At 45.0% G+C, this 250,450-nt stretch overlaps 1 protein-coding gene across 4 annotated transcripts; it reads right to left on the bottom strand.

Moving 5' to 3' along the window:
- Positions 1–7,095: 7,095 nt before the first annotated feature.
- Positions 7,096–243,838, bottom strand: PFKL (phosphofructokinase, liver type). Of its 4 annotated transcripts, XM_029606471.1 has the most exons (24): positions 243,651–243,778; positions 229,816–229,985; positions 223,885–223,958; positions 205,713–205,790; positions 180,806–180,995; positions 150,306–150,471; positions 131,031–131,075; positions 114,548–114,656; positions 108,434–108,529; positions 107,223–107,315; positions 106,825–106,950; positions 92,087–92,151; positions 91,631–91,694; positions 89,073–89,162; positions 87,903–88,049; positions 87,526–87,596; positions 76,933–77,020; positions 64,709–64,861; positions 56,755–56,919; positions 44,071–44,132; positions 40,461–40,572; positions 25,295–25,394; positions 23,441–23,546; positions 7,096–7,814 (listed from the first exon to the last, which is right to left on the bottom strand). In XM_029606471.1, the coding sequence occupies exons 3-24, from the start codon at positions 223,954–223,956 to the stop codon at positions 7,667–7,669; spliced, it is 2,346 nt and encodes a 781-aa protein (XP_029462331.1). In that variant the 5' UTR covers positions 223,957–223,958; positions 229,816–229,985; positions 243,651–243,778; the 3' UTR covers positions 7,096–7,666. The 4 variants fall into 4 exon arrangements, with proteins under 4 accessions (XP_029462331.1, XP_029462330.1, XP_029462333.1 ...); XM_029606470.1 differs by lacking the exon at positions 229,816–229,985 and having other exon boundaries at positions 243,651–243,838; XM_029606472.1 differs by lacking the exons at positions 89,073–89,162; positions 229,816–229,985 and having other exon boundaries at positions 7,667–7,814; positions 243,651–243,838.
- Between the last annotated feature and the right edge of the window lie 6,612 nt (positions 243,839–250,450).

The raw sequence follows: 250,450 nt of genomic DNA, 5'->3' as shown, positions 1-250,450 counted from the left end.
GGGTATCCTGCCCTTCTCTACTTTACGTGCTCAATATAATTTATCAAATCAGGAAGTTTTCCCGTACCTACAATTGAGACATTTTCTTTCAGACAATCGGGTAGTGTCTGACTTATTGCAGGGGTTTCTTTTTTTGAGAATTTATGTAGGTGAGCAAATAAAACTCTGAAAGTACTTTCTAAATTATATATATTTTTAAATAAGGACCTCCAGTTTAAACCCCCTGACATCAGAGCATGGGAGCAAAATCTGGGAGAGGAGTTCTCTGAGGAAACATGGAGGGAAATATTCCGAGTTCTTGGACAGAGGTTAATTTTGACCAGTCTTATTGAAAATGGTTTTAAGGTTTTATTTTGTTGGCATTTTACTTCTGAAAAATTACACAGGATCCTTTATTCTGTATCAGACAAGTGTTGGGAAGGGATGCGATGGCTTAGGATCTTTTTTCATCTGTGGTGACCTTGCCCATTTATACAAGCTTACTGGAAAGGGGTTGTGGGATGGATTAATGCCATTTTACATTCTACAATTGTACTTTCACCTGTTCAAGCTCTATTAAATGTCCCTATAGCATCAGGAGATAAATACCAGCAAAAGCTGGCAAAGCAAATATTGGCCACTCGTTGTGAATTAGCCCATATGTGGAGGGTTCCAAACATTCCTTCAATTCAAGCCTTACATGCTAACGTGGATACACTTTACTGTTTGGGGAAGATTACGCTGTCTAAAAATAAGACTGGTGTCCAGTTTGCCAAGATTTGGTCACCTTATGTTGTGTGAAAGTCACACCTGAATCTCATTCTCACTTTCTTTTATTTTTATTATGCATTACTATTATTATACCAGTATTGATGGCTTTATTTTCTCTTTCTAATAATCCCATAATTTTATGTTGATAATTATTTTTATCTACTGTTGTCTAAAGGTAATACATTGTCTACTGCCTTGAAATGCTTTCTTTAGGTTCCAATGGGTTTGGAAAGGACTAGGGTTGGGGAAGGCATTGGGTTGGGGAGATTTGTCAAAACTTTGGAGTCTACCTGGAGTAGAGGTGTATCCTGAAAGTTATGGTTTGCTTGATTTTGTTTATTTTATACTCACTTTGTATCAGACAGTTGTTATAGATTAGGGCCATCATATTTTGATACAATGTATGGATCCTTTTATTTGCAGTTTAATAGTGTAAGTACTTTTGGTGACCATGCTTATATTTGCATTTATATAGTTTCCAATAAAATATTTCATTTAAAAATAAAATAAATAGATAGGAACAAGACAGGAACAGGAGTCTAGGAGATTGTACCTACAACTATTGAGGGGGGTACTCATTCTTGGAAGTCCCTTTTAAACATTATGATTACAATAGCTGCATGGGTACTCAGATCAATATGGCTGAAAAGAGAAAGAGAGAGGAAGAGAAGAATGCACAGGAGGAGGAGGTACCCCTTACACAGAGTTTACAGGATTCGGACACAGTTTCTGGATCTGTCAGAGGAGGAAGTAATGTGCAGGTTCAGATTCAACAAGGAAACCATATAATACCTATGCCAGCTATTAGAGCCAGAACTACAACCTAACACCCAAAGGGGCCATGCCTTGTCCCTCCACCCTGGCCTTTTTTGCTACTGACACTTTGCAAACACCTCTAGGTATCACATCTGTGCTTATGTTCTTAAGGGGAAGAGACCCTTCTGCTCACACCAGACGGTAAACTTCCTCTACTTCGCAGCATAAGACGTCCTGGTGGAAGGCTTTCTCAAAGCCACTAAGACTCAGGACACCTCCTTTGAGAGATCAAGAGACTGCAAGATCAACCGCTCAACATCCAGGCTGTGAGTGACAGGGCCCAGAGGTTGGGGTGGCGCAGCCTGCCCTGATCATGCATAAGGAGGTCTGGGGCAGTTCCCAGACAGATCGAGTCCTGCTGAGAGGTCCTCCAGGACTGGGAACCAAACCTGCTTGGCCAATGTGGGGCTATATAAGGATCATAGTCCCTCTGTCCTGGCGAAGCTTCAAGAGTCCTTGACACCAATGGAAGCGGAGGATACACGTACAGGAGGCCTGTCACCCAGTGAAAGGCAAAGCTGTCGATAGCTGGTTGGCCATCCGACTTGGTCAGGGAGCAGTACCAGAGAACTTTCCTGTTGCAGGGGGAGGCAAATAGATCCACGTCCAGGATCCCCCAGAGACAGAAGATGTGATCCGCCACCTCCTGCTTCAGGGACCACTTTTGGGGAATGAAAGTTTGGCTCAGCCTGTCCACCAGGATGCTCTCCATACCAGCCAAGTACACGGCTCGGAGCAGCATTCCTTGAGCTAATGCCCATGCCCAGATCTGCACCACTTCCTGACAGAGAAGGAAGGACCTGGTCTTTCCCCCCCCCCCCCTCCTTGTTGATATAACCATATAGCTACTTGATTGTTGGTCTGGTTGAGGACCACCCTGCCGACTAGCTGATCCCAGAAGGCCGACAGAGCATACCGGATCACCCGCAGCTCCAAGAAGTTGATCTGACACAGAGCTTCTTGTGTGGTCCAGAGATCTTGGGTGTGGAAGCTGTCGACATGGGCCCCCAACCCAGGTGGGATGCATCCATGGTAAGCACAATCTGGGTGGGGGGAGCCTGGAAGGGAACACCTTGCTCCAGATTGGAAAGAGTTTTCCACCAAGACAGGGAGGCCATGAGAGAGGGGGGAGACTTGAATGCGAACTAAGACCCTGACTGGCTGGAAGCTACTGGGACTGCAGGGACCACTGGGCCTGGAACATATGGAAACAGGCAAAAGGGACTTAGGGTATGTGCATAGAACCCCAGGGTCTCCAGAAACCCAAATGGTGTGGTGAAACAACTGCAAAGATCCTGCCTGGGTGTTGCTCTTGATCAACCAGTTGTCTAGGTATGGAAAGACCTGGATCCTCTGCTGGTGCAAATAGGCCCCGACCATGGCCAGACACTTTGTGAAGACCCACGGTGCAGAGGCCAGGCCGAATGAGAGCACACAGTACTGAAAATGTTAATGGCCTACCAAAAAATGGAGACAATTCCTGTCACCTGGGAAGATTTATTTTATTTATTTAAGAACTTTTCTATACCGGTATTCGTGGGTACATCATATCGGTTTACAGATAACAACGTATTACAGAGAACAAGGGTAGGGGAAACAAGGGAACCATAGAGGAACCAAAGAACAAGGGGGGTGAGGAGGGGTAAAATGGAATAATAGGAGAAACTAATATGAACGAGGAAGCTAGAGGAAGATAACACGGGAAAAAGGGTACTAAAATACACAGGGGAAGAGGATTCAGACAAAAAGTGGCGTAACTAATAAATAACGGCTAGATGGTACAAGAGTAATAAGGCATAGGGAATACTGGAAAACGGGGCAAAAATATACTGAGATACAAGGCGTAAGAAATACTGAAATTCAAGGCATAAAATATACTAAAATTCAAGGCATAAAATATATTGAAATACAGGGGGAATAAAGTACAGGACTAAAAATGGATAAGATAAAAAAAGGTGAATCTAGTAAAAAAGGCAAAAGATAAACTGAAATACATGAAAGAGAATTTACAGGACTAAAACTGGATGATATAATATAAGATGAATACAGTAAACCATATAAAATATGACAAATACAGTGAAATAATGGGGATGAGGATTGGAAGTAAGGGGGGCCCAGGGGGAAGGGGGGAGAGGAAGCAAGAAGAATAGAGGGAAGGAAGGGGGGGGGGGGGGGGAAACGGACTCTATTCAGGGTATGCCTGTTTGAAAAGCCATGTCTTAAACATTTTCTTAAATTTCTGAGAACATGGCTCTAAGCGGATATCGGGGGCATGGAATTCCAGAGGGATGGGCCTGCCAAGGATAGGGCTTGTTCTTTAGTAGAAGAGAGGTATGTAGTTTTCGGGGAGGGAGTGAATAGGCAACCTGTATAGGCGGATCTAGTGGGAAGGTTAGTAGAGAGGAAGCAGAGGGAGTCGTCGTCGTGTGCTTAGGCATCCTGTAGGTCGAGAGAGCAAAACCAGTCCCCTCTTTGCAGGAGGGGAATCAGGGTGCCCAGGGATACCATCTTAAACTTTTCTCTTTTGAGAAATCTGTTCAAGGCTCACAGGTCGAGGATGGGTCGGAGGCCTCCTGTTCTCTTTGGAATCAAGAAATAATGGGAGTAAAACCCCTGACCCTGCTGGTCCCGAGGGACAGGCTCCACAGCCCTGGCCGTTAGATGGCTGAGAGCTCCGCATGTGAGATGGGAACCCACAAAGGACATGGGGCGAATCCGGCGGATCAGCAATGAGGTTCAGCCTGTACCCATGACGGATGATAGCCGGAACCCACTGGTCCGAAGTCATGGATGGCTATCGGTCCTCAAAGAGCTGGAGACGGCCCCCGACCAGTGGGCCCCTCTGGTGGTTGAAACCCCTGGCTTGTGCTCCCTCGCTGCCGGTCAAAACCCTGTAGTGGGGCTAGTCTGAGGCAGTGGCTGAGGCTTGGGGCCCTGCTGCTGCCGAGAACTGCCCCTAGAACTGACCTGCTGCATGCAGGAGCGAGGGGCAGGAGGATAATAGTTTCTCAGCCTGTAGAAGGGTCTTCTCAGACCCAGTTTTGAGGACTTCTTGGAAGAGGACAGGGAAGTAGACACACTGACTGACAGATGCTGAAGTGTCTCATGGTGATCCTTCAGTTGTGCGACCGTATCCTTTATCTTTTCTCCGAAAATGTTATCCCTGGTGCAAGGTAAGTCAGCCAGCCTTTCCTGAACTTAAGGAGGAGGCTTTCAAAATGGAGCACTGGTCAACATTCTGCAGATTCTAACAATTTCCCACAGAAAGAAATGGGGATATTTTTTGAGGCTTGGTTCTCTAAATTCCTTGATCTGATGTTTCTAATTTTGGAACTTACCTGATATATTTACATTTTCTTCCTGCATGTCATATTAGGTGAATTTTGATTTGTTTTGGAGAGTTGTTATGTCAATACAGACATTGTCCCATTTTTATATATTCCATATGCTGGAAAGCTTAAACGTTTTGGAAACAGAATCTGTTTAAAATAAAATCACAGCCTTCTACAGTAAGTGATGTGTTTGTTTACAATACTCCACAGTAGATCCCCCTTTAAGTCTGTAGGAGGCTTCAGCAGCTGTAAATGTCCTCTCAACCTTTTAAACTAAAACATAGCAAATCATTCATATGTTCTGTGTTTGTGCTTTTCCTCCTAAAACAAACAACTGGCCATGGGAGACAGTGTTGCAGGGGATATTCAGACCAGAAGAATGTATGATATAGCCATGTGTACAGCAATTAAATTTCATTTTATTAGTTCACAATCAGTCTTTAGAATTGGTACAGCTATTATAACATAAATTTTAACACTTCATTTATTTCTCGTGATTCCTAATAATGTCAAGTGTACTAAAGGTGTTTCTCACACTTGTTTCTTATGGGATAGTATTCAGTACAAGATTTAGCACTTCATTATTATAGAACTATTTTATAAGAATTTGTAAGGTCATACCCCCTCCCTCTACTTATGGAGTGTTACAAAATATTTCATCATCTTTCAGTCAAAATCATTTAGACAAACTATATGATGGAACTGAGGTGGAATGAAACTTAAACCCATTTTTAGTCAATATGAAAGTGCTGCTATCTGAAGTCCATGTAAAGTCTTACAAATTGCATATACAGAAAGCTACTGGGACTATACTCATCCCTTTTTCACTCCAGCAACCACTGTTCAAGGGAAGTGGCCTCAGTGAAAGACTGTCATGCCAGTTCTCTGGAATGTATTGTCATATAGAAATACATATGACAGTCTGGGTAGCACTCTGCACAGCATTTGAGATTGTTCTGGAATGGACATTAACACCATGTATAATGAGGCAGAATCACCACAATACTTCAGGTAGAAGACTCAAACACAAAATCATATCAAAATTGCTCAATTCTAAAAAAAAAAAAAAAAAAAGTCCCACAAACTTGTTGCTTCTCAAAACAAAAAACAAACTCTTCAAGAGGAGGAAAGGACCTCAGAATTGAGTTCAAACCGCAACAGTATAAACTGAACTCAACAATGCGATCATGGGTCTGAAATTTATTTTTTTTAAATTTTTTATAGAAATATTTCTTAAATATAGAAAACTTATCTCATAGTCCATGAAATCCCATTTGCAGCACAAATAAATTTCTTCTCATTTATCAAAAATATGGGATAACAAAGACATTGCGGATGTGGTCCACATTTCAATTCCATGCTGCATCAGGGCATTTCTATAAATGAGAATATGGCAGATTGTAAACCATTAGCAACCAAACTTATCTTTTTTTTTTTTTTTTTAAGTTTTCCTTTCTTACTATTCCTCCATTTTTGTTGCACATGAGATTTCATGAACTTTGAGATGTTTTCTATTTTTAAGAAAAATTTCTAGAAATATTTTGAAAATTAAAAAAGGTTAATTAAATTTAATAAAAAATTGGAAGTTTCTCAGTCCAGTGAATGCATTGTTGAGTTCTGTTCATGCTGTTGTGGTTTGGTTTCATTTCTGAGGTATTTTTGTCTTCCTTTTGAGAAGCAACAGGGTTGTGGGACTCTTTTTTTGCATTGTGCAATTTTCTTACCAAAGTAGTTCATGGATGGAATGTTATGCTTATGTGGAATATATACTAGCTGCCACTGGTCATGTGTCTGATTTCTACATATATCTAGGACTGGAGATTGTTTTGTTCACTAAAGGCCGTATTTTAAGAATTGCGCGCACAAATCTACGCCCGATTTTATAACATGCGCGCACAGCCGCGTGCATGTTAAAAAATCCAAGGTCGGCGCATGCAAGGGGGTGCACAATTGTGCAACTTGCACATGCCGAGCCACGCAGCCTTCTTCCGTTCCCTTCGAGGCTGCTCTGAAATCGGAGCTGCCTCGGAGGGAACTTTCCTTCTGCCCCCCCAGCCCTACCTAACTCCCCCCCCCTTACCTTTAACTTCTAAGTTGCGCCTACCTCCGGGCAGGTGTAGGTTACGTGCGCCGGCCAACGGCTGGCCCGCGATCCCGGGCACAGCAGCAAATGGCCGCTGTGCCTGGAGGCTCCGGCCCCACCCCCTTTTTCGCGTCCCGGGGTTTGCGTGCATCGCCGGGCCTATGCAAAATAGGTTCGGCGCGCGCAGGAGCGGATTCTCGGGGTTACACGCATAACCCTTTGAAAATCTGCCCCTATAAGTGGGGTGGAATATAGGTTACTGTTGATGCCACTACTATACCTTTCCTGGCTGTAAAATATAATACCTGCTCTTTTTCCATTCTAACCGTTTGCACTTTATCTGAAGACAATACTTATGGAAGAGGAAGGGCTTATTCAAATGTAAGCTAAACAGCAACACGATATTACCTTCAACAATAGAGAAAAGGGCCACGCTTTCATCAAAAGCTCTAGGCTTGGCAGCAGCTTGGGGAGGGGGAGAAAAGAGAAGAATCCAGGGGTGTAACCAATTTTACCCACTGGCACCTATGATCATAATTCTTACCCACCCCCACTACAAAAGAACAAAAAAAAAAAAGGTAGTCATCCACTCTTGGCAGTAGTACACATGGAGTGGGGAGAATCCTAGGACCTGGAGAATGAGCACAGTAGACAGAATTGCTTGGGCAGGCATACAGTTCTCCCATCAGAAGCCCTTATCAATGCTCAGGGTGCGGCGGGTCACATGTTCAATCTTCCCTGGTACATACTCCATGAGACTAATCTGATAGTGGGCCAACATCTTCAGCATGAGCCTGAGCTTCAGCCACCATTGCTCCTGTGGTACTCTGTGCCTGGAAAAGCCAAAGAGGAGAAGATTGAGGCCCATACCACAAATCAATAATACAAAGTGGCGTATTTTAAAACACTGTACTACTTGACACATGGGGTAGATTTTCAAAGGGCGCGCGTACCCCCCGAAAACCTACCCCAAACCCCCTCTGTGCACGCCGAACCTATTTTGCATAGGCTCAGCGTCGCGCACAAGCCCCGGGACGCGGGTAAGTCCCAGGGCTTGCATGGAGGGGTGTGTCGGGGGCGTGTCCAGAGTGGCGCAGCTTTTCGGGGGCGTGGTTCCGGCCCGGGGCGTGACAGCGGCCCCTGGACCAGCCCCCGGACCGGAACATGGAGCGCGGCAGCTGGCCCGGTGCGCGCAAAGTTACGCCTGCTTCCAGCAGGCGTAACTTCGGGATAGAGGTAGGGGGGGGGTTTAGATAGGGCCGGGAGTGGGTGGGTTAGGTAGGGGAAGGGAGGGGAAGGTGGGGGGAGGGCGAAGGAAAGTTCCCTCCGAGGCCGTTCCGATTTCGGAGCGGCCTCGGAGGGAAAGGAGGCAGGCTGCGCGGCTCGGCGTGCGCAGGCTGCCGATTTTGGGCAGCCTTGCGCGCGCCGACCCCGGATTTTAATGGATACGCGCGGCTACGCACGTATTTATTGAAATCCCGCGTACTCTTGTTCGCGCTTGGTGCGCGAACAAAAGTACGCGTGTGCCTCATATTGTACTACATGAAACAAACTTGTCTTATAATCTGTATACAGCTGTGTGTTCCCATGAGATTAGCAACTGGTCATTCTAATGTGCTACAGCAGAGCAAATGCACTCTTCCCACCCACAATTTCTGTATTGGGCATTGAGGGGGAGGGGGCTATAGGTTAGAAAATTTCTAAAAATGATCCTAGATCAGATTCTTTATACAGTGCACTCTAGGACTATCAGAAAAATTGAAATAGATGGAGGCAAAACAATTACCTTTCATTTTGAATATTTAAAATGTGAATTCTGAAATCCAACTCAGTTCCAGGGTATTGTATATCTCATTTTGCTTAGGTCTACCCACATTCAGTAAGTGGTATATAAAAGTTATAAAATAAATACAAATAAATAAATATTTGTATTATTAATTTATGTTTTATCTTGCATTTTATTGTACAGACTATGATAGAATGAGAAAATTAAAAACAAACTAAAAAGGAGGAGTGGGATGCTCAATTTTAAACAATCTTGGAAGCCCAGATAAATATATTCCATACATTAAAACAAAGTTGAAAATGACCAATAAGTGCTAGCATAATTTAGTGGTGCGGTGAAAGAGGCAGTTAAAGCCAAAAGAGCATTTAAAACAAAAAAAAAAAGGAAAGTAGACCCAAATGAAAAGAAGATAGTTACATGTAAAATAGTAACTAAGACAGAACAGAAAGAGAATTTGAGAAGGAAACTTGCCATAGGAGCAGGGGTGAGCCCAACTCCAAATTCTCGAGAGCCATATAAACAGGTTAGATTTTCAAGTATATCCAACAATGTAATAGGCATGAGATCGATCTACAGACAATGGAAGGTAGTGCATGCCAAATCTATCTCATGCATATTGCATTGTGGATATCCTAGAAAAACTGGCCGGCGGTCAGCCATCCATTCGCACTAACAATGTGACAGGGACTGACCAATGGCCACCATGGAGCCGCCTGTGTACATAGTAGGTTCAAAGGCTAGCGGCGCCATTTTGATGCGAGCCAGGCCCGAAAGCCCGACGGCACGGAGGGAGAAATCGCTCGCGGGACCCCGCTGGACCACCAGGGATGTTAGTAAGTCTTGGGGAGGGATCGGGCTGGTGGGGGGGGGGGGGTTGTATTTAATGTATTATAGTAAATTTTAATGATCGGGGTGGTTTTTTTTTAGCTTCGCTTTGCCGTGTCGTTTTTTGGGCCCATTTCATTTTTCCCCGTTTTAGTTTTTCCAAAAAACTAACTGAGAAAATACGAACTTTACACCCCGAAGTGTCCGACTCAAAAAAATGACCCGATAGAAAAAACTGAAGCTCATCTCTACTATTGACACACTCATGCGGCAACCGAGGGCGGGAAGCTAAGTCCATATGTCTACACTAAGGAAAATTAAATTATCAGGTAAGTAATTTCTCCGTTTCCTAGCATGTAGACAGATGGACTCAGGACCAGTGGGAAGGTACCAAGCTTATTCCCCAACAGGGTGGGAGGCTGCCTGTAGTCCAGTCAATATCACACATGCAAAGGCTACATCCTCCCAGGCCTGTACATCTAGACAATAAAATCTGGAAAAAGTGTGTAAGGAGGACCATGTTGCAGCTTGGCAAATATCGATGGGAGACAATTAGACTAACCTCTGCCCATGACACTGCCTGAGCACTGGTGGAATGGGCCCTAACCTGAGTAGGCAACAGCTTTCCAGCATCCACATATGTGGCCATGATCACCTTAATCCAACGAGCTATGGTAGCCCATGAAGCTGGAGCACCCTGCTTACTCCCACCTTAGAGAACAAAACAGGCAATGGGGCAGATTTTCAAAGGGTTACACGCGTAACTTACACGCATAACCTCGAGAAAGTGCCCCTGCGCACGCCAAGCCTATTTTGCATAGGCTCGGTGACGCACGCAAGCCCCGGGGCTTTGAAAAAGGAGCAGGAAGGGGGCGTGGGTGGGGGCGCTGGTCCAGGGGTAGGACTGAGGCCTCTGGCACGGCGGCCGTGCTAGGGGATCACATGCCGGCAGCTGGCCAGCATGCGCAAGTTACGCCTGCCAGAGGCAGGCGTAAAAGGACAACAAAGGTAGGAGGGATTTTGGTAGGGCTGGGGGCGGGTTAGATAGGGGAAGGGAGGAGAAGGTGGGGGGGGGGGAACGGGAGGGAACAGGGAAAGCCATCGGGGCTCCCCTAGGGCTCGGTGTGCACAAGTGTGCACCTTGTGCACCAACCCCGGATTTTATAACATGCGCGCAGCTTAAAATACAAAAAGCGCAAAAGTCGAAACTCTTCCACATTCCTGACCGTATCCAGGTGCAGCAAGGAGATGGACTGATTCAAATGAAAGTCTGAGACTACCTTGGGCAAGAAGGACGGAACACTACGTAGCTGTAATGCCCCCAGAGTCACCCGAAGGAACGGCTCCCAGCAAGATAAGGCATGCAGTTCAAAAATCCAATGCGCAGAACTTATAGCAACCAGGAACCCAGTCTTCAAGGTCAACCGTAAGGAAAGGCTTTGCAGTGGCCAGATTGTAGGGCCTGCCAAAAAGTCCAGCACCAAATTAAGACTCCACAATAGAACTGGTAACCTCAAGGGAGGCCTAAGATGCTTCACTCCCTTCAAAAAATGAGCCAAATATGGATGCGACGGCAAAGAAACACCATTCACCAGGCCTCTGAAACAGGCATGAGGTGCAACCTGCACCTTCAAGGAATTAAGGGCCAAGCCTTTAATTAATCCATCCTGCAAAAAATCCAGAATGAAAGGGATCTTAACTGAACGAGAAGAACACAATACTCCTCACACCAGGCCTCAAAAACTCTCCAAACCTGCACATAAGCCAAGGAAGTAGAGAACTTGCAACCACGGAGTAAAGTGACAATCACTGCAGAGGAATAACCACGCTTTAACAGGTGAGCCCTCTCAAAGGCTAAACCATAAGACAGAATCAAGTTGGATCCTCATAAATAACCGGTTCCTGAAGCAGATCCATGTGGGAAGAAAAACAAAGGGGGGGCCTCCACCAGGAGACATCGCAAATCTGCATTCTACGGGCCAGTCTGACACCACCAGGAGTACTAGTCCCCTGTGGCCTTTGATTTTATAAATTATCCTGCCCAGTAAGGGCCACGGAGGATAGGCATAAAACAATCTGTCTTCTGGCCAGACCTGTACGAGAGTGTCTATTCCCAGGGACCATGGATCTCTACTGCAACTATAGAATTAAGGAACCTTCGTATTTCGAGAAGTCACCAGCAGGTCTAGGAATGGAGGGCCCCAGCGATCCACAATCTGCTGAAACACCTCAGCTGACAATACCCACTCTCCTGGGTCCAGACTCTCCCTGCTCAGAAAGTCAGCTCTTACATTGTCTTTTCCTGAAATGTGAGAGGCTGAGATCATCTGCAGAAGATCTTCCACCTATTCCATCAGCTGGTCTATTTCCTGTGACACTTGCTGGCTCTTGGTTTCTCCCTGGCGACTGATATAAGCCACTGTCCTCACGTTGTTGGACATCACGCGAACCGCTTGATTCCGCAGCCTGTGACTAAAGTGCAAGTATGTAATCTTTACCACCCGAGCCTCCAGGCAATTGATGTTTCAGACGCACTCTTCGGCATTTCAGTGCCTCTGGGCCATTAATTCCAGACAGTGAGCTCCCTAACCATGGAGACTCACATCTGTCATGAGTACGAACCAGGCAGGAGAGCACACGGGTACTCCCTTTCTCAGATGATCCTCCTGAAAACACCACTGGAGATGGGAGCAGATTTCCATTGGCAATCTGCTAAACTGCATAATCCTGAAACTGCGGGTTCCAATGGGATAGCAGAGAATGCTGAAGAGAATGCAAAGTGCCCTTGTCCATGGCACCACTTCCAGGGTAGCTGCCATCAAGCCGTGTACCTGTAGGTAGGACCACACCATCGGGCATATGGTGTTCATCAAGTGAAGCACTTAAGACATCAGTCTCTGGATCTGAACTTCTAGTAGGAAAACTCATTCCTGTCCCATGTTGAATCGGACCCCCAGATTCTCCAACAAGTGGGATGGTTGAAGATTGCTCTTGGTCAGGTTCATCAACCAACTGAGCTCCTACAATAAGGAGATCACCTTGTGTGTCACCAGGTCACTCTCTTCCTCAGACTTGGCTCGAATCAGCCACCACCATAATCTTGGAAAATGTTCTGGGAGTGGTGGCTAGACCAAAAGGCATTGCCCGAAACTTACAATCGCACCCCAACATCACTGCAAAATGTAGAAAGCATTGGTGTTCCAGTCGGATGAGAATATGAAGGTAAGTCTCTGACAGATCCAAGGAAGTCAGAAATTCCCTCGACTCCACCGCCATTGTCACAGAGCATAAGTTTTCCATTCAAAAATGAGTCACCTTCAAGTGACTGTTGACCCTCTTGAGATTCAGGATGGGACGAAAGGAGTCCTCCTTCTTGGGCACAACAAAATAAATGGAATATTACCCCATACATTCTTGAGACATGGGCACTGGAAACACAGTCCTCAGTCTGAGAGGAGCCTTTGAAATGTGGACTCCACTGCCTGCTGCTTCTGCGGGGAGTGGCAAGGGGACACCATGAGCACATCCCAAGGAATACTGCGAAATTCCAGTACATACACTTCGTGTTTCACCTCCAGGACCCACTGGTCTGACGTGATCTCGACCCACCTCTGATAAAAAAAAAAAAGAAAAAAGAGAGAGAGAAGTCCCCCTATTTCCTGTTCCGGAAGGTGGGTCGGAAAACCTTCATTGGGGAGCTCAAGAAGGTCCAGCACCCGAGCTCACTCCTCTCTTGGGGACAAAAGGACTGAGACCTATCAAAAGGCTGAGTCCACTGAAAGGTCGTCCCTCTGTAGGGACAAAAATGCCTGGAACCCTGGAAACGATCCCTCATACTAAAGGGGTGCTGTAACTGTTTCTTATCCTCCGGAGACTCGCCCCACTTAAGGGCATCTTGGTAAGATTGGCTTTGGAAGCTGCATCAGCTGACCAATTTCACAACCAGACTTGGTGCCTGGCCGCTATCACTGAAGCCACTCCTCTGGCCGAGGTCCAGATCAAAACACAGCCTGCAACCGCTAAAAAGGTGGCAGCAGGCTCCATAACCGCTCTGGAATTCCCTCCAGACTCTTCAACCTCCTGAGAGAGAAGCAGACAAGATCTCACCACTAGGGTGCAACAGGAGGCAATCTGTAAATTCATCGCCACTTCCTCAAAGGCTTGCTTAAAACTAGCCTCAATCCTTCTATCATGTACATCTTTCAAGGCTGCTCCTCCCTCTACAGGGATAGTTGTCTGCTTAGAAATGGCACATACCAGAAAATCCACTTTGGGAAAATGCAAACGCTCTCTCACAGTCGTATTCAGAGGGTATAGGCCTTCCAATGTCCAACCCCCTTTAAAATTTGCCTCTAGGGCATCCCATTCCAGATCAATCAATTCCTGAATGGCATCCATCACAGGGAAAAATCAAAAGGCTTTACATAAGGAAACTAAAATGGGATTCATCCTTGGCTCTGACACAGCATCCAAACCAGGTTCACCCAGCTGTTTCAAGGTCAAGGAAATCAAGGTTGGCACTTAGGGGTAGATTTTCAAACCGCGCGATTTGGCCTACTTTTGCTGGCGCATCAGGCGCAAGCAAAAGTACGCTGGATTTTAATAGATACGCGCGGAGCCGCGCGTATCCGCTAAAATCCGGGATCGGCGCGCGCAAGGCTATGGATTCTGTATAGCCGGCGCGCACCGAGCCGCGCAGCCTACCTCCGTTCCCTCCGAGGCCGCTCCGAAATCGGAGCGGCCTCGGAGGGAACTTTCTTTTGCCCTCCCCTCACCTTCCCCTCCCTAACCCACCCGCCCGGCCCTGTCTAAAGCCCATCCTTACCTTTGTCGGGGGATTTACGCCATCCCCGCGCGCCAGCAGGCCGCTAGCGCGCCGGGACGCGACCTGGGGGTGGGTACGGAGGGTGCGGCCACGCCTCCGGACCGCCCCGGGCCGTAACCACGCCCCCGGACCCGCCCCAAAATGCTGCAGACACGCCCCCCTAAACGCCGCGATGACCGGGCCCGCCCCCCGACACGCCCCCCTCGGAGGACCCCGGGACTTACGCGAGTCCCGGGGTCTGCGCGCGCCGGTGAGCCTATGTAAAATAGGTTCACCGGCGCGCAGGGCCCTGCTCGCCTAAATCCACCCAGATTTGGGCGGATTTAGGCGAGCAGGGCTCTTAAAATCCGCCCCTTAATCTCTATGAAAGAACCACACCATGGTTCAATTATGGTTCCAGCCCTGGAGGAATTTCCCCATCTTCCAGGGAATCGGGATCAACCTCATCATCAGTGCCATCCAGATTCCTGTTGGGAACACCAACAGGGAGCCGAGGCATGCCCCGGCATTTAAGCATAGGACTGGAAGAGGGAGGAGCCACCGGCTGAGGGTCCGATTGAATAGAAACGGGGGAAGCGGAGGACTGCGCCTGAAGAAGGGTGGAATTTTTTCAAGGCTTACATGCCTAAGACAAAGCAGCCAGGTCCGGACCAAGCCCAGAAGGAACTGGAGCTGGTTCCACAGAACTGCCCTCGTCAGCGGAGGAACCAGTCAAGGGAGAATCAAGTTCCGGCCCAGTCAAGGCCATGACCAACCCATCATCAGAATGGGAAGAGCCAGGTTAAGCAAAATCTGAGGAAGACAACTCTCCCTGAGCGTCTGACACAGGTTAGAAGCCAGGTCAGGCTGAGAAGCCCTAATATGACAGGCAACACAAATAGGAAGGCGCTTAGGCTTCTTGCTTACTGTTGCCATTGCTGTGGAAAATGTGCGTCGGAATGGCTCGTGCTCAAAAATGAAATGTGTCCAAAAAATAAGTGCCTAGAAGAAAGTGTGGCAAGGCGCATGCACAACCTGTGCGTAAAAAAATTTGTGTGCGTAAACAGCGCGCCAAAAAACCGAGCGCACAACACATGCGCAGAACTGATGCACTGCACACACCGGCAGTCGATAGAGGGCAGCAGAGCATGCACAAGAGCGTGCAGAAACGGCTGCAGCGGCCTACCATGCGGCGTGCAGGGCTTAGCCCACCGTGGACTGCTCAACCTGCCAGGCTGCCCAGTTCCCCAACCCCAACGAGAGCAAGAACGAACATCGGCACAGCATGCCGAGAACAGAGACAGGAGGAAGTCCTGAAACTCCTCTGACTGTCCCTGATTGAGGTAAAACTTTCTCCTTTTTTTTTTAACCTTACCTGAGCTCAGCGCTTACCAGCTGAGAATAGAACGGTCTCTGGCTGCAGGGGGAGAGGGCATCTGCTGTCACCGCTGTACTTGGCCGCCTGCACCCGCTGCCTTTCAGCTGAACTAGTAGCTAAGTCCATGCTGGGAAACCCAGCTACTGGATCAAGGCAGACCTCTGAGGGACCACGAAAATCGCCTCAGGAATTCTCAACTGGGGGGGAGGGACCTTTAGGTATCACCGCAGGAGAGCGGGGCTTTCTTTTCCTGAATTTAGAATTTCAAATTTCTCCTTCCAAGAAGCTTTAAGCAGACCCCATAGGGAGATGCACATCCACCATTTGCTGGAGACGGAGAATACTGGCAGGCTGGGGTCACTGCAGGGCTATATATATATATATATATATATATATAAATAAATGTGCGTCGGAATGGCTCGTGCTCAAAAATGAAATGTGCCCAAAAAATAAGTGCCTAGAAGAAAGTGCGGCAAGGCGCATGCACAATCTGTGCGTAAAAAAATTTGTGTGCGTAAACAGCGAGCCAAAAAACCGAGCGCACAACACATGCGCTGTGATGTCAGCTTGTGATGTCAGCTTGCTCCATCTCCATCTGCTGGTAGGGGAGCATAAACTCACTGGTCCTGAGTCCATCTGTCTACATGCTAGGAAATAAAATCTTTTTACATATATTGGAAACAAAAAGCCTGAGAGTCACTTGAATGATGGGTAAAATGGATCCTTGGGGAGAACAAGGAAATAGCAGAAAATGAAAATCTTGGCTCTGTTTTACTGAGAAGGATATTGGGAACATACTCATATCAGAAATATTCTTTGATGATAACTCTGAACAACAAAACTAAATCTCTGTGATAATGGAAGATATAGTACATCAAATTGACAAACTAAGAATAACAAAACAGCAGAACCAGCTGATATTTACCAGAGTCTTGAAAGAATTCAAACATGTTACCAATAATCATTAACATACTAGATTCCTACAGCCATTGTTGCTGTAGATAGGAGGGTAGCCAATGCAACACTGATTTTCAAAAAGTGCTCCAGGGGTGATCTAGGGAACTATAGACCAGTGAGCCTGATATCAGGGTTGGGTAAATTGGCAGAAGCTATTTTTAAAGACAACATTTTTGGCCATATAGATAAACATGGCTTAATTGGGAAGAGTCAAAAGTAAAATTGGTTCTTATCTGACAATTTTCGTTCCTATAGTACCACAGATCAGTCCAGACTCCTGGGTTTTGCCTCTCTTCCAGCAAATGGAGACAGAAAGTTTTGAAGGCACTGCCTCTTAACTCTGTGTACTACCTGCACCTCTTCAGTATTAATCTGTACCCAAGCAAGACAAAATCCACTTAACATTTAATCTTAAACTTCCCCATAATGAGCAGAGGAATTATTAAAATATGAGGAACAATAACCAGTAGAAAAAGCCTGTGCCATTCTTCAGAGTTACACAAAGAAGTAACAAAACAGACAGATTGAGCGGTCTTTCTCCATGCTTTTCCACTCCCCCAGGCGGGCATCTGGATTGATTCGTGGTACTACAGGAATGAAAATTAGCAGATAAAAACCAATTTTCCTTTCCCTGTACATACCCGGATTAGTCCAGAGTCCTGGGATGTACCAAAGCTTCCCTACCCGGGGTGGGACTGTGAGAGTCCCGCTCGAAGGACACTTACCCCAAAATTGTTGACGTCCAGGGCCTAGATGTCCAATTGGTAATGTCTGGCAAAGATATGCAAAGACTTCCAGATAGCTACCCTGCAAATCTCTTGAGGCAACATCAGCTGAGATTCCACCCAGGAGGTCGCCTGGGAATGGGTCGAATGAGCCTTTAACCCCTGCGAGACCGAATGACCACAGGATATGTAAGCAGCCGTGGTCGCTTCTTTCAATCACCTAGCAATAGTGGTCTTAGAGGCTTTCTGCCCTCTTTTGTTCCCACTCCAGAGGACGAAAAGGTGGTCCAACAATCTGAAACTGTTAGTGACCTCCAGGTATTGCAGTAGTACGCGTCAAACATCCAGATGTCTCAACTCTGGCGTGAGGCGAACTGGTCTCCAGATTCGTGAAAGCCGGGAGCTCCACTGATTAGTTCAAATGGAATGTGGAAACCACCTTCGGCAAGAAGGAAGGGACCATCTGCAAGGAGACCCCCGAATCATAATCCGAAGAAAAGGGTCTTTGCAGGACAGAGCTTGTAGTTCTGAGATCTGCCGGATGAAACAAATAGCCACCAAGAAGACCATCATCAGAGTGAGATCTTTTACAGAAGCTCTCTTAAGAGGTTCAAAAGGAGTGACAATATTTAAGCTCCAGGGGGGACAAACTTGGCAGACCGGAGGCTTCGAGTGTTTCGCCCCTCGTAGGAAGCGCACATCCGGATGAGCTGCTAAACTGGTCCCATGAAGCTTGCCTTGTAAACAGCCCAGAGCAGAGATTTGGACCCGCAGGGAATTTTAAGACAGGCCCTTTGTCAGAACCCTCTGCAGGAAAGCCAGGATCTGCACCACTGACACTACATGCGGGTCCACTCTTGCTCTGCACACCAAGACTCAAAGACTCTCCAGACTCTGACATAAGCTAAGGAAGTAGAGGGCTTTCGAGCTCACAACAGCGTGGAAATCACATCTTCTGGGTATCTCTTCTTCCTCAGTTTCCGCCTCTCAAAAGCCAGGCTGCTAAACAAAAGCGATCCGCTTGAATGAAAAATATAGGACCGTGTTGGAACAGGTTCTGTAGATGGCTCAGTCGCAGGGGGCCGTCCATGGCAAGGTTGATTAGATCCGCGAACCAAGGACATTCTGGAGCAACAAGAATCATGCTTCCCGGGTGAAGTTCTATTCTTCTTAGAATCTTGCCCACAAGAGGCCACAGAGGAAGCACATACACCAGAACCTTGGTTGGCCAAGGTAGAACCAGGGCATCGGCGCCTTCGTGTTGTGTTCCCTTCTGCGACTGAAGAATCGTGGGGCCTTGGTGTTCTTCCTTGTCACCATCAGGTCGATGTGAGGATTTCCCCACCTGCACGAAATGAGTGTCATCACCTCCTCGGAGAGCTCCCATTCTTCCAGATCCAGTTGTTGACGGCTGAGAAAGTCCGCCTGGATGTCGTCGGATCATGCAATGTGAGATGCCACAAACATTGCTAAATTCTGCTCTGCCCAAGTAACGAGTAGGTCCACTTCTAGAGCCACTGATCTGCTCTTGGTAACCCCCCCCCCCCCCCCCCCGGCGATTGATGTAGGCCACCATGGTCGCATTGTCCGACAGGACTCAGACCACTCGATTCTGTAAAAGAGGGAGGAACTCCAGAAGCACCAACCGTACAGCCCTGATTTCCAGGTGATTGATGGGCCAAGAGGTTTCCTCCTTCATCCACCGTCCCTACACTGATTGGGATTGGCACACTGCCCCCCAACTGGAGAGGCTGGCGTCGGTTGTCACCACTAAGCAGTGTTCATGCCACATTCTAAATGGGCCCGGCACAGCCACCACAAGAGACTGGCTCTGGCAGATTCCGTAAGCAGTAGAGGAAGATGGAACTATTCCGACATGGGGTCCCACCTGGAGAGGACAGCCCTCTGAAGAGGTTGCACATGAGAAAATGCACATGGAACCAATTCTAAGGTGGAGGCCATGGAGTCAAGAACCTGTAAGGAATGCCACACCGTGGGGTCCTCATGTTCAGAAACCTCTGGACCTGTGATAGCAGCTTGGTCGTGCACTCCTCTGAGAGAAAAACCTTTCCAGCACGGGTATCGAACTTCGCCCCCAAGAACTCCAGGACCTACAAGGGCAAAAGATGGCTCTTGGCGAGGTTGACCACCCAGTCCAAGGATTGTAAGAGGCTCACTACGGCTTCTACAACTTGGTGACAAACATTTTGGGATTTCGCTTAGATGAGCCAGTCGTCCAAGTAAGGGTGCACCAGAATCCCCTGCTTCCAAAGCGCTGCCAGCACCACAACTTTGGTGAAAGTCCTCAGAGCTGTAGTGAGTCTGAAAGGAAGAGCGCAAAACTGGAAATGTTCTCAGAGTATCTTGAACCAGAGATACCTCTGGTGATCCCGGCATATCCCGATGTGCAGATATGCCTCCGTGAGGTTTAGAGAGGCCAGGAATTCTTTGCTGCAAACCGCTGCTATGACAGACCTCAACATTTCCATCCAGAAATGGGGTATTTTGAGTGCCCTGTTCACCTTCTGTAGGTCCAGGATGGGCCAAAAAGTCCCCTCTTTCTTTGGGATGATGATGTCGTGTCAAAGGCTTGCTTAAGGATGGACTCCCAACTGCCTATCATGTGCATCCTTCAAGGCCGCTCCTCCCTTTAATGGGATAGTTGTTCGCTTCGAGATAGCACAGACCAGGGTGTCCACTTTTTGAAAACGCAGGCATTCTTTGGCTGCTGGGTCCAGAGGGTACAAGACCTCCAAGGCCCGAACTCCTTTAAAACTGGCTTCCGGGGCATCCCGCTCCAGGTCAGTCAACTCCTGGATGGCTTCCAGCATCGGGAAATAGCAAGAGGCTTTCCGTAGAAACACCAGGATGGGATTCCTCTTTGGGTCTGACATAGGGTCTGTGCCGGGAACTCCCAGAGTCTTCAGGGAGTTCCCAGGGAGTCTTCAGGGAGATAACAGGGCCGGCAATTCATCTCTGTGGAAGAATCGTAGCATGGTCCGGTATGGCTCCAAGCCTGGAGGGATTTCCCTGTCCTCCAATGAGTCTGCATCCCCATTGTTGTCCGTGGTGTCTGGGTCCCTGTCAGGGATACCCTTGGTGAGGCGAGGCATGTCCCGAGGCATGCTGCTAGGGCTGGGAAGATAAGGCCTTCCCAGCTGGGGCTCAGACCGGGCAGGGGCAGCAGCTGACTACGCCTGAACAAAGGTTTGAAGGCTCTGAAAGAATTCCAACCAAGAAAAGTTCACCGGCTCCATACCTAACCCAGGAGTAACTGGGGTACTGGCCACTGAACTGCCTTCTCCCGGGGAGGATGTAGCCCCGGGATTGCTTGGATCCGGGATGTTACCAGATAAGATCATGGCTGACCCTTCCTCTGACTGGGAGGGCCCAGGCTTGGAGAAGTCCTGAGAGTCCAGCTCTCCCTGGGCTTCCTGACAGTGCTGACACAGGAAGGATTCTAGGTCAGACTGTGCAGTCCTAATATGGCAGGCAGCACAAAGGGTGTGTCGCTTGTGCTTCTTTATTGCTGGAGCCATAGTTAACTGTAGCTTGTGTGTTCAGCCGGTTAGCGCCTGAGCTCAAGCGCTAACAAATCCGCCCCAACGTGCGTAAGTATAAGTGTCCGGTTGTGCACAAATATATGTGAGTACTTATGCGCGCGTTAGGCGCACAATAGGGCTGGCCTGCACCGCACGTTCCAACGGGCAATGGGGAAAATGGCGCCACACCAAACCACGTGCAAGATGGTGCCACCGTGGCGTGCCACATGGAGTGCCCACCGAGTCTGAAACAGGGCCTAGCCCATCAGGGGGCCACTCAACCCGCTTGGAAAATCCCTTCCCTTGTCCTAATGGGATTGGGAACATCGTCGGTACGGCGCACCGAGCAAGGAGACCAGAGGAAAGACTTACCAAAGCCCTTCCACGTTTCTGAATCGGAGGAGTTCTTCTTTACTTACCTGAGCTCAGCGCTTACCGGCTGAATACAGAGATGGTCTCCGGCTTCCTGCACCCGCTGCCTTTCACCTTCTTCAGCAGCAAAGTCCAAGCCAGGAACCGGACCAAGGCACACCTCTGAGGGATCTCGGAAATCGCCTCAGGAATTCTCAACTGGGGGAGGCACCATTAGATATCACCGCAGGAGAGCGGGGCTTGATCTTTCTCCAGTTTAAAGGTAAAATTTTAAAGGTAAAATTTCCTCTTCTAAAGAGTACAGTGTACCTGATAGGGAAGGCACAATCCACATCTGCTAGGAGATGGAGGCATACTGAATGGCTGAGGTCACTGCAGGGGTATATCTAGGGTGACATCAGCTTTGAAACCTGACTCCGTCTCCATCTGCTAGGAGGGGAGCACATAACCCATTGGTCCTGAGTTCATCTGGCTACACGCTAGGAAAAGATGTGACATGCTTCCTATATGGTGGTGGTTATGCTGCTTGCTGCAAAGTAGAAAGGCTCAGCAGCAGAGAAGATGGTGATATAGGCCGTAAAGGGTGTACAGGACCAGAATTAATTTTTTAGACCTCTCTGAAGAGCAAGTCTTCACATGGTACAGATTAAATAAATATGCAAACTATTTTGGATCTATGTGACTTTGTCAAAGGGGATCTAGAAAATATCACCTAAAAAAGTCAAGCTCTCACCATGCTTATAAAAGTCACCACTGCTTGGCCGTCCACATTGGCAGTTTCCAAATAACTGTAGGTGACACTACTGATATAACACAATATGCCACTTCCTATTATATGCACCAGCTTATTAGTACTCTTTGCTGAAGAATGAAGGACTACATTTCATTTCCTTGCCCAAGACAGCAGAGATAGCAAGCTATTATGGACTCCTGAAGAGATGCCATTGCTTCTGCCCTTATCTTTCCTGCCTCAGCCACAGTCCCTCAGACAGCAAACCATTCTTCTGCCCTCCCCCCTTATTTATATATTTTTTTACTGCTTTAATAAGCAGGAACCAAGCACAGCCACAGGGCTCAAGAGAAGGGAATACAAAATTAAAGAGAGGAGCCTGGTTTATTTTTATTATTTTAAAGGGAGGAGAAACTGCAGATGAGAAGAGAAAAAGCATGGGGAGAGAACAGAAAAGAGGAAATTCCAGCAATTCTTGCCAGGAAAAACTCTGTTTCAACAACTGGACACCCCCTGGCTGTGCTCAACCAAAGGAGGACATACAAGACTTTCACTTCAGGAGCTGGCATCCAAATTTCTATCTTCTTAACCAGACCTCAGCTCTGGATGCTTGCCTGCCATCTGCAGGAGACAGAGAATACTGGCAGGCTGAAGTCAGCATGGGAGCCTATAAGTGGTGATGGTAGCAAACCTGTTAGTCTCTGTTTCCATCTGCTGGTTGGAAGGCACAATCTATGCGTCTGAACTGGTCTGGCTGGATGAAGAGGAAGCATAGTTTTGCATTTTCAAAATCAGGCATCCTGATTTTACCTGAAAAACTTTCTGCAGGAAAAGCAGGTGCAAATTTCTGCAGGTACTTTTTCCTTTGGGCATTTCTGAAGGGGAATGCATGCACATACTTTCCCCTTGAGAACTGGAGCAAAATTGACAAAAGTACCTGCAGACTTTACATCTGCCTGAACAGTTTAGAAAATTGCCCCCTACAGATCTATTATATCCCTTTGTGTGCTCCTAGATGAATCGACATCTAAAATTCACCGGCACTTCATAGTAACAGGGGCCTCTATGCTCCAACATATGTAAATGGCAGGGTATATGGAGATATTTAGTAAACAGCATTTTTCTAATTCTATTCAACTCAGATAATATTTGGCTCTATCTCTAAAAGATTAACTCGTGTGCAATTCTTTTTATACAGCTCTGAATTTTACAGAAGACCTACGAGAACAGCATAAGAGATCATCTCCTACTGGCCGAGGCCAAGGGGGTAATACTTGTCTTCACAGCCTTTTCACCTAATCAGCGCTAAAACAAAAATGTGCTCATTAGTTTGCACTTACTCAAAGTCTGTGACCATCTTCAGTTCAGTCACAGGACTGAAGGCCACTGTTTTTTTCTTCAGTCCAATCACACAGGCTGAATCTGCTGAATTAGCAAACACATGGCCTGCAAAACCAGATAGAAGAATCACTACAAGTTAGACCTATGCACAGCAGCAAACTCATCCCAGCTGCAGTTCTGTAGTCAAGTCCCTTTCTGAATAAAACTTTCAAAAATAAAAAAATAAAGTAGGAGGAAAATGTATCTGCTCGTAATAAGTTGTTTTTTTTTAAAGTTCAAAAAAGTATATAATTTAACTCCCTGGTTGAAAGGCCTACAAATGGAACAGACTCAATACACAAATTTGTTTTTGGTACCAATGTTTCATTTATATTTTCATACTATACAATTGTTTTGACCTTCGGTCGCAGACGGCTACGACCACGTCTACTCATGTCCTGTACTGTCCTGTTTCCCTCTCCGAGCCTGCTCGCAGCGGGAGCCAGCCTCTACCGCTGTGTATCTCATGGTCCCTCGTGGTGGCCAGGATGCCACCGCCATCTACGCCGACTCTGGGCCTTCCTAGGCATGCGTGCGTGCCACCGCGCCCTCTTGAAGTTGCTACAGCGGAAACCTCAGGGGTGTCCCTGATTGATGACATCATTGGATCTGGGTTCTTAAGCACCACCTTCACCCCCTCCTAGCCGACTTGGCAATGAGTTCCATCACTAATCTACTAGCTCCTGTCTCCTCGGACCTGTTGTGGCTGTCTCGGACCCTTCTTGGACTCTGGACCCTGGCTCAGGTACCCGCTTCTCGGGGGCCTGTGTGCGCTCTCTCCGGAGACTTGGTCTCCTGGCTTCCCCCATTCCTCGGGCTAGCCCTGCACCTTCCAGGAACTCTACCACTGGCTCCCCGCTCCTTGGGGTTGTTGCTGAGACGCCCTCACCACTTGGGAGACCTATCTGTGCTTCCCCGCTCCTCGGGGCAGTGCCTACATTCTATTCCAGAGACTGTCCATGCTTCCCCGGAATATCTACATCATCACTTGGAGACCTGAATCAGGCTTCCCCACTCCACGGGATAGCCTACGTCATCGCATCAGTACCTCCCTCGCTATGCAGCTCCGCCTCCCGGGGTTGCCTCAGCAGTATATCTCCGGCGCTCCCTGCCTCACGCTTTATTCAGCCTTCCCACACTCCCTCAGGGCTTTCATGCCTCCAAGAACCGATGGTAACTGCACTGGTCAGATTTTACATGGAAAAGCAGGTAACCAACCGGCAGTACAATGAGTGCTGTCCTGAGCAAGGACTGGCTCCCACTCCTAAGAAAGCAGAGGTTCTTAAAAACACTTTCCTTACCCTCACACTATCCACATGCACACATCAACATGCACATCCACATTCCATCCCTAAGCCACACAAATCTTTCCCTTCTATACCAATATATTCTTTTCCTTGATACATACACTGCCTCACCATAAAGCCACATCTAAATATTCATATTGCATATGTATTGTATATATCCTAATCCTTTGTCCCACATTATCCTGTCACACATGCACACACAGCCCATATAAACCTCTTTACACTAGTCCCTTCCCAGTTCATACATAACTGCTATCACTAAACACACACTAACCCTTCATATCCATGTGCACATACAGTCAACACAAACTTTACATTTCTGACATATAAACCTTTTCCTGAACACACATTGCCTCCCGCTATATGCACCCCACCTCACCCATTCTCACTGGATGGGCGTACACTCATTCATAGCCCACAAACTTCCTCACACCTTCCCTCCCATCTGTTTACTTTCACCCTATGCACACCTCCCTCCTGTCTATGCATTCCACTATGTTCACTTACTCTTGCGGTAGGACTCGTGCAGTTTGTCTGTTATCCACTGAACGGCCTTCAAACCCAACTTGGTGCCATAGTTGCGGTCAAATGGGGTTGGAGCTCCACCCTGGAGCAGAAAAACAAGCACAGCCAGCACAGATTAAGAAATATAGAGACAGATATTAAGAAATAAAACTATTACATCCAAATTTTGCAGTAATGACAGAGACCAGTGATAGAGGCAAGGTAGATGGAGGCTGGAGTCCTGTCAGCAATGAAAGCCACAAGTCAAATAGTATTTTTACTATTACAGCACAAGCGATAAAAGATGAAATACACACAACCAAAAACCAAATATTAGTAGGTGATATGACTTATGAGCAAGGATTTTTAAAAAAATGGATATATTTAGATTAGAGAAGAAAATTAGAGATGTGATTTGACAGCAGTATTCATGTCCAAAAAATTAGTGTAAACCCGTCTTTGTTGTGAGACTGAATAAAGGGCTTCTATTCTCCCAGGGCTGTAACACAAAAGTTTCAAACTTTTCTGTTCTCTTCCCATTTCCAATATGAACCAATAAGCCACTGAGCAGATGGGGTTCCATCAGCAAGGGAGGATGTTTACCTCCAGGGCCCTCAATGCAGCAGGGGAATAGTCCAACAGCAATCTCCCTCTCAACAGCCCTTTCAAATAATTCACTGAGTATTCACTGCAGTAGGAGGGTAGACCATAACGAGAAGGCTGGAAAAAGTACTGCCAGAGTCTTTTGATGATGTTGAACATAAAACTGGTGTATTACAACTTGAAAAATAAAATCCAGGCCAACATTGCAAAAATAGTAGGAAAAAAAACAAAACAGGAACACAACTAAAAAGGCAGCAGTACTTTTATCCATCACAACTTTTCTTTTTGCCCTCCTTCTGTGAGCTGAATCAGTGTCCTTGGGACCATCCCTGTGAAGGGTGGGAAACTCTAGCTCTTCCTCAATCAAGAGCCATCAAAATTGGATTTGAAAATACAAGACTCTTGCCCAAAATATCTGTCTCTACTGTTAATGAGACATACAGGTTCAGATATCCTAGAATTCAGTCTGTCCTGGAAGGGTTGCTGAAGCCTTCAGTTTGAGACCACTCAGACTCCAAAACTTTCTTAAATCTTCAATGTAACTTCAATAAGATGGACCATGAGATCCTACCAAAACATACTAAAAACTCAAGGTTTGATTCTAGCTCCAACAGTTCTCCCAATCCTTTTCATAGGAAGACTAAATCCAGCCCCATAAAGGGTGGTACCAAACTAGTGGGAGGTTAAAAAAAAACTGCAAACTCTCTTCTTAGCTGGAAAAACTGAAGGCCAGTTTGTTACAGAGGTGAAGCTACTTTTACATGAGTTGATAAAAAGAGGAAAGGGCTCAGTTCTCCCTCTGAACTAGGAAAACAACTAGTAATATGCTTAAACTGCAGCAGGGGACAAATAGCAAAAGATAATCAAACTGTCCTTTTTCAGCTAAACTACCTGAGGGAATCTTCCAAAATAACCAAAGCAAAACTGTTCAGGTAATTTTGCTTTGGTTACTACCCCAAGAAATGTAGCCACACAAATTTGTGCCTGCTTTTTGTGCAAATACTTTTTTAAAGCAAACTTATGTTTCGAGCGCGGCCAGCTGTTACTAACTGAGAGTTTTAAGGCCTTCGAGTGCGGAGGCGTGGTCGTTTCTAAAGCAGGTGATGTGAGCCCTTGGACTACGGCATGACTCAGGGAGGAGCCCCAAGACACACCGCGGGAGGTGAGCTGGTGTGAGCATGGGTAACGAGGAGCAGGACAAGGCTGAAGCGAAGACAGGATACAAGGTCTGACCCTCTACCGGACCTGCACACCCCAGGATGACCAACAACGCAATGTTGATCGATGAACAGTCCTCTGACCATTCCAAGCCCTTTTGGACCTGCCGCTGGATACGGCGAAAGGCGGCAGGCCGGATAGAGGACGAGGGCAGACTGAGTCCTTAGAACACAGAAGATTTTGGATGAAGACTGAAGCAAGGTCACTGTAGACATAGGCTCAAGGCATAGGACCAAAGTGCTGGGTCAAGACTGCAACGCAGCACGCCCTACACAGTCCACCCTTGGGACTGGTCACGGACCATGCTGGGCTCAAAGCAGACTCTAGGAGAGATAGTGGAAGCTGATACCGGAACATGAAGAAGATATTGAAGAGGTCTGCACCGGGGCGCGCCCTACATAGTCCACCCGCGGGACTGGTCGTGGATCACTCTGGTGTGGAGCAGATTCGAACAGAGTCTTGACATGTCTTTTTCAGTCTTGGAGTCTTTTTCAGTCTTGGAGACATTTGTGCTCCTTACTTCAAGTGAAGAGCTCCATTTCGCAATCTTGCCCATAGTAGGCAATAAGCAATTTATACTGGGGATACAAAACTGGACTTTTGCATTATGGACAGCCTGGTGTTTACAGGTGATTTCTCAGCTCCTAGACGAGGAGGGAAATATAAAATCCTTTCATGAGGTATCTACAAAATTTGAATTGGACCAGAAATATTACTTTGCCTACTTACAGATTAGACATTATATTCAATCTATTAAAATATGTGTCTGGGCCCATGAAAACAAGGAATTTTTTGTCCAACATGTTTGACAAAGAGGACCTGAACCATCACACAATATCTTCCTTATATTGTAGTTTAATGAGGAGAAAACCATGTATTTGACTATAGAAGGACTTAGGAGTTGGAGCTCTAAGCTTGAGCTTGATTTGACAGACTTAGGGTAGATTTTCAAAGGGTTATGTACGTAACTTACACGCATAACCCTGAAAACCTGCCCCTGCGTGCGCCGAGCCTATTTTGCATAGGCTCGGCGGCGCGCGCAAATGTCCCGGGGCTTTGAAAAAGGGCGGGAAGAGGGCGTGGCACCGATTCAAGGGCGGTCCGGGGGTGGTCCCGAGTCCTCCGGCATGGCGGCCGTGCAAGAGGCAGGCATAAAAAATAAAATAAGGTGGGGGGGGGGGAGCGAAAGAAAAGTTCCCTCCAAGGCCACTCTCTTAGAGGGAATGGGGAAAGCCATCGGGGCTCCCCTAGGGCTCGACGCGCGCAAGGTGCACAAGTGTGCACCCCTTGTGCGCGCCGACTCCAGATTATATAACATGCGCGCAGAAGTGCGCATGTTATAAAATCGGGAGTACGTTTGTGCGCGCCTTGTAGCGCGCACAAATGTACCCCGCGCGCGTAGGATTAAAAATCTGCCCCTTAATGTTTTAAGAGAATAAAAGGTTTCTGTAAATATGGAACTCATATCTACAATCTTTGTCACATAAAGTGAGAAACTTTGTTCTGAATGCTTACAGATGCGAAGATGCTATGTTTTCTGATAAATAACTGTTGGAAGAGGTATTGTTGAGGGAAGCTCCTGTACTGGGTGGTGAGGAAGGAGTGATTCAGGGGAAAAAAAATTATATTTTACTTTAAATACGGGACACGAGGCAGCGTCTGTTGGGTTGATTTGTATTCAGTGTGGAAAAATTTAATAAAAGAAATTTAAACAAATTCTTATCACTTCCATACGGATCTCTTGTATTTATCCCATGCTTTCTTGAATAGATACATTTTGTCTCCAGCACTTCCACTGGGAGGCTGTTCCACATATCTCCCACCTTCTCTGTAAAGAAATATTTCCTAAGATTACTCTTGAGTCTATCCCCTTTCAACTTCATCGCATGACCCCCTTGTTCTAGAGTCCCCTTTCTGTTGAAAAAGGCTTATCTCCAATTCATGAAAACCTTTGAGATATTTGAATGCCTTTATCACATTTTCCCCAATCTTGCCTTTCCCCTAGGGCAGCGGTTCTCAACCGGTGTGTCGCGACACCCCAGTGTGTCGCCAAGCACCGGCAGGGGTGTCGCGTGTTCCCGGACTCTCCCGCTGCTCTTTCTTCCCTGCTGCCGTTGCCGCCGGGCTATCAGCACGTTCAAGCCCAGCGGAACGGCAGCGGTGCAAAAAAAAAAAAAAGCTGTGGCATCCGTGGCTGCCCTTTTCTTCTCCCCGCGCCTGCCCCCGCCCCCCCCTCCGTGACCCGGAACAGGAAGTGATACGCGGTGCGCGGGAAGAAGAAAGAGCCATGCTGCGTGATAAAGTAGTAGCGGCCGCTGCAGCATCGGCCCCCGAGCAATTGAAACAGCCGGTAATCGGGAAAGGAGACAGCAGCAGGAGCCTCCCGCGGCCGATGGGATTCTTCTTTCTTGGCCTGCGGGGGCTGGAGGAGGCTGCGGCAGCTACCATTTGTGCTCGGGGAGGGGTGGGGAAGAGGAAGTGAGTGAGAGAGAGAAGCAGCCAGCCTGCGTGTGATTGAGAGCATGTGTGTGAGTGAGAGAAACTGGTCAGAGAGCTGATGTATGTGTATATGTGAGAGACAATGAAAGTGACTGCTCAAGGAGATGACTGATGTGTATGTGAAAGTGTGAGACATTAGTCAGGGAGGTGACTGATGTGTGTGTGTGTGAGAGAGAGAAAAAGCATTGAAGTGAGAAATCTGGGTATGTGAGAAAGCCTGGGAAGGGGGTGTGTGAAAGAAAGCATGGGAGTGAGAAGCCTGTGTGTGTGTGTGCATGCATGAGAGAGAGACTGGTGTGTGTGAATATGAGGGAAAGAATGTGATTCAGGGAATGAGAAGCCTGTGCAGTGGAGAGCGAGCATGGAAATGAGAGAGAGAGACTGGTGTGTGTGTGTGTGTGTATGTATGTATGTATGTGTGTGTAACAGAGAGAAAGTGATTATGGGAATGAGAAGCCTGTGCATGTGAAGAGAGTGAGCATGGGAGTGAGAAACCTGGGTGTGTGTGAGACAGCATGTGAGGGAGAAGCCTGTATATGTAAGACAGAACATGGAAGTGGGAAGCCTGTGTGTGTATGCATGAGAGAGATCAGGTGACTGGTGTGTGTGTGTGAGAAAGAAAGCGATTATGGGAATGAGAAGCCTGTGCATGTGAAGAGTGAGCATGGGCGTGAGAAACCTGGGTGTGTGTGAGACACAGCATGGGAGTGAGAAGCCTGTATATCTGAAAGAGAACATGGAGTGGGAAGCCTGTGTGTGTGTGTGTGTGTATGCATGAGAGAGATCAGGTGACTGGTGTGTGTGTGTGTGTGTGTGAGAGAGAGAGAGAGAAAGTGATTATGGGAATGAGAAACCTGTGCATGTGAAGAGTGAGCATGGGAGTGAGAAACCTGGGTGTGTGTGAGACACAGCATGGGAGTGAGAAGCCTGTATATCTGAAAGAACATGGGAGTGGGAAGCCTGTGTGTGTGTGTGTATGCATGAGAGAGAGATCAGGTGACTGGTGTGTGTTTGTGTGTGTGTGTGTGAGAGAAAGAAAGTGATTATGGGAATGAGAAGCCTGTGCATGTGGAGAGAACAAGCATGGGAGTGAGAGACTGGTGAGTGTGTGTGAGACAGAGAAAGTGATTATGAGAGTGAGAAGCCCGTATATGTAAGTAGAACATGGGAGTGGGAAGCCTGTGTGTGTGTATGGCATGAGAGAAACTGTTCAGGAAGGTGACTGGTGTGTGTGTCAAAGAGTGTTTGGGAGATGATTGGTGTGTGAGACAGAAACTGGTCATGGGGGCATGACTGGTATGGTGTGTGTGTGAGAGACATGGGCACTAAGGAAGAGGTCCATGAGTATAGAGCTTAGCCTCTACTGCTGCTTCTGCTGTGTGCTACGGCCTGCATGGAAGAGGAGTAGGAGAGCTTCTAGAGGGGGTAAGTAAAGGTGGCTTTTTAAGTTTATTTTTCTTGATTGACTGCCATTTTAATTATTTAATATTATGTGATGTGTCTGCTTTTTTTGAAATATTTTATTAGTGTTTGGAGAATTTTTAATAGTTTTTATGAGTTTCTAATTGTTGGATGTTATTCTGTTCATAGTTGTTTAGAAACATTTATTCTGCTTATTAGTATAGTTTACAATTATTTCTGTTTGGGGATCTATAGCTGCTTGTTAGTTCTGTTTTCCTAATAAGAGGTGTATTGGTGTTTAGGGTCTGATGTAATATTTGTAGTGTTGCCTTTTCATAGATAGGGTTGCTCCTGTTTGAGTGTATTCCATAATACAGGTGTAACTGTGTGCGGATTAGTTTATTTGCATTACTACAGATCCTGGGAGTATGTTCTGTGTCTGTTACCGAGATGAGATATTTTACTAGCATGTAAGAGTTTTATCAGTCTTATTTGTTGTGTTTTCTCAAGAGGACATGCATTGGTGGTAAACTGCTGTCTTTTCATAAGTAGGGCTATTGAGCCTGGAAGTAGAAAGAGTTTGAGTTGCTGTTACTGAGATGACACCAGAACCAGAATATCTTTTTTGTAGGGTGAGTTGTATGGGGAATGTCATAATTCTGCATTACATCCATTATTGTGGATCAGGGGGGTTTCCGTGGATGCAAACTGTACTTTTACATCTAGCCCCGTGACGATCATGGGTCAGTGTGTCACGCATGTGAGAACCATCTGTCAGGTGTGTCCCGACAGAAAAAAGGTTGAGAACCACTGCCCTAGGGTATACATGTTTAGATGTTTGTCTATCCCCATATGCTTTAGAACGAAGACAATGTCTATTTTAGCCACCCTCTGGACCAACTCCATCCTGTTTATATCCTTTTGAAGGAGCGGTCTCCAGAATTGTACACAGTATTATAAGTCAGGTCTCACCAGAGACCAGGGGCAATATCACCTCCCTTTTTCTGCTGAGCGTTCTTCTCCCTATGCAGCCAAGTATCTTTCTGACTTTTACTGTTTGGTCATCAGATACAATTACTCCCAGCTCCCACTCTTCCTTTGTGCTTAGAAGAATTTTACTTACAATAAGATACCTTTCCCTTGAGTTTTTGCATCCTAAATGTATTACTCTGAATTTTTTACTTTAAATATTAGCTGTCAGAGCTTAGACCATTCCTTGAGCTTCGCTAGATCCCTCTTCATATTTTCTACCCTGTTACAGATTTTGGTATTATCGTTTATTAGTGTAGCTGCATTTAAAAAAGGTTTGGACAAGTTCCTGGAGGAAACCAGTATTAAGGTAGAGTTGCAGAAATCCACCTCTTATTCTTTGGATAAACAGCTTGGAATCTATCTATCCCTTGGGATCATGCCAGGTACTTGTGACCTGGATTGGCCACTGTTGGAAACAGGATACTGGGCTTCATGGACCTTTGGTCTGGCCTAGTATGGCAAGTCTTATGTTCTTAATCCTTCCATTATGTCACTCACAAAAATGTTGAAAAAACCGGTCCAAGACATACTGCTAGTAACAACCCCCTCGGAAAAAACTCCATTTACCACTACCCTTATCACCTCCCACTCAGCCAGTTTCTAACTCAGTCAGTCATTCTAGGATCCATACCAAGAGCACACAATTTATTTATACATTTTCTGTGTGGAACCATGTCAAAGGCTTTGCTGAAATTCAAGTACACTACATCTAGCGCTCTCCCTTGATTCAACTCTCTGGTCACCCAATCAAAGAAATTGATCAGATTTGTCTGACAAGATTTATTTCTGGTAAAACCAGAGGCAAATGTTATTAACATAAACTCTGGTCCATGGTGCAATATAAAGCAATCACTCCATCTTAATAAATGAAGATCCAAAACCAAACCATTACATAACAGAAAATAGATATCTCCATTCATCCCTATCAAACACCTTTTCTCATCCAGGGAGAGGGCTACCATGGAGATTTTCCAGTCAGATAGGATGTTACAAAACTGTCTGGATTTATCTGATACCATACAGCACAGTACAAATCCATTCTGGTCAGTATATAAAGGGAGGAGGAATAGCCTAGTGGTTAAGAGCAGTGGGCTACGAACCAGGAGACCAGCATTCAAGTCCTGCTGTTGCTCCTTGTGACCTTGGGCAAGTCACTTTACCCTCCATTGCTTCAGGTACAAAACTTAGATTGTAAGCCCTCTGGGGATAGGGAAATACCTACAGTACCTGAATGTAAACCAATGTGATATCTCAGATCAAATGTCGGTATATAAAAAATAATAAATAAAATAAATATATAATAGTATCCACCAATATTTTAAAAATTATAAATCTTACAGTCTACATTGATATGGGATATGGGTCTATAATTGTGCACCAACAATGAATCTTCACCTGGCTTCTTGAGAACCATAACCTTAGCTTCCAGAAAAGAATCTCTAGCTTTTCCAGCTTCCAATAAACTATAAAACAGAAGTTGAAGCTTAGGAGTTAGAAGAGGTACAAACCTCTTCTAACTCTGCACATGGAGCCTTTTTCAAATGGCAGCGACTTGATAACCAGTGCAATCTTATGAACCGTAATATCCTTACCCTGAAATTTCTTGTCTGTGTCTGAAAGAAAGGGATGCCTCAAATTATGGAAAAATTCTGACACAGCCTCCTTAGAAAAATTGATTTCGGAGGAATACAGAGCAGAGTAGTATTCCTTAAATTGCTGCAAAATCTAAATATACATTTTCTTGAGGACAAGAGATAGTTATAATCCTCTCTATTTCCTGTTGCTTAAATATTGTGCCAAAACATGCCCAGGCTTATTATTGCCAGCATAATACTTAGCCTTCTGTGAGGCCAATATTAGCCCTGCTTGCTGACTTAAAATATAATTGTATTTGAATTTCAATTTTTGCAAGGATACAAACAGAGAATTATCCCTACTCTGAATATGCTACAGCTCCAGTTGCTGAATATGCTCCAGTTGCTGAATATCCCTACTCTGAATATGCTCCAGTTGCTGAATATCCCTACTCTGAATATGCTACAGTTGCTGAATATCCCTACTCTGAATATGCTACAGTTGCTGAATATCCCTACTCTGAATATGCTACAGTTGCTGAACATGCTACAGTTGCTGAATATCCCTACTCTGAATATGCTACAGCTCCAGTTGCTTAATTAGATCCAGGGAATCTAATTCTAGGTGCCTCTGTTTATTCTTTCCAGCTAAATAGTTGATGATAACCCCTCTCATAATTGCATTAGGGGCATCCCCTACAATATTAAGCCAAAATAATCCTCACATTTGACAGCAAGGCAACAAAATCTGAGTCCTCAAGCAAACCAGTAATGAACCTCCATTGAGAGTGAATTTTAGAAGCATTACCAAATAGATCAATTGAGGCATGGTCAGACAACCCAATACCATTAAGTTTGGAATCATATACACCAGGCAATAACACATTGGAAATAAGTAAGTAATTTGTTCTTGAGTGAGATTGATGGGCAAAGAAAAAATGTGCATTCTTTGTTCATGGGATGCTGAAATTTCCATGGATTTGAAAGACCAAGTGTGACAATCAAAAGCACTTAATTTAAAGGAGGATCCCATGCATGCTTTAGATTGCCTATCTATAAACAGTTCAAGAGGTAGGTTAAAATCACCTCCTAGGACAAGAGGCATCATTAATTGGAGCAAAAACATTTAGCACTCTTAATCTTCACCCATCTCTCTTCTGAATCAGATGCCTGAGATAGAGTCTTCTTGTACAATATAGCTACCTCATTTTTTTTGCCTAAGGCCTCTAAAAATGCTAAGAGCACAAACCCATGGCATGACAACTTATTTAATTCTTTTAAATTTAAATGGGTTTCTTGAAGGAAAATTATGTCCTGATGAAAACGTTTAAAGTGCAACAGCACTTTTTTGCTTAACTTTTAACATTTAAAGAAAGAAAAACTTTAATGACATTTCCATTGCACCCAAATACGTGTATCAGATAAACAAACATTGAAAACAGAAAATGCTGAAGACTTAAAGGGTAACTTTAAAAGGAGTTCACGTGTAAATGTAACATACAATCGTAGCAATTTTCAAAAGCCCATTTATGTTCTTAAAGTGCATTAATGCGTGTAAAACCTGACAATTCAATGGCATATATTGTAGCAATTTTCAAAAGCCCATTTATATGTGTAAAATATCCCACTATTATTAGACTTCCCCATAACAGAATATTTTGGAAGACAGGGCAGGTAAGAAAAGATATTTTATTTGGCCCAGCAGGGCTGTGTAGGTGTGTGTGAGCAATGCCCTCATTTTCACAATCACGATATTAGCCTCTATTATAGCCGTGATCTGAGATAATGGTGGCTATTCTGTGATAAAACCTTTTTCCCCCTCTACTGCACAAAAAAAAAGGTGTTTATTTCCGACATTAAATCCCGTGTTAGTGTGCATTAAATTTTCTTGATATGCAGTAGGAGTCTCTCATTTACATAAAAAGCTAGCTTTTGCATACTCAGTATTCAATTTGCATACAAACGCGCTATGGGATAAAGATCGTGCGTTAGACCCCTTTTATCAAGCAATGAGGCCCTAACATGATTTGAGAATGACCCTGTTTATTTATCACACACACCATCCACAATCAGCTAGCAGCACTACAATACACACAGTAAATTATCAACCTTCTCAGACAAACCATGCAAAAGCCAACAAGTGTCCTGAACTATCCACGAAACATCAGTTATCCCTACTCATCTAAAAGCAAAGAACATACAAGTGCTCCCATATACTTGATGCCACAAACGCCATACATAGCTGACTACCAGAGTTATCAAAATCATATATACAGGACTACAAGTCCACTGTCTCTGTGCCACATGATTTAGATCCAAGGAACTTAGGGACTGTAGTCACAATGATCCATGGGCATAGCAAACTGGCTGTAGTTTGGGTGCAAGAAAGGATAAAGAAGGACCGCATAACCAATATATCAACCAGTAGCATATTCTAGAGTGACCAGGTCCCTTTCGCAGCCTAGGAAACCAAAGAAAGTTAGGGATTACATCCAGACAGGCCACAAAATCTTCATTTCAGCTCCATTTCTTGATCTGAGATCTCATTTAAAAATGAGTGAAGCAAAGCAGGGTCAAAGTTTTTGGTCATATTATTCACTGTCACCTGCATCCATGCAGGATATAGGAACCCATATCTGCATGTAAGCTCTTCAGCTGCCTTTGCAGTGCTAGAAATTGTTTCTGTCAAGAAACTAGTTTCTTAAAGTCTGGCAAGTAAAGCAGCCAGTATCCCACTACTATTAGACTTCCCTCTAACATAGAATATTTTGGAAGACATGGCAGGTAAGAAAAGGTTCTCCAGCCCTGTCTTCTACAAAATGTCCAAGACTTAAGGATTCTAGAGGAGCTTCAAGAAGATTGAACGAGGGAATCTGGCTGTCAGCAGTTGGGAAGACAGAGATCGATGCGCCCGCTCAGTCTCAAAAGGTTGGGAAAAATTTAGATCCAATTGCCTAAAAAAAAAAAAGTCTATAAGTTGGTTCATTTGGGAATCCCCAGGATCCAGAGGTTAATCCTCCGAGACTGATCAGAGTCCCTTTTCAGTGTCGCAATCTTCTTAACTTGGTGCTGGAGGTGCTTGATGCTGGAGTCAGACTTCAGTGCCAACATATCCAACTTAATATCAGTCATAGTAGTGGCACACATGCCCAACTTTAACAGCCACAATTTTGGCTAAATAATTTAAGCTAATTTTCAGCTGATCCTAGCTGGCTAGACTTTCAACTGAAAATCATTCTAAATCTAGCCAGCTTCAATTTAATTGCCTAGATTTAGTCTGCTCAGATTTAGGAACCTAAACTTAGCTAGCCAGCACTGAAAATCAGAGCTAGCCAGCTAATTCCTCTTATACACCCCACCCCTGCCAACATTGCAATTCCTTCTCGCACTCACCCAATGTGCAAACTGACACACTGTCATGAATATCATCTCTTGGGCTGTGGCGTGATAGACACAGCTTAGCAAGCTAACTCACTAGGCCCATGCCAACAGCAGGTGGACTCGCTCTTACAAGGACTGGGTCTAGGGCTTCACATATACAGCCCTGTTCCCCATAGACTGAACCCTTGGGTTCTAGGGGCAAGTAGGGTTTAAGCAAGGGTCCTGTAAGAAGCAGTCGGAAGAAGTCAAGTAGCAGGCTGTGGTCAGGGCAGGCAGTGAGTAAGCACTGTCAAGGTCCAGGCAGAAATCGGGGTAGGCAGAGATCAGGCAGCATCAAGGTCCCAATGTTGGGGCAGGTGGAAATCAGGCAGTGTTGAGGACCAGGCTGGGGTCAAGTCAGACTGCTATCCAGAAGTATGGTCAGGGTCTGACACCGGGATCAAAACCAGAAATCAGGAAGAGACAGACAGACACAACAGACAGGGCATAAAGGACCAAAACACGGCAGGCAGATACAACACAAGAACAGTGAGGCAGGACAACAACAAGGCAGGACGAGGCAAGAACATAAGAACATAAGGCTTGCCATACTGGGTCAGACCACGGGTCTATCAAGCTAGGTATCCTGTTCCCAATAGTGGCCAAGCCAGGTCACAAGTACCTGGCAGGATCCCAAGGGATAGATAGATTCTAAGCTGCTTATCCCAAGAAAAATCAGTAGATTTCTGCAATTCTATCTTAATAATGGTTAATGGATTTTTCCTCCAGGAACTTGTCCAAACCTTTTTTAAACGCAGCTATAGTAATAGCTTTCACCACATCCTCTGGCAACGAATTCCAGAGCTTAATTATGCATTGAGTTAAAACATATTTTTCTTATTAGTTTTAAATATATTACCCAGTAATTTCATTGTGTCCCCTGGTCTTTGTACTTTTCAAAAGAGTAAACTGATTAAACTGTAAGAATAAACTGTTTACTTGTTCCATTCCACTTATTTTATAGACCTCTATCATATCTGCCCCCTCAGTCCTAACTTCTTTAACCCTTCTTTATAGGGGAATTGCTCCATCCCCTTTATCATCTTGGTCGCCCTTCTCTGTACCTTTTCTAATTCTGATATATCTTTCTTGAGATGTGGTGACCAGAACTGAACATAATACTAAAGATGAGGTCGCAACATGGAACGATACAGAGGCATTATGATAACCTCTGTTTTATTTTCCATGCCTTTCCTAATAATCTCTGGAATTCTATTTGCTTTCTTGGCTGCTGCTGCTGCACACTGAGCAGAAGATTTCAATGTATTTTCAACGGTGACACCTAAGATCCTTTTCCTGAGTGGCAACTCCTAATGTGGAACCTTGCATTTTGTAGCTATAATTTGGGTTACTCTTCCCAAAGTGCATCACTTTGCACTTGTCTACATTAAATTTCATTTGCATTTGCATGCCCAGTCTCCCAGTTTTGCAATGTCCTCCTGCAATTTCTCACAATCCTCTTGTGATTTGACAACTTTGAATAATTTTGTGTATTCGGCAAATTTGATCACCTCACTTGTTTGTTCCCATTTCCAGGATGTTTATAAATATATTAAAAAGCAGTGGTTCCAGAACAGATCCCTGGGGAATTCCACTATTCGCCTTTTTCCATTGGGAAAATGTACCATTTATCCCTGTTTTCTGTCTTTTAACACTTGGCAATCCACAATAGGACACTGCCACCTGTCCCATGACTTTCTAATTTCTTAAGTCTCTCAAAAGGGATTTTGTCAAATGCTTTCTGGAAATCCAGATACATTATCAACTGACTCACCTTTATGCATGTTTATATACACCCTCAAAAAAATGTAGTAAATTTGTGAGGCAAGACTGCCTTTGTCCCATTAAACTACGCTTACCTATATGTTCAGTAAGGGGCGGATTTTAAATGCCCTGCGCGTGTAAATCCGGCCAGATTTACGCACACAGGGCCCTCGCGCGCCTATTTTGCATAGGCCGCCGGCGCACGCAAGCCCCGGGACTTCGTAAAAGGGGCGGGAGGGGGCGTGTCCGGGGCGTGTCCAAAGACCGGGGGCATGTCCTGGGGGCATGCCTGGGGTCAGGGGGCGGTCCGAGGCAGGTCCGGGGGCGTGGCAAGGCTTCGGGGGCAGGCCGGGAGGGCGGTCCCGAGTCCCCCGGCACTGTGGCCTGTGCCGGGGGATGACGAGGCGGCGCGCACAAGTTACGCCTGCTTGAAGCAGCCCTACCTAAATCCCCCCTACCTTTGAAGGTAGGGATGGGTTAGATAGGGGAAGGGAGGGGAAGGTGGGGGGATGCGGAAGGAAAGTTTCCTCCGAGGCCGCTCCGATTTCGGAGCGGCCTCGGAGGGAACGGAGGCAGGCTGCGCGCTTCGGCGCACGCAGGCTGCCGATTTTGCGCAGCCTTGCGTGCGCCGACCCCGGATTTTAAAAGATACGTGCAGCAACGCGCATATCTTTTAAAATCTGGTGTACTTTTGTTCGCGACGTTTGCGTGAACAAAAGTACGTGCGCGCGTATTTTTTTAAGATCTATCCCTTTGATACCAAAGAGGCAAGTCGAGGCAAAGCATGGAGACAGCAAGCAACACGCACTGCTAGAGCAGGGTTGGTGACATTATCAGCGAGCGCCAGCTGAAGGATTTCCTGCCGCAGGCCTTTAAGAGGCATTGCACCGTGAGCACATGAACCTAGGAGACCTAAGATGTGGCAAGATGGTGTTTCGGCTGTATCAGCTGCGTGAGGAGCTGTTGGTGAGTGTGGCTGGTCACCGGCCATCCTGCGGCTAGCCAAAACGTTACATACACCCTCAATCCTTTCCCTCCACTCCTTGAAAAGCTCCCAATTCTGAGGTTGATACATTCTCACCTCCTGCCAGCCGAACAACCAGTATTGTTCTGGCAATACCTAGCACTAAAGCAACCCTGGACTCTACATTGGTAGAAAGAACAACTGAGTCCTCATGCTGGCTTCGCACTGGGAACTTTTCAGGAGATTCTGGGAAGTGAGAGGGGAAGTTGTGAGAGCTATCAGTTTGTTTAATAGGCAGATGGGAGGAAGGATTGCAGGATTGCTAGGTTTTCACTGGGTAGGGTGGAGGGGGAAATCACTGGCTCCAAATGCAGGTATAGCTGCACCTGCATGTGGTTTCCTAAGTTAATTGGCTTGTACATAAAATCAGCACTAACTTGTTCATTTCCCTCTCCGACCAAATCCTACCCATAGGGCCACCCACTTTTTTGAGTGCCTAAATTTAACTGAGTAAAACTGGACAACTAAATTTAGTTGCCCATCCCCAGTTCATTTTCAAAGTTAGGTGGCTAGACCCCATAGCATTTCAGGAAACAAATAAGACTTATTACTGAAATAAAAAAAACCTGATACTAAACCAAATCATATTCTATGCTAATGCTTGCCATATCAAATTTTGTCTGCTTGTCTGTACCTGCTGCAAGTGCCCCAGGACATTGGTTCGACAGTCAAAAATGCCCCTGCCTTCAGAGGAATACAAGTTGTACAAAAACTCGGTGGTATAATGATCATGACACTTTTCATTCCTGGAAAGAGAGGAAAGACAGATACGATTGAGCATTTTTACTTTCTAAGCGCTCCCAAGCAAGAAGCATTCCTCATGAATTCTTTAAACTACTGTTGTTCTTAAAGTTATGTGAAAATGCAGATGTTTGTGGTTAGAACAAAATGGCCTGGGTAGACAGTATTTACTGTCCAGTGGCTTAGACACAAAATACAACTTTTAACCTAAGGCACTGGGGGCAGGATATTCTGCTTCCTATGGGTTATTATAATGTGCTGTATACAGGGCTTCCAGCAAATGCCTTATGTCCTCTTCAACTCGTTCAGAATGCTGTTGCTCACATTCTCACAGGTACCTCAATGTGTTATCATATATCATCAGTATTATATTCATTGCATTGATTCCCTATTAAATATATAATCCAATATAAGTTAGGTACATTGATACATCGAATCATTGAGGGGGATCCTACTTGCTGGGTTAGTTAAGGGTCTATAAGCCCCCCCCCCCCCCCCCCCCAATTATTAAGATCTGAGAACAAAGGCTCACTGGAAGTTCCTTCTGTAAAACTTGCACATTTGGATTTCATCAGAGAGCTTTTTCAATTGCAGGTGCAATCCTGTGGAACTTGTTACCATGCAGGATTCGGACTACTGAATGTCAGAACACCTTTAAAAAGGCTTTAAAAACCTTTTGTTTAACTAGCTTACCATCAGGAATCTATTGGTCTAACTTCAACTCATTGACTGCTTCTCTTATTCTTTAATTGAAGATCTCTTTAGAAAAAGCTACCAGCGTCAGAGCAGACTATTATTTGTCTTTATTGGCTGGCAATATATGATCAGCAGAATTTATTATTTTTTTGTTATGGCTGTTCTATGTCTTATGCTTGTTGTTTTTATTATGTACATTTTATCATGTAATCCACCTCAAATCTTTTAAGTGCAAAGAGTGCAGATAATAAATTCCAACAAATAAACAATACTGTAGAACATGGAATAGGATCTCCCGCATTTTATTTCTACTCTCAGAACTATTGTTTAAGTTCTGGCTCACTTAGGCCCGGATTTAAAAAGCCTTATGTGCGTAGGTGGGCTTACACGCACCAGGCCTATTTAAAAAAGGCCCGGGGCTTCGGAAAAGGGGCGGGGCGGGGTCAGAGGCTTCCGGCACAGCGGCCATTTGCTGCTGTGCCGGGGGATTGCGTGCTGGCAGGCTGCTGAAGCACGCAACCTGCACCTGCCCCGAGGCAGGCGCAACAGGTATAACAAATATTTTGGGGGGGGGGGGGTAGGTTAGGGGAAGGGAAAGGGAAAGGGAGGTCAGTTTAGGGAGTTGGGAAGTTCCCTCCCAGGCCGCTTCGAAATCGGAGTGGCCTGGGAGGGAACGGGGGAAGGCCACGGGCATCGGCGCGCACAAGTTGCACTAATGTGCACCCCCTTGCATGCGCCGACCCCCGATTTTATAACATGCGCGCGCTGGCACGCGCTTGTTATAAAATCTGGCATCCATGTGTGCATGCCAGGTAGCGCGCGCATATGGATGCCCGCGTGTACTTTTTAAAAATTGACCCCTTATAGTATGCTACACCGTAAGACTTATGGACCAGAGTTCTCGTGGAAACTAAGATCATGGTCAGTGCTCTTGTCAAAAGGCAAGGAATTGAAATGTTTATAGAAATGGAAGTCAAAAGTATGAATTGTGTTAGGTTGCTGGACGTACTAGTCACTGTGTTGCACAAACATCATGCTGAAGACATGTGCTATCTCCAAGAAAGAAGAAATTTATTTTTACCTGATAATTTCCTGTCCTTGAGTCTAGCCAGACCAGTCCAGAAGCATTATGCCCACTGACCAGCAGATGGAGACATAGATAAACAAGCTTGCTGAAGTCACCTTACATAGGTTCCCTTGCTGATCTCAGCCTGCCAGCATCCTGTTAACAAGCTAAGAATTATATAATAAAGAGCCTCCTTTATTAGAAGATGATAAACAAACAACATGGAGATTAAAGAGTGACCATCATATAATGTTCTCTACACATAAGTCATATGTGACCAATCTCATGTACATTGAAAGTTATAATCAGTCACCTTAGAGTCCAACTTTCCAGTGTCACACTTTCTGTGCACAATTTTTTTAAAGGATTTTTTGTATGCATTTAAAAATGAAGATTTCTTTCAGACAGGAAATGCTGACACTAGTTCAATGTTTCGAATCTGATCTTTATTGGTGAAGTATTTCAACAAGCTAGGAATATCATACTAAAACAAATTTTCCCTTCCCCCTAAACCAAGGGACTTCCAAGGGAGAACAACCACCCAGCATAACTAATATAACAAGCATTAGAATAAGTCATATAGATTAATATCATCTTACCTTAATTTACAGAAAATCTGGTGAAAATCTTTCTCTATTGAAAATAAATGATTAAAGAATTCTGTACATTTGGCACCCTTGAGTGGGTGAAAAATTGCCAAACCCGCTCTCAAGACCTCCAAAGCAAAGGATGCTTCCTCTCTGGCTCAAACATTGCGACATAAGAATATAAGAATTGTAGTACTGGGGCAGGCTGAGGATCCATCAAGCCCAGAATCCTGTTTCCAACAGTTGCTAATTCAGGTCACAAGTACTTGGCAAGATCTCAAAAAGTAGCTAGTTACCATGCTGTTAACCCACAGGAATAAGTAGTAGCTCTCCCCAAGCCTATCTGGTTAATAGTTTATAGACATCTCCAGGAATTTGCCCAAACCGTTTTTAAATCCAGCTCTGCTAGCTGCCTTTACTATATCCTCTGAAAAGAATCCCAGAACTTAATTTGCATTGCATGAAAAAGAATGTTCTGATATGTTTTAAATGTGCTAATTACTAACATCATGGATGTCCCCTAGTTTTTGTATTATTTAAATGAGTAAATAACCGATTCACATTTACCTGTTCTATTCCACTCATAATTTTATAGAACTCAGCCATATCCCTCCTCAGTCATCTCTATTCAAGCTGAACAGCCCTAACCTCTTTTGCCTTTTTTTAACAGGGAAGCCATTCCTTCCATTTATCAGTTTGGTTGCCCTTCTCTGTACCTTTTCCTGTTCAGCAATATGTTTTTTGAGATGTGATGACAAGAACTGCACACAGTACTTTAGGTGCGGTCTCACAATGGAGCGATACAGAGGTATTATGACATTCTCTGGTTTTAGTCTCCATTCCTTCCTAATAATTCCTAACATTGTTTTTTTTTTTGTTTTTTTTTTTTGGGGGGGGGGGTTACTGTTGCCACACGATAACGCTTTGGAAAGGAATACAATGATGTCCAGGTTGTCACTTTTCATGAGAAAAGGAAATGTGTACTAAACATTTAACATACATTTTTTATTCACTTTTAATTACATCAGTCCATCAGAGAGCCCTCTGACCCTTCCTATGCACCTCTGCCAAGATGAGAAGGAAAGACGAGATGCCCTGCCACACATGTAGGATGACTAACGAAAGGATCTGAAAAGAGCTCTGGTGACACTTACCTCAGCACAAGACCACGCTGAATTTCAGTCTTCATCTTGTCTGTCAGGTGCTCCACATTTGCCTGATAGAGACCCAAAGGACATATGGTTAAGAGGTTATTTTGTTGATAATTATGAATACTCTGAGAGCAGCAGGACTAGCAAAAATATTGTTTTACTTTAGATAATACAGCTGGTATTCAAAACAAATACATTCATTCATTTTCTCTCACTGCTGATTTTTATTTCATTTCCCAGAAGAAATTAATGACATTTTTTTTATAAACTACACTTCCTTTATTCACTTACGCTAGTGTCTCAGTAAAGAATACGGATGTTTGTTTACAATGAAAAGGTGCACACAATTTTATTTCCAAAACCAAAAGATAAAATATATACAAATATATTGATTAACATCCTCCCCTGGCACCTTTTTTCTTGTTGTGAATTCCTAATATTATTACCTTCATTGGTACTTTTATACCCCCTACTTTTATACTTTTATACCCCCTACGTTTCCAGTAAATAGCTCCTCCCTTTCTTCCCTTTAATTTATTTTACTGCTCCCATCATTCCCTTTAATTTATTTTACTGTTCCACATATTTTGAACCCTTTATAAGTTAAATGTTGATGTTTTCCTGTTTTAAATTATCTGTTCTGTTTCTGTTTCTTTTATATTTATATTTGGTTCCAATTTCTATGTAAAGCTCGGTTAGCTATAAGTTGTTTAATGTAAACCGATGAGATGTTCCCAACGTTCATCGGTATATAAATCTTCTAAATAAATAATAAAAAATAAATAAAAATATATAAAATCCAGGGATATCCTGGATTGTTTGCATGGAGAATTGTTCTGTCAAATGATAATGGAACCCACCCGGGAGGGGCCGCTATTTTATTTATTTATTTTCTCCTTTTTCTATATTGCCTAGCATCAATCTAGGCGGTTTACAAATTTTACATACATTAAATTTTAAAACAAATAAAATACAATACCATACAAAATAATATAAAACAGACAACATGACTAAGCGACTCTTGACTTTCCCCTCTAAATCCCCTTGCTGCTTAATTCTTCAGCCCTGTCTCTTTACCTTTATATATCATTATAAGCCTCCTTAAAAAGACAGGTTTTTAGCATTTCCCTAAATAGCTTATACTCTCTCATTAACCGTATCTCCTCCGGCATTGAATTCCAGAGTACTGGTCCTGCCACTGATATTATAGTTGATGATCACCTGGGATCCAGTGATTACTGGATGGTGTGATTCAGTATTAGAGCACAAGAAATGAAGGTTCATTCAAAGACAAGGATGCTAGACTTCAAGAAAACTAACTTTGTTAAAATGAGGGAATCCCTGAAGGAGTTGTTAGTTGAGTGGGAAAATCTAGGGGAAATAGAAGAGCGGTGGGCAAAATTAAAAGGAGATATTATAAAATCAACTATGTTAACTTTTTTGTTAGTAAAGTAAATAAAGGAAAGAGGAAAAAGAGGCCACTATGGTTTTCTAAAGAAGCAACTGCAAAGTTAAGGGAGAAAAGGTTAGCGTTCATAAACTACAAGAGATCACAGAAAGTGGAAGATGGGCAACAATATCTGGAAATGCTAAGAGAAAGCTGGGAAAGTAATCAGGAATGCAAAAATTCAAATGGAAGAAAAAATAGCAAATCCGGTAAAATGGGTGGACAAGACTTTAAGATACATTAGTGATAGAAGGAAGTGCAAAAGTAGAATTGTGAAACTCAAAGGTGAAGAGACGCAATATGTAGAAGCTGATGAGGAAAAAGCAAAATTGCTTAACAAATATTTGTTTGCTTTTGTGAGGATCCAGTCTGCAATGTGGCCGTCCTACATCCAAGTGCTGTCAGCAGGTCACAGTCATACCTTGAAAACTTCATGACGGAGTACTGCCATGCCTTTTTAAGCCTTTTTAAGGTTGCCTCAATTTGGAGTCTCCTCTACTCCATGTTGTGGCCATCCTAGTGCTTTGCCTTAGTTCTAGCTCTTGGTTGCTGTGTATGTGCTTTCTGCTCTTTGTGTGATCACAGAGTGGCAACGGAGACCTGACTTGGCACTGGGTGAGTGAGCTGGCTTGCACAGGTAGCCCGCGAGCCAAAAAATCTAACACATATCTTTTCATCCGGCAGGATAAGCCCAGGAGAAAGGGAAGCATATTATCCAACCCCTTTGGCTTGCGCCCCTTCAGCGCATGATCCGTCTCCGGGACAGATAGCACTGTTGAAGTCCTAGGAGCAAGAGGTGATGTTGGATTCTCTAACAGGACATAGCTCCATCCTCCAAAACATTACAGAAAGCAGTCAGGCAGGAGCAGGAATCAGGCAAGAGAAACATCAGGATTCTTGGTGATGATAGCGCAGATGGTAAGTGATGGCAGTCTACGGAGTCAAAAGTGATGTCAGAGGGTCTGATAGGGGATAGCCCCACCCCCCAAAATGCTGCAGAAGGCAGGAGAATTGGAATCCAGGGGGAGGAGTCACTCCTAGAGTGTCTGGAATCTGCCCTTTTTTGGGGGGGGGGTTACAGTGAGGACCCTGGCTGCAGTGCGGCCCCTCCCCCCCTCGCAGGGTCCTCAGCAGACCATAGGCTGAGCTACACAGGTTCATGCCTTGAAGATGTGATGATGCAACACTGCCACACCTTTTTAAGACTGCATCAGGGGTTATCTTGAAGTCTTCTCTACTCCTTGTTGTGGACATCCCAGTGTTTTTCCTTAGTCTTTGCTCTTGTTTGACTTTCTATATATGTGCTTTTTGCTCTGTGTGGCCCCAGTATAGTGGCATTCTTGTTTGTTGATACTTCTCTGTTCTCGAACCAGGCTGCTGGCACTAACCTTTAAAAAGGAGATAGAGCAGCTTTTAAATTAGAAGATGGGGGGAAAGCAGACAGTCACTTAGAAGCTCATGGTTTGGAATTATTTATCTTTGAAGGATACTAACAAAATAGGAATGTTAGGGCATTCCAATAGAGAGGTTATAATAAATGCTAAAATAACCCATGGTGCCTTTAAGTAAAGAGCAGACAGAGCAGAAACATTTCAAATTATCCCCATCAATTGATAAGCAGGTTGATAATACAAGAAAAATGCATACTTTCAAATGTATAAATGTTAGAAGTCTAAAAAATAAGATGAGAAAGTTAGAATGCACAGCACTGAATGAAGAGGCAGAGATAATTTTATAAGGAGGTTAACCAATGGAACTCTGATACCAGGGTACAAATTATATCGCAATCACAGGATGGATTAAATTGGTGGAGGGTGGCGGTCTATGTTAAAGCATAGAGTCAAAAAAAGATGAAAGTTCTACAAGAAATAAAATGCATTGTAGAATATTTATGGATAGAATTTCCAGGTGAAAAGGGGAATAGAACAAAAGTGGGGGTTACTACCATCCACCTGCACAAAATTAACAGACAGACGATGAAATGCTAACAGAAATTAGGAGGGCTAACAAAATTAGCAGCACGGTAATAGAGATTTCATTTACCTCGGTACTGACTAGATAAATGTCACATCGGGACATGCTTAAGGAGGTAAAGTTTCTAGATGAAATAAATGACTGCTTCATAGAGCAGCTGGTACAAAAACTGACAAAGGGGGGAGCTATATTAGACTTAATCCTTAGTGGAAGACATGATTTAGTGAAAGAGGTAATAGTATTAGGGCCACTTGGCAATAGTGATCATAACATCTTATTTGTCTTGATAACAGGCAGTAGGAAACCAAAGAAAACTACTGCGTTAGTATTTAACTTTCAAAAGGGAGATTATAATAAAATGAGAAAAATAGTTAGAAAAAAAACTGAAGGAGCAGCTGCAACAGTCAACAGTTTACATCTGGCATGGACATTGTTTAAAAATACCATCTTGAAAGCCCAGACTAGATATATTCCATGCATTAAAAATAGATGGAAAGAAGGCCAAACGACTGCTGGTATGATTAAAAGAGAGGTGAGAGAGCTTGTTCTAGCCCAAAGAACATCTTTCCAAAGTTGGAAAAGGGATCCAAATGAAAAAAACAGGAAACAGCATAAGCACTGGCAAGTTATTTGCAAAGCATTGATAAGGAAGGCAAAGACAAAATTTGAAAAGAAGCTTACTATGGAAGCAAAAACTCAGAATAAAAACTTTTTCAGGTACATTCGAAGCAAAATGACTGTGAGGGAGTCAGTTAGACCATTAGATAATTGAGGGATAAAAGGGGTACTAAGGGAGGATGAGGCCATAGAGGAGAGATTAAATGAATTCTTGGCTTCAGTCTTTATTATTTATTTTTATTTATTTAAGAGTTTTTATATACCGTCATTAAGTTATTTACCATCATAACGGTTTACAATAGTGCACCAATATCAAAGAGAATATGGATCATAATTTACATAGGTGGTGCCAGTACTATTCGGTAACAAACAATATAGACTAATATAATTTACTATAAGGATTATGCATATGAAGAAAATCAATTGGGGGATTGTATGTTTTATAGCGATTTATCCTGTTGGTTTGACTACAGTTAAAATTGGTGGTGAGCTAAGTTCCAGTAGTAACTGGAATTTGTCTGCTTGGTGCTATATGTCCGCTTATTCTTGTTTACATGCTTGCATCACTCTCTTTATTGAAGGCTAGTTTGAAAAGCCAGGTTTTGAGTTGCGTTTTGAAAAGTTTATGGTTACTCTGAAGTCTAAGTTCAAGGGGCATGGAGTTCCATAAAATGGGGCCGGGCAGAGACAGTGCACGTTCCCTGACTTGGGTAAGTCTTGCTGTTTTCACAGATGGAATGGTTAAAAGTGCTCTGTTTGCTGATCTTAAATTTCTGTGTGGAACGTGGACTCGAAGTGCTGTGTTCAGCCATTCTGCTTTTTCGTCATGGATAAGTTTGTGTATTGTGCAGAGTGCTTTGAACTGTATTCTTTGTTCAATGGGTAGCCAATGTAGAGTGGCGAGAGTATCTGTGATGTGATCCCTTTTACTTTTCCCAGTGAGAATTCTAGCTGCTGCGTTTTGTAAAATTTGCAGGGGTCTTACAGTAGGATAGGGTAGGCCGAGTAGTAAAGCATTACAGTAGTCAGTGCTTGCAAATATCAGCGATTGAAGCACTGTACGAAAGTTTGGCAGCGAGAGTAATGGTTTTAGCTTTCTGAGTACCATGAGTTTTGCATATTGAGAAAGATGTATGGTAGATACCCATTTCAAAAAACACTACTCACTCCCGTGACAATACAGAGGTTAGGTGAATTAAGTAAATCAAAAAACAAACAATAGGCCTCCTTAGCCTCTTGAAATTTGTGTATATCATTTCATCTAGATGCTGACTGAATGACCTTCATACTAGGCATCAATCGGTGTATGTTTGCACATTTATTACTCAGCCTTATAAATAATAATCTGTCATTATGTCATCATTTCCTGTCAAGATGCCACTATTGTAAAACTTGCTGAGAACGCTATTATGCTTTCTCTTGAAGAAATTGCACCCTGAACAAGAACTTCTCAGTTCGAAATGCAGACCTGTATCGGGCATTTGGATTTTATAGCAGGCTATTAGACCTGTTGGTGTTTTTTAAGTTATACCAGATAAGTCTATCATGAATTGATATTTTTAAATTACATTCAAAAAACATAAATATTTTACCAAGGATATTGAATAATGACTGATTTAGAAGACTGAATAATAAATATACAAACATATACCAATGACACCTAATATGAAGGTCATTCAGTCAGCATCTAGATGAAGTGATATACAAAAATTTCAAGAGGCTAAGGAAGCCTACTGTTTGTTTTTGGTAGATACCCATGCCAGAAATGATATTTAAAGGTGATGATTCAGAGGAAATGAAACAAATCTCAGAAAAGAGTTAAAGAGCAGAAAATCACCTGGACCTGATGGCATACATCCCAGAGTGCTGAAAGAACTGAAAAATGAAATTGCAGAGCTACTGTTAGTAATCTGTAAACTATCATTAAAATCAGCTATGGTACATGAAGATTGGAGGGTGACAAATGTAACAAAGGTTTCTAAAAAGGGGTGATCTGGGAAACTACTGACTGGTGAGTAATATCAGTAGTGGGGAAAATGGTTGAAACTATTCTACAGAAAATTACTTAACATATAGACATAGTTTAAATGGGACAAAGTCAACATGGATTTAGCAAAGGGAAGTCTTGCTTCATCAATTTGTTACATTTTTTTGAAGGCATGAATAAACATGTAGATAATGGTGAGCCAGTTGCTTTAAGGCCGAATTTTAAAAGCCCTGCGTATGTAAACATGGCTGGACTTGCGCGCATCGCACAAATTTTCAAAGGGCCCCAGCCACGTGCGTAAACACCAGTATGCGCACGAGTGCCGGGCCTCTTCAAAGGGGAGGGCCAGAGGCGGGGTCTGGACGGAGAGGGGCAGGCCGGGACAGTGCCATTGTATGCTGTCCCAATGACTCGCACACCGGCAGCCGGCCGGCACGTGCATCTTACTTCAGTTCCGGCCCTGAAGTAAGTTGAAAAACAAAAAAAAAAAGGATAGGTAGGGTTTAGGAGGTGGGGAGGAGAGGAGAAGAGGGAGGGAATTTAGCTAGGAGAGTGGGGAAGTTCCCTCCCAGTCCGCTCTTTAATTGGAGCAGACTGGGAAGGAACTGGGGAAGGCCAGATTGCGTTGCTGCATGTAATTTGCAAAAGTTCACCCCTCCCTTACGTGTGCCACCCACACATGCACAAGCAGATTGTAAAATCCAGTGCATATGTGTGCACAGCCACCTGATTTTATAACATGCGCACACAGACATCGAATAAAGGAAATAACCAGCAAACAAGGAAAGCACAAAGAAAAGGGCTACTTCTCTGCTTCTGGATGCAGAGGGAGCAGACTCTGGAGGTGAGGACTGATAAGGGTTGAGCTAGCTCAAGGGTCACCAACACCCCCCCCCCCCCCCCCCGCTCCACCCAAGGGATGGCCCATGAAGGAACCTAACACCTCAGGGAGCCTTCCAGGAATCTTCTGTCTTCCTTTGTTTGTTTGTTTTTTTCAAACTCCAGACTGCAGGTTTGCACCTCTACCATCTGCTGGAGACAGAGAAATACTGAAGGACTGCAGGTGGCATTCCCGCTAATGTAGCAGTGCCTCAAAGTTTTTATTCTCTACCTCCTTCTGCTGGTAGGGATGCATAAACCCAATTGTCTGGACTGATCCAAGGTACAAACAGGAACCCTAACTTCTTTAGCTGTTCCTCATAGGGGAAGCGCTCCATGCCATTTATCATTTTGGTTACCCTTCTCTGTACTTTCTCCAGTGCAACTATATTTTTGAGATGCGGTGACCAGGACTGCACACAGTGTTCAAGGTGCAGTCTCATCATGGAGCAATACAAAAGCATTTTGACAATCTGTTTTATTTGCCATTCCCTTCCTAATAATTCCTAACATTCTGTTTGTTTTTTTGAGTGCCACAGCACACTGAGCTGACGATTGTAATATCAAGTATAATGCCCATATCATTTTCCTGGGTGGTAACTCCTAATATGGAACCTAACATTGTGTAGTCTGACCTCTGTGGTGAGCAAATTAATGGAATTGCTGCTAAAACAGAGGATATGTAGTTTCTGGAATCCAGTAGATTGCTAGATCTGAGGCAGCATAGTTTTTTCTAGAGGTAAATCTTGTCAAATAAATTCTCTGGAAGCTGGGGCTGTGGAAGTCAATCCCTGGATTGCTTACGGTGACCTCTGGACTCCTCTCCCGGGGGATGCTGGGAGCAGTATGCAGATGAGCCTTCCTGTCCTCCTCTACTGCCCTTGCCCAGGGAACTACTTCTAATGCGGCAGCTATCAACCCCAGGACCTGTAGGCAAGACCACACTGTTGGGCAACTAGTGTTTGTAAGGGTTCGAACTTGAGCCATCAACCTTTGGATTCGAGTCTCCAGCAGAAATATTCAGCCCTGCTTTGTACTGAAGGGAACTCCGAGATACTCCAGAAGCTGAGCCAGCTGCAAATTGCTCTTGGCCAGATTTACCACCCAGCCTAGCTCTTGTACTAATGAAACTACCTTGCTAGAAGCCCGAAGACTCTCTTCCACGCTCTTGATTCGAATCAACCAGTCGTCCAGATACAGGTGAACCAGAATGTTGACTTTGCGTAAAGCCACCACTACCACTACATGACCTTGGAAAAAGGTCCTGAGCGCAGTAGCCAGCCTGAAAGGCAAGGCCTGAAACTGGTAATGACAATTCAGAATGGCAAACCGTAGGAACCACTGATGTTCCTGGCGAATGCGAATATGCAGATATTGCTCCAGGAGATCCAAAAATGTGAGGTATTCCCCTGATTATACTACCATTATGACAGACACACCAGTTCCATCCTGAAATGAGTGACTTGCAAATGACAGTTGATTCCCCTGAGCTCTAGAATAGGTCAAAAGGACGTGTCTTTCTTGGGCATGACAAAATTAATGGAATATCAGCCCGTATTTTGCTGCAATTTGGGCATGGGAATCATGGCTTTCAGGTCCAATAGCCTTTGCAATGTAGCTTGCACTGCTACCCTCTTCTGAGGTGATTTGAATGGAGATATCATAAAGGCATCTGGAGGAATGCAAAGAAATTCTAGAGCATAGCCGCCCCAAACAACTTTGAGGACCCATTAATCCGAAGTAATCTGGACCTACCTGTGATAAAGATGAGATAGGTGGATGCCTATCTGCTGCACCAACAGATGAGCCCACAAATCTTCACTGAGAAGCTTGAGGGGCTCCACTTCTGGAGCCCTCATTCTTTCAAAGCTTTCAAGGGCAAAAGGACTGAAAACTGCAGACAGGACAGGATCTCTGGGAAGAACTTCCCCTATAAGGCTGAAAATGCCTGTAGTCTTGAGAGTGGTCACTTGTCCGAAAAGTCCGGGAAACCAGCTTCATGTGCTCTGGCAAGTGAGGGATCTGGGTTTCTCCCATTTACTATTTTCTCCGACTCACTGCCAAACAAAAGCGAACCTTTGAAGGGCAGCTTAGTGAGACTGGACTTTGAAATAGTATCTGCTGACCAGTTGTGCAGCCACAGCTGCTGTCTATCTGCTATAACAGAAGCAACTAGGGATGTGAATCAGGCTTCGGACGATTGAAAATATCGCACGATATTTTCAAAATCGTCAGAAATCGGGGGATCCCTATAAGAGAAGCCCACGATTTTGTTCCTGGGGTTCTCTTATCGTTTTGGGGGAGGGCGGGAAAAACGGCACACCAAAACAATCCCTAAACCCACCCCGACCCTTTAAAACTGTTCCCTTAGCTTCCCCCACCCTCCTGAATCCCCCCCCCCAAAAAAAACTTTTTACAAGTACCTGGTGGTCCACTGGGGGTCCCGGGAGCCATCTCCTGCTCTTGGGCCGTCGGCTGCCACTAATCAAAATGGCGCCGATGGTCCTTTGCCCTTACCATATGACAGGGTATCCATGCCATTGGCCGACCCCTGTCACATGGTAGGAGCACTGGATAGCCCACGCCATTTTTAAAGATGGCGCCAGCCGTCCATTACTCCTACCATGTGACAGGGCCTGGCCAATGGCACGGATACCCTGTCACATGGTAAGGGCAAAGGGCCATCGGCGCCATTTTTATTAGTGGCAGCCGATGGCCCCGAGAGTGGGAGATCGCTCCCGGGACTTCCACTTGACCACCAGGTACTTGTAAAAAGTTTTGGGGGGGTTCGGGAGGGTGGGGAAAGCTAAGGGAACAGTTTTAAAGGGTCAGGTGGGTTTTTTTGTTTATCGGCTCGGGCACAGCCGATAAACAAAAGCACGATCGGGCCGCACAAAAAAAAATTAACGATATGAATCAGAACCGGAATCAGAACCGATTCCGGTTCCGATTCACATCTCTAGAAGCAACTCCTCTGACAGCTGTGCAAACCAGGTCACAGCCCGCATCAGCTAATAAGACAAGCCCCAGTTCTACCATAGGTTTGCTATCTGAAATGGTGCTGCCAGATTCTTGAGAAAGATGCAAGGTAGTTTGAGCTATCAGGGCACAACAAGAAGCAATTTGCAAGTTCATCGCCACTGCCTCAATGGCTTGCTTTAGGATAGCTTCAATTCTCCTTGTCAGGCCACATTGACAAAGCCTTGACTGTGGTGGCAAACCCAGGAGAACTGTGAGCGCATGGACCTAAACTAGTAGATATTGTCGACTCAGATGACCGCCCCTGTAGAAAGGTCTGTAATCCCTGGAAAACTTCCACCTTGGGTACTTGCCAGGTTCTTATGGCCTGGATTGGCCACTGTTGGAAACAGGATGCTGGGCTTGATGGACCCTTGGTCTGACCCAGTATGGCATGTTCTTATGTTCTAAAAGGAGCACAGCTCCATTCCAGGCCCCATAGGCCTGAACCTGACATCCTGAGAGCAAGTCTCCCCTGAAGACTCAGCTAGTAGATCAACTGAAGGAGAAGACACTCACGTTGTGTCGCCATCGGTCCAACTCCCCTCAGACCAAGGAGATGGACCATAGTTGGTAAAATCAGAAGGAGGCAAATCCCCAAGAGCATCCAGTCAGCGTTAACACAGGCTTGTAGAAATCTCTGGCTATATCACCCTGATGTGGTATGCAGCACAAATAGGTAAGCACTTAGACTTCTTTGCCACCGGCACCATGGTTGTAATGCGATCAGACAGACATATAGGCACGTGCCCAGCTAGACACACAAAATGTGCGTCTAGGTACATGCATAAAAATGCACCCATATTAGGCTCACAAAATGTGCATCCAGAAAGAAGGACGCCCAACCTGGAGGCACAGAATGTGCATCCAAAGAATCGCTCAAACACACAAGCGCCTAAAAGGAGACACGGAGGTAGACTCCCAATGAGGCTCATGCCGATGACACACACTAAAAAACGCGCGAACTAACCGCTGCGGCCTAACGCGCACCAAAAAGGAGAAGCCTGAGAGCAGGGCATAGCCAAAAGAGTGCTCAACCTACCGTATCTGAACTACCTCCACACCTCACAGAACTCTCCAGAGATGTGAGTGGGAGAAGTCGAACGCTGAGGAAACAGACCGGGTAGGAAAACTCTTCACTACAGAGTTCCTTCTCTTCTCTTTTTTTTTTTTATATAAAATAAAAACTTTTAACCTGAGCTCAGCCTTCCATGGCTGAGAGCAGGAATGGGTCCTGGCCATGAGGGGAGAGGGCGAAAGCCTTCACCACTGAGCCTCTATCGGCCTGCAACCACTAATTTTTTTTTAAAGTCCACACCACCACAGACTACCAGACTGAAGGTTTCTACTGAAGGAGGGACAGAACGGTATCACCTCAGAAGGCAAGCAGTGCTATATAAACGTCTCATCTTCTAGTTGTCTTCTTTTTCTTCCTTTTTTTTTCCCCACAGGCAATCCCCAGTAGGGAAATGCATGTCCACCATCTGCTGGAGATGGAGAATACTGGCGAGCTGATGTCATATATCCGTGATGTTAGCTTTTGCTCCGTCTCCATCTGCTGGCAGAGGTGCTGGAGGGGATTGGCCTGCCTGAATGCGGCGGAAATCAGAGGTTCTAAATATTCCCCAGATTCTTACTACAGATTATTGTGTTTATGTGAATGACTATGACAGTAAATTTGAGAAACAATGACTATAAAGGCCTCTTGAAACAGGTTAAATTGTTATCATATACTGTAATGGAAAGCACTATAACGTAATTGACGAGGTGCGATGAGATATTTCTATTTCTACATTCCTGGATAATTTGATTACCTCTGACAAATATACATGTAAATGTTTCATGATCTGAACTGCATTTATCACATTTATTATGGGGCAATTTTCAAAACTCCATTTTAAAGTATAGTCCATGGGTACTTTTTACCATGGGCTTTGTACCTGTTCTCAAAAAGAAATTACATGCATATTTTTGCTTTGAAAATTACATGCAGAGATTTGCACTTGCTTTTTCTGTGAATACTGTTCCCCTGAAAAAACCAACATAGCTAGTTTTGAAAACACAAAACAAAGCATGTTGGTGCATTCTCTTCCCTAACCCCCACCCCGGAAACTCACCCATTCAATACTGGTAAAAACATTTACACTGTGGCATAACGCACACGTTTTTACCTGCATAAAGGGTTGGCAATTTTCAAAAATATGTTTTTCCATGGCAAATAGCTTTTCAAAATTGAGCTCTGTATGACAATAGGTAGAATTTTTTCTTATTCAGCAAACCATTTTCATCAATTTCTTAGTTCCCAAAGGTATCCAGTACATAAATGATGTTCTACTATCTTTTCAATAGAAAATAACTTCTCAGAGTGCAGAAAAAAATCTCTTTAATTATGTGGGAGGAGCAGTTCCTGAAATAACTCCCTCCAGATTCTAAATCAGGGAAATGCGCACAAAACATGAATCTTTTGCTGTGGAATTCTATACTGAGGTATCTGTTTCTACCTTCAACAATGCTGTATACACTATGTAATAACTTCAAATATGTGATTAATCAGCTTGATAAGTATTGCTAAGTATTGCATCACTATGCCAAACAAGATGCTTTCAGAGTTCAACATGCGTTCTATTATTTCGATACAAAAAGTGACACCTTTAGTGATGGGTGCAACATCATGTGTATGATAGGCAAATTCCATCAGAGGCAAATCTGAGACTGCTGCTTGAAATTCTTGCTGTACTAATTAGTCTCTCAGACACACCCTCACCTTCAGGTCATGGATGGTGAATGGATCTTCAAAGACATAAGCAGCGTCGGCTCCAACTGCGATGCCTGCTACTGTGGCCAAGTAGCCACAGTAACCCCCCATGGTTTCCACTATAAAGACTCGACGCTTGGTCCCAGAAGCAGACTGCTTAATGCGGTCACAGCTCTGCAACAGATATGAGAAGCACACCTCTTTAGAGACGGGCATTGATACTGTTGTCAATTGTGAGGTCAATTTTTAAATGGATTTTACCATCGTAAACTGTTTGAAAATGTGTCCTTCCTGCATGCGGAGTAAAGAGTGTATGTAGATCCATATGCTTTTACTAGAATGGAAGTGACTACGTTCCTGGGGCGAAGTTAGGTTTGGGGAGAAAATTGAGAGATCCATATTTGAAGGCATTTAGCCAGACAACTCACTAGTTATCCGACTAAATGAATATTTGGGCAGTTATCTCATTATCCACCTAAATTTAGCCAAATAACTTAGAGGCATTCTATGGAGGACTTATGTTAGCCAATATTCAGAGTTAGCTGGATAACTTGCCTGGCTAAGACTGATCTTGTCAAAGAGCTGTCCTAAAAAAATTGAGAAATTACTACTTACCTGCTATTTTCATTTTCTTTAGTATAGACAGGTGGATCCAGAACAAGTGGGTTATGCACCTCTACCAGCAGATGGAGACAGAGCAAAGGTGACATCACAGTAGATATATTACCCCTGCAGAGACATCAGCCTGCCAGTATTCTCGGCAAAAGCCAACTGGACAAACTGGATTATTATTAGATAACCATTCCAGCACTCAGCCAACAGGAAAACACTGAGCTTAGACAAAGAATGCATTGACACTAGTCTAGGGACTGGATTAACTCTTACCAGTAACCCGTGGAACACGCAGTCACACAAGAGGACAATGGCACAATCCGCTGGCAGCCAAGGGTGAGAAGGTGGATCCACCTGTCTATACTAAAGAAAAGGAAATTATCAGGTAAGTAGTAATTTCTCATTTATTAGTGTTTAGACAGGTGGATCCAGAACAAGTGGGATGTACCAAAGCTAATCCTGAACAGGGTGGGAGGCTGCCTGCAGTCCAGTCAAAACCGCACATGCAAAGGCTGCGTCCTCCCGGACCTGCACATGCAGACAATAATACCTAGAAAAGGTGTGTAAGGAGGACCATGTTGCCGTTTGGCAAATGTCAACAGGAGACAGCAATCTAACCTCCGCCCATGACACTGACTGAGCTCTGGTGGAATAAGCCCTAACCTGACTAGGCAACAGCTACTCAGCATACACGGCCGTGACTACTTCCTTAATCCAGCGAGCTATTGTAGCCCATAAAGCCAGCTTGCCTTGTTTACTTCCACCATGGAGAACAAACAGGTGATCCATCTTCCTGAGAGTTTAGAAACCTCCAGATACCTCATATGTCTTTTAACATCCAAGGGCTGTAACAGGCGATATTCCTCCACATCTTTCCCTGTTGAGAGACGGCAGGGAAACGGACTGATTCAAGTGAAAATCCAAAACCACTTTTGGCAAAAAAAGAAGGAACAGTACGGAGCTGTATTGCCCCTGGAGTCTCTCGAAGGCATGGCTCCCGGCAAGACAAGGTCTGCAGTTTAGAAACATTGCGAACCGAACAAAATCGCCACAAGATACACCATTTAAAGTCAAATTGCACAACAGTTGAAAAGTAGGGCCTGCTATGAAATCCAAAACCAGATTAAGACTTCACAAGGGCACCAGTAACTACAAGGGAGGACAAAGATGTTTCACTCCTTTCAAGAAAACAGGCCACATTTGGATGAGCCAACAAGGGTCCACCATTTACCTGACCCTGAAACAGGCAAGAGCTGCTATCTGTACCATTAAGGAACTAAGAGTCAACCCTTTATTCAATCCATCTTGCACAATCCCAAAATGAATGGGATCTTAACCAACGAGGAACAACCCCTTGATCTTCACATCAAGCTTCAAACACTTACCAAACTCACACGTAAGCCAAGGAAGTGGAAAAAACTTTCTTGCTCGCAGCAAGGTGTCAATCAATTTTGTCTTATGGTGTAGCTTTTGGGAGCTTTTATGGTGTGGCTTTTGGGAGCCCTCCCAAAAGCCACATCGTAAGACAAAAATTGAGGCAGATCTTTGTGAAGAACAGGCCCCTGCTGCAGCAGATTCCTGTGTGCCGGAAAATGGAAGGGAGATTCCACTAGGAGCCTTTGCATATCTTCATACCATGGTCTCCTGGACCAATCTGGTGTCACCAGAAGCACCATCCCCAAGACTTTCAATCTTCTGAATCACCCTGCCCAACATGGGCCATGGGGTAGAGGCTAACAGAGGCTCACCTCCGGCCACTCCTGCACGAAGTCATTGAAACCCAAGGACTTCAGATCTCTCCTGCGACTGAAGAAACGAGGAACCTTTGCAGTGTGAGAAGTCACTAGTAGGTCCAGAAATGGGAGGCCCCAGCTGTCCACTATCAGCTGAAATGTCTCATTTGACAATTCCTATTCTCCTGGATCTATACTATCTGCTAAGAAAGTCCGCTCTTACATCGTCTTTTCTTGCAATGTGTGTGTTACGGCCCTGCCCGCGGTGAGCCGCAAGTAGCCCCTTCACCCACCTGTTCTCTTCAAACACAGCAGTTCGCCACTGATTCCATCCTCCTCAGCCCAGAGGCCGCAGCTGTCTCCTGCCCTGCAGGGCTGACGCCGCCGGGAGCTGTTCTTTGCCTGGAGCCGCTGCTGGGGTCCTCGCACAGCAGGGAAGCTGTCCCTGCTTGTATCCATCTCTTCTCCATCTTCTTCGCGGTCTAGTGCCACCGCCGGGACACCTCTTGCGGCTGAGAAGCCACCGAAGCTCCTGCCACTGCCTGTCTGTTCATCTTTGTGGCGGATGCCGCTGCCGAGCCTCACTCCCATGCGGCAGGGACGCCGCCGACATGCCTGTCTTCTCTTCGGCCTGTCTCTAGGCACTAGAGCGTGCCTCTCCACTACATTTAAAGGCCCGTGGCCGGATATGCCCCGGGCCCCACCTGATGACAACTTCCTGCTTCAGCCCTATAAAAAGGGTTCCTCTTCAGTCACTCCTGGTCTTCGGATCAGGTTCCACAGTTGTCTGTGTCTTCTCCCCGGTCCAGGTCCTCCTTGGTCTTCTCCTGCTTCGACGGCTTCGTCTTCATGTTCCTGATGTTCTTCGTCCAGGTCTCCAGCTGTCTTCATGTTCCTGATGTCCGTCATCTGTGCCTCCAGATGTCTTCAGGTTCCTGATGTCCTTTGTCCGTGTCTTCAGATGTCTTCATGTTCCTGATGTTCTTCTTTTGTACCTCCTGATGTCTGATGTCCTTCCTGAGCCTTTGCCTTCACCTCTGCCTCCATGCCTTGGTTCCTTGATGTCCACTTTCCTGACGAGCCATTGTCGTGGTCCACGACCAGTCCCACAGGTGGGCTGTGTAAGGCGCCTCACGGTACTAAGGCCATCCTCATCTCTGCAGTGCAACCCTCCGGAAGACTTCTGCTTCAGTCCTAAGTTTTTAATCCTTGAGAATCGTGAATCCTGTGCTTGAATCTTGTCCCGGTCTTCGGAGCGTCTTGCATTTCACGTCCGTCCATGTCAAGACTCTGTTTGAACCTGCTCCGCACCAGCTTGGTCCGCGACCAGTCCCATGGGTGGATGGTGTAGGGCACGCCTCGGTGCAGGCCTCTTCAGTATCTTCGTCATGTTCCAGTATCAGCTTCCACTATCTCTCCTAGAGTCTGCTTCGAGCCCAGCATGGTCCGCGACCAGTCCCGCGGGTGGACTTTGTATGGCGCGCTGCATCGCAGTGTCAACCCAGCGCTTTGATCCTTGCCTTTGTCTACAGTGTCCTCGCCTGAGTCTTCGTCTACAGTGTCTTCGCCTGAGTCTTCGTCCAAAGTCTTCTGTATTCTAAGGACTCCTTCTGCCCTTGTCCTTGGTCCGGCCTGCCGCCTTTTGCCGTACCCAGCGGCAGGTCCGAAAGGGCTTGGAACGGTCGGAGGACTTTTCATTGATCAACATTGCGTTGTTGGTCATCCTGGGGCATGCAGGTCCGGTAGAGGGTCAGACCTCCATCTTCTTGTCTTCGCTTTAGCCTTGCCCTGCTCCTCGTATCATGTTCGTACCAGCTCACCTCCAACGGTGTGTCTTGGGGCTCCTCCCTGAGTCATGCCGTAGCCCAAGGGCTCACATCACCTGCTTTAGAAACGACCGCGCCTCCACGCTCGTAACAATAGCCAAAGGCCTTCAAACCCTCGGTTCGTAACAGCTGCCGACGCAGTGCTCATAACAGTGTGAGGCTGAGATCTCCTGAAGATGCACTTCCACCCATTCCATAAGTTGGACTATTTCCTGAGATGCTTGTTGGCTCTTGGTTCCTCCCTGCTGATTGATGTAAGCCACTGTCTGACATTAATCAGACTGCTCGACCCTGCAATTGATCACCGAACTGCAAGCATCAAACCCGAACCACACGGGCTTCCAGCTGATTGATACTCCAGCGCCCTTGCGCTGTCAGCTCTGGACAGTGAGTTCCCCAACCTTGGAGGCTTGCATCTGTCATGAGTACCAGCCAGTCCGGTGAGGTTAGGGAAACCCCCTTTCACAGATGATCCATTTTTAACCACCACTGCAGGAATGTGCAGACCTCTATCAGCAGATGAAGCTGAATCGAATAGTCCTGAGATTCTGGGCTCCAACGAGATAGCAGAGTGTGCTGAAGAGGATGCATATGCGCCCTCACCCCCTGGCACCACTTCCAGGACGCCACCAGCAATCCAAGCATCTATAGATAGAACTATAGTGTCAGGTGTAATGTGTTCATCAATAAACTCACCTGCGTCTTGTTGAACTGAACACCGAGATACTCTAGAACTGTGAAGGCTGAAGACTGCTCTTGGCCAGGTTCACCACACAACTGAGCTCCTATAACAAGGAGATCACCTTGCTCAACACTAGGAGGCTCTCTTTCAGAGTCTTGGCCCTAATCAGTCAATTGTCCAAGTATGGGTGGACCAGAATCCCATTCTTTCTCAACTCTACCACCACCATGACCATAATCTTGGAAAAAAAATTCAGGGCATGGTGGCTAAACAAAAGGTAGCGCTTGAAATGGATAACAACACTCTTAAACCATGCAGCGCAGAAATCATTGATGCTCTAGCTGGATGGGGATATATAGATATGCCTCGGACAAATCAAGGATGTCAGAAACTCCCGTCTGCCATTATCACTGAGCGCAAGGTTTCCATGCTAAAATGAGTCACTTGCAAATGAAGGTTGACCTTTTTGAGATCCAAGATGAGACAAGAGGAGCTATCTGGCAATGACTAAATATGTACCACTACATGTATAGCTTTGGATTTTCAAAACTATGTGCTTAGGTTTCGTCATAAAAAGTATCCACAAAAAAAGCAGGTTTGGCTACTTTTTCCTTAAGCAAAATCAATACATGTGCATACTTTTCCCATCAAAATTTGTGCAGAATGTATGCAACGAGGAAGCGAGAACTCCCGATGGGCAACCTTCAGATGGCATGTAAAAACAAAGGGCGGCTGTCACTCAGAGGCTAATCCATTCCATAGGATGGGATGTGAAAAACAACCCCTTCTCTCAGCAGAAAACAAGGCACCAAGAGGGAATCTTCTGAAGGCACCTCTCGATAGCCAAAAGTCAGGCCTCTCATCCCTGAGATGGGGTGGGGGTAAATGCACTGTTTCACTGGATCCGTTCGATTCTGGAAATCCTTTCACTCTCTGGACGAGAGTGGGGCACAACCCCTGACCTATGAGGCCCTGTCAATGACTGGAACAGCTGCTGGTGGTCATCTAGTCAGAAACTAGGGCCAACATGACAACCAGGTGCAGGAAAAACCAGCAAAAATGATCCAGCTGGCCATGTTGCTGCACTGATTCATATGAAACAAGGGCTGTATCATCGCCCCACTTGGAGCCATGTATTGGAAAGGGAATGCCACCTGGAGGTTCCCCTAAGGGGATCCAGAGAATAAGCCAATGAAGGAGGAAGCCCGTAAGAGCTCCGTCCCCTCCTGAAAGGGAAGGAACCCTGGTAGCTTTTTGTCAGTATAGCAAATATATGATTGTTTCATTTTTTTTGCTCCTGAGCAATTAAGGGCATTTCTTGATTCTACGAGGCCTCTAACCTCTTCTTCAGTGTTAACTTAGAGTATTAGTAGGCATATATATATTTACAGTCAGTAACATGCAATGCTAGTTTCTTTAGAATTCTTTGTAGAATCTCCTTTTATTTTCTGATTCCTCCTTTTATGCTGTAATTTTAATTAATGAATGAAGGTATATATAATTGTTTCTGATTATTGTTATAATTTATTTATTATTACTATTATTCATATCATTATCCATGTATTTTCATGCAAAGTTAATTCTTTGTATATTGAGCAAAATTATGATAAATAAAAAGTTTAGAAAAATAAATAAAAGAAAAATGGAAAACTGATGTGATTCTTCAAGTAGGTGGCCAAAAAAATAAAGGCAAAAAAATCAGCATTCAAAAAGGACAAAGGCTCTCAGATGGAGTAACACAGGTAAGGATATCTGGTGAAGCTGAAATGTAAAATATCAAGCAGAAGAAAGGATCACCAAAGAAATAAAGTGAAGAGACAATAAGAAATTACTGCTTACCTGATAATTTCCTTTTCTTTAGGACAGTCAGGTGAATCTAGCTAGAGGTACATAACCCACTGGTTCTGAATTCATCTGTCTGGACGCTAAGAAATAGCTCCTTTTAATTTGGCCAACTGTTGTTCCATTTCACCTGTCTTCTCCTTGTTTTCTAATTCTTTCTCAATGTATATCCCCATTTTACCAAAGTCTATATGTTTGAAATCTAAAACTTGGATCTTCTAAAGTCATCTCTCCATCTTGTCTGCTGCTTTGAACTACAGTCTGATGATCACTGGTGCTCTGGTGGGCATCTACCTGAATGTAATCCACTTTGAAGTGATGAAAAAAGTGTGAAAAGTGGAATATAAATCTAAATAAAAAAAAAATAAAATAGAGATACTCTCTCCATTTGTGAGTACAAGGTTCAGTTTTGCTTCTCCCCTCCTTGGTTCCATCATGATTTATTTGAGCCAAGCCCCTTGAAGGGCATCCACTCTCTCTCTACCTCTTGCAGATTCTGCAGCAGGTAAACTCCAATCCACATCTGGCACATTAAAATCTCCAACGAGCAATACTTCTCTCTTCTTTCTCACCTTTTGGATGTCTTTGACCAGATCTCTGTCCTGTTTGAGTCAGAGACCTGTAGACCACTCCAGTGTAAATAGAATCACCTAACAAAAGAAGATGGTGATTCTATTTACACTATTTACAGCCCAGAGCTTCTTCCCTACCCCACGCCTCTTGCATTTCAGTTGATTGGATATTGTTTTTGACATAAAGAGTTATTCTTCCTCCTTTTTTGTCCCCTCTGTATTTCCATAACAGATTACAGCTTGAGAGGGCATTATCCCAATCGTGAAACTTGGTGAATCATGTCTGTATAGCAACAACGTCCAAGTCTGTCTTCACCATTAGGGCCCGCAGATCTGGGATTTTACTATCCAGACTACAAGCATTTGTGGCCATAGCTTTCCACCTTTTCTCCCTTGACTTGCTGCTTGCCCTAGTCATCTTTTCTGCTCTATTGCTTAAGTGAGGAATATTGAGCTGATTGATTTTATTTTCTGTATTGCTTGGGGGCAACATGTCATTTTCATTGGCAACCTTCTGCTATCCCTGTCCTGTAGTTTAAATGCCTGATAATGTAAGACTTGAATGTTTTGCTTAGGATATTCTTTCTTGCCATGGACAAATGTACTCTTCAGATTTTATACCAGAGTGACACAGTGTTCTGTTCAGACAGGAAAGGTGCATGCAGTTTTCTCCCTCCCTAAGCAGCCCCCACTTACCTCCATAGCAGCATTGACAGCGGTATCGGAGCCCAGGCTAAAGTCAGTACCAGGCACATTGTTGCTGATGGTGGCTGGGATGACACACATAATGATACAGAGTTCCTCATACTGTCCCCGAGCCTCTACAAGCTGCAGTACTCCCTCGTAGGCCTATGCCATTACAAAGAAAAAGACGTTTTTACACAATAGTTTAGGGTGGAGACTTCCAAACACCACTAGGTACAATTTAAATGTAGAAACAAACATTTTCAAAAACATTTTAATTGCCATATTATGTATTTTTGTTGTATTATTGCCTACATTGTTTCTCTATATTCTACTTTATATTTCTGTTCATATGGCTCTTGCATGGAGTTTCTTTAAATTATCTGATAATACTGGATTAATCATGCCATCTATAACAGCCCACAGGTCTAGTGATCAGAGCTTGAACTGCTAAGCAGGAAGACTGGGTTCCATTCCCAATTCAAGTTACTACTCCAGGGACTGGGGATGCTGAAAAACAACCACAGTCTCTTGTGAAGACTGAATCATATACTGCTCCTCTAAAGACATCTGGTGGCCAGTCACAGAGCAATGTACAGCCTGAGTCAGCAAGGATTGTCTGTGTAAAAAAGAATAGAATAAAACAAAAACTAAAAACTTAAGAGGCAAAATATAAAAGTGGTAAGAAAACAAGACAATTTAAAAAGGGAAATATAGAATTATAGAGATAAACAAACACAAGAACAAAGTCACTGCAGTAAACTGGAAATAAGTGAACATAAATATAGTTGAATGCAAACAAAATTGAGGTGCTCTCAGTTAGGAAGAACAATATTCAGTCATTACCATCAACCTTTTATTTAGATAATATTCCACTGACATTAAAAGAAATGGTTTTGTCAGAGAAAAAAGATGGTTGACGGGGTCCACCTGATCAGTGGCTATGTCCTACTGGCGAGGCCTTACAATGGTTTAAACTGAGGCAGCATCAGAACAGTGTTAGCCTGGATCATAGCCACAACTCAAGGATCCAGATTGGTCCTCAGAAGGCTCAAAAGGGCTTGCTGGGATGGCTGAAAGCTGCAGGGTGCAGCTGGAATCTGAACTGAAATGCTAGTAAAGAAACCGAGCTAAGACTTCCCAAAGCCAGGCTGACAAGCAAGAGCAGCAGCACATGGCAGAAAAGAGGCAGCCTGAGTTGGGCTGTGCAGCCAGAAGTGGCAGTCCATCTGCGAGATAGGAAGGAGAAGGAAAATCTGAAGGAGTGGTACATGAAAGAGTACACAAAGGCGTAGGTAGTCTGCCTAAGTAACTGTCCAAGAAAGGAGGAAGTTTGCAACAGCTGGAAGTTGCAATCTGCCTTGAGCCATGGGGCAGGAAGAAAATGACAATCTACTCAGGGCCCAGTGGAGTGAAGAAGTAGGCAGTCTGCCTTGGGTCACAGTAACTTAGTAAATGACAGCAGAAAAAAGATCCATGTTTTTCATTCAAGGAGAAGAATGGATGTTCAGACCCTGGCAGCAAAAAGGAGGAGGCAATCTGCTTTAGGTCATGAAAGAGAAAGCAGTTTGCCTCAGGCTCTGGTGGCCCAGAGAAGAAAGCAGTTGTAGAAGGCATCTCAACAGGTGGGAGGGTCAGAGGGAAACAAAACTCAGTGAACCTGGAAGACATAGTAGGACAAATTGATAAACTAAAAAGTGTAGGAAATCACCTGGTCCCAATAGTATAAATCCCAGAGTATTGAAAGAATTGAAAAATGAAATTGCAGATTTACTGTTAATAATTTGCCCAATGTAACACTGGTTTTTAAATAGGGTTTCAGGGATGATCCAGGAAACTACAGACCAATGAGCCTGACGACACTGCTAGGAAAAACAGTTGAAACTATTACAAAGAACAAAATTAATAAACATATAGACAGACTTTGTTTTATAGGACAAAGGCAACATGGATTTAGCCAAAGGAAGTCTTGTCTTAGCAATTTGCTACATTGTTTTTGTTATTATTTGTGATAATTGTGGGTGGATCCTTGGGCCGGTGGCAGATGACCACGCCCCAGGGGGAAGATCCCGAGAGGGGCCTCCGGTCAGGCTCAGAGTTGGGAGACAGACACACACTAGATCTTTTATTAACTGTATAGTGAACCACCAGAGGTGGCAGTAGTGAGCTGGAAGAGCCCGGCTGGGCTGTAGTCCCTCAGATACTGGAACAGTGATCCTGGATAACTGAGCTGTAGAGAAACTAAATATAGTGAGTAGGCAGAGTATGCAGAGTTCAGGAACAGAACCTTGATGGTAACACTCACACAATAGTCTCTTGAGGCAGCCCAGAGGCTGGAATGAAGTAGGCCCTTGAGGAGCGAGTACCTGGTTCCAGGGAAAGCTCTGAGAGAGAGAAGGTAACTCACTGGTGTTATAGGCAGCGGTGACTTCCTGGCAGAAGTTGTATTCGGTAGCAGGTCCGGGAACGTGGGCCCTCGAGGAGCGAGTACCGGTTCCAGACTGCGACCTGAAAAGCAAGAGAGAGAGCGAGGCCCCCGAGCAGTGGGTACCCCTGGTAAAGTCCGAGGAGGCAGAGTAGCAAAGTACGCAGAGAGCAAATCCCATTCGCAGCGATACCTGGAGGAAGCCCTTGCTAACTCGAATAGCTAGCAAAAACGAAGACCTTAAGTATCCGGTGAGGATGACGTCATCTCAGGGGACGCCCCTGAGGTTCACGCCACAGCTGGTACTTGAGTTGGGGCCGCGCTGCGTGCGCGCCCTTAGGCTTCAGGAGAACATGGTGGAAGGCAGCGTCTAGCCGTTCCGGGGACGCCGGAGGAGATCGGCAAGATGACGCTGCAGCGGCCAAACTTTCATCAACCAAAGAGGGAGTTGCAAAAGAGGTAAGGTGGGCGGACTGGAGACGTCGGGCAGCGACGGTCGCAACAGTTTTGAAGGGAAGAATAAAGGCGGTGAGCAGAGCTGAATCCATGGAGTTAGCAATCTGTTAAGGTTTGTGGTGTTGAAGTGGATTCTTGGGTGCTGCAGCGATGATGACTCTCACGGGGGGGTGGGGGGAGAGAGGGGAGCCCCGCGAGGATTTGCAGTACTAGGCTAGACTCAGACAGGTAGACACAGATACAAATATTTATTATATAGCTCGATGGTTCTGCCAGGAGGTGGCAGTAGTAAGGTAATCTAGATAAGACAGTCCAGGGACCCTCGGCAGGGGGTCTCGCCTCGCTCCAGCGGATGATTGACAGCGCGAGCAAAGAGAGAATTCCCAGATGCAGGCTCCCAGCGCTGGGCTGCAGGTGAGACAGACTTGTTAATAGGTTACTCACAGTAGATGGGAGCTGTATGAATGAAATCCTGGCAGGCAGAAGTAGAAGGTAACAGGTACCGGTTAGGGAGCACAGGCCCTCGAGGAGCAAGTACCTGGAATCCCAGCAAGGCACCTGTAAGGAAATAGAGAGGGCCCCCGAGGAGCGGGTACCCATGTTAGAGAAGATAGCCCGAAGGGCGAGAAGGTAGCTTCCAGCGGCAGCAAGGAAGCGGCAGAGAAGCTCAGACCGAAGGCTTTCCAATCATATCATGATCTTTGCTAACTCGAATTGTAGCAAGGATAGCAGACTTAAATACCCCACAAAGGTGGGGAACTTCCGGGGCTGGCCCCGGGTATTTCCCGCGCTGGACTCTTTAAAAGAAGGGCTGACGTCGCCATGCGCGTCCAGACGATGGGGGGTGTGGCTTCGGCAGCGGCAGCGTTCCTGCCGCAGAGAAAGGCCTCTTGGCATCTCCGGGACCGCCGATCCGTTGTGAAGGCGGGTAAGCACGGTCGGCCACGGCCTGTGTGGTCAACCGGCGTAACAAAGATGAACCAGTTGACATCTTGTATCTGGATTTCAGAAAGCATTTGACAAAGTATCTCATTAGAGACTCCTGAGGAAATTAAAAAGTCATGAGACAGAAAACAACGTCTATTGTGAACTGAGAACTGGTTAAAAGATTGAAAAAGAGTAGGGCTAAATGGTCAATTTTTCTCAATGGAGAAAAGTAAACAGTTGAATGCCCCAGTGATCTGTACTAGGACTACTGCTTTTTATCATATTTATAAATCTAGAACAAATGAAGTGATCGAATTTGCTGATGATACAAAATTATTAAAAGTTGTTAAATCACAAGACGATTGCAAGAAATTTCAAGAGAACCTTGCAAGACTAGGAGTCTGGGCATGTTTCCACATTGGGTGTCACCACCCAGGAAAAAGATCTAGGTGACATCATGGATAAGATGTTGAAATCCACTGCTCAGTGCGCGGAGGTGGCCAAGAAAGCAAATAGAATGCTAGGGATTATTAGGAAAGGAATGGAGAATAAAACAGAGCATATCATAATGCCTCTGTATCGCTCCATGGTGTGACTGCACCTTGAGTATTGCATGCATTTCTGGTCACCACATTTCAAAAAAGACATAGTGGAATTAGAAAAGGTACTGAGAAGGGCAATCAAAATGAGCTAGAGGATGGAATGATTCCCCTATGAGGAAATGCTAAAGAGGTCAGGGCTGTCCAAATTGGAGAAGGGGAGATATGATAGAGGTCTACAAAATAATGAGTACGGTGAAACAGGTAAATGCAAATTAGTTGTTTACTCTTTCAAAAAGTTAGAATACTAGGGGACATTCACTGTAGTTACTAGGTGATACATTTAAGACAAACAGAAAATATTTTTTTACTCAACACATAATTAAACTCTGTAATTCATTGTCAGATGATGTGGTTAAAGCTGTTAGTGTAGATGGGTTTAAAAAAGGTTTGCTTTTGGTAGATAGGAGGCAAGATGGTGACATGAGACCAGTCATAGACACTGCTCCTGGTTTCCTCTTGAATATTTCTCTCTCTTTTCAGCTATGCTGTCCAAACATAAAGGGAAAGTTAGCTTCTTCCCTCCGGCTGTACCCCTTTTACCTGGGCAGCAGTTTTTACCAGCTGTTTTGTCCGGTCCGGCAGTGCAAAGGGGGTTGCTGGCTCCATTGTGCTTGCGGGTGAAGGAGCACACGTTTCACCAGCAGAGGTTACTCTTAGTCCTCCAGACCTTCAACCCCACTGGCGCAGAGTTTCACTTCCCCACTGCAATCTACGGCGCTGCAGGATGACGCATTGTCGGTGCCAGCGGAGGGGAGAGTGTGTGGAGACTCAGTGTCTGAGCAGCCATCACCTCCCTTGTTACTTGAGGATATGGGGGGGGGGGAGGGGGTGGTGGAAATAGCTTTGCTGCATGCTTGGCTTCTTCATCCTCTGTTGAGAATCAGAGCCAGATGGTGGATTCCTTGGCCCTGATGTCGACTGGTGCTCCAGTTCCTATTCATTCATTCTACACTTTTACCATCTAAGCCAGCAGTGGTCACCCTAGACTCAATTTGGGACTTCATGGCCGGCTTTGGTCACTCTTTGAAGGACTGTAACTCAAAAACTGATCTTCTTTCTAACAAAGTTGATGGTATGGGGAATATTTATGATGCTCAGTTTAGTGAAATGAAATCTAAGATCTCTGCTGCAGAGACTGCTAGTCAAAGTATTCAGACCTTTAATTCTACAGTTGTTAAAGACCGAATAATCTCTCTCGAAGGCTTGAGCTTCTTGAAAACTATATCAGACATTTAAATTTATGCTTTTTGAATTTCCCTAAGGTGGTGGGTGAGAATTCCTACCACACTCTGAGGAAGTATTTCCTTGAAATTCTTCACTTTGAGCCTGATAAAGTTCCCTCCATAAATAAAATGGTTTTTCTTCCTTCTTCCAATAAAGTGAATACTCAGCAGTCCCAGTCCACTCAATTGCCTAATGTAATTGAAAACTTGACTGAATTTCTTGAGGATTCTAGGGCTGAGATTATTGCGTGCTCTACGCTGCTTGTTTCTAATTCTGAACAGGATGTGAGCAAAGTGATGAGAAGATATTTCAAGAATATTTCTTCTTTATTTCACAGACAAATGATTCATATTTTTCCTGACTTTGCTCGTTCCACACAAGAGAGAAGAACATATTTTCTTGCTCTTAGGCTGCTCTTTTATTCTTAGATATCCCTGCAAATGTGTTATCACATATCACAATGATTGTTTTATGTTCTTCCTTCCTGAACAACTTAAGTCTTTCATTAATTCTATAAGTATTCTATTCTCTGTTTCTGGGAATTAACATGTTTAGGGTTAAACCTTGAGATATCACTACTTGACTCTCATGTTAAAGCCAGTTTTCTCTTAAATTATTTCCTTTTTTTTTTTTTTATTGCCTATTCTTTTTTTCGTCCTCCTCTTCTACTGTTCTTTATCTGATGAATGGTCTGGTATTATGTATTGGTTTTCCTGATTTTGTATTGTTTCTTGTGTGAAAATTGTTTAACCATTCACTTCTATTTTCTATAAGTAAGGAGTATTCCTTCTTAAATTTTTGAAATCAATAAATATTAAAAAAAACAAAATGGTTGGACAAGATCCTGGATGAAAAGTCCATAAACTATTATTAAGGTGGACTTGGGGAAAATCCACTGCTTATCCCTTGGATAAGCAGCAAGGAATCTATTGGCCTTTAGGGATCCTGCCAGGTAGGGCCTGATTCATAAGGTATTTTCCCATAGACCCAAAATGGGAGAAAAGCCTTAGTGAATCAGGCAGCTAGATTGGCCACTGTTGGAAACAGGATACTGGGCTTCATGAATGTTTGGTCTGACCCAGAATGGCAAATTTTATATTCTTATGATCTCCTCCAGGGCACTCAGGTGAGGCTGCATAATGTCATCTTGGAGGTAGGGTGGTAAGTTAGTCAGTACCTCCCTTGTCTCTGGATCTGCCAGTTTTCAATCATTGAGCAGTGCTCCTGATCTTAATATCCTCTTCCACTGCATTATGATTGCATTCTTAGAGGCAAAGAATAGAACAGCCTCCCCGCTTGCTTTTGTGCCTGCCAATATGGCAGTTGGCCCTACCAGCTTGGCTGCGGTGGAGGTGTACTGATGGGCGTTATGGCCTTGCAGCATATGACATGACAACATATGCTGCCAGCCTACACCTCCCCATCAGATTCTTTCAATGGTTGTTTTCCACTGACTGACTGCCTAGTTTTCTGCATCTTTTTCTGGCCCCCTCCTTCCTGCTTCTCTCTCTCGGATGGAATTCCGGCTCTTCCTCTTGGCATGCCATTTCTCTTTAATGGCATATCACTAATGTGAGCCGGAGTTGTCTGGTAATTCTCCTCCTCCTTGGAGTGAGTGCTCAGGATACCGAAAGGAGAGGAGGCGAACACCTCATTGAGAGCTAGGTTATTGATAATTAAATGGGATGATGTAGTTGGGATGAAAACTTATCAATAATTCCAGGGGACTTCTCTGTTCTCAGGGTAGTCCCTCTTTTTTCCCCACCTCATCAAGTGGTTTGTCCTGTCCAGGATGCAGAGGAGGATTACAATGCTCGCCCTCTTTCACTTGCATGCCATCCGGCATCTGTGTTGAACTAACTGAGAATGAGATGGAAAGTGAGGGCTCTCTGGTTTTAAAGGGAACGTCTCCTTCCCCACTTCCTCCCTCACTTCAGTTATAGTCTCAATCTGGAGAATGGTCACTGGGGACTGTACTGGATTCTCTCTCCTTTGCCTGCCAAGTCTCTGGCCTTACGAGTGTGTCCTCCACAGAATCAGAAGGCTCCCCTCTAACTGGGCTTTGTCTTTATAAAATAGACCTCTTGTAAACTGTGTTTTGAGAAGACCTTCACCTGTGAGGGCTCTATAAGGGTAGCAGTTGTTGCTCTGACTAATGAGTCAGTTTCCGAGAGGGACACCCAGCTGGCTAAACATAGAGGCCACCGCATAGTTCACGAGTGGTTCTTTGGTCCCATGTCGAGTTCTGTCCCAACTTCTTTCACAATTTTACAGGTTAGCTACTTGCAACTTGTTGTGTAAATTCAGATAATCCTCACCATGTCTGGCTATATAAAAATCTATAGGGACCATTTCTGTTGAGATAGATAATAGTGGAATTTCCATGTAAATACTTTTTTTGATGCTGGTTTGAGTGGGGGCTGGTTGAAACAGATCTAGTTCCATTTTCACATATTCTTCTGATCTCTGGTGTACAAATGCCATAGTGCTTCAGAATATATCCTGCTTACTGCTAGAGTGGTTTTATTTTTTAGACTTGCGGTTAGGCTTCTGAGACGTGCCACATTTGGGCTTCTTTCTTTTAAAAGGTCCAGGAAGTCCCTGCGATTGATTCTCTTTCTTTTATCAGCTCTTCCAATCATCTCTAGTCCTGATCCTGTCTGTGCTGTTGTCATTCATTTTATTCAGAACATCTGTTCTGACATGGCCCATAACATCTTTGGTGATATTTTTTGCTGTACTTTTCACGTGCAGTTTAACAATCTTTAAACCCCTTTCTCAAAAGCGGTATTGCTTTTCTAAAGAGACTATGAAACACACCATCTACCCCGCACCATACGTGACCAGAGTCCCATAATACCCTGAAACCCATGCCCAGCACGTGCTGCATAATTATTTCTGTATGTGCTGGGGTCACTATAGTCTTTAACCACAACCATTTTAAAAACAGCTTTCTGGGGTCACAGGTCTAGCTTAAGGATCACCCTCCCATAACGAAATGCAATATGTTGCTTCTGGTCTTTCTTTATTTCAAACGTGATGATGTAGATGTGCTGTTTGTTCGCAGGGACATAATGCGGCTTATTATAAGTGAAGGTAATAAACTTGTCCTTAACCCCCTTTGCAGAAACACAGCAAAGTAGCGGCACAAAATGGTCTCCCACCAACTGGTACTCTACAATATCTGTGTACAAGTACAGGGTATTAAACCCACCCATGATATCTGTTGGAAACAGCGAGCGCTGAGTTCATTTTAGTTTCTAGCCCCAAAATGGTTCTTAAATCGCCCTCTGTGGAAATTACTGTGTTGTCCTCTGATTTTAATTTGATTCTTTGGGTATTGGAGTCGTAAAAGATTTGAGGTGGAATGGACTTAAAAAGACTATTCATGTCATGGTTCATTTGGTCCACTAAACTTTGAATGGTTGTGCAATGCCCTCTTCATACAACAAAGTGGTGCTCCATGCTTCTTCCTCCCGAGGTGACAATGTACTTATGATCTTCTTTAATATTATCCCATGTTTGCGGGTACTGTATTTCCATCAGCCCTACTTCCCATGGTCCCTGTAGGTCCAACGACCTTGCTAACTGTATTGTGAAATTAGACCTGGTATTTTGAGGAAATATCCTCAGAGACATTACTAGGTAAGGAACTTCATTCATTTTTTTTTCTTTTTTATGATACAAGGCCTTTTTTCAAATCAAATGTCTTAACTCTCTGATGCATTTATCCAACTGTTAAATTAAACTTTTCAGGCCACCTGCCAAACACTGCTTGTTCCTACCTCTCCCTTTTAACTTTAGAACCTATCAATGCAGTATATTCTATCCTGTCGAGGGTTGACCTTCAGTAATGATAATCTTGTATTATGTACACTGTTTTCTGCCCCTTGTTTTAAACATTTGTTATTATAAATTTCTCATCAGTCCATGTTTGTTTATAACCTTTTTCAAATTTCCATTTAGTTTTTGACTGTCTAACATGATCCCCCTTTTTAAAAAAGGGCTTATAAATACATACTGCAGTGTGATTGAATAAGATAAGCCACTTCATACTTTGATGCAACAAGTGAGCAAGTAAACAGGACTACAAACAAGAATTCTTGCAGGTGAATTCTCAAAACATTACATGCATAAAAATTAGCAAATACGCATGGAAGTAGCCGCCACTTGCGTAGTCCATATTTTACAGAAGTCCAAAATACACACATATTTTCACTTTCATGCACATATGTATATGTGTGTAAAAAATGGGAGGTCTAGGGATTTCCTGGGCAGGGCCAACAGTAACGTACAAAAGTTATTTTAAAAAACACTTACCCATGTATATTTTCCAGCTTACTCGCATATTTTCACTTCTGCTAATTATCTTGTTCAAATGATAATAAATGTGTAGTACTGACTGTGTGGGAGATCTGGGTGAGCTGGGGGAAGTTCAGGCTCAAGAACTAGCAACATCTTGATGATTTGGAGAAGAATTTGGCAAACTGGTGGACCAATTAGTTAAACTACTAATTTCACTCATACGTATGTTTTAAAATACATTGATGCAGGTAAATACTGACTCAAGCGATTCACATGTAAAATACATGCACGTATATTTTAAAAATAGGTGGGTAAAGTATTTGATTTCAATGCATTGTGGGGTGGATTTTAAAAGGCCTGCACGCGTAAATCCAGAAGGATTTACGCGTGCACGTGAGGGCCCTGCGCGCGTAAATCCAGAAGGATTTACGCGCGCAGGGCCCTCACGTGCCAGCGGCCTATTTTGCATAGGCCGCTGGTGCGCGTAAAGCCCCGGGGCACGCGTAAGTCCCAGGGCTTTGGAAAAGGGGCAGGGAGGGGCGTGTCGGGGGCGTTCCCGAAACGATGCGGCGTTTCAGGGGCGTGCCACGGCGTTTCGGGGGCGGGCCCGGGGGCGTGGCGCCGGCCCGGGGGCGTGGTCGAGGCCTCTGGAGCGGGGCTGCCGGCCGGTGCGCGCAGTTACGCCTGCTGAAAGCAGGCGTAACTTTGCCGACAAAGGTAGGGGGGGGGGGTTTAGATAGGGCCGGGGGGGTGGGTTAGGTAGGGGAAGGGAGGGGAAGGTGGGGGGAGGGCGAGGGAACAGGCAGTGCGCGCTGGGCTCGGCGCGCGCAGGTTGCACAAATGTGCACCCCCTTGTGCGTGCCGACCCCGGATTTTAAAGGCTACGCGCGTAACTTATAAAATCCAGCATACTTTTGTTCGCGCCTGGTGCGCGAACAAAAGTACGCGATCGCGCAATTTTTTAAAATCTACCCCTGTATGTATTTGCATGTTGGCCTACATACACACATATTTTTGGGTAAGGAGATATTTTAAGAGCACTATTCTTTTTGTTAGGAAAGTAAATAGAGGAAAGAGGAAAAATAGAGGCCACTATATTTTTCTAAAGTAGTAATTGAAAAAATAAGAAAGGAAAGGTTAGCACTCACACTACAAGAGATTACAGAAAGGGGAACATAGGTAACAATATCTGGAGAATGTAAGAGAAACTGGAAAAGTAGTAAGGAGAGTGAAGGTGCAAATGTAAGAAAAAAAATAAACCATATAGAAAAATGGGATGGGCAACATGACCGTTTATTAGATATGTTAGTCATAGGAGGAAGAATAAAGTGCTACTAGGAGATTCAGAGGTGAGGGGGAAGAATATGTAGAGACTGAAAAGGAGAAAGCAGAATTGCTTTAAAAAAATTTCTATTTGATGTTCACTGAGGAAGGGCCAAAAGTAGGACCACAGAAAATGGACACAGGATGAGAAGTGAGATACATTTTCAGAAAACTGTGTTTGCGAGGAGCTAGTTAAACTTAAAGTAGATAAAGCAATGGGGCCAGATGGGATACACCCAAGGGTTTTAAAAGAATGTGAACACTGATAACCTGGAAGTTGTGGATTCTAAGATTTTAAATAAATAAAAAATAAATAAACAAACAGAAGTTCTGGAGGTTCCACTGTCTGACTTATTCAATGCTTCTTTAGAGTTGGGAGTAGTTTGGAGGACTGGAAACAGATGAAAGTTGTTCCTCTTCACAGATATGGAAGTAAGGAGAAGGCTGGGAACTACAGGCCAATTAGTCTGATTTCTGTGGTAGGTAAATGAATGGAATTTCTGCTAAAAATAAGATAGTGCAGTTTCTGTAATCCACTAGATTAGAAGATGATTCGAGGCAGCATGTTTTTTTTTTTTTTTACCAAATGTAAGTTTTGTCAGACAAATCTGATCAATTCCCATAATTGCATGACCACAGAATTGGATCAGGAGAGCATGCTAGATGTACTATACTTGGATTTCAGTAAGGCTATATATATGGTTCTATATAGGTTGATGACCACACCTTAAGAAGGGTAGCTGCTAAGATGATCAGTAGTCTGTGTTCTAAGGCATATGGAGAGAGGGATATTATTCTGAAAAATCAAGGTAGCACTGATGCTTTAAACACAGGAGGCTGTTGATGGTTCCCTGATAAAAGCTAGAAGGAACTAAGTAAAAAGAGCCCTTCAGAGAATTTAAAAAAAGGAAAAAAATAACAGTTTAAACTCCTGCAAACATCCATATGTATTGAGCTGGAGAGCTCTAGCCTACCTCAAAGCCCCCAATGACAAGTAGCGCTTGAATTTTAAACTTGCGGATGGTCTCTACGATCTTCGGCATGCAGGTCTTGGGCAGAGTTCTGAAAAACCAAAATGACAGCTCAGAGAACGTTCCTGCTTCCTTCCCCACTTTGTTTATTCTGTGTCTGTGGAGACTATCCCAGTGATAGTGATTGCCTCTCCAGGGTCAGACGTTAACTGATCAGAAGGCAGATTCTTACAGTGTCTTTAGGGATCAAGTTTTAAATTAAACATGGGGCTTGCATTTGTATCCAGGGGACTGCAAGCACATTTTCAAAGAGGAACCCCACACATTAAAGCAGATGCAAATGTACCAGTGGATTGTAAGCATTTGGGTTTTCAAAATGAAAGCCCTGTGCATTCTTTCCCTCCTCCAACCTAACCCTGCTCCTTCCCCACCCTTTTTTTTGATGTGGGTACCTTTACCGGTAGTGACAGGTAGGGAGGCAGCCAGTTTTCAGCAGGACTTTTTATATGGGTAACAGCTGTTTACCCACATATAAAACTTTGAAAATTACCCTCCTAATGTTGTAAATATAGAAAGTATCAAAGAGTTCCTTAACCTGCTTTAAACAGCAGGGATAGCACTGCTCTGTTTAAAGCAGCTGAGGCTCCCAATTTTCAATATATGTAAGGTAACCTGACTGAAAAAGCTAGATACTATACATCTTAAGGCAGTATAAAAAGTAAAGGAAAATTAGTTCTTACCTACTAGTTTTTGTTCCTAGAGTTCCATAGATCAGTCCAGATGCATGGATTTTTCTCCTCTACCAGCAGATAGTGATAGAAAAGAAAAGCTTTACTGTACCCATGGTACTTAAGACAGTATGTCACCTGCAGTCACTCAATATACACTGTACCTAGGCAAAAAACTATGATAACCATAACTATCCCCACTCCCGACCGAGCAGGGGAAAGATAAGCTCCCAACTGGAGGCCATCAGTCTATAGAGGAATTTTGAAACATCATAAACAAGGCAACATCTGACCTATTTACACACAGAACTGAGCAGTCTTCATATCCAGGGCGGGGCTCTGGACTGATCTATGGGACTCTAGGAATGAAAATTAGCAGGTAAGAACCAATTTTCCTTTCCTTATTATACCTCAGATCAGCCCAGATGCAGGGGATGCCCCAAGCTCTCCTAAATTGGGCAGGAATGTAAAAAACCCGCTCATAAGACACTCTCTCCAAAACCAGCTGAATCTGGAGCCTGAAAATCCAGCCTGTAATGCTTGGCAAAAAGGTGTACAGCAAAGGACAAGTCACTGCCTGACAGATCTCCTGTGGTGATACCAGCTGACATTCAGCCCAGGATGCAGCTTGCACCTTAGTGGAATGAGCCCTTAGGCCCTCAGGAACCAAGAGTTCTTTACATATGTAAGTGGCAGCAATAGCTTCTTTTAACAACCACGAAATGGTCACTTTTGAATCCTTATTCCGCTTACTTCTTCCACTGAAAAGGAAATACAAATAATCCGACCTACAAAAACTGTTGATGACCTTTAAATAGCGCAAAAGGATATGATGCACATCCAACAAATGAAATTCCTGAGTATGTGGAGAAGAAAACTCCAAATTCCCAAAGGCAGATAACTCCTCCATGTGACTTAGATGAAATGGAGATACCACTTTTGGCAAAAAAGAAGGAAATGTATGCAGAGATACCCCAGTCTCTGAAAATTGAAAAAAAGGGTCTCTACAAGATAATGCTTGTGGTTCAGAAATATGCCTACCTGAACGGATCACCACCAAAAAGACCACATTTAACGTGAGGTCTTTCAATGATGCTTTTCTCAAAGGGTGGACCACATGGAACCCACAAAACCAAATGAATGCTCCACGAGACAACCACCCATCTTACCTGGGTCACAAGTGCTTCGTGCTCTTAAAGAAACTCACATCTGGACGATGTGAAGCCAAGGAAGATTTCTGGACTCTATTTGAAGCAGCTCAAGGCCACCACTTGCACCTTCAGAGTCTTCAAAGCCAGATCCTTTTGTAGTGCCCTCTGCAAAAAGGAAAGTATTTGAGAAGCAGAGGTGTGAAGCGGAGGAACCTCTGCCTCAAGACACCACAACTCAAACATCTTTCAAACCCGGATATAAGCCAAGGAAGTCGAAGCTCTCCTTGCCTGAAGCAAAGTCAAAATGACTTCCTACAAATATCCTTCAACCTCAACCACTGCTGCCCAAAAGCCAGGTTGTGAGATAAAAGCGATCTGCCTGTTCCAAGAAAATTGGACCCTGATGAAGCAGCTGGGAAGATGCCTGAGCCTCAGAGGCCCATCCAACATCGGATTTACCAGATCTGCAAACCTCAGCCACCACGGCCATTCCAGAGTCACCAGAATCACCTTCCCACAATGAGCTTCAATATGCCTTAGAACTCCGCCTACCAGAGGCTAAGGAGGAAACACATACAGCAGAATTCCATGAGGCCATGGTTGAGCAAAAGCATCAAGACCCTCTGCTCCCAACTCTCATCTGTGACTGAAGTACCATTGAGCCTTGGCATTTTTCCCCAATGCCATCAAGTCCAGCTGGGGAGGTCTCAGAATGGGAGCTCAAAATCCTCCAACTGAGGATTCCAGTGCGACAAGAGTGCCTTCTGGAGCGTACGCATATGCGTGAATGCCCATGTAACTAGATCTAGGATAGTTACCATAGAACCAAGGACCTGCAAGTAATCCTAGATTCTGAACACCTGGAACCATAACAACTTCTGGATTTGTGCTTGCAACTTCAACAACTTCTCCATTGTGAGAAACACCCTGCCCACTTTAGTTTCGAAATGTGCCCTCTGGTACTTCACCAGATTCACAACTCAGCCTAGGGATTGTAACCTCTGCATCACACTTTGAACCAACTAGTGGCAAAGATCTCATGACTTCACCCAAATAAGCCAGTCATCTAGATAAGGATGTTCCGGGCCACAGCCACAACTACCATCACCTTGGTGACTGTGTGAGGTGCTGTTGCAAACCAATTGCAAGGGCTCAGAATTGAAAATGCTCCCCAATACCACAAAACGAAGAAATTTATGATGCTCCTTGTGGATGGAAATATGCAGATACTCCTTTGTGAGATCAAGGGATTCCCAGAACTCTCCTTTTCTGTCCACTACGATGACTGAATGCAGAGTCACTCCATTCAGAACGAGGCACCAGCAGGGACACATTCATCTTTTTTAGATCTAGGATGGGCCAATAGGTGCTTTCTTTCTTTGTAACTACAAAGTATATGGAACATGTGCCCTGTCCCCACTCCCCTTGGGGCATGAGAACTACCACATCCAGCTTTCAGAGCCACTCTAGTGTGGCATGGATGGAGGTTTTCTTGCCGTTGGAAACACAAGAGGAGACCACAAAGGCTTTGCGCACTGAGCGCGCAAATTCTAAGGTGTATAAATCTCCTATGACTGTCAGGACCCATTGGTCTGTTGTTACCTTGGCCCACTCCTCATAAAAGAGAGCCAACCGCCCTCTGATGACCTCCTCCGAACTCCTTTAACACTTCCGAAACTAGAACTGGAGTTTTCTCGGGCGAGCTTATGGATTCCCCAAAAGGACGGCAGCTTGCTAGACACCTGTCACTGTGAAGAGAACCTCTACCTGGCAGTTAGCACCAGGTCTCCTGGTATCTTTGTCTACCCAGAAAAATATTCCTATTTTCTTTGGGCTTATCCTCAGGCAATTTATGCCCCTTGCAGTACCCTAGTGCATCACCAGCTGCTCCAGACCTTCACCAAATAGAAACTTGTCTTTGAAGAGAAGGATACCGAGCTGTGACTTGGACCTGATATCTGCCATCCAACTGTGTAACCATAGGAATTTCCTGGCCAAAACACCTGATATCCTGATCAAAGTACAAAGCAAGTCATACAAAGCATCCACTATAAAGGCTATACCAGCCTCCAAACATTCTGCTTGCTTAGATGAAGGAGAAGCTCCTGTCCTCTCAACTTGAAGCTGCTAAACCAAGCGCTAACAGGTCCGTACCTTGAAACTACTGCAAACTGTTGCACATATGCCCAAGTCTGAGACCTCAAACATCTTTTTAAATTGCAGCTCCATTTTGTAATGCTGGGTATTCTTTGGTGCTGCTGAACCTGCAACCGGAATGGTAGTTTTCTTGCTGAGACTAAAGCATCCACCTTAGGCAGCTCTAGAAGCTCCAGTGCTTCTTCCGGCAATTGATAAAGCTTTGCCATCACTCTGCCAATCTTCAATCCAGCCTCAGGGGTATCCCACGCTCTAAATACTAGGAGTTCCATATTCAAAAGCATTTAGATGGATAACTCAAAAGTTATCCGTCTAAATGGCAAACAGGCATATTCAGCTCTTCACAATAGCATACCAAGATACCTAACAAACTACTCACACTATTTTAAATACCCCCTAGAAGCTTCAGTCATTTTAACGTTTAATCCTGCGTTTTACTCATATTGATGCTCTTGTTATTATTTTACTGATAGTTGTGCTCTTTGTAATTTTAAGATGCCGCTTTTATGATCGACGATTGTATTTTTATATTAAGTGTTATGACCTGCTGCCCGCGGGGGCCCCCCCCCGCGAGCAGAACTACTCACCCATGCTGCCCTTCTTCACCCGACATGGCAGGACGCCGCCGTCGGGCCTCTTGTGCGGCTGGAGCCGCGGTCTGTCGGTTGCCCCACGCGGCCCAGAGGCCGCCCTGGATCTTCTTCTTCCCCGCGGTTGGAACCGCGGCCTTCCTGCCCCTCACTGCGGGCCGAGACTGCCCCCGACGTCACCGGCATCTTTGCGGCGCTAAGGCCGCATCCCCAGGCTGGTCCAGTGGCTGGAGCTGCCCCCGGGGCTCCTTGCAGCGGCTGGAGCCGCTGCTGATGTCAGGGCCTGCATTCAGGCCAGCCCTGCCTTCTCGGCATCTCTACATCGGTGCAGGCCACTGTCCGCGGTCCTGCACAGCTTCCTGCTTGCTTCTTAGGCACCGGCCTGCGCCTCTGTCAGATTTAAAGGGCCAGGCACAGGAAGTGTGCTGGCCCCACCTTAAGGTGGACTTCCTGCTTTAGCCCTATAAAGGGCTGTCCATCAGTCTGTTCATTGCCTTGCATCAGAGCATATTTTTTCTGGAGGCTCCTGTCTGCCACAGCTCCATCAGGCCTTCTTGTCTTTTCCATGGAGTTGTTTCGCCATATCAAGTCTTGTCTTCGTGCCTGAGGTCCCTGTCCAGATGTCTCGTCCAGGCATCCTGATATCCTGCCATGATCTTCTACGTCCTGATGTTCCTGCCTTCCCGGATGTTCTTCCCTGCGTCTTCAAATGTGCTCCTGGCCTTCTGACCTGCTGGGCCTTGGAGTGGCCAACAGGTGGGATCCGTCCCTGCGCTCTGGAGCTTCTGTTCCTGCCAGCCGTCGGAGCTTCGGATGTCATTGGTCCCGACATCGGAGTTCCTCCTCACCTGGATCTTCCCTGCTCATGTCCCGCTCTCCTCGTGGTCCGTGACCAGCCTTCGGGCTGTGTAGGGCGTGCAGTGGGACAGGGTGGTCCGCGACTCAGTCCCGCGGGTGGGCTGAGTAGGGCACCCTGAGAGACCGTGCAATGTGTCTTCTGTGATATCTTCGTACTAGCCCTCGTCTGTGATGCCGTTGCATCCCCACCGGTTCCAGTACCCGAGTCTTGCTACAGCTCCTGCCTGGTGCCAGTACCCGAGTCTTGCTACAGTTCCTGCCTGGTTCCAGTACCCGAGTCTTGCTGTGGTTCTTGCCTGGTTCCAGTGTCCAAGTTTTCTACAGTTCCTGTCTACTGTTCTAGTCTGGTTCCAGTTCTCAGTTCAGCTCCTGCCCTCAACCTCAGGCCAGGCCTGCTGCTCCATGCTGTTCCATGCAGTAGGTCCGAAAGGGCTCGGAATGGTCGGAGGACCATTCACATTCCAACATCTTCTTGTTGTTGGCCGTGGGAGCTTGCAGGCCTGGTGGAGGGTAGCCCGCCAGTCATGCTGGAATACGCTGTCAACCCTCGTGTCGGCCCTAGGTGCGTCTGGGGTCGGGCTGAGGCCCAAGGGCACACTAAAACACCAGAGTGTAACAGAATGCAAGGCCTTCGAGGCCATTCAACACAACAGAATGCAAGGCCTCGAGGTTGCAACATTAAGATTCGAATGTATTTCTTATTCCGACGTACAATTTTTTAATGTTTTAATATGTTACTTCTTACCGGTTCTTTAATTTAATTAATCCATATCGATTGTTGCACTGCTCTGTCCACCGTTGTGATGGCTATGCCGAACGATCGTATATAAAACCAATAAATAAATATCCAGCTAAATTATAGCTAGATAAAAAAGCGGCTATAGGTCTAAAGTTATCCAGCCTTGTGTGTCCGGATAATGTGCTACTTAACTATATATCTTTAAAATATGCCTCTCACCTCCAAAATATCTTACAAAGGCCCTGTTGGGCCATGCTCTCCTCACCCCACAAAACCTTTTAATGGAGCAGAGGTTCTTTGTCCTAGTTTTTTATAAATTGAAAAAGCAGCCTTCCCCTCGCCCTTCCCTCCCACAAGGATGATAAATGGCGCAGATCCTACCCTCTTCCCCAGACCCTTCCCATCCCCCCAGATACCTTCTTTTTTTATTGCTGGAAGCAAGGGACCCTCTGGTTTGCTCTTGGCACCTCTAGCGCTGCTCTAAGAGAGGTAGTGCTGGAAGCATAAGCATATGTTAAGCTTATGTTTCCAGTGCTGCCTCTAGCTACCCAGTTAGAAGTACTGCTGGAAGCATAAGCTTAACATGTGTGCTTAACCTAGCGCTACATGTAGCTGGAAAACTTTTATATTCAGCAGGATGCTTATCCCAAAGAATATACTGTATGGGACAAGTTATCCGGCTAATTTTTGCTGGATAACTTGTCTACTATATGGTCTATTGAATATTGGCCTCTAGATTCTTAACTGTTTGGTGGAAGGGAAAAGCCTTAGCTGGACCTCTAAGTTCTTCCATGATGGGATTTTGGCCCCCATGCTCAGTTCTTTCCTGAACCTCTTTAATCTCAAGTTCCTTCAGGACCTTAGTAATCATGGAGAAAAACTCCTCCTTACGGAAAAGTCAGACAACCTTGGTGTTACCGCTTCTGCCACGGGGATCTCTCCCCTCTTCCTCCAGGAGTTCTGGTAAGGGATCTCTCCCCCCCCCCCCCCCCAGCTAGAACCTGCTGGCTCATCCAATTTCCAATGAGGTAGCTGCTTTTTCCCAGAAGGATGAGATGGACCTCCAGAACCCTCCTGAGAGGATGTCTTCTGCTCTTTAGCTGGCTGCGAAAGTCCCTTGAGGAGAGGTTGCTTTCTCACTGCTCCTTTCTTCGCCAAAAAAGCCTTGTGCATTAACAGCACAAATTCTTTGGAGAAAGTCTCTCTTGTTTCTGATTCTTCTCCAGAGGAGTCTTTGCCTTCTTCTGATCCTTCCTGAGCACTGTCTGAAGTCTGTACTGCAGGGGACAACGGTGGAGGAGAAGTAACCCCCTCCACCAACTTTTCCTGTACCGAGGGACCAGCTTCCAAAATGGCCGCAGTTCCTGTGCTGCAGGGCAGAGCAGCACAGCTGTTTGTGCTGTCTTTCTCCCCTGAGTCCCAGCATTTACAGCCCCTGGGCTTCCCTCTCCACCTTCGATGCAGAACCTGCATAGGCCTGAGGATCTCACTCGCACACACTTATCCCTACATGCCTTGCAGTGCTTCTAGTGCTCAGTGGTCACTGCCATTGTTGGCCTCCTGGCTGCACTCATCCCAGCGGGAAATACACTGAAGCTCCAGGCACAGCATTGCGGTCCCTCCCACCTGACCTTTGGTCTCAATTGCAAGATATATAGCTCTCTCTATCCTTCTTGAGTGCTGCACATCCAGCTGAGCTGACAGGTCCTGGCTTTTTTTGTTCCAAGTCTTAAAGGCACAACTCACACCAAGATAAAGGCCAAATAAAGTTGTACTTTTCTGCCGCTTATCTGACCAAGGGAGATGAAGTCTTCAGGGAGAGAGAAGAAAGCAGAGTGGAGAAAAAGAGGGAACCAGTCTCCTGGTTTTCATATTACCCCTCAACACCAAAGCCATTCAAGAGCCACAACCCCCTGCTCACATTACTCTACCCAGGGGGATGGTTCCTCAATTGGGCCTAGCACCCCCGAGCAAGTTTCTTTTTTCTCTTGATTGCAAGGTTTGCACCTCTACCATCTGCTGGAGAGAGAATACTGAATGACTGAAGGTGGAACACTGTCTTAAGTACCAGGCGTACAGTAAAGCTTTTCTTCTTTGTCTCCAACTGTTAGTAGGGGAGAAATATGCATGCAACTGGTCTGATCTAGGGAATGATAAGGAACTAATTATCTAATACACTCTGCCACCACAGAACAGTTACAGTACAGACAGCAGCAGCAAAAGCAACAAACACCATACACTATCCTGTCAATGTGCCGGAATCACTTCCAGAGGATATGGGGAATTCAGTTTCCATATTCATTATAACCTGGTCTACCAGCCACTGCATTGTGTTACTGATATTGATCTGATGAACATACAGGTCGATACAGTAAGGCCGCGGTAGAAACAGTGCGGCAGTGTCAGGCGCACTCTTCCTCCCTGCACGCACAGTTCTCTTGACTTAGCGCCTGATACTCTCTTCTAATCGCATGCAAATGCATGCCGCGGCTTTAAAGCGTTAGGGAAGGGTTATGCCCGCGTAACCCATTTTACTGTATAGGCGCTTAATACAGCGCCTATACAGTAACCTGGGTGCGCTGGTACCTGTCATTTCAAATGTCATTTCAATTGACATTTGAAATGACAGGCACCAGGAAGTGTAAAAAAAAAACAAAAAACCAAAAATATGTAAAAACCTGAGTGTTATAAAAAAAATAAATTTTTAAATACCTGTCACTTTCATGCGGTCATCCAGGCAGCGGCGTGGGTCCAGGCGGCCGGCGGCGGGAGCCGGGTGTTCAATCGAGGCCGCGGGCGGGTAGGCGCGTGTTCGATTGGGTGGGCGCGGCAGCGGGATCCGGGGGGCGGGTGGGCGCGTGTTCAAACGAGGCCGGGTCGCACAGGCGCGCATTAATTCAGTCGGAGGGAGCCGGCGGCGAAAGCCGGTGAAGACAGTCACCGGCAGTGACTGCCTTCAGCGCTGAAATCGCACGGCCATTCCTTCACTGCCGGTGGCCGTGCATTCATCCAGGCAGAGGGAACCGTGGGCCGTTTTCGCCACCGGTTCCCTCTGCCTGGATGAATGGCCGTGCGATTTTGGCGCTCATGGCATGAGCGCCAAAATCGCACGGGCATCCATTCCGGCGGGGGCCGTGCGTTCATCCAGGCAGAGAGAGCCGGAGGTCGTTTCGCCGTCAGCTCCCTCTGCCTGGATGGATGCCCGTGCGAAATCGGGAGGAAGGGAGAAGGGACTGCCGTAGCAGGCCCGAGCCTTGCTACTTTTTCGTTTTTTGTTTTTTTTTGCTTCGGGAGGAGGGGACCGGACGGGCTGCAGGAGACCAGACTGGGGCTACACCGGAGACCGGACGGGACCAGGGCGGGTAAGCAATGTTTTTTACACTACACCACACTAACTCCTACTAGGGGGAGGCGGTAAACTAACACGTTAAGGCCGCGGCAAAACAGCGGGTTACTGAGGAGATAGTATCAGCGCCCGTTACAGTATCGGAGGGGAATAGCTAATTCCTTCATTATACAGCTTTTTCGTTCATTTACATGCTGGGTGCGGAAAGGGTTATGAGTCTATTTTAGGAAGCGCTAAGGACGCGTGAAACTGGAGACTGTATTGCTGGATCGCCTTACTCGTCTGTATTGTGCGCTCCCAGCACGTTACAGACGGGCAATCTTTAACTGCACGTTACTGTATCGACCTGTTAGTAAAGGAGACAAATATCCATGATGCTAAGCCCACCAACTCACTTAAACTAGCCTAACCAACAGATACCCCCAAAAGGTTTTTCACTATGCAAATGACACAACACGCTTCTGTAGAATGCAACGTGCATGTTCACAAGGGACAGTAATATCTTTTTCTTAATTCTGAGCCAGGATGGGATTTAGCTGGTGAATTAAAGAGTACATGAAAACTGCCCCGCAGACTAATATCCGGTCCAAGCAACACATTAAGTCTCACAAACCTTAGATCATATTGAAGGAGTTTGTAAAACTATATCCACAAATACAGACCTAAAAGAACTGCATTGAAATAAAGGTTAACATAAAAAGATAAGGTGATATCTTTTTATTGGACTAACTTTATATATTTTTTTATTAACTTCTGGGAGCTGTTACTCCCTTCTTCTGATCAGAACATAACAAACTAAAAGTGACATTATCAGAAAAATGAAAGTGAATCGTGAAAAAGGTGATCAGTTGATATATGTTCTTGATGCATTATTATTGAGAAGACAAAGCAGGAATGGAAAACCCCTCTGTTTTACAAATGATCACACAGCAAGAGCAGCGCCAGCGCACCCCTACCGGGGGCCACAGTGGATTTTCCCCGAATAAAACCACAAGGGACTCCTCTGCTTTCCCCTTTCAATACTTACCGCTTTGTTCCCAGCATTGAGCCACCGCGGCCAATCCAACCCGCAACATCATGCCAGTTCACCTCCTGGATCTGAAAAAATAGTAGCAGGTTTGTGAGGCTTGAGACAGAATGTAAAACACACACACACACACACACACACATACACATACACACACACACACACACACCTGCCAATGCATATCAATCTTGGCCTGCAGTATCCCCCTGCTATTCTTGCACTGGACACCAATCCTAACCTGCAGCTCTCCCTGTTATTCCAGTACTGAGATCCCTCTTAGCTTTATATTATCTGTGTTTCAGTGATCCTGGTCAGCTTAGAACACATCTCTATAGGTACACAGCAAATTGATATCTCCCCATAACAAATCTCTTTACCTGTCCTTTGGACAGGCCTTCAAACCCATCATTCACCGTATAAACCATATGCCCCTGGGAAATTCCAATTCGCACTGCTGATCTCACTGCAGCATTCATGCCTGCCGCTGGTGCACCTACATTGAGGATTGCCAAGCTGAAGTTACTCTGTAGGAAAGAGAAACACAAGAGTCAGAAAAGATGGAGAACAGGGCAAGAGAACAATCAATATCACGAAAGGGCTTGGTCTGGGCTTCTCACTATAGTCGGCATGCTGATGATTTAAGGGCCTAGGCTCAAGCTTTGCCCCCTCACCTGCACTCGGGCACAATCTCAGGTACCAGGCAGCTCACACCTCTCAATTCAACAGGATAAAAAGCCATAACTGCAAGCAAGAGGGCAGCTTTTCAGCACCCGGTACTACTCTCTTCTCCCACACCTCCTGAATCTTTACTGATGCTATATAGCTGAGCAAGTATATGCATTGTTAACTGGATGTTATGTGGCTGCACCCTTCACAGCAGAGTTGTGGACTGCAGATGCATTTTTTATTGGTGTGTGTTTAGCAGGGGATGCCTTTTCTGGAGAGAATCTCCACTGAGGAACTCCAATTCTGAACTTAACTGGAAACCTCAAAGATACAATTGAAACACACTCTTTCCCATATCCCAAGGCTTTGTTTCTTAAAGGGTTCAGAACTGTTGTGAGGCCCTGAAGGGAAATTAACTGTGAAACTAAAATATAAAATAACAAACTCAGTCTATCTGGATAAGCCAAGCATAGACCTCCTAACTCTGACACTTAGGGCTAGATTTTCCTATGTCGCAGGGCTCCCTGAATCGCGCGCTAATGGGGGGCGGGCCTATGATAGCTGGCAACGATCGCACCTCTGCGGTGCGATTGCTGCCGGCTTTCGCACCCAACAGTGCCTTCATAAAAGGTGGAGCTTTTGGGTGCGAAATTGGAAGCGAAAAGGCTCCTTACCTTTTCGCTGTCCACGCTGTCTTCACGGCATCCACCCCGGTGCCGCCCCGACTCCTCCCCTTCCGGTGGCTACTCCTCCCTGACACCTCCCCGATCTAGCTATCATGTGCGCTAGCTTTAGAAAATAACCCCCTTACTCTTTTTTATTGAATAAGAACAAAAAACAAATATACTGGAGCCCTCCAATAGGGAGAAATGTATTCTTACCTGATGATTTCCTTCCCTTGAATCCAGACCAGTCCAGATGCATGAGTTATGCCCAGCAGGTAGAACTATTTGATTGATGTGCAGTACCCCCTGATGCAGTTTATGACAAAATATGGTTCCATGTCGGGGTGACAATCAAAGACTGAGATAAGTACTGTTATTGTTTGGAATTTTTTCAAGTTCTACACAGAATGGTCACACTACACTTTTAAATGTAGAATTATAAAATATACAAAAATATTATATCAGCAATGGACCATAAGTTTATTCAGGCAGCCTTAATTTATTATTTGGTTGCCCATACAACTGTCTTACAAATTTATATTTTCACAATTTTATTGAATTTTACCAGGAATTTTCTTTTTTTTTTTAAATTCTTTTTTTATAGATTTTTAAATTAACAAACACAAAAAATGTTTGCAAATAGAAAAAATAATTGGATACTTTACAATTCTAATCCAAAAATAAAAAACAAAAGAACCATTACAACAAGAAAAGAAAAAATAAATTGTAATTATCCAATCTAATTCATATAAAGAAATAAATAAGGGGGAAGATAAGCAATCAAAGGGAGATAAAAGAGGCAATAAATACCAGGAATTTTCTTTATTGTGCTTGGACATAACTTTCCCGGGTTACTGTTTTTTCGAGTTCTTGTGTGTGAATAATAAAAGGCAATAGCACACAGGAAGGTCGGAATAAGTAGCACACACATATATGGCAAATGCAACATAGTTAATGCTTGGCAAATATAAATCACTGGTCAAAACGTCAACATAAAAAGTCTTTATTGTAGATACAGTCATATCAGTGGTACACATAAATCAAGAACTTTATCTACAATAAAGACTTTTAATGTTCACGTATTAACCAGTGATTTATATTTGCCATGCATTAACTACGTTGCAATAATAAAAGGCAACTAGGATCCTGAAAAAAAATGTATACAATTCAATCTTTTAAATAACTATTTAACTAGAGATATAGGAGGTAATTTTCAAAGGAGTTATGCATGTATATGTAACATACTATTGTAGTAACTTTCAAAAGCCATTTACTAAAGTGCACTTACGTGAGTAAATCCTATGAACAATTCAATGGCATATATTGTAGAAATTTTCAAAAGCTCACTTATTCGAGTAAAACCCATCGCCACCTATCCCATGACATTTTACTTTTCTTAGAAGCCTCTCATGAGGATCTTTGTCAAAAGCCTTCTGAAAATCCAAATACACTACATCTACCATTTCACCTATATCTACATGTTTACTAACTCCTTCAAAAAAAGTGAAGCAGATTTGTGAGGCAAAACTTGCCTTGGGTAAAGCCATGCTGACTTTGTTCCATTAAACCATGTCTTTCTATATGTGCTGTGATTTTGATCTTTAGACCACTTTACACTATTTTTCCTGGCACTGAAGACAGGCTATCTGGTCTGTAGTTTCCCGGATCACCCTGGAGCCCTTTTTAAATATTGGGGTTACATTAGCCATCCTCCAGTCTTCAGAGCTTACCAGTAGGTCCAGGCAAGGTTTCCACCTGTGACTCTGACGTTGGAGCTTTGGACAGGGCTCAGGACTGCACTTGTAGAAAGAATTGCAATCCCTGGAAAAATTATATCCATGAAAATGAAGAAGTATCCAGACCAGGAGGCACCTGAGGCGTACTCACTGAGCTGCCTCCCCCCGCTGAACAACCAGTTGGGGAGTTCCAAAATCAGGCACCCTACCAGCAGTTACCACAGACCCTGCTGATGCGTTTCCCCTTGGTGCAGCTATCTCCCCTCCTCGCATAGCCGAGGCATCTCAGACCTCTTCCCATCTACCTGCGGACTTCACATCTTGTACAAAGACTGGATGTTTTCCCGCACTCTCCAGGAGCCAACATATTCCATTCACTTATTTAGTCACCATGGCAGACCAAAACAACTCAGACTTTCCCAAAGGAAAACCCCCAGCTCTCTGAATAGAACTCTTTTTTTTTTTTCTTATTTAAACTTTATCCAAATAAAAAAACAATGCAGAGGAACATAAGCAACCTAAGATGCTTCTTTCTCTTCTTCTTTTTATTAAGAGGAGGTTTGGATAGATAAGAAGAAAGGGTGTGGGGAAAGGGATAAGGAAGCTGGGCAACAAGGAACAACTCTGGAGCCCAAACCCAGACCCTTCAAAGTCCTCTGGTCTAAGTGGTCTAAGCCAATGTTCAATTGAGGGAGGGAGGGAGCACAGTTTTTCACCTCAGACTAACCAGACCTAAGAGCACAAGATGCCTGACTTCCATCTGCTGGAGACAGAAAATACTGGCAGGCTGTGGTCAGCACTGGAGCCTACGTACAGTGACATCAGCAAGCCTGTTAATCTCTGTCTCTATCTGCTGGATGATGGACATCCATGTATCTGGACTGGAAGATAAGGAATAATGAAATATTAAACAACCAGCACTCCCATCATTCAAGCCAGGCTGGCTAAGAAGTAGAAAACTCTGATATAGAGGAGGGAGTAGACTACAAGCAATAGCTGGCAATGATTAGTAATGTTTCATGATTTCATAATCATTACCTTGAATTGCCCAGGTTTCTGGTGAGCGAGGAGCTTGTAAATATTCCAGTTATTTTCAAAACTCCTGGAAAAAGATGGAAGGAAATTAAACAGACAAAATGTGTCTCTGTGCTCAAGCCTATTATTCCCGTAATTGCCTGCCAAGAAATACCCTCCAAACCTTATTGGTGATAGCTGATGCTTCAGAGCTTTCTGTGAAGCATCAGCTTTGGTAACCACATTTCACCCCTGGCAGAGGCACTGCCCACCTGTCTTTTGATACTGTTTTGATCTGGTTTTGCTATACTCCACATTTGTTTCACTTTTTTCCCCCTACTATTTTAAGGCTTGTGAAAGGTGCTGGATTAACAGTATTGAAACCTCTACCTATCCAGAGAATAGTATGTCACTCACAAGTGCTGCAAGAATAAACATACATTTTATAGGTACTTTCAGCTTTCAGTTATTGTTATTCACCTCCCTCGCAGCTGGATGGCATCATCAAACCTCTTCTGATCCATAGCTTTCTGCACATCTTTGGTCTATAAAAAAAAAGAAATTAATAAATTATGAAAAGCTGCATACAAGTGTCAGGCAGTTCCTTTCTTCCCTCAGTCTTGATGCAAAAAAAGTACTGGCAAACAAATAATGATTGGAAACAGAACAAAAATACCTTTGAAAATGTAGAACTGCAAAGCTATGTCCTAATAGATGTAATATTCAGCCCAACAGATTTTTGTTTTAGAAGGGAGCTATGTGAGAAAGATACCGTTAAGCTCTCTATCCCATAAGTAACTGCATGAGTGTTCAAGGTATGAAGTACATTTACATGAATATTATTTCTATTACTCTCCTCCAATAGGCTGGACAAAAGTGTATTCTCTGTTACACCATGCTCCCGACTACTGGAGGACTGTTAGATTCCTATGAAGCTGTGAATTCTCCTACACAATTTGTCACTGACTAGTTTTTGCAGTTAACAGTCGTACCAATTCAGGAGCTGAGAGTAGTTTAGGTAGAGGAATAAAATGTGCCATTTTAGAGAACCTGTCGATCACGACCCAGATCACATGATTACCAGATGAGGTAGGTAAGTCGACCACGAAATCGGTGGAGATATGTGTCCAAGGTTCTTGAGGAGCAGGAAGAGGCTGTAGAGGTCCCCAGGGCTGACCGGGCAATGGCTTCTGCTGTGCACAAGTCGGGCAGGAATCAACATAGGACTTCACGTCCCGGGTCATCTGAGGCCACCAATAATACTGGGATAATAACTCCAAGGTTCGGGCTCTGCCCGGGTGCCCGGCGGTAAGGGAGACATGTGCCCAAGCTAATACCCTTGGTCGTTGGCGAAGGGGGACCACTGTCTTTCCTTCAGTTACAGTGTTGGTAGCCGCTAGTAGAACCTTGGCAGGGTCCAAGATGTAATGAGGTAAATCCGGTGCATCCTCAGCCTCGTGTAGTCTGGAAAGGGCATCTGCTCGTGCGTTCTTAGCCGCGGGACGATAGCGTACAGTGAAATGAAACCGGCTGAAGAAAAGTGTCCAGCTGGGCTGGCACGAGTTCAGACGTTCAGCCTTACTGAGGAATTAAAGGTTTTTATGATCAGTGTAAACTAACAGGGTGCTGCGCCCCTTCAAGCTATTGTCACCACTCTTCAAAGGCCATTTTGATGGCCAGTAGTTCTTTGTCTCTGATTCCATAATTCCTCTCCTCAGGGGAAAATTTGCAGGAGAAGAAGGAGCAGGAGAGAAGGAGCAGGGGAGAAGGGTCCCTTGGGGAGAGTGTTGGCTGAGTATTGCCCCTACCACGAAGTCAGAGGCATTCACTTCAACGATGAACAGACGAGTTGGATCTGAATGGTGAAGACAAGGTTCCTGCAGAAATGCTCTTTTTAATTCTTCAAAGGCATGGAGTGCCTCAGCAGGCCAATGCTTAGTATTTGCTCTTTCTTAGTTAATGCTGTCAAGGGTGCTACGATGTGAGAGTAGTGCGGAATTAAATTCCTGTAGAAATTGGCGAAGCCAAGGAAGTGTTGGAGTGAATGAAGACCCACAGGCAGTGGTCACTCCCAGATGCTGGTTAACTTGTCTGGGTCCATTCAGAAGCCAGTGGTGGACATGATGAAGCCCAAAAAAGGCAGGGACTCTTGTTCAAAGAGACATTTCTCTAATTTTGCAAATAAGCGGTGTTCTGTAAGGCGCTGGAGAACCCGACGAACGTCTGAGCGATGCGTATTCAGGTCCTTGGAATAAATTAGGACGTCATCAAGGTAGACAATTACCCCTTTATGAAGCATGTCCCAGAAGATCTCATTCATTACATTTTGGAACACCGCGGGTGCGTTGCATAGTCCAAATGGCATTACGGGATATTCGTATTGGCCATCACGCGTATTAAAAGCAATTTTCCACTCGTCCCCGGGTTTTATTCGGACAAGATTGTAGGCCCCATGAAGGTCCAATTTAGAGAACACCTTGGCTCCATGGAGACGGTCCAATAGTTCAGGAATCAACAGAAGTGGATAACGATCCCTTCGAGTGATCACGTTGAGCCCCCTATAGTCTATACAGGGTCTTAGAGAACCATCCTTCTTGGCTACAAAGAAGAAACCTGCACCCGCTGGAGAGGAAGATGGGTGAATAAAGCCCCTGTCGAGGTTTTCCTTTATGTACTTAGACATTGCCTGCGTCTCGGGTAGGGAAAGCGGATACACCCGTCCACGGGGTAGAACTGTGCTGGGTAGCAGGTCAATGGCGCAGTTGAAGGACTGATGCTCCGGAAGGGTCTCCACCTCCTCCTTAGAGGACACGTCGGCGTAGTTGCTGTACTGAGGAAGTAACTGAAGGGTAGTGCTAGCGAGCACCAACTGTGGTTGAGGTCTTTGTTGAAGGCAGGTAGAAAAGCAGTCAGTACCCCAAGCCGTGATCTGTAGGGTCTTCCAATCAATGGTGGGTGAATGTTTCTGTAGCCAAAGAAGCCCTAGGACCACGGGATGAATGGATTTCTCGAGGATAAAGAAGGACACCTCTTCCTTATGGAGAACCCCGGTTTGAAGTGTCACGGGAGCAGTGCAAAGAGTAATCTGTCCCGGGAGAGGGTCTCCTTGGATGGACGAGATCAATAACGGTGGTGTACGAGACATCGCGGGTAATTGCAGTTGGTGAACTAGCTCGGATGGGATGAAGTTCCCGCCAGAACTAGAGTTGACTAAGGCTAGCGTTGTTAAGGATCCTCTGGAGAATTGCAATGTAACAGGAACCGTACATGGAGGAGCAGGATTGATGCAGCCTAGGATCAGCCCCCCTGTGACACCTAGGCTCGAGAGTTCCCAGACGTTCAGGACATTGAGCCAACAGGTGTCCCTTGCTACCGCAGTAGAGACACAATCCAAGCCTCCTTCGGCGCTGTTTCTCCTCAGCTGTCAGATGGCTCCGGCCTAGCTGCATAGGCTCCTCCCTGCGTTCCGGCGAAGCCTCAGAAGCTGTTGGAGTAACCACTGGGCGAGAGAAGAATGGAGCCAGGGGAACCATGCGACGGACTGGCTTTAATTCCTTAGTGCGCTGCTGAAATCGCTGATCGATCCGACCTGCCAATTCAATAAACGCCTCGAGGTCATCTGGAAGCTCCGGAGTGGCTAACTCATCTTTAATGCAGGAGGACAACCCTTCAAGGAAGATACCACGTAGGCTGTCCTCACGCCATCCCAGTTCGGACACCAAAGTGCTGAATTGTACTGCGAAGTCGGCCAGCATGCGTGAGCCTTGGCGGAGGTTGAGCAGATCAGAGGTGGCAGTAGGCTGGTGACCCGGCTCATCAAATACTTGGCGGAATGTCCGGACGATTCGAGGCAGGTCTCCCAGAATGGAGTCTCCATGCTCCCAAAGCGGAGATGCCCAGGCCAGGGCTTTACCATCCAGCAAGGAAAAGATGAAAGACTTCTTAACTCGGTCTGTCGGAAACTGCTGTTCCTGCAGGGAGAACCTTATGAAGCAGTGATTCAGGAATTCTCGGCACTGCTTGGATTCTCTGGCAAATCGAGGTGAAGCAGGCATATGGATCACAGAAGTCGGAGCTATTGGAATCGCCGGGGGGGGGCGAGGCGGCAGCCCCGGGCCCAGAAGCGGACTCCAGGCGAGTTGCCAAGCGCTCTACTGTGGTGGACAAGACCTCCAGGCATTGCTGCTGCTGCTGTAGTCGTTGAGCCCAGGCCTAGAATAGCCTGGAGGATGTTATGAGCGAGCTCCTTTGGAGGGAGGAGCTAGCAATCTGTTATGAGCGAGCTCCTCTGGAGGGAGGAGCTAGCAATCTGTTATGGTTATACTCCTATGAAGGGGAGGAGTTAGCAAGCTGTTATGGTTCCTGCTAGGGAGTTAGCATTCTGTTAGGAATCTGCTCCTGTGGTAGGAGGAGTTAGCAATCTGTTATGAATCTCCATACGGAGTTAGCAATCTGTTATAATCTATTCCTGAGGAAGGAGAAGTTAGTAAACTGATATGCTCAGCTCCTTTGGAGGGAGTAGTAACAAACTGTAATGAATCTGGTGGGGAAGGAGTAGCCATCTGTTACCAGCGGAGTGCTTGGAGGACACTCAGTTGTAGAGGAACGTAGATAGGTGAATCCTTGAGCCGATGGCAGATGGCTGCGCCCCCAGGAGGATATCCTGAGAGGGACCACCGGCTAGGCTTGAGTACAGAGACAGACACAGATAATTCTTTTATTAGACAGGTTAGTAGAACCACCAGAGGTGGCAGTACTGAGCTGATATGCCCGGCAGGGCTGAAATCCCTCAGATACTGGAACAGCGATCCCAGGGTTGCTGAGCTGTAGAGAAACTATAGATAGTGAGTAGACAGGGTATGCTGTGTTCATACCCAGAACTGGATGACAGATCTCACATAAGGTCTTTAGAAAGCTCAGTAGCTGGAAAGGGTTAGGCCCTCGAGGAGCGAGTACCTGGTTCCAGGGAAAGCTCTGAGAGAGCATTGGTAACTCACAATTGTCTGTATCTGTGATAGCTTCCAGGCAGTAGAGAATCTTCAGAGTGTTCAGGAACATGGGCCCTCGAGGAGCGAGTACCGGTTCCTATTTGTAATCTGAAATAGAGAAAAGAGAGCGAGGCCCCCAACGAGCGAGTACCCCTGGTAAGTCCAAGGAGGCAGAGTAGCTTGGACGAATCCTTGCTAACTCAATTCATTAGCAAATACTGAGACCTTTTACACTGGAAGCGGATGACGTCAGTTCAGGGGGACGCCCCTCAGGTTCGCGCTCTTGCTGGTACATATTTCGGAGCGCGCAAGCGCCCTACATCATCAGGAACATGGCGGATCCACAGCATCATGCCGCTCCGGGGACACCGGAGGAAGACGGCAAGAAGACGCCACGGCAATAACCTGTCCATCAGGCCCGGAGGGAGTAGCCACAGTGGTAAGGAGGGCAGAGTGAGGGCGTCGAGCAGCGACAGACGCAACAGAGGCCAGATAAGTCCACCAGATCCATGGCCTTTGCAAACTGTTATGGTTGTGGACCCTTGAGCCGGAGCGAGCAGTGATGACCACCGAGGGATTGCCCCCCCAATGGAACTCATCTCCGGAAGGTGGAGCTGGAGAAGAGAAGTACTCACATGGAATGGTTTCAAGAGATCAGGCGGAATGGCCCTCCGAGGAGTGGATAGCCTATGAACGCGGAAAAGCCCCCGAGGAGCAGGTGCTCAGAGCATTCACCCAGCATGACAGGAATCAGGAACCGAAGCTCCACGGAAAAGTGAAATGGAGTCCAGGCAGAAGATCCGGGGCAGGCAGCGAAGAAGCGGAACAGAGTCACAGGCCAAGGGTCAGGACGGGCAGCAGACGATCAGAAACGAGAAGACATGCCGAGGTCAAACCTGAAGATCAAGCCAAGGACTGGATACAGGAACGAAGGCAGGAACTGGAACAGGGCAGGAACTCGGAGGCAAGGCAAGGCAGGAACTCGGAGGCAAGGCACAAAGGACAACCAAGCTGCAACAGAGAAGACCTGTTGCAAAGGCAATATAGGTATGCAGCTGTGGGGTTTAAATACCCCTCTCCTTACAGGCATCATCTTCCGGGGCCGGGCTGATTCTCCCACCGTGGCCCCTTTAAGAGGCGGGGCCTCCTGTGCGCACACGTCAGGGGAGGCCCCGACAATGACTGGGAGGATGCTGTCCGAGTCACACGGCCGCGCATACTCGGCCTACCGTGGAGGGAGGGCCGCCGCACCGGGCGGATAGGAGAGGTAGGGGGGCCTGTCCGGGGGCTGTCGAGGCCAGGCGCCACAACAGTATCGAACCTGGCACCTATAAGGTTCAGGTGTAGGGATGGGACCAACTAGGACTTGGAGTAATTGATTAGAAACCCCAATGTCTCCTAGATCCGAATGGTGGCTTGCAAGGACTGCAGCACTCCCTGCCTGGAGGTGCTCTTGACGAGACAATCATCCATGTAGGGAAAAACCTGTACTCACCGCCTCCTCAGATAAGCAGCCACTGCTGAAATGCACTTTGTGAAAACGCAGGGTGCCGAAGCCAGACTGAAGGGCAGCATCCTGTACTGAAAATGGTGTTTGCCCACCACAAACTGAAGGCACTGCCGGTGAGCGTAGGCAATCCCTATGTGAGCATAGGCATCTCATAGATCGAGGGAGAAAAGCCAGTCTCCCCAGCGCAGGAGAGGAATAAGGGCACACACAAGACCATCTTGAACTTCTCCTGCATGAGGAATTTGTTCAGGGCCCTTAAGTCCAAAATCGGACAAAGGCTTCCTGTCCTCTTTGGGATGAAGAACTACCTGGAGTAGAATCTGCTTCCCCGCTGACCAGGAGGAAAGGGTTTGATTGCCTTGGCCATTGTAAGGGCAGAGAGCTCCTTGAGTAGTATTTCCTGATCCGCTGTGGACCCCCAAGAGGGACATTTATTCATATTATTTATTTGAAGCTTTTTTATACCAACATAAGAACATGCCATACTGGGTCAGACCAAGGGTCCATCAAGCCCAGCATCCTGTTTCCAACAGAGGCCAAACCAGGCCACAAGAACCTGGCAAGTACCCAAAAACTATGTCTATTCCATGTTACCGTTGCTAGTAATAGCAGTGGCTAATTTCTAAGTCAACTTAATTAACAGCAGAATTAACAGTTCTCCTCCAAGAACTTATCCAATCCTTTTTTAAACACAGCTATACTAACTGCACTAACCACATCCTCTGGCAACAAATTCCAGAGTTTAACTGTGCGCTGAGTAAAAAAGAACTTTCTCTGATTAGTTTTAAATGTGCCACATGCAAAGAGTCTTCTTTGGTGAACACCCAACTGAAGTTTTTGTTTAATATTTTGGCCATTTCTTTGTCTCTCTCCACACATAGGTCTGAAGTGATTTAGTAAAATTGAAAGGTGACAAAGATCATTCTCCTATATATCTGAAAAATGTTTTGTCACCTAGCTTTACCTCATTTAATCTTTCCGCGATGGCCTTATCTTCTCTAAGTGCCCCTTTAACCTCTCGATCATCTAACGGTCCAATTGACTCCCTCACAGGCTTTCTGCTTCGGATATATTTTAAAAAGTTTTTACTGTGAGTTTTTGCCTCTACGGCCAACTTCTTTTCAAATTCTCTCTTAGCCTGTCTTATCAATGTCTTACATTTAACTTGCCAACGTTTATGCATTATCCTATTTTCTTCTGTTGGATCCTTCTTCCAATTTTTGAATGAAGATCTTTTGGCTAAAATAGCTTCTTTTACCTCCCCTTTTAACCATGCCGATAATCGTTTTGCCTTCTTTCCACCTTTCTTAATGTGTGGAATACATCTGGACTGTGCTTCTAGGATGGTATTTTTTAACAATGACCACGCCTCTTGCACATTTTTTACTTTTGTAGCTGCTCTCTGATCACAGCCTCACCAGTGCCCCCGTGGCAGCGAGGGCTCCTGAGGCATCGGCACAGGTTAGGTCTGCAGTAAACAGAGAAGCAGATCCAAGCATTCCAGCAATGGTGCCAGCATGGACTCCGGTGGCAGTGGAGGCCCTGAGGGGACCTGCAGCTTGAAGCCCTGCAGGGCTTGTCTCATCGCTAACCACACTCTGCGCTCCAATTCCTTCTTGAATGCTGTCGATGACAGTACAGCTTGAGGAGGAGGAGGAAGTATAACCTGGTTCCCCTCAGAGTCCCAAGGGGAATCGGTGCCTGGCACCAATATCGGTGGGTCCACTTTGGACCCTTGGCCTCGATGGGCATTGATCTCTTGTCAGCAAGCAGCCACTTTGGTGGCATCACAGACAATGCTGGCGCCTTTCCAAGCTTGGAGCTATGGGAGGAGGATGACTGATGATGATGCTTCCTCGATTTCTCCCGATGCTCGGCCTGATCTGTCCCTGGCAGCTTTTGTGTGTGGTCTCAGTTCTAAGGAAGAAGCCTACGCAGTAGCAACACCACAAGGAGTTACTGGATATTCATCAAACGTGGAGTCAGATGCGCTTCCACAACACTACTGTTGAGCCGGAGGTGGACCCTTGGGCCGAGGTGGGGTTGACGCTACCCATAGGAGGGATCCTACAGGTCCCCACCGTCGGCAGGCAGAGAGGGCTGACAGACGAAGGCTGGCTGGCGCTTCACCAATACCAGCCCTCGCTCCCCGTGGGTTGAGCCTTTGGGTGCCGGGGCTGGGTGGATTTAGGTGGCCTCCGTCAGTGGTCGCTGATGGGTGGATCGAGGTCATCCCAGAGGCAGCAACTAGTGTAGGTATCAGTCTGTACTGGACAAGGCGGAGTCCCGGAGACCCAGGCGCCAATAGGAACACAGTCTGAAAGAAGGCGCCCGAGCAAGAGCAGGCCGAAGCCTGAGTGAACCACGTCCAGGACAAAGGCTGAAGAGGCGGCGTTAAGCAAGCTGGGTTCAGGGCTGGTGGCAGTCTGGAAGCAGTGGCAAACAAGGCTGAGGTCTAGACAAGGAGAGAGTCAAAGGATGATCAAACGAAGCAGAAGTCCAGGGCTGGAGAGAAGCAATGGAATAATCAGGCAATGCAGAGGTCCGGGGCTGGAGAAAGGCAATGGAGTAGTCAGGCAATGCAGAGGTCTTGGGCTGGAGAGAGGCAACAGAGTAGTCAGGCAATGCAGAGGTCTTGGGCTGGAGAGAGGCAACAGAGTAGTCAGGCAATGCAGAGGTCAAACCAGGTTAGCAATCCGAAGGAGAGATGAAGGAACAGGAGCACAGGAACAAGGAAACAGGAATGAAGGCAATCAGAATCGGGAACCAGGAACTGAAGAGGCAACGAATACTTGACTAGCGAGGGGTCCTGTTGCAAAGGCAATTTGAGAGAGCGGAGCCCAGGCTTACATACCGGAGCTCTGCCGACGTCATCATCCGGGGCCGTGGCCAGGTTCCCGCCGCGGGCCCTATGTAAGGACTAGCTGTGCGCGCACCTAGGGAGGGGTGCGGCGTTGGTCGGGATGGTGTCTCTCCGCGGGCCACTCAGAGAGGCCCGATGCGGAACATCAGGAACTGCAGCAGAGCCAGAGGCCCCAGGGGTGGCCCAAGGATGGAGCCAGTGGCCCACAGCCGCCAGAGACAAGGAACCAGATGCTGGATCACTTTGAGAGAGGTGAGGGGGCCAAGCCGCGGGTCTGCCATGGCCTGCGTGCGTAACAACTACAGCCTGGATACAGAGAAGTAGGAGTAATGAAAAACTTGCCGGTACCAATGCTGTGTGGGACTGACATGGTCTAATGAACATTATCCTTGACAGTGGATTTAATGTTTCTGCTACAGTAACCTGAAGTCAGAGCAGTTCAACAAATGGAACCAGTGGAGATCCCCCTGCAGTTCCAAACCCTGAGCCAGTCCAAGTGAAACCAGATGATCGTGCAACAGGGAAGGGTTCTCCAATGATTCCAGTATAACTAATTCTCGAGGTGACCAGGTCTATGAGTATGGGAGAGCCTGACTCATTTGACACACCTATTGACCAGACTGTTTACCCTGACCTGACAGAGTCACCAGCAGAGACCCTTCCAGCTATGGATACTGACACAGGACAGAGACATGCTTTCTAGGAAGCACAACATTCTAACCCTGACCTAGAAGTCCTATGGCAAGGGCTGGCCAACCATCAGATGAAACTCGGAAAGACCATATCTTTTGGAAACAGGGCTTGTTGTACAGGGAGACTGATCCTGTTAATGTTAATTGGCCCATGACAACAGGCAGACAGCTTATAGTGCCCAAAGCATGCAGGGAACAACTCCTGAGATTGCACATGACATTCCACTAGCAAGACACAGGGAGTGACATGCCATGTACCAGACTGACACAAAACCTTTACTGGCCAGGAGTATGTCAAACCGTAGCTGACTACTGTTGAACGTGTGATGCATGCCAGAGAGAGTAGGTAAGCCCCAAGATCAACCTCGTGCACCCCTGAAACCCCTACCAATTATCAGTGAACAATTTGAGAGAATAGCATTAGATATAGTAGGGCCTCTAGGTGACCCAAGCCAGACTGGGAAAAGATATATTGACAGTGGTGGACTTCGCTACCAGGTACCCTGAAGCAGTAGCCTTGTTTTCAATAGAAGCAGAGAAAGTTTCCATGCCCTGCTAGAGATATTTTCCCGGGTAGGGTATCCATGAGAAATACTCTCAGATCAAGGAACACAGTTTATGTCTGAGCTGATCCAAACTCTTTGGATACACTGTAGAGTAAAGTCTGTCCCTACCACCCCATATCACCCTGAAACTAATGGGTTGGTGGAGAGATTTAATGAGACTTTGAAGCTTTTGTTAAAGACCTTTGTGGAATTGGGAGCCTGGGACTGGAAAAGGTATTTACCCTACCTATTGTTTGCTTACAGAGAACTACCGCAGCAGTCTACTGGATTTTTCCCATGCAAGTTGCTTTATGACAAGAGGATGAGAGGGCCCCTTGACCTAATAAGAGAACATTGGGAAGGGAAGATTAACATCTCACACACCCCTGTAACTGAGTACGTAGTCAATATGTGGCAGCGATTAGAAGAACTCATGGGCTTTGTCAGAGATAATTTGCAAGCAGCCCAGACTAAGCAAAAGACATGGTATAATCATAAGGCCCAAACCAGAAAATTTTATGAAGGTCAGCAGGTACTTTTCTTAATCCTAGTACATCAGACTTAACCTCAAGCTAACTGGGCGGGACCTTACAAGGTTAAACATTGCCTGAATGACACCAACTATGTTATATCTATGGACTTTCAAGACAGAAAGCAATGTACCTTTCATGTAAATATGATACAGGCTTATGCTGATTGCATAGCAATGGTGCTGTCTGCATGTAGCCCAGCAGAGGAATGTTAGGATAGTGAACCCCTACTTGATCTCCTAGAAGAGACACCAACTGAATGACCTATACAACTAGTTGTTTTGGGAAAGCAATTAACCCCAAAACAGAAACAACAGCTGGAAGCAGTATTTCAAACATATGCTGATGTACTTTCTACTAAACCAGGACTTACTGACTTTGCTATTCACAATGTAGATACTGGTAGCCATAAACCACTAAAGAAGAGTGCTTATTGATAAAATTTAATGTGGATAAGTGCAAGGTGATGCATATAGGGAAAAATAACCCATGCTATAATTACACAATGTTGGGTTCCATATTAGGTGCTACAACCCAAGAAAGAGATCTAGGTGTCATAGTGGATAACACATTGAAATTGTCGGTTCAGTGTGCTGCGGCAGTCAAAAAAGCAAACAGAATATTGGGAATTATTAGAAAGGGAATGGTGAATAAAATGGAAAATGTCATAATGCCTCTGTATCGCTCCATGGTGAGACCGCACCTTGAATACTGTGTACAATTCTGGTCGCTGCATCTCAAAAAAAGATATAATTGCGATGGAGAAGGTACAAAGAAGGGCTACCAAAATGATAAGGGGAATGGAACAACTCCCCTATGAGGAAAGACTAAAGAAGTTAGGACTTTTCAGCTTGGAGAAGAGACGGCTGAGGGGGGATATGATAGAGATGTTTAAAATCATGAGAGGTCTAGAACAGGTAGATGTGAATCGGTTATTTACTCTTTCGGATAGTAGAAAGACTAGGGGGCACTCCATGAAGTTAGCATTGGGCACATTTAAAACTAATCGGAGAAAGTTCTTTTTTACTCAACACACAATTAAACTCTGGAATTTGTTGCCAGAGGATGTGGTTAGTGCAGTTAGTATTTAAAAAAGGATTGGATAAGTTCTTGGAGGAGAAGTCCATTACCTGCTATTAAGTTCACTTAGAGAATAGCCACTGCCATTAGCAATGGTAACATGGAATAGACTTAGTTTTGGGTACTTGCCAGGTTCTTATGGCCTGGATTGGCCACTGTTGGAAACAGGATGCTGGGCTTGATGGACCCTTGGTCTGACCCAGTATGGCATTTTCTTATGTTCTTATGTTCCTACCTCTGAAGTTGTGAAGCACAAGAGGCAGGAGTTGCTAGCTCTAGGTGTTATAAAGAAATCTCATAGTCCCTGGGCTTCTCCTGTAATTCTTGTTCCTAAGAAAGATAATACAGCCCCCTTCTGTGTGAACTACATGAAACTTAATGAATGTACTATATCTAATGCATATTCAATGCCCCGGATGGGTGACTTGCTAGACCACTTAGCTGGGGCCCAGTATCTAACCACTATGAACCTTAGCCATGAACAGCGACAGAGTCCCCTAACAAATGCTGCTCAGAAATGATTGCATTTACTACACCATTTGCCCTTTATGAATTTACTGTAATGCCTTTTGGAAAGAAAAATGTCCCTAGTACATTTCAGTGCTTAGTAAACCAGCTGCTAGATGGACTCCAGGAACATGCTAGGGCCTATCTTGATAACATTGCTGTGTACAGTCACACATGAGATGACTATCTGCCCCATTTAACTGGTGTATTAGACCGGATCCGGGAAGCTGGCCTAATCATTAAGCCTAGCAAATGTCAAGTGGGAAAGGCAGAAGTTAAGTACTTAGGACACAGAGTGAGAGATGAACAGTTAAACCCTGATCCAGCTTAAGTAGAAGCAATCCAAAACTGGCCTACTCCCAGAACTAAAAAGCAAATACTGGCCTTCCTAGGGATAGCAGGGTACTACAGAAAGTTTGTGCCCCAGTATAGTACAATAGCCAAGCCCCTGACTGAACTGACTAAAAAGAAAGTACCACAACATATTTCCTGGTCACTAGAGTGTGAAGCAACCTTCCAAGCATTAAAGACTGCATTAGCTACTGCTTCAGTACTGGCTGCACTGGACTATAATTAAAGTTTTGTGGTACAGACTGACGCTTCAACTTATGGCATCAGAGTTGTGCTCAGTCAAGTGGATAATAAAGGGGAGGAACACCTCATTGTGTATCTGAGCTGCAAGCTCCTAGACAGAGAGGTGGCGAATGCCACTATTGAGAAAGAATACCTGGCCTGAGTGTGGGCCCTTAAAAAGCTACAACCATATCTGTACGGATGGGACTTCGCTGTCATCACTGACCACAATTCATTGGTCTGGCTTAAGAGAGTCACAGGAGAGATTGGAAAGCTACTTTGTTGGGGTTTGTCCCTACAGATGTACAACTTCACTATACAGCACCGTAAGGGCAGTGAACATGGCAACATCGAAGTACTCTCCAGTAAGGATGAGCCAAGACCAACCTGACACTGAACTACTGAGAACTGACCAGCAGACTGATAAGGCTGCAGTCTGGGATCTCACTTAAAGGGGGAGCTGTGGCAAAACAGGGGTTTTGCATGTTTTTTAGTTTATCGTTCTGCCCTGTGACACTTTTCCCCAGAGAGATCATTTCCTGTGTGCTGGCTTGCAGGTGCTATTTGACCTCTGCACTGGAATTCAAGCAGAGGCTTTAGATGCTGCCTTGACTGAAGGTAGCTTGATCAGCATACACATCCCAGCAGCCCTGATTGCACATAACACTGAAACACCCTGCGATGCCATTGCCAGAAAGCTAACTCTTAATAATGTGTGTCCTGATTGACCCTGGAGACAGAGAACTCATCCTGAGAGTTCTTGAACTCTCCAGTCTTGGATGGGAGTGCAGAGGGAGCAGATCATTGTGGTGAAGCCCTGTTCAGCTCCTGTGGACAGCCTTTTTCTGACTTCCCCAGGCACTACTAAGTAGTGAAACGTGTTCGGTTAAATTTTGCTTTATAATCTTTGTTGTTTTACCTGTTTCTGTTGCAATTTAAAACTTTTATACATTCACTGTTCCTACTTTTTCTTAATAAACTTATTAGTTTGTAAGCTCTACTTGTCTTGGACTGACTAACAATCCCAGTATTGTGTATAGTTGGTCGGTGGGTGTGTTTCTAGGAACTGTGTGACTTTTGGTTGTGAGGGATCTCAGTGTCCCTAGAAACCACCAGGGGATAGCTTGCATGCGAGGAACTTGCCCAGAGGCAAGCAGGAACCCAGTTGGCGGGCAGGAGGTTGCCAGTGTAGAAGCACGTGTGCAGGTGCTGGTGGGCCTGTGCAGTGGTCAGCAGGACCCTCCAAGTGGCCACAGGGTTACCCGGTGTGGGTATTACGGGTGGTGCTGCGGCGTTACTTGTTAGCTTAAGTTACACCAATTTTCAAAACAGTCTTCCGCACATAAGTCCGCTTTGAAAATTATCCCCCCCAAATCTATGTGCACAATTTACACCTGCTATTTATTGTGCAAAAAATGTTTCTGAAAATTTACACCCACATGGTTGAATTTTACAAAGTAGACATTTAAGTCTAAACTCCACTCTAATTTTGCCCTCAGAAATGCTTCTGCTCAGTTTGCATAAACTATCACAAGAAGGTGATATACATTTACCAGCATAACAGGTGCATAATTTTATAAAAGGCAACTTCTGTGCATAAAACACTGTTTTACCTACTGAAATCCCTTAGAAAATTATCCCCCATAATGTACATAATCATACATACATGTGATACAAAGTCAAAATTAGCATAATATTTTTATTCTTGTTGTTCACTAAGAATTCCTGGACAGAATTCTCACTCCAATATTATGAATATGAAAGTTCTATCATACTAAATTTCATGCCTCTCCTCGACATACACTTGCACTGTGTATGTACTTGTCTGTGTAAAGATTTACTTTTGTTTTTAGGGTAAGTGGGCAAGAAGACCTTCTAGGAGTGACACTTCAGTAGCAGGGATACAGATGTGCTATCAGAGGATACTCACCACCTGCACACACTCCATCAAAGGTAGACGCACGGACTGGTTCCCAGACAGGCTGACCACACAGGCTGGGGTGTCAGGGGTTGCTTCCAGCAGGGCTAGCACTGCTTCCATTCCCATCTTACTGCTCTGTGAAGTACAAGGAACATCACAGTGAGGCCATGTCAATAGAATAATACTTGTACACATACGCATGCCACACATGTACACTCACCACAGTAAGACTGTGCCAACAGAGCAAAACCTATACAAGCACACAAACACACATGTACATCCCATGAAAACAGAAAGTATGCACTTATACAAATATGTAATAAGCACACAAAGGACAGACAGATTTGAGAAAGCAAAGAATGAAGGTACATCCCACCAAACACTCAAGAAAATGCGACAGAACATACTAGCACACGATCAAAGGCAGAGGGGGTCCCTCCTCGTTGTACATGTCCCAGGACTGTCACACGAGTATCAAAGCCAAGACGTCGAACCACCAACTATTTAAAAGGAAAAGCAATAGATGCAGTTGCTTTGAAAACACTTTGCAATTAAGAGCCGGCAGAGGAGCTGGGAGCTCAAATTTACTTAGCATAAAATGTGAACACAGAGGGCAAAACCAATATACACTTCTGTGCCTTCCTGCAATGAGTTCTCTGCACCAGTACTGAGAGGATCACAGCCTGGACCAGATTCCCACAGCTACCAGAAATGAACTTCTGGTGGATAGTGGAAGGGCTAGAACAGTTCTAGTCTGAGTCAGTTTAGGAATGAGCAGAAAAGAAAAGAAAGCGAGCATGCTTTAAGTAAACATATTGTTCCAGCTTCCCAACATTCCCATTCCATCTTAGGAGTCTTCATCAGGATCACACGGTATTTCTAACAATGTGTACTTTTACAGACAAACATAATCCAAAACCCTCATTACCAGTTCTCCAACATAATGGCACTATGGACCCCTGTCTTAGTATTACTGTATGTCATCACATTGTTTATAAGTAAATTTACATTGTGCATGTTCTCAGATGCTATGCTAGAGATACAGTGAATGCAGTTTTATTATAACTAACAAGGAATAAATGACTTTAATGAGCAAACTGGCCCAGGTTTCTAGGAGTGTAAATTGTTAAGATATTAAATGTTGAGACTCTATTAGAAATTTCAGGATGGATTGAAACTACCGGGTAGCTGCACAACTGTATAATTTATTCAAAGTGTGCTGACCTTCTTTGGTATAACTGTTGCTGACTCTCAATACCATGCTATCTGCATTTGTATTACTCTGTAAAAGCAGACAGCCTCAAGATTCCTTGTACTCTGCCAGTCTCGTGTAGCAGCACTAAGCAGCAATGAAAGGGAGAGATGCCACCAAAACTCTTCCAAGAAGATAGGGCTGCAGAGATTCAACATCCCTTAGGAAAGACCAAGGGCCTAGCCAAGATGTTGCCTTAGTAGAACTGTTATCCTAAATTCTAATCTATACTATCTATTTTGTAAGTGAGAGAAAAATGTATGGATGTAAGTGTGTGCACTTACTGGGATGAGTGAATGTGTTTGGTGCCAATGAAGATGAGTAAGGTGTCCGTAGAGTCCCTGAGATAGCACTGTACACTCATACCTCCTTTACATAGTTGGAAGTAATGGGTTTCCCATTGCAGTCAATGGCACCTTCTGCAAGAATGATGATATTTAGCCTGGAACCTCTGCTCCGACTCTGCCAAGACCAAGAAATATGAAGAAAGGAGAAATTAATTTTAACTGATAATTTCTTTCCTTGAATCTTGCCATATGAGTTCAGTCAAGTAGGTTACGCCCCCCTGCCAGCTGGCAGAGAATTATAACTTTTCCATGACATCACTCATAATACAAGAGCTGGTGCAATAGTAAACCTTGTCAGCATACCTTTGTCAAAGGGAATCAACTTAATAATCATCAGAACAGAAAATGAGCAATAACTTTTATAATTAACTTTTTAGAAATAGGAGCTACACCAAGGCCTTCTCTTTTATCCTTCTCCCCTATGGAAAGAGAAGGACTGAAGATGAGAAGAGACAGAAAGGTCCTGCTACCTTCTGCTCTCCCAAAAGAAAAAAAAACCCTGTAATTTTTGTACTAAATAAAAACAGTCTTCACTAAAACAAAGCAGAGTTGCTTACCTGTCAGTGTCCAAAGCACGATGGTAGTCTTCACATGTGGGTGAATACCAAGCTACAGGCTGCTCCCAGATACAACAACGACCAACAGCCCCTAACTGGGTGCCAATAGCACAAGAAACTACGGTGCTGCTGGTAACACAGGGAGGCAGCCTGAACCCTAACAATGGGCCCTAGGTAGGGAGAGTTGGGTTTAAGGCTGGAAGAGATTGTGAAGGACAGATTGGCCGAAGCTAGTCTTGCCAGCCATCCTTGTCCACGCAGTAGTGGGCAAGGATGGCTGGCACTCCACGTTGTAAGGAACTCCATGTTGCAGCCCTGCAGATTTCGGCAATGGGAACCACCTGCAAATGGGCTACCGACGCCACCATAGCTCTCACAGAATGAGCCTTGACATGGCCTCCAAACTGAAGGCCCACCTGCGAATAGCAGGAGATACAATCCGCCAGCTGGACAGAGTTTGCTTGCCCACTGCAACTCCCAATCTATTCTTATCGAAAGATATGAAGAGTTGTGTGGACTGCCTGTGGGCTGCTGTGTGTTCTAGATAGAAAGTTAAGGCCTTCTTGCAATCCAAACTGTCAGTGCCCATTCGCCCTGGTGTGAATGAGACCTTGAAAAGAAGGTGGGCAGCATGATTGACTGATTGAGATTAAAATCAGTCACCGCCTTAGGCAGGAACTTAGGATGCGTACACAGAACCACCCTATCATGAAAGAATTTTGTGTAGGGCGGAAAAGTAGCCAAAGCTCACTGACCCTGCGCACCAAAGTGATCCCCACCAGGAAAAGAATCTTCCAGGTGAGGAACTTCAGAATTCAGGAGCGCAGAGGCTCGAAAGGATCTCATATGAGCCGTGCCAATACCACGTTGAGGTCCCAGGATACAATGGGAGGCCAGAGGGGAGGCTTCAGCTGAAGTAGACCCCGCATAAATCGCCCTACTAAGAGCTGCACAAAGATGGATGTACAAGCAACACCCTGATGGTAAGCACTGATGCCACTCAGGTGTACCCTGACCGAATTGGTTTTCAACCCAGCCTCCGAGAGATGCCACGAATAGTCCAGCAGCTTCAGAGTGAGACAGGAAAATGGATCCAAGCCATGACCCTCGCACCAGACAGAGAACCTCTTTCACTTCAATCTGTAAGTCTTACTGATGGAAGGCTTCCTAGAAGCAACCAGCACCTGAGACACATCATCAGAGAGGTAAAGGGACCACAGGACTAGCCTTTCAACATCCAGGTCATCAAAGCTAATGATCTGAGGTTTAGATGGTGCAGCCTGCCCTGATCCTGTGTGATCAGATTGGGGGAGCACCCCGGACTGATCGGATCTCTGATCGACAGGTCCCGCAGAGCAGGAACCAGACCTGTCTTGGCCAATAGGAAGCCATCAGGATCATGGTCCCCTTGTCCTGCTGGAGCTTCAAAAGAGTCTTCATTACCAGCGGAAGCAGAGGGTACGCATAAAGAAGACCCTTGCCCCAATGGCGGGAGGGCAAAGGCATCCGAGGCTGGTAGTCCATCTGCCCTGAACAGGGATCAGAAGTGGCTCACTTTGCTGTTGCAAGGGGAGGCAAAGAGGTTCAAGTCTGGGGTTCCCCGCAGGTGGAAGATCCAGTCCACTACTGTTTGATCCAGCACTCACTTGTGCGGTCAGAATGATGAATCCCAGGCATGGCATTAGGATGAGATGGGACTTGGGGTAATTGTTTGTTTATTTATTTATTTGTTTATTTATTTAGAGACTTTTATATACCGGTATTAGAGGTGGACATCATACCGGTTTACATTCAAACAGTTAGACTTGGAAAATACATATTAACAGGGCAAATGAACTGGGAAGGGGGTAACAAAGAGCAGCTATGAAAAATAGATTAACAAATTGATAACAAACCCCAGAGACTGCAGCACTGCAATGGTCAGATCGAGAGCGCATAGTGCACCCCGCTGAGTGGCACTCTTGATCAGCCAATCGTCGAGGTAGGGGAACACGTGTACCCCCTGATGGCGGAGGTGTGCCCCCACCACTGCCAGGCACTTGGTGAAAACATGAGGGGCTGACACAAGGATGAATGGCAACACTCTGTACTGGAAGTGTTCCCTGCCCATAACAAATCAGAGATACTTCCTGTGACCAGGGAAGATTCTGATGTGGGCGTAAGCGTTTTTTAAGTTGAGGGGGCACAGCCAGTATCCTTTTTGCAGGAGTGGGATCAGGGTGCTCAAAGAGACCATCTTGAACATTTCTCTTTGAAGAAACTTGTTCAAGGCTCTGAGGTTGAGAATAGGGTGGAGGCCCCCTGTTCTCTTTGGTATCAGGAAATATCGAGAGTAAAACCCCTATCCTCACTGATGCAGAGGAACAGGCTCAACGGCGGAGAGCTCTGTCGAAAGTATTTCCCGATGAGCGGATGAGTCCCTCGATAGACATGGGGAAGAATCTGCGGGGACATCCCTGACGTTTAGCCTGTAACCTTGGCAAACAATGGAGAAAACCCACTGGTCTAAGGTAACGTGGGGCCAGTGTTCCACAAAAAGACACAGCCTGCCCCCAACTAGAGGGCAGGGTGCCAAGGGTATGGCAGTCTGGCTCATTCTTCCCCACTCCCAGTCAAAACCCCATAGTGGGGCTCTGCTAGGGGGCTGGCTGAGTCCTGGGGGCCCTCTGCTGCTTGGAGCAACCCCGGGAAGCCGTGCGTGGTGTGCGTGCCTTCAAGGCAGAAGGGTAATATTTCCTCTGGTGATAGAAGGACTTCCTAGAGCCCTATCACGAGGATTTTGTGACTGAGGACGGTGGATCAGAAGTACTGGTGGAAAGATGCTGAAGAGTCTCATGGTGGCCCTTCAGCTGGGCCACCACGTCCCTGACCTTATCGCTGAAGAGATTCTCCCCCATGCAGGGCATATCTGCCAGCTTCTCCTGGACTTCCGGATGAAGGTCTGAGGCACAAAGCCAAGCCATCCTTTGGGCACCAATGCCTGCTGTGGCCACCCTGGCTGCCATCTCAGAAACATCGTATGTGGATCTCACCTCGTGTTTACCCACCTCCAGACCCTGCTGTACCACCACCGAGAAGATGTCCTGCTGCTGTTGAGGCAGGCACTCTGACAGTTCCTGGACTTGTTTCCTCAAGTTTCAGTTGTACTGGGTCATATACAGTTGGTGGGAGGCAATACGGCTGATGAACACGACGCCCTGGTAGACTTTCCTTCCCACAGCTTCCAATGCACGATGTTCTCAACCTGGAGGAACAGAGGGTGCAGGAGCACTTGGTTTTCTTGAGGGCGGACTCCACCACCACAGTTTGATGTGGGAGGTGTCACCTCTCAATTCCCAACGCATGTTGTACTAAATAAATCACATCCGCCTTTCGATTGACTGGAGGAACAGTCACGGGGTGTTCCCAGATCCTGAGAAGTAGCTCCTTAAAAATGTCATGGACTGGGATCGCCACTATTTCCTTTGGGGCATCCACAAACTGGAAGAATGCCAGCATTTTGTGCCGGGCATCCTCCTCAGTGGGGAGCTGAAATGGGATGGCCTCCGCCATTGCCTGGACAAAGACTGCAAAGGAAAAGTCTTCCAGGGGGGCCTACGCATATCGTACAGCGGAGATGGTTCCAAAAGAAAGTCGCCTGAGTCATCTGAAGAGATTTCTCAGAGCTATCCTCCCCCCACAGATCATATGGGAGCTCCTCCTCATTAAGGTTCCCTGGGGGCTGATGTGAAGGGTCCCTGCCCAAGCCTCTCAGTTTGGGCACTGAGGGCATCAAGGGCACCAAAGGCACCGACGGCCCTGAGGGCAGATGGCCCCGTAACCCCCTGATGGCCCAGGGCCGGAATCAGGGAATCGCAGGAGCAGAACTAGCCAGGTGTTGTTGGCCACACTGATTCTTCCTCCTCGGAGGACTCGAAGATGGGAATCATTCCGGAGGAGGGCATCGGTGGTCACTGGGGCACTAATGGTGCACTGGGCACCGGTTGCATCAGAAGTACGCTCAAAAGGACATCTAGATGCTTGAGCAAGGGCACCAAAAGAGATGGCACAGGCTCCAGTACCGGCATGGGAACCGGTGCCAATGGCGGCTCAATACCCCGCAGGGCTCGTAGCACCGCTAGCTGAACTCTGTGATCCAAATCCTCTTAAAAGTCCACTGAAGAAAGAACGGACTGAGGAGAAGGAGGAGGAGGCAACACCAGAGCCTCTTCAGAGCCCCGAAGAGGCTCGGTGCCCAGCACCAATATCAGTGGGGAATGCCTAGGACTCCCGGGTCTGATAGAGGCCAAGGCCTCCATTCCACAGGGTTGCTTCAGTGCCGACACAGCAGACACCGGTGCCACACCTGACCTGGTGCTATGTAAGGACGGTGATCAGTGCCGATGCTTGCGGGACTTCCTTGGTGCTTGGCCCGGTCTTTCCCCAGGTCGAGGAAGGCAAAGATCCCAAAGTCTTGGAATGGGAGGACACCAGGGATGGCCTTGTCTTTGGCCCTTCTCTCTTGAGAGAGAGAGTCCCATTGGAGGAGTACAGAGGGACTGCATATCTAGCGGCTCCCCTCGGCCCCCCCGGTGTCGATGCCCCTGATGCCGACAAGATGGGTCAGACTTTTTGGGCCCAAAAAGCGTTTCCATCTCACCCAGCCGGGCAAGATGGCCTTTGGGTGTCATTTGATCGCAGAGTGCTCCCCCAGACGTTGTGCAATGCCCCCAGGCAGAGGATACAAACCTCATGTGGATCAGTAATAAACATGGTCCATGGGCACTGGGGGCATCGTCAAAAACTGGACGACACCATGAAAAACAACCGCGAGCGGTCGATGGCCAGCGGCCACCGGGAAGCAACACATTGGGAATCGACCATAACAAAGAAAAAAATTCAACCTGCTGCGCTGCAGGAAGGGCACTGACCAATGAAAGAGAGACCCGGTGCACAGACCGCTGAAAAACGACGGAAGGATTTTTGAAAAAACGAATGAAAGAGCAGAGCTCCACTACCGCGAGGCAAACACTTTGCGGAAAAAAAAGAGACCAAAGGAAGAACCCACGTGGACACATGGATAGTGGCATGCTGGGTATGCTCAGTGTGCCAGTCAAAGTTTCTAGAAACTGATGATATCACCCACATGTGAGGACTACCATCCTGCTTGTCCTAGGAGAATTTGTATATAATCAGTGTTTGTCTCTAACTCTTGCTGACTCTTGTCCAGGAGGAGCTGCAGGAAGATACAGATTCTGCTGAGGCTTAGCAGCTGCCACAGAAACCTGCTTCCAGCATACATCCTGTAGAAGATCTTTCCATTCAGGACAAATGCAGGGAAAATCTCTCAATAGTATTAGCTATGGAGAGGACTATTATGCCAAAGCAATGCTAAATGAGGAAAGATTCAATATCTCCCTGTACTCGGATACTAAATTTCCTTGAATCTTTAATGAGAACATCTGTATATTTAGGAGATTGCTGTAATCATCTTTAAACAATGTGCAAACAGTTCCAGAAGGAAAATGAGAAAGTTCTGAATCATTGCCAGTTTCCTTTTCCCCATTGTACTTCCCACTTTGAGCTATTCCACACACCTCTCCAAGCCTCTCACACATGAAATCCTCCCAGTTCTCCTCAGGGGGGCTCTCTGGGATGAAGAGCCAGTCAGCGCCAGATGCCAGGGCCGAAACCAGAGCCAGGTACCTAGGTAACCAGATAACAAACAGTTAACATAAGTTTGTATATTCTGGCTGACCTCGATATTTGACAAATTTTGAAATTTACTTGCTCCTTATAGGACTACACATTAATTGCAATCATCACAGCAATTATTATTAAGTTTTCCATCTCTGAAGCAGATAAGGCATGAACACACATGTTTTATCATCTGGCTCCATCTATATGGAATACATTGCCATTATTTGTGTGGGTAGAGAGAAATTACTTGAAATTTCAAAATTTGCTGATGACCTGTTTAAACAAGCTTTTAATCTGGGATAATTTCAGGCTGAATTTTGTAAACTTGTGATTGTATGTTTTACTTGATTTTATAAAGTTTTATGTATATTTGTATTTTATATTAGGTTTAATTTCTGTAATTGGAAACTGCTCTGATGGTTCAGATAATGGAAGAACAGCATATTAAATATATAAATAAATAAATAATAATAATGAATAGGCTGTATGCTAGCCAATCATGGCAGGAACCTCAGACATGACAGTACCATTGATTAAAGAGGAGCTTTCAGAGTTACTGCAAGCGATGACTCCTTCCCACCATCCTTACCGGACTGGCATCTTATGTGCTGTAGTGCTAAGCAGCAAGAATGGAGACTCCTCCATCCTTCCCTGTGCCGGGTGACTGACTAAACTGGTCCCAGACTCTGCACCACACTCCATAGAACCTCTCTGTGCTCACTAAACCTTAATCCTTGCAACACACACACACAGTCTCCCCATGCTAAGCAAACAAACCCCAGAAACCACATCCATGAAGCCTCCATGTGCTAGTAAAATCTCTAATCTCATCTATTTTACCATCATGGAGCTACAGACATTTTTCAGCACCCAGAATTAGAGCTTTTTTAGGCAGCTGTCTATCCTCTTCATGTTCTGGAACTGCAACTGAGGCACTCTGGGGTAATTTTTAAACCCTGTGGATATAGTCTGCAGGCCACAGGTATTTTGCAGCCGCAGGCCTGCAAGTAAAGTTTCAAAGGGAAACTCTCTGTGGAGTAACCCTTTGAAAATTTGGGGCCAGCTGGCACCACGGGTACTTCTATGTTTGTGAATCTGCACCTATTTTGGAACAAGTGAAAAATCCACACCATACACCACTATTGGCTTCGCCTTGCCCCGCCCCATCATGGCAAGGGTAAAAGTTCACAGGGCAGCTAATTTTACCCACATAGGGTAACTGTGTAATTAACTGGGTAGAATCATTTGAAAATTGCCCTCATTTATATAAACAATACTGATAGTTACTACAAACAATAATCCGATCTCTTACTTTCTTAAGTAAACATCTCCTGCAGTTTGTAGACTCTTTTAAATTTTTCAAATGCATTCCGCTAGTCCACTCCATTAAAAATTTCTAGTCATTAAAATCAGCCAGAGTCCTCAAATCACCTGACTAAAATTTGAAAAAAGTAATATATTATACTTTCTATTTACACAAAATCCTAAAGCATTTTACAGTTATAACAATTCATGTGCAGCTACCTCTTGGGAGGATGGCCTGATAGGAAGGTTTTGGTACCAAGACAGAGGAGAGAGCGCAGTGAAGACTATTAATGCCAATTAGAAAGCGCATAAGAAGATAGAATAATTCAATGGTCACACAGTGAGAAAACTATGATTTGAACTCATGACCCAGGAATATTTTTCTTTTTAAATTGCTCTAATGTTGTTTTGTTTGCTATTTTCTGTACTTATTTTACTCTTTCTTTGCTAACTTATTTTTTCAGGAGTGGAGGGTTTCTTCTTTCTGGAGATAAATTTAATTAAATACATATCTGGAAATCTGTCATGTATTACTTGATTTTTACAGCAATACAAAAATCACACCCTCCAACCTAATACTAGAGATGGACAAAGCCCTATATACTTTTTAAAGATTTTTGTTAACAAGAAAAATAATAAAAAAAAAAATTTATGGAAAGGATTTGTGGTTTCATATAAGGTTTACACTGTTACTACCCGGTAATCAGTACCATAATGTATCTCTAATTATTAACCACCAACCTCTTCCAACATATGATATTCTTATAGAAAATATTTTATTGAAAAAAATTTTAAGCACTTAAAAACACGTGCTTATTAAACTCAGACAATGTCTTTCAACAGGGGATGTTACTTCTTTCCTGCTGTACACAGCCTGGAGAAGCATCCCCTGTGCCAGTTCCCAGATCTGCACTATCTCCTGACAAAGGAGGAAGGACCTGGTGCCCCCCCGTTTGTTGATATACCAGTATATCAACAAACAGGGGGGGGGGGCGTATCTAGGTAAGTGTTGGCGGCTGCCAGTACTTACACACATAAGCACTGGGAAAAATACTGCGACTTTGTGCATGAGCCCTTAAGGTTGTATCTGAGGCAATGGAGGGTGAAATGGCTTGCCAAAGATCACAATGACCAACAGTGGGATTTGAACTATAGCTTCTCTGCCTGCTGCCATAACTACTAGGATACATTTTCACTCCTTTATGCCTTTGCTAAGCGCACAAGAAAGAGAGAAACCGACATATGAGCCCTTAAAATATTCTGTTTTCCTAGCATGTAGACAGATGGATTCAGGACCAGTGGGTTTATGCTCCCCTGCCAACAGATGGAGATGGAGCAAACTGATGTTACAGTATACATAACCCTGCAGTGATCCCAGCCTGCCAGTATTCTCCATCTCCAGCAGATGGTGGATGTTCATCTCCCTATGGGGCTTGCTTTGAGTTTTTTGAAAGGAGAAATTTGAAATTCTAAATTCAAGAAAAGGAAGCCCCACTCTCCTGCGGTGATACCTAAAGGTCCCTCTCCCAGTTGAGAATTCCTGAGGTGATTTCCGTGGTCCCTCAGAGGTGTGCTTTGGTTTGGTAGCTGGGTTTCCCAGTGTGGACTAAGCTGCTAGTTTAGCTGAAAGGCAGTGGGTGCAGGAAGCCGAGTGTGGTAGTGACGGCAGATGCCCTCTCCTCCCACAGCTGGAGACCTTCTCTGTACTCAGCCCGTAAGCGCTCAGCTCAGGTATTTATTTATTTAGTTAGTTAGTTATTTTATATACCGTCGTTCCAAATAAAGATCACAACGGTTTACAACATAACATACATATTATGGCATGACTTATACAATGACTTAAAGTAATCACATAACATACATACTATACATCGCCTTGAACATTGACTTAATGTAATCAATTGAGATATAGATCTATGGGTGTTCTAGTGTTTTAACTAAAGTGCTGCGATAAGATGGTAGTGGTCTATAGGATATGTTTCAGATTTTTTATTTTGGTGGCATTGGGGTGTGATGGGCTATTTAGTTCTATTGTTAGTTTATTAATGCCTTTGACCTTGCTGGTGCTTGTTCTGAGCACAGGTAGTTTTAAGTTGTCCTAATTGGTGTTTGCTCTGATCTGAGGTAAGGTTTAAAAAAAAAAAAAAAAAAAAGGAGAAAGTTTTACCTGAATCAGAGACGTCAGAGAGGTTTCAGGACTTCCTCCAGTCTCCGTTCTCGGCGCACCGTGCAGATGTTCGTTCCCGCTCCCATTGGGGTTGGGGAACTAGGCAGCCTGGATGATCGAGTGGCCTCCGGTGGGCTAGGCCCCGCACTTAGGATTTTTTCTTGCATGCCGCCTGGTAGGCCATGGCGGCCATTTTTGCGCGCTCTTGTGTGTGTTCTGCTGCCCTCTATAGGCTGTCGGTGTGCGCAGTGTGTCGGCTCTGCACACACGTTGTGCGCTTGGTTTTTGGGCGCGCTTCTTACACATACAAACTTTTCTATGTGCTTAACTTGGCACACAGTTTCTGCATTTGCCTTGCTGTGCTTTCTTCTAGGTGCTTATTTTTTAGGCGCATTTCATTTTTGAGCACGAGCCGTTCCGACACACACCTACCGCAGCGATGGCACTGTTAAGTAAGAAGCCTAAGCATCTACCTATTTGTGTTGCCTGTCATATTAGGGCTTCTCAGCCTGACCTGGCTTCTAACCTGTGTCAGCGCTGCTCAGACGATCAGGGAGAGTTGTCTTCCTTTGATTTTGCTAAGCCTGACTCTTCCCATTTTGATGATGGGTTTGCTCACTACCTTGGCTGGGGGGATGCCAGATCTTGGTTCTCCCTTGACTGGCTCCTCCGCTGGTGAGGGCAGTTCTGTGGGATCAGCTCCAGTTCCTTTTGGGCTTGGTCTGGCTGCTTTTTCTTGGGTGGAATTGTTTCAAGTCTTACAAGCCTTTCTTCAGGCGCAGTCCTCCGCTTCCTCCATTTCTGTCCAGACGGACCTTCAGCTGGTGGCTCCTCCCTCTTCCAGTCCTATGCTTAAACACCGGGGCTCACGCCAGCTCCCTGCAGGTGTTCTCAACAGGAATCTGGATGGCACTGATGATGAGGTTGATCCGGATTCCCTGGAAGATGGGGAAATTCCTCTAGGGCTGGAACCGTATCAAACTATGTTGCAGTTCTTTCATAGAGATCAACTGCCAGCCCTGATTTCTCAGACCTTGAAACAGTTGGGTGTTCCTGGTTCAGATGCTATGTCAGAGCCGAGGAAGAATCCCATTTTGGTTTACTTACATAAAGCCTCTTGGTTTTTTTCCACAGTGGAAAAAGATAAACAGTGAAGTGCCTCAGGGATCTGGACTTGGACCGGTGCTTTTTAATATATTTATAAATGATCTGGAAAGGGGTATGATGAGTGAGGTCATCAAATTTGCGGATGACACAAAATTATGCAGAGTAGTTAAATCTCAAGCGGATTGTGATGAATTGCAGGAGGACCTTGCGAGACCGGAAAATTGGGCTTCAAATGGCAGATGAAATTTAATGTGGATAAGTGCAAGGTGATGCATATAAGGAAAAATAACCTTTGCTGAAGTTACACAATGTTAGTTCTGTCTTAGGAGTTACCCACCCAGAAAAGAAATGTAGGCGTCATAGTGGATAATACATGGAAATCGTCAGCCCAGTGTGCTCTGGTGATCAAAAAAGCAAACAGAATATTAGGAATTATTAGGAAAGGAATGGAAAGTAAAATGGAGGATGTCATAATGCTTCTGTATCGCTCCATGGTGAGACCACACCTTGAATACTGTGTGCAATTCTGGTCACCGCATCTCAAAAAGAATATAGCTGCACTGGAGAAAGTGCGGAAAAGGGCGACCAAAATGATAAGGGGCATGGAACGGCTGCCATATGAGGAAAGGCTAAAGAAGTTAGGGCTGTTCAGTTTGTAGAAGAGACAACTGAGGGGGGATATGATAAATGTCTACAAAATCATGAGAGGATTTGAACAAGTTAATGTAAATTGGTTGTTTACTCTCCCAGATAATAGAAGGACTAGGGGGCACTCCATGAAGTTAGCAAGTAACTCATTTAAAACAAATTGAAGAAAATTATTTTTCCCTCAGTGCATAGTTAAGCTCTGGAATTCATGCCAGAGGATGTGGTTACAGCAGTTAGTGTAACTGGATTTAAAAAAGGTTTGGATAAGTTCCTAGAGGATAAATCCATAAACTATTATTATGGTAATTAATAAGCAAAAGCAACTTGTGATCTATCTAATATTTGGGTACTTGCCAGGTACTTGTGACTTGGATTTGCCACTGTTGGAAACAAGATACTGGGCTTGATGGACCCTTGGTCTGACCCAGTATGGCATTTCTTATGTTCTTATGTAAGCCAGAGGTCGGGGCAGGCAGCAAAAAATGGAAGGTTAGGGGCCAGGCCAGGTTCAGGATCCAGGTAGTCAGTCCGATGCAAACAGGATAGACAAGACAAACAAGGTTAGCAGGACAAGCAAAGAAGGGAACAAGCAAAGCCAGAAACAAGGATGGATAGGCAAGGAATCAGACAAGGAACAGAGTACAGAGGAGGCTAGGAGAAGACAATGAACAGAGAACAAGGCACATGGCAAGAATGAGACAAGGATAGCAACACGCACTTTAACACAAGGGTACCAAGAGACTGTTGCTGAGGTGCTGGCTTGTTGCAGCAAATCCACCAGCACATCTCTGAGCTCCCTCAGTATCCTGGGATGTACCTCATCCAGCCCCAAGACCTTATTTTCCTAGCTCTTCCCATATATTCTCTTCTGTAAATGGAGTTTCATCCATCCCATCTCCAACAATGGTTTTGTCAACCAGCAATCTTTGGCCTATACCAACCACCTTCCCCGCAGAATCAGCCCTTAGGTTCTGGTGGCCGGCAGGACTTGAACAAGGAAGGAAACCTAAGGCTAAAGCTGGACTGGAATCTGGAGTGGAAAGGAACATACTCAAGTGAAGTTGAACAGGCCTGGGGAGATAGAAGTCAGGCAGAACTGAAGAGGCAGACAGGGGTGGCAGAAGGAAATTGGAATGTCACCCCCAACATCTCCAAGAAATGGGTGAAGAAATTAACAAAAATCAGCAGATTAGGCAGAAAAGATGTCCAAGAAGAGAAGCAAGCTGAAAGAGAGCTGGAAAGCTATGAGCATAAATGATCAGAGTATGGACAATAAAATCCCAGACCTGCAGGCTCCAATGGTGGAAGCAGACTTAGATATTGTTGCTGTTACAGATACATGGTTCACTTATTCTCATGACTGGGATACGGCCATCCCTGGTTACAACTTGTTCAGGAAGGACAGAGAGGACAGAAAAGTTGAAGTAGCAGCTCTTTCTGCCCGAAACAATATCCAAGCAACTGAAATGCAAGGGACATGAGGCAGGGAAGAAGCATTATGTGTTTTCCTAAAAAAAGAAGATGGTGCTTCCATTTACATAAGTGTAGTCTATAGGACTCTGATTCAGACAGAAGAACTGGTAAAAAATATCCAAAATGTGGGAAGAAGGGAGAAGTGTTGCTTGTTGGAGATTTTAATCTAACGGATGTAGATTAGAGCATCCCTTCTGCGGATACTACAAGAAGTTGAGAAATAGTGGATGTCCTTCAAGGGGCTCTGCTCTACTAAAACAAATTGTAATGGAACCCATGAGGGAGGATGGGATACTTATCCTGGTACTCACAAATGGGATAATATCTCAAATGTCCATGCAGGTGCTCACCTGAGCACCAGTGATCATCAAACATTATGGTTTTATATCGCAAATAAAATATAGAGAAGTCACACGAAGACCTGAATACTGAATTTCAAAAATACTGACTTTGTCAAAATAGGAATGTTCCTGGAGGAAGAACTAGAAGATTGGGAGAAAATGAGTGAGGTGGAATAACAGTGGGCCAAATTAAAAGGAGCTATTACAAAGGCAACAAATCTAAATGTTCGAAAACTAAACAAAAGTAAGAGGAAAAAGAAACTGATCTGGTTCTCAAAGGAGATGGCTGAAAAAATAAAGGCAAAAAGAACAGTATTCCCGAAATATAAAGGATCCCAAAAAAAGGAACACAGAAAGAATATCTGGTGAAACTGAGGGAGACAAAGAAAGAAATCAGGAAAGCAAAAGGTCAAGCGGAAGAAAGGATTGCCAAAGAGGTAAAGCGAGGTGACAAACATTTTCAGATACTGTATGTCAGAGAAATAAGGGAGGCCTGAAGTGGAATAGTGAAATTGAAAGGTGACAAGGAACAATGTGTGGAGAGAGATGAAGAAATGGCAAAAATATTAAACAAATATTTCAATTCAGTGTTTAATAAAAAAGACGCTGGAGAAGAACAGTTCCTGGTAGACAAGACCATAGATGGAGATGGGGTACACAAAACTCCATTTATGGAACAGAGTGTAACCACACGACAAACTTCTTGAAGCGACATCAACTGACATTCAGCCCATGAAATCGCCTGAGATCTATCCAAATGTGCCCTCAATCCTTCTGGAAACGGATGGCCTTTGCAGATATAAGCCAAGGTTATTGCCTCTTTTAACCATCTTGCTTTCGTGAATTTTGAAGCCTTTCTGTCCTTTCCTAGGACCACTCCACATGACAAAGAAATGGTCGAACACCCTGAAACTATTGGTGACTTTGAGGTAACACAACAAAGCCCTCTTCACATCCAACAATTGTAATTCTCTAGCATGCGGAGTAGCCGTGTCCAAATCTGGAAAAGCTGGAAGCTCCATAGTCTGATTCAAATGGAAAGTGGTCACCATCTTCAGGAGAAAAGAGCACCATCCTCAAAGATATCCCGGAATCCAAAATCTTCATAAAAAGCTCCCTAAACGATATCGCTTGCAGTTCAGAGATCCTTCAAGCGGAACTAATAGCTACCAGAAACACCACCTTCAAAGTGAGATCCTTTACTGCTGTCCTTCTCAAAGTCTCAAAAAGAGCTGCACACAACCGTCGCAGGACAAGATTAAGATTCCATGAGGGAAATATTTTCCGCACAGATGCTTTGCTCCTCAGAGAAAGCGAACAACATTCGGGTGCGCAACCAAGGTCACTCCATGCACCTTGCCCCATAAATAGCCCAAGGCCATAACTTGAACCTTAAGAGAGTTAAAAGCCAGGCCTTTAACCAAACCTTTCTGCAAAATGACTAAGATGTTAGCTACTGAAGCCTGTGTTGTGACTATTCCTCGACTCGTGCACCAGGACTTACTGACCTTCCAGACCCTTAATATGACATCGAAGTGGAAGTCTTTCTAACCTGCAACAAGGTGGAAATGACAACCTCCAGATATCCTTTTTCTCTCAAACGCTTCCTCTCAAAAGCCAAGCTGCTAGACAGAAGCAATCCGCCCAATCTAAAAATATTGGACCTTGCTGAAGCAGTGCTGACAGATGCGTGAGCCTGAGCAGACCGTCCACCACCAGGTTGACTAGATCTGTGAACCATGGGCGCCTTGGCCACTCTGGCACCACCAGAATCACTTCCCTGGGATGATTTTCTATTCGTCTTATCAGTTTCCCCACCAAGGGCCACGGAGGAAACATATAAAGAAGAATCCCTCGGGGCCAGGATAGAATTAGAGCATCTATGCCCTCTGCTCTGTGCTCTCCTCAGTGACTGAAGAACTGGGGTGCCTTGGCATTCTTCCATGTCGCCATCAAATTCAGGCAAGGAGTCACCCACCGGCGACAGCTCCAACTCCCCAGGATCCAGTTTCTGACGACTGAGAAAATCTGCCTGCACATTGTCCACTCCAGCAATGTGAGACGCCGCTAGCATAGCTAGATGCTGCGCTGTCCACAGAAACAACTCCTGCGTTTCTAGGGCTATTGCTTGACTCCCAGTTCTCCCTTAACAGTTGATATAAGCTACCATGGTCGCGTTGTCTGACAGAATGAGCACCAAGCGGCCACTCAACAAAGGCAGAAATGCCACTATGGCATACCTCACTGCCCTCATCTCCAAACGATTGATAGACCAGGACTTCTCTTCTTTGGACCATTGCCCCTGGGATTCTGGCATACCGCCCCCCCCCCAGCCGGAAAGACTGGCATCGGTGGTAACTACCACCCAATCCGGAACCTCCAAGTCCACTGTCTCAACTGTTCTTGATCAAGCCACTATGACAGACTGGACCTGGCAGGTTCCGAGAGAGAGAGAGAGAGAGAGAGAGAGGCAGATAGAACTACTCTGATAATGGGTCCCATCGGGAAAAAAGAGACTATTGCAGAAGCCTCATATGCGTGAATGCCCAAGGGACCAAGTCCAATGTAGAGGCCATTATGCTCAACAACTGAAGATAATCCCAGATCCTGGGGACTGCAGTTTCCAACAGCATGTGCACCTGCTTCTACAGTTTGAGAATACACTCCTCCAGGAGGAAAACCTTTCCTACCCTGGTTTTGAAGCGCACGCCCAAGAATTCCAGAACCTGAGACTGGGAGGAATGACTCTTCAGCAGGTTTACCACCCATCCTAGGGATTTCAAGTGCTGGAGGACCTGAGCCACCACCTGAGTACCAAGCACCTCTGACTGAACCAGTGTTCCAGGTATGGATGCACCAATATGCCCCTCTTCCTGAGCACCACCGCCACAATGTGGTGAACGTTCGAGGCACTGTCGCCAAACCGAATGGAAGGGCACAAAACTGAAAATGTTTCCTGAGGATCATGAAGTGGAGAAACAGCTGGTGATCCAAGCAGATTGGAATGTGCAGGTATGCTTCGGACAAGTCCAGGGAAGCCAGGAACTCTCCCTTGCGCACTGCTGCAATCACCAAATGTAGAGTTTCCATTCGAAAATGAGGAACCTTGAGAGCCATATTCACTTTCTTTAGATCCAAAATTGGACGGAAGAACCCCTCTTTTTTCGGAACCATGAAATATATGAAGTATCTTCCTGTCCCTCGTTCCCCCAATGGAATGGAAACTACAGCTTCCAGAGCTTTCAACTGGTCCACGGTCTCCTGAACCACCTTTCTCTTGTTGAACAGAGCGCAAGGGGAAACCATAAACAATTCCCGCTGCGGACGAGAGAATTCTAATGTGTAACTGTCTTTTATCACACTGAGAACCCACTGATCCAACGTGACCTTGATCCACTCCTCGTAAAATAGAGCCAGATGGCCTCCAATCAGAGGAAGAGAGGAGTGGATCGGCCTCGCTTCATTGTGAGGACTTAGCTCCACCAGAGCCCTGACCGAGGCCATCTGAACCTGACTTTCTGTGGCCTCAAAAGGACTGGTTCCAGGCCTGGTGCCTCCCGACACCTTGCCTCTGAGCTCCCGCTGAAAGTCTACTCGGCCAAAACCGCCTGTTTGACCGAAACTGGGGCCGCCCAGAAAAGAAACTCCTGTTTTCTCTGGACTTGTCCTCTGGCAGCCTATGCCCTTTAGTCTCCCCAAGACACTTCACAAGCTCCTCTAAGTCTTCCCAAACAGAAGCTTCCCCTTGAAAGACAATGCTCCCAAATGAAACTTAGACCAAACATCCGCCAACCAGTTTCTCATCCAAAGGAGCCTTCTGGCTGATACCACAGACATCATAATTCTGGAGGATGTTCTTACGAGGTCATATAGAGTATCTGCTACATAAGCTGCTGCTGCTTCCAGGCAGTCCGCTTGCTTAACCTTGGATGGAGATAGCGGCCTCGTAGTCTGCAATTACTGAACCCAGCACAAACTAGCCCTCTGCATGAAGCTACTGCACACAGCAGCCCAAATGCCAAGCACCGCCACCTCAAATATCTTCTTGAGATTAATCTCCAACTTTCTATCCTGTACATCATTCAGCGCTGCTGAACCAGCCACAGGAATAGTGATCTTCTTAGTGACTGCAGACACCGATCCACCTTAGGAATCGCCAATAACTCAAGCATGTCCTCTGGCAATGGATACAATTTTGCCATCACTTGGCCTACCTTGAGGCCCATCTCTGGGGTGTCCCACTCCCTGATGATGAGTTTCTTCACAGACTTGTGAAAAGGAAAGGCTTTTGCTGGACCCCTCAGGTCATCCATGACCTCTTGATCAGTTTCTTTTTGAGAGACTTTGATCCCAAGTTCCTCCAGAATATGAGAAATTAAGGGCCACAACTCTTCTTTCCTGAAAAATCATACCACCTTAGGGTCGTCCCCTTCACCCACTGGCACTGATCCAACCCTCCATCTGGATCTGGAGCATCCAGGTTAATATCGGGTACAGCTGGATTGCTGCCGAACCCAGCAGGGTCCAGAAGGTCAGGAACCCGTGGGGCCCCTTCCGACTCATCAGAATTGATATCCAGATTGCCCACCACTGTCCTCATCCTGAGGACCCTAGGCGCCTTTCGCAGAACTGGACCCTCAGTACTAGCAGGTCTCTTAGCCGGCTGCGGAACCCCCGGCTTCTGAGCATGGTCCGCTTGCTTGCCAGCTGCCTTTTGCACCAAATATGCCTTATGCAACAGGAAGACGAACTCTAAGGAGAAAGGTGCAGGATCAACCAACCTGACCCCAGAGGGATCCCCTTCCTTGTCGGAATCGGGATCTGTACAATAGGTAACACTCTGGCCCACCAGCGATAGTGGAGGGGGGAGATCATCACACCCCTGAAACAGTCCCAATGGGCCTTCAGCCCTGGACAAGATGGCCACCTTTCCTGTGCCCAGCGGGGGAGAAGGTGCCGACGTGCCAGGCACTCCCGCACCTGATTTTGCTCTGGGCTGCTGCTCCACCATGGCCTCAGGCAGTCCGAACCCGCTCTCTCTTCTGGAGAGGCAGCAGGAGCACAAAACAGCATGTGACACTCCGAGTGCGCATTGCCACAAGAGCGGCATGCACTGCCACACGATATGTCAACCATGAGGCGTGCTGACTGCCACTAGGCCCGTCCATGCAGTAAACAACTGCACTGCCACACCACATGGCCAAATAACACCACCGCACAGCAAACCCTTCGCAGCTCAACCAAGATCCAGTGCAGTCTTCCCAGCCACTAAAACCGCGCCTCTCCTCTGTTCAAAGCATTACCTTTATCTTTTTATTTAGCCTTGAAGTGGCTGTGATACCATATTAGCAATAATTAGACTTTTCACTCGGTTGTGCTTTTTTATGATGTGGACATGTTTACAATTGTTATAGCATGCAAGTTCTTTTGAGATTTAATGCAGTTTATTATTCTTTTAGAAACCGGGATTCCTACTTAAACCATTAGTGTGATCTGCACATTTCTTCCGAAGGACAAAAAAAGGTTGTTAAAATCATCTTGGATATCAGACACACTGGTGCTCTCCCTGTGGGGAGACACTTTGTTCCTGGTCGTTTCAGCACTCAGATAAGTGCAGTTTTTGTTTTTTTTAATTGCGAAAGGTATTGTGGAGTTTTAAATGGAACAAAAAAAAAGTTTCAGAAAAATAGATATACACACATGATTTTGAATGACAGATGATTACAAAAGGTTTAGCACATTGATGGGAGTTTGAAGCACATACTTATGAGTGCCTAACAGTGCTTTATGATAGTCTTTCAAAAAATTAACTTCTGAGCTTTGTCCCACTGTTGGACTGTGAGTGAGATTTCACACATGTATATTTAAGAAAATCCTCACACTGTTTGGGTAAGTTATTTATTCTTTAATGCAACTTCAACACTGCTCCCCAATTAAATGGCAGGGGGGGGGAAAGAGGAATTGGATTCAGACGACAACCAAGGGCCCAGATTTCCAAAGTCTGGGATACCAATATGCCTACATAAGGGAGAAAGCACAGGACTGCCTGTACAGCCAAGTCCTAAAGGAAATAAAGAAAACTTGTGCATGGGGGTAACTTGCTGGTGCGGCAGTTACTACCCATACCAGAAGGCATGGCGAGTACTAACCTTAACCAATAGACCTTGATGCTTTTAATGCAACTGCAACATTGTTCCCCACTTCAACGGCAGGGGAAAAGGGAAATTGGATTCAGAGAACAGCCAAGAGGGCCATGACTTCTACGGTCTGGGGTACAGATATGTTTAAATTGTAGCAATTTTCAAAAGCTCACTTACCTGAGTAAAGTGCATTTACATATGTAAAACTCAGTTTTACGCATGTAGATGCTTTTTAAAATCAGGCCCTTAGATTGTAAGTGGTCTGGAGATAAATACCTACCAGTACCTGAATGTAATTTGCTTTAAGTGTCAAAAAGTTGAATATAAATCAAATAAATAATTTTACAGCCCTAGGAGACGTGAACAAAATATACAATCTGCAACATCTTGTTTGATGCCTAAAAACCAAATACACTCCTTGTGATGCGAATGAACGCTTTTCTATTACAGACAGCATGCCATTTTCTGTCAGCCATTGTGGGCGAATGGTCTTTGCTCAAACAAAAGGAAAAATGTTTATTTTACAAAAAAAACCAAAAAAAAAACCCCCCTCAAACCCCTCACTCCCCCTGAATTCAAGGAGAGAAAGCCACACAGGGCCGGCGCGACCATTAGATAGGACTAGGCAGTTGTCTAGGGCGGTGTAGGTGGGCAGGGTAACACTGGGGTACACGAGGGCGCCATTTCCAAACTGGAAAAGGAGGGGGGGTAGTCATGGAGCACTTGCTAGGTTTGGGGGGAGGGGTAGAGAAAGAACGAGAAGCGAGTGAGAGAGAACTATAAGAGGGTGCCCATAACTCTATGTACCTACCACTATCAGAAGGACACATTCAGCTCAGGGTGAATTAGGGAGAGTGGGGTTACATTGCTCTGCAAAGGGCACTACAGATCCTTGCACTGGCCCTGAAGCCATAGAAACAATATTTTTCTTAGGAAACGTAGCTGCTGAGGGAGCTTTGCAACTGAAGAGAAGAGAGGGAGAGCTGCTCTGGAGATGAAAAGAAACAGAGGAGGCATCCCTCTCCCTTTCATTCACTCCCTTCCCTTCCCTCCCTTCCTTTCTCTCTCATTCACCCCACTCCTCTCAGGCACTGCCCTCTCTTTCCTTACCCTACTCTCCCTCTCACCCTGTTCCCCTCCTTTCCTTTCTCACCCCCTCATTCACTAACTTACCTTTCCTTTTCCACCCTTCCTTCATTCCCTTCCTTTCCTGCCCACATTCCCTCCCCTCCTTTCCCTGTCTTACCCCCCTCATTCACTCCCTTTCCTTACCTTTCCCTCCCTTCCTTCTCATTTACTTTCTCACTCCCTTCATTCGCTCCCTTCCCAAACCCTTCCCTCATTCTCTTCCCTTTCCATATTCACTCCCCCTCACTCACTCCTTCCTCCTCTACTCCTTTCTTTTCCCTTCCATTCCTCACCCTTCACTCCCTTCTTTTCCATTTCCTCCCTTCCCACATCCCCTCCCTCTCATTTCTCTCCTCTTCCCTCATTCAATCTCTTCCTACATCCCCTCCCTTCACTCTCCTCTCACCCTGCTACCCTCCTTTACTTTCCCTTCCTTACCCCTTCATTCACTCTCTTCATTTCCTTCCCTGGCTCTCATTTCCTCCCCTCTTTTCCCTTCCTTCTCATCCTATGCCCCCCCGCTCATTCCTTCCCCTCCTTTCCCTTCCCTTTCTTACCTCCCTCCTTCAGTCCCTGCTTTCCTTCTCTTCACTCACTCACCCACTGCCCTTCACACTGGCCAGGTCTGATCCTGACCAGTGGCCTTGTTCAGTGCTGCAGATCCCAGTGCTCTTCTCCTACTTGTGGGGCTTGGGCCTCCCCATCAGCGGTGTCTTTCATCAGCCGGCGTCCCAGGGCCTCTTCTCAACACCAGCCATGAGTAAAAAAATAAATAAGCTTTCATGGGCCGATTCCAGCAGGATGAAAGAAAATCCTAGCAGGCTGGCCAAATGAGCTCTGCAGGGCCCATTCGGTCCGCAGGCCGTAGTTTGGAAATCCCTGAATTAAGCTGTAACCTAGGAAAGTTACAGAATTAAATAACTAAACATATTCTGTAATGTTACAATGACTGACTGTTGTGGAAGGTGACAAGTATCTGTGTGTAAAACTGAGATGATTGTTAAGGCTCCTATATCTAGCAAAAGTCTGCAAGAAATGACAAAAGGAGCTGTCCAAAGTCTAAGTTCTGTAAATTGTACATTTAGCTTCCATTGGCCACAAAAAATAGTGAGCAATTCTGGGTTATTATGGTATTGGGTAACATATTCAAAGCACATTCAGCGGCCACTAGATAGCTTGATAAGTCACTTATCTTTTAGCTGCATACAAAGTGGACGGGCAGTTGGCAGATCAGGGAAGCTCTACTTACCCGGTTAATTTAATCAGATAAGTAGCGATATTCATTCTTTTGGTTAAGTTTATCGAATAAGTTAGACCAGTCACAGAGCTGGTCTAATTTAGCTGGATATAACCTATCCGGCTAAGTACAATCTGTGCGTGGACATTCAGCAGCATAGATGTGCCGCTGAATATCCCTTGTAACTTCGCCAGATATTGCTGAATATCTGGTCCTATAAGGACAACATTCAAAGGCATTTAGCTAAATAACTTGTGAATCATCCAGCTGTATGCCAACTTTTCAATATCATCGGCACTTAACCGGCTAAATTTAGCTGAATAAGTTAACGGCATTTCAGGGGTGTTCAGGGGCAAGGATGAATTAACCGGGAAAATTATTCTGCTAATTCTGATAGCCAAATTTATTTTCTTGGCTAACTCTAGCTGGCCTCTAGTTAGCCAGATAACACTATTCAGAGATATTCAGTGGGGTCTTTTATCCTACTGAATATTCTGGATAACTTTCCGGATAACTTTAGCTGGATAAGTTATCCATTGTAGGGATATCTGAATACTGACCTCACCATTATTATAAGAAAAAACAGATGCTAAATGGGTCCTTGGAGGTCATGGTAACAGCATGTGGACTAACTTGGGTCATAATTAAATCCCAACACTTCTCCTTAGAGACAAATTGTTTCAGCCAGAGAATCGAGCAGACAGCAACATCATTGTGACTGCACAGTTCTAATTTAGAAGAGCTGATATTAAAGAAGATTGTTCATATCCAGTGTTCACTTGGTCAAAATTTGCTCTGAGATTCATAAAGCAATGTTGTAAACTATTTTCTTACCCACAGTGTCTTCCCATCACCTCAAGCACAAACGTCCGCTGATGGCTGCAAGAAAAAAGATTATACTTTGTATGAATCAAGCATATAGAAGCCTGATTCTAAAGAAACAGTCACAGGTTTACAGGAGCTATTTATAGCAGCGCTATCAGTAAGATTGCTTGCAATATCAGCTTGCCAGTTTCTTAGTTCTATTTATTCTTCTTTTGGTCTTATTAATAGATACAATTTATTTTAAATGCACACTTTTTTTCCAAAAAGTTGTAACAGTCATTATAAGCACACTCCCATCTTATAGAACTCTTCTTCTCTCAGTTGCTCATACTGTATTTATATTCCACATATATCAATCTACTGGCCACATAGGACTCTGACGACTATTACACCTCAGTTTCATTTAGGCTCTTAACTGTAGAAATAAGTAAGAGGAGGAGTTGTCAGAAATTTTAAAAACACTAGTTTCCTCAGGAATAAAATTAACAAGATTGGAAACATGAATTCTGTAGATTACACAAAATATCCAAAGGCATTCTTGACTTGAGCACTGATTTTCTTTTCAATTTAAACATACCTCTCAAATTAATGAGCCCAGCTCTCAAAGTTAGGTGCTTAGCTGAAAAGTTAGACATAAGTGTCTACATATGCACAGCTGAAATATGTGGGAAATTTACTCAGCTTATTAGAGAACAAAGCCCTACAAATTAATATATGGATTACCAGGTTAATGGAAATATTCAGGTGTATTTTCCATATTGGCTCAGATAGTATCTTGTATCCTGTTTCTAATAATCGCCAATCCAGGTCACAAGTACTTGACAAGATCCCAAATAATAAATAGATTCCATGCTGCTTTCGTGCGGTGATATATAGTGGCTATTTCTTAAATCTATTTGGTTAATAACAATTCGTTGACTTCTCCTCCAGAAACTTGTCCAAACTTTTTTTAAACCCAGCTACACTAACCACCTTAACCACATCCTCCAGCAATCAATTTCAGGGCTTTACTGTGCATTGAGTGAAAAAGAATTGTCTCTGATTTGTTTTGAATGTGTTACTTACAGACTTCATGGAGTGTCCCCTAGTCTTTGTATTTTTGAAAGAGCAAATAACTGATTTACATTTACCCATTCTGTTCCACTCATGATTTTGTAGACCTCTAACATATCCTCTCTCAGCTGTCTTTTCTTGAAGCTGAACAGCCCTAATCTCTCTAGCCTTTTCACATAGGGGAGCCATTCTATCCCCTTTATCATTTTGGTCACCCTTCTCTGTACCTTTTCCAATGCAAATGGCTGAGCATTCAAGGAAAATTAGTTTATTGGAAACTGCTGTTCAAAGAGTACAGGTTGTTAATGCTACCATGATTCAAGAACTCAGCATTCTTGCTCGCAGAATAAAACTGTTGGAGAATCGTTCGAGGTCTCTCAATTTGCATTTCACCAATTTTCCTAAGGTTATGGGTGAAATACCTCAAATGACTCTCAGAAAGTATCTTATGGACGTTTTACCTCTCCCTTCAGAGTCTATTCCTTCTGTCAATAAGTTGTACTTTCCTCCTTTTTGGAAAAACTCTTGCAGGCGTGAGGCCTCTCAGGCCTCGTTGGATTTGTCTAATCTGACTCAGCTTTTGGAATCTACATCTATTGAAATTATTGAAAGACCAACATTGTTTGTTTCTTTTTTTACTGATAAAGATGGTTCCTATATAATGAAATGTTCCTTTAAAAATCAGTCAGAGGACTTTTTAAGTCAACTGGTTAGGATTTATCCTGTCCTGGCAAGGGTCACACAAAGATGTAGGAATATTTTGGCTCTGCGCCCAGAGGTTCAGGCTATGGGGATATCCTTACAAATGCGTTATCAGACTTAGAAATGAATGTTATATTTTCTTTGCTCCTGAACAGCTTTCAATTTTTACTGATAGGAGGAATTTGGAAACTTCTCCAGCACCTCTAAATTAAATAAAGACTCGACTGTCCTATGTGAAAGTGGGTTGGGGATTCATGCTAATGCCTTTTCATTTATTTTAATTTCCTTTTTTTTTCTCCTAATTTTCCTCTCTCCCACCCCTTATTGCTTGGAAGGTCTATATTCAGAGAGTAATACGTTGTTTCTATGAATCACCTTCTGTGAATTTTCCTCTATTGTGATTTTCTTTTGTTAATTCTCCCTGAAAGTTTTTGGGCAAAGTTTGTTCTTTGTATTCATTTTGGAAAATCATAAAATAAATAAATAAATAAATAGTATTATGAAGCTTGCTGGGAGGCTGTGACAGAAGAGAATCAATAGTACTTTTCCTAGTTAATCCAGGGCTCTGTTAATGGCCCAAAAGGAGAAATTTCATCTTTTCTGATAATTTCCTATCAAACCAGTCCAGAAGAGTGAGTTATGCCTCCCTACCAGTAAGCAGAGACAGAGAACTAAAAGTTTTTCGCGATATAAATCACAGTACATGAGATAATGCTGTAGGAAACCTTGTCAATATAACTTTGTCAAAGCTAATTGTTACATTTGCCAGTCATGGGCAGTTCCCACGACCAGCATCACTCACTCCCTTGAGGTCCTGGATCTTGACACAGCCATTAGGCCGCAATGCACCTCTGACACGGCAAGAGGCCGCCAGTAGAAGGCCATCTTTTCTCACCCACAGGTGGCCCATCCTTTGACAGGCCTGCAGCAGGAACCCAAGCTACCAACTCATCCTGATGACATCACACAGCTGGGAATTTAAGGCCCAGCTGTACATTGAAGTCTTCCCTCAGCACTGGGTCTCATGCTTTTTGCTCCTGCATTCCTGATTGTCCTGAGTTCCTGATTTGCTCCTGCTTTGCCCAGCCTGCCTCGTCCAGCCTTGAATGCCTAATCTGCCTCACCCAGCCTTTCTTTCCCTATCCGTCTCATCCAGTAATTCCTGTGTGTCTTTGTTATCCTCAGCCTGACTTCCAGATTCTGACCTCTTGCCTTGGTACTGATCACGAGTGCCTGCTGCCTGGACCGAACCTCTTGCTTTGAACCTGAGCATGTGTGCTTGCTGCCTGGACCTGACCTTGTTCACTTGCTGCCTGCCCTGACTCTTGGCCTGTCCTGGTATCGCCAGATTGCTGCCTGTCCTGACCCCAGCATGCCCAAGGGCTGGGGAGGCAGCTGGTATAGGTAAACTAACCTTTTTTAAACCCAGCTATGCTGATTGATTTTTCTGCATCCTCCAGCAATGAAGTTCAGACCCTAACTCTGCATTAAGTGAATGTATTCTCTCCGATTTGTTTTAAATGCACTATTTGGTAACTTCATGGATTGTCCCCTAGTCTATTTAAATTTTGAAAGAATACACAACTGATTCATATTTACCTGTTCCATTCCACTCATGGTTTAATAGACCTCTACCATATCCCCCCTCAGCTGTCTCTTCTCCAAGCTGAAGCAACCTAACCTCTTTAGCTTTTCCTCATAGGGAAGCTGTTTCATCCCCTTTATCATTTTGGTCATCCTTCTCTGTATCTTTTCTAGTTCTGATAGACCTCTTTTAAGATGAGACAACCAGAACTGCACACAGTACTCTAGGTGCAGTCACATCATAGATCAATTCAGAGATATTATGATGTTCTTTGCTTTATTCTCCATTCCTTTCCTAATAATTCCTAACATTCTGTTTGCATTTTTTTTAAATCGCCTTTGCACATTGAGCCAAGGATTTCAACATATTGTCCACAATAACATCTAGATTATTTTTCTTACAGAACCTAACATTATGTAACTACAGTTTGGATTATTTTTCCTTATGTGCATGACTTTGCATGTGTCCACATAAAATTTTATCTTCCATTTGGATGCTTAATCTCCCAATCTCACAAGGTCCATCTGCAATTTTTCACAATCCAATTGTAATTTAACAATACTGGCAGCCAGAATAGTCCCCCCACCACTGCGCCCCGCCAACCCCACCCCCGACTTCCAACCAATATCTCAATAAGCACAACTCAAGTAACGATAGATGCAAATCTATTGTAGGTGTAAAGGCCACAGCTTTTATTGAACAAACATAGCAAACCCCTGATGTACCCAAGCCATTGAGTTCATGTGCAGTATCTCCACATTGCCCCCAATCACCGTCTGCCACGCACAAGCAAGACAGCAATGATGCATCCAGCCCCCCGCTGCATTTCCAAGTAAGAGTGGCCCACTTCTGGAGTCTACTGCGCCCAATGGCACCCTCGCACAAGTCCTCAACAGGACATAGTCCAGCAATAGCCCCTGGCACCAAGTTCAACATCTCATCCCCCCCCCACCACCACCCTGACACCCCAAGCTGCAACACTGCATATGAAACAATACATGACACACAAGCACAATCTCAGTCTAACTGCTATCTAACAAAATCACTATTTGACACTGAATTGCAATTATAACATCAGCCACTATAATAACTGAATTGAGTGGGAGGGTGTGAATTCCGCTGCCGTTACAAATATGGCGCCTGGGTCGGCGCCACTGGGCTTTAAATTCCTGCCCACGTCATTGCCGAGTGCCAGACCTAGCCTCCTCTCTGCATCTCGCTTGTGCGTGGCTGGCAGAAAGCTCACCAGCCCAGCACATGCACCGGATGAATGCCACTGACAGAGGAGCACAGGGGAGAATGGGAAAGCGGCAGAAGGGTGACATACTCTCTGTCTCCCTGCCCGACATATCGCAACCAGTAAGTAACCCCCTGACATGGGATGGGGGGGCAGCATGTGAGATGGGAGGGCCCACCTGGTGCAAAGCTGTCGCCCCGGGCAGGGGCCCAATCCTTGGTATTAACATTGGCAGCTGGGATGTTCCCCCTGCCACCACACTACTGCTCCCCACCACCTCCTCCCCCAAACCCCAACCAATATCCCAACTCAAGTAATGACAGATGAAAATTAATTGTGGGTATAAAGGCTGCAGCTTTCACTGAACAAACATAGCAAACCCCTGATGTACCCGAGCCGTTGAGTTCATGATTATTCTCTTATTCTAACACCCCACACCACTAATGTGACCAATATGGGAAATTATTCGAGAAATGTTATGTTCTTTGTCAGGCTTCCATCTCTCCATGCTGAAGGCCATGGCTCAGCGCACCATGAGCCCAGGCAATATACCCCAAATCCCCAACCTTCTGATGCATTAGGGTACAGGCCCAAGTTGCAGTTAGAGACTGGAAGTTCCTGCCACATAGATACACCATTAAATTCGCTGAAGAAGTTGATTTATATCGCCAAATCCTTCTTCGTGGCCGCCAATACCTGGATAAAATGATGCGGTCGACTGATACCTGCAGTAGCCTGGGTCAGTCTTCTCAGGAATACCCTCCCCATCAGGATGACCCAATACATGAAGTTCTGGCTACCCACAAGGGACTGAATGCTGGCCAATGTCAGCTGCCTCGCTAGCAATGCATGCTAAAGCATTTTCCCTAACTTGGACAGCTTATCGATAGGCAGCCTAGATACCATCTCTTCTGAATTGAGCTCGAAGACCAAGGAGGACATGACCTTGGACGGGCCCTCAGTTTTCTCACCTGCCAGCAGCATGCCGAAATCAGAAGCATAGCCCTGAAATTTGAATAAAGTCTGGTGCAATTGTTAGACCTGCTGGTTCCCACAAAGAAAAAATCATCCAGATAGCGTATGATGTTCCTAACACCCACTCGTTGCTCAATCACCCAAAGCAGGAAAGAACTGAACAGCTCAAAGCATGAACAAGAAACAGCACCGCCCACTGGCATACATTTGTCAAAATAGTATTGTCCTCTAAAATGAAAATTCAACAGGAGAAAGCAACGTGGATGGATGGGAAGCAACCTGAAAGCCGATTCAATGTTGGTCTTCGACATCAATGCACCCTTTCCGCAGACCCTCAACAATTCAACGGCACTGTCAAATGAGGCGTATTGGATGGAACATTCATCCCGCAGCAAATGATCATTCACTGACCTTCCCGGCAGATGAGACAAGTTTTGAACGAGCCTAAATTTTCCAGGCTCCTTTTCTGGCACAACTGCCAAAGGCGAAAATATCATCTCTGCAAATGAAGGATCAGTGAATGGCCCAGCCATTCTACCCAGGGCTAACTGAGCGTGAATCTTCTGATGCACTATGTCAGTGTGGCACACTGCTGAACCCCGCTCACAAGTGCAAGGTAGAGTGTATAGGGAAAAATAATCCATGCTGTAGTTACATGATGTTAGGTTCCATATTAGGAGCTACCACCCAGGAAAAAGATCTAGACAACAGCTTAACCTTACTGTCTCTTAAGGCTTCAACGTGATGTCAGCAGCCCTTAATAATCTAAATGCCACTCTGGGCCAAATTTGTCAAGCTTTGCAACATCCAGCCCCAAGTCCTTCACCTTCTTCCCAGTAATCCAGAATTCTCCAAAGCAGCCCCCATCTCACAGAACAGGCCGGGAGCCGTGGCCAGGAGCAAATGCCACCATTCAGCAAGAAGTCTTGTAGTGGCAAATGTACTTGAGGAAGAAGATGAAGGGCCTTCACTACAGCGAATGCTGCAAGCATCCATTGAACCTGGTCTGTCCTGGCTGAAGAGTCCCTGTGCAGCTAAATGGGAGAGTACGTGCCTAGCCTGTCCTGGCTGAAGAGTCCTAGTGCCTGCTAGATGGGAGAGTGGCTGCCTGTCCTGGATGAAGAGTCCCTGTGCTGGGCTTCTTATCTAGATTGCCTTCAGTCTGTAAGCATCACCCTCCTGCCTCCATTCAGCTGTCTCCAGTCATCGTCTTCCTACCTTCATACTGTTGTCTCCAGTCATCGTCTTCCTGCCTCCATACTGCTGTCTCCAGACATCATCTTCCTGCCTCCAATGTCACCTTAGCTGCCTGGCCCACTTTCGGTGCACTTTCTCAACATGGACTGACTAAGTCTTTTGAAAGACTGAGCTGCCTGGCCCACTTTCAATGCACTCTCTCAACATGGACTGTCTGGACCCTTTGAATGACTGAGCTGCTTAGTCCACTTTCAGTGCACTCTCTTAACATGGACTGTCCAAGCCTTTTCCAAGCATTAAGAATGCTTTGTTATATCAGCTGTTCCATTTCTGCAGACCTGTTTACACTGAGTTGCCACTTTCCCTTTCTGTGATCATTGCTGTAATCAGCATTTTGTTTTAGGATAAGATGACTTATCTGCATATGGGACTGTAGCCTTTTGTGACATTTGTTCTTGCTGTATCATTACAAAACTACACATGTTCTGTCACTTAGGCATGTCCTGCAATATATCTTGTCCTTGCATATTATCATTTTCAAAGATGCATGCATTGCAAAATGTATGTGAGTACATAATCTTGCCAATAAAGTGGTCACTTTGTTTCGACTTTAAAACTGTTGTTTTGTGTTTCCTTTCTAGAAAACTATAGGACTGATGCAATAAAGTGCGCCCAGCCCTGAGCACAGGTTAACGAGCATTTGGATGCACATTTTGGACGTCTGTCCATAACCTCTGATGCAATAAAGGGATCAGTGTGTCCAAAACTTACGTCCAAACTCGCATGTAGCTAATAAATTCCATGTAGATGAGCTATTAGCTATTGCTCTGCGATGCAAAAAATCCACGTGCACCCAAGGTGCAATTTTTGACCCATAAAATTTTATGTCTGCCTAGGAGCAGGCATAAAGTCTTCCCGTGTGTCAAGGGCTTAACTTAAAAAAAAAACTGCTTTTCTGTGGTTCCTCCTACGTACTATCATCACAACATTAAGAAGGAAGAACCATAGAAAGCAGCACCATGCAAAAAAATGTCTTGATGTAAAAAAAATTTGGGGGCGCACAAAATACACCCAATATATACACTCTGGGTGTGTGCATATTATGCTGGTAAATTAGTTGCCTTGGGATAAAACAGACACTCGTAAATTAAGCATCCATTTTCCTAATCCACGCACAGCCTCTGTTGGAAAAGTGGACCCTTGAGCCGAGACGAGGTTGTTGCTACCTCCAAGGGATGGCCCCTGGAGGTCCTCATCGTCAGGTGGCAGTTCTAGGAGAGAAGACCCAACAGGACCTTCACCTATACCAGCCCTCGTTCCCCGCAGGTTGAGCCCTTGGGTACCGGGGTCGGCAGGACTTAGGTGCGGGTCTTCCCAGGCGTGGAACCAGTGGACGAGGAGAGGCAGTGTCAGAGGAGTCCAGGTCTAGAGGCCAGCAGCGATCAAGCAGAGTGAAGTGCCAGGCGGGAAGTCAGGGCAGGCAGAGATCAGCAGAGTCAAGTACCAGGCAAGGAGTCAGAACCAAGAAAGCAATCCAAGGGAAGAGGAGCAAGCCAGGAACTGGAGGCAAGGAACAGGAATGCTGGAACCAGGGATCAGGAACGAAACAAGGCTGAGTCAGGAATGCAGGGATCAGGAACACAGATAACTCACACTCTCAGGAGAGCAGGACCCATTGCTTAGGCCCTGATTGAAGGCAGGGCCTGGCCTTAAATAGGCCCTGGCTGATAAGGTCATCAGCAAGGGCCACAGGGCTTCAGGGCCTGTCTCCCCTGCTGCTGGCCCTTTAAGAGGCCAGGCTGTCCCGCTCACGCGCGCTGAAAGGGGGGAGGAGCAGAAAGAACCGGGGATGACCCGCACAAAGGACGCCTGGGCGCGAGGACCCGCACACAGGGCCCAAGTGCACTGCACCAGCCCCGATGTGTGCAGCGGCGCAGCACACAGAACGCCAGTCCCCGTAATGGGACATGACGCGCCCGCCTCGCAGGTCCGCAGTCTGATGGGATAGCCCATGGGCTGCTGAACGTAACAGCCACGTCTCCTGGGCGCCGGATGCCATGGACGTGCTAGGGACGCACATTTTATCCCTAGTGAATCCTTTTTATCTCAGCAGCTCATTTGCTTATTGCATCGAGTGCCCAGGAGAGGGGATTGTGCACGTGTTAAAAAATGTGCACCCAGTTTGGACGCACGGTTTTAGCGCATCCATATTGCATTGGCCTGTATAAAGGGTAAAGATGTTGGAAAGAGTTAGACCTTAATGATCTTGCATGCAAGATTGGCACAGGGCATCTCACAATCTCTCATGCAAGACCTTTTGGCCAAGGCATGCAAAGTGAAATGAAAGAATAAGCTCTCTAGGAAAGGTAAACAGTACACACTTTGCTGCTGTGCATTTCAAATGGCTGTAGTTGCCTGTTGTAGAGAGCATATCCCTTGCTTTCACTTGTCCCAATGGCCTTGTATGTGAGATGGGCACTATTAAACAAGTGCTCACCTCTGTACTCCAGGTTTAGTGCACTTAAATGGAATTTCTGGTGAACTCCTTGGCCTGAGGTGCAATAACATTATACTCATATTATTGTATTACTGTGCCCATGTGGTAGTGTCTTTCTCCCAGACAGGGTGCAGCAATAGAATAATGTTGGACCCCTGCATTGTGAGTGTATGCCTCCTCTATTCAAAGAAGACCCCAGGTCTCCCGGTCTAAAATCTATAGCTGAACAAAACATAAGGTTTCGTGGGAAGTCAACTTCAGCTGACCGAGAAGCACTTGATGTTACGCATCTCAACTTTGAAGTAATGTTCAGCTGTAGGTGCCAGCCCCAGAGAGATTAAACTGGAAATGTAAGTCCTTTCTGGTGTAAGGTGGAGTAACACACAGGAATCCAACAATAAACATTTGCCACCAGAAATGTGACTTTACTCTACCTAACACTCAGAAGTTACATTTCCAATTTGATCTCTTCTTTGAAGCAGACATCTGTCACATGTTTCCAATTTGTTCCTGAACAGCTGGACAGCGCACACACATGTAGTGCAAAAGTATGTACTGTTCTGCAATTTGTACAAACCCAGACAGCATATGGTTTGTTCATCTAGCTTTAGGTGCGTTCCTCAGAGAGCTTATGCTTTGATTTGAAGTGCCATTCCTTGTCACAAAGGCCTTGAATGAGAGAATGTGCCCACAAGTTGGGAGGCTTGATGGACCCTTGGTCTGACCCAGCATGGCAATTTCTTATGTTCTTATGTTCCTTAATCCAATGAGCTATGGTAGCCCGCGAAGCCTGAGCGCCCTGCGTACTCCCGTCATGGAGAACAAACAGGCGATCCATCTTTTGAAAAGACTCAGAGACCTCCAGATACCACATGCCAAGACATTTAACATTCAAGGAGCGCAAGAGCAAAACTCCTCCACATCCCTGACCTTATCCAGGGATGGCAAGGAGATGGACCAATTCAAATGAAAGACTGAGACTACCTTGGGCAAGAAGGATGGAACAGTATGCAGCTGTAATGCCCCCGGAGTCACCTGAAGGAACAACTCCTGGCAAGTCAAGGCCTGCAGCTCAGAAAACCACCGCACAGAACATATACTCACCAAGAACACAGTCTTCAAAGTAAACAAATGTAAGGAAAGTCTACACAGTGGTCGGAACGTAGGGCCCGCCAAAAGGTCCAGCACCAAATTAAGACTCCACAATGGAACCGGTAACCTCATTGGAGGCCTAAGGTGCTTCACTCCCTCCAAAAAATGAGCCACATCAGGATGAGATGACAAGGAAACACCATTTACCAGGCTTCTAAAACAGGCAAGAGTCACAACCCTCACCTTTAAAGAATTAAGGGCCAAGCCTTTTTTCAATCAATCCTGCAAAAACTCCAGAATGAGCAGGATCTTAACTGAACGAGGAAGAACACCATGCTCCTCACACCAGGCCTCAAAAACTCTCCAAACCTGCACATAAGCCAAGTGGAAAACTTGAGACCGCGGCGTAAAGTAGCAATCACCGCAGACGAATAACCATGCTTTAACAGGAGAGCCCTCTCAAGGGCCAAACCGTAAGACAGAATCGAATCAGATCCTCATGAAGAACTAGTACCTGCTGAATCAGATCCATGAACGACAGAAGATGAATGGGGGCCTCCACCAGGAGCTGTCGCAAATCCGCATACCAAGGACACCTGGGCCAGTCCAGCACCACTAGGAGTACTAGCCCCCTGTAGCCTATGATCTTGCGAATTATCCTGCCCAGCAGGGGCCACGGAGGAAAGGCATAAAGCAATCTGTCTTCCGGCCAGGCCTGTACATCAGCATCTATTCCCAGGGACCATGGATCTCTCCTGCGAATGTAGAAGCGAGGAATCTTCACATTTTGAGAAGTTGCCAGCAGGACTAGGAACAGAAGGCCCCAGCAATCCACAATCAGCTGAAATGCCTCGGCTGACAACACCCGCTCTCCTGTGTCCAGCCACTCCTTGTTGAGAAAGTCTGCTCTTATGTTGTATTTCCTGCAATGTGATAGGTTGAGATCATCTGCAGAAGACCTTCTGCCCATTCCATCAGCTGGTCTATATCCTGCGATACTTGCTGGCTCATGGTTCCTCCCTGGTGATTGATATAGGCCACCATCGTCGGGTTGTCCGACATTACGTGAACCGCTTGATTCTGCAGCCTGTGGCTGAACTGCAAGCATGTCAGCCGTACCGCCCGGGCCTCCAGGCGATTGATGTTCCAGCAGGACTCTTCGGCATTCCAGCACTCCTGGGCCATTAGCTCCAGACAGTGAGCCCCCCAATCATGGAGACTTGCATCTGTTGTGAGTACCATCCAGGCTGGAGAGGACAAGGGAACTTCCTTTCTCAGATGATCCTCCTGCAACTACCACTGGAGGCAGGAGCAGATTTCCATCGGCAAATGGAGCTGAACCGCATAATCCTGAGACCACGGGTTCCAAGGAGATAGCAGAAAGCGCTGAAGAGGATGCATATGCACCCTTGCCCATGATACCACTTCCAGGGTAGCTGCCATCAAGCTGAGTACCTGTAGGTAGGACCACACTGTCGGGCATATGGTGTTCATCAACTGATGCACGTGAGACATCAATCTCTGGATCTGAACTTCTGATAGGAAAACTCTGTCCTGTCCTGTGTTGAACTGGACCCCCAGATACTCCAACGACTGGGATGGTAGAAGACTGCTCTTGGTCAGGTTCACCACCCAACCGAGCTCCTGCAATAAGGAGATCATCCTATGTGTCACCAGGCAGCTCCCTTTCTGAGACCTGGCTTGAATCAGCCAGTCGTCCAAATACAGGTGCACCAGGATTCCTTCTTTTTGCAAGGCCGCCACTACCAGCACCATAATCTTTGGAAAATGTTCTGGGAGTAGTGGCTAGACCAAAAGGCAGCGCCCGCAACTGATAATGGTGCCCCAACATCGCAAAGCGTAGAAAGCGTTAGTGTTCCAATTGGATGAGAATATGAAGGTAAGCCTCTGACTGTTGCGTCCGTCGCTGCTCGACGTCCTCACTCCGCCCTCTTTACCTCTGTGGTGACTCCCTCCAGGTCTGATGGACGGTTGGCTGCCACGATGTCTCCTTGCCTTCTTCCTCCGGTGTCCCCGGACCGGCACGATGCTGTGGATCCGCCATGTTGTCTGATGACTTAGGGCGCGCACTCCGATGTATGTACCAGCAAGGGCGTGAACCTCGGGGGCAACCCCCTGAATTGACGTCATCCGCTTCCAATATAAAAGGTCTCAGTATTTGCTAATGAATCGAGTTAGCAAGAGGATTTTGCTACCTAAACTACTCTGCCTCCTCAGACTTACCAGGGGTAACCGCTCCTCTGGGGCCTCGCTCTCTTTACTTTATTTCAGATTGCCGACAGGAACCGGTACTCGCTCCTCGAGGGCCCATGTTCCTGAACACTCTGAAGATTCTCTACTGCCTGGAAGCTATCGCAGATACAGACATTTATGAGGTACTATTTCAGATTGCAGATAGGAACCTGTACTCCCTCCTCGAGGGCCCATGTCCCTGTACACTCTGAAGATTCTCTACTGTCTGGAAGCTATCGCAGATAAAGATTCTCTACTGCTTGGAAGCTATCGCAGATACAGACATTTGTAAGTTACTATTTCAGACTTCAGATAAGAACTGGTACTCGCTCCTCGAGGGCCCATGTTCCTGTACACTCTGAAGATTCTCTACTGTCTGGAAGCTATCACAGATACAGACTATTGTGAGTTACCATCGCTCTGTCAGAGCTTTCCCTGGAACCAGGTACTCGCTCCTCGAGAACCTAACCATTTCCAGCTACTGAGCTTCTTAAGACCTTATGTGAGTTTTGTCATCCAGTTCTGGCTATGTACACAGCTTACCCAGTCTACTCACTATCTATAGTTTCTCTACAGCTCAGAAATCCTGGGAACACTGTTCCAGTACCTGAGGGACTTCAGCCCTGCCGGGCATATCAGCTCACTACTGCCACCTCTGATGGTTCTACTAACCTGTCTAATAAAAGTACTATCTGTGTCTGTCTCCATACCCAAGCCTAGACGGTGGTCCCTCTCAGGATATCCTCCTGGGGGTGCTGTCATCTGCCATCGGCCCAGGGATCCACCTATCTACATTCCTCTACAGCCGAGTGCCCTCTCCAAGCACTCCGCTGATAACTGATTGCTACTTCTTCTTCATCAGGAGTCTTCAGCAACAGTTCATTACAGATTGTTATCTCCGCAGTCTTTACTTTAACAGATGATAACTCCCAGCTCTATCACAGAGCTGGTTCCACTACAGATTGCTAACTTCCTAGCAGAAGATCATTCAAGATTGCTAACTCCGCCTACGGAATCTAACAAGATAGTTAACTCCTCCTTTTACAGGAGTATCCAGCAACAGATCCATAACGGATTGCTAACTCCTGCAGTCCGTCCACAACAGATTGCTAACTCCTCCCATCTTGAGGAGTAGTGTATAACAGATTGCTAACTCCTCCCTTCTGGAGGGGTAGATCTATAACATGGACAGAATCAAGGAGATCAGAAATTCCCCCAGCTGCACCGCCATTATTACAGAGCGTAAGATTTCCATTTGAAATTGAGTCACTTTCAAGTGATGATTGATCCTCTTGAGATCCAAGATGGGATGTGTTACATCCATCGGTTGCAGACGGCTGCGACCGCTGTTGCTCACCTCTTGCTTGACTACACTGACTCCTCTGGGTCAACTCGCGGCCTCCGCCAGCTATCACCAGCCTGGATGGCGTGGACGCTGCCGACCGCCATCTTGCCTTCGGAGTTCCTTAGGCCCATGCGTGCGCTACTGGGCCAGCCTTATGCACATCATGGCGGGAACCTTGGGGGCGTCCCCCTTGGATGACATCTTTCTTCAAGGACTCTTAAGCCGGCTGGACCTGCCTACCTACGACTTGGTAATGAGTTCCCTCTTGTTCCAGCTCCTGCTTCCGTGGCGTGAGACATTCCAGGTACCCGCTCCTCGGGGGACCTTCCTGTCTTTGGCTATCCGCTCCTTGGAGGGCCTTCCGTCTACGACTTTTGCCTGCTCTGGAGCTTTCACTCTGCTACAGTGAGTACCATGCTCTGCGGACCTTTGCCGTACCATTGCTACTGAGGATCCCTCATCAGTGTACCCCGCTCTGTGGACCATTGCCGTACCTTTCCTACTGAGGAACCCTCATCGGTGTACTCCACTCTGTGGACCCTTGCCGTACCACCGCTACTGAGGACCCTCACCGGTGTACCCCTCTCTGTGGACCATTGCTGTATCATCATTACAGAGGACTTCTCCATGGGTATATCCCACTTCACAGACCCTGGGGCTCTCCAGCTCCTGTGTGTCTTCTGCCACACTCCCCACTCCACGGGCAGTGTCACTCTACTTCTCTAATAAAGTTTCAAGGACTCTCAAGCTAGTACTAACATCAGCTCCCTGCACTGACATTCCGTGACTCCACCACCTGGGGTCACTTTCTCTAGCTTCCTCTGCCTCTCATCTCTCTCTCTCTCCAGCACCTATTGCTCTACACACCTCGCAGCTGAGATCTCGCCTCCCGACGGTGAGGCTCACGGGGTTCCTACCTATGGGCAGTACCATCTCTCATCTCGGCCCAGGGGCCCACAAACCCACAAATCCTAGCAGGATGAAAGGAGCCCTCCTTCTTGGGCACAACAAAATAATGGACTATCGCTCCAGACATTCTTGAGACGTGGGCACCAGAACCACAGTTCTCAGTCTGAGGAGCCTTTGAAGCATGAACTCCACTGCATGCTTCTTCTGTGGAGAGTGGCAAGGGGACACCATGAACACGTCTCAAGGAATACTGCAAAATTCCAGTGCATACTCTTCGCGTATCACCTCCATGACCCACTGGTCCGACGTGATCTCGACTCACCTCCGATAAAAGAGAGAGAGATGTCCTCCTATTTCCTGTAACGGAAGGTGGGTTGGCAAACCCTTCATTGGGAAGCTCGGAAAGGTCCACCAACCGAGCCCGCTCCTCTCTTGGGCTGCCGGGGACAAAAGAACTGAGGTCTACCAAATGTCGGAGTCCACTGAAAGGACATCCCTCTATAGCAGTGGTTCTCAACCTTTTTTCTGTCGGGACACACCTGACAGATGGTTCTCATATGCATGACACACTGACCCATGATCGTCACGGGGCTAGATGTAAAAGTACAGTTTGCATCCATGGGAACCCCCCGACCCACAATAATGGATGTAAAGCAGAATTATGACATTCTCCATATAACTCACCCTACAAAAAAGATATTCTGGTTCTGGTGTCATCTCAGTAACAGCAACTCAAACTCCTTCTACTTCCAGGCTCAATAGCCCTACTTATGAAAAGACAGCAGTTTACCACCAATGCATGTCCTCTTGAGAAAACACAACTGATACACACGCTTACAGGCTAGTAAAATATCTCATCTCGGTAACAGACACAGAACCGACCTAACATACTCCCAGGATCTGTAGTAATGCACATAAACTAATCCACACACAGTTACACCTATATTATGGAATACACTCAAACAGGAGCAACCCTATCTATGAAAAGGCAACACTACAAATATTAAATCAGGCCCTAAAAACCAATACACCTCTTACTAGGAAAACAGAGCTAGCAGGCAGCTATAGATCCACACACAGAAATAATTGTAAAACTATATTAATAAGCAGAATAAATGTTTCAAAACAGCTATGAACCGATTAACATCCAACAATTAAAAACTCATAAGAACTATTAAAAATTCTCCAAACCCAATAAAATATTTCAAAAAGCAGACACATCACATAATATTAAATAATTAAAATGGCAGTCAATCAAGAAAAATAAACTTAAAAAGCCACCTTTACTTACCCCCTCCAGCAGCTCTCCTACTCCTCTTCCATGCAGGCCATAGCACACACCAGAAGCAGCAGTAGAGGCTAAGCTCTATACTCATGATCCTCTTCCTTAGGGCCCATGTCTCTCACACACACACACACACCATACCAGTCATGCCCCCATGACCAGTTTCTGTCTCCACACACCTATCATCTCCCAAACAGTCTTTGACACACACACACCAATCACCTTCCTGAACAGTTTCTCTCATGCCATACACACACACAGGCTTCCCACTCCCGTGTTCTACTTACATATACGGGCTTCTCACTCTCATAATCACTTTCTCTGTCTCACACACACTCACCAGTCTCTCACTCCCATGTTTGTTCTCTCCACATGCACAGGCTTCTCATTCCCATAATCACTTTCTTTCTTTCATACACACACACACACACAAACACACACCAGTCATCTGAACTCTCTCATGCATACACACACACACACACACACATACACAGGCTTCCCTCTCCCATGTTCTCTTTCAGATATAAAGGCTTCTCACTCCCATGCTGTGTCTCACACACACACACCCAGGTTTCTCACTCCCATGCTCACTCTTCACATGCACAGGCTTCTCATTCCCATAATCACTTTCTTTCTCTCTCTCACACACACACACACACACACAAACACACACCAGTCACCTGATCTCTCTCATGCATACATACACACACAGGCTTCCCTCTCCCATGTTCTCTTTCAGATATACAGGCTTCTCACTCCCATGCTGTGTCTCACGCACACCCAGGTTTCTCACTCCCATGCTCACTCTTCACATGCACAGGCTTCTCATTCCCATAATCTCTTTCTTTCTCTCTCACACACACACACACACACAAACATACACCAGTCACCTGATCTCTCTCATGCACACACCCACCCACCCACACACACACCCCCACAGGCTTCCCACTTCCATGTTCTGTCTTACATATACAGGTTTCACCCTCCCATGCTATGTCTCACACACACACACAGGTTTCTCACTCCCATGCTCACTCTCTTCAGATGCACAGGCTTTTCATTCCCATAATCACTTTCTCTCTGTTACACACACACCAGTCTCTCTCTCATTTCCATGCTCGCTCTCCACGTGCACAGGCTTCTCATTCCCTAAATCAGATTATTTCGCCCACATTCACGCACACCAGTCTCTTTCTCTCACACACACCGTCACCTTACCATCCAGTCTCTCTCTCATGCATGCACCCACACACAGGCTTCCCACTCCCATGCTCTCTCTCACATAATCAGGCTTCTCACTCCCATGCTTTCTTTCACACACACCCCCACAACACCAGGCTTCTTACTACCATGATTTCTCACATACCCAGATTTCTCACTTCCATGCTTTTACTCTCTCTCTCTCACACACACACACACATCAGTCACCTTCCTGACTAATGTCTCACACTCTCACATACACATCAGTCATCTCCCTGAGCAGTCACTTTCATTGTCTCTCACATATACACACACATCAGCTCTCTGACCAGTTTCTCTCAATCACACATATACTCTCAATCAAATACATTCTCTCACTTACACACAGGCTGGCAGCTTCTCTCTCTCACTCACTTCCTCTCCCCATGGTAGCTGCAGCAGCCTCCTCCTCCAGCCCCCGCAGGCCAAGAAAGAAGAATTCCATTGGCCGCGGGAGGCTCATGCTGCTGTCTCCTTTCCCAATTACCGGCTGCTTCGATTGCTCGGGGGCCAATGCTGCTACCGCCGCTACTACTTTTCCACGCGGCACGGCTTTCTCCTTCCCGCCCACCGCACTGTGTATCACTTCCTGTTCCGGGTCACGGGGTGGGGGGGGGGGGCAGGCGCGGGAAGAAGAAAAGGCCAGCCACGGGTGCCACAGCTCCTTCTAGCACCGCTGCTGTTCCCACTGGGCTTGAACGTGCTGATAGCCCAGCGGTAATGGCAGTAGGGAAGGAAGAGCAGCTGGAGAGACCGGGAGCACGTGACACACCTGCCGGTGCTTGGCGACACACCGTTGTGTCGCGACACACCGGTTGAGAAGCGCTGCTCTATAGGGACGAAAACATCTGGAACCCTGGAAACAACCCCTCATACCAAAGGGGTGCTGTAGCTGTTTCTTATCTTCCAACAACCAAGGCACCGGAGACTTGCCTCCTTTCAAAAAGCTCAAAGCAATCCCCATAGGGAGATGAACGTCCATCTAATGGAGACAGAGAATACTGGCAGGCTGTGGTCACCACAGGGTTATATATACTGTGACATCAGCTTGCTCCATCTCCAATCGCTGGCAGGGGAGCATAAACCCACTGGTCCTGAGTCCATCTGTCTACATACTAGGAAACTTTAATTGAGAATATTCAGCAGGGGACTTGTCCCACTGCGAATTTGGCTAAAGTTTTGCAGATAACTCTACTTAGATAATTTTTCTACTTGCCAGCCTATTGAATATGAACGTCTATATTAAATCTATGTAAACATACCACTGAAATTTCAAAACCTGCTGCAGACCTTTCTAATACTGGCTGCAGAATCTAACCCTAAGCTGTCAAAGAGGTGACTTCGATAGTACCTAGTGATGCTAGAAGACTTTATAAAGTTGGAAACCAGAAAAGAGGCATTGAAAATAGAATGAACCCTATCCAAGATGAAAACTTCCAGGTAACAAAAAGCATCATCCAATCTATTTCTTTCCAGACATAGGGAGGGTCATTTTTAAATCACCTGCTTTGAAAATTCAATTTGGTTGCCCAATTCGCATGCAGACATAAGAACAGAAGTCACTTACAAGAAGTATGCATATAAAATCATTTTCCCTCCTGACTCCATCCCCCCACCCATCCCAGAATATCTCTTATGCATTTGGAAGTTCAGGCAAAATCAGTTTTCACACGTACTTTTACCCATACAACCCCTCAGTTGATTTTCAAAGAACAATTTACAAGCATAAAATAGGCTTTTATGTACATAAAGCACTTTGAAAATCAAGTACAGCTATTTAAAAGGAAGGTGAGAGAATGTGACAGAGTTAAAAAGATGCAAGAAAGAGTGAGAAGTGAGAAAGGAGAAGAATGATATAAAAGATCCCTAGAAAGTGCAAGATAGGTCTTTGCCTGCAAAATGTCCCCTAATTCACCTCTGGGCAGTGGTAGTGATGGCATCGATCACCTCCATGATGCGGTGCAGAGCTGAGTCCGTTCCAATGGTCATGTCAGTACCGCAGAAATCATTGTCAATGGAGCCCACAAGCCCCACGATGTTCAAATGACTGCACGTCTGAGCTATATCTGCTGTGATTCGGCCTGTCTCAAGAAAAATTAAAGAAGCCAAAAATTATGAAGATGCTCAATAATTTCTTTTAATAATATATCTTAACATACTAATCACTAGCCATATGCATAATGCAAATTTCATAATAAAACAACTATTAAACCAAATGGAACTAGTAATTAACATAGAAAAAACTGAATTTATATACCTTGAACGAAAAAACATTGTAAAAATTCAAAATCCCATCAAACTTAAAAATAATAAAACAGTGGAGTTAACGGATAAGGCTAGAAACCTAGGGGTAATTATAGACATGGAACTTAGCCTTAAGCAACACATATCATTAAAAGTAAGAGAAGGCTACACAAAACTAATGGTCCTTAGGAGACTACAACCCTTACTAACTAAAAACACTTTCATACAGTACTACAAGCACTAATATTTGCTAGCACGGACTACTGTAACACACTTTTCCTAGGATTACCATATACCACAATCAGGCCACTACAAATACTACAAAACTCAGCTGCCAGAATACTTACTGGAAAAGGCAGAAGAGATCATATCACCCAAACACTTGCGGATTTACACTGGCTCCCAATAGAACAAAGAGTGCAATACAAAACACTATGCACAATTCATAAACTAATAAATGACGAAAATGCTGACTGGCTAAACACTGCACTACGTCTGCATGTCCCTCAAAGAAATCTCAGGTCTGCCAATAAAGCACTACTAACCATACCCTCAGTCAAAACAGCAAAGTTGACACAAGTTAGAGAGAGAGCACTATCCTTAGCAGGGCCATTGCTATGGAACACATTACCACTTGAGCTAAGACTAATGAAAGAACTGAAACTTTTCAAAAAAAGCCTAAAAACTTGGCTCTACAAAAAAGCATTTCACAGTGAGGGCGCTGAATAACAAAATATACAGGCGAATGTCACCTATATAAAAAACTGAACTGAGTATTTTATTTTAGTCATAATTAAATATTAAATTAAAACAGTATTCACATATGATTATCTCATTAATCAGACAAATAGTAACCCCAATCCACTTATCATTTAGAATATATTATTGAACTATGTAACCGTATAATTTTGGCACCCTATGGATAACTTAGAAACCGACCAAACCTATTTCGTGCCTATATGTAAACCGTTGTGATGGTACACCACTGAGCGACGGTATAGAAAAGCTTTTAAATAAATAAAATAAATAAAAATAAAATAGCCATTTCCATGGCCAAAACAGCATTTTATTCACAGAAACGAGCTCTTTGAAAACTACCCACTCTGTATACGGATAGCAGAGCTGCTTACCTGTAACAGGTGTTCTCCATGGACAACAGAATGTTAGTCCTCACACATGGGTGACATCATCGGATGGAGCCCAGCACGGAAAAACTCTGTCAAAGTTTCCAGAACTTTGACTTGGCATAATAAGCATGCCTTATACCACACGCCCATGCAGGGTCCCTCTTCAGTCTCGTAGCATAGAATTACAATTAAAAATAAAAAACAGGAGAAACCCAACTCCGCGGGGTGGCAGCCGGGTTTCGTGAGGACTAACATCCTGCTGTCCTTGGAAAACACGTTACAGGTAAGAAACTTTGCTTTCTCCAAAAAAAAGCAGGATGGTAGTCCTCACACCTGGATGAATCCCTAGCTACAGGCTGTTCCCCAATACAAAAGAGGACCAACAGACATCAACCAGGTGCCAACGAGCACAACAGTGCTGTAGATAACAGATGGGGAGACAACCTGAACCCAAACAATGGGCCGGGAGAATTGGGTTCTATACCTCAAAAAGATTCCGAAGGACAGACTGGCCGAACCTACTGTCACGTCGGCCATCCCTATCCAGACAATAGTGAGATGCGAATGTGTGTAGAGAACTCCACATCGCAGCCTTGCAGATCTCCTCCACAGGAATTGCTCACAAGTGGGCCACCAACATTGCCATGGTTCTGACAGAATGAGCCTTGACATGACCCTCAAGATGCAGTCCCGCCTGAGTATAACAGAAGGAGATGCAATCTGCTAGCCAACTGGATAGTGTCTGTTTGGCAACAGCAACTCCCAACCTATTGCTATCAAAAGAAATAAAAAGTTGGATGGACTGTCTATGAGCTTCTGTCCGCTCCAGACAGAAGGTTAAGGCTCCCTTGTGGTCCAAACTGTGCAATGCTTGTTCTCCTTGGAACGAATGGGGCCTTGGAAAGACAGTTGGCAGAATGATAGATTGGTTAAGATGGAAGTCCATCTCCACCTTAGGAAGGAACTTGGGATGCGTGCGCAAGACCACCCTAAGTTCATGATAAAATTTAGTATAAGGTGGATAAGTCACAAAGGTCTGGAGCTTGGTAACCCTGCGCACTGAAGTAACCACCACCAAAAATATGACTTTCCAGGTCAGGAACATCAGGTCATAGGTGCACAACGGCTCAAAAGGAGCTTTCATCAGCTAAGCTAGTACCACATTGTGGTTCCAAGACACAGCAGGAGGCCTTAAGGGAGGCTTCAATTGAAGCAGGCCCCGCATAAAACATATAACTATAGGCTGTGCAGAGATGGGCCTACCATCTACACCATGGTAGTAGGCACCAATTGCCTACTACCATGGTGTAGATGCAGAAGGTAATCAAGAAGTTTTTGTCTGGGGCAGGAGAATGGATCTAGGGCCTTCTGATCACTCCACATGGAAAACCTCCTCCACTTCAGTCCGTAGGACTTTCTAGAGGAAGACTTTCTAGAAGCCACTAGGACCAGAGACACATCCTCTGAGAGATTGAGTGGCTCCCATTAAAGGAGAGAGAATTATTAGTTATCTCAAACGACAACATGTTCATATAGCCATATTACAAAACACTTACTGAACTGATAAGGAGCATAGTAAACTACGACGAGATTGGGTGAGACAAATTCTATATGCTTCTTACAACTCTAAAAGCCGAGGGCTTTGTATTTTAATTATGAGTCATTACCTCTAACTATACATAAATCACAAGCGGACCCTGAAGGCAGATTGTTTTTTATGGAATCATCAATCATTTTATGAAAAGAAATTAGTTTTTATAAATGTATATGATCCTAATAAAGAACAAAACAAGTTTTATAGGAATCTTATCAATGATATTTCTCGCTTATCTGGGCACTTAATAATAGTAGGGAGTGACTGGAATACTTGATTGGACCTGAAAAAAAAACCCCAAATCTTGAAAACAGTGGGATATGCCATACAACGGGAAGGCCTTTGCTCCTTAATGAATACCTACATCTCCAAGACATTTGGCAACAGCAGTGCCCTTCTGGGAAAAACTATACATGTTTTTCTGCTACCCACACCTCCTACAGCAGAATTGATTTTTTCCTTTTCTCCAGGAGTTTATTCCCTATTCTATGGGTGGCAGACATTTTCATAGCTACTATTTCTGTTCATAATCCCATGCTCCTTCCACTTTTGATTGGACCAAAGGAGACAGGGGGAATCAAATGGAAGTTAAACTTGTTACGCTCACCACGCGAGCAGCTTCACTTACTCTGATGCCGGCCTGATGTTACCATTCCATGAGGCAGGGAGACACCACCAGCGATCCTATGCGTGCGCACAATATTTCTTTCAAAGGACCCATAGCGGGAAAAGTTTGCGGCACCCTCAGATAACATCATTGCTCTTGCCCTATAAAAGGGCTCTTCAGATGTCCAGCCTTTGCCTCAGCAAGGTCTCCTGGCTCCTGTCTCGATCTGGTTCCAGTTTACAATCTTGCACAAGCCATCGTCCTGTTCCAGTCTTCAGCTCCGCTTCAATCTTCAGCCTATTCCAGTCTTCAGCTCGTGCCTAGTAGTTAGCTTCAGCTTTTACCTTCTCAAATCTTCAGCTTCAGTCCCGCCCCTGTTAAGTCTTCAGCCCCAGCTTTGTCTAGGTATAGACTCTTGGACGCTGCCATAGTCTGGCCCATTCTAAGACTCACTCACTCGTTGTTGGCGCAAGTCCTAGGGCACAGCCCATGAGATTGCACCAATTGCACCATGGCAAAAGAGGCTCATGCTCAGGTCGTTCACAACAAAACCTCTCTCTCCGGGTCATTCATCAAACTACTATATGCCGGTATCGTATGTGTTAGGGCTTTATCGCATGCAATAAGACCCTACCGCACGCGATACTGGTCGCATTTTGGTGGTACAAAACAAATTAGGAGAAGGGGAGGAGTATGGGCAGGGTTTGGGCAGAGTTATGTCCCAGCAGCACTGCAGGCAATAATGTTTTCTATATTATCGCTGGCAGCACCACGGGAAATAACTACACATTTAATTGTGATGCTATGGGTGCGAAACTGTAAGGCCCGGTTTAAAAACGCACCGCCGCGATGCAGCCAGCTGCAGAATTTTGCCCCCTGCCCCTTTTATTCATGCGGCAGAATGATGAATCTAGGCCTCTGTTAGGTAAAGAAGATTTTAAGGAGTTTATTAAAAACACTATTCAGGATTTTAAACATTTTCATTCCTCAAATGAACATAATCCTGACCTACTGTGGGAAATTTTCAAAACAGTTAAGAACATAAGAACATGTCATACTGGGTCAGACCAAGGGTCCATCAAGCCCAGCATCCTGTTTCCAACAATGGCCAATCCAGGCCATGAGAATCTGGCAAGTACCCAAAAACTAAGTCTATCCCATGTTACTGTTGCTAGTAATAGCAGTGGCTATTTTCTAAGTAAACTTAATTAATAGCAGGTAATGGACTTCTCCTCCAAGAACTTATCTAATCCTTTTTTAAACACAGCTACACTAACTGCACTAACCACATCCTCTGGCAACAAATTCCAGAGTTTAATTGTGCGTTGAGTGAAAAAGAACTTTCTCCGATTAGTTTTAAATGTGCCACATGCAAAGAGTCTTCTTTGGTGAACATCCAACTGAAGTTTTTGTTTAATATTTTGGCCATTTCTTTGTCTCTCTCCACACATAAGTCTGAAGTGATATAGTAAAATTGAAAGGTGACAAAGATCATTCTCATATATATCTGAAAAATGTTTTGTCACCTAGCTTTACCTCTTTGGCACTCCTTGCTTCTACCTGACTTTTTGCTTTCTTGATTTTTTCTTCATCTCCCTCAGTTTCACCAGATATTCTTCCATGTTCCTCTTTTTGGGATCCTTAGTGCTGTTCTTTTTGCTTTTATTTTATCAGCAACCTCCTTTGAGAACCAGATCGGTTTCTTATTTCTCTTACTTTTGTTTACTTTTCTAACTTATAGATTTGTTGCCTTTATAGTTGCTCCTTTTAGTTTGGCCCACTGTCGTTCCACCTCTCTCATTTTCTCCCAATCTTCTAGTTCTTCCTCCAGGAATGTCCCCATTTCGACAAATACAAAACTTGGCTTTTCATGTGACTTCTCTGTATCTTATTTGCGATATCAAACCATACCGTTTGATGATCACTGGTGCTGAGTGGGCACCTACCCGGACATTAGAGACATTATTCCTGTTAGTGAGCACTCCCGCGTGGGTTCCAATACCATTTATTTGTACAGAGCCCCTTGCAGGGCATCCTCTCTCTCTCTCTCTACTTCTGGTAGATTCTGCAGAAGAGATTCTCCAGTCTACATCTGGCAGATTAAAATCTCCAATCATCAACATTTCTCCCTTCTTTCGCACCTGTTGGATTTCTTCAACCAGATCGGTCTAGTTCTTCTGTTTGAGTTGGAGGCCTGCAAAACACTCCAGTAAAAATGGATGCACCCATCTTTTTTTTTTTTTTTTTTTAAGGACAGCCCATAATGTTTTTACTCTACCCCACATTCCTTGCAGTTCAGTTGCTTGCATATTGTTTTTGAAATAAAGACATACTCTTCCCCCTTTTCTGTCCTCTTTGTCCTTCTTTAATAAGTTATAGCCCGGTATGGCTGTATCCCTATCATGAGAATCTGTGAACCATCTCTCTGTAACAGCAACAATGTCCAAGTCCGCCTCCACCATTAGGGCCTGCAGGTCTGGGATTTTATTGCCCAACCTACGAGTATTCGTAGTCATAGCTTTCCAATTTTTTCTCCCTTGATTTGTATGACCTTTTCTGCATTTTTGAGCTGATTAATATTTTCTCCTTCCACTGCCTGTATTGCTTGGGGGTGACATGCTAATTTCATTGGCCATCTCCTGCCACCCCCATTCTTTAGTTTAAATGTCTGATAATATATGATCTGAATTTCTCACTTAGTATCCTCCTTCCTGCTACAGACAAAATGTAGGCCATCCTTATCATATAGCCTTTTACTGCTCCATACATGATCCCAGTCTCCAATGTATCCCAAAATCACTTTCTGTACACCAGGCTTTGAGCCAAGAATTGAAGTTATCTATATGGCATAGCTTCTCATTTTCCTTTCCATGAATAGTTAATACTTCTAAAAAAGGCAATAGTCTTTGCCATGTGTCTTATCTTTCCTAAATTTTGGAAATCTTTTTGTACTTCATGGATACCATTTCTATTGGAAGTCATTGATCTCCAAATGGATAACACTGATATCCAAGTTCCTACTTTCTTCTTCAAGGACTTGGACTATCTGGTTTGCATTTCTACTAGCTGAGGAAACCGGAAGGCATTTAACTGTTGTGTCACCATCAAAATGTGCTCCCAAATTTGTTCCTCTGATGAGTCTCCTAGCAGAAGCAGCTTTCTTTTATGACATTTGATTCTGTTGAAGGGCTTCTGTGTGCATTGGGTGACTTCACTTTTAGAAATCACTTCAAAATCTACTGCTGAGTGTTCTTCACTCTCCAAAGCAGAAAAAGCATTATGTAAGGGTAACAGTGGGGAGAGTGGGTGGTCACATACAATTTCTGTGGGTGGTCATATACAGTTTCTGTTTGCCGTTTATACTATGGGAAAAAGCTCTGTATGTGCACCCCGTAGTTAGAATATCAACTAATGGACTATGCCTAACCCTTTTTCTATTTAGAGGGGATCTAGATAGAGATGCCCTCTTTCCCCTCTTTTGTTTGATCTAGCAACAGAGGCCTTAGTACAGATTATTTGCAAAGACCTGATAATTGGAGGTATCAAGTTTGGTTGGACACTTAAGATCTTGTTTTATGAGGATGACGTCCTGATCCTAAAAATTTGATTCCTAAATTGCTGGAAGTCTTAGATACCTACAGAAAGGCATCTGGATATAAAATTAACTACCAAAAGTCTGAGATGTTCATGTTTTGGCCTGATCAAGCTCAATTGCCCTCAGGCTTCCACATGCCATTTAATATAGCCCAAAATGGGTTTTGATACTTAAGGACATTTATTCCTAGGAATTGGAGAGACCTATATAAAAGAAACTATGCGCCTGTGGTAAGCAAATTCCAAACACACCTTAAAGAATGGGATGGCCTGCTGCTTTCATGGGGCAGTAGAATTAGTGTACTAAAGATGAATGTCCTGCCCAGATTAATCTATGTGTTTCAAGACATCCTTTATTCCTTGAATGGAAGGTTTGTCTCCTCTCTGGAAAGTAGCTGGTCCAAATTTATTTGGAGGGTGGGCGGGGGGGGGCATGGGCTTGCCATACCTCCGATTAAGCTGACAACCCAAGGCAGAGGGGGGCATGGGCTTGCCATACCTCCGAGGTTACTACTAGACAGTTAATCTAAGCTGCCTCAAGGACTGATTGAATCAGTATTCCACATTGGCATGGCTCTCCTTGGAGAGTGGAGCTGAGGAAAATTTAGAGCTAGACAATTTATTGTTTTTACCTCCCATGACAAAGGCAGACAGGAGAGTGACTAGGTCCATGTTAACTGTGGACCCCTGGCCCGGAACGAAAGTCACCCACCTGGGGAATCTGGTGCCTTTCGTCACCGGAAGGTGGATTCCAGAAGAACTGCTCAGTATCTCAGGGGAAGAATCCAGCAGGGAGATACAGGCCCGAATCCGACCACGGAACGGTTCCAGGCAAAGGTTAGATCCAGTCCAATCCGGGTCTTAGGCAGGCAGCAGGCAGAGGCAAAATCCAGTCCAATCCGGGTCTTGGGCAGGCAGCAAGCAAAGGCAAAGTCAGTTCCAATCCGGGTCTAGGCAAGCAGCAGGCAAGGCAAAAACAGGTCCAATCCGGGTCTAGGCAGGCGGCAAGCACAATCAGAGTCAGGTCCAATCCGGGTCGATGCAGGCAGCAGGCAAAAGCAGAGTCAGGTCCAAACCGGGTCTTGGCAGACAGCAGGCAAAAGCAGGGTCAGGTCCAATCCGGGTCTTGGCAGGCAGCAGGCAAAAGCAGGGTCAGGTCCAATCCGGGTCGATGGCAGGCGGCAGGTCAAAGGCAGAGACAGGTCCAAATACAGCACTGGTAGCAAACAAGGCAGGGAACCTATTGAAAGGCGATGAGCAGCTCACCGAGTCGCCCTTAAATCTCCCGCCTTGGCTGACGTCATCATCCGGGGACGGCCCCTCCTCCTTGCCTCGGCCCCTACAAGGGGCGGGGCTACCCTTGCGACTGCCGATGCTGCTACTGGGGAAGGCGCCATCTTTGTGCCGCGGCCGGAGCGCCGCGACCCGCGCCTCGAGGGAGTCGGGGCAGACCCGCTGGAAAAGGTAGGGGGGCCGGATCGCGTAGGAACGCGATCGGGAAGCACAACAGTCCAATCCTTTGATAGCCCATACGTTCCGAGTTTGAAGACAGCTGTGTCATTACCTACATATTCCAAAGGATGTATTATCTCCCGTTTCTTTGCTGCATAATAGACCAAACCTGTTTATACATACATTTAATCCAGAGATGTAGGATTGGTGAAATATGAGTTTAAGACACTTAGGCCAACTATGGGATGAAACAGGACTGTTACCTTTTGATCAAATCCAAGCAGATTTTGCGTTGAAGCCCTCTTCCAGGCTGATATACAATCATATTAAGGAAGTGATTCTTAAGATGGAAAGTCATGAATGGATGAAAAGGCTTCCCCTACCTCTCAAAAAGGTATTAATGGATGATGACTTAGTAATAAAGTTCATTACTTTTATCTATAGAAGTGTTCAGGTGGTTGGGGAATTTCTGCTGCCCTTGATGCACAAGTGGAACAATGACCTAGGTCTGGAATTAAGACTGTGACATCATTTATTTATTTTATTTATTTGTATTTTAAAATACTTCTATACTGCATGCTCCAAGAAAATTGCATCATGTACAAAAATAATATTACATGATAAAAATAATAATAAACATAATATGTTACAGGGAGCGCTGGGAGAGCGGTCCCCCTTAGAGGGAGTGTGCCCTTGGGCCCCTGACACGATCCCACGCCAAGGGTAAGTGTAGCGTGGGTGGCGAGAGCCAGCCCGACCTCCAGCCAGACCTGCATGCCTCTGGAACCAACTGTGGGGTGTTGGTGATGAACAGTCCTCCAGCCATTCCCGGCCCTTTCAGACCTGCCGCAGGGATGGCAAGAGTCAGCAGGCCGGACTCAGGGCGTGGGCAGACGAAGGTTCAAAAGCAATATACGAAGACTCGGGAACCATAGACTGTAGACGTAGACTCTAAAGCAAGGTACTGTAGACGTAGTCTCTGAAACAAGTAGGGACTTGGAAGGTTGAGACATTGGGATGGTCCCTCAGGGCACCCTACACAGCCAGTACCACTGGTCTGGTCACGGACCACCCTGTCCTACACCCGCAGGAGCGGGGCCAGCGCAGAAACTGAAGACAAGAACGCAGGAACTGTAGACGTAGACTCAGAAGCATGGGAGGTTCAGACATTGGCACTGTCCCTCACGGCGCCCTACACAGCCAGTACCACTGGTCTGGCCACGGACCACCCTGTCCCACATCCGCGGGAGCGGAACCAGCACATAAAAGGAAAAGCGCTGCACAAGCAGTCCGGGGTAAGGTACTGCACACCGGCAGTCTGAAGCGGGTTAAAACATCAGGATCAGAAACAAACATCAAGGAACATGCAAGACACCGGACACCAGGCGGAACCACTAGGCGAGCTAGGCCTGTGCCTAGGGCGCCGAAACTTAGGGGGCGCCGTGGCAGGCAGCAGAATTTTGAAAGGGCAAAAAGTGCCCTTTCAAAATTCTGCCAGCCTTCGACTCGCCTAGATGGAGACCAAGCGCCAAGACTTAGGGGGTGCCGCGGCAGGCAGCCAGCTCCCGACTCGCCCTGCCTCCCCCCGAGTGTCACCCTCCCGACACCCCCCTAGTGGTCCAGCGGAGGTCCCGGGAGCGATCTGCCGCTCCCGGGGCCTCGGCTGCCACTAAGCAAAATGGCGCCGGTTACCTTCAGCCCCTACCATGTGACAGGGGTCAACCAATGGCACCGTTAGCCCCTGTCACATGGTAGGGGCTGAAGGCCACCGGCGCCATTTTGCTTAGTGGCAGCTGAGGCCCCTGGAGCGGCATATTGCTCCCATGACCTCCGCTGGACCAGTAACGGGGTGTCAGGAGGGTAGCACTGGCGGGGAGAAGAAGTCTTTGAAGAACGCCCCCTGATTACCTACACACGGGGACGTAACATAGGAGATTCCTTTGTGCATTCCTTTTTGAAAGTATCTACAATAGCAGAACCTAGTACTCCTTGGGGACATTGATCCTGTAAAAGTTGTTCAGTATGCAATAAGGCGATCACGGGAGAGACTTGGGAAGACAATGATGGGTTTATACATCGGGTGTTTCAATATTCAGACTGTACTTCTACACATGTAATATACTTGATTCAATGTCCATGTCATTTATATTATGTAGGTAGAACTAAAAGGATGGTGCGAACACGATTAATAGAACATCGAAGTTGTATTTCCACAGAAAAATTGACAGCCCCGTTGGTGTTACATTGTAAAGAATTCCACCACACGTTTGATGATTTACATTGGCGAGTTTTGGAAAAGGTACAACAACATCCACGGGGGGGGGGGGGGGGGGGATTTCAATAGAACTTTAAATTGGAAAGAGCAACAGTGGATTTTTAAATTGCGAACTGTAGCACCTGGAGGTTTAAATGCTTCCATAGAGTGGTATTCACTGATCTGAAAACGGAAGAGCCCAAAGATGTCACTCGGTTGGTATATAAGTTAGATCTGAAAGTCACTGGAAACGATGACTATTTGAAACAAACAGAAAAACGCTGGAACGCCATCTTTCAATGGATATTGTGAGTAGTGCCGTGGTTCTGAAAGCATAGAGTTGCTAAAAGATAATTATATGTTGATATGAACGCATATTTTATTCAAGTATCTGTTTGACACAGGAATATCACCCTTGAGAAAGGACTTGCCGAATTGTCAGCAGTCAGAAACACGGAACCGTGTCGGGTTTCTTGGATTCAATAGACCGTCAAGCAATTGGTCTTAAGGATTATCAAGACTGTGTTAAAACACTAAGTTAAGTACTTTATGATTTTAATTGCATAAAAAAAATTTTCAAAAAATTGAGATTATATTCGACTTTCCGATTAGATGACCTATAATTAAATATAAGGTTGAGTCAGAAAAAAGCGACAGCTTATTACGATGATACCTAGTATGATGGTCATTAGAAAATGTACAGAGTGCGTCTGAACTTTCCATAAGAATAGATACTCGTTGGTGTAGCTATCTTAAGAGTTACCAACCAGGAAAGAGATCTAGGTGTCATAGTGGATAATACATTGAAATAGTCAGCCCAGTGTGCTGGGATGATCAAAAACGCAAACAGAATATTAGAAATTATTAGGAAGGGAATGGAAAATAAAATGGAGGATATCATAATTTATTTATTTTTTATTTATTTAGGTGTTTTATATACCGTTGTTCCAGAGTAACATCAGAACGGTTTACAAAATTATCGTTCATATTCTTGTTTAACAATCACAATCTGAGCCAGCATTCATAATCTAGGTCAAAACCACGGCAGATATATGTTCTTTTTCATGTTCGTACATCTTCTTTGTCAACATAAGAAATTTATAGTCTTCATATTCGTACATTTTTAAAGTGTATTGCTCCATCGTGATACCTCACCTTGAATATTGTGGGCAGTTCTGACCACTGCATCTCAAACAGGATATAGCTGCACTGGAGAAAGTGCAGAGAAGGGCGACCAAAATGATAAGAGGCATGGAACGGCTGCCTTAAGAGGAAAGGCTAAAGAAGTTAGGGCTGTTCAGTTTGGAGAAGAGATGACTGAGGGGGGATATGATAGAAGTCTACAAAATCATGAAAGGACTTGAACAAGTTAATGTAAATTGGTTATTTATTCTCTCAGATAATAGAAGGACCAGGGGGCATTCCATGAATTAGCAAGTAGCTCATTTAAAACAAATCGAAGAAAATTATTTTTCACTCAGTGCATAGTTAAGCTCCGGAATTCATTGCCAGAGGACATGGTTACAGCAGTTAGTGTAATTGGGTTTAAAAAAAGGTTTGGATAAGTTCCTAGAGGATAAATCCATAAACTGCTATTATGGCAATTAATAAGCAATACTAGCTTGTGATCTAATGTTTGGTACTTGTGACTTGGATTGGCCACTGCTGGGGATACTGGGCTCAATGGACCATTGGTCTGACTCAGTATGGCATTTCTTATGTTCTTATGTTCTTATGCATGGCAGACAAAGCCAACCCCTGGGGCACCCCACTTCGAATTTGGTTCCAGCATGGAAATTAATATGGAAAAATATATCAAGAATTGCTATTTGTAGTAGGAGAGTTGAACTAATGTATAAGCTGTTACACAAGGCTTATTTATAGTAGAGATGTGAATCGTGTCCTCGATCGTCTTAACGATCGATTTCGGCTGGGAGGGGGAGGGAATCGTATTGTTGCCGTTTGGGTGTGTAAACTATCGTGAAAAATCGTTAAAATCGTGAGCCGGCACACTAAACCCCCCTAAAACCCACCCCGACCTTTTAAATTAAATCCCCCACCCTCCCGAACCCCCCCCCCAAATGCTTTAAATTACCTGGGGATCCGGCGGTGGTCCAGAACGGCGGCGGTCCGGAACGGTCCCTTCAATAGAATCGTGTTGTCTTCAGCCGGCGCCATTTTTCAAAATGGCCGCCGCAAAATGGCGGCGGCCATAGACAAAAACGATTCGACGGAGGAGGTCGTTCCGGACCCCCGCTGGACTTTTGGCAAGTCTTGTGGGGGTCAGGAGGCCCCCCCAAGCTGGCCAAAAGTTTCCTGGGAGTCCAGCGGGGTTCCGGGAGCGATTTCTTGCCGCGAATCGTTTTCGTACGGAAAATGGCGCCGGCAGGAGATCGACTGCAGGAGGTCGTTCAGCGGGGGTTCCGGACTGCCGTGATTCTATTGAGGGGGCCGTTCCGGACCGCCGCCGTTCTGGACCACCGCCGGATCCCCAGGTAATTTAAAGCATTGGGGGGGGGGTTCGGGAGGGTGGGGGATTTAATTTAAAGGGTCGGGGGTGGGTTTTAGGGGGTTTTAGTGTGCCGGTTTTCCTGCCCTCCCCCTTCCCCCGATTTATGATTTTTTAACGATAAATCGGGGGAATTTGTATTGTATCGTGGCCCTAACGATTTTTTGACGATTTAAAATATATCGGACGATATTTTAAATCGTCAAAAAACGATTCACATCCCTAATTTATAGCCTGTTTTTTATACAAGATTCTCTCCCCAGTCTTCACAGCTATGCTGGAGGGACTGCAGCCAGGAGAGCACATTTATACATGTGGGGGGCGTGTGTATACACACAGGTCTTCTGGAAAGAGGTACAAACTGAGGTGTATAAGATACTAAGAATGTTTTTTTGATGCAACTCTTTGCTTACTAGGGGTCACAAGACAACATAATTTTAACAGGGAAGAACGTAGATCACTGGTTCAGATGATCCACGCAGCCTGCTTTACCATAGCCTCCCTATGGAAGTCAATACCTCTGCTATCACATTGGTGTAAACAGTTACGTGACACTGCTAATATAGAAAAGCTAACATACCTGTTAAACCATAAATCTTCAATATATGATAAGATATGGGGCCCCTAATGGGCACATCAATAGGCATACTGTTGCGTCCGTCGGTCCTCGACGGCTTCGCCCCATTTGCCTCACCTTATTCACGGCTCCTTCCGCTTACCTGGGCAAGATGGCTACCACCACGTCTACAAGCCGATCTCTCTGGCTTCCCCGAAACGGCTATGGTGCAGCCTCCCGCCATTGCTCCTCCCAGGTACCTACTAGGGTGCGCGCGCGCAACTCACATCTTTGTACCACCCTTGGCGTGAACCTCGAGGATGTTCCTTCATGCTGACGTCACGCCATCCAGGTATATTACCTTCACTCACTTGCTAGCTCCCCGAGTTAGCAAGGACTCGAATCCATTCTTGTTTATGCTGCTCTGCCGCTTCCGTGCTGCCGCAGGAAGCTCTCTCTCTCTCTGCCCTTCAGGGTATATGCTAACCTGGGTACCTGCTCCTCGGGGACCCTCTGCTTTATTTTCAGGTGCCTTACAGGAAACAGGTACTCGCTCCTCGAGGGCCTGCTCTCCCTGCCTCGGTGCCTGTACCTTCTACAACAACCTGGTGGAATCGTATATTAACAGCAAACACCTAGTGAGTACTCTAACTCTCAGTTTATCTTATCCACAGTATCTCCTCGCTGGGAGACTTGCTGCGGAACCTCCTGATGTCATCTAGGAGAGAAGGGCTCTCTCTGCCATGGTCCCTGAGACTGTAACTACGAGACTGCCTCACTACTGCCACCTCTGGTGGTTCTCTTCAAGCTGTTAAATAAAAGAACTCTTGTGTTTGTGTAGTACGAGTCTAGCCCAGTGCTGTGGCTCCTCATGGGGTTCCTCCCCATGGGCGTGGTCACCTCCACAGCACCCAAGGATCCACAAACACACATAATAACAACACATACTATGCCTGGTACTATTCAAGGATTCATGATCAGGTTGCCTGCAGTGTCTTGTACCCTTATAATTGGCACATAATTGGATATATCCTCAGGTAAATGTACTCGTAGTTTAACAATATAGGTCTATGTATCTAGGGGAGATTTATTCTCTCTTTATATAACTTTGTAAAGGGTTAAAGGATACTGTATCTTAGAGTATTTGTATATATCTGCTTTTCTGTATTGTATGCTAAGTGAATAAATAAAAGGTTATAAAGCAAAAAAATAGTGAGGAAGCACTAGTGAGCACTAATGGCGATGGAAGCTCTTTGCTAGAGCTCAGTCTACAGCTCCAGCATAAACTCTCAAAATGGAAAGAATCTGTAACCTGATAAAAAATTAAGAGGTGATTTAGGCATACAAAGACAATGATAATAAGTACAACAAAAAATACAATAGAAAAGACTAAGCATATCACTGACTATTACAAGGAAATGGGAGAGGCCAGCGAGCAAACAGCTACAATGAAGATTGCATCTGAAAAGATGCTGATCAGTGAGGCCGCACTACCCCTAAATGATAAAATATTGCTGAAAATACAAGCAGTGCAAGCTAACTTTAACAGAGACTTTCAATCTTTGAAAAGCTCAGTAGCAGAGGCTAATGAGAAATTGCCTTATGCCCTATGGTGGAGAAGCTGGAACACAGGGTTTCGGAACACAGGGTTTCGGACCTGGAAGACTGGGAGTCAGGTGTAGCTAATTCAATATCAGAGTTGTGTAAGAAGCTGGCAACTATTCAAAATAAAGTGATAGATTTAAAAGACAGATCCCGCAGAAACAATGTGAGAATAGGTGTGCTGGAAAAAGCAGAGGGGAGGGGGGGGGGTTACACCTGATTCATTTTTTAACACAATTTCTCAAGGAGGTTTTGGCACCTGAAGACAAGTTTAGACAGAGCCCATAAAACTCCTAGACCAATAAAAGCAATAGATGGTAAACCACAGCTTTTTGAGTGAAATTCCACTATTTTCAAATTAAGGAGTGGTTTCTGAAAAGAGCTAGAGAGCTGTGCTCTTTGTACTACAAAAATACTTGTGTATTCATATTTCCAGATTATAGTTTTGAAATATCTAAAAAGCCTGAAGTATATGCGGAGATGAAAAGGATGTTGCATGAGAGAAAGTAGAGTTGCTTACCTGTAACAGGTGTTCTCCGAGGACAGCAGGATGTTAGTCTACACACATCATCAGATGTAGCCCGATGCAGAAAATTTATATCAAAGTTTCTAGAAACTTTGACTAAGCACACAGAGCATGCTCAGCATGCCCTATAACACACATCCACGTGGCCTCCCTCTTCAGTCTCATAACACAGAATTACGATAAAATAAAAAATAGGAGAAACCCAACTCTGCAAGTTGGCAGGCGAGTTTCTTGAGGACTAACATCCTGCTGTCCTTAGAGAATACTTGTTACAGCTTGCTGGGCAGACTGGATGGGCCATTTGGTCTTCTTCTGCCTTCATTTCTATGTTTCTATAAGCAACTCTGCCTTCTCCAAACTGTTTGCTGTTGCAAACTGTTGCAAACGTGGACCCTTGTCCCGAGGTGGGTTGGCGCTACCTGTGAGGGAGACCCCTGAAGGTCCCCACCGTCAGGAGGCGAGGCCAGACAGGAAACAGAGGCCAGCAGGAGCTTCGCCACTACCAGCCCTCATTCCCCACAGGTTGAGCCCTTGGGTGCCGGGGTTGGCTGATCTTAGGTGGGCCTCTCCACAGATGATCCCACAGGGCATGGCCAGACGAGGCAGATGGTTACACGGGATCGAGGGTCCGATGCAGGCAGAAGAAGACGTGGTCAGGTCTGGTCCAGAAGTCAGAGGCAGATGGCAGAAGACGTGGTCAGGAAGCAAGCCGAGTCAAGAGCCAAGGTCAGTCCGAGGGAAGAGAAGAGAGGAACAGGAACTGGAAGGCAGGATCAGGAATGCAGGACAAGCCAAACAAGCACACTGGAGAAGACAGCGAGGAGACATGTTGCCAAGCCGCCTGCTAGGAGCCCGATGCAGCCTTAATTAGGCTGGAGGTGAATATGTCATCGGGAAGGGCCGGCAGCAATTTTCTGCCACCAGCCCTTTTAAGACCCGAAAGGAGGTGCGTGTGTAGAAGGAGACCGCAAGGGAGCAACAGTCTGCAGCATTCCAGCAGCCAGAGAGGATGGAGAGACTCCGGAGGCCCCAGGGAGCCCGGGCCTGCTGCCGTGGCAGAGGAGCAGCCGGAGGTGCGGAGCTCCGCAGTCAGCAAGTGTAACAGTAGCCCCCCTTCTAGGGCCCCCTCCAGGGGGTTTTGGCCTCCCAAGGTGGGAGGCATGAAATTGCTTAATCAGGATCTTATCGATTATGTTAGAGGCGGGTTCCCAAGAATTTTCTTCTGGGCCAAATCCTTCCCAGGTGAGCAGGTACTCCCACTTTCGATCTCGTTTCCTTACATCCAGTATATCGCACACCTGATAGGTGGTGTCGGTCTCAGAGGAGAGTGGTTGCAGTTCAGGTAACTTCCTAGAAGGTCAGGAGAGTACCAGGGGTTCTAGAAGCAAGGTGTGGAAGGAGTTGTGAATCCTTAAGGATGGAGGCAGGCAGAGCTGATAGGTTACGGAACCCAGTTGGCGGAGCACCGGGAAAGGTCCGATGGACGAGAGCTTGAGGCGAATGTAGCGCGTGCTGAGCCAGACCCTCTCACCAGGTTTGAATCACGGGGCTGGTCTACGGTGAACTTCGGCAACCCTCTTGGCTCTGAGTTCTACTCCGTGCAGCAAGTTCTGCATATGGTTCCAAAGGAGGTGTAACTCCTGTGCCATCAACTGAGCCGCTGATGAGGGGGTGGTCAGTGGTAGAGGCAGGGGAGGAAGTGGCTGCCTTCCGTAGACAATCTGGAAGGGCGAGAATGCAGTGGCAGAGGAAGGATGAGAGCTGAGAGCAAACTCCGCCCAGGGGAATAGTGCTGCCCAGCCATTTTGACATGCGTTGACATAGGTGCAGAGAAACTGCTTCAACGTGCGGTTTGTCCTTTCTACTTGTCCGTTCACTTTTGGATGGTAGGTGATCGTGACGTCCAATGTGATGTCAAATTTTTTACAAAGGGCTCTCCAATACTTGGCTGTGAATTGGGTTCCGCGATCGGATACGATATGTTTGGGGAGTCCGAGGAGGCAGAAGACATGTTGGTCGAAGAGTTGATCCAGTTGAGGAGCCGAGGGGAGACCGGGTATGGCAATGAAATGCGACATCTTGGAGAAGCGGTCAACTATCACCCAGATGGTCATATTGCCGTCAGAAAGCTGGAGGTCCACGATGAAGTCAGTTGAAATGTGCATCCAAGGCTCCTTGGGGGCCGGCAATGGCTGTAACAGCCCCCAAGGTCGCCCCACCAGGGGTTTTTGCTGGGCGCAGACGGGACAGGAATCCATGTAGGCCTGGACATCTTTTCTCACACTGGGCCACCAATAGAATCATTGGAGGGAGGCAGGGGTTCGAACTCGTCCGGGGTGGCCAGCAACGTGGGAATCGTGAGCCCAGAATAGCACCTTGTCGTGGAGTCTCTGTGGTACGACCATTTTCCCAGGTGGGACGGTCACGGTGGCAGAGAGCAGTACTCATACAGGGTCTATGATATGCTGAGATGATTTGATGGTATCTTTGGGAATGAAGGACTGGGAGAGAGCGTCTGCTCAGAGGTTTTTGGCTGCAGGTCGATAACGGAGCTCAAAGTTGAAGCGGACAAAGAAGAAAGCCCATCGGGCTTGACGTGGGTTCAGAAGCTGGGCCTGGTGTATATATTGTTACTTCAATAAAGATATTTAAACATAATAAAACATATGTTGGGAAGGTACCCGTACCAGAGAAGGTTTTCATGGGTAATGATTCAGATGGACTGAATCAAATCACGGTGAACCTAGAAGATGTGGTAGGCCTGATTGACAAACTAAAGAGATACACCCCAGGGTTCTAAAGGAACTATAAAATGAAATTTCAGACCTATTAGTAAAAATTTGTAACCTATCATTAAAATCATCCATTGTACCTGAAGACTGGAGAGTGGCCAATGTAACCTCAATATTTAAAAAGGGTTCCAGGGACGATCCGGGAAACTACAGACAGGTTAGCCTGACTTCAGTGCCAGGAAAAATAGTGGAAAGTGTTCTAAATATCAAAATCATAGAACATATAGAAAGACATGGTTTAATGGAACAAAGTCAGCAAGGCTTTACCCAAGGCAAGTCTTGACTGACAAATCTGCTTCACTTTTTTGAAGGAATTAATAAACATGTGAATAAAGGTGAACCAGTAGATGTAGTGTATTTGGATTTTCAGAAGGCGTTTGACAAAGTTCCTCATGAGAGGCTTCTAGGAAAAGTAAAAAGTCATGGGATAGGTGGCGATGTCCTTTCATGGATTACAAACTGGCTAAAAGACAGGAAACAGAGAGTAGGATTAAATGGACAATTTTCTCAGTGGAAGGGAGTGGACAGTAGAGTGCCTCAGGGATCTGTATTGGGACCCGTACTTTTCAATATATTTATAAATGATCTGGAAAGAAATAAGACGAGTGGGGTAATCAAATTTGCAGATGATACAAAATTGTTTAGAGTAGTTAAATCACAAGCAGATTGTGATAAATTGCAGGAAGACTTTGTGAGACTGAAAATTGGGCATCCAAATGGCAGATGAAATTTAATGTGGATAAGTGCAAGGTGATGCACATAGGGAAAAATAACCCATGCTATAGTTACACATTGTTAGATTCCATATTAGGAGCTTATAGTATTAGACTTCCTATTAGACTTCCTAGCGGGGGCTTCCTTCAGACCAACACGCGGTCTGTCTCTATGCCTCCTAACATTGAAGACGGCATTCCTGGTGGCAATATGTTCAGCTCATCGCATCTCCGAACTACAGGCACTATCCTGTCGGGAACCATTCCTTAGGTTCATGCCTGGAACCATACAACTGCGCACTGTCCCCTGCTTCCTACCGAAAGTGGTTGCCGAGTTTCACTTGAACCAAACCATCTCCGGATGAACATAAGGACTCGGAAGACTCATGCCTTCTTCACCATCTAAATGTCGGCAGACTCCTAGTGCGGTACGTGGAAAGATCGGAACCGGTGCACAAAACGGACCGCTTGTTCGTTCTTCACAGCGGGAAGAAACAAGGAGAAGCAGCCTCGCGGGCGACCAAAGCACACTGGATCAAAGAAGTATTCAAGGCAGCCTACATAGAGGCAGGAAAGCCCTTACCTCTACAGGTTAAGGCTCATTCTACAAGGGCCCAGGCAGTCTCTTGGACAGAAACCAAGCTGCTGTCGCCCGCCGAGATCTGTCAGGTGGCGACATGGTCCTCCATACACACCTTCTCCAGGTTCTACCGCCTGGATGTTCAGGCCCAGGAAGAACTAAGTGGGCCACGGGCAGCCTCCCGTCCTGTCCGGGAGTAGCTTTTGTACATCCCATTGGTCCTGAGTCCATCTGGCTACACACTAGGAAAGGGAGAAATTACTTACCTGATAATTTCGTTTTCCTTAGTGTAGACAGATGGACTCAGCATCTCGCCCATGGCTGCCCAGGAAAAGGAGAACCTCGGATAGCAAACCTTGAGACTAAGCAAATACGGGTAAGCTGCGGCCTACCCCTAGTTCAAGACACCCACAGTTTGTCCGGTGTCGGCATTAATTGATTGAGTGTACAGGGGGTCTCCAGTTTGGAAATTAGTTGAACCAGTTCAAGTTTTACTCAAGTTTAATCAAGTTATTTAAGCAAAGATATATCCACAATGGCATTTCAAAGAGAATACTGAAGAGCTGAGGTTACTGCAGGGATATATCTAGAGTGTTGTCAGCTTTGAAATCTGACTCCATCTCCCATCTGCTAGCAGAAGAGCACAATATCCATTGGTCCTGAGTCCATCTGGCTACATGCTATGAAAGATGGATTTGTCTACTCAATTCTCTTAAATAAATTCACTTTAATAAATGTAATAATGTCTAGCAAGACCTTACTTGTATCTGCCCAAACTGTGTAAACAGGGACTACGCCTCCAATACTGTGTTAACTAACTCTCAATTTTCTTTGCAACTGTAGTATACTTAGCTGCAGAGTTACCCCAATAAGGCCAAGTTTCGGACAACTTCCTTCCTCAGGACTGCTTCTATGCTTCTATAGTTCATAAGTAAAGCACATGAAGCAGCACTGACTGATACATGGGGGTAAACCTTCATGGCGCAGCAGATATTACCATGGAAAGCTGGTTGGGTAGACTGGATGTACCATTGGTCCTTTTCTGCCATCATTTCTGTGTTTTTATGTTTCTATGTAAGAAAATAAGAAGTTGAGTTGCTTCTGCGAGTTCAACATTTTTTTTTTTAATAAGCATGTTTACTTGTGTGGATTGAGTAAAAAATGTTTTTTTGCACCTTGAATAAAAACATTATTGTTCTTTTTGGAGAGTGATCACAACATCCTTCCTCAGGGGTTACAGCGTCCTCCACGTTGCAATGTTTGTAAAATCCTTCCCCTAGTAGTTCCCAAACCAAATTCTTTTTTTTCCACCAAGAGTTTGGTTTGGGAACTACTAGGAGAAGGATTTTACAAACATTGCACCATGGAGGACGTTGTAACCCCTGAGGAAGGACGTTTTCTGAAACTTGGCCTTGTTGGGGTAACTCTGCAGCTAAGTGTTGCATGCCCCATCCGCGGTAGGCCTAGACCGGGCCTACTCACCCTTGCAGCGCTGTTCCCGGACCTGGACCATCCTTGCTCACGGCTATGGCCAGCTGCCTATGCCCCCGAGCACTTACTGCCTCCTCAGCTGTTCCTGACTCCTCTGCAGACCTCCTTGGTTCCCGGGCAGGTCTTCCCACGTGGGCCGAGGGGAGACGCCATCGTCCAGCCTCCTGTGGGCCCTGGCTTAGGCACACGCATCTCCTGTTCCTTTAAAGGGGACGCGGCGGGAAACTAGCTCGCAGCCCCAGATGATGACATCATCAGGCCCTGGTATATAAGGCAGGGCCTGCCACTAGTTCCTTGCCTTGGCAACAGATTTGTTCATGTGCTTGTTGCCCATTGTTCCTGGTTCCTGATCCTGACTTCGTTCCTGGTTCCTGCTCCTAACCCGTACCCGGGACCCTTCCTTGTCTCACTGGACTGACTCTTTGGCTTTGACCTTTGCTACATTGGACCATGCTCAGAATTGCTTTTCTGGCTTTGACCCTTGCTACGTTGGACCATGCTCAGAATTACTTCTCTGGCTTTGACCCTTGCTACGTTGGACCACGCTCAGGACTGATACTCTGGCTTTGACCTTTGCTATGTTGGACCAAGCTCAAGACTGATTCTCTGGCTTTGACCTTTGCTACGTTGGACTACTCTCTGGACTGACTCTCTGGCTTTGACCCTTGCCCAGCTCTGTCTCAGTACCATGTCTTGCTCAGCTGCCTGCCGTGACCCCAGCTTGCCTTGGCTACACTTTTGGAATCTACTTGGACTTGGCCTTTAGGCTATGGCCTCTATTACTCGGGCACTCTCTGTCTCTGCCCTGTTCCTGTTGGCGCCTGGGTCTCTGGATCCCTGCCTCGTCTGGACCTACGTCGGTTCTTTGATACCTCTGCTGGTTCCCGGCGACCCTTGCACCACTATTACTGGGAGTCTTCACACAGAGGCACAGAGGCCTGCCTAAGACCAGCTGGCCCTGGCACCCAAGGGCTCAACCTGCGGGGAATGAGGGCTGATATTAGCGAAGTTCCAGTTGGACTCAGTCCCCTAGTCAGCTCCGCCTCAAAACAGTGGGGACCCATAGGGCTTGCCCTACGGGTTGCGTCAACCCCACTTCGGGCCAAGGGTCCACCACCAGTGCAACACTAAGTATACTACAGGTGCAAAGAAAATTGAGAGTTTATTTCTGTAATATCTGCTGCACCATGAAGGTTACTCCCATGTATCAGTCAGTGCTGCTTCACGTGCTTTACTTATGAACTTGGCCATAGAAGCAGTCCTGTGTTTTTTTCCTTAATGTCTGCACATCAGTGCTACAGACTGTAAAAAAAATTCAAAGCTCGTGCTGGTTGTCTCTGAATCAAATTCCTCTTTCCGTCTATCCCCCACCCCCTTCCTCTGAAGCAGAGAGCAATGTTACACTTGCATCAAAATTATCAAAGCTTATTGGTTAAGGATAGTAGTCCATCCTTCTGTTAAGGGTAATAACTGCTGCTCTGTGCAGGTTACCCCCATGCTTATCAGTTCCCCACACCGTAAATGTCAGGGGCCCTCGTTGGTTGCTGTCTAAATCCAATTCCCCTTTTCCCCTGCCATTGAAGCAGAAAGTAATGTTGGAGTTGCATCAAAAGTATCAAGGCTTATTGGTTAAGGATAGTAACCGCTGCACCAGCAAGTTGCCCCCATGCATGCTTTCTTCATTTCCTTTAAGACTTTGCCATAGAAGAGGCCAACCCCTCGCAGTGGTCACCCAAGGCCATGTCGGCCTTTCAGAAACTTAAGGACGTATTTCTTAGAGAACCATGCTTACACCACCCGGATCCCCGATGATCCTTCATCGTCGAAGTTGACGCATCCGACGTCGGAGTTGGTGCGGTCCTCAGCCAGCACTCTGCCAATCACACCTTGCACCCCTGCTCGTTCTTTTCTCGCCGCTTTTCACCTGCGGAGCACAATTATGGAATCGGGGACAAAGAATTATTGGCAAATAAGCTCGCCTTTGATGAGTGGCGCCCCTGGCTCAAGGAGGCTCAGCACCAGATCACGGTATATACAGACCACAAGAACTTTGAGTACCTGCATCATGCACAACGCCTTCATCACTGACAGGTCGGCTGGTCTCTCTTCTTTACTCGGTTCAATTTCTTGCTACGATACCAGCCAGTCAACAAGAACACTCAAGCCGATGCCCCCTCCTCGTCCTTCACCACTAAGGATGTCCCGGATGTTCCGCGTCACATCATCGATCCAGACAAGGTTCTTCTTTCTGCCACATTCACCGTATCTCCTGGGAAGATGGTGGTTCCCCATCCACTTCATAGAAAAATCCTCCGATGGGCACACGATTCTCTGCTGGCGGGCCATCCAGGTCAAGCTAGAACTCTTTCCTCACTCCAGAGGTTCTACTGGTGGCCAACCATGAAGAAGGATGCTCAAGCGTATGTGGAGTTGTGCCCCACCTATGCCCGACAGAAGCTGCCGACGGGCCGACCTTAGGGTCTCTTGCAACCACTTCCCGCGCCAGTTAACCGTGAACACACATTGCCACTGATTTCATAGTGGATCTTCCTCCTTCCAGTGGTAATAACACCATTTGGGTTACGGTGGACCGGTTTTCAAAAATGGCTCACTTTGTGGCTGTTGCGACCATCACTGCTCGACGTTTCCACTCCGCCCTCCTCACCTCCTTGGCGACTCCCTCTTGCTCAAGTGGAAGGTTGGCTGCCGCAGCATCTCTCTGCCAACTTCCTCCAGCGTCCCCGGAGCGGCTCAACGCTGCAATCCACCATGATTCACAAGGGCCTAAGGGCGCGGCCCCAACTGATGTACCAGAAGTGGCTCGAACCTCAGGGGCGTCCCCCTGAGATGACGTCATCAGTACCGGATATATAAGGTCTTAGAAATCGCTAGCTAATCGAGTTAGCAAGGAGTTGAATAGGAGTTGGTTACGGACCAGTTTTGCTTTCTCCAAGCTACTCTGCCTCCTCGGACTTACCAGGGGTACCTGCTCCTTGGGGGCCTCGCTCTCTGTTTTTCAGGTCACAGTCAGGAACCGGAACTCGCTCCTCGAGGGCCCATGTTCCTGGACTGGTTGCTAAATACTCTTTCTGCCTGGAAGTCATCGCTGCCTACTACACCAGTGAGTTATCTTCTCTCTCTCAGAGCTTTCCCTGGAACCAGGTACTCGCTCCTTGAGGGCCTAACCTATTCCAACACCTGGACTACTTCTAGAAACTATTTGGTGAGTGTTACCATCAAGGCTCTGTTCCTGAACTCTGCATACCCTGCCTACTCACTATATTCAGTTTCTCTACAGCTCAGTTATCCAGGATCGCTGTTCCAATACCTGAGGGACTACAGCCCTGCTGGGCACTTCCAACTCACTACTGCCACCTCTGGTGGTTCAATATACTGTTTAATAAAAGAACTAGTGCAGGGGTCAGGAACCTTTTTGGCTGAGAGAGCCATAAACGCCACATATTTTAAAATGTAATTCCATGAGAGCCATACAATATGTTTAAAACTAAATACAAGTAAATGTGTGCATTTTATGTAAGATCACACTTTTAAAGTACAATAAGTCTCTGAAAATATTACACCAGGCCTTAAGACACCAATACATCTCCTATTAGGAAAACGGACCAAGTCAGGTTGCTATAGAGTCCTACACAGAAACTACACGCCAGCAGAAAACCTCACCTGAATCACGTGCTGTCCCTCACCTAACATAGAATAAAGAGACCAAAACGCATAACAAGAAGCATGCAGAAAAAACTGAATTGGAAACTGCAACAAGCCAGAGACTCTGTATGCAGTGTAACAAAGGAAAAAAGAAACATCACCCATCCTTATAAAACAAATCAAGAAATATAAAATCATCAGCAGTAAAACTGTACTAACAAAAAGAACATATTTCGAAACAGCTGATGAGTGGAATATCCAATAATTAAAAACTCATATAAAACATTTCCAGATACCAACAAAATATTTCAAAATAGCAGACACAAAGACCCAGTAATGAAAAATAATAAGGATACAAAAATTTTTTTGCTCTGCATACCTGGGAACGTTTGATATCCAGGTGTCCTGAGATTGTTCTGAATTAGCAGGAGGTGGGGTGGTTTGCTTGGAACTTTCTCCTCTCTCTTTTAGTCACATACCAGCGCTCTCTCTCACACTGGCTCTCAATGACACACCTATACACACATGCTCTCAGTACTCACATATACACATGCTTTTTCTCTCTCAGTTATATAGGCTCTTAATTACACATTTACACACATGCTGTCTATCTTTTCACGCTTACACACACACACACAGGCTTTCAATCACATAAATACATGCTGTCTTTTTCTCTCACACACAGACTCTCATTCACATGCTTACAAACATGTCCTCTCTTTCTCTCATTTACACACAGGCTTTCAATCACATACTCACATGCTCCCTCACCTAAATCAGCTCTCAATCACACACAGACACACATGGTCTCTCTCTCTCATTTAAACACAGGCTCTCAATCACATACTCACATGCTCCATCACCTAAACCAGCTCTCAATCACACACAGACACACATGATCACTCTCTTACTTATACTCACAGGCTCTTAATCATACATACACATGATTTCTCTCACACACAAAGGATCTCAATCATACACACATACTCTTTCACACAAACAGGTTTTCAATCACAAACTTACACATACAGGTTCCCAATCGTAAACTTACATTCATGCTCTCTCTCTCACAGGCAGGCTCTCAATCACAGACATACTCTCTTTCACATATACAGGCTCTCAATCATTCACATACATGCAATCTCTCACTCACAAACACACACAGGCCCCCCCAGCTCTCAATCATTCACATACATGCAATCTCTCTCACACACACACACATGCCCCCGCCCCCCCGCGGCCCGGAAGAGGAAAAGGAGAGTATCGGGTGCGTGCGCGGCAAGAAGAGGCCACGCTAGTGCGCTCGGCATCGGCCCGAAGAAAAGAAGACTGCAGCGCGGCTCGGAGGAAAATGAAGAGGTTCAACCGCGGCCGATGGGACTCCGCCTCCGCGAGGGCTGAAAATGAATGAGGTTAGCGTTGGGAGGAGGCTGCTGCTGCTGCCGCGAGTTCCCGGGGTGGGGGAGAGAGAGAGTGAATGAGCGAGCAAGCATGTGTGTTTGCTCGCTCATTCACTCTCTCTCTCCCCCACCCCGGGAACTCGCGGCAGCAGCAGCAGCCTCAGCCTCCTCCCAACGCTAACCTCCTTCATTTTCAGCCCTCGCGGAGGCGGAGTCCCATCGGCTGCGGTTGAACCTCTTCATTTTCCTCCGAGCCGTGCTGCAGTCTTCTTTTCTTCGGGCCGATGCCGAGCGCACTAGCGTGGCCTCCACTTGCCGCGCACGCACCCGATACTCTCCACTTCCTCTTCCGGGCCGCGGGGGGGGGAGGAAGAAGAGAGCACGCCGGTGCCGCAGACTCCAGCTGTTCTGCTGCGTTCCGCCCGGGCTGACAGCATTTTAAGCCCGGGCGGAGGAGGACCGGGGAGCAGCTGGGTCAGCGGGAAAGTGTGGCGAAACTTGTCTGCGAGCCAGAATCAGCCCCCAAAAGAGCCATATCTGGCTCGCGAGCCATGGGTTCCCGACCCCTGAACTAGTGTGTGTCTGTCTCCATACTCTGAGCCTGACCAGTGAGTGGTCCCTCTCGGGATCTTTCCCCAGGGGCGTGGTCATCTGCCACCAGCCCAAGGATCCACCCACAACTACCTCAAACACCAACAGTGGCTCTACCTGGCCTTCGTTCAGCCCCGGAGCTGGCAAGACTGTTCATCCGCCATATTTATTTATTTATTTATTTAGTATTTTTCTATACCGACCTTCATGGTTAAATACCATATCAGGTCGGTTTACATCGAACAAGGGGATAGTAACAGAAAATACATATTTAAATAAGTGGATAAACAGAAGAATCAAAGAAAGGCCTAAGAAGGCATAAAGTTAAGTAAACATAAAAACCAACACGGTAACATGGTTAGTGCTAGATTAAGTGGTTAGAAGAGACTTGTGCTTGTGGGAGTTAAAGGATGTCAAAGTCCATAGGTCTTGGGAAGTGTTAATCATCTATTGTGTGTCCGATGGATCTGGGAAGGCTTGTCGGAACAGCCAAGTCTTGAGTTTTTTCTTGAATGTAAGTAGGCAAGGTTCCAGCCTGAGGTCTGAAGGGATGTTGTTCCACATGGCTGGGCCTGCTATTGAGAAGGCTCGGTCTTTGGTCGAAATGAGGCGCGTGGCATTGGTAGGAGGGGCTTGTAGAGTGCCTTTATGGATTTCTCTAATCGGTCTGATTGACGTATGAGGTTTGAGTAGGATTTCGAGATCAAGTTGCAGGTGATTATGGATGGATTTGTGTATTATAGAGAGTGATTTATGTAGAACTCTGTAGTTAACTGGTAACCAGTGTAGATAACGGAGGATGGGAGTAATATGTTCTCCTCGCTTGGTAGTCCGCTTCTACGGACTCCCAAGGCATATACGCTCCAACCGGGGAGTGCAATTTACAGCCAGGTTCTGGAGGGTCTTATGTAAAAAATTTGACATTGCCTTGGACCTCACGTTGGCCTATCACCCGCAGGCCAATGGTCAGACGGAAAGGACAAATCGGACCCTGAAGCAGTTTCTCCGGGCATACGTAAACTGACGACAAAATGTCTGGTCCAAGTTACTACCTTGGGCTGAGTTTGCCCTCAATTCTCATCTCTCCGCATCCACCGGGTTTTCACCCTTCCAAGTGGTATACCGACATCAGCCCCTGCCTCCGCTTCCGCTAACTCTGTTAGTGGCCTCTCCTGCTGCGCAGGCCACTGCCCAAGAGTTGCATCAACTTTGGGATGACACTAAACGTCCCAACAAGCTGCCCAGAAGTCCAAGAAATGCTATGATACCCATCATCGGGCAGCCTCTCAATTCAATCCTGGTGATAAAGTATGGCTTAGTACTCGATTTATTTGCCTGAAACTACCTTCAGTCCGCTTCACTCCCAGATACATCGGGCCATTTCCCGTACTTCGGCGCCTGGGCCCAGTTACGTATAGCCTTTGGCTGCCCACATCTCTCAAGATTCATAACGCCTTCCACGTCTCATTACTTAAGCCTGTCATCCTGTCCGAATTTTCCAAAAGGCCGCCTGAACCTCAACATCTGGCATCGGAGGAGGACATCACATATCAAGTACAGGACGTTCTGGATGAATGGAAGCGAGGAAGATGATGGGAATATCTGATCTCATGGGAGGGCTTTGGGCCCGAAGAGAATAGCTGGGAGCCTGCAGCCAATATTCTCGATAAAGAACTGATCAAGCAGTTTCATACTTCTCACTCAAGAAAACCCAAACCCCCCGGGGGGGGCCCTAAAAAGGGGGGTAATGTTATGCTCTGCGGCCGCAGATGGCTGTGACCTCTGTTGCTCACCTCCTTTTTTTCTGCTTTAGCTCTGTTGGGCAAACTTGCAGCATCTGCCAGCTACCGCCGGCCTTCCTGCTTCTGTTCCTGGGCCCACCTGAGCAGCATGGACGCTGCCGACTGCCATCTTACACTTGGGGTCCCCTAGGCATGCGCTCCCGGGCCTGCTTTAACCAAGTCATGGCGGGAACCTCGGGGGCATCCACCTCAGATGACGTCACTCATCTTGGATACTTAAGCTCGCCGGCCCAGACAGCCGATGACTTGGCAACGAGTTCATCTTGCTGAATCCACCTACTCTCGCTTCAGTACTTGTTCTGGTTCCTGTTTCCGTGGTGTGAGACTACCGGGTACCCGCTCCTCAGGTGCCCTACCTCGTCTCTCGGCTATCCGCTCCTCGGAGGGCCTTTCACCCAGACTCCTGCCTGCCTCGCTTCCCAAGGCTTTCTACGGAACTACTCCTTTGTCTTCAGTCACTGTGAGTAACCATGCTATGGACCACTGCTCTGATATCTACATTGGAATCCTCTCTGGTGTACCCCGCTCTACGGACCATTGTCGTGATATCGCTAGAGGGGCTCTCTCCGGGTCTACCCTGCTCTGCGGACCTTTGCTGTGATATCGCTAGAGGAACCCTCGCCAGTGTACCCGGCTCTGCGGACCACTACCTTGACTTCCCACCAAGGAACCCTCTTGCATACCATCTCTACGGACCCCTTATAACTTCAGTGACCGTACTTTCGCTCGGCACCCCTGCTCCTCGGGTAGTGCTGCACCTATTGCCTGACTCCAGTTATCCGAGCTGAATCTGACGTCAGCACCTGTACTGTCGCTCTGTGGCCCGCCTCCTGGAGTCATCCTCTCCTTCTCCTTCTCTACTCTGCTGTAAACCATCCCGCAGCCGAGACCTCGCCTCCTGACGGTGAGGCTCAGTGGGGCTCCTCCCCTGGGCGGTACCATCTCTCACCTCGGCCAAAGGGCCCACATACCCACAAATCCTAACAGTTTGTATTAGATTCAGTCTGTAGCACGTAAGTTAAAACATCCTTTGTCTTGTAAATTAAAGAATAGGAACTGTATTCCTCTGATTTTACAATGAGTTAATCAGAGGATGCATGGAAAGATAAATGGAAGGTTGAATGAATGCTTGCAGTATACACATAATTTAACTTGTTTAATGGATGAATGGATGGTTGAAAAGATGAATGGAATAATGAATGGTTGGAATGACACACAAATGCCTGTGACTGTCACAGAAGATGAATAGAAGGAATAACAATGGATAGAAGAATGAACATTTGAGTGAAAAAATGGAGAAAAGGATTACTGCACATACCCTGTTTGACCAGGTCTTCCAGTAGGCTGCCCCACTCTGTGCGGAAGATGTTGGCCCCAGTTAAGCTGCCATCTCCACCAATAACACATAGGTTGGTTATTCTGTGTTGGACCAGGTTATAGGCAGCTGATAGGCGCCCCTCTCGTGTGGTGAATGCCTTGCAGCGAGCACTGCCAATAATTGTGCCACCCTAGAAACAGTAACCAACAAAAATCCAGAAAATCAGTTTACAAAACATTTGAGTCACTAGCAGTACAGAGCATGGATTAGAAAGTGCAATGATGGAAACACCTAGAGACTCCTACACAATCTTCACCTTACTGTCTACCTAGTGCAAGTCATCTAGAGGTCTATTTTCAAAGGCTTTAGGTGCCTATTTTTGAGAGTCAGCATCTTAAATTGGCCCTTCTGAAAATATACTACAGTTGCATTCCTAAATTTAAACTCCTAAAAAGTGGGTGTCTATAGGATTGGTTTAGGAGGAGAAGAAAGTTAGATGCTTAGTATTTATTTATTTATTTATTTTATTTAACGCTTTTTTTATACCAGTATTAGTAGTTACATTATACCGGTTTACATTGGAAATGAAGGTGGAAATTACATCAAACAGGTACAAGGGATGGGACTACAGAAACAAAAGGAGAAGTAGCCGAAACTGGCAAGCAAGGGCAACATCATATGTAAAGCTAACAAGTAAAAAGTATTGATTGTCAGCACTAGGCACCTTACTTAGGAACCTAAATATAGGAAAATGAAGAGCAAGCTTAAATTTAGGATCATAAGTTTAGGTGAATTTTCATCCAAACATTTAGGCCCCAAAATTTGACTGAAAATGCATATATAATTTATGTTCCCAGCTTTAAAAAAAACCAAAGTAACCTTCTAACTTTAGGTGGGTCTCCCTCTGCTCTCTGGGCATTGGAAATTTTAGGCATGTGATTTACCATGTACAGCACTTTTCATACAGCCAATACTATGAAGCTATTAGAAAACAGACAGGATCTTTTATCAAATTGCATTAGGGCCTTATTGCGCATGATAACGCCGTAATGCACATGATAAGGCCCTAACGCATGCAATGAATATCGCATCGCAAAATGCATATGCAAATTAAAAAATAGTATTCAAGTAGGAGGAGTTTGGGCGAAGTAAATGGAAATGAGGGTCTGCAAGCGCGGCATGTGATAAAGTAACGCACACTACTGTGGGATTTAACGCCAGAAATAACTACACCATATTTTTTTTTTTTTTGCGGTACAGTGAAAAAAATATTTATCGCTGCCAATATTGCGGATTTCGGGTATTATCGCAGTGATTATCACGAGCGATAAAAAGAGGAATTATAACAAACACACCTACCAGGCCTCCCTGCCCCAATAAAAACACCTGCTCTTACCTGGTCTAGCTTCCTAAAGGCATAATGTTTGTAGCAAGTTTAATTGTTGGGGGATACTGGATGCTTCAGGAGCCTCGCCGCAAAAGACAAGCCGAACAACAACAACCTCAAGAACAGGCAAGGCCAGTTCCAAGCCCTCCTAGGGAAGTGCCTGCACCAGAGGCAGAGGCACAGCCCCACAGGGTCGAGGCCCAGGGCAGCGCCTGGCACGCAGGCAGCCACAGCAGAGGACTACAGGGAGCGCATCTTTCCTCCATGAGCATCCTTGTTGGGCATGCCAGAGGACTGTGTGGTTTGCAGGTATCAGCTCAGCATCGGGCTATCCTGGAATTATATGAAGAAATCCGAGGGGATTTGGATGCTGTCACACAAAGGTCCCACCCTGTGCCTGGCCTCACCAAACTGTTGGTCACCCTGCATTTCATGGTAACCAGCTCCTTCCAAACGGCAGTAGGGGTTGTGGGGGGAATGTCCCAAACCACTTTTTCCCACTGTCTGGAACAGGTCATTACAGCAGTCTCTGACCACATTAATCGCCACATAGCATTTCTTCTGGACAGGCAGGAATTGATGGACTTGAAGAGAGGCTTTTATGCCTTCGCAAACTTTCCCAATGTTCTGTGAGCTATCGACTGCATTCACGTGGCCATCATTCCACCCCGTGACAGGGAGGAGATGAACCACAACTCTAAGCTCTTCCACTCCTTCAACGTCCAAGTGGTCTGTGACACTCGAATGCGCATCCTCGATGTGGTGGCCAAGTACCCGGGAGCCGCGCACGATTCATTTATACTTAGCCAATCAGGCCTCTTTGAAAATTTTGAGGACAGCCTGAACGGTGACGGTTGGCTCGTGGGTAAAAGAGATGCTTCTTTTTAAATACTATCTCTGGCTGGGTTTGTGGCAAACAGCATGGAAATAGGAGGTGATTGAGGGAGGGGGTGGGGGTGGGGGAGGAATAGCATCGCTGCCATGACAACTGACTTGTACAGTTACATCTGCAGGCCATTGGCCCAGGGCCTGGCTTTTTCACCCCATGCTGCAGAGGCCTGCAAATCTTGTGACAGCAAACAATGCACAATGAAGCTTGGTATGTGAGCAGGCACTATATACTTTCAACCTGCTCATTTTCAAAATGGCCCTGTTCTTATCCTCCCATTGGCAGTTATTAAAATCTTACTGGTTAATGACAAGCTTGAAGTGCTCATACAGCTGGTACTGCACGATCATGTGTGGCCCATTAACGTTGCAACATCCAGATTGTCAGCCACAGTTTATCTTGACCCTCACACACCCCAACCAGAAGCAGTGGTCTGTGCATGTTGGTGGCGTGGCATATTCCTTGTGTCAGGGCTCACAAATTGGTTTCTATGGAGAACATACTACAGAGCCAGCAGGGACATTCGCAATCACAACATGAGGTACCGTTTTTGTAGCTAAAACAGGTGTGGCAGCTCTTATGCATTGCTTCAAGGTTGGCAGCCTGTAACACACCAGTAGCCTTAGCTCAGTTGCGAGGGCCTGGCACGCAATTGGAATACCTAGATGTGATTGAGTAGTCCTGAAGAGCTGAGCTACTTTTGGCAACTGCTATCCTGCACATATACTGGCCCAGAACAATATGTTATGCACTTAGGCTAAGCAAAACCCCCTTTAAGGCTCAGGGAAAGGTAGGCTACTTTATACAGTCCTATAGGATGCTGTGGTTTGCCAGCCAGATCTGCAAGTGACATTGCTATGATTGATGGCTTAAATCTGTCACTGCTGCAGGAGATTCTGGGTATGGTTGCAGGACTGGCTTCTCACCCCCGTTGCATTCCCAACATGCCAGCAGAGACGAGGTACAACGAGGCCTTATCTGCTACCCACTGTGTCATCGAACGCACCTTCAGAGTTCTCAAAAGATGGGTAGAGCTTTAATCTATGCCCTACCCAAAGTTGGAGTTATAGTGCTGCTTTGCTGTGTCTTCCATAATCTCACTCTACGCCATGGACTATGAATGGAGATACATCCAGATCTCACCCTGGATCCCCCATGTGTCCCTGCACGAGCCAAGGACAGCATGTTGAGTGGCAGCCAGCTTCACCAAAACCTTTAACAATTCTACTTTGCCTGATAGGGCTCACCTATCACATCCCCTTCCAGGGAAGGGAGGCCATTAGACTGTTAGCTACTGCTCTCCTCATCATCTTTCATCCTCTCACTGCTTCTCTGTGTAGGCCAGTGTATAACAGAAAACATGTATGCCTACTCAGGATTCATCTGGACAATGGAACAGTAGACTGTACTTGAAAAACAGTTGTGAAAATAAAGATTATATCAAATATATGTGGCTGCCATAATGTATTCTGCCTGATAGTGACATTAAAAGAGGCATGTGTGGCACAACTTTGTGGCCTACCTAGCACTGTGTGGCTTACCAGCCCTCCCCAGAGGACCCCATCCTAGCGCTCACATGTGGATGAGATAGTGCCACAAGTGTGATGCCACCCCAGCTGGTCCTCGAGCATGCAGAGCTACAGCTTTAGAAATGCTGTAAATCTCAAATAGCTCTGAAGCTTAAAGGCACTGTCTAAAGGTACAGGTAGACAGTTTAAGGTTTCAGTGACAGAGTTCCCATTTTACTGCCTCATTCCGTAGCTGAGAAATGTGTGTATGTGAAGTAATACACCTGTACTAGGTAGGCTTACTGTCACATGGGTGTGCTAAGACACAGCTGACACCACTGCTTCACCATTTTCAGAGCCACTACTGACTAGGTTTTCCAACTGCATCCAGATTTACAGGAGATGTTGATCCAGTCCTGGTCTTACTCCCATGCATGCAGGTATTGATAGTCTTGATTTTGCTCGGAAATGCTATAGGGAAATCAGATGAAATCCCAGCTTGTAATGGGTTCCAAACCGGGACAGGATTTACCTGTCCTGAAAATTGGAGCCAGTTGGCAACCCTACTGCAGACATCAGAGCGCTCTAGTAGCACGGGATTTAGTAGCACGGCTTCCCTTACAGCCTTGGGTAAAGTGCCTATGCTACTAGTGTTATTCCCACAATGCGCACAGGTCCTTCCAAACTAGCATTCTTCTTGGTGGTGCATGCACCCCAACACAGATGCACATTACTACACTTAGCTATGCAATTTATAAATGTTAATTTGCAGAAGGTGAGGGTATGGCCATCATGATGTCATGTAGGTTCCATTACCTTCTCAGGGAGCCTACACCAGGATGCATTTCTGGCTTTGTGAAGGCAGGATTGGGAATCAGATGGTGTATTTTCCAATGACCTCTGAGATGTCACCGTCACAGCACTGTTAGAGAACCCACATCTCTCCTGAGCAAAGGTTGACGTCATAGAAGCCAATGGTAAGGTGTGTTTGAACCTCCTCGCTTCAACTCAGCTGTCACAAGTAGCCTTACTCAGATATTGAGATGTCAGGGTGCTGCAAGGCCCTTGGCTGTTATGGCTCACTGATAGTCATGTGGTGCAGCTGTATGGAAGTATGTATGTACCCAGAAAATATGCAGAGTATTTTGCTTTTACCTATAGCTAGTATCTCTTACAGTCCTGGTGCGATCTGTGACCATCTTTAAAGCACATAAGCAGAGCACATCTGTGCCAAACAATTTACAGATAGTTCTGTTTCCAACATCACTCCACATGTTTCCATGCTTTCATGCTTGCAGGCCCTTGCTGATCCACATGCCTGTCATGACTTGTGGGGAATCAGGAAGAGCTGCTGTCCTGTAAGCTGTGCCTCATGTGGTGTAAGTCACTTTTACAGTTAGTGGTGAGCAGGGCAGGTGTGCTCCTACACTTTCAATGATCTGCTCTGTGTATAGCAATATGGCTAGAGAAAATGTTGTCAGCTGATGACTTAATGAGGCTACAAGCTGCCTCCATAGTAAATGGGACAAAGTGCTGAATGTATAGGCCTACTTCTCCCAGAGGTCTCATGTGGTTGCCATGATGGCAGATGGCCTTTCTGTATTGGTCTCTTGCCAGACACGCATTTAGTACCACCTAAGCCCTTGAGGGGCCCATGTTAGTATCTCAGACAAAGTAGGTGTCAGATATGCCTCTGACAGATGGATTTTATGTGGCCAAGTATAGCTAATCTGTGCTGAGGAAGAACTCAAATTACCTCATTAACAGTTAGGGACAAGCTGCCACAGACATCAATGTTGTTTGATGACAAACATTCCAGGAACATACGCATTGCCCATATGTAGGTGCAGGAAGTAATGCAGGTAGTCCATACTCAAAAACTAAGGGATAGATTTTCTAACATATACGTGCTCATCCATGTGCGCGCACTACCCGGTGCGCACACATGGATGCGGCTATTTTATAACACGCGTGCTTAAGTGTGCATGTGTTATAAAACAAGGGGCAAGCGCACATGCACAGCGGATTTTAACATCCACGCATGCGGCCCAAGACTTGCGCGCGGGGGGGGTGTGTGTTAAATTTTCCATATTTATTTATTTATTTAGGTTTTTTTTATATACCGGCATTCATGAACAAGTCACATCATGCTGGTTTACATAGAAACAAGGGGTGCATAGAACAGTAGAACTAAACTTGTGCAAGGGGAAGCAGTTACAAAAAACAGAGGTAAGATAACTGGGAGAGAGAAAAAAGAGGAACGGTGGGGCGTAAAGATCTGTAAAGAGATAATTACTTAATAACTTAATAATAATAACTTAATGAATATTTACAGTAACATTGTTACAGTAGCAGGTGATGGTTATGAGTTGTCCGGGAAGGCTTGTTTAAAAAGCCAGGTCTTTAATCTTTTGCGGAAAGTTGGTAGGCAGGGTTCTAGTCGCAGATCAGTGGGGATGGAGTTCCAAAGTGAGGGTCCGGCTGTTGAGAAAGCCCGGTCTCTTGCTGCTGTGTGTCGTGTGGATTTTGTGTTCGGTATCTGAAGGGAGCCTCGGTGTACTTCTCTGAATGGTCTTTGAGATATATGAAGGCTGAGCGGATATTGAAGGTCCAGGGAGGTGTAGTGATGGATTGACTTGTAGATGATGGTGATAGTTTTGTAGAGGATTCTGGCTTGGATGGGGAGCCAGTGAAGATTTTTTAAGATGGGTGAGATGTGGTCTCTTCTTTTGGAATTTGTAAGGATTCTGGCCGCTGTGTTTTGTACCATCTGCAGCGGTTTGGTGTATGAGGAAGGAAGTCCCAGGAGTATGGCGTTGCAATAATCTAATTTTGCGAAGATTATTGCTTGAAGTATGGTTCTGAAATCTTGAAAGTGGAATAGAGGCTTAATTCTTTTTATTACCTGTAGTTTATAAAAGCACTCCTTGGTGGTGCGGTTTATAAAAGCTTTCACATTCAGATTGTTGTCAATAATGGCTCCTAGATCTCTGACTTGAGAAGATAGGGGGATGTTTGAAGTGTGCGAGTGATGATTATTGTTTTCAGGAGTAATGAGAATTAGTTCGGTTTTGGCGGAGTTTAGGATGAGATTTAAGCTGGTGAGGAGGTCATTGATTTTTGATTGGCAGGATTCCCAGTATTCAAGTGTTTTGCCTAGTGATTCTTTAAGGGGAATCACTATCTGAACATCGTCTGCATAAATAAGGTGTTTGAGATTGAGGTCCGTTAGAAGGTGGCACAGTGGGCGTAAGTATATGTTAAACAAGGTAGGAGATAAGGAGGATCCCTGAGGTACTCCTATGGGGGCCTTGAAACAGGAGGATTCCTTATTGTGTATTTTCACTTTGTATTCTCTGTTTAGGAAAGTTTTGAACCATGCTAGGGCGGTGCCTGCAATTCCAATGGAAGAGAGTTGTTTTATGAGGCTGGAGTGGTTAACCGTGTCAAAGGCAGCTGAAAGGTCCAACAGGATCAGAAGGAATGACTGGCCTTTGTCCATACCCATGATCAGGTAGTCTGTTAGTGATACCAGGAGGGATTCAGTGCTGGATGCTTTGCGAAACCCGTATTGTGAGGGGTAGAGGAGTTTGTTGTCTTCTAGGTAATCTGAAATTTGCGAGTTGACTAATTTTTCCATTATCTTAGCTAAGAATGGTAGGTTTGCGATCGGTCTGAAGTTGTTTAAGTCATTGGGGTCCGCATTTGGCTTCTTTAGGAGCGGTTTAATGGCTGCCATCTTAAGGTCATCTGGATAAAAGCCTTGTGATAGGAAGCAGTTAATGATGTCTGCTAGTTTTTGTGATATGATTTCTGGGATGGATAGGAGGGATTTGGTGGGAATATGGTCTGCAGGGTGAGAGGAGGGTCTCATTTTGTTTAAGATAGATTGGATTTCTTTGGCTGATGTGGGTTCGAATTGCCCTTGGGGAAGAAGTTAATTGAGGCGAGGAGGAGTTGGGTAGCTGCGTTACAAGCTTGTTGATTTTGTCATGGAAAAACTGGGCCAGTTCTTCTGCTTTTGATTGAGCTTGATTAAAAGGGATGTCTGGTATAGTGGGTTTCGTGAGGTTTGAAACAAAGGAGAATCTCTCTCTCTCTCTCTCTCTCTCCTGAAATAGGCTGTCTGGAAACATTGTGAACTGTGATATATACTTGCAATGTAGCCCAAATTGGGTTAAGAGCGTGTTGCATAGCTGTTATCGCAATTTGTGATATAAATGCTTATTAGCATAAGGTAACACCCCTTTTTGGTATTGCGTGCGATATTGGAAAATGAGGCCCATAATGTCATTATTAGAAGAGAAAATAAAGTCCAAAGTTTGACTTGCCTCATGAGTAGGAAAATTCATCCATTGAAAAATCAAAATCAGACATTAGTGTTAGAAAATTGATTTTGGAAGCCTTAATTGAGTTATCAACATGAACACTGAAATCATCTAACTCAAACAATTTATGTTAATGTACCAAAACATCAACAATGAGTTCCATGCTCTCAGATAAAATCATGTTAGCAGAGTCAGGACAGTTATAGGGTATTTAGGAGAATTGATTTGCATTAAAAGAACATCAATATGCTTAAATAAATGAATTTCCATTTCCATTAGTCAAAGGAATTTTAAATAAATAACAGCAACTCCCCTACCAGTTCAATTTTCCCTACATTTATAGAAAAAAGAGAAGTTGGGGGGGGGGGGGGCAGGCCTGAGTAAAGCAGAATATATCATCTTTAAGTCAAGTTTAAGTAAGAAAAAAATATCTATTCCATGATTAGGGTCAGAGCCTTCTGCTGCTGTGCACGATTCAGGACAGGAGACCTTCATCGAGCATGTTGCATCCCATGTGTAGTTATCTATGCAGCATTTCCCCGACTTCTAGGAAAAAAAGAGTGAATAATCTGCTACCACTGATGGGAGACACCATCAGGTGTCACATACTGAAAAAGGAAGACAACAATTTGGGAACTTGTCAGCAGAGAAAGTTTGTTTAGTTACGTTTTGTGGGATAACTTGGATGTGGGCTCAATGGATGTTTCAGGGACTGATAGTAAAAGTGTGTCACCTCCAGTGCTTCGGGAGTGCCATAATTCCCCCGTTGGTCCCATTGGTTTAAGTGCTATATCAGCAGGATTTTACAACAGAAGACAGTGATTGATTTAAATGAGGGGAGTAAGAGTCTGCCACCTCTGGCAGCTGAGATACAGTAGTCACATTATCCAGAAGGTGTTTATACCTGATCCATTTGTGGAAATCATGGACAAAGGGTCTGAAGCTGCAATGGGCTATACAGAGGAATGGGCCATTATCATTCTTGTGTTTCACTTGTTGCTGAAAGAAGAGAAGTGACTGTTGCCAATTTAGGAAAAGCTTTGGGTGAAGCCTTTCAGGACTTGAATGATGCTAGTGATTCTGAACTGCTGTATTGGAGCTAAGACTCTGGATCACCATCAGCAGGAGCATATGCTAACAAACCTGAAGCTGCAGATGGAGAATACCCTACTTGGATGGGACATGTACAACTACTATTTGAACAGGGTACTAAAGTGATGAGATGGATTTGTAAGGATTGCCAGTACTACACTGATCGTGGGCCTGTGGACTCCTCACTGAGGACCTCAGCCCAGGGGTTACACAGGTAAGCAACTCTGCTTTCTCCAAGACAAGAAGGATGGCAGTCCTCAGACATGAGGAATCCCTAGCTACAGGCTGCCCTGAACAAAAAAAGGGAAACACCTAACAATGCCCATGGGCAAAAACTGTTTTGCCCATGGGCAAGCTATTTTTGTGTTTTCCATCTTTTTATAGGGGCAGCATGGAACCAACATATTGGGCTCTAGGATGGATGAAGTTGGGTTCTACCAAGAGACTTCTCAAGATAGACTTGCCAAACCCACCGTTGTGTTGGGAGTCCTTATCCACGCAATAGTGTGAGATTTGAACTTGTGGAAAGAACCCCCTGTCACAGCCTTGCAAATCTCTCCACAGAGACTAATCTTAGGTGGTCGAAGCTCTAACATAGCTCATTAGATTTAGGCCTGCATGGGTATAACCAAGAAGATGTACTCTTCCAACCAATTTGATAGAGTGTGCTTGGCCACAGCAATCACAAGTTAGTTGGCTTCAAAAGGAACTAAATTTGGGTGGACTTTCTAATTGCTTCAGTCCCCTCCAAGAAGAAAGCCAATTCTCTCTTGCAGACCAAACTGTGTAGTACTTGTTCATCTTTATGGATGTGTGGCCTGGGAAAGATGTTGGAAGGACGAATGATTGGTTAAGATGGAAGTCTGATACTGTTCGACTGTCGCTGCCCGACGTCTCCACTCTGCCCTCCTTACCTCTTTGGCGACTCCTCCCGCGGTTGATAGACGTCTGGCTGCCGCGGCGTCTGCCTGCCATCCTCTCCGGCATCTCCAGTCCGGCTTGGGCGCTGCATCCCGCCATGTTGTTCAGCTGCCATAGTACGCGCGCGTCGCGCAGCCCTGCTTCTTATTTCTTCTTTGGCGCGAACCTCAGGGGCATCCCCCTGTGATGACGTCACGCATCCCGGATACAAAAGCCTACTCTACTTGCTAGCTAATCGAGTTAGCAAAGGGACTCCTTACGGATGGGATTCGCTCTCCGTACCTAGCTACTCTTCCTCTCCTTAATTGGACTTACTCTATCGGGGTACCCGCTCCTCGGGGGCCTCTCTCTTTTCTTTCAGGTCGCTGTCTGGAACCGGTACTCACTCCTTGAGGGCCCATGTTCCCAGACTCGCTGCCTGAGCTCTCTTCTGCTTGGAAGAAACCGCTGCCTACACCATCAGTGAGTTACCATCTATATTCTCTCAGAGCTGTTCCCTGGAACCAGGTACTCGCTCCTCGAGGGCCTGCCTCCATTCCAGCTTCTGTGTTACCTTCTGGGAGAAACTGCTGTGTGAGTATTCAACCAACGAGGCTCTATACCAGAACCCTGTGTATGCTCCACTGTACTCACTATCTCAGTTTCTCTCCACTCCAGCACAGCTATTGAGGAATCGCTGTTCCAGTGTCCTGAGGGACTACAAGCCCAGCCAGGCTTCATCTCTATTCACTACTGCCACCTCTGGTGGCTTCTCAACTCTGTTTAATAAAAGATAATTCTGTGTTGTGTGTCCTAAAGCTGAGCCTGACCTGTGGCCCCTCACATGAGAGGTCTTGAACGAGTAGATGTGACTCGGTTATTTACACTTTCGAATAATAGAAGGACTAGGGGGCATTCCATGAAGTTAGCAAGTAGCACATTTAAGACTAATCGGAGAAAATTCTTTTTCACTCAACGCACAATAAATCTCTGGAATTTGTTGCCAGAGGATGTGGTTAGTGCAGTTAGTGTAGCTGGGTTCAAAAAAGGTTTGGATAAGTTCTTGGAAGAGAAGTCCATTAACTGCTATTAATCAAGTTTACTTAGGGAATAGTCACTGCTATTAATTGCATCAGTAGCATGGGATCTTCTAGGTGTTTGGGTAATTGCCAGGTTCTTGTGGCCTGGTTTGGCCTCTGTTGGAAACAGGATGCTGGGCTTGATGGACCCTTGGTCTGACCCAGCATGGCAATTTCTTATGTTCTTATGTTCCCCCCCGTGGGCATAGTCATCTGCCACAGTGTCCAAGGGTCCACCCAAAACCTTACAAACAATAACAGATACTACCTTAGGCAGCATGGTAGGTTACATACACAGAACAATCCTATTGTGAAAACATTTTATATAAGCTGGATAAGTCACTAGGGCCTAAAGCTCACCAACTCTATGAATGCCACCAAAAAGTGACCTTCCAGGTCAGGTACTTCAGCTCATAAAGGTCTACAGACTCAAAGGGAGCACTCATCAGTTAAGTCAATACCGCAATGAGATCCTATAACACAGCGAGAAGTCTGATGGGAGGCTTCTCTTGAAGCAAGCCCTGCTTGAATCAGATGACTAAAGGCTGTACAGAGATGGTTCTATCATCTACATGGTGATAGTGAGCAACAATTGCATTAACTCTGAGTTGATGTTAACACCTGACTCCAACAGATGTAGAAAGTAATCAAGCAGATTTTGTGAGCAGCAGGAGGAAGGTTCTAGAACCTTTTTTTCCTCACACCAAAAAGCAAACCTCCATTGACACACTGACCTATAGGACTTCTGTCATAAAACTGGCTGCTAGGCGGACACCCTGCCAGCAGGCGTCCTCAGTGGGCCAAATTCAATCCTACTTTAACTTCTGCTTTGAAGGCTGCATAACGCAGCAAGGCCGACCCTGTAAAAATCTACCTCGCAGTTTGAACAGTGACTCATCATCAAGTCACCTTAGTTCCTTGCTTTGGCCAGTCTAGTATTTAACCTTGTTTCCTGTGTGGCCTTCTTGCCTTGCCTTGTTTCTGTGTAGCCTTAGAAGCCTTATTGCCTTGCCTAGTTCCCAGTGTAGCTTGTTTAGGCCTTCTTGTCTGGACCTGTCTTGTCCCTTTTCACTTGTTTGTTTTCCTGTTCCCATGGGTCTCCCAGTGACCCTACTATTCTCTGTATCTCCAAATGGCCCTCCCTGTGAGTCTCCCAGTAGCCCTTCTTGTGTGAGTGTACCATGCCTTGTTCCTTCCTGTCTGGACCTCCCAGTGATCCTCCTTGTCTGTTGCCTGTCTTGTCTAGGACTTCCAGAGGCCTATCTAGTCTTGTCTGCTCCCTCCTTTGCCTTTCCCCTGTTTAGGCCTCCCGGTGGCCTATCCTGTTGGTGTGTATCCTGCTTTGTACCCATTCCAATTTTTCCCTTGTTTACCTGATTCTTGCCAGTGTGTTCCAAGCCGTGCCCTTACTGCTCCTGATTGCCTTGCTTCCTCTACCTTTGGTTTGACTTCTGGTACTTCACCTGGTCTGATCTTCAACATTGCCTGTACTCTGCCAGCCCTGACCAATGCCTGTGTTTATCTCCTCAAACTCTACCAACCCTGACCAAAGCCTGTTTCATCTTCTGCCTGAACCCCTGCTCCAGGTACTCTGCTAGCTAAGTCTTACCAGTCACCAAAACCTGTGGGCTTAATTCATGGGGGAGGTGGCCAGTCAGGCAGAAGACCCTGCCCTGCTGTGGAGCCCCTGAGCTGCCCCTGCTGGGGAAATAACTTTACCTGGCCTGCCCAGCTATGCCAGATTCCTCATGGAGAACATAAGAACATAAGAAAATGCCATACTGGGTCAGACCAAGGGTCCATCAAGCCCAGCATCCTGTTTCCAACAGTGGCCAATCCAGGCCATAAGAACCTGGCAAGTACCCAAAAACTAGTCTATTCCATGTTACCATTGCTAATGGCAGTGGCTATTCTCTAAGTGAACTTAATAGCAGGTAATGGACTTCTCCTCCAAGAACTTATCCAATCCTTTTTTAAACACTGCTGTACTAACTGCACTAACCACATGCTCTGGCAACAAATTCCAGAGTTTAATTGTACGTTGAGTAAAAAAGAACTTTCTCCAATTAGTTTAAATTTGCCCCATGCTAACCTCATGGAGTGCCCCCTAGTCTTTCTATTATCCGAAAGAGTAAATAACCGATTCACATCTACCCGTTCTAGACCTCTCATAATTTTAAACATCTCTATCATGTCCCCCATCAGCTGTCTCTTCTCCAAGCTGAAAAGTTCTAACCTCTTTAGTCTTTCCTCATAGGGGAGCTGTTCCATTCCCCTTATCATTTTGGTAGCCCTTCTCTGTACCTTCTCCATCGCAATTATATCTTTTTTGAGATGCGGCGACCAGAATTGTACACGGTATTCAAGGTGCGGTCTCGCCATGGAGCGATACAGAGGCATTAGGACATTTTCTGTTTTATTCACCATTCCCTTTCTAATAATTCCCAACATTCTGTTTGCTTTTTTGACTGCCGCAGCACACTGAACCGACGATTTCAATGTATTATCCACTATGATGCCTAGATCTCTTTCTTGGGTTGTAGCACCTAATATGGAACCCAACATTGTGTAATTATAGCATGGGTTATTTTTCCCTATATGCATCACCTTGCACTTATCCACATTAAATTTCATCTGCCATTTGGATGCCCAATTTTCCAGTCTCACAAGGTCTTCCTGCAATTTATCACAATCTGCTTGTGATTTAACTACTCTGAACAATTTTGTGTCAACTGCAAATTTGATTATCTCACTCGTCGTATTTCTTTCCAGATCATTTATAAATATATTGAAAAGTAAGGGTCCCAATACAGATCCCTGAGGCACTCCACTGTCCACTCCCTTCCACTGAGAAAATTGTCCATTTAATCCTACTCTCTGTTTCCTGTCTTTTAGCCAGTTTGCAATCAACGAAAGGACATCGCCACCTATCCCATGACTTTTTACTTTTCCTAGAAGCCTCTCATGAGGAACTTTGTCAAACGCCTTCTGAAAATCCAAGTATATTACATCTACCAGTTCACCTTTATCCACGTGTTTATTAACTCCTTCAAAAAAGTGAAGCAGATTTGTGAGGCAAGACTTGCCCTGGGTAAAGCCATGCTGACTTTGTTCCATTAAACCATGTCTTTCTATATGTTCTGTAATTTTGATGTTTAGAACACTTTCCACTATTTTTCCTGGCACTGAAGTCAGGCTAGTTTCCCGGATCGCCCCTGGAGCCCTTTTTAAATATTGGGGTTACATTTGCTATCCTCCAGTCTTCAGGTACAATGGATGATTTTAATGATAGGTTACAAATTTTTACTAATAGGTCTGAAATTTCATTTTTTAGTTCCTTCAGAATTCTGGGGTGTATACCATCCGGTCCAGGTGATTTACTACTCTTCAGTTTGTCAATCAGGCCTACCACATCTTCTAGACTCACCGTGATTTGATTCAGTCCATCTGAATCATTACCCATGAAAACCTTCTCCATTATGGGTACCTCCCCAACATCCTCTTCAGTAAACACCGAAGCAAAGAAATCATTTAATCTTTCCGCGATGGCCTTAACTTCTCTAAGTGCCCCTTTAAGTGCCTCTTTCTGGAAGCCAGAATATAATACACATCCTTAGAAAGCTTCAGGGGTTGTAGAGATACCCTCTCAACATCCAGATTGTGAGGGCCAGGGACAAGATGTTGGGATGAAGCAACAGCCCTAGATCTTGAGTGATGAGATTTGGGGAATTCCCCAGCCTGATAGGATCCCTGATGGACATCTCCCACAGGAGTAGGTACTATGAATTTATTTTAAGTATTTATTAGTCACATGATGCCAGGCTCTAGGTGACTTAGAATAAGTTTACATTCAAAATATGAAATCATGACAATAAAATAAAACAGAAAAAATAAACCAATGATCAGAATGTCATCACTACACTCAAAAGGTCTGCTGAAAGAAATATGTCTTCAGCAGGGATTTAAATGTTTTAGTGCATGATATGAGATTAAGATTCTCGGGAAAAGTATTCCAGACAACTGATGCAGCCTGTTCACGAGTTTCACCCAAGTATACAACACGGACTAAGGGCACATCTAAAGACCTCTCTGAAAGGACCACAGAAAAGGTGGGGGGTTGTAAGTCCATAACATGGCGTTTGCCCAAGATAGCGTCTAGGCCCAGAAGCTTGGGTACTAATAAGGCCGTTTTGTATTTGACCAACCAGTTAACTAGAAATCAGTGTAAATCTGCAAGAACCTGAGAGATGTGTTCCTGGAAAGAATGGCCGAATATCAAATGGGCCATAGCATTCTGTGGTACTTGCAATGTTTATAAAGCATACTGTGGCAGGCCGATATACACAGAGTTACAGTAAATGAGCAGCGGCAAAATGCATGCCTATACGACAGATTGGAATTCAGGTTCACCTAACAATGATTTAAGACCACACAACATGCGTACATTAAAGAATCCGGAATTAATCACAGATTTCATGTAAAGAACAAATTAGCATCCACGATTACTCCTAACTAAATCTGTCTCAGCCAAAACGGTGCTGTAACAATCATAGTTTCCCAGTATCTTTTGAGTTTCAACAAGGTGAAAAGGAGAATAAAACAGCAGTCGGGATGTATTACCGTCCACTTGGCCAGAATGAACAGACAGACAATGAAAAGAAATCAGGGAAGCTAACAAAATCAGCAGCACAGTAATAATGTGTGATTTCAATTACCTCACTACTGACTAGGTGAATGTCACATCGGGACAAGCTAGAGAGATAAAGTTCCTTGATGAAATAAATGAATGCTTCATGGAACAGTTGGTAAAAGAACCAACAAGAATGGAAACTATTTTAGACCTAGTCCTTAGTGGATCACAGGATTTGGTAAGAGAGGTAACAGTGTTGGAGCCACTTGGCATTAGTGATCACAACATGATCACATTTGACTTAATAACTGAAGGGAGGACACTAAAGAAATCTACTGCAACAGCATTTAACTTTCAAAAAGGTAACTATGATAAAATGAGGAAAATGGTTAGAAAAAAACTGAAAAGAGCAGCAGCAAAGGTTAAGAGTTTACATCAGGCATGGGTGATGTTTAAAAATACCATCTTGAAAGCCCAGACCAGATGTATTCCTTATATTAGAAAAGGTGAAAGGAAGGCTAAACAACTAACAACATGGTTAAAAGTTGAGATGAGAGAGACTATAATAACTAAAGGAACATCTTTTAGGAAATGGAAAAGGGATCTGAAAAAGAAAACAGGAAACAGCATAATTACTGGCAAGTTAGATACAGAACACTGATAAGGAAGGCAAAGAGAGAATTTAAAAAGAAGCTTGCCGTGGTAACAAAAACTCATAATAAAAACTTTTTTAGGTACATTTGAAGTAAAGATCCTGCAAGGGAGTCAACTGGACCATTAGATAATTAAGAATTAAAAAGGCATATAGGGATGGCAAAGCCATAGCAGAGAGACTAAATTAATTCTTTACTTCAGTCTTCATTGAGGAACTTATAGGAGAGATACCCATAACAGAAATGATATTCAAAGGTGATGATTCAGCAGAACTGAAACAAATCTCAGTGAACCTGGAAGATAAACTAGAGCAAACTGACAAACTAAAGAGTTGCAAATCACCTGGACCAGATGGTATACATCCCAGAGTATCAAAGAACTGAAAAATGAAATTGCGTATCTATTAGTAATTTGTAAACTATCATGAAAATAGTCTAAGGTACCTGAAGAATGGACGACTGCAATGTAATGCCAATTTTTAAAAAGAGATCAAGGGGTGATCCCGGAAACTACGGACCAGCGAGTCTGTTGTCTGTATCAAGCAAAATGGTAAAAACTATCATAAAGAACAAAATTATTGAACATATAGATAGGCATATTTTAATAGGACAAAACCACCATATTTATTTATTTAGATTTATATTCCACTTTTTTTTGGCACTTCAAAGCATATTACATTCATGTACTTTAGGTATTTCCCTATCCTCACCAATCTTCTACATTTTTTTGAGAGTGTAACAAACATGTGCATAAAGGTGAGTCAGTTGATATAGTGTATCAGGATTTCCAGAAAGCATTTGACAAAATCCCTCATGACTTTTTAGGAAATTCAAAAGTCATGGCTAGGGGGCAGTGTTCTATTATAGATTGCCAACTGGTTAAAAGATAGAAAACAGAGGAGTAGGACTAAATGGTAAATTTTCCCAATGGAAAAAAGTGAATAGTAGAGTGTCCCAGGAATATTTTCTGGGACCATTTTTTTTTTATATATATTTTAGACGACCTGGAAATGAGAACAATTAGTGAGGAGATCAAATTTGCCAACATTTGACACAAAATTATTCAAAGTTGTTAAATCACAAGAAGATTTTGAGAAGCTGCAAGAGGACTTTGCAAAACTGGGAGCAGGTCAAAAGTTATCCAGCCTTGTGTGGCCAGATAACTTTACACTTAACCAGTTATATTTAAAAGAATATAGCCGGATTAGTAGGAGTTCAGTAGAAAAAAAAAATAAAACAAATCGTGGGTATGCAGGCCCAAACCTTTACCTGCCTCTCTCCCACCCGAACTCCAAAAGCCCTGTGGGGACAAACTTGCCGCCCTCTCATCAAACCATTCCATTTTCAGGATATAAAAAAATATTGCGGTTGTGAGTCCTTGCAATTTACTGCCCCCTCCCCCTGCTCCCACTTCCCATTTTTTAAATGCTAGCATCTGGTATCCAAGCCTCCTTCCCTCCCCCCTTCACCCCAGACATCCCAACCCTTTCCTTCCTATCCCGCTCCCTCCCCAGTACCTTATATTTCTGTATTTCTTCTCCCGGATTGCGGTAGTGTCCTACCACGATCCGGACCTGGCGCATCTGCCATAGGCTTCCAGTGTAGTAGCCTAGCATTAGCAGACATGCTACTAAGTTGGAAGCGTACACTCTAGGAAGGAAAAGAGTTGGGTTATACACCTCAAAGAGATCCACAGGACAGACAGAGACAAAAACCCCAACATAGGCACCTAAGGCAGGAATGAACTCAGGGTGAGAAGTCTACTTTGCCACACAAAACGTAATACAGTCAGATTTCCCATACAGCTAACCCTGACAAGACCTAGGTCCTCCTGGGTACAGGAAAGGGCACAAACTTAATATTAATCTATAGTTCAAGCTTTCTTCGCTAAGCTTTGCATGCTATGCCACCTCCGCCCATTCCTTGACCCTAAGAATTTCCGAATCGTCATTCAATCAATAATTTTTTCCAGTTTAGATTATTGTAATTCCCTGTACACTGGATTCCTGGTTTATGTTTTAAGATCCTTACAAATCATCCAGAACGCCGCTGCACATGTCCCCATAGATACCAAGTTACATAATCACATTACCCCTGTTCGGTTCTCTCTCAACTGGCTGCCAATACCCTGGCAAGTACAATATAAAATAGCAACTACAATCCATAATCTGTTAAACAACATTAAATCACTATGGATCTCATCTACATTAAAAAATCACACTCTGACCCATACTCTTCAGTTCACCAGTCAAAACCTTCTTAATGTTCCCTCTCCTAAACTTACCCAACTCACTAAAATGTGCATTTGTGCTTTTTCTACAGCTGGCCTCCTCCTTTGGAACTCCTTGCCTGTTTCATTACGTGGAATTTCAGACCCCAATATGCTCAAGAGAGCCCTAAAAACCTTCTTCTTCAAGCAGGCATTTGAGACTCCTGATTAAACACCTTCACCTATGGATACTTGCCATCATCAAGGTTAAATTCCTGCAGCGCAGTTTTATTTGTGCCTCACTGCTGTTGTCCTATGATCAACCTGTTCTGTTTCAATTTTGTTGTTGTAATTTTATTATATTTGTAAAGATGTACCCCAGCTTGAATTGCTTGGAGGGTGCGGGCTATAAATACTTCTACATAAATAAATAAATTTCCAACCAAGAGAAATAGCTCTTGGACTAAGACTGCACAGGTTTTCTTGTCACAAGACAACCTAAAGACAATCTGGGGCTAGAAAGTCTTGCAAAACGAAGGCTGCTGTTCACTACCATCTGAAGAGGAACAAGATACTGTATTTGCATAGTTACACCTGATGTTTGGCTGCTAGGAACAACAGGCATAGAACCCAAGCAATTATTTAGAAGAAGTGGCAAAGGAATCAGGGTCTATGAAAGAGCCCACCTGCCGAATGATTACAAGAAAAGATCTGACATCCCAGGTCAGATGGGGTGGATACAAGAGAGCCAAGGCATGAAAAGGCCACCCCTTCAATGGAAGCACCATGCCAAGGCCCTGAGCATGAATGGGGAGCTGCGACTGAAGCTTGTCCAGTCTCGGCACTTCCATGACAGGCATATACTTCCACCCAGCAGGATAAATCCAGGCAAAAAAGAGAAACACCTTGGCTAAGCAAACCCAAAAACCAATGACAGGGAATGGATGGTGTATCTTTCCTTGAAGTTATATCGTAAGATACTTCAATATACACCTTTTCTTTTCCCTTGACATTTCGACTAAAACTCAGAAGAAGCAAAGAATATAAGGAGGCAGACCCCAGGGCAGCAGGATAAAGAAATAGCCTCCAGGCTGCAGAAAACAAAGGTGGGCAACATGCCAACTATACTAACCCCTGCTTATCCCACAGATGCTGATTCAGTCCATAGGGCCTATCTCCTCTTAGTAGACAGAAGCAACGTATTCTAAGGGAAGGGTAAGAACATCCCGAGGAAGAAATCTCTGGAAACTTCTCTGCTGAAAGACGAAAACAGGAATATGTGGGAAGAGTCAGCCCCTGTAGAAACAGGACTGTTTCACCAATCTGTGAACCCCAAGAGTACCAGATCGGGTTCAGTCTGATTAGCAGAACAAACTGCTCACTAACTAGAATAAGTATCAAAATCCTATTACCCAAGATAACGCATTCTTCCATCTAATAACCTCATTGCACATGAAATGAAAACAACATTTGCAGGGACAAGGAATGCCTTGTCAGCCTACGAACACTCCCACAGACAGGGTGAAAGAGGAAATGACAACCCTGAGGTGAATGCAACAAGGGTATGAGGCCTCTATCCCCTGATACATGCAGCCATGTATATGGTGAGTTATCCGAAGGTACACATGCCATTCAGGTTGCAGAGTGGATGGAAGCTTCCTCTCAGAGGAAGAATACCACCCAAATGTGACACTGATTAGGAAAGCAGTCACAAAGTGAAACATACATGTTGTGCCCAGCAGGTATCAGAAGAGGTACTTCCCCCATGCAAGAGAAATCCTTATCTATTGTTGGGAAGCTGATTCCCAAGAGAGGGAATCCCTTACACTGAGTAGGACCTAAGTCCAGCATAGCTTTTGCCAGTCACAATGCATCTCCACTGCACATTAGTGCAGTGGAGATGAGTGGAGTGAGTGATCCTGCCCAATGGGCTCTCGGATCCAGCAAGGAACAGAGTGGCTGCCACTCAGAGAATGCGGAGTGAAAACAACCCTTTCCCAGAGCAGAAAATCAAGGCAGCAAGAGAAAAACTACTAAGATTACTTCTCAAAAAACAATAGACAAATCTCTCATCCCCAAGGGAGAGGGAGAGCACAACAATAACAAGATTGGTCCTGATCCCAGAAACCCCCACTCTGCATACAAAAGTGGAGCACAATTGCTGACCTATGAGATTCCATTGGCAACATAACCAGTCGCTGGTGGCAACCTATTTGGATACTAAGGTCACCATAGCAATCAGACATTCGGACACCAGTGAAAGCAATCCAGTCAACCCCTGCTGCTCCCCCCCCCCCCCCGCCCCCTCAGCTTCCTCTAGGGTACATGCAAGGAGTTATACTGTTTCATGCACAACGAGACCCCAGCCAGAGCAATAAACCTGCAATGGAATGCACCCTGGAAGCTTCTCCATGAAGGGGATCCAGAGTATAAACCAATATAGGAGGAAACCCTTAAAGGCCTTTACCTTCCACATGGGGGAGAAGTATCCAAACATTACCACCCCAGTATCCACCCCAAACGTGTGGTGAATAGGATCACATTCTTGACAACTACATCCCAACACACCGGCAATTGCGATGAGCAAACCTATGATAAGTTCCAAGAATAAACACACATTAGAGGGCACAGAGAAACAGTTGCGCCTCTGCACCTAATTTCCACCCTGCAACTGCAGTGCCTTGCACCCTTGTAATGGTGCTCCATTGGGCCAACGGTGGTGCATATGCACTCGATATTGCAGTGCCCGGGGGCATAGCTCTATGCCACAGCCTGAACCAGCCGCAAAGTTGCCGGTACTGGCAGCAGTGCACTGCACAAAAGCTAACCATTGAGAAGTGTCCGGTGGCACCATTCCCAACTGTGCTACATTTCACCCTATGGTGCCAGACACGAGACCATTAGATGGAGCCCATGGTGCCATTTGTCGATGGCCCATGACAGCACTGGTGGTAAAAGTACCCAGGGCATCTACAGCATTCCAGGCATCCACCACAACATGAATGGCATAGATGTAGACAACACTGTCCATGGCTTCCAGGCACTCATGGTGCCAACAGTGTTGGTGGTGTCTAGACAACTCCCGCTGGTGACAATTGCGCTTGCAGTGCTCCACTCTCTCGATGACATCTCATGGAGTCAGCAGCATTCAAGGTGCTCAACGATGTCAATGGCACTCTCATCGCCCCAAAAGCTCACGGTGCCTGATGGTACCCATGGCCCCTGATGGAGGCCAAGGTGCTCGATGGCATCCATGGCACTCAACAGTACATATGGTGCCCATAGCATTTAATGGTATCAACACCACCCGCTTCACTCAACAGCATACATGGTGCTCTACAGCGACCATAGTGCTCATGACACTTGATGGTGCTCATGGAGCTTAACGGCATTGAGGGCTTCTGCGGTGCTTGATGGTGCTCCACAATGTCGAGGGCATCCACAGTCCCCCAGTGCTGGATGGCGCTCGATGGCTTCGACAGCACTCTAATGCGTCCATGGTGCACTATTGCATCCATGGTGCTTGATGGCATCTAGGGTATCCACGGTGCTCGACGGCACCCAAGGTGCTTGATGGCATCCATGGTGCTCCATGTCAAGCGCATCCATGGTACTTATGCCACTCAACATTGCTCATGGTGCCCGATGGCCTCTACGGTGCTCGATAGCATCCATAATGGTCTACAATATCCATAGTGCTTGATGGCTCAAGGGCGTCCATGGCCCTTGACAGCATCGAGGGCTTCTGCGGTGCTTCATGGCATCTATGGCACTCAATGGCATCCATGGCGCTCAATGGCATCCATGGCATACATGGTGTTCAAAGGCATTAGACAGCATCCACAACACTCAATAGGTTCCATAGTGCTTCACTGTATCTAGCTTCTGACCTTTGGTGCTCTGATACAGAGTGCACGGGCCACCAATTAGACGCATGGCACCAAAGGTGCAGCAACAAAGCTGAATACCCAGGCTCATGCTCACCCTCTCTCCCAAGGAGACTGCACTGCTAGAGCAAGCTGACAAGCAGAAGGGCACGCTATGTCATCCTAGGTAATAGAGGTGAATATTAACTTGGCCCATGAAGACTAGTTTCCAAGAGTTTGAGAAGGGTGAGCTCTCTTCCTCATGGCAACTCTCCGATCCTGGACTCCTTCACTGTCCGAGCCTCTGTCGATGCCCAGTGGTCAGACGAAACTTCCTGGAAATCTTGCGTGGATGAGAACTCAGACAAGTACCCAGGCCAGACACCTATTCAGACCTCACGGTTTGCATACTGCTAGTCCCATAAGACACCTGACAAAGGTATAAAACAGACAAATTAAAGGAAAGGACAACACAAATAAGTTGCAGATGCAAGATTATTTATTAAGGAGAAAAGAACAATCTCTGCCAGGCTGCATAGTTCACTAGGCCCAACATGGGGCTGGCTTGAAAAGGGAGAAAACCAAAATAAATACTGTAAGGTATAAAAGAAAACATAAAGGCTTTCTTAGAAAAAACAGCTGCTGCAGCTCTAGACTTGCCACAGCAGTAGCTATGAGGGATAAAGCAAAGCTGATACCAAGGCTGTCACAGTTAGCAGCTCATGAGATAGCCCTGCAAGCCACCTCACTCACCCCCCGATGCAGCACCAGCTCCTCCATGGCCAGGACACTGCCTCCTGTGACCAGGGCCACTTTGTGTGGCTTGCATATTGACACTGTGGCTGGACCCTGCCATCTCCCAACTCCTCTGGGCCTTTCCATTAGGCATGTGCGCGCAGTACTCACCTATGTTTAAAGGGCCTTTGGGAGGAAAGGCACTGCAGCGCCCGGTGATGCTGTCAACATGCTTCTTGTCATTGCCTCAGCAATAGATCTCCTGTCTAGTAGCAGTGTACATTGCCACAGTGTTCCTGATTCATTGTCTCTCCAGCCTTGCCTCATCCAACCTTGCCTCTCCAGCTTCGCCCTCTCTAGCCTTTCGTTGTCTAGCCTTGTCCTGTCCATCTTGTCCAGTGTCTTCTGTATGTCTTCATCAACCCTTGATCTGACTCTCCAGATCTCAACTTCTTCCCTGGACCTGACCACAATTGCCTGCCACCTGAATCTGACCTCTTGTCTGGATTGACCATCCATGTTAGCCGCCTGCCCCAATCTTGGTTTGTCTCCAGCTTCATTAGTCTGCTGCCTGCCATGACTCTAGTGTGCCTTTGTATTCTGACGCTCTTCAACACCCTAGGGTCCCATCTAAGTCCTATCGGCCGCCAGAATCCAAGGACTCAAACTGCGAGGAAGGCAACTGGTATAGGTGAAGCTCCAGACTATCCCGCTACAGGCCACATTCGCCAGTTGCTGGTATAGGCCTCATAGGTTCGCCTATGAGGCTGTATCAACTATGCTACAGCACAAAGGACTCACACCCTCACTACCTATCACACTGACCACACAGCTCCATGGAAAAGAAAGACTGAGGGGCTCTGCTAGGGGACAGGGAGGTGACTATAGCTGCACTTGCTCAGTAAACCTTACTGAAAGCTCTAGAATATTTGATATCAAAGTTTCATGCCAGGCTCCATTAGATGATGGAGCCCCCATGTGTGAGGACTGCCATCCTGTTTGTCCTTGAGAAACCTAACGCCATCTCTAACCAGGAGTTAAGTTTCTAATGCTAAGAAAACCTGAATTAAGCCAAGCGCACCTCTCTGCATAGGTGAGTACTGCTTAATATCTTCATTTGCATGGGATGGCACTATATAGGACCTGCATTTTTGAACAAACATTTTGGGGGCATAAAACTACTTCCCTGCATTGGCAGTAAGGTATACGCCCATAAAATGTGTGAGTAAAACTGTGCATTCATCTGAACTCACCTTATTGCAATGGCCTGTCAGAGGGTATGTGCAGAGTAATTATACAGGTTGTTCCAGAATGCTCTCCACAATACCCAGATTTATGAAAATTTGGAGAAATTGCTAGCTTTTATAGAAGTTTTCACAGTCAAAGTCTATATTTACAAGTCACTTGTCAGAAAGTAGTTGGATGACCAATGAAATAAATGGACAAATAGTCCCATTCATGCTAATAGGAATGACTTACAAGGACAAAAACATTTATTTTAACAACTTACACTGCATATACTTCTGAGAGGACCCTGCAGTAATAAAATCCAGCAATTAAAATAAGACAAAAAAATGTTTCAGAACGAGAAGACATAACATGAAAAAGAAATGAAACATTCTTAACCTTACCAGTTGGATTATGTTGGACACACTGAGCCAGTTTGCCTGCTTAATGTTCTCTCCCCCTTCCACCAGTCCCTCGTAACCCTATAAAAAAAGCAGAAGACCAGGGAATGAGGGTTGATACATGTAAAGAGACTCTTAATGTCAATGGCTGAATTAGCCAACACTAACAGTTTCCTATTCTGCCAGTCAGAATTAACTGTTCTACTTTAGTTCTTTTTGGGGTTAATAGCAAAAAGATTTATGTGGTTAAAATCAGTTTTTTAACCATATACTGTACATCTAATGGGTAAAACTATCCCATCATCCGACCTCATCTCATCATCCTATCTAAAATCTATCCATACAAAATCACTATGCGCACAGATTTAGCCAGACAAAACAGGGTTTGGTATGGGAAGTGAACAGGGTAGTGTTTTTAAATTTTGTTGGTTAGTATTAAATTCAATGGTAAATAGCTAAACTTTGCCGTTTAAGTGCAACTGCACAAATGGCTACATTAAATGTTCCTGCACAAGTTTTGTATAATTAGATTTAACCAGATATTCAGCCACATCTTTAGCCAGTTAGCTGTGGCTGAATATCCAAAATTACAGGGTAAGAACATAAGAACATGCCATACTGGGTCAGACCAAGGGTCCATCAAGCCGAGCATCCTGTTTCCAACAGTGGCCAATCCAGGCCATAAGAACCTGGCAAGTTCCCAAAAACTAAGTCTATTCCATGTTACCGTTGCTAGTAATGGCAGCGGTTATTTTCTAAGTCAACTTAATTAATAGCAGGTAAGGGACTTCTCCTCCAAGAACGTATCCAATCCTTTTTTAAACACAGCTATACTAACTGCAGTAACCACATCCTCTGGCAACAAATTCCAGAGTTTAATTGTGTGTTGAGTAAAAAAGAACTTTCTCTGATTAGTTTTAAATGTGCCCCATGCTAACTTCATGGAGTGCCCCCTAGTCTTTCTATTATCCGAAAGAGTAAATAACCGATTCACATCTACCCATTCTAGACCTCTCATGTTTTTAAACACTTCTATCATATCCCCCCTCAGCCGTCTCTTCTCCAAGCTGAAAAGTCCTAACCTCTTTAGTCTTTCCTCATAGGGGAGCTGTTCCATTCCCCTTATCATTTTGGTCGCCCCTTCTCTGTACCTTCTCCATCGTAATTATATCTTTTTTGAGATGCGGAGACCAGAATTGTACACAGTATTCAAGGTGCGGTCTCACCATGGAGCGCTACAGAGGCATTATGACATTTTCCGTTTTATTCACCATTCCCTTTCTAATAATTTATCAAAACGTGATGGGCCGTTATCACATCGCAATGATAACATTTAAATGAGGGCAGGGCTTAAAATATTTTGGTTCCAGTTGCACTGCGGGCATTATCGCCGGCAGTAGCACTGGAAACTACACCTTTTGCAGGGGCGCTATGGGGGCAATAGTGTGCAGCATGGCCACAACCGCAGCAGGCGAAAATGCACTGCCACGATGCAGTCAACTGCACACTATCGCCCCCCACCCCTTTTTTTTCATGAATGATGAATCCTGGGGTTAGTTAGTTAAAATGAATAAGTGAACTTAAGCACTCAGTGGCTCTTTGAATACCTATCCATCTATAGTGCATTTTCCCACAGATAAGCAGGCTGAATTAGCCATGCTGTCTGGGACATCTTCCTGGACGGCTGACAGAGCTTTGCTCTGTGTGAGGCTGTGCGTCCTTTCCCACTCGGCGCCATCTTCTCCTCAGTCATATTCTTCCGCGCTGCAGTCTGTACGCGGAGCTCACTCTCTCCTCAGAGATTGTGGGAGGTTTTTCCCCGAGAAGTTGACCCTTTCACTTCCGATTATGCCTCCGTGGCCATGGGATTCAAGTTTTGCCAGTGTTGCAAAATAATGTCGGCAATGGAAGGGCACAATTACTGCTATCTGAGCCTCGGCCCGGACCACGACCAGTCCAAGTGTCAGGACTACGGCCACATGTCTCCCCGGGTTCTGCGGCAATGTGCTGCCAAGATTGGCAGGCTCAAAAAGGGAACATCGGGGTCCTATGCCCCCAGCTCCAAATGCCTGTCGGCCCACTCCTCCCCAGGGACCCGGCTGGACCGCCCCAAGAAATTGAAAAGAGCCTCCTCCGTGGGACACCTGGAACAGCGGCAAGGCCCAAGGAGTAAAAAACCTGCCTCACAGTGCTCTCAATCAACACAGAAAGCATTGGGATTCACAACAACGCATCTGCCATCGTGCCTGGTGTCATCCGGTGTAGAACCATCAACACACTTGTCTGATGCATCGCGCTACCCTGATACGTCGCCTGGCACCAAAAACCATGCGCATAAAGGATATGCCACTCATGCTTTGAAACCGAAGCACAAAGACGAGTCGGTGCAAATGCTTCGGCGCATCGGTGCAGTAAGCTGACGAACTTGACGCGACATGACGCATCAGCTAGAACATCAATCAGGCACGACAGAGCTCGATGCAAGATACGCCAACGCAGCACTGAGATACATCTTCCAAGTATTCAGCTCCATCAGCAGAGCCACAAGGAGCCATCCTCTCTGACTTGAATTTTGTGTTCTCCAATGAGGAGCAGTTGTCAGTTTTACGGTCTATGAGCTCCTCTCACTCATCAGACCAAGTTTACTCGGACCTGTCAGTCTCCAGGCACAAAAAATTGGCACTGCACCTGCAACAGCCTCTCCGAAAACATACAAGCCATCTGCTTCAACAGACCATGTGCAGGTCTGGCCCCGGGGCCCTGATTCAGACATCCTTCTGGTGGCAGTGCCCCCTAGGATGCCACTGGGAGAGGGGCATGGGACATTAGCCTCCCAAGCGATGTCCCAAATCTCGAAGATCCTGTCCCAGTTCCTCTCCTCAGTGGAGGACCAAGGCAGTGCCATGTCTCACCTTCTTCCAAGGGAGAACTCCCTGCAATGTGGTCTGCCTTTGCCTCCGCAGGAGGACGTCAGCCCGGACCATCGATCCAGCGGTCCAGCTCCAAGGCATTTTCCCTCTCCACCCACTTCCCCGGGTTCTTCGATGGGGTACCCATTGGACCCTCCAGAAGGGCAGCCGGAGCCGGCCTCCCCTTCAGAAGATCTGTCATATTCCAAGTTTGTGGAGAAGGTCAGCGCCATATTGAACATCGAGACATGGAAGGTACCAGACCCCCATGCAGAAGTCTTAGGAAGCCTAAAGATATTTGAAACACCAGCCGAACCAACAGCCTTGATCTCACTTGCTTTTCTGGATGTAGTCATGACAAAGGCAAGGGAGTTTTCGTTCTCGGGGTTGGCGACCTCTCGGAAGACAGACCTCAAGATCTGGATGAGGCAATCTCCTTTCTACAGCACAGTACAGAGTAGACTATGAAGAGGGCCAAAAAAATCACGCCTCCATTTCAATACCCCTCCAGGGCATGACTCAAAATACTTGGATGACTTTGGAAGATGTGCATTCCAGGCAGGGATGCTAAATGCTAAGATCCAACAGCATCAATTTTATATTACCCAATAATTCTTGAGTGCCTGCAGTCCCTCAAGACCTTCGTTGCCAGCACTCTGCAACAAGAGGCCCTGCCACAACAGTTCCATGATATGGAGGAAGGTCTGATTCATACATTACGTACAATCTACGAGGCCTTCAAGGCATCGGCTTGTACCACGACAGGAGGCATCGCCACCCACAAGATGCCATGGCTCAGGGCTAGCACCATTGTGAAGATGTTCATGAAAAGTTGGCAGACCTCCCTTGCTCCTGGACAACCTATTTGGGGATAAGCTCCATGACAGCTTATCCCCAAATAGGCGTAGTTGAAGGAGCAGAACATTGCAGTTCTGTCCCTAGCATCCCCAGCAGAACAATCAGCATCGAAGAAATACTTTCCAGCTTACAGGAAAGCCTACTTCCAGAGGTGTCCTTATCGACCATATTCGGTGTACTGCCCTGGCGAGACCTCAGCTGCCCCAGCAACAGCAGGCCCAAAGTCAACAAAGGAGCCAAAGACAACACCACCTGCCGCTGACTAACAACAACACAAAGCCCCAGCAGGATTTTTAGAGAAACCAGGGCCACTTTTGCTGCAACAAATAGGGGGGAGAATCTCCCATTTCTACAACTCTTGGAAAGCTATCACCTCCGACCATTGGGTCCTCTCCATTGTCAAGGAGGGCTATTCCCTACATTTAAAGAGCACACCCACTCTTCCCCACCAAGTGTCCACCTTGGGGAACCTCCGCTGTTTACAAGAGGAGGTCTCTACGCTGCTGGAACAGCGTTCAATCTGATGGATTCCCAAGTCGCAGCTGGATCAGGGATTCTACTCCCAATACTTCCTCATTCCCAAAAACTTGGGAGGGCTGTGCTCCATCTTGGACCTCAAAGCCCTCATCAAGTTTCTCGAGAAAGAGAAATTCAAGATGATGTATCTCAAGTCCATCCTTCCCTTCAACCCAACAATTGGATGTGCTTGCTGGACCTCAAGAATGCTTACTCACATATCCCTAAGAACCATTCTTCCTGGCGGTACCTGTGCTTTCAGGTCAACAGTCGGCACTACCAATACAAAGTTCTTCCCTTTGGTCTCTCGTCTGCCCCGCTGGGAGAAGGTTCAGCAGATAAACTTTCTGGAACTCCGAGCAATAGGCAACACAGTATGTATGTTCGAAGGGTTCCTGCATGGGAGAGTCGTAATGGTCCACACAGACAATCAGATCACGATATTCTACATAAACAAGGAAGGAGGATCAGGTTCCTGGATGTTGTGCAGGGAAATAGTGTGCATCCTAGAGTGAGCGGAGGTGTGCTCAATCATCCTGCAGGCGACCTACATACCTGGGATGGAGAACTCCACAGCGGACAAGTTAAGAAGGATCTTCCAAACGCACGAGTGGGAGCTTCGCCAAGATGTAGCGGAGTCCCTTTTCCGAATCTGGGGCCTCCCACAAGTAGATCTCTTCACGATGGAGGACAATAGGAAGGTTCAAGTGTTCTGTTCAGTGTACCTGAGCCAGAAATGTCTGGCGCCAGATGTGTTCCTCATATCATGGACAGGTGGACTTCTCTACTTCTCCTCGATACCACTCATTTTGGGAACCATGAAGAAATGTATAGTGGACATTGCCCACCTCATTGTGTGGCCCAGACAACCGTGGTATGCCTATCTTGTGCGTCTCTCCACCAAACCACCCATTCTACTGGGCCACATTGCAGCTCTGCTGTCACAAGGCAGAGGCACCCTGCTTCACCCATTACACTCCTCTCTGCACCTCATGGCATCAAGATTGAAAGGGCAGTATTGAATCAACTGCACCTGCCATCAGGAGTCCAGGCTGTACTGATATCATCCCGGAAGTTCTCCACCAGGTGCAACTATCAAGGGAAATGGCTGAGATACACAGCTTGGTGTGATGCCAAGGGCATAGACCCCCTTCTCTTGCTCCCTGGAATGATGTTTGGAGTATCTCCATTCCCTACTTCAGGCGGGACTGGCAGCAGCTTCGGTGAGGGTTCATGTTAGTATGATTATAGCTTAACATCACCCCCACCATGGTCTACCGATATCCAACCATCCCCTAGTCTCTCACTTCATGAAGGGCATTCTACGTCTCCGACCACCGATGCACAAGCCACCAGTCCCATGGGATCTGAATCTCATTCTAGAGCAGCTCAAGCTTCTTCCCTTTGAACCCCTGGAGTCTACTCACCCGAGATATCTCTCCTGGAAGGTACTATTCTTAGTTGCCCTGACCTCTGCAAGAAGAGTCAGTGAGCTACAGGCTCTGGTTCACTACTCGCCGTACCTGGAATTTCCTCATGACAAGATGACCTTATAGACCCATCCTTCCTTCTTGCTCAAGATGGTCTCCATTTTTCACATAAACTAAATAATCACCCTGCCAACCTTCTTCCTGAAGCCACACAAAATGAAGGGGAGAAGTAGCTACATACGCTGGACTGCAAGCGAGGCTTGACGTACTATAAATGGAGAAAGCAATCCAAAACCAGAGCCTCACAACTATTCATTTCCTTCAACCCAAATGCTCCATGTCTGCTGGTTTCCAAGAAAACCCTCTCAACATGAACTTCGCAATGCATTCAATATTGTTGCACTAAAAGATCAAAGACTCTAGCCAGTTTACAAAAAGCACATCAAATCAAAGCGATGGCAGCATCAGTAGCCCATTTACGCAAAGTCCCAATCCAGGACATATGCAAGGCAGCTACTTGGTCCTCCCTGCATACATTCACTGCTCATTACTGCCTAGAGCAGCAAACCGTTGTGGATGCAGTGATGGGAAGATCCATACTCCAATCAGGGACCACATAGAAAGACTGTCCACTGCCGTGGACCAGGTTGAGTGTAGCCCATCAGAATAGGCCTTTTTTGAAACTGTCCAGGTCTCTGCAAGGACTTCTTCATGCTGCGCTCCCATCTTTCAGCTGGGGACTCCCAGACAGCAATGCTAATTCAGCCTGCTTATCTGCGGGGGGGGGGGGGGGGGGGGGGGGGGGGGAAGCAAGTTTGCTTACTATAAACGGTGTTTTCCGTAGATAGCAGGATGAATTAGCTATGCTGACCCACCCACCTCCCCGGTCAGTATCCACTTTACACTTCGCAGATACACTTTGGGAACAAACCGAGGAGAAGACGGCACCATGCAGGAAAGGACGCACAGCCTCACACAGAGCAAAGCTCTGTCAGCTTAGTTAAGCTCCACCATCCCGGAAAATGTACCAGGCAGCACAGCTATAGAAAACACCATTTACCACACTTGCTTTTTCCAGGGAATAGTTGATAACAAATCAACAATTATGATGCAGAAAGTAGTCCAGCAGCGAAAGGGAGGCTTTTTATTCTTTTGCACTGAGTGCCAATATATGATTATTTTTCAGCTGTGCTCTAAGCAGTGATGCCAATCTTGCTTATTTCCTGCGAGTTTGGGCTTTTTTTCCTAGCGATGCACTTTTTTTTTTTTTTCAGTTCACAGGTTTCTTATTATTGGGTGTTTTTTACTGTCAATTGGGGTTTCTTTTGGTCTTGGTGGGTGGGACTTGAGCCCAACTGTCCCTGTGATTAGCTGGTGCTGCCAATGAGGCCTGGCCACAGGAGCACATGGGCAGACAGGTACTGACTGCAAGCAACAGTGTCTGGTGATCATGGAAGGTTTTATGCAGCATGGCAGGCTTGAACGCTGAAGGGAGTGAAGCACTTAACTGGCAACAATCAAAAAGAAGAGGTACATGAGTGTGGGGGCCAGACATGTGCTGGGGGGGGGGGGTGGAAGAGATGAGTGTGTGGGGGCTGGATGTGCTTGGGGGGAGGGGGAGAATGAGTGTGTGGAGGCCAGACATGTGCTGGGAGGGGGGAGAATGAGTGTGTGGGGCTGTTGTGTTTTGTTTTTTTTTCCACTTTGAAGGAGCTACAGTGTTCAGTGGCTGAGACTAGAGTGGCGGTGCACCAGTTAGCCATACAACTGGGCTGCATGGGAGGGTGACTAGATAGAAGCCAATACTGAATAATGAATTGTGTGTTTAAAAATTTACTTTTAGTGCATACTGTCTGCAACAATCTATGTAACATTATGTAATCCACAAAAAATCTGATGGACATTTTTAGGGGGTTAAATACTATTGCAAGCTACTGTATTTCCTCCATTACACTCACAAAAGTATTTTTAAAGTGTTTTCTTTGTATAAAAAGCTTCTAATTTATTTATTTATTTATTTATTTATATTCTTTTTTTATACCGAAGTATAGCAGAGTGCCTTCACCCCGGTTTACAAGGTAACAACATCATACAATGAACAGATTATAAGTTATAACGCAGAACAGGAAAGAAATAAAACATCTCGGCAAAAAGCAGAGTATAACATGTTAGCAGGAGACAATTTAAGACTTGGTTTAGAAGATTACTTATTAGAGGAGCATTAGGGTTCAAGATTAAGATTGATATAAATCATATCAGTCTGTGAATGATTGTCTAAACAACCATGTTTTTAGTTCTTTTTTGAAGGTTTTGGAATCTCTGATAGAGCTTAGATATCCAGGGATGGAGTTCCATTCTATCGGTCCAGCTATCGAGAAGGCTCTATGTCTTGTAGCGGATAATTTCGCAGAAGACAGTGGGGGAATGATTAGTTGTAATTTGTTAGAAGATCTTGAAGAGCGGGGTGATTTGTGAATTGCAATCATGTTATCCAGAGAGGAATTGTTGTCTTTGTAAATTTCGTTATGTAGAATGGTTAAGGACTTGTATTTAATTCTTTGTGAAATTGGTAGCCAATGAAGGTTTTTTAGGGTTGGAGAGATGTGATCAAACTTCTTTTTGCCAGTGAGCACTCGTGCAGCAGCATTCTGCAGTAATTGTAATGATTCTAGGGTAGATTTAGGTAGTCCTAAGAAAATTGAGTTGCAATAATCTAGGCTTGAGAAAATGAGGGTTTGAAGAATTGTTCTGAAGTCGTTCGGGTACAGTAGAGGTTTGAGGATCTGGAGTTTATGAAAGCCTTCTCTTGTTTTTATAGCTATGCAATTCTTAAAGCTCAGATCATAATCTATCCAGATGCCAAGATCCTTTATTGGATTTTTCATTTGAATGTTGGAGTTATCAATTTGAATGTAGGGTATTTGGGAAGATAGAAATGAGAAGTTTCTTTTTATTAGGATCCATTCAGTTTTGTTCATGTTTAAGCATAGTTTTAGTTGGTTGAGAAAAATTTTGATTGATTTGAGGTAATTTACTGTGAGGCATATAGCTTCTTCGATGGTAGATGTTATAGGAATTAGTAGTTGAATATCGTCGGCATAGAGAAAGAAGGTGATGCCTAGATTAGAGATGAAGTGGCAGAGTGGTAGAAGATAAATATTAAAGAGGATGGCGAATAGGGCAGATCCTTGCGGCACTCCAGTATCAAGGGGGTAGGGATCAGATGAGATGTTATTAAATGTGACTTTGAAGTACCTGTCTTTTAGAAATGATGTGAACCAATTAAGGGTATTGCCAGCAAGTCCTATGTTGGCAAGGCTTGTTAATAGTAAATTATGATCTACTGTATCGAAGGCAGCAGATAGATCAAGCAGAATTAATAGGTGATTCAGTTTGTTATCAAATCCTCTTATTAATTTGTTAGTTAAATTTAAAAGAAGGGTTTCGGTGCTGCGGTTCTTTCTGAAGCCATGTTGAGTAGGGTGCAGTATGTTGTTTATTTCAAGATGTTCATTTAGTTGAAACAGAGCAGTTTTCTCAATCAGTTTGGCAAGTAAAGGAAGGTTGGAGATTGGACGATAGTTATTCAGATCATTGGGATCTTGGTTCTTTTTCTTTGGGATAGGAGTGATAGTTGCAGTTTTCAGGTTGGATGGGAGAGTGCCTTCTTCGAGTGACTTGTTAATAATTGCAGCTAGTGTAGGGGAAATAATATGTGATATTTCCTTTAGTATACGGGTAGGAATAGTATCAAGCTCATGTCGAGCTGGGTTGATTTTTTGAAGCATCTTTTCTAGTTCAATGCTGGAAATTGGATCAAATTTCGACCAGGTAGATGATGTTGAATTATTGTGAGGAACATTAAAAGAGGGAGTGTTGTTAAAGGATTCTGTGATTTTGTCGATTTTGTTTTTAAAGAACTTAGCAAGGTCTTGACTCAGATTATTTTTATTGGAGGTTGGTTTGTCAATGTTGCTGCTTTCTATTAGATTCTTTACTATATTGAAGAGGGAATTTGATTTATTTGTGGCGTTTTTGATCTTTAGACTATAGTAATCATGTTTGGCGTTTAGGATTGCTTTCTTGTATTCAGCAAGTTTTGAGCGATATCTTTGAATGGTTATTTGGCATTTGGATTTGCGCCATTCTTTTTCCAACTTTCTGAGGTTAGATTTCAAATTCGAAAGTTCAGAGTTAAACCAGGGATTGGTTTTTGCTCTGTTATGTTTTATAATTTTTGTTTTCTCTGGATTTATGTTATTTGCAGTTTGTTTTGTAAGATGAAACCAGGACTGGGTAGCATTATTTATATTGGATAAATTTGAGAGTTGTTTTCCCAATTCTTGTTTGAGGGAGTTTAGTTGGAATGGGGGTCTGTATTTGAAAGAAAGTGGCGTGTTGTATTCAGATTTATTGTTTGTGATTGAGCACTGCATTTAATGAGAAAGTGATCAGACCAAGGAATGGGTTTGGTAGATGTTGTGGGATTACGAAAGTAATGGTTGGTGAAAATCAGATCTAGGGTGTTACCGGCTTTGTGAGAGGGGTTGTTTATAATTTGATTCATATTGAGGCTGGAAAGCATGTCAAGTAGTGTTTGATAGTTTTGGGATCTAGGTGAGTTATTGGTATGGAGGTTGAAGTCTCCAAGTATAATGGAAGGTTTTTTTGTATTGATGTTAGTAATGAGAAATTCAATCAGGGTGGAGATCTCATTATCAAGGAGTTTTGGGGGGCAATATATCAAGCAGATTTGCCTGGGTGTGTGTGTTTGTGTGAGAATGATTGGGAACTTGCCTGGGTGTGTGTGTTTGTATGTGAGGGAGCCAGAGAGAGTGTGTATGAGAAAATCCAGGGGAGTAAGAGTTTGCGTGTGGGGTGTGTGCGGAGGGGGAGAGAGTGTCTTAGAGCCTGAGAGTGTGTCAGTGTCTGTGAGAGCGAGAGGTTATGGTGGGTATAAGAGCATGAATGTGTATGTATGTGACAGTGTATGTGTGAGAGAGAATGGACATGTGAGTCTGTGTGAGAGAGGATAACCTCTGGGAAATTGTAAAAAATGTATATGATTTTAATTAATAGAAATTCTATTTATCAGTAGTTTTAAAATATTCTTTTATTAGTATGGTTTTACTGTTATAACTGATGCTTTATGTTTCTTGATTTTGTTTGTTTTATTAGGAATGGTGGTTCTGTTTTTCCATTGTTAATACACAGAGTCTGGCTTCTTGGAGTTTCCATTTCAGTTTTTGTCTAATTTGTGCTCCTTTATTTTGTATTCTGTATTTGGTGAGGGTCTGTCTCTGCTCTGTGTGTGTGACCATGATGAGAGATTCTGCTAGCATAGGGATCTATAGCAATCGAGTTTGTTTTGTTTCCTCAGTAGGTGGTGTATTGGTATTCTAGGACCCAGTGTAATATTTACCCATGCTTTTTCACAGGTAGGGTTATTGTTTGAGTCCTTGGTGTTATTACTGTTATGTTACAATGGGATTGCAGTATAGATTTTGAGTGTCTTTTTTGCGAGGTTTTATTTTAGTTCACAATGTGCCTGGCAGTGGAAGGTGTTTGTGCTGCTGTTACTGTGAGGTGACACCAGCATTTGAAAATATCTTTTAGTATGATGAGCTGTAAGGGAAACATCCAAGCTCCATTGTTTGGGGGAATTTCAGTGGATGCACAGAGTTACAGAACTGGAGGTGCAGGATTTATATTGACATTCTGTCCCTTCCTATAAATTCCAGATTTCACTCTCATAGCCATATAGAATTAGTTGAATGAGGCTATCAAATAATTTTATAGTGTGAAACTGGCCAGCTTTTTAAAATTATGCAGAAGACCCTTTGGACTTTTTTATTAACACCAAATATTCAAAAGCTGTGTTCATCCCATCAAGATCATATATCTCATTAAAGAAGTAAATTGAATAACACAATAACTTTGTTTTATTATTGTTACTCATAAATTATAACAATAACATTAATCTTGGAATATTATATATTTTTAATATAAACAAAAGGTTTTCACAAGATATGTTGTGTTGTGAAACATTTTATTATGTATATATTTAAGGAAACATTCATAAATTGTCGAAATACATTTCGTTCATTTAACCTTTAACCTCCGGTTTGCTTGTAGACTAATTACTGTGTCCCGAAATTATGTTTGTCTAAAAAGTGTGTCACCAACATGAAAAGTTTGGAAAGCTCTGCTCTAAGGTATACATGTTTAGATCTTTAAGTCTATCGCCATATGCTTTAGAACGAAGACCACTGACCATTTTAGTAGCCACACTCTGGACAGACTCCATCCTTTTGAAGGTATGGTCTCCAGAATTGTATACAGTATTCTGAGGCCTCACCAGGGACCTATATAGGGGCAATAATATGATTCTAAAAAGAACACTTTCCAGTATTCAAGTCTATGTGACAGTATCAATTTAAAATCTAGTAGCTGAAAATCAGAGAAATTGTTTTTCTAGCTTACTGAAAGATTTTGGACTATGTACTCTGACTGCTGCAGGCAGTGACAAGCCTAAACATTCCATTGCCCTCACATCTTCTTTACTATAACCATATAGTTTTTTTATTTGGCTTTAGTCTTTTAAATATGATAAATCCTGTTAACATTTTATCACAAACATATTTCCTTCTTTCAGAGAGCTAGATAAGAATAGAATTGTATTTCCATGCCTCTACTTTGTGTATATTACTTTTAACTATTATTGTGCTGTTAAAAGAATTTTTATTTTTTATTCCATTTTTTTTCCTCAAGCACACTCACACAAATACTCCATAAAAATGTTAGAGATAGCTTTGCTTTGTTTCTGTCCCATTTCTGTAACTTAATGGGATCCTTATTATGGTGTGGCCTTGTAAAAAGGCTATACAGCTAGACAAGAAGAGGAATAAACCATCTCTGCCACAGCATCCTCATGTGCTGCTGCAATGGTTGCTCCTTGTGTCTATAAAAGAGACCCTTACAGTAGAGATGTACAGAAGAAAAAAAAATTGTTTTGATTCATTTATTTGCTGGGCTCCAACTTTTTTCATTAGTTTTAAAACATGAAAAAATATTTGTTTATCATTTTATTAGTTCATTTGTTTCCCATTAGAATCAATGGAGGACGCATTGCAGCCTATTTTGGGGGCCAGAATTGTGGCAAGAAAAAAATTTCAAGGGATTTAAACTGTGGCAAAGCGGCACAAAAAAAGGCATAAACAGCCAAAGGCTCTCAAAATGGGCAACGGGATATCCAAATTTATTTATTTATTTAAACTAATTCTTGACCATCTATCACCATTTCTACATTCACAAAAAACATACATAATCATAAAACAAGCATACATAAAATAATAAAAAAGACACAAACATTAAAATATATACATATATGTATATATACATCCAGTCTCAGTAAATAAGCAGTAATCATTCACCTTAATTAAAATCTCACTGCCCATCACTCTATACTTTCTCCTCCATTTCTTTGAATCACCATATGATGCTATACCAAACAAGTCAGATTCATCTGGACACCATTGGCAGGAGTTATCCAAGGCATCATCAAAAGAGCAAAGAAGAAAGCTATTGTGGGAAGAGCACCCCAAGGCTCCAAAAGAGGGCACCAGCAACAGTTAGATGAACCTTTGATGGCATCTCGAGAGGCAAACTGGCACCAAAAATGGCATCAGCATCATAAGGCACAATGAAGAGAAAACGAAGCAGAAAAGTTAGCAGGAAAGAACTCAACGCACTGATAAAGGGGCCAAGCAACACAAAGAGTGGCTTCAAGACTCCAGAATAACATGAGGTACAAAGCGCACCCCTTACTGGTGTATGATCTGGGGTACAAAAGCAAGTCACAGTGGCAAAGGCAACTCCAAGGTTTAAGGCAGGGGTCAGGAACCTTTTTGGCTGAGAGAGCCATAAACGCCACATATTTTAAAATGTAATTCCATGAGAGCCATACAATATGTTTAAAACTAAATACAAGTAAATGTGTGCATTTTATGTAAGATCACACTTTTAAAGTACAATAAGTCTCTGAAAATATTACACCAGGCCTTAAGACACCAATACATCTCCTATTAGGAAAACGGACCAAGTCAGGCTGCTATAGAGTCCTACACTGAAACTACACGCCAGCAGAAAACCTCACCTGAATCACGTGCTGTCCCTCACCTAACATAGAATAAAGAGACCAAAACGCATAACAAGAAGCATGCAGACAAAAACTGAATTGGAAACTGCAACAAGCCAGAGTCTCTGTATGCAGTGTAACAAAGGAAAAAAGAAACATCACACATCCTTATAAAACAAATCAAGAAATATAAAATCATCAGCAGTAAAACTGTACTAACAAAAAGAACATATTTCGAAACAGCTGATGAGTGGAATATCCAATAATTAAAAACTCATATAAAACATTTCCAGATACCAACAAAATATTTCAAAATAGCAGACACAAAGATCCAGTAATGAAAAATAATAAGGATACAAAAATTTTTTTGCTCTGCATACCTGGGAACGTTTGATATCCAGGTGTCCTGAGATTGTTCTGAATTAGCAGGAGGTGGGGTGGTTTGCTTGGAACTTTCTCCTCTCTCAGTCACATACCAGCGCTCTCTCTCACACTGGCTCTCAATGACACACCTATACACACATGCTCTCAGTCACTCACATATACAAATGTTTTTCTCTCTCACTTATATAGGCTCTTAATTACACATATGCTGTCTATCTTTTCACGCTTACACACACACAGGCTTTCAATCACATAAATACATGCTGTCTTTTTCTCTCACACACAGACTCTCATTCACATGCTTACAAACATGTCCTCTCTTTCTCTCATTTACACACAGGCTCTCAATCACATACTCACATGCTCCCTCACCTAAATCAGCTCTCAATCACACAGACACACATGGTCTCTCTCTCTCATTTAAACACAGGCTCTCAATCACATACTCACATGCTCCATCACCTAAACCAGCTGTCAATCAGACACAGACACACATGATCTCTCTCTTACTTATACACACAGGCTCTTAATCATACATACACATGATCTCTCTCACACACAAAGGATCTCAATCATACACACATACTCTTTCAAACAAACAGGTTTTCAATTACAAACTTACACATACAGGTTCCCAATGGTAAACTTACATTCATGCTCTCTCTCTCTCTCACAGGCAGGATCTCAATCACAGACATACTCTCTTTCACATATACAGGCTCTCAATCATTCACATACATGCAATCTCTCACTCACACACACAGGATCTCAAACACACATGCTTGCTCGCTCATTCACTCTCTCTCTCCCCCCCCCCCCCCGGGAACTCGCGGCAGCAGCAGCCACCTCCCAACGCTAACCTCCTTCATTTTCAGCCCTCGCGGAGGCGAAGGCGGAGTCCCATCGGCCCGCGGTTTGAAGATTTTCATTTTCTTCCGAGCCGCGCTGCAGTTTTCTTCCCGTCGGACACTAGTGTGCCTGCGCGGGTCTTCCCGCGCAGGCACCCGATGCTCTCCACTTCCTCTTCCGGGCCGCGGGAAGAAGAGAGCACCGGCGTGCTCTCTTCTTCCCGCGGCCCGGAAGAGGAAGTGGAGAGCATCGGGTGCCTGCGCGATGACTCCAGCGCTGGCACCCGGCTGACACCCGATGACTCCCGCGCAGGCACCCGGATGACTCCAGTCGGCGTGCTCTCTTCTCCTCCCCCCCGCGGCCCGGAAGAGGAAGTGGAGAGCATCGGGTGCCTGCGCGGGAAGAAGAGACCACACTAGCGTGGTCTCTTCTTCCGCGCAGGCACCCGATGCTCACCACTTCCTCTTCCGGGCCGCGGGGGGGGGGGGAGGAGAAGAGAGCACGCCGGTGCCGCTGACTCCAGCTGTCCTGCCGCGTTCCGCCCGGGCTGACAGCATTTTAAGCCCGGGCGGCGGAGGGCCGGGGAGCAGCTGGGTCAGCGGGGAACCGCGAAGTATGGCGACACTTGTCTGCGAGCCAGATGCAGCCCTCAAAAGAGCCATATCTGGCTCGCGAGCCATGGGTTCCCGACCCCTGGTTTAAGGTCTTGCCATGGAAGCAAGGTTGAGCGGAAGATGCCAGTCATTCTGTTGAAGCACAGAGCCTACAGTCAGATTCAGTAAAGAAAGTGATCAGTGATAAGAATCTTTTTTAAAAAAATAAGCTTTAATTACATTCCCTGCTGGAATTTGGGTGGAATTTTGATTTTCTTGTGAAATGTGCTTTCCAAATGAAATTAATACCATTTTTAGTCCACGTGACTAGTTTCACGCGAGTTTGGTTAGGTTTTGTAATAAATAATGAGAGCTGGGGGGTTTTCTTTAGAAATCTTTTCCCATATTCTGTAAATGAACTCTAGCTGTTCCATTTCCTGACTTTCTGGTTTTGCATGCGTTCTCTCTGCCTGACTGATATTTTTAACACACTAACAGGTGAATTTTCAAAAGGTTACTTGTCTATGTGGGTTGAACACGGGCAATGTTTATTTTAAATAGGGGTCACATATGTGCATATATATGCATGCGTGAGCAAAAAAGAAAAAGGGGTGGAAAAGGGGCAGGGCCAACAGTTACACGCCTAAATCTGTATTTTAAAACCAGAGGCCGCAGTGCGCAGCAGCTTGTTGGCTGCGTATATTTACTGCTGCTCCCGATAAGGTATAAGTCTGCAGAAATCGCTTTTTAGGCCTAACACGTCAGGGTGAGGGGTCTGGGGCAACTGGGAGGAGTGCAGGCTGAAGAACCAGAGGGGTCTGGAAGAGCTCAAGATAAACTGGACAAACTGGTGGATTATTTGGTAAAACTAGGAAGGTCCTTTGCACAAACAAGTTTTAAATTCCATCTATCTGAGTATATTAAAGCCGACAAAGTACTAAAAAGATATGTGAAGTATGTTTGCTTGAGTAACAGCTTAAAATTAGGAGTACACATATGCATGCAACTGCACGCATGACTTAAAATTCCAGTGCACATGTGCTAGTGCACCCTTATGTGCTTTATGAGAATCTTTAAGAACATGTACATGGTTTCTCTCCTCTATGTTTTCTGTTCTGCCTGTATTTATTTTTTAAGACGGAGGGCTTTTATGGAAGAGAGCAGAGGGAATGAGAGAGTTTGCTGTGCTGGAGTACTGCTGTCAAAGGTGGAAGTGCTATACCTGAGCCATCACCAATGCCAGTAGGAGGGAGCTGGAGCTGCTGCTAGTAGGTAAGTTTGGGGGTGCAAAGCTTAAGATTTGTCTAAGGTGCTTATCATCCTTCCATCAGCCCTACTTGGTCATGCATCTCTTCCAATTTCCTCTGTCATCATCCATGTGTGGGTGGAACGAAAAGGGATGCATGCTCAGGCTTCTTTTCAATTTTCTTAGACCAGCAGTTTTCTCCTGCTTCTTTGGGTTTACAGCTCAATAGATACTAGGGCTGGGATCTGTGGTCATAAGCCTTCTTTCACAATTATCTGGAAAATGTTCCCCCCATTTTATATTCTTCCACCCTCAACCCACAATATACTAGTCTGATCATTGCAGTGAGGTTACTGTTACAGGGGACCAGATATGGTCCCATGTGCTGCAGTTTGAGGATCTCTGAACTAGATGATCTTCTGAAGTCCTTTCTCACTAGGGTGTGCAAACTTTCCAAAGTTGAACTCACAGCTCCTTGCAAAACCCTGCAATCATGGGCTCTGAATCTGGCCACCAGATTTCACACAAACAATGACTATGATTATTTCCCACACAGGAGCTGTGAAAATGGAAGACCATATTCAAGGACTGAACTGAGGTCCTTCTGCATGGCAGTATGGGCTGGACCTGCAATTTAAAGAGACTTCTTTACTACTGATTGACTACTGTCGACACTGCATGGGGAGAAAGCAAACTCAGGCCCTCTAGCCAAGCCCAATCCAGCTGAAAAGAAGCTGATTGACCATCCATACCACCCAACAGAAGAGAGAGAGAGAAAGAGATGGATAAAGAGAAGTGGCTACCTGAGCCACTGCACTTGCCCAGAGAAAATGATCCACCATACTGCTCAGAAAATAAGAACCCCAAAGAGAGGCAATTTCCCAACTGGAGAAAGAGAGCCAGAGAGTTGTTAGAAGTAACTTGTTTTTCATTTCCTTAGAGAGTGTGTGTGTGTGTATATATATATATATATATAATATCAAACTGATCTTTATTTGATATAACTTTGAACTCATGGGGGGCTTTTTTGCCTTATCTTGTTGCATTATATAAATGGTGTGTCCATAAAAAACAAAAAAAAATTAATGAAAAAAAATGCCAGTAAAAATCTGTCAGATGTCAGTAAATATGTATGTTTTGAGGAAGCTGATAAACAAGCATAAGTCCTTCCTTTAGCTGTCTGGTTTTCTTCAAGACCAATTATAGCTACTAGACTCTGCAAACTGGAAAAAAACCCCCCACAGAAAACAAACCTCATATATCAGGAAAACTTTGGCTCCAACGTAGATTCCCATGCGAGTGACTGCCCTGACTGCAGCATTCATTCCTACAGAGGCAAAAAAAATGAATGAATCATTGGATGCCATCACTGTATAATAAAGGGGAAAAAAAGCTAAATAAAGAGGGTCAAGGATGAGCAGAGCTCTGTGATACACTCGATGGGATTACTTATGGTCATTTTGGAGATAAAATACATGGGAAAGCGATGAGTTTCCCTCTGCTGATTACAAGCTTTCAGCCTTAAATAAATAGGAAAAAAGTAGCAGAGAAAGTTGCAAGCAGCAGGAAGACAGTAAGATTAATTCACTTCTTCAAACCCTCCAGTAGTATCAATTCCTCAAGTATAGAATCATTCCAGGTACGTTCAAAAAGGGAAGTTAGCCAGAAACTGGACATGTGGTATTCCATTGCTCCAAATAATTTCAGAAATCACTTTATGATTTCATAAAAAGTATAGTTGGTATAATCCATAGGCTGTAGAAATCAAAATGAATTACTACCAAAAGTATATGAGGGAGCCCAACCTCAGTGTCTGGCAGGCATTTCCAGTTGTACTGACCTGGCTTGTATCACTGGGAAATATTTAATAAGTAGCCCAAAGAGGAAAGGTTACATAAGAACATAAGATATGCCATACTGGGTCAGACCACAGGGCCATCAAGCCCATTATCCTGTCTCTAATAGTGGCCAATCCAGGTCACAAGTACCTGGCAAGCACACAAACAATGCAAATATAGATTTTTTTTTGACATGTGGTGACCAGAATTGCATATAGTATTCAAGGTGCGGTCTCACCATGGAGCGAAACAGAGGCATTATGACATCCTCCGTTTTATTTACAATTTCTTTCCTAACAGTTTCTAACATTCTGTTTGCTTTTTCGACCACCACAGCACACTGAGTCAACAATTTCAATGTAATATCAGCTATGACCCCCAGAGGATGTGTTACAATGGCGATCAATGCTGCACCTTACTCTGTAAACATCCCTCACATAAAGTTAGGAGTAATTTCACTTTGATTTGATATAGATCGTGCAAAATGCATGTGGCGCTTTCATTATGAAAGCTCTGTGCATACTTTCCTGTGGGTAATTTTGCACCAACAGATGCAAACGTACGTAGGCACAAAGTATCTGCCCACTTTCCTGTGGGCAATTTTGCGGCATTTTCAAAGGGCAACTTGCCGCAAAATTGCCCATTGAATATTCAGCTAGCCACAGAAAAGCACATACTTTTGTGCACCTACTTGGAAACAGGTAGCAAAGTACAGATGGATCTTTCATTACACTGTCTCCCACCAACCCCACTGCCGCCTACTTTCAGCTCAGGCAAAAAAATGCACTTTGATGTACTTTTAGCAACGTGCATTGTGGGCAATAATCAAACCCTATTTTTAGTAAGGTAAACATGAGTTTATCAGCATAAAATCTTTTGATTGTTCTCCCTTATATTTATAGAATACATACCTATTAGTATACAAAGTTTACAAATGTCAGCAAACTGAAAACTGGGGCAATGAAAGACGAGGAAGGAATGGGGACCGAGACAAAAAGTGAGGGGGCATGGGAAACATCAACATGGAGAGAAAAAGAATGTAACTAATACAGCGTCTGCTTTCTTCCTTAAAACTGGGTTTGGGGCACAAACACTTTTTATATCATGTCAGTATATCTATGGCTGCTGAAAGTATTTTTCAGCTTGCTTTCCTTTAGTTTTGTTAATCTAGAAAAAAGCAAGTTTGCTTACCCTAAACGGTGTTTTCCGTAGATAGCAGGATGAATTAGCCATGCTATCTGAGGACATCCTTCTGGGACGGCTGGGCGGAGCGTAACCAAGCTGACAGAGCTTTGCTCTGTGTGTGGCTGTGCTCCTTTCCTGAGCGGCGCCATCTTCTCAAAGTGTGTCTGCGAAGTGTAAGGTAAAGGCTGTCCGGGGAGGTGGGCTTCTTCGGTGGTCCCATGGAGGAGGCCCTTTTAGACTTTTTGGGACTCTCCAGATGGGGCCCCGGGGAGGAGTGGGCCAACAAGCGCTCAGAGCTGGGGGCACAGGACCCTGAATTACCTTCTCTGAGCCTGGCGATCTTGGCAGCACCTTGGCGTTGAGCCTGGGGCCACAGTCCCGACATGCAGATTGGTCGTAATCCAGCCCGAGGAACAAGTAGCAATAATTGTGCCCCTCCGTTACCGACATTATTTTCCTGCACTGGCAGAATTTGAACCCGGTAGGAGGCGCTGTAGAGGAGAGAGCCCTCTTACGAGAGGGTCTGGTCGGGACTGAGGTCGGGGCTCCAGCCCCTTGAGAGTCCAGTCGGGAACACCAGAGGACTGGCACGCTCCGCCCCCCACGTGAGGTCATCGAAGGGGGACGATCTTGATTCCCTCATAAATTGGTCTGGCTGCGGCGTTTTACTTGGAGGCGCTGTAGAGGAGAGAGCCCCCTTACGAGAGGGTCTGGTCGGGACTGAGGTCGGGGCTCCAGCCCCTTGAGAGTCCAGTCGGGAACACCAGAGGACCGGCACGCTCCGCCCCCCACGTGAGGTCATCGAAGGGGGACGGTCTTGATTCCCTCATAAATTGGTCTGGCTGCGGCGTTTTACTTGGAGGCGCTGTAGAGGAGAGAGCCCTCTTACGAGAGGGTCTGGTCGGGACTGAGGTCGGGGCTCCAGCCCCTTGAGAGTCCAGTCGGGAACACCAGAGGACCGGCACGCTCCGCCCCCCACGTGAGGTCATTGAAGGGGGACGGTCTTGATTCCCTCATAAATTGGTCTGGCTGCGGCGTTTTACTTGGAGGCGCTGTAGAGGAGAGAGCCCTCTTACGAGAGGGTCTGGTCGGGACTGAGGTCGGGGCTCCAGCCCCTTGAGAGTCCAGTCGGGAACACCAGAGGACCGGCACGCTCCGCCCCCCACGTGAGGTCATCGAAGGGGGACGGTCTTGATTCCCTCATAAATTGGACTGCCGTCGGCGCGCTGCCTAAGCCGCGCGCCCCTCCTTGAAAATTTTTTCTTCAGCTGTTTCACTGCTTTTATGGGCAGGAAAAGAAAGGTAAAGGTCTGGACTTCCTCTCCAGGGTTGCCTGTGAGGGGACCGATGGACTCGCATATTACCAGGGGGGTACGTTCAACTCATTTAAGAACAATTCCTGATATTTCTTTCTCGTCTGGATCCTCAGAAACCCAGGGACCACAGCAGTTAACTCAATCCAGCATGGAATCTATTTCAACATCCCAGTTTAATACTTCTGACTCTAGAGATATTGTGAAAACTAATATTGATGTGTTAAATGTTTCTTTAAATGTGCAAAAAGTTGAGGAACGTTTGAATCCGGGACCAAGCACAATGGTCCCTGAATCCATCGTTCCTCAAAATATAACGTTAAGGGATGTTTGGATGTCTTTGGATAATTTACAGAAAATTGTAACAAACTCAATAGAACAGAATAGAAATACGGCTTTAGAAATTAGAAAAGTTTTGGAGGGCCATAATAATCGCTTGGTACAGCTTGAGGAACGCACTAGTGCTATGTCCAACCAGATTGATAATCTTAAAGAAATAAATAGTTCCTCTATTAAAGATGGGTTGGCAATTCATCGGCAGCTGGAAGTTCTTGAAAACCAAAATCGAAATAAAAACTTAAGGTTGTTAAATTTTCCTGAAACAAGACTCCTGTCCGCTGTTGAATTGCTGAAAAAATATTTGGTAGAAGTATTATCTATTTCAACTATTGATGACACAACTATATCGAAATTATATTATATACCTAAGACTAGAGTAAGGACACAAGAGGGACAAGAAGAGATGGATGTTGTTCAACATTCCCCAAATTTAACATCCTTTTTAGAAGATTCAATAGATGATATCCCACAAAGATCTACTTTATTAGTAACCTTTTGGAGGGAGAAGGATAAAAATATTATCTTACAAAAATATTTTGAGAATAAAGATCGAAATTTTTGTGGACAACCAATCCAAATTTTTCCAGATGTGGCCAGAGCGACTCAGGTGAGACGTACACAATTTTTGTCTTTAAAACCTCGTGTAGTAGCCCTTGGGGCTACCTTTTATTTAAAGTTTCCCTGTAAGTGCTCTGTGTTCTAGCTGAGGAATAAATTTATATTTCAGGATCCTTCCCATTTGGAGTCCTTTCTGATGGATAAAGAAGTAGGATGAGATGTAAAAACTGCAAAAATTGTATATTCTCCTTGTTGGTAATGTAAAATTACAGTTTATTTGAGTAATTTCCTTTAAATAAGCCTTCCATGATGTGGACTAAATACTGCTGCTATTAACATTTTGATGAATGATATGTATATCTAAAGAAAGATTTGTATATCAGAGTATTTTCCTTTGTTTTTGCAATGTTAAATTGTTTAAAAACTCAATAAAGTATAAATTAAAAAAAAAAAAAAGAATTTGAACCCGGTAGGCTGTGATGGCATGATTGCGATCCTTTGCTTTCTGTATTTGAAGAAAAAACAACGAGCTCTGAGGAGAGAGCGAAATTCCACGTGCTACCTGCAGTGCGGAACAAAGAGACTGAGGAGAAGATGGAGCCATGCGGGAAAGGCCGCACAGCCGCACACAGAGCAAAGCTCTGTCAGCCTGCTTAAGCTCCACCCTGCCCTCCTAGAAGGATGTCCCCAGACAGCATGGCTAATTCGGACTGCTTATCAGAGCTCACCTTAAAGAGTCCCAGTCTGATGACATCATTGGAGGGGGCCAGCAGCCCAAACCTGCCACGGGCCCTTTAAATGACCAGGAGAGGCGCACACACGCCTAGGGGGAGCAGAAGTGAAGGGCCAGTGGCGGCGTCTTCGCTGCGCTCCAGGGCTACCAGCGGCAGGCAGGCCACAAAGAGGGGTCGCCGGGACACCCCCCCCCCCCCCCGCACTGTCGGATAGCCGGAGCCTACCCCCGGCGAAACAACATGACACTAGGTGAGGAAGGCCAGTTGCTGGCTCCGCGGCCTGCCGATGCAACACAGTGCAACAAAAGAAAAAAAGAAACATCACCAGTTCTCATAAAACAAATCAAGAAATATAAAATCAATAGCAGTAAAACCATAATAATAAAAAGAACAGATTATTTCAAAACAGCTGCTGAATGGAATATCTAATAATGAAAAAGTATATAAAAATTTATAGACACTGATAAAATATTTCAAAACAGCAGACACAAAGACCCAATAATTAAAAATAAGGATTAAAAAATTGCTCTGCTCTCCATACCTGGGAACACTGGATTTGCAGGTGCTCTGAGATTATTATGAATTAGCAGGAGAGGAGGAGGGGGTTGCTAGCAACTTTCTCTTTGCTCTCAGTCACACACATGCTCTCTCTCTCACTTATACACAGGCTCTAATCACATCTCTCTCTCACTTACACATACAGGTTCTCAATCTCACACACATGCTCTCTCTCTCTCTCTCTCTCTCTCAAACACACAGGCTCTCAATCACACACACATACAGGGTCTCAAACACACATGCTTGCTCGCTCACTTGCACTCTCTCTCTCTCCCAACCGAAGAGCAACTAGCGGCAGCGGCAGCCTCCTCTTCTTACAACCCTCATGGCCTCGAGAAAAGAGTCCCCATCGACTGCGGGGGCTGGGCTGACAATGCTCCAGGCTGTTCTACTCTTCTCTTTTGGGCCAATGCTGCACACACTTGTACCTTAACATGGTCTCTTCTTCCTGTGCGTGCAGCTGCTGCACACCACTTCCTCTTCCGGGCCACAGGGACGGGAAGAAGAGAGCATGCTGCTAGTGCCATTGACTCCAGCTCTCCTGCCCCATTCCGCCTGGGCTATAAGCATTTCAGGCCTGGGCGGAGGAAGAGTTCACATCTCACTGGGGCAGGGGGAGCAGCTTGACCAGTAGGGGTCTAGGAAGTGTGGCAACATACCTGCATTTGCCTGGTGGCACCCTGGTGTGTTGTTGTACACTGGTTGAGAACTGCTGATCTACACAACTACAATGAAGATGAGATGATGATCCAGATGAAGATGAGATGCAAATGATCGTGCAGACAGAGCTACCCACACTGCGACTTGCAGAAGACCTGCAGGTTCACACCTGAAACCACAACAAAAACTAATTCCTGCTATCGGGAAGTTGAAACACAAACTAATTATTACTATAAAAAGATAACATTATTCTCTAAAAGATTCTGAAAGATGATTTTCAGGAATTTAAATAGTGTTATGTGCTCCTTTTATAACAACGATATACTGAATCAAGAAAGCAGAGTCGTCTTCTATGATTATCCAATATATAGCAAAAAGAAGAGGCTAAAAATCTAATAAACTGTTGTGAAACTTAGAAAACAAAATGTATGTAACTATAATCATTAAATAACATACAGTATAAGCCATAGCATCAGACTTCAGGTGGAAGAAATGCAATAACCCGTCTCATGCCTCACAATGGGCTGCAGACGATGTCAGAAATTGAACCTCACCAATAAATCAATCTGCTGAATGGCTCTACCTATGTTTATCCAATTGGAAATATTTGTACTTATCTGAATGTGAGTAGCTTCTCATTAATACAGAAAAAAATCTCACGTCCGACCACAACTCAAAACTGTCCACACTATGTGCTCCAATCACTGCTTATACAAACACAAAATGACACACGCCATGAAAGAATTACATGTATTCTGGATAGTGAATGAGAGCCTGCAGTTTGCTGACTCTTCTAGCTGAGATCTCTACTACAAGGAACACTACTTTCCACGTCTAGAAAGTAACAGAAACTAACTCCAATGGCTTAAAAGGCAGTTTCATCAGTTGAGAAAGGACTACATTCAAGTTCCATGGAACCGGTGGTTTCTGTACCAGAGGTTTGGACCCAGAAAACAAATCGGAAGCCGAACCAGTTGGCTGTGTAGCAGTAAAGATAACGAAGATCGGTATATGTAAGAAGCCCTTTATTGAAATTTGCCCGACTCTGGCCGAGTTTCGCTCTTTAGTCGAGAGCTGCCTCAGGGGCAATAAATGTGAGCAGAACTTATTGCACGCCTGCAGGGCTGAGGCCACAAAATTTGTGCATCCGCTATTGCATACAATCTTTAGTTCTTGTTCTTTGAAACATGTAGTTATGGCATGTAGCACCAGATATGAAGAACACTTCATTCAATTTGTATCCTCACAGCTGCATGGTCAATAACACACACCGCAGTGTCATATATCCTATGAGTGCTTTGAGGATGCACAAAGTTTGTGGCCTCAGCCCAGCCCTGTTTTATTGCTCTACTACCTGGGAAAATGCCACCACAAGGAAAAGCCCATTACTTGTCCATCCCGGAGATACAGGCCATGACAGAATACTTCCAGGAAAACCTCAAATGGGGTTTCATTAGGCTTTTGTCGTCCCCTGCTGGGGCTGGCTTCTTTTTTGTAGGGAAGAAGGACTGCTTCCTACATCCCTGCATAGACTGAGGGATGAACACCATAACCGTCAAAAACAAGTACATGCTGCCCTTGATTATCCAAGCTTTTCGACAGCTTTCAAGGAGCCTCCCTATTTACTAATTTGGATCTTGGGAGAGAGCATCTAACCTGATTTAAATTAAAGAAGGAGTTACGTGGAAAAGAGTATTCAACATGAGGTATGGACACTACAAGTATCTTGTTATGCCCTTCAGCCTATGTAATGCTTGGCAATATTCCAAGCCTGTATAAATTACATCTTCTGAGACCTGCTGTACTCATGCAACATAGTCTTCTTAGACAACATCCTAATCTATTCCTCATCTTTTTCAATGCACCACAGCAATGATTATGAGTCCACAGCCTTTATGCGAAATTTGAAAAGTGTGCCTTTGAATAAACCAAATGCCCCTTCCTTGGGTACATTATAACTACTCAGGGACTCCGAATGGACCCTTTCAAGCTCTCTGCAATCGTGGACTGGGCCAAACCAGTTGAGCTCAAGGCCTTACAGTGCTTTCTTGGCTTTGCCAACTATTATCAACAATTTATTCACAGATACTCCCTGATCACTCTTCCTCTCATGTGCTTACCAAAAAGGACGCAAACACCAGAGAATGACCCCCAAAGTGGTTCAGGCTTTTGATCACCTAAAGTCCGCCTTCCTGTTTGTACCTGTTTGCACCCTTGTTAGACCAACCAGACGCTTTTCATCCTTTTTGTTTAGAGGTAGATACCTCCTCAGTGGAGGCAGGTGCAAAGCTATTCCAGGCCGCACCTAATGGTAAATTACACTGTGCTTTTTTTCTCCAGAAAATGTTCACCCACAGAGAAGAACTACAGCATCAGGAATAGATGCCATCAAATTAGCTCTTGAGGCATGGCAGCACCTGTTGGGGAAGGGGGAGGCAGTTCATCCTTTCACCATTTTTCAGATCAGAAAAACCTCCTGTACTTACAGATCGCCAAACACCTAAACCCCCTCAAGCCAGGTGGTCCCTATTCTTTGCCCGACTTGCTTCTACCTCACTTACTGCCTGGTGGAGAAAAACACCAGAGTCAATGCCCTATCTAGGTTCTTTGACCCACTGATGCATCCATGGAGCTTCAGCATATTATTGATCCAGCTAGAGTGGTTGATACCACCTTCTTTACAGTTCCACCCAAAAAGACTGTCATTCCCAAATCGTTTCATGAATGATTCGGCTTGATTTCAGTTATAATAACCACACAAAAGAGTCTGTGGGGGCTTTGCATTCTTCATCGTATTCGGACAACATCTGCACACTGCTCCCAGCATCCCCCAGAAGAGGACTCCAGAGATCACAGCAAGCGATCCAGGCTTTCAACTCCACAGCCCCAGCTTCCAGAGGCCCCGCACCCTTTGCAATAGAAGAGGACCGGAAGCGCACACTGTTAGGCGTGCGAATCTCAAACCTTTCAATCCTTTCAGTGAAGATCAATTTAATTGTGGCTGAAGAGGATTGGTAAATATAGCTTTGGGAAATCTTAGAACTTAAAAAAGTTTGGAGAGAGGTGAAATAGTGGGATATATTCTTTAGAGATTGTGTGTGTGTGTCTGAGATAATAAACAAGCCAGAGGGAGTTAATTCTAGTGTCTGTCTTTCCCACCTCTAGCTCAACCCTTGATTTTTAGGCAAGAGACACTTTCTCATTAAAAATCAATCAGGCTCTTATCTAAATCATACTATTGCACCAGCCCTTATTGAGAGCTTAATCATCAAAAAAGATATAATTGCGATGGAGAAGGTACAGAGAAGGGCTACCAAAATGATTTATTTAAAACCTTTTCTATGCCGGTGTTAGTATGTACATCACATCGGTTTACATCATAACAAAAGCTTAGAAAATACATTTAACAGGGAATAACATGGTAAGGGCTGGGTGAACGCAGAGAAAGGCATAGAAATATAGAGCAAATGGCAATTGGTTCTGAACCTAAGTAATTATAGGTTCTTAGCGTAAGTTCTTAATATAGTGAATTATTGATACATGTCATGCTAGATAACATCATATTTGCTTATTATATACATTATGTACAGGAATGGAACAGCTCCCCTATGAGGAAAGACTAAAGAGGTTAGGACTGTTCAGCTTGGAGAAGAGACGGCTGAGGGGGGATATGATAGAGGTGTTTAAAATCATGAGAGGTCTAGAACAGGTAGATGTGAATCGGTTATTTACTCTTTCGGATAATAGAAAGACTAGGGGGCACTCCATGAAGTTAGCATGTGGAACATTTAAAACTAATCGGAGAAAGTTCTTTTTTACTCAATACACAATTAAACTCTGGAATTTGTTGCCAGAGGATGTGGTTAGTGCAGTTAGTATAGCTGTGTTTAAAAAAGGATTGTATAAGTTCTTGGAGGAGATGTCCATTACCTTCTATTAATTAAGTAGACTTAAAATAGCCACTGCTATTACTACCAACGGTAACATGGAATAGACTTAGTTTTTGGGTACTTGCCAAGTTCTTATGGCCTGGATTGGCCACTGTTGGAAACAGGATGCTGGGCTTGATGGACCCTTGGTCTGACCCAGTATGGCATGTTCTTATGGTCTAATAACGAATGATTTTCCAGAAATTGTGTTAACTTAATACTGATGACTCAATTGTCTTGGCAATCAATGGGAGAGAAGAAATGGGTCAATTATCCAATTCTAAGATGTTGAGTTATGGCATCTTAAAAAGTGGCCTTACTGAAACTCTTTTTAAACAGATGGGGGGGGGGGGGGGGGAGTTACTTGGATTGCCTGGCCATAAGACTAGTGTGCTGAGGAAGAACAGTGTCATCTGTCTGCAGGTATTCCTGGATTCACAAGGCTTTCTGAATCACTAAGTGAATTTTTATTGTTTAATATATATTTGAGCCTAGTATAGAAGTTCTGTATAATTGCATAATTGTATCCCTTGGTTTTAGGAGGGGGCATATTTTAACTGAAGCAAAAAGTGTGCAATCTACTCCGCTTTTTTTAGTTTGAGAAAATAAAATTAAAAAAAAAAAAACTAACTTTCAGAATAAGTGCATGTCAAGGAACATTTTGGTCATTGATAACCTCAGCTATTAATGCTCTAATGGTGGAAGCAGATTTGGACATCAATACTGTTACATTTTCAAGGGCCTCACAAATGGGGATAATTTATTTATTTATTTAATATATATTTCTATACCGGACTTCACGAATAGAAATTCACATCAGGCCGGTTTACATGGAACTTGGGGGAAAAACAAGTGTAACCAAGAACAAGAAGGCTGAATCAAGCAAAGTTACATAAAACAGGGGCATTGAACTTGGGGGCTAGAGTAGCCAGGAAGAAAGGTAGGGCGGAAATAAGCAACAAATAAATAATAAATAACTGGTTATGAGATTGGTAATTATCTCATTCCTTAGGCTGAGTTCGAAGTGGCATTTTGACTAGGGGAAGGCTTGGAGGAAAAGCCACGTCTTCAGTTGTCTTCGAAAGGTATGAAGGCAAGGTTCCAGTCTTAGGTCGGTCGGAAGTCTATTCCAGAGGACCAGGCCTGCTGTGGAAAAGGAACGTTCTTTGGTGGTTTTTAGACGGGTGTATTTTGAAGGTCTCAAATGTCTCAAATGTCCAAGTAGGTGCCCACCTGAGCACTAGTGACCATCAAACAGTATAATTTGATATCGCAAACAGGATACAGAGAAGACACACAAAGTCCTGACTTTTGACTTTCACGAATACAGACTTTGACTTTGTTAAAATGGGAATGTTCCTAAAGGAAGAACTGGAAAACTGGGAGGAAATGGGTGAGATGGAACAACAGTGGGCCAAACTGAAAAGGAGCTATTACAAAGGCAACAAATACATGTGTTTAGAAAAGTAAACAAAAGTAAGAGGAAAAAAAACCTGATCTGGCTCTCTAAGGAAGTGTCTGAAAATATAAAGGCAAAAAGAACAGTGTTCAAGACGTATAAAGGATCCCAAAAAGAGGAACACAGGGAAGAATACTTGGTTACACTGAGAGAGATGAAGAAAGAAATCAGGAAAGCAAAAGGTCAAGTGGAAAAACAATTGCCAAAGAGATAAAGCAGAGAAAGAAGGAAGGTACGTAGTGGTATAGTGAAATTGAAAGGTGACAAGGAACAATGTGTGGAGAGAGAAGAATAAATGGCAGAAATATTAAACAAATACTTCAGGTCAGTGTTTACTAAAGAAGACCCTGTAGAAGGACCGTTGCTGGGAGACAAGATTGTAGATGGGGATAGGGTAGACAAAACTCCATTTACAGAACAGAATGCATGGGAAGAGCTAGGCAAATTGAAAGTGGACAAGACCATGAGGCCAGATAAGGTACACCCCAGGATACTGAGGGAGCTCAGAGATGAGCTGGCAGATCCGCTGAAAAGCCTTTTCAATAGATCCCTGGAAACAGGAGTGGTGCCATAGGACTGGAGAAGAGCGGCGGTGGTCACATGTCACAAGAGTGGTAGCAGAGAGGAGGCTGGAAACTACAAGCCAGTTAGCCTCACATCGGTGGTGGGAAAATTAATGGAGACACTGCTGAAGAAATTCAATAGAATGAGAAGCAGGTACCATTCATGTCATCATTATAAGAGAAATAAAGCTAACTGAATCAAGAAATCAAATGTTTAAAATAGCAGGCCCACTGTGGAACTACCTGCCTGAGGATATCAGGGCAGAGAAGGATCTGCTCCACTTTAGGAAAACTCTCAAAACATAGTTTTTCACAATGGCATTTCCCTCTTAAGGTCCCCTCTTAGAGTCATAATGCAAGTTAGGCAACTATAATTGTCAGATAGGATGCTTTTGTCAATTCCAGGTAATTCTTACTTTTATATGTTTATGAAGCGTTTTATAAGTTGCTTGTTGATTTATGATTATGTATGTATAATTGTAATCCACCAAGATTTGCAGACTAGTAGAATTGCTTAAATAAAATTGCTTATAAATTGCTTAAATAAATAAATGTTCTGTCAGTTCCTTTCCTCTTGAGCTTGCAAAGCCTCTACTTGACAGCTTAGCCATTTTTTTCCTCCCTGATTTTGGCAGCCAATGCATTCCCTTCAGGATTGTTCAAGCTCCCTCTGAGGGGCCATCCCTAGTTTGCTCACCCCTTCCTTATTCTAAGGGATTCCTTGTCCATCCAGCAAAAGAGTGGAGAAGATGGAGAAAGTATACCCTTACAATATTCAGCACTGGAAGAGAAACAGGAGAGAGAAGTGGCATCTTTACGGTGTTCATCCACAACTGATACCCTGCCAGGAGGGTATCAGTTGTGGATGAACCTCCTGCCAGGAGGAATCTACAAGGTGCATAAGACAGGAGAAGTTGGAAAATTCAAGATCAAATAGATATTTGGATTCCAGTTTTTAGACTGGGGAACTAAACTGGGAAGAGGACCCACTTTTTACAATTTACCCAGAGAAGTTTCATATTCTACTCAAGAATAAAGGAAGGGATTCTGAGGGACAGAGCAAGAAATTAGAAAATCACAAATTCACAGATTTACTATGTTGAATTTCTTTATGGAAAGTATCTGAAAAAGATTTGTACCCAGTGCCAATTTTTCATATTTGAACTACTTCATCAGTAAAGATGTGTTGGATCACCAGCTTTGTGTAGATCTTGTTTATTGATACTCAAAGAAAGACAATTAATTCCCAGGGCCCTACCCCACCCCAACCTAAAGAGGACCCTCCAACTGGGTATTTGAAAAAAAAAAAAAAGACACTGTGAAACCAGAGACTTGGCCTTTATATTGAATGTGTACCCCCTTCATGACTCACAAAGGAGAATCTAAATACAGGGCTTACACACAGGAAATACACATTAAAAGAATACCTTATCTCAGTCACAAATGCAAACCCCCCCTCCCCCCCAAAAACCACACAGATCCTCACCAAATACAGAATAAGTGACCACAAACTAGTAAACATGCAGACAAAAAATGAATTGGAAATCACAAGACAGTCTCTGTATGCAGTGCAACACCAGAGAAACAGAAACAGAAATGCATTTCCTTCTTGTGAAAGAATGCATAGGAGAAGACCCCCTGCATGCCTTAAAGGACCAGCTCCAATTATCTAGCCAGTCCACTTTAAGGAACACCCAGGAGGGAAGCAAAGGGAGAGTGTGGCTCCCAAGGGAGAGGCAGAAATCCAAGGTCCAGGAGAGGCTACAGATACTACAGGGAGTGTCTGAAGGCCCTAACCTTGTGATAGGGCTACCCTAACTTTATGACAGAGTTAACTGCTGAGATAATCAGACTATGCGATTCATTTGTGATGCAACTCACTCAACAAATCTAACGAATCAAATATCAGTGAACTTGTTAATTACCCGGCAAATGACAATATCATCAAGATTGTTGCTCTAGTTTTGTAATCTGCAGCCTCTCGCCACGCAATGGACCACAGGCTGTTATCAGCTTACAGAGCTTGATTTTGTATAATCATTTACTGTCATTTGTCCACCCACCAAATACCTTTATTCAAAAACCAATCCTACAACCTTATTAATATTTTCCTAAAATTTAAACTTTAACTGAACGAAACGTTCTTTAGATATTAAATTCAACAAATTGAATACTTAGCCATAAATTTTTCATCGAGCAGCTACAGTGCTTTGCTGTTCAATTTAAATATCCCAACATGTTTCGACTGAAGTATCAGTCTTCTTCAGGGGAATTGTAATATCTCGAGTCAGGCCAACATATTCCATGTATCCTAAAAATTAAAAACCAGAAATTAAAACCACTCAAAGCAGACCACACAGCCAAAAATCTAACATAAACCATAATCCATTATTTCAACGTCTAGGGATATGCTCCACTTACCCGGACCGAATTTAAAGGACTCTCTAGGGATTCTGAAATGGCGCCTCAGTGTCCTAGTTGATCTCTACAGTCGTATTCACTCCGAATTTAAGCACATCCCACAAGTTCTAGCAACCGGAAATCCGGATCCTCTAAACCCAATAAACTCCATTGCCCACAGTTCTATGCACTTAAAACGCCGCAATTTTCTAAAACACTGACCAATCAATGTCTTTATTTAATCCATCTGGATTAACCGTATTGAAATAGTAAATCCATTTTTGCTCTCTTTGGAGAAGATAACCATCAAAATCACCTCCACGACTCTTGGGCAAAGGTTTTTCTATTACAGCAAATCTTAGAACATCGAACGTGTGCAAATGTGAAAGGCAGTGCTGTACTACCGGCGCTTCAACCTTGCCACGTGTGATGGCACTCCTGTGTTCGATCATGCTGGTCTTTAAACAACGTATGGTTTTGCCAATATATAAACGGGGACACAGGCACCATAACCCGTAAATCACACCCTTAGACTCGCAATTAGTGAGAGACCGAAACTGAAATTTGCCATTAGCAAAAAACGGTAGAACACTACCTGCAAAAGATTGAGTGCACACAGTGCAATTCCCACAAGGAAAGTGTCCTTTGATACCAAGATCTCTGATCTCTCCATCATTTTTTTCATCTGCAAAGTCTGAGTGTACTATCATGTCTCTCAGGTTTCTTCCTCGCTTAAAGGCAAACCTTGGGAGTTCATTAAACCCATCATGTAAATGTAAAATGTGCCAAAATTTTTTTATAATATTCTGAACTTTATAAACTTGTGAGGAAAACGGCAATACACACACCAACCTGTTGTTGTCATGTTGAACATTCTTGGGCAAAAACAATAAATCTCTGTTGATCCAGCGTGCTCGTTTATACGCCTTCCTAACAATCTGAGGTGGGTAACCTCTTTGCTGGAAATTCTGGCGACGAACGCGATTATCAAAAGGGCTCTGTGTACTATTGGATGCAACCGAACTATAAACGTAATCAGAACAAAAAGTCACGCAATTTTGAGAATTCGAGTTCGTCGTCGTCTGAGTCATCTGGTGAAGATGGTACAAATTCCAACGATGGCAAACAAAACAGACGAGTGAAGTTTCAAGAGCAAAAAAACTCCAAGTTTGCAGGTCGAGGATCCAAAACGAGTCAACAACAAACTCGATCCCGTCCAGTTACTCGCTCGCAACAGGATCAAGATTAAGTGAGTCAACGGTAATTAATTTATCCTCTTGCATATTAAGTGACAACAAAATAGCTGTGCTAGAGAAGGGGTTGTCGTATGTACCTACTGTAAGATTTGATCTATTTGAGGTTGAGAAACATTTGTACAAATTTATTCGCCAACTTTGGCTTAAGGTTTATTTTGGTAACCATGTGTGTCAGAGTGATTCTTCAATAGTTTTTCCTAAAACTAAGTGGTGCCCCCCGGGAATTATGGATCCTGCTATTAGTACGTTTAGAGATTTAGTGGTTAAAGAGATACGTGATCTACAGAAGTTGGCATTCACAACTGAATCCAACATCTCTGAGTCTGAACATAGTGCATTAATTGAATTAAAACAAGATTCTTCAATTGTTATTAAAGCCACCGACAAAGGCGGGGCGGTGGTTGTAATGGATGCAGAGAATTATCAGACCGAAGTGATGCGTCAGGTGAATGATCCAGTTTACTATTCTAGATTAGTAGAAGATCCTACTGTAGAGATGAAAAAAGATATTGATTACTTGGTTGAGATGGCTTTTTCCAGGTTTTGGATCACTTCTCGTGAGAAAAGATTTCTGACAGTTGACTTCCCAAAGATACCGGTATTGTACATACTGCCGAAAGTTCACAAGACATTAGTGAACCCCCCTGGTAGACCGATTGTGTCTACCAGAGGTTCATTGTTGGAACCACTATCAATTTTCGTCGACAAATTTTTGGCACCGATGGTGAGTAGACTCCCATCATATGTCAGGGATTCGTCTGATTTGATGTGCCAGTTAGAATTTTTGACTGCACAATTATTCCCCAATGATCGTTTGGCGCTAGCCACTATTGATGTGGTTTCGCTTTACACGAATATTCCGCAGCAAGAGGCTATTGAAATTATTGCAGCCAAACTGAGTGAAGTGACATCTCGGATTCCATCTACATTTTTAACAACTTTGGCACGTATAGCCCTAGAACAAAACTTCTTCATGTTCAACAAGGAATTTTTCCTTCAAAAGAAAGGGGTGGCTATGGGTGCCACAATGGCGCCTGACGTGGCTAACTTATATATGGGGAATTTCGAAGAAAAATTTGTGAAAGACAATCCCTTTAACAACCATATAAAATTATGGAGACGATATATTGACGATATTCTGGTGGTATGGGAGGGTGAGCTTAGCGAATTCATAAGATTTATGGAATGGTTGGAAGGTTGTGATAACAATTTGAAGTTCACGTATAATTTTGACAAGAATCAAGTAGCATATCTGGACATTTCAATTATGTTACAACCTATGGGGTTTGAATTCTCCATACATCGCAAGCCGACTGACAGAAATACATTGCTACGGTATGACAGCTGTCATCCTCACCACCTGCGCAATAACTTACCCTATGGTCAATTTTTGCGATTAAGAAGACTATGCTCAGATATCAGAGAGTATAAATTGAAAGCCCAAGTGATGAGCCAGAATTTCCAGCAAAGAGGTTACCCACCTCAGATTGTTAGGAAGGCGTATAAACGAGCACGCTGGATCAACAGAGATTTATTGTTTTTGCCCAAGAATGTTCAACATGACAACAACAGGTTGGTGTGTGCATTGCCGTTTTCCTCACAAGTTTATAAAGTTCATAATATTATAAAAAAATTTTGGCACATTTTACATTTACATGATGGGTTTAATGAACTCCCAAGGTTTGCCTTTAAGCGAGGAAGAAACCTGAGAGACATGATAGTACACTCAGACTTTGCAGATGAAAAAAATGATGGAGAGATCAGAGATCTTGGTATCAAAGGACACTTTCCTTGTGGGAATTGCACTGTGTGCACTCAATCTTTTGCAGGTAGTGTTCTACCGTTTTTTGCTAATGGCAAATTTCAGTTTCGGTCTCTCACTAATTGCGAGTCTAAGGGTGTGATTTACGGGTTATGGTGCCCGTGTCCCCGTTTATATATTGGCAAAACCATACGTTGTTTAAAGACCCGCATGATCGAACACAGGAGTGCCATCACACGTGGCAAGGTTGAAGCGCCGGTAGTACAGCACTGCCTTTCACATTTGCACACGTTCGATGTTCTAAGATTTGCTGTAATAGAAAAACCTTTGCCCAAGAGTCGTGGAGGTGATTTTGATGGTTATCTTCTCCAAAGAGAGCAAAAATGGATTTACTATTTCAATACGGTTGATCCAGATGGATTAAATAAAGACATTGATTGGTCAGTGTTTTAGAAAATTGCGGCGTTTTAAGTGCATAGAACTGTGGGCAATGGAGTTTATTGGGTTTAGAGGATCCGGATTTCCGGTTGCTAGAACTTGTGGGATGTGCTTAAATTCGGAGTGAATACGGCTGTAGAGATCAACTAGGACGCTGAGGCGCCATTTCAGAATCCCTAGAGAGACCTTTAAATTCGGTCCGGGTAAGTGGAGCATATCCCTAGACGTTGAAATAATGGATTATGGTTTATGTTAGATTTTTGGCTGTGTGGTCTGCTTTGAGTGGTTTTAATTTCTGGTTTTTAATTTTTAGGATACATGGAATATGTTGGCCTGACTCGAGATATTACAATTCCCCTGAAGAAGACTGATACTTCAGTCGAAACATGTTGGGATATTTAAATTGAACAGCAAAGCACTGTAGCTGCTCGATGAAAAATTTATGGCTAAGTATTCAATTTGTTGAATTTAATATCTAAAGAACATTTCGTTCAGTTAAAGTTTAAATTTTAGGAAAATATTAATAAGGTTGTAGGTTTGGTTTTTGAATAAAGGTATTTGGTGGGTGGACAAATGACAGTAAATGATTATACAAAATCAAGCTCTGTAAGCTGATAACAGCCTGCGGCCCATTGCGTGGCGAGAGGCTGCAGATTACAACACTAGAGCAACAATCTTGATGATATTGTCATTTGCCGGGTAATTAACAAGTTCACTGATATTTGATTCGTTAGATTTGTTGAGTGAGTTGAATCTCCTCTCTCCTTTGTTTGTGATTAATTCAGGAGAGGTAGCTGCTTCATATTATTTGATTATTCATTTGTGATGTACATAATAAAAGACTTTGCTTGAGAAAGCCTGAATCCAGCTGCTTTTGTCTTCTGGCCTCCTTTCTGGAATCAAAGTCATTCGCTGTGTTACACTCCTGTACTGTACAAAATACAATGATATAGTTGCACATTTCCCAAACGTGACAAGAGAAATTCTTACTTCCCATAAAAGAAAGAGCAGGAAAATCTCTATATAATCTTGGGGAAACAGCAGCTAAACAGCAAAATATGAAATCTAAGCAGGTACAATTCAGACCAGCACCAAAACCTGACATTTCCCCCTGATATTGTATTTTCTATAACATGTAACTAACTTACTGTTATCATTTTGTCATATTTTTCCTATTTACTTTCCCTTTTTATTTCATTCTGTGTATTACTTTTGCAACACATGGAAAATGGTCTTGCCAATAAAGTTTTCTGAATGACTAAAAAAGCAGCTGAGAAAGGAGTGGGAAGGGCAGCTGATAAACAGGATCCTAACCAAGAAAGAGAATATTGCTAAAAGAGATGGGAATGGAGAGAAAGAGCACATTTTGGCTGTGAGAGGAGCTACAAAAGGGGAAGAAGACAGCGACTGTGAGAGGAAAGGCAATAGGATAAAGGGAGAGGGGCTGGAATATTGGACATAAGCTGTGAAGATTAGATGAGCTGGGTAAGAAGCTTAAAGGGCTGGGAAAGGGGACAAGGAACAATCTGGGAAAGAGGAAGAGAAGCAGACAGAGAGAATGGGAGAAGGGACACACAAAGCTGTAAGGAAGGAACAGAGAGGGGTCATGGTCTGGAAGAATGGAGAGAACATTGAGAGAAGCTCTGTAGGACTGAAAGAGGCAGTATCTGATGGGGGGGAGCCGAGAGAAGGATTGTGATAGCTGAAGGGATCAGAGTGAAAGGAAGAAACATGAAGGGTGAGGAGGGAAAGGTGAAACTAGGAGAAGATAAGCTGCAAATGCATAAAAGAAAAAAAAAGAAATGCCAAAGTTAGAAGATTTGTGTTAGTGATATCTGTCCTTCTCCAGCCCTGTGGCCAGTAGAGTAAATAACGGGAAGGGCGGGCGAAGTGGAGGTTATGGCTGGCTGGCTCCGTAAACAAAAGATGAAAAATTGTAAAAAAAAAAAAACAAAACAAAAAAAAACCTTCCCCTTGTTAGCGCTGAGACTTTCTTGCATTATCCCCTATCCTCTCTCCCCTCTTACCTTGAGCGTCTCCCCCACTGGTGAGTACAGCAATCGCCATCCCAGCACCACACATCCGCAGTTTTTCTAGCTCCGGGGCAGCCATGCTGGCAGCTTCTCAGTGGGTCACCCTTTGTATGCGATTTGCTTCCTCCCGCTTTCGATGCCTGCAACCTTCAACCTTCTGGCTGTCGCTGCCACTACAGATCACCGCTGCCAGTCCCACCCACCTCTGGGCGCCAAGGTCTCGAGCCCTCAGTTCAGGGGCGGAGCGAAGATAACCCAGCCTCCCTCCATAAGAGCCTGCTCTGTGGGTGCTTGAGAGCGCTCGATATTCTCGCCTGCATTTTTGCTGGTCAGGAGCTGTTACCCTGTTGCAGGGCTGTGCAGGACGGCAAGCAGAAAAAAAGACTTCTGTCCTGGTAGCCAAGGAAACACGAGAAAGATCAGCAGGGGCTGTTAGAACTGATTCAGACTCAGCTAACTCTATTGGCACAGTTTTACATAGATTTCTAAAGTAATATAAAAGAAGAAAAAGAAGGGGAAAAGCTACAAAATGGTAGTAAATCAAGTAAAGAGACAGGTAGCGAAAAGTATATCAGGGACAAATCGCTACTAGAAAGGTTTCACTTCTGGCCAAGATTATTTGTTATTTCTTATTTATCACACAACTCAGATACAGGACGTGCCTGATCAGTCAACAGCTGCTATTGCCACGATTTCTCGTCTTTTCCTGATTAGTTTTTCTTTCCCACTCTTTTGGGGGAAGTCTTGGATTTTCTCTGTCAGCTTTGGGAAATGTGGCCATCTCTTCTTTCGTTGTAGTTTGCGCAGCACAGAAGGAATTGCAACTCCCCTATGAGGAAAGACTAAAGAGGTTAGGACTTTTCAGCTTGGAGAAGAGACAGCTGAGGGGGGATATGATAGAGGTGTTTAAAATCATGAGAGGTCTAGAACGGGTAGATGTAAATCGGTTATTTACTCTTTCGGATAGTAGAAAGACTAGGGGACACTCCATGAAGTTAGCATGGGGCACATTTAAAACTAATCGGAGAAAGTTCTTTTTTACTCAACGCACAATTAAACTCTGGAATTTGTTGCCAGGGAATGTGGTTCGTGCAGTTAGTATAGCTGTGTTTAAAAAAGGATTGGATAAGTTCTTGGAGGAGAAGTCCATTACCTGCTATTAAGTTCACTTAGAGAATAGCCACTGCCATTAGCAATGGTTACATGGAATAGACTTAGTTTTTGGGTACTTGCCAGGTTCTTATGGCCTGGATTGGCCACTGTTGGAAACAGGATGCTGGGCTTGATGGACCCTTGGTCTGACCCAGTATGGCATTTTCTTATGTTCTTATGTTCTTTCTATTTCTCCAGTATTGCATTGTATACAGTCTGTCTTCTTGAGGTGTCCATTTTAGTTTTTGCCTGCATCTTTCTAGTCTGTGATCACTTATACTGTATTTGGTGATGATCTGCCTGGTTTTTATTTGGGGGGGGGGGGGGGCTATTGTATTTGTGATGGAGGTGAGATTCTGCTAGTGTGTAATTTCTGCGTAGGGAAGAGGTTTTTCAGGGCTCTCTGCAACATCCCCCACAAAAGGGGTTCTTCACACCTGCAGGAGGAGTTGCATCCAAGACACAAGGAGTCCTGGCTGGAACCCTCATCTCTGCATTCCAGCCTATAGTTTCATTAATCCTCCTAGCAGCATTACCATTCCCAACACTTTGTACTCTAGAGAACTACCCTCCATTGATCAAACTCCAAAATACCTGCAGCCTTCTTCTCAAGGTAATCAACACAGGTCAGTGGCAGAGGGAATTGGGCTCCCTTTTTCTCCCAGTTTCTGGATGAACCAGGCAATAGGTCAAATTACTAGCATTCTACAGAATTTCGTTTCTATGCTACATCCTCATCTGCAACCTCTGTCCTTCCTGCCGATGCACCCCCGTTGTCTGCCAACAGAAAAAGGGATCCCACATCATTAGTCGGAGCCAACATCTCAATCAGAGCTCCCAAATTGCAGACACCGGAGAGAGCTCCTCCATCGCCTGTTCTGATAGAGAAACTCACAGTCCACCCCACCCCCCAAGATCAGATAATCAATCTGAACAATCACCAGGGAATTCACCAAATTGCTTGATGGGTATCTCTTCTGAGCCTACAGAAGAACCATTGTAGCACACTTCCCCGCCAGAATATCTCATGTATTCACATTTCATGGAGAAACTGGGATAGACTCTAAATGTGGAAGTCCGGAAGTTACCTGACCTACGTTCAGAAGTGTTAGGAATATTAAAACTCCTCGACATTCCAGCGGACCCCCATGGTGCTTTCATATATCGTGCTAGATTCAATCCTGATGAAAGCCTGGAATTCCCCTTTCTTTGGACTAGTAATCTCTCAGAAAATAGATTAAAAGTTCCATTTGAGAAAATACCAAGGGTACAGAATAATCCAATTATCACACTCCTCTTAGTGGTAGAGTCGGTAATGAAGAAGGTGAAAAATCCAGACTCCACACCAGTGCACTTCCCAGAAAAGACCACAAGCTACTGGATGACTTTGGATATAAGGTATTTTAGGGAGCAATGCTCACCTCCAGAATTGAGCTGCACCAATTCTATATGATGCAATATTTATATGAATGTATAAAATATTGAAGCCATACATTCAATCAGAAATGGGGGAGAAAATAACATCTCAACTTCTTCATGACCTAGAGGAAGGGCTCCATCACCTTCTGCACTGTTTATAAAGCCTTTGACAGCTCTGCCCTCATGTCAGCAACATCTGTAGCTATGTGCCATATGGCATAGTTGAGAGCTAGTGATATAAGGGAGGGACGTGCATGAGAAGCTAGCAGACTTCCCTTGCTTAGGTGATAATCTCTTCAGAGACAAACTCAGGGAAATGGTTTCTTAAATCAAAGAGCAGAACATATCAGTGCAATCACTAACTACTTTGACCGAACTCCAGGGGAAACCAAGGCATTTTTACCCACACTATAAACATCCTTTTTACCCTCGGAAACTGTACACGCAATTCCTGCCTTATCACCAACCATTTTACCAATGAACTCATCAACAGGGCCAGACATCCCAACAAAAGGGACATCAGAGAGGCTGAAAACCTCAAAAACAAAATCAACAATCATCTACAAAGTTGCAGAAGAGTTTTTTATCTCCCAGCTGCAACAGTTGACAATTCAGATTAGAGGCAGAATTTTTCATCTCCATGAATGGTCTCTCAATCAACAAGTGGCTGACTTTTTTCACACCAGGGGTCAGCCAATGGAACAGAACACAAAACTGAAAATGTTTTACTCGCTCCATCCCAGTCACAACAGAGTAGCCCAGAATGCCTTCCTGCTGTCTTAGTCAAAGGGGCTAGTCTCCGCCTTTCTACAATTCCGCTATTCTCCAAGACAGTGCAAAAGTGCATTCAAGACAAAGCAAGGATGATTCTAATAGCCCCTGTACAGCTGAGACAATCATGGTATGTGTATCTCATACACTATTCAGAGGTCCCAAGGTCCCTAAATGACAGTCCAAGATTTTTGACCCAAGAGGATAGATCCCAACTTCACCCCCTTCAAGCATCACTACAACTTACAAAGTGAATGTTGAATGCATGATTCTAGTGCACTGGAGTTTACCAAAAGACATACAAGATGTTCTCATTTCTGCCAGAAACTTTCCACTAGATAATTATTCTTTAAAATGAACTATTATTCAAACTGGTGCATGGCTAAATCTCTTGACCCCTTTATTTGTGGACCTCAACAATTCCTTTCATACTTGCACCACTTCTCTCACTCAGGATTGTCTACTTCCTCACCGTACACCTGAGTGCTATTGCAGCACATTAGAATCGTGACAGTGGAGCAGCTGTATATCAACACATCCTCTGATCTCTCGATTCATGAGAGATCAATCAAATTTGCCCACCAATACAAAAACCTGCAGTGCTGTGGGACATTAATGCAGTCTTGAAGGCCTTAAAGGAATCATTTGAGCCTAATGAGAAATCATCGCTAAAGTTCCTACCATGGAAAGTGGTATTTACCATTGCTATAATGTCTGCAAGGAGAATAAGTGAATTTCAGGCTTTAGTTCGTTTTCCACCTTAGCTACAGTTTTTCCATGATAAGGTGGTACTTCATACCCATCCAAGATTTCTGCTGTAAGTGGTATCTGCCTTTCACATCAATCAATCAATCACAGTACCCACCTTTTATCCTAAACCACACAAACATGAAGGAGAAAAAGCTCTACACACATTGGATTGCAAGAGGGACTTAGCATATTATAACACAGTACTCAAGGCCATAGACAATGATCCCAATTATTTGTTTCTTACAACCCCAATAAATTGGGAGTGGCAGTAACAGAGGACTTTGGCCAACTGGATCACCTGTTGAATTCAACACTACTATTCCTAATTCCCTGCTGTTGCAGGGTTTCATAAAGGTTCACCAAGTACATGCCACAGCAGCCTTGGTTGTTCACCTTCACAATGCACTGATAGAAGATATCTGCAAGGCAGCAACATGGTCTTCACTCCATACAATCATATCTCACTATTGTCTGGACAAACGAATAAACTCTGACATTGCCATTTTTTTCAGGACTGCTTGACCTATGGCAGACAAAGAAGGCTGTCCATGCAGGATTCTGGGTTGCAAAAAACAAAAAAACACCCCAAGATACATTACAGAGAAAAGGGCAGGAACACTTAGTTTGGAACTCCCCAGACAGCATGGCTAATTGAGCCTGCTTATCAACAGAAAAAAGCAAGTTTGCTACCATAAATGATGTTTTCTGTAGATAACAGGATGAATTAGCCATGCTGACCCACCCTCCTCCATGGACAGTCTGATCCATGAAAGATCCTTTTTTGCTTTGGAATGAACTGAGAAGAACTGGCAATCAGGAAATGCGCAGGAACCACTAAATCATGTTATCCCAGAAAGCATGGCTAATTCGGTGGAAAAGACTATTTACGTAAGCAAACTTGCTTTTTTGTGCACAGAATTTTACTCCTGATTTAGCAAAGAGTTCTGTGCACAAAAAGTGTTAAGTACTCATCCATGCAAATCCTATATTAATGATGGCATTAGCTATTACTCTCCCCCCCAAAAGCAGAGAGCACACATGTTTTTTAATGCTCAAAACTTAACTCCTGGACAGAGGTGAAGTAAGGTTCCTGTGACCAATGTTAGTCTATGGAGCTGAACCTGGCGTTTGTGGTGTGGAGGACCTGTACTTGGGAATTGCAGAAAACCTGATTTGTGCACAAACTGGGCTTTCTGCATGAATAGGGAAGTTACCTGTAACAGTGGTTCTGCAGGAAGACTGGGCATCCAAATGGCAGAAGAAATTTAGGGGCAGATCTTAAAACATACGCGCAGGCATAGATTCGCGCAACCCGCCGCGAACAAATCTATGCCTAATTTTATAACATGCGTGCGCTGCCGCACGCATGTTATAAAATTCGGGGTCGGCGCGCGCAAGGGGGTGCAAACATGTGCGGAGCCCAGACGGCTTTCCCCGTTCCCTTCAAGGCCGCTCCAAAATCGGAGCGGCCTTGAAGGGAACTTTTTTTCTGGCCACCCCTGGCTTCCCCTATCTAACCCACCCCGTATCCCTAATTAAATCCCCCCCTACCTTTGTCAAAAAAGTTACACTGTTACAGGAGAACACCTGTTTCAGGTAAGCAACTCTGCTATACACAGTCCATCGGTTTTATCCTTTTTACAGATGAACTTGATAGCTTTGTGCAGTATCAACTGGTCTTTGGTTCCATATGCTTCTCTTTTGTTGGCATAATATTGTCTATGCAATTGTATATGCTGTCTGCATCAGTTGCAGTGAACTGCTTCTAGATTATAGGTAAACATGTTATTGGTTTGGTCATGATTTTTGCAGTTTACCAGGTCTTGGTGGAGAAATGTTAAATATTTGAGCAAGAAGTTGGATTTTCCATCAAGAGCAGGGTTCTTCCACTTTGGGTCTCTTTTATCTTAGTTTCCAGCTCTTTTGTTGTTTTATAGATTAAAGTAAATTTAGGAGTGCTGTCCTGTGAGTTCAAGCAATTATGAAATTCCAAGAGATTGGATTCTGTATCTGTACAAAGGAAAAAAAAGTCATGTGCAAAAAGAGTGACTAAATCCACTACACATTGTTCAAAAGCAGTGGAGTGCCTCAGAGATCTGTATTGGGACCCTTACTTTTCACTATATTTATAAATGATCTGGAAAGAAATACGACGAGTGAGGTAATCAGATTTGCAGATGATACAAAATTGTTCAGAGTAATTAAATCACAAGCAGATTGTGATAAATTGCAGGAAGAACTTGCAGAATGGAAAATTGGGCATCAAAATGGCAGATGAAATTTAATGTGGATAAGTGCAAGGTGATGCATATAGGGAAAAATAACCCATGCTATAATTACACAATGTTGGGTTCCATATTAGGTGCTACAACCCAAGAAAGAGATGTAGGTGTCATAGTGGATAACACATTGAAATAGTCGGTTCAGTGTGCTGCGGCAGTCAAAAAAGCAAACAGAATGTTGGGAATTATTAGAAAGGGAATGCTGAATAAAACGGAAAATGTCATAATGCCTCTGTATCGCTCCATGGTGAGACCGCACCTTGAATACTGTGTACAATTCTGGTCGCCGCATCTCAAAAAAAGATATAATTACGATGGTGAAGGTACAGAGAAGGGCAACCAAAATGATAAAGGGAATGGATCAGCTCCCCTATGAGGAAAGACTAAAGAGGTTAGGGTGTTCAGCTTGGAGAAGAGATG

Source organism: Rhinatrema bivittatum, chromosome 6, assembly GCF_901001135.1.
Source record: "Rhinatrema bivittatum chromosome 6, aRhiBiv1.1, whole genome shotgun sequence".
Classification (NCBI taxonomy): domain Eukaryota; kingdom Metazoa; phylum Chordata; class Amphibia; order Gymnophiona; family Rhinatrematidae; genus Rhinatrema; species Rhinatrema bivittatum.
This window is presented reverse-complemented; position numbering and strand designations above follow the sequence as displayed.

What these genes read in the sequence shown, in the direction of transcription:
- PFKL (XM_029606470.1), bottom strand. Translation starts at nt 243,735, where the DNA reads ATGGCTGCCCCGGAGCTAGAAAAACTGCGGATGTGTGGTGCTGGGATG. An exon ending in TGTCCAACATAATCCAACTG is followed by an intron (nt 180,996 to 205,712) that starts GTAAGGTTAAGA and finishes TACTGTTTCTAG; the next exon opens with GGTGGCACAATTATTGGCAG. An exon ending in CTGCCTTTGATCGTGTGCTA is followed by an intron (nt 106,951 to 107,222) that starts GTATGTTCTGTC and finishes TGTACTTCACAG; the next exon opens with AGCAGTAAGATGGGAATGGA.